General features: G+C 37.2%; 19 protein-coding genes across 38 annotated transcripts; 9 read left to right on the top strand and 10 right to left on the bottom strand.

Moving 5' to 3' along the window:
* The first annotated feature begins 1131 nt into the window (after positions 1-1131).
* ppp2r3b (protein phosphatase 2, regulatory subunit B'', beta) lies at positions 1132-21816 on the top strand. 3 transcript variants are annotated; one of them, XM_065251926.1, is made up of 14 exons: positions 1132-1246; positions 2073-2464; positions 13877-14065; positions 14657-14760; positions 15175-15277; positions 16174-16248; positions 16432-16518; positions 16597-16753; positions 17423-17471; positions 17565-17654; positions 18471-18646; positions 18912-19030; positions 19114-19220; positions 20949-21816. In XM_065251926.1, the coding sequence occupies exons 2-14, from the start codon at positions 2099-2101 to the stop codon at positions 21085-21087; spliced, it is 1761 nt and encodes a 586-aa protein (XP_065107998.1). In that variant the 5' UTR covers positions 1132-1246; positions 2073-2098; the 3' UTR covers positions 21088-21816. The 3 variants fall into 3 exon arrangements, with proteins under 3 accessions (XP_065107998.1, XP_065107999.1, XP_065108000.1); XM_065251927.2 differs by lacking the exons at positions 1132-1246; positions 2073-2464 and adding an exon at positions 9914-10314; XM_065251928.2 differs by lacking the exons at positions 1132-1246; positions 2073-2464 and adding an exon at positions 9925-10318.
* On the bottom strand, positions 21817-47072 carry LOC135733395 (cohesin subunit SA-2). Its single transcript, XM_065251925.1, has 32 exons — positions 46915-47072; positions 46022-46099; positions 45851-45935; positions 45568-45732; positions 45336-45432; positions 44571-44647; positions 44415-44486; positions 44109-44313; positions 43867-44018; positions 42998-43071; positions 42222-42345; positions 42018-42113; positions 41241-41320; positions 39957-40064; positions 38390-38507; positions 37874-37991; positions 37605-37708; positions 37277-37369; positions 37109-37195; positions 36209-36412; positions 36053-36129; positions 35758-35845; positions 35587-35667; positions 32109-32201; positions 31589-31766; positions 29995-30134; positions 26915-27016; positions 24140-24294; positions 23694-23822; positions 23386-23591; positions 22880-22934; positions 21817-22788 (listed from the first exon to the last, which is right to left on the bottom strand). The coding sequence occupies exons 2-32, from the start codon at positions 46060-46062 to the stop codon at positions 22680-22682; spliced, it is 3513 nt and encodes a 1170-aa protein (XP_065107997.1). The 5' UTR covers positions 46063-46099; positions 46915-47072; the 3' UTR covers positions 21817-22679.
* A 550-nt stretch (positions 47073-47622) lies between these two features.
* On the bottom strand, positions 47623-50455 carry LOC135733071 (uncharacterized). 2 transcript variants are annotated; one of them, XM_065251388.2, is made up of 8 exons: positions 50124-50455; positions 49908-50026; positions 49495-49546; positions 49312-49379; positions 49124-49226; positions 48614-48732; positions 48258-48403; positions 47623-48134 (listed from the first exon to the last, which is right to left on the bottom strand). In XM_065251388.2, coding segments are annotated over exons 1-8 (672 nt in total). In that variant the 5' UTR covers positions 50188-50455; the 3' UTR covers positions 47623-48133. The 2 variants fall into 2 exon arrangements, with proteins under 2 accessions (XP_065107460.1, XP_065107459.1); XM_065251387.2 differs by having other exon boundaries at positions 47623-48184.
* A 1198-nt stretch (positions 50456-51653) lies between these two features.
* Positions 51654-66193, bottom strand: med14 (mediator complex subunit 14). 2 transcript variants are annotated; one of them, XM_065251920.2, is made up of 30 exons: positions 65586-66193; positions 65210-65236; positions 64985-65090; positions 64704-64877; positions 64489-64618; positions 64183-64311; positions 63988-64095; positions 63724-63856; positions 63497-63647; positions 63292-63403; positions 62782-62907; positions 62034-62112; positions 61788-61947; positions 60698-60892; positions 60454-60588; positions 60270-60346; positions 58892-59052; positions 58653-58799; positions 57461-57552; positions 57223-57375; positions 56580-56849; positions 56081-56297; positions 55559-55684; positions 54634-54816; positions 53477-53715; positions 53189-53368; positions 52955-53062; positions 52734-52859; positions 52397-52586; positions 51654-52318 (listed from the first exon to the last, which is right to left on the bottom strand). In XM_065251920.2, exons 1-30 carry the CDS (start codon positions 65753-65755, stop codon positions 52245-52247), a joined length of 4278 nt encoding a protein of 1425 aa, XP_065107992.1. In that variant the 5' UTR covers positions 65756-66193; the 3' UTR covers positions 51654-52244. The 2 variants fall into 2 exon arrangements, with proteins under 2 accessions (XP_065107992.1, XP_065107993.1); XM_065251921.2 differs by lacking the exon at positions 55559-55684 and having other exon boundaries at positions 65586-66190.
* Positions 66194-66963: 770 nt separating this feature from the next.
* Positions 66964-69800, top strand: grtp1b (growth hormone regulated TBC protein 1b). The gene is made up of 8 exons (XM_065251922.2): positions 66964-67119; positions 67371-67513; positions 67621-67779; positions 67860-67984; positions 68297-68393; positions 68784-68956; positions 69288-69473; positions 69570-69800. The coding sequence occupies exons 1-8, from the start codon at positions 67064-67066 to the stop codon at positions 69657-69659; spliced, it is 1029 nt and encodes a 342-aa protein (XP_065107994.1). The 5' UTR covers positions 66964-67063; the 3' UTR covers positions 69660-69800.
* Positions 69801-69929: 129 nt separating this feature from the next.
* On the bottom strand, positions 69930-75486 carry lamp1b (lysosomal associated membrane protein 1b). The gene is made up of 6 exons (XM_065251924.1): positions 75170-75486; positions 74396-74595; positions 73834-73956; positions 73678-73744; positions 71872-72036; positions 69930-71115 (listed from the first exon to the last, which is right to left on the bottom strand). Exons 1-6 carry the CDS (start codon positions 75228-75230, stop codon positions 70976-70978), a joined length of 756 nt encoding a protein of 251 aa, XP_065107996.1. The 5' UTR covers positions 75231-75486; the 3' UTR covers positions 69930-70975.
* A 1298-nt stretch (positions 75487-76784) lies between these two features.
* cd247l (CD247 antigen like) lies at positions 76785-87469 on the top strand. The gene is made up of 9 exons (XM_065251919.2): positions 76785-77296; positions 82136-82236; positions 82329-82403; positions 83575-83625; positions 83799-83831; positions 85226-85273; positions 85400-85447; positions 85566-85595; positions 86337-87469. The coding sequence occupies exons 1-9, from the start codon at positions 77239-77241 to the stop codon at positions 86397-86399; spliced, it is 507 nt and encodes a 168-aa protein (XP_065107991.1). The 5' UTR covers positions 76785-77238; the 3' UTR covers positions 86400-87469.
* A 3304-nt stretch (positions 87470-90773) lies between these two features.
* Positions 90774-108105, bottom strand: pou2f1b (POU class 2 homeobox 1b). Of its 5 annotated transcripts, none has more exons than XM_065251914.1 (14): positions 107925-108105; positions 104028-104093; positions 103603-103694; positions 101415-101594; positions 100452-100584; positions 100117-100208; positions 97704-97877; positions 97164-97305; positions 96768-96913; positions 95837-96016; positions 95640-95745; positions 95095-95437; positions 94931-95016; positions 90774-93807 (listed from the first exon to the last, which is right to left on the bottom strand). In XM_065251914.1, the coding sequence occupies exons 1-14, from the start codon at positions 107968-107970 to the stop codon at positions 93515-93517; spliced, it is 2079 nt and encodes a 692-aa protein (XP_065107986.1). In that variant the 5' UTR covers positions 107971-108105; the 3' UTR covers positions 90774-93514. The 5 variants fall into 5 exon arrangements, with proteins under 5 accessions (XP_065107986.1, XP_065107990.1, XP_065107985.1 ...); XM_065251918.1 differs by having other exon boundaries at positions 95837-96019; XM_065251913.1 differs by having other exon boundaries at positions 94919-95016; positions 95837-96019.
* Positions 108106-109411: 1306 nt separating this feature from the next.
* gpa33b (glycoprotein A33 (transmembrane), paralog b) lies at positions 109412-113489 on the top strand. Its single transcript, XM_065251386.2, has 7 exons — positions 109412-109779; positions 111009-111172; positions 111283-111499; positions 111590-111754; positions 111835-111951; positions 112211-112337; positions 112481-113489. The coding sequence occupies exons 1-7, from the start codon at positions 109734-109736 to the stop codon at positions 113097-113099; spliced, it is 1455 nt and encodes a 484-aa protein (XP_065107458.1). The 5' UTR covers positions 109412-109733; the 3' UTR covers positions 113100-113489.
* A 1178-nt stretch (positions 113490-114667) lies between these two features.
* ildr2 (immunoglobulin-like domain containing receptor 2) lies at positions 114668-136997 on the top strand. Of its 5 annotated transcripts, none has more exons than XM_065251900.2 (10): positions 114668-115122; positions 119724-120053; positions 121521-121640; positions 129067-129123; positions 129822-129968; positions 130164-130328; positions 133657-133770; positions 134193-134394; positions 134503-135160; positions 135808-136997. In XM_065251900.2, exons 1-10 carry the CDS (start codon positions 115077-115079, stop codon positions 135841-135843), a joined length of 1875 nt encoding a protein of 624 aa, XP_065107972.1. In that variant the 5' UTR covers positions 114668-115076; the 3' UTR covers positions 135844-136997. The 5 variants fall into 5 exon arrangements, with proteins under 5 accessions (XP_065107972.1, XP_065107973.1, XP_065107974.1 ...); XM_065251901.2 differs by having other exon boundaries at positions 114669-115122; positions 134196-134394; XM_065251902.2 differs by lacking the exon at positions 129067-129123 and having other exon boundaries at positions 114669-115122.
* A 1004-nt stretch (positions 136998-138001) lies between these two features.
* ildr1b (immunoglobulin-like domain containing receptor 1b) lies at positions 138002-144013 on the top strand. Its single transcript, XM_065251899.2, has 8 exons — positions 138002-138293; positions 138729-138899; positions 139029-139178; positions 140269-140388; positions 140470-140616; positions 140896-141021; positions 141099-141937; positions 143402-144013. Exons 1-8 carry the CDS (start codon positions 138245-138247, stop codon positions 143438-143440), a joined length of 1641 nt encoding a protein of 546 aa, XP_065107971.1. The 5' UTR covers positions 138002-138244; the 3' UTR covers positions 143441-144013.
* Positions 144014-145064: 1051 nt separating this feature from the next.
* Positions 145065-152493, top strand: me3 (malic enzyme 3, NADP(+)-dependent, mitochondrial). Its single transcript, XM_065251898.1, has 15 exons — positions 145065-145243; positions 145848-146032; positions 146754-146887; positions 146993-147142; positions 147457-147532; positions 147604-147765; positions 147905-148008; positions 148499-148608; positions 148830-148927; positions 149130-149243; positions 149745-149850; positions 150796-150938; positions 151027-151200; positions 151286-151384; positions 151545-152493. Exons 2-15 carry the CDS (start codon positions 145853-145855, stop codon positions 151704-151706), a joined length of 1812 nt encoding a protein of 603 aa, XP_065107970.1. The 5' UTR covers positions 145065-145243; positions 145848-145852; the 3' UTR covers positions 151707-152493.
* Positions 152494-153706: 1213 nt separating this feature from the next.
* On the bottom strand, positions 153707-171977 carry nxpe3 (neurexophilin and PC-esterase domain family, member 3). Of its 3 annotated transcripts, none has more exons than XR_010526945.2 (8): positions 171780-171977; positions 168382-168554; positions 167407-168173; positions 165437-165507; positions 164420-164620; positions 163626-164186; positions 162608-162730; positions 153707-156602 (listed from the first exon to the last, which is right to left on the bottom strand). XR_010526945.2 is itself a non-coding variant. In XM_065251897.2 (7 exons), exons 2-7 carry the CDS (start codon positions 168472-168474, stop codon positions 155314-155316), a joined length of 1713 nt encoding a protein of 570 aa, XP_065107969.1. In that variant the 5' UTR covers positions 168475-168554; positions 171780-171977; the 3' UTR covers positions 153716-155313. The 3 variants fall into 3 exon arrangements, 1 of the variants encoding a protein (XP_065107969.1); XR_010526946.2 differs by having other exon boundaries at positions 153712-155333; XM_065251897.2 differs by lacking the exon at positions 162608-162730 and having other exon boundaries at positions 153716-155333.
* Positions 171978-172707: 730 nt separating this feature from the next.
* Positions 172708-177067, bottom strand: mpc2b (mitochondrial pyruvate carrier 2b). Its single transcript, XM_065251895.2, has 5 exons — positions 176722-177067; positions 175886-175926; positions 175719-175803; positions 174339-174450; positions 172708-173102 (listed from the first exon to the last, which is right to left on the bottom strand). Exons 1-5 carry the CDS (start codon positions 176819-176821, stop codon positions 173051-173053), a joined length of 390 nt encoding a protein of 129 aa, XP_065107967.1. The 5' UTR covers positions 176822-177067; the 3' UTR covers positions 172708-173050.
* Positions 177068-178024: 957 nt separating this feature from the next.
* On the top strand, positions 178025-201619 carry dcaf6 (ddb1 and cul4 associated factor 6). 6 transcript variants are annotated; one of them, XM_065251885.2, is made up of 21 exons: positions 178025-178434; positions 181883-181944; positions 183843-183935; positions 184392-184577; positions 184688-184801; positions 187030-187165; positions 187550-187761; positions 189907-190000; positions 191086-191202; positions 191282-191617; positions 192215-192385; positions 193113-193172; positions 193756-194008; positions 195232-195338; positions 195507-195825; positions 196453-196494; positions 197122-197260; positions 197390-197546; positions 197776-197864; positions 199107-199212; positions 199918-201619. In XM_065251885.2, exons 1-21 carry the CDS (start codon positions 178347-178349, stop codon positions 199974-199976), a joined length of 2940 nt encoding a protein of 979 aa, XP_065107957.1. In that variant the 5' UTR covers positions 178025-178346; the 3' UTR covers positions 199977-201619. The 6 variants fall into 6 exon arrangements, with proteins under 6 accessions (XP_065107957.1, XP_065107960.1, XP_065107958.1 ...); XM_065251888.2 differs by having other exon boundaries at positions 195507-195801; XM_065251886.2 differs by having other exon boundaries at positions 195510-195825.
* A 134-nt stretch (positions 201620-201753) lies between these two features.
* gpr161b (G protein-coupled receptor 161b) lies at positions 201754-210694 on the bottom strand. Its single transcript, XM_065251894.2, has 6 exons — positions 210410-210694; positions 209306-209714; positions 205679-206397; positions 205470-205577; positions 204907-205026; positions 201754-203138 (listed from the first exon to the last, which is right to left on the bottom strand). Exons 2-6 carry the CDS (start codon positions 209665-209667, stop codon positions 202852-202854), a joined length of 1596 nt encoding a protein of 531 aa, XP_065107966.1. The 5' UTR covers positions 209668-209714; positions 210410-210694; the 3' UTR covers positions 201754-202851.
* A 151-nt stretch (positions 210695-210845) lies between these two features.
* f5 (coagulation factor V) lies at positions 210846-227841 on the bottom strand. Its single transcript, XM_065251884.2, has 25 exons — positions 227645-227841; positions 227205-227287; positions 226959-227081; positions 226379-226591; positions 225943-226104; positions 225616-225837; positions 225275-225440; positions 225000-225180; positions 224633-224729; positions 221278-221483; positions 220021-220171; positions 219728-219940; positions 216698-219002; positions 216433-216601; positions 215669-215905; positions 215307-215523; positions 214495-214674; positions 214305-214421; positions 214151-214222; positions 213929-214014; positions 213686-213841; positions 213463-213607; positions 213213-213364; positions 211389-211571; positions 210846-211280 (listed from the first exon to the last, which is right to left on the bottom strand). Exons 1-25 carry the CDS (start codon positions 227785-227787, stop codon positions 211134-211136), a joined length of 6126 nt encoding a protein of 2041 aa, XP_065107956.1. The 5' UTR covers positions 227788-227841; the 3' UTR covers positions 210846-211133.
* Positions 227842-230992: 3151 nt separating this feature from the next.
* Positions 230993-235747, top strand: slc35a5 (solute carrier family 35 member A5). The gene is made up of 7 exons (XM_065251883.2): positions 230993-231387; positions 232353-232515; positions 232619-232717; positions 232811-232929; positions 233029-233096; positions 233176-233950; positions 234319-235747. The coding sequence occupies exons 2-7, from the start codon at positions 232368-232370 to the stop codon at positions 234385-234387; spliced, it is 1278 nt and encodes a 425-aa protein (XP_065107955.1). The 5' UTR covers positions 230993-231387; positions 232353-232367; the 3' UTR covers positions 234388-235747.
* A 19429-nt stretch (positions 235748-255176) lies between these two features.
* Positions 255177-273043, bottom strand: ccdc80 (coiled-coil domain containing 80). The gene is made up of 8 exons (XM_065251882.2): positions 270816-273043; positions 270578-270734; positions 263777-263913; positions 262826-262977; positions 259894-259997; positions 257486-257569; positions 255613-255961; positions 255177-255516 (listed from the first exon to the last, which is right to left on the bottom strand). Exons 1-7 carry the CDS (start codon positions 272466-272468, stop codon positions 255642-255644), a joined length of 2607 nt encoding a protein of 868 aa, XP_065107954.1. The 5' UTR covers positions 272469-273043; the 3' UTR covers positions 255177-255516; positions 255613-255641.
* Between the last annotated feature and the right edge of the window lie 15315 nt (positions 273044-288358).

A 288358-nucleotide genomic window follows, 5' to 3' on the forward strand; every position in this document is an offset into this window, starting at 1 on the left:
TGTATTGCATAAAATATAGTGTCATTTTTTTACTTTTTAAGCCAAAAAGAAAGTGCTAACATGAAGTTGACTATAGAAGAAGTCATCACACGAAGTGGCTATTTGAATTTTGAGATAGTGTCTCTAGTGTTGGTGTTATGATCAGTGTGCCAACTTACCCCACTCTCCCCTAATGTTTGGGCCATCAATGTACTGTTATGAAATTCTAAAGGTAAACTAAGTCTAATCATATGATCTCAATGTAGAACTTTTTATGTGTATACTGGTAAGGTTTTACCCATACAGGTTTCCCAACCCTATCTATATTGTAAATAACTAAAATAACTAAATAAGGTTGAAAACAGCTACATATATATTTATCTGCAGGTGATGTAACTAGAAAAAAATAATCATTTGTCTACTACAATTCTGTAAAGTGATATTATCAATTTTTTATTATTATATGAAGGTTGCTTGCACACCACTAACATTAATATGCAATGAGAAATCCCCATTGATTTCCAAAGGCAAGTACATTGTTCCTTTCCCCATGATCTTAAATATAGAATCCAAGCATCTGAGAGAAATAGACTTTTCTTCTCACCAAGCATTGGTTTGATATATGAATAACAAATCTAAAGTCTAAGTTATATATATGAATAACAAATCTAAGTCCTTTGGTGCTTTTATTATAAATCAAGCACTGGGTTGAATAAATATTAACGTTTTTTCAGACTTTGATATATTGTTTCTCTCTGTGCTTCTTAAGCAGAGTGTTATTACAGTATCAGCCTAGTTTAAACAATTTATATACCGGGGGTTTCTTTATGTTACTGTAAGCACAATGCATAAAGTGGTATTACTTTTCAAAAAGTATAACATGTCCGAAAGAGTCATAACAAGAAATGCAAAATAAATCTAAAATGAAGTACATTTCTGACATGTTTTTTTATGGGTAACCAGATAGTATATAATTTGACACCGTGAGACTTCTTTTTGAACAAAGATTCATTGAGAACCGAAGAACACTTTCAATTCAGCAAATGGCTCACATCCATTCAATCGCCATTGTTCTTTTGAATCGATTCTTTTGCGTTTCATTGGTTCAAAGGAACTGGTTCATAAGTACGAGTCGTTTCCGTGCAGGCGCTATAACTCTCGCGAGAAAACTTTTCCCGGTTACCTGAAGAAACGAGAGTTTGATTCAAAGAGTATTACACTTTGTATGAACGATACTAACCAAAACAAAACTCACCCCAGACAACAGGTACAGTAATGTTATCTAGCTGCATTTAATTTAGTAGACTTTGTCGATTAGAATTCGTTATTTTACATATATAATGAAATACTAGCGATGTTTACAGAGCTGCATCCGTTATGTGCGCTGCACTTGGTGAGTTAGCAACAGCAGCAAATCGGCTCGTGTCTCCAAACAAAACAATAACGCGCTTTTAAACCATTATTGTTTGTTATAAGGGTGGATGTGAGATTGAAAGACTTGACTAGAGAAATGTTTGCAGTGTGTTCCTCGTTTTCAGGATACGCAGTGGTGGGATGTGGTCTAGTGATGTTTACTACGGTAAAGATAGTGTACGATAAAGTATCTTTACCATGGTAACAGCAGTTGTGTATATTGATCATGTAATCATAATTAATATGGGACATTCAACAAATAACTTGATACTAGCTTGTACACAAAGATTAAATAACCAAGTTAGCAGTGTTTACAGTAGTGACAGTGGAGGCCAGTCTCAAGTTAAAAGTGTTTATAGTAACGTTAGTAATTGTTACTTTTTTATATGAATGAGCTTTACTTACTATGAAGCATTACATTATGTAAGCTGGTATATTATTAGTAAGAACAAACATAATAGCATTAAAATGTGTTATATGCTTAATACCCCACATACCTAATGCATAAGAAATCTGCTGATTTTTGTATATTTTTACTGACGTGTAGGTGGCGAATTGGTTTCGGAGTTAAATAATTATTGCAGATTAATTTCTTTTACATGTTATTTCTGTAGTGTATGTTTCATATTGCTTGATTTTGGCACAGAGTTGAACATTTTACTGTCTTAACTTCTATCCAGGTCATTTTTGGGGGAATCCTGGCTGCATGTATCAATCAGAAATGACATCGCCACAAACACTTCAGCCGGTCCTGAAGATGAAGGTTGATGAGCTCTTCCTCTTTTGGTTGAGTGAGCCAAGCACTCAGGCAATGCTAAAAGACTACCTCAACAAGATCAAGAACGGAGAAGAAATAGAAGTGAGCCAAGGGGATTTTAAAAGCAGGAACACTCTGGTGTTAACAGAAAACAACAACAACCATGCATTAAAAATTAATGCGACAGAGAGAATGTCTGCGGCCCTTGGTGCACCGTTCAGCCCCCCCTCAGCAACGCTGCCCTCTGTGAGTGGCGGAAATAATAGAGCGGGACTGAACGCTAGGGCCCTACGCCGCTCTGTCAGCACTAGGAAGGTAATGTATTTTTGGTCAGCAGCACTGTGTTTATATTGCGCCACGCCACCCAAAATATAGCTGATCTGCTTTTTTATTATCTTACAGCTAGACTCTTTTATTCGAACCTGATCGAATGTTCTTCATGTGTTGTAGTCACATATGGAGGGAAAGCACATTTCAAATGCCTTTATTTAGACTATCAGTGATTGGGTTGTCCATAAACCAGATTCTCTAACTCCAATACAACTAATTGCTCCAACAATTAAGAACAAAAAAGTTTTGAGTAGACTACATCAAAAAGTAGCCCTCCAGATTGTTTTATCCATTGTGGTAGGTAGCTCTTGCCCAAAAAAAGGTTGGAGACCCCTGCTCTATACAATTAAAGCATACCAGTGGGGTGTGGTAAATGTTAGTATGTACCGGTATGTCATAATATCCATGTCAAACATTATAGGCCATTCATGTGCTTTATGAATCAAGTCTGAGCATTACATGTGTCAAGGAAGTGTTTGCCTGACACCTTTGTGTAACTGTAAACTGAGTAACCCCTGATTTAAACGTGATTTATCTGCTACGTTAGTTTAATATCCTGTTTGTTAGAACATATGAGACCCTATCATCAGCAGCTGGACATAATACATTTTACATATTAAAGTCCTTCACAAGAGGTTAGTTTTATTAACAGCTGGTTCCCAGTTGTACTATTCCCTCGTTTTGCCACAAGAGGATGCTGAATAGCTTTGACTGCTTCTGTGTAGTGTAGTTCTGCACTGGTTGGATGAGCTTTGTGGTATTTTCTCTAAAGAAATACTGTTTATCTGTTCCTGAGCCCGAAGTGGGTGAATCTGAATGGTGTCAATCTCTAAAATGGTAGTGCCCCTGTCATCATGCCTGAGTGTTTGTCCAGATATGCCAACAGATTTAGCTCCTGGGGTTTACGTGGCTCTTGAGCCTATTCGATGGATTTTTAAAGCTAATCTTACATTATAGGGTGCCTACACTCCAGTATTGAAGTGTAAATAAAATGACTATTAACAATATCTTATTGGCCCAATGAGAGCGAGATGATATCAGCAGGGTTTTTCAAAATATAATGATGATGCATCCCTGGTAATGTAAAGAATAAGATTATGATTTGAAATAGTTGATGCCGTTAAATACATGTAATGTATCTAATGTAGACACATCAATATAGAAACCATGAGCAATTACATTACATTGCAGTGTTAAAAGGGTCCTTTTGCTAAGTCTTGGTTTTGCGGTCTACTAGAATAGCTAATATTGATAGACCATACTATCGTATATCGACGGTATTCCGCCATATGACCGATAGCGTGCTTTCATGACGATAGTTTGTGAAAGTTATTATTTTTATCATAGTTTCACATTAACATGCACATTGCGTGCTTTTCCTCGCATGAGAGGCTATGTAGGCTTCACTTTGCGCGAGAGAGCTTGTAACGTGCGCAGGTTCCTTCTCATACGCACCTGGACTTGTAATGCGTGCATCTTGGACTCTTGTTCGGACCTGAATGCATGCGGCGTGGACTCCTTGTAGCACCTGAACTTGTAATGCGCATGACTCTGACTCTTCCTCACACATGAGCTTGTAATACGCTGCTATAGGTTGTTAAGTTTAAACCCAGCAAGTGTGTCGTTCCCCCTCCCTGGCACGCAGGAAATTTTTAGAGCACCTGGGCTTTAATGACGCACTCGGATTAATGCCATCTTTTTTAGGAAGGTTGTGACAGTGTTGCCCTTACAGTAAATCACCTTATTTTTTTAATGTTTAAAAATAAACAAATAAATGAGTAAACTATTGCCTCACCACCCGATACTATCCTGTCCCGGCGCTCTCACAGGCTGACGATAGGACAATCTCACAATGGGGCAGTTTGCCCAACACTAGTTTGAATGAGTTGTTTGTTGTAGTTCTGCAATAATAGGACAGCTTTAACATTTACATGCTTGTAGTTTGTTCCACTATGTCAGGGGTAGGCAACGTCGGTCCTGCAGATTTGAGTTCCAACCCTGATAAAACCTTGTCTACCTGTAGTTTTTATTTAACTCTTTAGACCTTGATTAGTTGTTCAGGTGGGCTTGATTAAAGCTGAAGCTAAACTCTGCAAGACATCAGCACTCCAGGACTGACATTGCTACCCCTGCACTATGTACTGTAACAAGTCAACAATATTTTCTCTTGCCACATATAAAAAATCCCATATCATCCTTTCAGTCCCTCACCCAATAAATGCAGACCTAAATCTGTTTTGAAGTTTGAGGGAGGACTATATTGAAAAATCTAAAAACCAGAAACTACATGGATTACAGCAAAGCTTTTTCTTTCTGCAAACAGAAAAAACATCTGTTTGCAGTGAATGTAAATCATGAGTAAGGACATTATCTGACTGGTGTGATGTCTTACTGTAAAATGCTAAGCAGATGTGTGGAGGCTTTGATTTCTATGTCCAGTTATACTCCGAAGCTTTGGTGATCCCAAGCGCTGTTCAGAGGATGAAACAACTGTTGGATATTTTATATTTTCTGGCATGTATAATCAGCATGTGCCCACAACTTGTCACGATGTATTAAAGGGATTGTCATCCCATGTGCTCTATTTTAAGAGGCCTCAAGGAATTCCAGAATACAAATAGATTCTCCAAAGTATTAGTTAAAAATTCAATTAACGTCATGCTGATGCTGTTACGAACAACTGGTCCAACTTTGACACAGGACGCAGATAAAGATAGCCTTGGTGCCCTTGTGTGGGAATTAACTGCTGAGAATTTGGCTTCCACTTCATAGGCAGTTTGCATATTTTTGCAAAGTGTAACACAAGTACGCGTATACTTCGTTAGATGCTGTTAATTGTCAAAATTTTTGGGTGTTGGTCATAAGTGGTTTCTGTTTGCAAGGTCAGAGGTCATTAAAGAACCTTATTGAGAATATAGGTCACAATTAAATTTGTTGTATTCTACCTATTATATCAGAACCATAAAGTGAACTAACTATAGTTCTGGTACTTTGCCTACTTGGTTAATGTTTTCTGTTAGAAGGGGGGTGGTTCCAGCTTCTCTTTTTTTTAAAATGTATTTCGTTGCACATAACAATTGCGCCTCATGGTTTTTCAAGCCCATTTGTTTCTAACGACACAAATTTTTATATGTTTAGCATGTTGAAATCCCAAATTTTCTCCCAAACAGTTTTGTACACTGTTCATTACAGTATACGGCCATGACACAAATTGCAGTCTGATGAAATGGGCCCCAAGACATTACTGAAAGTGATGCAGTCCAATCACAACTTGCATTTTTGGCACATTTGTGTGTAGTTGTTGCTGGATTGAAAGTGCTAAATTTTTTGTTCTTGGACTAGGTTTTCATTATCAATCATTGATGTTAATTTTTATTATTCAGGTTATTGTGCTCACCTTGTAATTTCATGCATTTCTGCAGCAGTACTTATTCAAGTCTAGTTATGTGTCGAAATCAATATTTTTTTGTGCTCTGTGAAACTCATTTCTGCCTTGAAGTTACATTATGTGTTTGAAAAAAAAAAGAAAAATCTCTTGCACTTCATTTTGGTTCTCACATCACTAAATGGTATTCAGCTGTGCTGTGCATGAATTCAGTACTTTAAACTCATAGCCTGCCATCTGAACATTAATTTAGTAGTGTCTATATTTTTCTCCCCTCTAGCACTTGAATCTTTGCACGTGGTTATCCCCATTTTTGCCTTGCTGGTCAGCTTCTTGTCAAATAGTTGGCCCTCTTGTCTGGACACAGAGCTTTGTTTGGAAATTGGCACTGTCGGGACAGACAGCTGCCACCTCTTGTTTAGTCAAATCTTTTCCATGTCCTGTTAGTACCAGTTTACTCTGACAGTGGAGAGTTGTTTTTACATATAGCACACACGTTGAGCCAAATAGGGGAAAATATTGTTGGGGAAGATCTTTCCGCTGACAAGTTAATCAGCGACAGTACTTTGGCCCTTTAACTTTCCATATTTCTTTGATGGGCAAGAACAACACTTGCTGTTATCGAGAATGAAGCTTATCAAATGTGTGCAGTATCCTGCCATTGGACAACAACAGGACTTTGTTTTTACCAGTGCGAGTGGAAGAATGTGGACCTGATGATCTTGCATCTAAAAATACTTATTTAAGCCACGCGTTTTTGCACCAGTTTGTTTGTTAGATGCTCTGGCTCCAAGCCTTCTGTGCATTTTCTTATACTTTTATGGTAGATCAGATGTCACTAAAGTCTGCAACTGTTAATCCAATTAGCTTTCAAAACAACAATGGGCGCATGAGGCTTTTTAGATGCACTGTGCCGGGGCTGCGTTTCTTTGGATCTGCTCCGTTAGAGGGAATTGATGTAATGGCTGTCAGTCTGGGAACGGAAGTTTGCCAAAGGACTAAATATACATTTGTTACTTGGGGTTGCCCAAACACAGCATGTTAGGTCTTTTAATAGTCCTCGACTGCTTCAGCCACTATTCTTTGAATTCAACGCGTCCACACTCTACTACTGACTAGGGCTTGTCATCTATAATAAGCTATGGAATGGCTGGAAGCTGTAGCCTTGGAAAGCAAAATAAACAACCCATGGGGGGGTAATGCGTTTATTTTTCCACTTCATTCAGACCTTGTGGTCTGTTTTTTGCACAACATAGAGCACTACAGGTCCACATGATGGATTTCGATGAGCCATCTTTGGTTTGCTTTTGTAGATGGGAAGTCTGCTTGTCTAAGGGGCTGTTTGCACCTGGTATTAAAATGCGTTTTGGTTTCTAAATAAAGGGGTGTAAATTGTTTTGAGCTCATCCACTTTCTATCAAATGCATGCTCATGTGGCCAAATGTGTTTGAGCAGCCACAAAAGGCCGCCTACTGACCTAATGTGTAATGTGTCGAGCACAGTGTTTTTACATCGGTCCTGACTTCTAACGCGAACCCACAGTGTTTTTTACGTGGGCTTTAGGCTATAGTTTATAAAATTGAAGCAGCTGCTCTCAGTCTCTTTATTTGTTTCTTTTTGCATGAGCTTATTTTTAATCAATTGCTCTGTAATGTCTGAGAAAGCCCTTATATATAGATGTACAAAACATTGTGCTGCAGGTTAACTATCAAAATTAGCCATGGTACTGTGACATAATATTAGTGCTTGTTCGTTAACGACTCACCCATAGACCATCCCCTTGAAGCAATCAGGACAGAAATGCTCGAAAGTGGACCAAAGGGACGGATTAAAACACCAGGTGTGAACAGGAATGTGTCTGTCTCATCCACTTGTTATCCGAACGACTAAAACATCAAATCTTAATACAGACTCAAAATCCTTGAAACTTATTGGTTACGTTGAGATTGGATTAGACCACAGCAAATGGTTTTACACTTAATTTGAAAGATAATTCATTGTGGTTGACACAGTATAGCACATTTTCCAGTTTACAAAGTTGCATTGAAGCCGATCACAGACATGTTTGTTCTGCAAATGAATGCTGAATGCTAAACCTTTTCAGTTAATCTACTAACCTGTAATATTGTGGGAAATATTTATTTTTTCATTGTGTAAAGCCCCAGGTATAGTCTGTTTTTACATGTACACGAACGTACGTGCACAGTCAAGCGCACATTGCAAAGTATAGTTTATTTGACTTATACGTGTGCACAGACGTACGACGCATGTGCATTGCGACAAAATGCAATGCATCTCCTAGGCTACATACTACATTCTCCTGTATGCACATGTGCGACCTATGAATACAATATATGCAAGGTTTAAAAAATCCAACTTTGCGAATACAGTACGTCTGCACTCACCTGATGGCGACAATTGCGTCACGGCACTGTACACGGACCCCCGCACACACGGACCCCTGCAGTCTATACTGTTTTTACACAATGATGACGTGGCAACGTATGCGCAGTTTGCGCACGCATTTTGGCAACGGAAATATGGCAAGAATCAGCAGTGAAGCAACACCGCCAAAGAAAGTTATTTTGAGAAGTTGACTTTATCAACTTTTTCAACACAGCTACCAGATCCTTGTACTATAGACGGTTTCATCGGACGCACGTGCGCTGACGAGATACACGTCTGGATCCGAACTTTACTTCCGGTTTCATTTTTTAATGGTCTGACTAGTTGCTAAACTATCTCTTGAACAAATGCCTTGTTGAAAAAAACAAATGTTATGTTTTCCTAGGTAATCTATGTGTTGTTGTTTTTTCTTATTACACGGCTCTCTGGAATGCTTGATTCTGGTTGGTCAGTTGAGACATTTGCAGGTTCGTTCTTTTCAAATAATAACCGCTCCAAAGTAATAACGCATAGCCGGTACTACTTGTACGATTAAAATCGCTCCGCGCCAATAAAGATTACTGTTTGGCGCCATCTTGTGACAAACACTGGACAATCACAACATTTTGACATTAATTTTAACATGAAAAAAAAAACATTTAAACAGTGGATAGAAGAACGAACAACGACAAGACACAGAGAGCTTACTGAGACTGATCTTGACAAAATAGAGCATGACAGCTACGAAGCCAACACACAAAAAACGGGCATTAAAACTTCTCAAAGACTGGCTAAAAGAGAAAAAAATGGAGACAGACAAGTATGAAGCAGAGGATCTTAATAAGGTATTACGATCATTTTATGCATCTGTGCAAAGTTTCGCGGAAGGATAAAAATGTTAATTTAAAACAAATATGCCAATAAAATGTTTCAAATTCATATTCATGTCCAGTTTTTTTTCTTATGTGGCAAGTAGCCGTGTAATAAGCGGGATAATGTAGAGGCAGCCGGTAGTTATTGGGAAATAAGCCCCTTCAGTGTGATACAAGACCCTCCGCTTCGCGTCGGGTCCTGATCACACTGTCGGGGCTTATTTCCCGATTACTACCGGCTGCCTCTACATTATCCCTTACTTGTTATATATATAAACTATGTTTGTTTGAAGATTTTTATTATTTATTCGTAGCGGTGTTTACCGGAAGTTATGTGCGGACCACGACAGCCGCTTGTTTATGTTGTTACTGCTGAAACCGTCTATAGTGGAGTGGATAGAAGACGTTAGCAGATGGGCAAATATAAAGTGGCCAGATACATATACGTATATTAGTATACAATATTAGTGCAATCAAATGCAACAACCAGACATATTGATGTTGGGAAACCGTTTTGATAAACTTTCTGAGTTGCTAACACGTTAGAACCACTGGGGAACAACACCACTTCCGTTGCCAAAATGCGCATGCAGGCTATTTGATCATGTGGGCTATAAAAGGGTCTATACTTGTGCCTTAACCCTGACATTGGAGTTAAGCATTGCTGTTGTATCTTTATGGTGCAGAATCACAAAACAGGTTCATTATTCTTTATACAACCACTATAGGAACTGTGGAAAGGGCAGATCCACACCCTCTCTGACTGTCACATCTCCCCCCACCACCTCCAGCGCTCTCTCACAAACACCCTCGTCCTATCTCTCCAGTGACTTTTCAGGATAGAACTAAGTGACCTCTGCCAGCCACTATTGAATACATGGAGCAACAGGCAGGGCTGCAATTCGGGCCACTGCACGGCTGAGGGGAGCAGCTGCCGCTCACTATCTGTTTGCTAAAGACAGACAGAGGAGTGTCCTGTGGCGGGACGATCACGAATCGAGATTACCCTGACCCTGGGCTTCGTACTGTCCGTCACACTGGCTCCGTTAGCAGGCAGCAGCATGAGAATGAAGGAGATCTCTTTACGACAGGACCCTGACCTGAGTAAGGAGCTGGCCTTTCTGGCCCGTGGCTGCGACTTTGTGCTGCCTTCTCGTTTTAAAAAGAGGCTCAAAGCTTTCCAGCAAGGACAGGCAGGTTGTCTTAACTATTTTGTGTGAAATAGGCAGATTGCTTTTGTTTGCTTTTTGCTGATGCAGTGTGATGTTTGTGTTTGCATTAATTAGCCATTGTGTTGAACTAGGTTGTTTGTCCCTCTTATTACCACATTATAAGGCTTAACATTTGGATGCTCCTCCTAAAACCTGCAAAATACTTGGGGATTGAGCAAGAGCATCTGTCAGCCCTGTGCTGGAAGTCGATGATGGCCATTCCCTTTTATAGACATGGCTGACACTGGCTAGAGCAGGCAAGATTAAACAAGTTCATCTCTCACATTGAGAAGAATCTCTGCATGCTACATCAAAGTATGCAACGTTTTCCAATACTCGACTTTATATATGGTCCTGTAAAGATGTGCATTTAAAAGCAAACTTTGGACTCTTAGAAATGTATTATTATTATTATTATTATTATAACCTGCAAAGCTTAACATCACTCACTGTTATGCTTGGCTTTTAAAGTAAGATGAGCTAGCACAATGGCTTATGAGACAGAACAGAAGCAATGTGCATACAAGTAAACTCTCAGGATTCCTATTATGCATAATAAATGAAAATTAAAAGTTGCATAATGGCCTATTGTTATAAATGGGAAGATGGCTTTGACTTCATTAAAAATATATATAGCATGTAGGATGGTGTACTTTAATATGAAAGGTCTGCGCCAAGTTTGTTTGTAGCCTATTACACATACTCAAAGTATGCCTGGTCCTTGTGATATGGTTTACTCTATGTGCATGCACCACACAAACTTCATCTTGTGAGGTAAAGCGTCTTTGTCAAACTTTTGGAGTGTGAATCCCAGAAGTACAAATTGTTTTGTGTGCAAATTTTGTTAAGGCTTCATTCAAGCAATTGTTATCCATGTAAACTATTAGGGCTGGGCAAAAAAATCGATTAATTAAATTTTTTGATTAATTGTTTTTTTAAACGTGGTCGATTAAAAATCGATTCTCAAAGAGCAGAATCGATTTTTTTATATATTTATTTCTGCAAACATTGAACGGAGGAATGGAAGCATTTTAGGTTTCGCAAGCAAGATGTGTTGTGGCTTTTAATTAATTTTTATTAATTACCCACTTGTAAACTGCTGTTCACTGTTCTTTTTTATTAATATAGTATGTGTATTAAATCTATATTCATTGAGTTGAATTGAGAATCGAGTATAAAAACCTACCCGAGAACCGGAATCGAAAATTAAATCGAGAATCGGAATTGAATCGATTTGATAGCTTGTGAATCGAAATCAAATCGATCTGGAACATCTGAATCGATACCCAGCCCTATAAACTATATTACAGCTAAAGTAGACTAACATGGTCTTGCACCACTTTCAGGATGAGGAACGGTGTAAATGCAAAAAGGAATTCATTTTAGATGTGTCAGTTTGGTCATGTTTTAATGGTAACCCTATTATATAAAATCTGGTGAGATTTGTTTAAGCTTATTACTTTGTATTTTCTTTTACCAAAGAATACCATTCTTGCATGCATACACCCTTGAAACAATTTTATTGGTTGTGTTTTTTGCAGCAGTTTTGTAGTCTGAACTGCTGTTGCTTGCATCAAAGCACAATATTGAGTGTTTACAGTTTAATAGTATACAGTATTTGTTTATTATAATCTGATTTTCTCACCCACACTGCCCTGTAATAAAGTTGTATGAATATCTGCTATCATTTTGCAGTACCCAAACATGTGTATATGCATGGATTTTTTTCACTTCCTTGGGGATCCCTGTCAAATTTTCAAGGTCTGCCAGCTCTCCCAGGATAAAATTGTAGTACAGAGAAGGTTGAGGTAGCTAAAGTCTATGTGTTAATGTGTTTGTCTAATACTGAATTGCTAGTTGGATCTTGTTAAGTATGACATTGCTTATTTCAGAAATGTGGCTCTGATGGGTTTTTGTGTGTAAGTTCTAGGGGGTCAAGATCTTCACAGCTGCAGCCTGACACTTAAATAGTTGAGGTTTTATGTTACTCTGGGAAACTGATCCTTTGGAAAATTGGTAGTAAGAGGTGTATAACCACAAGTGTTTGGGTATGAAGAGTTCTGACATGCATTGTATGCTTTAAATGTAACTGATTGGACTTTAGGCTTTCTTGTAGCATACAGTAAAATATCAATAACTTGATTCTTTATTCAAGCTTTTGATGTTGGTCAGAGTTTGATCATTGTAGCACTTTTTAAAAGTAAACATTATGGCAAGCATTTAATGACCTGACTTTCTGTTTCATGCTTTTAATCCCCAGTGGTTAAACGGGTCATACATTACAGGACCTTGAACCTGCTTATTTTCTTTCTGTCTGTGTACGTTTTTCTGATGTTGTTTATTCAGGTAATCTATTCTGGTCAGTTATTTTTATAGCTCTCAATCCATCACAGTTGAGTAACTGATTTGACTATTTTAAATTGTTCCTATTAGAGCATGCTAGCAAAAATAGACAAAGCAAACAGCTTGCCATTGGCTGTCAAAATCTGCAGTGGTAAACTTGCTTTTAAATCCCCTCTGATAGTCCAAGTCTAAAATCATTCATACTGGTAATATATTGAAAGGCCCTTCTACTGCAACAGGTGAAATTATTATTATTATTATTAGCAGTAGTAGTATTTTTACTTTTCCACCAATCCACTTTAAAGGGCGCATCTTTATGTCAATTTTTACAAGATATAATATATATCTCAGGTGTGTCCAAAATATGTTTGTAAAGTTTCAGCTTAAAATACCACACAGATCATTTATTATAGAATGTCCAAAATGCCCCTATTTGGGTGGGAGCAAAAATTTTAGTTTTTTCCTGACTGTACCTTTAAATACAAATGAGCAGCTGCTCCTCACTCAGTTATCAACAACAATGAGATAATGCAGAATTAAGTCTGACTTTGCGTTCACATCAGACACGGAAGAGGCAACAATCACTGGTGATTTACATGTTAAGTCAATGCAAAGACGCGAATAAGCATCCTACAGCAGGGTATGCGCGAAAAAAGCATGCTGCGGCGCGGCCCGCGCAAATTGAGCGAGTTGAAAAATCAGAACTTTGGTGGATATTCGCGCCACATTAACCAATCAGGAGCTTGCTCTAGTAGTGACGTGATTACAGGAAGTGAGCGGAGTCGCAGAAGCCCCTCCCATGATGTGAATTTCCTTGTGAATGTTGTGAATAACTGGAAAAGCGAATGAAGCGAGTACACTCAAAATGTTCAAGTGTCCAACTACGCGCGTATAGCGCGTTTTTGCTACCTTTACCACGTCTGGAGTGAACGCACAGTGAGACAATGGTATCTCACTGTCTATGGTAATGAAGGAGTGTCACTGGCTGTGGGCAGGCCTTTATAAGTGTGACATCACATTAACAAGAGAATCAAAACAGCATGTCAAATGAGACTGCTTTTGTTTAATAGGGATTAAAAAAAACAATGGTGGATTTCAAAAACCGTGTAAAAGTGGATTTTGCATAATCAATTTTTTTCCTATGCACATTGTCATAGTATGAGACTCATGTCTAACTGTTGTTATTTCTGTATGTTTTTAGCAGGCACAGGCTAAGAAAGAAGAGCCCGTGACACCAGCCTTAAGTGAAAGCATTCCAAAGTTCTACTTTCCTCAAGGACAGCCCTCGGCCAATATCAACATTGACAATCTAATTTCCAAGATAGAAAAAACATTTTCCCAATTCCCAGATGAAAGGGTCACTATTAAAGACATGGGTCTAGTTGCCAAGGTAAGTGTGGTCTGTAACGTGCCACCTTGTAAACCTGCCACCTAGCAAATTGTTAATTTGTGTAATTAGCTCATAGCTTTACTGTTTACAACTTTGAGGGTTTTACTTTTCCTTTCGCCAATGGAAAACTATTACCACTGTTTATATGTTGAATTACTTATCATGAAAAGAAACTGTCTAGGTAAGCCATTTATGGTTCCTACAGCACATTTGAAAGATGTAATAAGAATATCTAAACACTTAACAGAACCCTTCATCATGCTGAATCGCTCTTTTTTTTTTTCTAAGAGAGAATGGTGATAGTGTTGAATTACTTGCGTTTCTCGACATCAGTGTTCAAAAACATCAACAACTAGTTGGTGTTCAAAATTGTTCAGAATTCAAAAAATTTTACTGAGCAGAAACCCCATAAAAGCAAGGTAACATTATTTCCAAACAAATTGAAGTATGGGTCTTGTCGGTGCACAAAAAAATCTTTTGAGTGAGCCAAGTGTTTTTCTTTTATAATGCACCATTAATGTTTGTTTTTATTAAAATAAAAAAGCTAGTGTTGTTAATCAGACAATTCTAATGTTGTCTCTGTGGTTGCAGGCCTGCGAGTGCCCACTTTATTGGAAAGCGCCATTGTTCCACTCTGCCGGAGGAGACAGGAGGGGATATGTGTCCGTTCACAAGTTCGTGGCAATGTGGAGAAAGTAAGACAATGGTTCTCTTTACAGCAGTCTCTCGCATTAACGTCTGCACTGGTCGATGGCTACACGCAATGCATTTTAACAAGGGTGCACTTGGGAGTTTTTTTATGAAGAGCTGACGTGCAGGGAGCTCTCTTAGCAATTTTGGGTAGTATGATTATGTTGTCCCAGAAAACTGCTTGATATTTTAGTTGCCCATGCAGAGCACTGTGATCAGGGAGTGACTCTCTTGGATCTACTAGTTGATTCAAATCATCATTCCACCTTTACCGCAGGCCATAATTGGCTGTAAATTGCGAATCCTCATTTTTAGACACGATTGATCCAATTCTGCATATTTTAAGTGTGGATTTATAGACCATATTGTTTTTTTGAAAGGGTGAAAGAGAGCCTAAACCATCTGCTACCTCCCCACAGAATGCTTCAGACCTGTCATGATGACGCATCCAAATTTCTTCACCTTCTGGCCAAACCTGGCTGCAATTATTTGGAACAAGAGGACTTTATTCCATTCATGCAGGTAGGGCTTGCTGTAACAGAGACCCACCACTGCGAACGCAACACAAACACCCACCCAGGTATAAACACAAACCACTGGAGCAATAATGATTTCGGAGTACATTTGCACTCATCATGCTTCATACGAATGTCCAGAAAATTAGTGTTATGATTGTGCACAGAAGTGCAGTCATATTCTTTGAGTCCTCTTAAGTAAACTGTGATTTGGCAAGCCGGTCATTTATATTCACACTGGCAGGATTGGCCAAGCCGCCCATGCAAACAGTTGCACAGTAGAGGAGATGCGTTCTGGCATCCGCACTTTAATTTGTATTGTGTGGCTTTAGCAATTGCTTTGACCGTTTTGATGAATGAAAAAAGTATTGCTATGGAGTAGATTGGCTTGTCCTCACCCGCTCCTTTACAGCAGTGATTTATGTGTTTTTCTATTGTTGAATTTCACATGGGAATAGGTCAAGGAGCCCGCACCTCGCTTTAAATAAGTCAGCGTAATTTTAACGCCTTCTGCGCAAGCACACACATATTCGACTATGAAACATGAAAGAAAGCACACTGCATGTGAGCTGAAAAATACACTTATGGAAATATTGAGTAGGCCATATGTATGCAGGGAGTGACATTGGATGAAACTGAGAAGAGGCTATAAACTGTGCTTGGCATTAAAATTGGCCCTTTGTTCTTGGAAGTTTAATACTTTTAACATTTCCACACATTTCGTTGTAAAGCATTACCCCGTGCAAGTGGACAGATTGAAATGATTCGCCTTTTTTCTGTAATCTAATCCAGAGACCCTGGATGGATTGAACGTTTTCTTCTGTAAGCCGTGTCTGTTATAATATGACTGTTTTACATTGGTGTGTGAATCATTTTTATGTTTTTTTTTTTTCTTTTCTTAAGGATGTGGTGGATTCACACACAGGTCTGGCGTTTTTAAAGGAGGCCTCAGACTTTCATTCTCGCTATATTACCACAGTAAGGACATTTACATTTTAGGCATTTAGCAGATGCTTTTATCCAAAACCAAGACCATTTTCTAGTAATTTAGTATTAGAAAATAATAAACTATTAATTTATTTTGCATTATTTACAAATTATGAGCAGCTAGTCTTGTTCAGTTGCTTATATAAGCTACTAAATTATTATTTGTGTCGACAGGTTGTCCAGAGAATATTTTATAATATAAACCGCTCGTGGACAGGGAGAATAACGTGTTCAGAACTAAGGAGAAGTAGTTTTCTGCAGGTAACGTTTTTATAAACATCACCTATATATGCAGCTCTCTACTCTATTTCTGGTATTTAATTTGAAAATTCCCAACAGAATGTGGCACTGCTGGAAGAAGAGGAAGAAATTAACCAGCTGACGGAGTTTTTCTCTTACGAACATTTCTACGTCATCTACTGCAAGTTCTGGGAGTTGGACACAGACCACGACTTGTACATAGACCAGAGAGACCTGGCCCGACATAATGATCAAGGTATGAATGACATAAGGATTTATTGTAGATGATAAGAATGCAATAGATAAATTGGTTGTTGCATGAAATTAGAATCAACATGAATTATAAAACAAATGGAGAGCTCGGATGCAAAACCTCTGTTAATAATATGATTATGCTTTTTTTTGGAGGGTTTTGCAGCGAAAGACAGTAAATTTTGTGTTATTCCTCACTAATAACCTTTTCATTACCATTAAGAGTGAAATTACTAAACATAAACATTAGAGCCTGATTTAAAAATGCTTTTTTACAAGAAACCGTGTCAGATGCACTTAGAGGGTTTTGCATCTGAACTCTTCAAATAGTGTTTAAAGATATGCTGGGAGTGAAGTTCAATATGAATCCTCTCCTGCAACACTTGATAGCACATGTTTCTGTTTGGTGAAGTATGACTTGAGTGAATTGAGTGAAGTTTTAATATCAATTTCCTCCAGCATGACGGCATGTCTGGCACTGTTATAGTTTTATCTTCTCTCCGGCTGTTCAATAATCACGGTGTCTTTTTATAATGATAAAATGGGAACATTAACTTGCTGTCTTGCTATTTCAATTTCCATGATTTACAACCTTTTGACGGCTGCTTTTTCCATCTTTGAGCATTTGTTATCAATGTAGTTTGTTGTGAGTTTTTTTCTGCTTCTTTGACAGCCATATCCCACAGAATGATTGAGAGGATATTTTCAGGAGCTGTAACCAGGTACTGTATTTCATTGCTCTGGATTTGGTCTCATGTAACTGGTTGTTTGCAATGTTTTGTGAGAGTTGTGGGTCATTTTATTCTGATGTTCAGGGGCAGAAAGGTTCATAAAGAGGGCAGAATGAGTTATGCTGACTTTGTGTGGTTCCTTATATCGGAGGAAGACAAAAAAACTGAGACTAGGTAACTGATGCTTTACCAGCATAATACCTTTATAATCTGCATTTGTCCTGCTTTTGTTTTTATGCTTAATGGCGGTTTTCTATTGCATAGTACCCCAAGGTTATGGTGATACCAAAACGTGACGCGAAAACACTGTAGATCACTGATTGGTCTGAGTGAATCGTCACTGCCAGCGTCATCCCTATAATGTAAAAGATTAGCTTTACCTTCATGCCAGCTTGCGCTGTCTCGAGCAAACATGTTGTCATCTGTGCTCTGCTATAAATTCCCAAACTCCCTTTTGGCTATGAAAAACATCCACAGGTTCAGAATCAGGAACACCATAATTTTTTTCCAGACTTGCAGTTTGTGACGGCATTCGCGACGTGCACGTCCGCATATATGCTTAAATGCAACTTAAATGAGGCTCAGCGGAGCGTGTCGACTGACGCCACGGGTGTTTGTACAGAAACTGTCATGTGAGACAGAGGTAATGATAAACACGATGTGTAAACATCTATTTGTGGTGGTCAATTTTAATTTTGTGGCAGACTGAGAAATAACGTTAAATTAATGTATGAGATATATTCCAACAATGCTCTCACTTGTATGATTTCACAGCAGTAGGCAGCGCAAATATAACGACACGCCTATAATCCCTCCCACTCCGAAGTGTTACTAAACTCATAGAAATGCTAACCAAGCCAAAGTGAAGTGAGCTGACCCAAACCAAACCATGGGGTACTATGCAATTGAAAAGCGCCATCAGTGTGTTTATTGCATGCTTATGCTGTAGTTAATAGGATGTGGTTCTGATGTTGCTTGTGTCCTGTGTAGTATAGAGTACTGGTTTCGCTGTATGGATCTGGATGGGGACGGGGTGCTGTCCATGTACGAGCTACAGTACTTCTATCATGAACAGTGTCAGAAGCTTGAGACTATGGCTATTGAGCCACTGCCATTTGAGGACTGCCTGTGCCAAATGTTCGATCTGGTTAAGCCAGAAATTCCAGGTATTGTTTTACCTGAAACCTCTTGATGGGGCAGTTCAAGATGTGTTTTTTTTTTTTGTTAAGGATGCTCAAACATGCATATTTGTCTGGGACTAGTATAAGCCCTGTCCAAAATGCCGCCCCAATATGATTTCAAAGTTGATTTTGCAATGATAGAAATTACAGTTGCTCAAAGTTGAAAAGTATGCAGGTTTGCATTTTCTTTCTTTTCTTAGCTAATTGACTGTAGTCATTAGTGTTAAAAATTGCTGTAATTTGTCTTCAGGAAGGATCAACCTCAGAGACTTGAAGAGATGTAAACTTGCCCATATATTCTTTGACACATTCTTCAATATCGAGAAATACCTGGACCATGAACAAAGGGATCCCTTACTGGCTGCAAGGGTGAAGAATAACGTTCTTATTTTTCTCTTTTTATCATTTCATTGCCAATATGGTGTAACAAGGTTGTACATATAATTTGACAGGACGCAGAAATAATGGGACAAGAGATTTCTGACTGGGAGAGATACGCTGCAGAGGAATATGATCACCTGGTAGCTGAAGAAACTGCCAACGAGCAGTACAACGACGGGTACGACCAGACATTATTACTTTTTCATGACATTTCATGCAGCAGTTAACTTCTGATGTGACCATCCACCTTAAGTGAATATCTAGTCCATGGGTCTCCAACTCTGTTCCTGGAGGGCACTTGTTCCAACCTAGGGGCAACCTTCCGATCTCTGATGAAGTCTATATGGATGTGACTTAAGCTGTAATTCATCGGTGGGCCACTAGAGGCTGGCCCAAAAAGGAGTCAGTTCCTCATAGACTCCCATTTTAAAAATGGCCAACTTTACAGCAGAAATAAATTTGTTTACAGCCTGGTACAAATAGTGTTTTTGGTCTATATCGCTAATTTTGCCCTTCATGACATCTGTGGGGGGGCTGATTTTTTTGTAACGCATCAGTTTAAATTATAGTAAACCTTAAAGTGACACTCCACTTTTTTTGAAAATATGCTAATTTTCCAGAGTTCAACATTTGATTTTTATAGTTTTGGAATCCATTCAGCTGATCTCCGGGTCTGGCGCTAGCACTTTTAGCATAGCTTAGCATAATCCATTGCATCTGATTAGACCATTAGCATCGCACACAAACAAAACTGAACAGTTTCGATATTTTTCCTGTTTAAAACTTAAAGACTCATCTGTAGTTGCATAATGTACTAAGACAGACAAAAAATTAAGTTGCCATTTTCTAGGCCGATATGACTAGGAACTATACTCTCATTCTGGCATAATAATCATGGACTTTGCTGCCGTAACATGGCTGCAGGAGGCGCAATGATATTACGCAGCAGCTGAAAATAGTCCCCTTAGTAACTTAGCAGGGGACTATTTTCAGGCAGTGCGTAATATCATTGTGCCTCCTGCAGCCATGGTTTTCCGTCAGTCTTAGTACCCAATGTAACTACAGAAGAGTCAAGTTTTAAATAGGAAAAATATCAAAATTCTTTGGTTATTTTTAGGCGCAATGCTAAATGGCCACAGGCTCCGCCAACTATTGGCTTGGACACTAGGTCCATATTTTTTTTTACAGTTTATGGTTACAACCCCAATCAAACTCACTTGAACTTACTTGAGTTGTTCAGGGCTACCTAAAAATTAGAAGCAGGTGTGTTGTAGTAGGTTTTGAAGTAAATTAGACGGGAAAGGTGCCCTCCAGGTACAATGTTGCAGACCCATGATCTAGTCCTAAGCGGAGACAGCAGCCTAAACCAATAATCACGTTTTGTTATTTGCTGCTGTGGTATCGGTGATTAGAGGCCTGATGAGATATTATATGATGGTTTTAGGACCAGTACAGATTTCTTAAGGCAAGATGAGTAAAGTTGAAGCATACAGGTAAGACACACTAGGTGTAGGGTGAGGTTCTTCCTACTTCTGTTCTTCGTGGGTTCACCTGTGAACATCACAACATTGTGTGCTCATCAGATGCCACTGATCAAAGTATACTTTACTAAAACAAATCATACTACAAGTTCTTGTTCGATCGTGTACATTAAATGTAAAGTCCGTCTGTTTTGAGATTTGTTCTTTTCAGAATTTGTAAATTCTCATCTGTTTAACTGTGACCACACGCTTTTTCAGTGGCCTGTGTTCTGGATAGTTCCTGTTCAAATTATTCGAAATAAGTTGTTGATCCAAGGCATTTACTGTAGAGCCAAAATGAATCCCTTAACAAAAAAGTATATGGCTTTCAGAAAAAAAGTTCATAGCGATGTCTGTGGTAACACAATTTTATGCTTCCTTTTCAGCTATGAAAATGTAGACCCAGTTGACCATGTCACACGTGCATTTGACCTCCGAAATGAAAAGAGGCCTTTGTTTGAGATCACCAACCCTCACTGTAACCTGGACCTGGACGAATATGAATACGAGGATGATTTTGAATGACAGCCACTGAGAACAATGTAGAAACACCAAAGAAAAACCACCATCTGGAGAACCGTGGGTTAAACAACAGATGCTGCTTTCGCAGATTGGCGTATGCCTGGTTATGCTAACCAATGCTTAAAAATGTGTCCCACCCAATGGATGCTGATCAGTAAACCAGCATTCCAGAGAGTAAACTGTATTTATCTGTCTGACATCTGCGTACAACCAGGTTTCTAGTATAAATATACAGTAGATGCACTACAGGTTTCAAGTAACTACACTGGAACCAGGATGTTCAAGTTCACTTGAAATATTGAATGGGCACTATTTAAAAAATAAAAAAATATATATATAGTTTTACACTTCAGATTGGGTAATCAGACATTCCAGGGATTAACCAAAATGATTTCAGTCCAATAACTTGATTTCATGGGTGGCTTATTTCTCATGGACCTCTGTCTACATGCCTTATTTATTTAAGGGTCACGCTAATATGAAATAATGCTGTAATCAGACTCTGACATTTTATTGTCTGTGTGAGAAGTGTTGAAATTTTAATGTATTTATTGTATATATTTATGTGACTCTTTATTTGTTCAAAATCTTTAGGCTTAGTCCAGCTAAAAGTTTTCAATAAATTATGTTTGTATAACAATAGAAGTGCTTCCTAACAGTGTACTTTTATTATTGTAAAAATGAACTCTTTTTCAATTGTCTTAAGTTCAATAAAGTATTAAAATAAACGTGTTTAGCAAGATGTTTAAGTTTTATTGAACAAATGTTATAACGCATATACATGGAAGAATCAAAAACCATACAGTTAATTTGGTTAAATACACTTGTTTGTTCTTTTACAACATATTAATGATTGTGCACAAAAATAAAACATACTTTTTTTTAGGTCATCTTCATAGCACCATTATTTATACATTTTCTGCAATCACAAATTTGGTTGAAATGATCCAGTTTGTGTTTGGATTTACACCCATATTTATAAGAATGACTGGTCTAGTTGTATTACAAGGTTTTTTACCTTTAATCGCTTCATTTTTACGACTTACAAAATCAAATTCATGATGTTTACAGCAACCTCAAGCAAATAAAACATTTTTAAGCTGAATATTTATATTCAATACATGAAATTCCGTGACCCCCAGACCTGAAAGTTTCAGTTTACAAAATGTACACATTACAACAACTTGTATAACAACAAGCTTATTTGAATACCTGAATAAAAACTAAATTTAGCAATGTGCAACAAAATATGTGTTTCATCTAAAGTCAAGTACAGAGAAATTTAAACAAATGTGGAAAAATGCTGAGGGCCCAAAATACAGTATTATGGGTTTGTTTTATATTCATATAGCATATGTATGGTATATATCTTTGAATTTGAGTATTTTATTTGTGTACTTTTATCAAGGTACACCACAGACTGGCTAAATTTGTTACACTTTCTTTGGCTTAACTCGCTTTTTGATACCATTCAAATAAATAACCGTCATGCCCTGTGGTCTCTAGTTTACATAGGGTTTTGTGCAAAAACAAATAAAATTGGAAATGCTGTACACCCATAAATTTAAATAAAAAAAATGCTGGCGGGGAATGAGTTAAACCTCAATATCTACAGTATCAACATCCACTTCATCACTGCCCTGTGGTCCTTTATCAGCTATGAGACTGCTGCTCGTGCTTTGTTGGACCTTTGTTTCTTCAGAACTGCCCATGCAAAAAAATACAAAAGCATGTGATTCACACAACTGATTTTCCTCACACTAGTTTGTTGTTAAAAACCTCCTAATGTCCTTACCTCTTCGCAAGCTTGCATCCTTTTGGTTCTAAGGAGGGTGAAATGAACCTCTGATCTGTAGAAAATAGGAATGAAAGGACACATTGATAATCTACAAAATAGCTCAACTCTTATAGCATTGTGATAGTCCATCGGTTTGATCCCCAGAGAACACACATACTGATTAAATGTATAGCTTTAATGGACTGCAAAAAAAAAGAATAAATTTTTATAATAAAGGTTTGAAAATCAAATTATGGATTTGATTTTTTATGTTTTTAACCTAAAGATGCTATGTGAAAGTTTGTAACAGAAAATAGTGGTTTTCATCTTGACACTTTATTGATATAGAAAACACATTTTTACTGAAATTGGTCAAAATGGATTTATTGTGTTTTGGAACCAAACTCTTCATATATATAGTATATAGCATATAACCTAACATCCTGATGTTAAAAGCAAACTATTCATATCCATGTTATTTATCAACTACTTTGAAACTCGGATTTATGCCTTGGACCACTGACCTTCAAACTGAACTTGTTTTATAGAGGGTGACCTTGAGTGGTTGCTTAGAGAGGGCTGTTTGTTAGTGTCAGAGCTGATGAAGGAGACGGCATCTTCTCCCTCGGCCGTGCCCATCAGGGATGCTCGGTAGTAAATAAGTGGCATCCAGCTCTCCTCTCTATTATTAATGATCTGTTCACCAGCAAACCTCTGCAAGTAACTGTAGCTAAAGAAAATAATCAAGACGTTAACCGCTAAGAAATTTTAAAAACGTTTTATCAAAAGTTGCAAACGTGCAAAATGAAGTATTTTCTAACTTGTAACTCACATAGTTTTCTTGTCAGGTTTGAGCAGCTTACTAGAAAACTCGCTGAGGATGATGAGGTACGAGATGTGTGGTGGGGAGTGTTTTTCAGACTGCTGAACAAATCCTTTGAAAACGAACTCGATGCCATCCCTGCACAAAGGAACCCAGATGTCACTGAGAATCACGAATCCATTCACACATGCTTTACCTTTCAAGTCCTGACTATTTCTTCTCTCATCCATCTATATTTGTATCCTAATATGAGATCAGAACAGCCCATGGCAAAATGACTTCCTCAGCCCTCAAATAACCAAAGACAGGACTCTTGTGCGTTGGCTAAATGAAGCCATGCCGCGTCTTGACGTAACTATTTTTATTGATGCACAAATATAGCAATCATTTGGTTTCAAAGAGTCACGCACTGTCAAATGAACTCGTATTACCCTGAATACGGACAGTAGTAGTACCTGTGAATCATGGCCAGAGACTCGCGGGATTTGATCTGGTCCCAGCCGAAGGTGAGCGAGAAACGTCTGGCCAGCTCTTTAATGCTGCTGTAGGTCTGAACCCTGGAGCTGCATGTGTTCCCTCGGTCCTGCTCCTGTTTCAGCCTCAGGTACAGCTGAACATCAATGCCGGGTTACATTTTCATTTGAGAGATTGACAGATGTACAGTATCATGCAAAAGTCTTAGGCCACCACCAGCTTTGCTTTTTAGCAAAATTTGACAATTCACATTTATTTTCACTCTCTTACAAACACAATACACAGGAAAAATGTACACAAAATGTAAAAAAAAATACTTTTTCAGATCAAAATGGCTTCCTCTTGCAAAAGGTGGTATTACCTCTCTTGGCATAAAGGGCTTTTTGAAATCTTTTGAAGAGACTGAAAGGGATACTCCAGCCAATATCCAAATTATCCCATGATTACTTACCTTCAAGCAATCTGAGATACATATGTCCATTATTTTTCAGACAAACACATTTTTGAGTTATTTTAGTAAATGTCCTTGCTCTTTCAAGCTTTATAATGGGAGGAAACATAGATCAGGGAACAACTATCTTTAAACCCAAAAAAGTGCATTCATCCTTAACAGAGGTAATCCACACGGCTCTAAGGGGTTAACTCTTTCGCCGCCATTGACGAGTTATCTCGTCAATTAAGAGAAAACATTTCCCTGCCAATGACTAGTATTTCCAGCTTTCCGCAATACCGATATTATCCACCAGGTGGCAAGCGCAACTTACGGTATAAAACCCAGAAGTATCGCCTAGGGCAAGCAGCTGCATGTCCGTGTATGTTTTGACATGGAACTATCTCACCTTTTTTCTAAAAATATGGTGTTTTTGAAGAAATCTACCAATATTTGAGAGGTGATAAAAAAAGAATTAATGGTAAGATGAAACGTTTCTTTTTATTATTATTTTAAGTATTTTTTATTATTATTTTATATATTGTATCTTTATATATTTAAAGAAGAACATTTTCTGGAAAGCATTAAACTTTTGTGAAAATCATGAAAATGCTGGTGCTGGCTGGAAACTTTTTTTAAAAACGCTGGCGCAAAAAAAAAAAAAGGTCCGCTGCAGGTAATCAATGCGATTTTTGATTCACGCGAGAGTTTACACATAGTTTAGCATTCGTTGCAATGGCTACGTTGCGCAGTGACTCTCGTGAATTGCGTGAGTTCAAGATGACGTCGTTAGTTATAGTTTATAAAGTTAAAAATACAGATATTTTTCTTACAAAATCACATCGATTAACCACTAAAGACCTTTATTAACCCCTTGGAGCCTTGTGGATTACTTCTGTAAAGGATGGATGCACATTTTTGGGATGATCCGCTTTCTACCATCATAAGTTTGGAAAAGCAAGGACATTCAAATGTGTTTGTCTAAGTCAGAGATGATGGACATTTGTATCTCGGATTGCTTAAAGGTGAGTAAATCATAAGGTAATTTTGATATTTGGCTTGTGTATCGCTTGAACTCCTGAAATCATTAAATTTGAATTTCATTTCATTTATATTTAAGAGATCCTGCAGTTTCCTACTTTCGCTCATGTGTAAAGCCCTGGGTATACTAGGGACGTCCGCATATGCGCGCTGTCCACTTGACGTCATTTTTGTCATCAGGAGGGTCCGCGGCCATCCGCGCCCACTGTCCAAAATTTGATACCGCGCGGACAGTGCACGTACAACAGCGCATGCGCGTGAAAATATTGAGATAGGATACTCCACTACAAACAATTATACAAAGGAAATAGACAGCATTTACACACACACTTTCGTTTTTTCTTTTTTACTTCTTCCAAGAACAGGAACTGTAGAGCATTTTCGTCACCATAATGTTTGATTCTGGTTCGTTGTTTTCTTGTTGTTTGTTCTAAAATGTGTGCGCAATGGTGCATTGGCAACTTTTCTTCACCTATCCTAAATGTTTTAATGTACTGTAAATGTCAACAAATCAGTGCTGCCTTGACGGCCTGGTAGAGTAAACATTTGAATAAAAAAATATTTATATTTGCGTACATATCGGATGCGACCATCCGTGTGTAGCCACAGGGAGTATCATGGAAAGCTGCGCGGACATGTGCGGAAAAAAGTATATCGCGGCCTTAAGAGGAGCTCACCCTAAATACTAAACACTTTAGCTTATAATTTTATTCAGTTTTTAATACTGGATACAAGCTTCCTGTATTTTCTAGTTGTGTTGTATTGTATTAAAGAGATTGAAAAACTATTATATATAGTCACTATGACATTGCACAGTGGCCTAAGACTTTGGATTGGCAGTAAAGAAAATATAGCATATAGCATAAGAGTCTAAGATGGTACCTAAGCCACACATATATGAAAAAAATAGACTTTAGGTGAGTAGGTCTAGCAAACCCCTGTATCACAAAACTGCATTACTCACAGACTGTAATTTGTCACATAGAAAACAAATCCTAATGGTCTGTGCATGAGTTAAATTGTGTAAAAGCTTCCACCACATCCCTCTGCAAAGGCCTCTACCATTAAGCTATTGAAAGAATGGAAAAGCTTCTGGAACTTTCCGCTGATGGTGACGCGGTGGGAGGGGCGCATTCGTTGTGTCTCTAAGGTGTCGACAGCTGCAGAGCCCCATCACAGAGCAGAGAGCTCAGGGCAATCGGCTGCGCAGATGTGCCACGCAAAAAAATGTGATATGACGTGGTGATAGATAAAGACTGTTCGTGAAGGAATGCATCCTCCATACCTGCTGAAGGCACAGCACCAGCGTTCGTGCGCTTTCAATCTTGTCCATCTGCCTCGTCCTGTTCAGGGTCTCTTTGATGATGTCACCGAAGTCATTGTAATACTGTGGGGGACATAAAGTACTAGGTGAGAGATAAAGCTGATGTGGCTTCATGTTTTTCATATATGTTTTCCCCAGTTAAGCTAGAACACTGTATTAAGCCATCGACTTTCTCACTGTAGGAGCGAAAGTAACGCAGGATGAAAGTAACAAATCGATTTTCACAGAGCTCTGACGCAACGCTTGACAGAGCTGACAAATATCACGTTATTTCCTTATTGTTTCCCGCATGTAGGTCCAGAAAGCTGTTTTCGACCATGGTAAGTAAATTCCTAAAGTGCTATTTTTTCGAATAACACACTGTGTTTCTCGTTTCATGTGTTTCAATATACTGATCAATCTACAGGTTATTTAGTGCTGTAACACATCCTGAATTTTGCCATCTCAGAGGTTTTTTAGAATAAAAGTAAATTCATTTACATTTACATTTAGTCATTTAGCAAATGCTTTTGTCCAAAGCGACTTACAAATGGGGTAAAAATAGCAATTATAGCAACACAAGAACAGCAATACATAAGTGCACTGGAAGAAGTCACATCAAGTCTAACACGGTGTACATAGCCAAGGGTTGGTTAATATTTTTTTGAAAGAATGTACAGATAGAGATAGAAAAACCGGGTGTAAATGTCAGGAAGAAAATATCACTTGTTAGTTTTGTCCCGCTGCTAATTCTGTTGCATTATATTGTGATTAAATTAAATTAAATTAAATTAAATTAAATTAAATTAAATTAAATTATTAAATTTAATTTTTAACATAATATAAATTCTCATAAATTCACAACTTAATTAAGTTATAAAATGTTTATTCTCAACAATTCAAGTTTGTACCACTGGGTTGCTTTGGAAACATTCGATGAAACCAAAATTTTAAATGTCATTTAATTATATTTTGCAAAGATAAATGACAAAATATGTTTGCAGCTACATATTACCAAGATCATAGTCATGTATATTTATTAAAAAAATCTTTCTTGTTCTGTTGTGTTCCTTTTCACCCACATGACAGGGTCGAAAGTAACAATGTGCTACCTATGTTCAAAGTGAAATCATACTGAAGTCGTTTTACATTTGTTCGAAATTACACCTGGTATTGATAGGCCACACTTGTGATTTATTGACGACAGCAAAAATATATCTCTATCTAAAACATTAGCTTTAAAAATTACGTATTTTCTAAAAAAAAAAAAATTACTTTCGCCCCTGCTCTCCCCTAAGTCAATCGTCTCCTTCAATGAAGTCGTGAACTGACGAGAGATGAATAACATGAGCTACACTGCTTCTCTCTCATCGGTAGTCACTCCCCAAATTCGCGTCACTGGACACTCCCACTTTCTGTCGCCAACAGTCACTTGGATTCCAATTAAAATTAACTACTGTTGCTCTGCCACTGCTAGTCGCTGGCGCTCTGAACGGGGCTTTTTTCATTTTTTAACACATTTTCCAGCTCCCCTAGAGTTAAACATTTGATTTTTAAAGTTTTGGAATCCATTCAGCCGATCTCCGGTTCTGGCGCTACCACTTTTAGCATAGCTTTAGCATAATTCATTGAATCTGATTAGACCATTAGCACAACGCTCAAAAATAACCATAGAGTTTTGATATTTTTCCTATTTAAAACTTGACTCTTCTGTAGTTACATCGTGTACTAAGGCAGACTGAAAATTAAAAGTTGTGATTTTCTACCGTAATACTTTCATTCTGGCGTAATAATCAAGGACTTTGCTGCTGTAACATGGCTGCAGGAGGCGCAATGATATTACGCAGCAGCCGAAAATAGTCCCCTTAGTAACTTTCAATAGCAGGGGACTATTTTTGGGCACTACATAATATCATTACGCCCCCTGCAGCCATGTTACGGCAGCAAACTCCTTGATTATTACGCCAGAATGAGTGTATAGTTAGTAAAATCGCAACTTTTAATTTTCCGTTGGTACACAATGTTACTACAGAAGAGTCAAGTTTTAAGTAGGAAAAATATCCAAACTCTTTGGTTATTTTTGAGCGCGATGCTAATGGTCTAATCAGATTCTATGGATTGTTCTAAGCTATGCTAAAAGTGCTAGCGCTAGACTCAGAGATCAGCTCAATTGTACAACTCTAGGGGGGGCTGGAAAATGAGCATATTTTAAAAAAAATGAGTGTCCCTTCAACACAGGAAACTTCTTGAACGTGTCACAGCCAGTGCACATGTCAGATCTGCAAAGTGCTCAGATACATTTACTAGCATACTGTATCAAACCCCTTCGCTGAAGGTCTCCACTTGGTCCACCAATTACCAAACAACAGCCTAGATTTATTACTCCTGTATATGCTTTAATAAATATTATTCAAGAGGCTCTAATTTGGTCATGAATTTTGGCAATGTTGCACAGTTCAGTGAAGTGTCTCCTTGTTACTGAAAGCTGTGAACACAGGAAGTTGGGCAAATAAGTTTGCATCACTCGCCAACTTCATGTCATTTGCCCCAATTTTGAAAGCCATCGTTCAGACAAGAGTTTGTGTGTGTGTGGTGTGTGTGTGTGTAAATGACTCTTTGAATGCCAGATCAGGAAGAATGTTGTTAAGAGACTGCTGGCGGCTCTGCGCTGGCCCATCTATGTGGCCATTCCTAACATGTCAACGTGTCAAACACACACACAAGTACGCAAACACGCACGCCGCTGTAAATCCCACCTATCAACTCATAAATTCAAAGCCTAAGAGGTCCAGTTATGAGCAGAGGAGTGCGTCAATATTGCCAGTCTGTTAAACAGCTGATGAAGCACTTCACATCGTAAAATAAAGCAACAATCAATTCAACAGTTTATGTATTTTGGTCAGAGGTAGATGGTGGGAGACCAAATGGCTTGCAAATGGGATAATGAAATCAAATGATCAGTGCAATTTAAATGCATGCTATTGTGCTTCATGAAGCGTTCAGCTTTTGCTTGGTTATAATCTTGTGTTTACCATGGTTAGTGTTTTGAGAGTTAAGTGTACCTTCACATACTGCTTGAAAACTTCAGCAGCCATGCTCATCTCAAGCACACTGTGTACTATCAGCTTGCAGTACGCAGCCAGAAGATTCCTGCGCCTGTGTAAGTCTTCTAGTCGATACTCTTCGCATTCACTCTCGCCGACTGCGCAGGCAGACAGAGAGAAAGAGAGGTCGAAACGGAGAAGTGGAGATTCAATAACCCAGCAGTATAATTATGATACTCAAATCTTATAAATGAAATGCTTTCCTGAGGTAAGCTAAAGTTAACATGATTTTGGCTCTGAAAACTGAATGTATCTATCGTCCCCTGCCTGCTCCTGAAGCCATCACTTAATAGAGAGCTTTCATAACAGCATTAGCGACGAGACGACAATCCAATAACTAAATTGCTTTTTATTACAAGTTACCAGCAAAAGCCTATATTGCATTTTTCAAGAGGTAAGGAATTCGTGCCAGCGCAGATCGACGACTCGCTGAAATATTTACAGAATTGATGCGATTTGCTTCGGTCACTCTTGATTTCTAATCAAATACCCCAAAATTTGATGTTGTCTTATACTGTATGTTTGTGAGTGTCGTAAAGAGAGCTAATATTGATTTTAAGGAATATATTGTGATTTTATACGACTAGCAAAGATTTGTTTTCTCTTGTGCTGGCTCTTAATTGTGATTCTGCTGGGTCTCTGTTCATTTTATTATCAGTTTTTTTGGAAAATCTCTTACAATAATAGTCTAATAGATAATATGGATCATTATTATGTGGTAATAATGATCCTACCTAATTCATTGGCATGTGTCATAGGTCAGTGTAAAGGTGGGAAGCAATTACATGAAGTAACCACAAGCAAATACAGCTAGAGTAATGTCTCACTAATAGGGTGATTGTGTTTCTATACATGATGATATCTTGTACCTGAAGTTGGTAAAAAGATAGAGGCAGACTGCCATCTGCTGGCAAAATTATGCGTCAAAACAATTCTGTACCGTTTTACAGTTGTGCATAAGCTGAAACATTACTTCAGAATAAAAATCTGAATTAGTTTAGCATTTAAAAAGATAATAAAAGTCCCCAGAAGGAGATGCATAACCGAAGTGAGGGTATAATATCTTTGTTGCAAGGGACATAATTGACTGTGACACTCATGATGGCTACCAGGTGAGCAGTTCTTATTTTTTCTCTCCAGATAAAAGTAAAAATTTTGTTTGTTATAGTACCTAGACAACTTTTTAGTTTGCATTGCCGAAATATGAGTTTGTAAATGCATATATTTAAAGTAATGTCATGTTGCGCTAATGATAATTTTTGGTAATGATAATCTAAAAAATTTAAATAATTATATAGGAAATACTTTTTAAATCCTCTAAAAATAATGGTTATTGTAAGTCCAGACCTTAATCTTACATGTGCAAAAAAATTGGCTTCAAGGGCTTTATAAAAATTCTGATGTTGGACAACTTCTAAATCTGGATTTCGTAGGAATCACCCAGCTACAAATGAGTTCAGAAAGGTGACAGCTCTCAAGACACTCACAGTTCGTTCAGATTTACCCAACGCAGAACACAGACAAATGAATAGAAATAGAAACAAAGGACAACCTTTACTGCTATGGGTGTCCAGGTCAGGACTTATGAAGATGTGCTCCATGATAAAGGACAGTAGAGCTTTTTGAAGTTTTGGATCAGGAGTGTACAGCACCGGAGAACCTGCTGAAGAGTCCCACGTCTGAAGCTGGTTACTATGAGCTATGAGAACATCACTTAAACACATGAAGGCCTACATGAAAAATACCAAAGACACAATGCTCAATTAACAAACATTAAACAAAGACGACATGAAACTAATTATGAAAAAACTACAGTTTGTTAACTACCGTATATTAAAGCTGAGACCAGTACACTGCAAGTTTGATGTTGCAAGAAACTTTGATTCATTTTAACTTTATTCAGTGGGTTCATTTGCTGTCAGAAAGCTATGAGTATGGGCCAAAAACAGTGCCCACTGGCACAAGTGTTACCGTTTTACACATACATTTATGGGATCTGAATCATTTGGGATCAAGCATTTTGAATAAAGGCTGAATGGAGTGTCAACAGAGAGAGAAAACGCAATGCTCACTTGCTCTCTTACGAGCTGCTGGGCGTGCGACAAACAGCGATGGCATTTCTCACAAAAGACCCGAAGCTGGTTTCTCCGGTGGAGGGCAGATTCCTAAGAAAAGCACATGCAAACGCAAAAATTACAAATGTTGTCTTATACAAATGATTTATAATACGTTTGAAGTTGTTCAGAGGTGACATAAAACTCTTGAGAACCTGACATGCTATTCGCCATTACATTTTTTTCTAAAGTATTGAACTAATGCTTAAAGGGGACATCTCACAAGACCTTTTTAAGATGTCAAATAAATCTTTGGTGTCCCCAGAGTACGTATGTAAATTTTTAGCTCAAAATGCCATAGAGATAATTTATTATAGCATGTTTAAAATTGCCACTTTGTAGATGTAAGCAAAAATGTGCTGTTTTGGGTCTGTCCTTTAAACTGCAAATGATCTGATCTCTGCACTAAATGGCAGTTCTGTGGTTGGACAGTGCAGTTTAAGGGGTGGTTTTATCCCCTTCTGACATCACAAGGAGAGCCCAATTTCAATGAGCTATTTTTTCACATGCTTGCAGAGAATGGTTTACCAAAACGAAGTCACTGGGTTGATCTTTTTCAGATTTTCTACGTTGATAAAAGCACTGGGGACCCAATTATAGCACTTAAACATGGAAAAAGTCAGATTTCATGTCCCCTTAACATTTATTATGCATATAGTTTGTGTGACCATCACAAATGAGAGACTGCATAAAATATTTATCAAAAATCACCTGTCACATTTCAGGGCCACTTAAACAAACCTTTATTAGGAAATTCATGTATATTTAACCCAAAATTTTGAATACAACAACAGCTCTTTGAAAACCGAATTTGACAAAAAAAATTTATTTTAACCCTTATAAGCCCTTTTTTTCCTGTATACATTAGAGTTCCTTAGGGGTAAAAATGACCCCAGAAATTAAAAGGGTGATTACAAAAAATATATACATTTTTAATTATACAAATAATATATCTTTTTTTTGTTTACTTCCCATCTATACAACAATGCAGTGTTTTGGGAGATATGAAGTACTTTTGTACCCGTTTACCCCTCAAATTCTCAACTACACCATTAGCTTGTCTGTAAAATATAAATTTTTTATGAAAAATTCATATAAATTATTATCTAAATTTGATTTAAATTGTTTTTAGATATTGATCTAGATGTTATTTGTTGAAATCGACCATTTGGTGTTTAGAAAACAAAAACTGTTTTATGGTTACACTTTAGGAAATAAATCATTTTGACCAGCAGATGCCCATAGAGACCCATTCATTTTACTGGATGTGGCCAACTGCTCAACAATAGTACTTTATTGAAACATTTTGTGAATTTATGTTTATATAAAAATTTAAAAGGTCATTAAAAATAAAAATTATTTCAAATTGTAGTTTTTGATGCATTTTGAAATGTCTGTTTTTATAAAATGCCACAGAAATTTGACTAAATGTAAGGGTGTTTGTCTGTGTGTGTGTCCGTGTGTGCGTGTTTGTGACTTTGTCTTTTTGTGTGTGTCTGTGTCTTTATGTGTGTGTAAGTTTTACTGTGTCTTTGTGCGTGTGTGTGAGTCTGTGTTTGTGCGTGTGTGTGTGGGGACACACAGCTGTGTGAGCATTTTACATCTTTGTTTTGCATCTGTGGCTGTTTTTTTGTGTTTGTGTGTGTCTGTCTGTTTGTGCGTGTGTGATTGAGCATGTCTTTTCTATATTGCATTTATGCTCTAGTACCAGGCCTACCTTTCTGTGTCAAAATTTTCAGATTTATTCTGGATGCATTGATTTTATTTGATGAATAACACACAAAAAATGATTTTTTTGCATTTACCATTCATTTCAAGTGGGGTCATTTTACCCCCAAAGGGCCTCTTTTGGTGATTTTTTTTACACCTCTATAGAACGACAGAATCAAGCCCAGTTTTTTATATGAATCTTGACAGATAATCTGGAAAAGTCACAAAATCTTATTCCACTGAGATGAAGGGAACCATGTTTTTTAACTAAATAAAAGTGGCTTGGGAGTAAGATTGACCCCAAGGGACTTATTAGGGTTAATTGCATATGACAAATTCTCCTACTGTCAAATTCTAAAAAAGACAACAGAACAGATTTGCTTTACTTTGTGTGAAAGATGCAAGCAATAGACCTTTCTCACAACTTCCGTATTTATGACCGGAACTACGCAATCGTCGCGGAAATCTACTTCCTCCGCAGTCAAGGCAATGTAAAAAGCCGTATCTGTTCCATCAATTCCCTGTTGATGGTGAAGGTATACAGAAGTGGATTCAGGCTATCCGGCGAGACTTATAATGTGTCGTTTTAGTTAACAGTTCAGTAACATTTAGACTCGCTCTCTACTTACCTAGAAATTTATGGACAAATTCTTCATGGAAAAAGTTTTCCTCCATTAGTCGTGTCACATCAGCAAATGTAATATTTGGCAAATCCGTTAACGAAGTTTTGTAGACTCTTTGATCCATTTTAAACTTGCCCGGGTTTATGTTTTTCTAATGTGTTGACGCTTGACAGGAACTCCGCTTACACGACGATTACGTATTTCCGGTTACTGTGAGAAAGGTCTATAGCACAGTAATGTGGTATGGGAGTAGACACACCACACACAAGAATGAAAACATAATTACACTAAACTGGAAGAAAAGACTTTAACAGTGTTTTAAATGATGTGAACTGACAAAAGCACAACCAGTCTCTGGTGTTAAATATTCTTTCATAGTTACATTCATCTGGCACTCCGGAGTGAACATGCAAAACGCTTTGCACATTTGGTGCATACCTTTTCTAAATTGGATGCCAATTTTATACCAAACGCACCTCTTTTCCACCTCACCTCTGGTTTCAATCGACATTAGAATTGCAGATTGAGCCGAGTTTCCATCTAGGCCAAAACTTGCTGCCTGCACTGTCAGTTATTGATGAAGCAGCCAATCCAGAGTCTCCTCTGTACCGCTGACTGAACGTCTCGTACCTACAGTGGACGCCAATACTTCACCACTTTAAGGTTAGAGGTGGGCAAATATGATTACCACGTGCTTTGCATGGAAACACAGGCCTAATAAGAAGCCCAGACATTAGCAGCAAAACATCTACAGAAGAACGCAACCATTACGCCCCTTACAATCCATCACCTGCACCTACTTTTCCTAAGGACTCACGATCAATCGCTTACTTATTAAAATCCACTGGACATAACCCAAGGCCTATAGGAGCCTTTGTGGTGATATCTGAAATGCAACATGGCCCCGATTCTTCGTGATGGATCATACGGCAATTCTGTAGACACAGAGGCTTGCATATAAAAAAGCTGTTTAATGAATTACCCAAGGGAAACCTCTGGCCTTCCATCTGTACTTGTAGACATTAGCAGTCTGAGCATAACGTCATCCGTCTATGACGGGGTCACGCTCTAATCTGTGTGCTAGAGAAAGGCAGTCGTCTTACCCTGGAGGTCAGACCTTCACCAAAGGTGTTGAGCTTCCACAGGATGCAGCTACACATACAGCGCAGAGCCTCAATTGTTATCTACAAGAATCATAGATGAGAGAGATAAATGATGTTGAAGGAAAACTGACTGATAATCTAGAAAGGCTGATGCATTATTAATAATGTTACCTCCGTGGGCAGACCACCGTGTTTGATCTCCGCCTCCAGCAGTTTGGTCCCCAGCTCATGCAGGCTCCATTTAGACAGATCCTGAGCACTAGACAGCAACGCACAGAAACAAATCAAATTCACATTCTTACATATTTACAGGAATTAATTTATCGACTGACACATGGGAGAGCATTAAGCATTTTGTCAATGAGCTAACAATAAAGTGTAGCCTAGTTTGCAAAGCCACGTTTACAAGTAGGAATAGATTAATGTTACTGGGAAAGATGAGCAATGTTAAAGACAGAAAGCTTACTTGTTGAATGCAGTAAGTTTCTTCAGTGTAGACAGAATTTCAATAGTGCTGTCTTCATTTGCGGTAAAACTACAATCCTGATCATGAAAGAGTTTTTTAATGCAATATAACAAAGAACTAAAACAACCACATCCATTAAGTTTTAACCATACTCACATTCAGTGATTCTTCTAGCCGTGCTCCCAGTGTTTGTGTCCAGCACTGAATGAGCTGGTCAAAGGTGGATCGGGCTGAAGGGTACCAGGGGGAATCCTGAACAGCACAGATGTTCTGGTAGGAACGAGCAGCTGTCTCCAGCACGTCTATGTCTGTGTGTCTGCCCACCACAGTCTCCAGTTCAGCCAGCAAGGCCTGCACAGACTACCAATGCACTGACATATTAAAACCAACAGAGCAAACGATTATCTTTATTTACAAGATGTATGTGAAATTTAAAAACTTGAAAAGGCTGAAACATTAAAATAATAAATGTGAATATAGGAATTTTTCAAATTAATTTAAAATGTTATTAATTAATTTGACAAAAAATGTTTTAAAGGGGACATTTCACAAGACTTTTTTTAAGATGTCAAAGAAATCTTTGGTGTCCCCAGAGTACATATGTGAAGTTTTAGCTTAAAATACCATATAGTTAATTTTTTATAATAAGTTAAAATTAAAACTGAATTGTGCTGTCAATTATATCGCTCTCTCTCTCTCTCTCTCTCTCTCTCTCTCTCGGCATTAAATGGCAGTGCCGTTGTTGGATAGTGCAGATTAAGGGGCATTCATTGTCATCCCCTTCTGACATCACAAAGGGAGCCAAATTTCAAAGACCTATTTTTCACATGCTTGCAAAAAATGGTTTACCAAAACTAAGTTACTAGGTTGTTAAGACAGTGAAAACAGCGCTATAGAGATAAGTAAGTTGTGTGAAAAAATAATGTGTTTTTTACACGTGAAACATGAACACACGTTATATTGCTCACTGTAAACAAAATCAAAGCTTCAACAACACAGAAAGAACGGGACCTTTAACAATTAGTAATTTAGTGAAGCAGCCATACATGAGTTTACCTGTGTGTTGTCATGATCAAAGGTGTCCATCTGGAAATACTGAGGTATTCTTAAAAAGGAAGTCAGTTTTTCAACATCCTCCGAGTACTAGACAGGACATCACATGAGAGCTATGAGCAATTTATAAAGAAGCATTCCACAAGAAAAATAACAGGCAATAGGTTTTACCTTAGATAAAAGCTCAGGTAGCACTTTAATAAAATGTTCAGTGAGTTTCACGCAGTCATCAGTTTGAACCTTTTTCTCTTTAGCACTCATGACCTGAAAACATACAAACATATAGTAATGGTGAAATCAACTGTTGCTGTCGCTCAACAGGTAGAGCACGGCATTAGCACTGCATACACGGGTTCTCGATTCTTAGACACACATCCGCCAATGTATAAATGTGATGTAAATGTAATCAACATACCAGTGTGTACATTTTTAGGTCATCTGACAGCACCATAGAAAGAAAACAACAGATAAATGTATGATAAGTACGCTACAGTCTTACCTTTTTTCCTGTACCTCTCCCTGATAATGAAGGACCCTCTGATGCCTGTCTTACTGATGCCAACAGGAGTTCAATCACAAAGGTCTCCTCCACACTGCTCAAAGCTACAGTTAATAAATGAATAAAAATCTTTTATAAATATTGGGCAAAATTATAATGTAATTTATAGTAAATGCTATAAAATGTATAGATTTTTTAAAATTATAAATATTAGTAAATGTCTTCTAGAACTGAATTGAACTAGACTGTGTACACAAGTGTGTACTAGCCTTGTTCCTGACAGGAAGAGTGAGGTAGGAGAAGTGAGGTAAGACCGGCCCAGTCTTTCAGCAGAACTCCTGCACTGTCCCACAGAGTGTCCACGAGGTATAGCACATGCTGATGCAGCTATAACACACACACACACACACACACACACACACACACACACACAAACAAACACACACACACACACACACACACACAAACACACACACACAATCATCATATACAAAAAACATGATTGTTGGTTATGGTGTTTCATCTTGTGCACTATTTTTTATTGTTTGTTTAAGTGTACATGCATTATATTTTTATGAATAACATATTGCACTGCAACGTTTAAAATGCTGTGTTTTTTAATAAACAAGATTTGAACTAGTTGGGTTGTCCATGCAAGCATGTGCCAGCATGTGCACTAACGTCAGACACAGTAACAAAACATTCTATTTTATTCATTTTAACATTCATTTTTTTTTTAAGTGCAAAGGTACATCATAACACACACAGTGTAACACATACTGTACCTGACTCTCTGTGTGGAAGCGGATAAGGGCTCGGACTCTGGCTAATGTTAGCTCTCTGTGTCTATCCTGTTCAGAGGATCCTTCCATGGATCTTACCATTTCAGGGTTACTGAGAAGCCTAAAATCCAGATACAGCGCCATGTTAGCATCCACAAACTTACATTATAATACCATGCATAGACAGTCCAACACATGTAACCAAGGCATGTAAGAGTATCAATTATTTATGTAACAGTAATTTCTACGATCACAGTACTACATTTAAAGATAAACTATTATTGCTAGATATGCACCATTGTATCGGCTAATAATCAACATTGGTTGATAAAAGCAACTTTTCACACTATCATCTATCTGCCGATGGTTTAAACCAGCCGATAGTAATGGCCGATATATCCTGTCTATCAAATGCAATGAACTTGAGCTCTGTGTACAGAAAATGTGAAGAAACATCACTAGTTTAATGTTCAATATTAATGATCATTATATGAATTAATAACGTAATCTTCAGAATTTCGTTAAGGCAAGTTTATATTACCACCAAACTATCGTAATCGGACGATAAAATAATCTGCTATCAGTATTGGCCGATATCAATATGAATAAGGCTTTCAGTATTAGTGGAAAAATGTATTATCTGTGCATCTCTAATTATTACTGTTGTTTGCAATTATATTTTATTTAATGTCTTTTTTTATATAAATTATATATACACAGTACTGTGCAAAAATCTTAGGCCACCATGCCACAATTAGATTTGTTGTTTTTGCAATGTTATAGTGATCATATATAATTATTTCTTTTTTTATTGTCTCTTTAATAGAATACATCCAGAAAATACAGGAAATGTGTATATAGTATTAAAAACTGTATAAAAATGTAAATGTAAATTTTTAGGGTAAATTAAACTCCCCTTCCACTTGAGCACTAGCAGCAAACTGCAGGATCTCTTAAACCTAAAAAAATCCTAATTTTAAAGTCTTTTTACTTCATTCTGCTCAAAAATGCTCAAGATGTGTTTAGTGTCAAGAGAGGTCACACTAAACACAGACGATGCCTAAAGAAGACATTTAGTCCTGAAAATTTATTTTTTTGTACGTATTTCCAGTATTTTCTGTTTGTATCTTAATAAAATAGATTGAAAAATAAATATGGATGGACATTAAAACTTCTAAAACAACAAGTCTGGTGGTGGTGGTAGCCTAAGACTTTTGCACAGTACTGTATATATTTTTTTAGTACTTAAGCATTTTAAACATTTAAACTTATCCTAAAAATAAATTATGATTATATTTAAAGATTTGGAAAAAGCTGAATATGTAAATAAGTTTAGCATTTAGTGACAGAAGTCTGTTATTAACATGGGAATAATAGCCCTATATGGCTTTTATTATTTAACTTATTATGATAGAAAGTAAGCTATCATTATTTCAGAGTAATGTAAACAATTATACTAATATGTTTTATATAATTATTCACAATATTTTGAATTGTCCACATTAATGACATTGTGCAAATTAATCAACACAATATATCATACAGACACAAGTCTACAGTCAACGCAAACCTGTTGTAGAGGAATTCACCAGCAGTGGTAGCTAGAGGTCTATGGGAGCAATACACAAGCTGGAAGATGTTCTTATAGTCATCAGGACCTAAAACATCCTCACAGGATCTAACAAACATAAAAACAACAGTTACATGAGTAACCTGAATACATTACAGACAAAAAGCCTAGCACATTGTGAATTTGCATCTTATTTATACATAAAATGATAATAAATGATTTCTGATTTATTACATTGACTATCCTATTTGCAGGTGCAGGATGCATGAGGCAGGCCTGAGCACAGATTGTCATATATACTGTATGTGTCATACAGTACTTAGTTTAAGCAACAGACAGCATATAGAGAAAAAATGAAGAGTTTGGTTCCAAAACGCGATAAACGTCATTTAAAAAAAAATTAAGTTACCACCAAAATCTGTAATGTATCAAGTCAGTATTAAAAAGTAAATTCTTAATTTTACACAAAAATCGATATCCGCCTTGTTATTCTGTAATCTTTTCTCCGCAGTCCTCCTTTTCTGCAGAATGCAATAAATCCGCTCAACAACTCACAGCGCACCATTCCACACATTGTAAACAACAATGACGGTGCGTTGAATTCACACACAGAGTAATACTTTTGATGGCATTGATAAAGTTGTGGTGGTTTTCCGTGCATGGCGGGGAAGAAACATAAGCCACTCGGGCACTCGTGCGATGGAAAAATGCCGGCTGTTGCTTGTTCTCACACGACAGCATCAAGCTTCTGTCATGCCAACACGTTAACTTTCCATTATTTTACTCAAAGTCAATGAAAATCGAGCAGGACCAAAACATTTTACAGCTGATCGCTGTCAAAAACGTTCAGCGACGACGTCCCAAGGATGACAGCAGCAATGACAGTGTTATTAATATGACAAAGTAAGTGTTTTGATTAATACCAGTAATGTGCTTTTTAATCAGTGTATACCACTAGTCAACTAAATGAACATAACATGGCAAAGATGAATGCACATTTATATATTGATTCAATAGATTTATAGCATTTTGAAGAAAAAAAACTTGTCATGTATTTATTGCATTTTGCAGAAAAAATTATCAGTTTTTATAATAAATCTTTGAAAATTAAATTATGGATTTGAATTTTTTATGTTATTTTAACCTAAAGATGCTGTGTTAAAGTTTGTAACAAAAAATAGTGTTTTTCATCTTGTCACTTTCTTGGTATAGAAAACACATTTTTACCCAAATTAGTCAAAATGGATTTATTGCGTTTTGGAACCAAACTCTTCAAATACTCACTGGGACATGACCATCAGCAATCTCACGGCCTGTATCGCCACTTCATGGTCTTTGTCCAGCGTCATAGAGATTATTCTCTCCTTAAACAAAAAGAGCATTTAATCATTCATATAAACACTTTAACTACCCGCTGTGAGAGCAATCTGATCTCAAAACCAACAAAATGACTTGTAGGTTAGAGACCCACCGTAGCACCTAAATAGCTCTTTAAATTGTGTTTACTGGAAGGTGTGAGGATATGTTGAAGGTGGGGTCCTGTGGGAAGCTATCAGGATAGTGTGGGGATACTGAGCCCAAGGCAAACCTTAGGGGCTTTTCAGCCTGTCAATCATCAATCATGCCCTCCTGCTCCCACTTGTACATTCACTGAACCTGAACTTACTGTAAATGCTGCCAAGAAAGCTCCAAGAAGTTTGGGCAAAAACAGAAAGACCGAAAGAGTTTGAGGACAAACTCACAACCAATAACCGTTCTTATTCCATAAACGTTTTGTACTTTTCCACACAAAAAAAACAGTTTAAAACAACTCAAGCTATCTTTATCTATAAAATATCATCACTGCACGGTGCACACACATGCTGGGTTGTTTCAACCCATGCCCAGGACAGACATGGACAAACCCAACAGTTGGGTTAAATATGGATATTTCATTCAGAATGTCTGATAAGGAAATGTGACACGCCACATTTTTGCTCTTAGTGTAAACAGACTCTGGAAACTTCTTAACAAGATGTACCTGACAAACATACATATGAGAATATGAATTTTAGTTGTTACCTTAAACCTGACTGTGAAGAGGTCCATTTTGGGACTTATTTGATCCTGATAAAGTCCCTGTAAACCCAGTACACATTTTAGACGCACATCAGGTTGCTGTGGAAAAAATGAACAAAGGTAAGCAAAGTAAGAGATCAAATTTCAACTCTCTGTTGATGCGGAAAAGCATCAAAACCTTTAATAACTAGTAAACTAATGACCAACCTTGTCATGCATCATCCATCCCACATACTTTAGGTAGCTGTCATTCAGAAACACTGAACTGTACAGCTTCATCCACACCGTCAGTTCCTCCATACAGATGGCCCTGATCTCAGGAATCACATCTCTGATATTCATGAAACAGTGATAAAGATATGAGGATAATGACGTGACGTTAATTATTTTGTGTCCGTATGGTTCAATTAAATGTAAAAGGGTTAAAATTTCAAAATAAAATTGCATTTTACTTGCATACATATATTCATTAAAAATGTAGAATAAAATATAATAATCTAGTTTAATGTAATATGATTTTTTTACATACATTTTTACACCATTTGTCAAAGATTATTAAGAAAACAGAGCTGTTTTTAGCATATGTCAGGACAAATATTACAAAAACGCATTACAATATACATTTAGAAATAACTAATGAAATCATATTTTAAATATATATTTTTTTATGATTATGCTTACATGCCATCAAGGTGGATAAAATATTAAATATTTTTAATTCTTTGGCACAATTGGCGGTTACACCATTTGATATTTTCAGGTCCATTTAGTCTTAACTTTTATAAAAATGGTGCAAATGTAAATTTTTTATTGCAAAAAATCAACATAAATACACTATGTGCATTGAAAAAAAACTGATGCATGCTTTTAAAACAAGTTTTTTAAAAGATTTTTGCATTTCTCATCTTTCCAAACTTTTGTCACTGACCCATGTACTTTGTTGTTGAAAAAGGAAACCCTATGGCTATGGTTTATATGATTACCTGTATCTCTTCAGGAAAACACCTTTAAAAATGGCATCCATCATGTTCTCTATTTCAAATTTCTTGTCCTGTAACTGATAAGTGAATTAATTTATTAATTTCATAATTCATAAGGAAATGAAAAAAAGTTCCTTATATGTTTGCCCATGTCTGTGAGATTCAGGCTAAAGTCTGATAATCTAATTCTGAGATTAGAAGTATCAAAGTTTGATTTCAATTAAGAGATGCACCGATATATTGCCCGATAAATTGTACTATATGTCGATAAAAGCAATTTTGTAACACTATTGGCTACCGGTCATTACATGAATGAATTACATTCAGAAAATTTAATCTTAAGAATTTATTAATGCAAGTTAATATAACCATCAAACTCTTAATATAGGCCAATATAAATCTAAATAATCAGTATCGGTGGGAGGAAAAACAATATCGGTGCAATATCTCTCATTTCAATAAAAGGTTTTACATTAATTGCAATCTTCGAATGACCTGGCATGACCTTACTCAGTCAATATTAAAGATATGAAGGTTATATTTTTACAAAATGTTCTTTACATTATGTAGGATAATTTTATTTATGAAATCCCAAAACTTTAGCTGGGTTTTCACAGGCAGGGTCACATAAATGTATCAATACTAAATACAAAAATACAAAACAATTTAGCTCTTTTAGATAAACTTATCATATGAAAAGAGATTTGAAGGTTGCTTCAGATCTATTCTTCATACAATACGCTGAATTATTTCCTTACCAAATGGAATTTTTACCCAAAATTGGCATTTGACAAGTATTCATTTTATACCCCAGACAAAGTTGTGTGTAGTAATGTTGACCTCTGTAATCTGACATACTGTTACAGTCTAACCTCACTGATCTTCCTCTGGATCCTATCCAACCTCGGAGAAGCCCGTTTGCTGGCCGCTTTGGCCATCTCAACCTCATACAGCCGCTGACTGTTATCAATGCCGGCGCTGAGGCTAAGAGCCACATTCACCAGAGCGCTAAGCAGTTTAACCGCTGCAGAGACACAAAACATAATATATGCACCCTTCAGAATGTGTGCACTTCAGGTCAAGGGAAATTAATATTCAAGGTAAACTAACTTACCTGCCAGTGTACAGGTGTGTCTAAAAGCACGAACTCTGGAATCAGAGAGCTCTGTCAGAAGTGAGATGAGCGTGTTTAGGAGGTAGCCATCAAAGATTACACAGTTCTGACACTGGGCCACTAGCACCGATACGAAATCACAGAAATTCGAACGAAACCTTTTCCAATACAGGCCAGACATGATGAGCGGATACTCGCCACTGTCCTAAGGTGGGTAAAGAAAAGATTGATGTTTTTATTTATTAAATAAATAATCATAATGGCTTATATTTAATAAAACAGGAAAGAAAATAAACTGAACCATACAATGTCAAGAGGCCATGTGACAGTTAAAATCCACGGAAATGCAAGAAACTTCTTGTATTGTAAACCTGTGCCCTGCAAGCAAAACAAAACAGGCAAATAAGTGACAAAACGAGGAACCTGGAAAATACTTCATTATATACATTTTACATAAGATACCTCATCCAGATCTTCCACCATTTTACTCATGACGTCAGCACGCTGTTTGCTCTGAAACATTTCAGCTGTTACCATCCCTACAAAAGTACAAACAAGATCATTACCTACAATATCATCTACCAGTGGCGGCTTGTGACTGCTCATCCGAGGGGCACTAATTCAAAATAAGTGTTCGGAGTGTCATGTGTGCTGTTTGCGTTTTCAAAATGTGTGTTTGTTGCGTCATGTGAACCATGTGCATCATGTGTTTTGTCAAAGTAAGTGCCTGCTACACACGCGTCAAAACCGCTTATGATAAAAGAGACGCTCACGTTCACATAATACAAGCAAGACACTTCCTTAACAGTAAACTCGGTTTACGCATGAGATTATGCGAGTATCTGGCAAACGCGAGCGTCTCTTTGATCATAAACCCTTTAGACGCATCTGCAGCAGGCACTTATTTTGATAAGACACGTGATGCACACAGGATCTCTTGATGCGCAGAACACATATTTTGAAAAAAGGAACCACACACATGACAGGCTACATAAATGTTGTGACAAAATTTGCATCGAGCGCCCTCGAAAAAAGAAGTCACCGGCCACCACTGTCATCTACTACACCTATCAATTAATATATATAATCATATACAATAAATAATGATACACAAGGTGTACCGATAAAAATGTATGTGTACTGTAATTGAACACAAAAGTAACATAAAGCAGAAATAAATCAAAATCATGCAATTATGTCAGGAAGTACAGACAATGTAAAACTTACCTTTGCATCCACAACACTGGATAAAAAAGCTTATGAGATCCAGCAGTGCCGTGTCTCTGTCCGCAGTATAATCATCAATCCAGTCATCCATTACAGCCTTTCACAAAACAAACCATTATTTAGTCACATATAAAGCATTGTATAAATAACTAAAACAAAAAAAAAATCGTAAAATGCCAGCTATTCATAGTAGGGTAAAATAGGAAAAATTTTATGTCTTGACAGGATGTACCTGCATGGCACTCCTGCCCATGCTGACCACCTCAAACAAGGTGACAGCTTCCACGTCTCCATTTTTGAGCTGATTGTTCTCTGCTCTTCCCAGACTCCCATTACTGCTCTTTGAACGCTTACGTTTAGCATTCTCCGAGCATTCCCGGGCTTTTCTCTTTGCCCTCTACACAAGACAAACACACTTATCATACAATATAAATAATATATACATACAAGACATGCAAGTCTGAAATGAATATACATAATACATATTTAAACAGTTATGGAGTTATATAGCCTACCACAGTCTTCTGTCTGTTTTCATTCCTCTCACTCGAGGCGTTATGTACTGATACACAGGAAGAGGCATCGACTACTGAATTCTCTCTGAAAACAGGATACACAAGCAATTGTTTTATAGGCAATTCATGAGCAATTAAAAGAGTACTTAAATTTAGATTTTAAATTTTTACTTTTGCACCGATCTGGACAGTAAAGTTGGTTCTGCTATCATCTCTCAGATCATAGTTGGATTAGGGACTGATGCTCGTCTGGATAACAAAAGACAGATTATGTAATATAAATGTGACAAGTTCACTTGAATGTTTATAATATCATAAAAGGGATGCCCCCCCCCCCCAATAAAATTGTGCTTGCGTGTTAGGAACATAAGAAAAGTTTATATTTTTTGCTTTAAGAAATGTAGACTATTTACAAAGCTAACATAAAATATTTGCACACCTATGTGTTGACAATAGGTGTTTTGCACTTTTATCCCTAATGGGTTGATAATAACAAAGTGCACAGAAAATACTTCCTGTTAATATGAATTTCAAAGTACTGGAAAATTACAAATAAATACCTAAAAAATATTAGACCTATAATAAATATAATACAAAAATAAAGACCTTATTACCTGAAAAATAAACCTACTTGACAACATATTCATATCAAAACGATCCACTTGAATGGAGCATGGAGGACATGCACATGAAAATAAACTCAGGAACAACACCTAACCATCATTGATGTCATTGGCTTAGATGCACGTCAAAAACAAAACCAAGCACATGATTGGCCATTTCGGGTGTCAATAAGAATCGGTCTTTTCTGTTACAGTCATTTTGAAACAATAGTATCCACAGTTTCATTGAGTTGAGTCGTGTGGAAAACATAAACGATACTAAACGCGTTAAAAACACAACTCGTGTCAGTGATACTGCAGACTTTATTAATTTACACCAACAAGCATATGACAATCAGGATATTCATTCTCAGCTGAATTCTCTTTGCTTTAATAAACACTGTCTTTTATAAAATATATTACAAGTATGCACAAATGCAGTCGCTGCTTTAAGATTCTTACCAGTGACAATCCGCATCTGGATTGGTGAATGTATGTAACTGCACGTATAGCTAGATTTGTCGACTCCCTGTTCAGTTCAACATACCCGCGTGCACGAAAACGAGAGCGCGCTGTACGTCTGACGTCACTAAGAGGAGGGATACTTTACATAACTGGAGCAAGCACTTCTACGTTTATAATACCATTGTGCCGTAAATGAGAATTTAAAGGGGACATTTCACAAGACTTTTTTATGATGTAAAATAAATCTTTTGTATCCCCAAAGTTCGTATGTGAAGTTCTAGCTCAAAATATCATATAGATAATTTATTATAGCATGTTAAAATTGCCACTTTGTAGGTGTGAGCAAAAATGTGCAAACTGAGCTAATATTTGTATTAAACGGCAGTGTGTTGGATAGTGCAGGTTAAGGGGGGTATTATCCCCTTCTGACATCACAAGGGGAGCAAAATTTAAATGACCTATTTTTTCACATGCTTGCAGAGAATGGTTTACCAAAACTAAGTAACTGTGTTCTTCTTTTTCACATTTTCTAGGTTGATAGAAGCAATGGGGACCAATTATAGCACAAAAAGTCAGACACCACAGAATACAAAAAATGACACTTTAAATTTACTTTACTCAATAGCACCATAATGTATTTTCAGTTGTATTAAATATAATAAATGTAGTTCTCATTTGACAATTCACATTTTTATTTCAGAACACGATTAAATAATACATTACATCATTACAAGAGGTACACAATTGTAACTGTAATCCACGTTTACAGTAAAAGGCTGATGACCAATGCTAGCACCATTATGAACCGAATAGGAAGAATGTGCAGTTCAACAAATGCATTAAAACATTATTGCACAATTTTCAAGAGACAAATATGTCTGAATGTTCAGACATGAGCCAACATTGCTTAAACTATATATCTTTAATAGGTAGAACAAAATTAAAAATAAAGTATTACTAAGTGGTCCTACTCAGATTGTAAACCTTTTAATTTTTACTAAAGTATCATAACCTAGTAGTAAACAAGGTTTTTTAATATATTTGCATCATACTTACCTGTGCAACTGAGCAAATTGAATGACATTAAAATGCATCTCTTTACAAGATTTACTAATTCAGACAATTTCTCATTATTTCATTCAGTCACTTTCAATTCTGCTATGAGGAAATGTTAGAGATGAATTCCATTACTGGAGTGAGGTCTCCTGTAAGTTCATCTGAAAGCGACAACACCGTTGATATTAAGTTATGTGTCAAATCGGACACCCTGTAAAAATTAGGACCATTAATTATCTGGATGATTTCCTTTTAACAAATAGACTAAACAAAACCACACTCACCAGCTAACATATTGTGCTGGCAACTGAGGCTCCAGCTTGGCCCCCTCTTCTGTCAAAAGAGACATCTTCAGTTGTTTGAAGTTGGCCTCAATATCCTTTCTTATGGTGCATAATGGCAAAATGTTTTTGATTGAGTTTAGCACTTGCTGTGGAAGATGCAAAAAGGCTTAATGACTACAAGACCGCATAGATTTTCTCTCCACATAACCATATCAGTGTATTGAACTAAATAATAACAGCGATTTCAATTTAAAAAAGGAATGTGCAGTAGTAGAAAAATCCATTAAACAGATTTAAACTTTTGCCCTACACATATTTACTGGACAGACCACATGAAAAATATGAAACAAACTCACATAAATTGCTGACAGCTGATGAGCTATGTATTTATGACTGCCCAGATGCTTCACATCTTCATCCAACTGCTGACTGAGAACCAGCAGCTGGTTCAGTTTCCCAATGTGAGGAAAATATGCTGGAATAAATGATTTCCAAACCAAATCAATCATCAATAAGCTATGTTTCATAAAATAAATGTGTTAGTATTAAATGTATACTTTGCATGTTTAAAATATAAATATTTCTATGTGGCTATTAAAATCTAAACTGTTTTTATTATGTTTTATCTAGACATGCATTACAAGGACGTTTTCACCCACTACGTGGGACATTTTTCTAGCTAATAATTTTTGCCTATGAGACACAATAAATTTCCCAGGCAGGTACTTTGCACCTGAATAGCAGGAGACAAACCCAGAGGGAAAGAAATAAAATAAAAACAAATAATAAAGACGAATAAAATGAACCTTTAATAGTTAAAATTAACAATACAGTTTTTTAGGACCTCACTTATTTCTATTTCTTACCATCTGAAGGCGGTCTTTCTAACATATCAACAGGGCTGCCATGTATAATATAAACTTCCACTCGTGGAAAGAGGGTGGACAACCCTAGATCATCCAAATAGTCCTAAATAAATGATAAAATATATAAGAATATATCACCCAATATTCTAACAGGATACTGAGGAATGGTTTAATTTAAATTAAGTTACCTCAAGTTGAATAGCAGGTTTAGAAAGATGTTCAAGGCACTGGTTCATCTGATATATTATCTCAGCCCCTTTTAACAAAACACAATTCAGTGGTTATAAACATGTGTTGCACACTGCTATTTTATTTACTAATGGCTTTCAGGTCAAAATTATTCTTTCACTGTTAAATTATAATAGGCTTACCTTGCTGTTGAAAATATTCAGTTATCTCTGGGTTTGTCTCCTGCTCCTGAAACTAAAGAAAGAGAACATGCAAACTCCACACAGAAAGGCCACCTGACCTAGCCGGGGCTCGAACCGGAGTCCTTCTTGGTGTGAGGCGAAACATTTTATTTAAAATCACATTAAAATCGAATCGTGCATATAAACATAAAGTTTTACAAAACTATCTAATCCTAAATAAATATTTAAGATTGTACAGTATTTCAGATTGACTAATTAAATAAGCCAATTACTGATCTCCTTGCTTCATTTTAAGCAATTCAACCACACAATTTGTAGGATTTTTATAAACTAGAAAATGCATAGTTGTGTTAGTGGTCTCAGACATTTGAACCACCCTGTATGGCTGCAGCATTTTTGTGAAGGTGTCTCACCTGATGGACCTGAGCTCTTATCAAAAGGTCCAGCTGGCTGCAGAGACACAACATCTCCAGGGCAACCTGGTCCTTGCTCAGGTGGATGGGCTTCAGTGGCTTCCTCACATAAATCTCAACTATAAACATTCACCATGAGGAAATAAAACATGCAATCTTAAGTTAATTACATGCATTTTATAAAAATTAAGTGATTACCGAAGAGATCATCGTTACCTTTGAAATGTGAGTTGTATGAACAAGGTTTGCAAAGCGGATCCGTCAGACTTACAACTGCCATACTGAAATAATCCCACCAGTGACATATGTATCACTGAATCATATGTCTAATAAAGAATGAAGTGAATAATTTGTTTGCTAATAGCAAAAAGGCATTTTGGAGATCCTCATGTCATCTCCATCCTCTCGTTCTTTCGCACAGCCGCATGAGATGTAACTGAAAGGCGTGGTCAAATCTTGAAGCATGAATCTGCCTTAACGTTAACTGATGTAGAAATAGAAATAAAATAGATTTTAAACGGCGATTAGCAGGGGACGTAAAATAGGCAAAGAATAATGGCACCTGACGTACGAAGGACGATGTGTCACAATAATATTTTTTCTGGTTTGTATGTTTTATGTTAATAACAGTTTACTTTGTGGTTTCATCTAAATGCCTGTTAAAGTTTGTAATACTCATTATTTGTGTAAAGTAATGCATAGAAACGCATCGTAAACGGCGTTGTCACGTGTTACTTGATACTTTTTAGAGCGCTTGACGGGTATGGAACTTGATATAGGTTTAAAAACATTTAATAAATCTTACTCAAGATTAAATGTTAGTAATTAATGTAAATGAACAAATTTGCGTTTACGGGAACACATTCCTCCAGACAAGCAGAGCATCGTAAATTCTAGATGCGAAATCCGGCATCTTGAGCCATCAAGCGCCCCCTTGAGGAAGATAACGACAGGTTCAATAGGGAACTGCTACTGCCTACTAACATTTCACATCCACCACACCTTCTCAGTATTATTTTCTGGTTGTTAAATCTTGTGAACGAAAAGATTTTAAAGTTTTGATTGAACTTTACGAACTATATGGGTGAATCTCACAAACGTTTTAGCTAGAATCAACATAAAAAAAAAACATTTTATGGCAAATAAACACTGTTTAGGACTATCGACTTTTGCACTACGAGACTGTATTAAAGGGGACATTTCAGAATACTTTTTAAAGATGTAAAATAAATATTCGGTGTCCCCAGAGTACATATGTGAAGTTCTAGCTCAAACTACCCCACAGATAATTTATTATAGCATGTTAAAATTGCCACTTTGCAGGTGTGAGCAAAAATGTGCCGTTTTGGGTGTGTCCTATTAAATGCAAATGAGCTGATCTCTGCACTAAATGGCAGTGCCAGGGTTGGATAGTGCAGATTAAGGGGCGGTATTATTATAATAAGATCCCCTTCTGACATCACAAGGGGAGCCAAATTTGAATTACCTATTTTTCAGTTTACTGGGTTGATCTTTTTCACATTTTGTAGGTTGATAGAAGCACTGGAGAACTAATTATAGCACTTAAACATGGAAAAAGTGAAATATTCATGATATGTCCCCTTTAACATATCTCTATACTTTAATTTATGATGACGCTTAGTTTTTGTACTTCGGATAATTTAGGTTTTTTTTTATATTGTTACTCCATTGTGGTTTAAATTTAATACAGAGAGACATAGTTCATAGTACAAACTGTAACAATGATTTAATAATGAATCTGTAAATGTTACACAGTTTATTAACACAAAATATTTAAAATAATTCTGAAAAAAATTAAATTGTTTCTAATGTTTATTAAATAGTAATAAACACAGAGAAAAATCTTAGATCGCTTTCATGATTCCAATGAATTACAATAAAACACGACCTTAGACTGTCACTTATAATACTCAAAGTGACAGATGAAGAAATCAAAGAAATGAAATGAAAAACAAACAGACATTTAAATAGTGTGCCGATAAAGAAAAGATCCAATACCTACATAGTATTGATGACTTGGAAAAATACAGCTGTAGTTAAACATTTTTTCTATCACAATCGTTTCAATAAGAAGTGCATTTGACAAAAATAAATCACTCAGCAGACCTAAGCCAAGCTATTTAAAAAAAATGAAAGTCCTGCTTTTGCTGCATCTGTTCATTTACATGCATCAATACAATACAATATAAAAGATCCATCAAAGTTCTGCTCCCTTATGGCAATATTATACACCAGAAAAAGAGTTTATTGGCTGTAGCAGATAACCTGATTCTCCCTGCATATCAAGGAGTTAATTTATGTCCGAGTGATACTGCGTTATGGTCGTCCACCAGGGTTCAGTGTGAGATTAGCCATGAGTTCATGAACCGCTGCAAATATTGTGCACTCCCCTAAAAAAGGATGACACATGGGTTATACACTGAAATCTGAAAATTACAACGATTAACATTGATCTTTATTGTGCAAACCTGCTCGTGGAGGATGGTGCTCATTGAATCTCCTGAGAATGGAGCTGACCATGAGGGCCGCGGCCCCAGATGAGCTGTGCTGGCGTGGGATATCGGCCTGCTGGGTCAATCCAGTTGCCATATCGTAAACAATGGGAACTATGATGTTGATGGACTCCTGGGGTACAGGAAGCCTCTGGGTCAACTGGAGCTGTGCAACGGCATATATCCAAGTTAATACACATAAGGAATCAAAAGTAAATTCAAAATACAGTAGTCGCAGGTGAGAACGGACTTTATAACCAAACACTGACTTTAGGACAAAAAAAAAACTTCAATTCACATCAGTGTTACTTACAAAGAAAAGCATTTTGGTTTTGAGCACAACTGCGATGGTTCCTGGTGGGGCAATGGGTGGAGCGCTGGGTGGGATGGTTAGACAGAACTGCACATTCCAATTCAGCTGTGCTGCTTGGTCTGGGAACTAGAAGAAAATGGAAGATAATGGTAGATGAAATACATTTCCAAATCTATATTTGGAATACACATAAACAAACAGACAAACAAAGCCATGCTTACCAACTCCAGTTTCATAATTCGAACACAGTCTCTGAGAATATTGGTTGGAGCCCCTAACAGCTTTGTGAAGGCGTTTAGTGTGTTGTATTTAAAAGGAGGTCCAGCAACCTGAAATAAATGTGAAAGAAGATTCAACAAAATAAAGTCATTTGTAAAGCTTGTTCACACAAGAAGCAAACTTTTACTTCATAATACATCAGACGAGGAGATTTTTTGTTTGGATTGATTTCCTACCCTGGTTTCGAAGAACTTTTCCAAAACTTGCAGCTCCTCCTGTGACCAAGGTCCAGTGTTTTCCGGCGTGACCTTCAGCTGCAACGTCTGGTAGGATTTGGGGTTTAAAGCCACCCTACACTTGAGCACTTCTGTTTTAAACATGATCACTCCTGGCTCGTTGGAGTTAACAATGGTGAGCTGCAGAGAGAAGAGAGTTGAGTTTGATGATGCATCTACACCAGACGATATTACTCTATATAGCTTTTAGACTTCTGGGTAAGTTCTGGCTACAGGTTACGGACTTACATTGGGTTCCAACTGGATGATTCTCTGTAGGTGGCGTCTCATGATGACAGAGCCTAGGAAGCGCTCTAGAGGTGAGCAGAGGTAGCTGCCCGCCAGCCCTGGCACTGGACACGGCATGGGTGAAGGCAGAAGCAGCACGTGCAGTTTGCTGTGGGTGAGGATGGTGGGAATGGAGGCGGCCCATGAACGCTGGGGCAGTTTACGGGGAGGGGGCATATTGGTTGGCATGGCCTGGGAACCTGCACGCAAATGCACACAGTTACTAAACTACTCAGTTACTATTTTTTTTTATATGAAATAAGTTAAAGATTGCAATTTGGATACATTAAAGGGACACTCCACTTTTTTTGAAAATATGCTTATTTTCCAGCTCCCCTAGAGTTAAATATTTGATTGTTACCGTTTTGGAATCCATTCAGCTGATCTCCGGGTCTGTCGATAGCACTTTTAGCATAGCTTAGCACAATCCATTAAATCTGATTAGACCATTAGCATCACACTAAAAAATAACCAAAGCGTTTCGATACTTTTCCTATTTAAAACTCGACTCTTCTGTAGTTACATCGTGTACTGAGACAGACGGAAAATTAAAAGTTGCGATTTTCTAAGCAGATATGGCAAGGAACTATCCTCTCTTTCTGGCGTAATTATCAATTATCAAGGACTTTGCTGCCGTAACATGGCTGCAGCAGGCGTAGTGATATTACGTACTGCCCGAAAATAGTCCTCTTGGTTACGTTCAATAGCAGGGGACTATTTTCGGGCACTGCGTAATATCACTACGCCTGCTGCAGCCATGTTACATCAGCAAAGTCCTTGATTATTACGCCAGTTTGAGAGAATAGTTCCTTAGCCATATCTGCCTAGAAAATCTGAACTTTTAATTTTCTTCGGTCTTAGTACAAGATGTAACAACAGAAGAGTCAAGTTTTAAATAGGAAAAATATCAAAACTCTGGTTATTTTTTAGATGCTAATGGTCTAATCCGATTTAATGGATTGTGCTAAGCTATGCTAAAGACCCAGAGATCAGCTGAATGGATTCCAAAACGTTTAACTCTAGGGGAGCTGGAAAATGTGCATATTTTCAAAAAGTGAAGTGTCACTTTTAGATGCAGACTTTGTACATGCCCTGATGTGTAGATTTTATGGACTTACTGGTTCCAGCTCGTGGAGAGTGGGATGCATCTGGAATGGGTGAGTGCAAAGAAGGGTTGCCTGGTGACATGCCGGGTATCCGTGCCCCAGGGGAGGGTCCAGAAACCTGCGGGGACAACGGCCAGGTCCCAACTCTCGGGCTGGCGGACACCATGGTGTATGGCGAACTAGGATCAAGAGTTCCTGCAAGACATTTGGATGATAAATCACCATCTTGATCATTGCTTAAAAAAACATCTAAAGAATAGGCAATGTATGATCGTTCAGATATAGACTTTTTTCTTTATAAAGGGGGTTAGAATTTTGGCTAAGAATGGGAGATGGGTTGATCCTTGCAAAGGCTCAGAGCAAGGAACTTAAAGCAATAATTTATCCAAATTAAATATACCAATCCTATAAATAAAAGCTGATTTGGATATTTTTCTGTGAAGAAAAGTATTTCTCAGTGTGATCAAACAAGGCATCATACTGGACAAAATGTGTGCAGTTTGAATCAATGATTTTATAACGTATATTGTTACATACAAAAAACTTAAACACGTGATTTAATTGTAACACTCAAATCATGCTCTAAAAATTTAATAACATGCAGCTATAAAGCATGATTAATATGTGAAAGATTTACTTAACATATTTTCAATCACACAAGTAGACCAAATTAATCAATATATGCACATAGCAGTATCAAATTTGAAGAATATAATCATGTGTATGATTCAGACTGTTCGCAGGAAATTGTAAGAGAGAGAGAGAATGTGAAACTATCAAGCAAGTGCCCATTATTTGCCGACTACACCACCACAGTGGTAAAGACAGACCAGATGTCTTTCACCAGCCTTAACCCAAGTCTGAAAGCCCGGGACCAGAGAGGTAAGAAGGAAAGCGAATCAACAACGCCCTGGATCCAGGCCTTCGAAGCACTTACCATGCGGGCTGGCAAAGTTGGAGGTCTGCCCCATAGAAATGCCCAGGGAAGAGGGAGAAGGGGTTGGCCCGAAGGGAGAAGGGGCCCGCAGAGCTCCGCTAGGGGAGTTGGCTGCGTGGATGTTCCCTGCACAGTGCACACAATTAACCAATCAACAGCTGACAAGAGCAAGTCTCCTGTTCTTTCACGCTCACTTTCACACACTCTGAAGCTAAAGCGGGTAAGGAGCTGCAGGCCCCGGGCAGAGATGGGTAATATGACTTGGGCACGACTCTCGAGTTTGCCAGAATGTCAACTCTGGGTTTTGGGCGCATGAGCATGGTGACGGTGTGAACGTGCAGATTGATGAAGGACATGCATGTCCACAGACAGGCAGAACTCGAAGGGGCATTTAGCAATCTGTGAGACACCGATGAAATAATGGGTTTGCTTCCACATTAGATGCTCAGCCTCCAAGGTGGCATGACTTAGCGCATAGACAGAGCAAAGGAAAGCGTGTTGATGAAAGAGTTGCATATATACCTGGAGATTGTGTCGCCATCATGGATGGTGAGGGAGGCACGTGGTACGGGTTGGGGGGAGAGGTGAGGGGCGGGTACACCCCTCTGCCTGGAGGCTGCGTCTGTGTGTGGGGCATGAAGGTGTCATCCATGCTTATGGGGGAGGGAGGGTTGTCATCTTCATTGACCGAGCGTCTTCGGGCATCCTGGTTACTGTCCACAAACATGTTCAAGAACGTCTGTGGAGAATAATGGAAGAATTAGTAAGACTGAAAATTATATTTACACATTTTATTGTGCAATGCTAATGGTCTAATCAGATTCAATGGATTGTGCTAAGCTATAATAAAACTGCTAGCGCCAGACCCGGAGATCAGCTGAATGGATTCCAAAACGGTAAGAATCAGTTGTTTAACTCTAGGGGAGCTGGAAAATTAGCATATTTAAAAAAAAAAGTGGAATGTCCCTTTAATACCATGTGAAATTTGTGCTCTTTGTGATGAAATCATTATAGTGGGTACCTTCAGTCCAGGGGCAGGATAGAAACCTTCAACTATTTTGGTGTTGTCAAAGAGACTGTAGGCCCCATCACGGATGGCCACCACACCTCTGCTGCGGCAGTATATGTCAATGCAGTACATGTTGCGGAAGGCCAGACGGATATGGGTGGGTGACTGAGGCAGGATGGAGAAGCATTGGTAAGCTGTGTTAGTCCTTTGTGTGAGGCCCAACATGGGCACTGTGGGCAGCTTGTTGATGGCGTTCAGAGGAGCTTGAGTATCTGAAAGCACCTGAGAACAGAAGCAATATGTGAGTCTAATACAAACCTCTGACTAATACTGTAGCTAGATATTATGTCTGACAAAACACCATACAGTAATCCTGCATTTTTGGGGAAAATGTGACCTTGTTTGTGAAATCCACGAGAGTCTCATAATCTAATTGATATTAGTAGTATTAAAGTTACATTGATATCACTTTAATTTTTATCTTTGACATACTCAGTCAATATTAAAGATATCAAAGTTATACATTACAGAATGTTCTTTACATTACATATGATGATTTTATGGATGATCACAAAAAATGACTTTAGATGGGATTTTACAGGCAGGGTAACAAATACGATACTATGCAATAGAGGGCAAAGTTGAAGATAGATACCTGTAGAAGTTGTACTACATTGGGTGTCTTGTTGAACATCTCTTGAAGTTGGTGAAGAATAATGTTGTGACAGTTGCTACAGCCTGAATTTGGCCCCACAGTCCCCAGGGATAGATGGTATCTCTGAGTTACAGAGTTATATTGTATTGTCACCTACAAGAAACAGTAAACAACTATTAAATCAAGCAAAGACCAAAAAAAGACCAAGCAAACAAGATAGTAAAATAAAGGTTTCTACCGAGCTGCCTTTTGTGCTGCCGTAACACAGAACCAGCTTCCGATAATTATAAAGTCGTATCTCTGAGAACAAGCTTAAATATGATGGCATTTCTGTAAAGCAAAATGAAGATTAATAATGAACAATTATCCAGTAGTTTAAAATAAACTATTAAATAATTACAATAGTTAATCTCTCAAATGTACCTCACATTTACATGTATGCATTTTGCAGATGCTTTTGTCCAAAGTGACTTTAAAAGGTATACATTTTTTATCAGTATGAGTGTTGCTGCCGTAACATGGCTGCAGGAGACGCAATGATATTCCACAGTGCCCAAAAATACTCCCCTGCTATTGAAAGTTCCTAAGGGGACTATTGTCGACTGCTGCGTAATATTATTGCGCCTCCTACAGCCATGTTACAGCAGCAAAGTCCTTGATTATTACGCCAGAATGAGAGTATAGTTCTTAGCCATATCTGCCTAGAAAATCACAACTTTCAATTTTCCTTCGGTCTTAGTACACAATGTAACTACAGAAGATTCAAGTTTTAATTAGGAAAAATATCAAAACTCTTTGGTTACTTTTAGCGCGATGCTAATGGTCTAATCAGATTCAATAGATGTGCTAAGCTATGCTAAAAGTGGTACCACCAAGACCCGGAGATCAGCTGAATGGATTCCAAAAAGGTAAAAATCAAATGTTTAACTCTAGGGGAGCTGGAAAATAAGCTTTAAAGTTCCTGTTTTTTCTCTGTTTTTGCAGCTTTGATTGTGTTTACAGTGCGCAATATAACATGTTTTCATGTTTCATGTGTAAAAAACACGGTATTTTTCACAAAATTTACTTATCTGTATAGTGCTGTTTTGTAAATAAATAAACAAATAAATAAACAAATAAATAAACAAATATTTATTTATTATATATATATATATATATATATATATATATATTTATTTATTTATTTATTTTATATATATATTTATTTATTTATTTAAATATAAAATATATATATGGATCAGGAATTTGAACCAATGAGATTTCACAGTGGGCAGGACTACACTCTTGTCATGTGACAAGAAGTAAATGGAAAAAGCAACCGACAAAATGTCTCAATGTTTGGTACTGATTACAGCTACAGCTGATCATAGTACAGACTTAAGACTTACAAAGATTGTCACATCTAACTAGAAGTTAGCAGTTGTACTAACCAGGTACGGAGCGTGAGAATTCCATCACACATTGATAAAGTTGACTAATGCTGTTCCAGTCGTTTAAGAACATCTCCACCACCTTCCTACCACCAACCGGCTCTGATAGTGGATTCTCATACGTCAGGTAGACATGCCGCGTTGAAGCTGGATGACATGAGCATTAACCATTATAACACACGTAAACAATTTATCATGCAATTTATTATTACGCTTCTGGCACACGTTACATTCTTCACCTTGATCTTTGCTAGATGTGCTGTTAAGAGGACAACTGGCAAAAATCAATTCAGCCACCCAAGTGCGATTATTTCGGCCCTGCAGCCGAAACGTGCAGTCGAGCAGTGTGCGTTCTAGAGCCTTTCGTGTTTCCTCACCCACTGCCTTACAAGGTGGAATTCTAGAAGAGAATTAGAATTAACAGATTATAGGGGTGTAACGGTACGCAAAAATCACGGTTCGGTGCGAACCCCGGTTTTGAAGCCACGGTTCGGTTCATTTTCGGTACAGTAAGGGAGAAATGCAAACATTAAACTGCAGGTTGTTTATTACTTTAAACTTTTTTTTACAATTTGTTTACACTTTTTTAAACACTTTATTAAAATATAACAGATAAAATATATATAATATGAAAAAATTATAAATAAAATACTACTGCAAAGTTATTTTTTACATTATTTTATAACAGAAGGTAACCTTCTCTTAAACTTTTTCTACTAAAACCTTGAACTAACAAATTCAATTCCTGAATACATTTATGAACTATTAGCCTACATTTTTGCCACTAAAAATTTTCTGTTTTGATTTATTTTGGATTGTTTAACTCACAGAATTGAATTGGCTATGTACCATCTCTGTATAAAAATAATATTACTGCTCTATGTGTAACTGCATAGCAAGCAACATGATGATACACTCATTTTGAGATTAGTGAGCTGCATACATAGCCATCTTTGATCTTTTGCACGTTTCTCCTAATCTTTGCTTGTGTTGTCAATGTAAGCTGTGACTTTACTTACGAACCCCTCCGCAGCTGAGTAACAGCTGAGTAAGCCCGGGTTACAGCTCTTCTCTGTCCCGACCAGCTGATCGCATTGTGACAATGATATGATTGACGTGATATGCAGATGAAAAATCTGATCACGCATTCCTTATTCTTGCTGTCACAGAAAGTGCGTCTCATGAATGCGTAGCAACGAAAGACGTGCATCCTCTCACGCACTTTTGAAAGAACAAAGCAGCGCGTTGACACGCGTTTAACATGCGCTTTTAGATACGACACGTAAACGTTTACATCAATAATCAAACGGATATACAACTAAGTAAATAAAAATCTTTCTGCGGGCCGAATTATGTTATATGTTTGACAGAAGACTTGCGCTGAACGCGGAGACTTCCGCCACTTAATATGTTCGTGCGGAAACGCACGTATTATGTTCCGCACAGGCGCACACAAAATGCATTCGGCCTTTCGGTGCACGTGCGCACCGTGCCGAAAGCCCTGAACCGAAACGGTCCGGTTCGAATACACGTACCGTTACACCCCTAATATATACAGAAAATGTACAGAAAACAAACAAACTGTTATATTTATCATATGTGGGTTAAAAATCTTACTTTAGAATACGAATGGCATGGCTACAGCCATCTCCCTCCACCTGAACACCCTGGTGAGGAATCTCCATATTGGACAACTACATAAAAGAAAATGGCAACGAAGAATATTCAGTAAAACAAAATGGAAAAATAAAAAAGCACAAACTAAATTTCCTTCAGTTGCCTTCTAATCTATATGTAATACCTCACAACGTAGTCCAATAAGGGGCATGTTGGTGTCACACATGGCCACCAGGTGGGCCAGCTCCTTATTAAAGGCACACATCTCTCCTGATCTCTTAGGCTTTTTCGGTTCAACAGCATTTTGCTCTCCTGACATCTGTGGGAAGTTCAAAACAAGACTATTAATTGTTAAAGATACTACAGATCCATAGTACACAGTATCCAATAATATTAAAGCACTCAGCCTATTTTGTTGGGTAAAGTACCTTCCTCTTGGCCCCAGGCCGGGTTATTCGACCAGAAGAAATGTCTTGCACGAGTTCCTCCAGGTTGGGTTTAAACTGCTGTAGCAGCAGAGCACAGGGCAGGCCGTCCTCTCCCTCTACCTGACTCACAGACAGGAAGTAGTACTTATACTGTAGCTCTGTCGAACTGCTGGCCACATCAAACATCTCCACCACCTGAAAAAAGATAAGGGATGATGTAAAGACTAAAAACAAACACATTTATGTAATCCACTTACAAAGACTGTAATAGTGTGGCTGTTGACTAAAACCTAAAGGTCACCTATTATCAGTGGCGGCTCGTGAATGCTCATTCGAGGGGTGCAAATTCAAAATATGTGTCCGGAGTGTCATGTGTGTTGCTTGTGTTTTCAAAATATGTGTTTGTTGCGTTACTTGCATCATATGAACCATGTGCATCACGTGTTTTGTCAAAATAATTGTCTGTTGCACACGCGTCAAAACCGTTTATGATAAAAGAGACGCTCACGTTCACAAAATACACGCAAGACGCTCCCTTAACAGTAAACTCTGATTACGCATGAGATTATGCGAGTTTCTGGCAAAGCGAGTGCCTCTTTTATAATAAACCCTTTAGACACATCTACAGCAGGCACTTATTTTGACAAGACATGTGATGCACACAGAATCTCTCAATGCACGAACACATATTTTGAAATTACAAACCACACACATGACGGGCTACATACATGTTGTGATGAACTTCACATCGAGCACCCTCGAAAATAGAAGTCACTGGCCACCACCGCCTATTATTCCCATTTTTACAAGATTAGTCAGTTAGTGGCTGCGGGGCTTTGTCAGTGTGACGTCATATTAACAAGATTATCAAAACAGCATGTCTAATGAGACTGCTTTGGTTTAATGTGAATTAAAAAATAAGGAGAGGGTGGATTTTTTTTTCCATTGTAGGGTTGATGTGTTCACACACTATGTCTAAACACCTTGTAAAAGTGGATTTTGCATAATATGTGCCCTTTAAGTTTGACATTAAATTGAAAGCAAATTGGACTGGTTTTTCAAAAAATAGATTCAATATTAAGGCATTTACAATATAATACTGTGGTAGGCGCGTGAGTCTGATGAAAAGGCGATGTTTTGACAGGTTGCCCACAGGGTGATCGGTTAAATTAGACAGATGGAGAGTGTCTGTGCACACAGTTGGAAGATGTTTCACAGACTGTCGACACCTCTGCTCTCCCAGCCAGAACCTGTTCAAAACACAAAACATGTTCATGTCTGGCACTGTTATAGTCTAGAATTGAAACAGATCAAGAGTGGGAAAATCAAAGCTTACTTTAGCTGCTGTAACCATGTGATGATACGCTTCATGTCATCGTTGATGTTCTTCTCAATGTCGTCTATCACAGACTGATCTGGAAATAGTCAAACAAGGTTAAGTATGACCGAGTCGTTCGCATATTAAGAGCTTATTAGAGCTACGTAAAATCACTACCCTATCTCACGGCAAGTTGTGTTATAGTCACAAAATGTTTGATTAATTTATTCGTGCTATTGACACAATTTTCCGTTGTTTTTTGTGCCCATGGGGCACGAATGTCTTTTTCGTGGCACACAGCACGAATTTCTAGATCGTGTCATTTTATATATTTTTTTCTCATTGTTTATCCTATTTTTCAAATCATTGTCGCTTGGGGTTAGGGATCAAAGGTTTGGGTTAAGATGTAATTTTATATTTTGTATTCATATGCATGTTTTTTGTCCCCTTTTAAAACTATTCTCGCCTGGAGATGGGGTTTGTGTAAGGATGTTGCAGAAAGTGATTCTAACCCTAACCCCAAGCAACAATGGTAAAAAAATAAAAATAGGACAAAATATAAAATTACACGATACAGAAAGTCGTTTCAAGAAATTTGTACTGTGTGTCACGAAAAAGACATTCGTGCTACAGGGGCACGAAAACCAGTGGAAATTCGTGCCAACAGCATAAATACATCAAGCAAAAATTTCGGAACTATAACACGAATTTCCATGAGATTGGGTTGTAAAATCATCATGTCTGTGCGAATTCATCTGTGACTAACCGAGTCCGTAAAGCATCGGCTGAAACATGCCCGAATGCAAATCAACAAATATGTGGAGGCACTCGGATCGGCCACAGGGCTCCAGTATTGGAATGACCAGTGTGGGTAAGGCAGTCTCTATGAATGCTGCAAACAAACAGATATAATAAGCAGTTAATTGATATGTCAATCCATCACAAAAAGTAAAGTCATAACTACATGTGACCCTGATCCACAAAACCAGTCATAAGTTGCTCGGGTATATTTGTAGCAATAGCCAAAATACATTGTATGGGTCAAAATTATCGATTTTTAAGCCAAAAATCATTAGCATATTATGTAATGATAATGTTCCATAGAGATTTTGTACATTTTCTACCATAAATATATAAAATGTATCATAAGTAATATGTATTGCTAAGGACTTTATCTGGACAACTTTAAATACAATTTTCTCAATATTTAGATTTTTTTGCATCCTCAAATTTTCAAAAAACAACACCAGTAAGCACTTTCAGTGTAAAGACTCACAGTTATCACTGGGGTTGCTGGTTTTCAGGATGGCTTTGAGTTCCTGCAGCTTCTGATGTGAGCGAGCATGCACGCTGTCAATCAAAAGCTTTTCCACCGAGAGATGATCAATCTGCAGAAAGAAAAGACATTTTCAATTTTTATATTTTTATTCCACTTCTAAAATATGGAGTTCATACATTAATTCACTTTCATGGAGACTAACCTTCATGGCTCTTTCCATTAATCTGGAATCGCATGCAGGCAGTGGAGGCTCATGGGAGATCTGTAATGGCTTGGAACCATCAGTTTCATCGATTCTGATGGTGACCTTGTGCACCGATGCCGTGCCGGTCTTTCTACCCAGGACCTGTTGACTACAGGCAAAAATCATTAGCCAGAAAACCTAAGAAAACCATCAATTCTGTAATAAGATATTTTTTTGAAACCTACTTCCAGACGGACAACGTGAGGCACTTGGCAGGGATGTATCGCTCCACCTGCACTAGATCACCCCATCGCTCTCTGATTAACATCAGAGTCTGTGAATGCAACACTTCCAGCTGCAGCGACAAGCAAAATGAGTCTGATGCCATTCATTAAGGAATTAATACATAACCTGTGTCCATAATTCCCTATACTTATATTTCAGTTGAAATAAAGAATATGGTGTCTCAAATCCTTTGACAGATATTATGTCTTGTGCTGAAAGGATACGAAGGCAGTTGTACATGTCCTGTAGAGGCTTGTCATCACCAAACAAGCGGGACTGTACCAGTTCGTGGATATAATTGACCTGCATGCTGTGCACCAACGCCCGTCCATCTTAAAGAAAGTGCATAAAATTTAACAAATATAAGACTGCATGTGGTGTGTGCTTGTTGTATGTATTATTCACTGACAAACTCTTACCTCCAGTTTCTTTGTCTTCCACAAGTATCTCCAGTTTCAGCAATCTCCAGGGAATATCAGGATCATCTCCCATCACTGTAAGCGTGGCCTCAAATTCCCCTTCAACTCGAAACTTCACACGTCCATTAGCTTGACACACCAAGAGAAATTATGAGGCAAGAAGAAAGCGCGTGGGTGATATGAAAGATATGCGGAAATCGGACAACTGGCCAATCAGAAATTCAGAATCAAGCATTCAGTGTAATAATGCCCAAGATCCCTGAACCAAATAACTTTTCCCAAAGTGTGGATGAAGTTTGTACTTACCCACAGTTAAGTTGGCCAGCTGTGGAGGCAAATCAGTGGTGACTAGTCGATGCCGTAAGATCTGATTTAGTTGATTTAGTGTCGTCTGCTTCTCTGCTTTGGTTATAGGGTCTGGAGGAATAATTTTGTCCTGAAAATATAACAGCATTGTTGTTTATTGTTTACAGTTTGTTTGCAGATGTAGAGCTTTTAAACATGTGAGATCAACTACTCACCCGGATACAAGTGGGTAGGCGTGGGTAAGTACCCGTCGTCAGTACATCTATGGCAAACGGGATGGCAAAGCTTGGCAAGCGAGCGTGTACCAAAGCATCCCTGGCCAGTGATGCGAGTCGATCAGCCGTATCAACAAACAAGTATGCTTGTTGATCCAGAAATGAAGAAATCATCTGCAAATAAGACAAGAATAAGATTATTACATTAACAAGAAAATAACTAAATTCTTGGTTATGATTAGTGGTCGACTGAAATTGGAGGAGACAAACAAATAACATACCGCACATTTCTCAACCTTCCCAGCATTACTTGCCCATTTCACGAGAGCAAGCAGGCGTACGAAGAGCTGTCGTGTCCGACTTGCAAACTGAACGATTTCAATTTTCCTGTCGAAAACAGATTAAATGAATACCGTTTAGATGATAATGAGGTATAGATGATGATAATTAAATCCTACACTGCAATCCTAAAAACTCAAATAATTGCCAGCTTGGCAGTTTCTTACCGTTCCATATCTGTTTTTCGAGGGAGTCTGTAAAAATAATAAAATTAAAGTTATGACAATGTCACATGACAGCATTTTACATCTTACAAACCAAAATAAAAGAAAGAAACTGGAAAACACACAACACAAAAATACTTTGACTTATCATATACACATCTACTCTGCTCAAGAGTTATGGTACTGTAAGTACACTGTAAGTTAGTAGGGACATCTGCTGGAGGACAAGGAGTATGATAAAGAGCAATACTGCCATATCGTCTACTACAAACTTAGATCATACAGTAAATGATCATAAATCATCTGCAAAACAATCGAGATAAATAACAACTTAACTTCATCCACATTTGACCATTCAAAATAACCATATGTAACTTACAGCTCAGCTAACAGAGTGATCTCATGATAGGTCCGCTGCAGTAAAAATTCGATCAGTAGGCTGAGTCGGACCCCTTGAGTTGCCGGGGCTCCTGGCGGGGGCTGCGGGGCTGAAGTCGGACCCCCGGCGGGCACCAGCTGCCCGTCCGAACCGATCTGAACCGGAGCCATTTTAAATTACAACGGGAGCGATACGCGGACACCGATCCAATCCTCTTCACTCGCGTTTAGCGTAAACGGGGGTAATAGAATAACATACAGTGTTAGATCCGAAGCTGATTTGCGGACAAAACGATTTCACCCCATTGAGAAACGAGAAAATTAGTCTATAACGTGCTAGCAATGTATAGATGGAGCCCCGCCATCACCCACTGAAGAGCTGAAGCAGGAAACAAAACTCGTATTTCCCTAAATGGCCGCTGGGTGATTATTTTAAAATACAAGTTTAAAAGTGCCGATTAATTGGATTAATTTATTTCACAACGCAAATATCTTGGAATTTCACTTAAAATGTATCTATATGTATTTTGTATACATGAAGGAAAATATATATTTTTAAAACATTAGCTGCCGAAACTGTGAGATCTGAGGGGACCTTTATTCTGCATCAGTAAACGGCCAAGCACAGCTTCCGGTGGATTTAATTTATTTACAAAAAAAACGAATGGGCAAAATTAGTAGCATGCAAAATATACACAATATCAAAAATAGACAACTTATAATGAAAAACTCTGCAGAATACAAAAGCAGCACACAAAAATAAAATTATGTGTAATAAAATAATAAATAGATAAATTAGATAAAATTACAAATAATTTACAAATAAATTAAACTTCCGCGCTGTTTAATTTTTCATTTGACCATATGAAGAGTATTAGGTTTAGAAACAGAAAATGTAACGTCATTCATTTCTACTTTTAAATTTATTTTGAAGGTAGGCTATTTGCATATAGTTACATTGTAATTACCACCCATTCAATCAATGATACATTTAAAAAACATAGGTGTTACCGGTATCGATATTCAAATGTGTTGTTAATCTTTTAGCTATATTAAATGATTGACATTTATGGAAAAGAATAAAAATACAAAAATAAATGTTCATAATAATAATAATAATAAACAAACATTTTAAATAATACTAGATGCTGCAAGGTATGAGTTAATTAGCCCCAATATTTTGATAGTCCTCCAAACATCGAATCATCCCTGAGAAAGTTTATGTTCGATTTCAAATGATAAAACAGAAATCTTAAATATTAAAATAAAACAAAACTTGTTTTAATATTTAATTAAAGATTTAATTTTGATTGTTCAATAGTTTCAAACAGTCCATGGAGCCCTCGTGGATTATAATACAATTGTTTACAACAAAACCTTATATAACCGTATAAGCAAAAGCAATGTAAAGTGTTGTAGGGGTGGAGTTTAAACAGCTCATCTCAGCTGGAGTCCCGTTGGAAGAGACGAACCATTAAAATGGAGAATCACTTTAATGATCAAAGCACGTCAAGTTCTTATAGCACCTGTAAACGGTATGATTAACTTTTATTATTCTTATTCTAGCTGTGCTTTTATAAAACACGAATGTCTTTCCTAACGGGGATGTTTTAAATCACCTGTGCGTCAGGTGATATCTGCGTCATGTCGTAAAAACCATATTCTTTATTTCATAAAAGTAAATGTCACTGAAAACTATCTTAGCTTTGTGTTGTTATGGTATCATTTTGTGTTTTCCATATTCTACACATTAAAATCTAAAATAAGTATTTAAATGTATCATTAGGATAGACCAATATGGATTCGAGAGATCAGAGGACTTTAACCACCAAGAGCGCATGTCTGAGTATGAAGCTTTTCTTAACAAAAGATCAAAGAAGTGGTCTAAACTTTTGAAGGGCACTGTCAATGTGGAGAAGAATCTGAAAGGCACGTATATGCACTCAATATATTTATTTTTATTTATTAATTTTGATTTCATTTGGAATAAAACATAATACTAACATTTAATAACTAACAAATGGGTGGATTTGCAGTAAAGAGATATGTGAGGAAGGGAGTACCGTGTGAACATCGGGCTCAGATCTGGATGGCAGCTAGTGGAGCCCAGGATCAAATGGGGAGAAATCCTGGCTACTATCATTCTCTATTAAAGGCTCAACATGATCCTCATGTTGAAGAGGCTATACGTGCTGGTATATTATTTATTTAATAAAAACATATTGTATTATACGTTTGAAATCAAAAAGAAAATACTTATAATGTGTCTTTTTAGATATGCACAGAACCTTTCCTGACAACATTCAGTTCCGTGACTCTTCCCATCCATGTTTACAAAGAGCCCTGTTTAATGTACTAATGGCATATGGACACCACAATAAGGATGTTGGGTACTGTCAGGTACAATGTTAATTTGACATATAACCATTTTACGTATCACAATGTTTCTGATATGTTACATAAATCCAGGATGTATTGAACTTCTCTGTTTATAATTTTACCAAAAGCTATTGTTGTGATCCTAATAGTCTATTGTAATGAGTGAGGAAGTATTACATTCGAAGACTGCTGTAGCTTGGTACTGTTTACCCTGTCAATATTAAGATTAAACCTGCTGTACCTGTCTGCATTAGTAAGTCACTAAGTACTAAAGTACAGTAAGTACTAAAATAAATGCCATCTGTAATAGCCTACTTCTTGTTTATTTTTTAGGGAATGAACTTTGTTGCTGGATACCTTCTCCTTGTCACAAAAGATGAGGAGAAGTCTTTCTGGTTAATGGATGCTTTACTTGGTAAAATCCTACCAGGTCAGTTTTACTCTTTTACACATTTTTATATTTATAATGTAATCAGCTTACATCATTTAACAAGCATCAGACATCGCTACATAATTCCCTCTGAATTACTTTTTTTTTCTGTCATCACATCACTATTTATTATTGGCTTAACCAAATTAATGCATTTTGAAGGGCATGAAACATTACATGGTGATGACATCAGTTGGTCAAAGACATCTAAATACAATAGAAAGTGTATTTCGGTGGGAGCATGCTTTAGGTGAAGAGCAGAATATAGAACCACTAAAGACCAAATTTGTTTAAATCATTCTGATAACTCGTATAAATCTGGCTTTATACCCAAAAGTTACATTTCCTATTCATATCTTAATTCTGTATCATGTTTGATGTGGTTTTTAGATTACTACACACCATCTATGTTGGGGCTTAAAGTGGACCAAGAGGTACTTGGTGAGCTTGTCAGAATGAAGGTTCCTGATGTGGGCAAGGTTATGAATCAGCATGATGAAATATGGACCCTGGTGGTTTCAAGATGGTTTATCTGCCTTTACATTGATATCCTTCCTATAGAGGTGAGAACAATACAAAGGTTATTCTATTATTTTCTGAAATCAATGATGAATATAAAATTACATTATTAGCTCTTAAAAATAAAGGTGCTTCACGATGCCATGGAAAAACAATTTCTGGCTAAATGGTTCTATAAAGAACCTTTAGCCTCTGAAGAATGATTATTTAACATTCTTAAGATTGTAAAAAGGTACAAAGAAAATGGTTCTTTGAGGAACCAAAAATGTATCTTCTATGACTGCTAAGAACCTTTTAAGAATCTTTAATTTAAGAGCGTTTGTAAAATGTAAATTGAGTATTGAAATCAACAATAAGGAGATGTGCTGCCTTTAGACAGTGCTTAGGATATGGGACTGCCTGTTCTATGAGGGATCCAAGATCTTGTTTCGTGTGGCTTTGACGCTAATCCATCACCACCAGAACTTCATCTCAAAGGCACAGGGTCTCCAAGAAATCTGTGAAAGCTTCAAACAGATAACCTGCGGGGAGTTTGTGGAGGACTGCAATAGCTTTATGCAGGTACATTTTGTTCCCTTTATTGATTCAGAAGCTATACATATGAAGCATTTGATAAATGTTTGATCTAAAGTATCTTTATTTATCCTTCAACATTAGAAGATCTTTATGGACCCTGGAGGTCTCTCTATGGCAACAATCACTAAACTCAGAGAGGTCTGTAGAAATCGCATTGCTACTTCTGCATAAAAATGTATGTATGTATAACATACAAATGTTGCTAAACATGACTGCATGCAAGTTTTAAAGTCTCTTATTAAGAGGCTGAAAAAGTCTATACATTTTGTATTTACTTATAAAAAATGTTGTTTTAAAAAAGCGATTAAATGCATTATTTTGTTTAAACTCTTTTGAATGGTTTTATACAAGCAATGCTTAACTTAATAAAGCCATTTTTATTTTCTATATTCATTTATAGCTGTGTTGTTTGAATCGTTTATCATACAAGTTGCAACCAAACGGTTTTTATTTTTTATTTAGAAACTTGCATTCCCTTAAAACAATATGAAAGTTACAGCAATCAAAGGCAAAACTTCAATATCCACATCAACTCCATTCATGCAGTCATCTCATCTAAAGGCCACTCCATATACCATCCATATTTGTATAGGCATGTTAAGCATTCAGTGCAATTTGTGTTTGTAGCGTTTGTAACAGCGTTCCATTTTACCAGGGGTCTACAATATTTTAACAATAGTTAATGTAAATCGTACCATTTTCATCCAAGAAGTGCAAAATCAAAAATGTCAGCTTTTAAATATTCTGAATGTGTGCAAATTCAATGAATGCTCGATAGAAGCAAGCAAACTACGCAATTTTCACATCTTATATATGTAATATGGGAGAGATGGAACTCTTAGAAGGTATTGAAGGGTTATCTAAATTATGTACATCCCCCTTTTTCTGGACATTCCCTTGTATCTGTAAATCTGAAATTTATTTTGAAACATTTTAACATTAGAATCAAAAAGTAATTAGTTAAAGCTTTGTTAACAACAAGCTATTTCCCCAATGTGGTTAATCTCAAAAATCCACCTTTCTGTTTTCTCCAAATGTGCACTTTCATCAAAACAGTGATAGCTTAGGTGACAAAAAGTTGTTGGAGATCAGGATCAGAAAAAGTGTTAAATATCTACTCCCTTTTACAACATATGTAATTAATACATGACCTTAAATTCAAGCATATGAGGTACCAGATACAGATGTGTATGTTTTTTCAAAACCCATATTATCCATATCTTAAACCCACCTTAGAATACGCCCTGCACCTTACGTGAATATGAATGTATTATTTTATATTATATTCTCCAAACATAACAATACAAGTCCAGGAAATGCAGGTCCAACTTAGCAGTGGCAGTGAGACACCAGCAGGGGGCAGGGTAGGTTAACTTGTAGTTTTAGTGCTAGAATTGTAATTGTATTTGTAGTGTAGGGTTCAGTCCAGCTTAGAGCAAAAATTGGTGGTGCCTGCACATCCTAGCTTTAAACTGACATGAGCGGGTTTAAATGGTCTGGTAGCCAGCATGGCTTCTGTTTCTGCCAATGAGGTAGGCCATGATCACAATGAGCACTAGAACAGCCAAAGCAACACCCACAATGATGGGAATCAGCATATCATCTTCATCTAGCGCACACACATCGGCTAGAAGAGCAAAAGAGAGAACAGAAGATACTCATTAAGCAAAACAACAAATGTGACTATCATCTGTATATCTAGATCTAATACCATATTTTATTTAGCTACCCAAGGTATATTAGTACACCTAAAGAGGTCATATTATAGATTTTCTTTAATTTTTCTTTGGAGGCTCATCAAGATGAAGGTTCTAAAAGTCAAGTTTTTCAAGCTTATATCTTAAAAGTTCAAGATTATTTTAATTCCGTATAAGAAGCTATTAAAGCGATACTCCAGCCAAATATCAAAATTACTCCATGATTTACCCACCCTCAAGCAATCCGAGATACACTTGTCCATCATCTTTCAGACAAACACATTTGGAGTTATTTTAGTTAATGTTCTTGCTCTTTCACACTTATAACGGTAGAAAGCAGGTATCAGGGAACAATTTCTGACTTTAAAGCCCAAAAAAGTGTATCCATCGTTCAGAGTAATCCACACGGCTCTAAGGGGTTAAAAAAGCTCTTTTGTGGGTAATCGATGCCATTTTGTACGAAAATATTCATATTTTAACTATATAAACTATAACAACTAGCTTCCAGTAACAACGACATCTTGGACTCTCTGCGATTCATGAGAGGACATATTAGACGATATGCATATGTATCTTGTATTGCTTGAGGGTGAGTAAATCATAGGATAATTTTGTTATTTGGCGAAGTATCCTATAAGTATAGAAATCAAAACAGAGAAATGTTAAAAAAGAAACATAAAAGTTACCTGAACCAAAATCTCCATTAACGCCAAAAGGTTGCACTTGTAGGTGGAAGGTATTGAGCGAGAAATCTTGCGTAACATTTAAAGTCTGTTCCTTCCGGCACATGTAAGAGTGGCCCAGTGTTCCCACCAAGTAGTTCAGACTGGTGTTACTCACAGAAAGAGGCTCTGGGAAAAATAAAAAGGTTCACTCAGTTTTTCAATGAACATGACTAATATTTATACTATACTATATACTATATTTTAAGTATACTAAACATTTATACCACGGGGCTGTTGAATGCTTGAATGTTCCATGGGTGTTGATTATTTTTCTGTAAACCACACACCTAACTTGTCAAATGTCTTAAAATAGGAACCAGAGCAATGTTTGTGGTAACCGTGGTATAAATGACTCCGGTCCTTTGAATTATTTGAAAATAACATTACCACCTTGGGTGTGCATTATTTTCTTAGAATTCAACGTCCCGTCGTCAATTATTCCTTACATATACACTGTAAAAATTATTTGCTGCATTACATTTTTTTGTTGAATCAGTAATTTCAATATATTATTATTTATCTTGATTGGAGATGAGTTGTTATAACTTAGAAAATGAAGTTGACTTTTTTCTCCTATATTTTATGAATTGTAGCAACTCATTTCTTGTCATGATAAATAATAATAAGTTGAAATTATTTGTAAATATGAGTTGACTCAACAGAAAAATTAAAGAAAGCAAAGATTCATCATTCTAGGTTATCGAATATTGGTAATGGCACAGAAATGTTGTATCTGTGCACCCTTTCATGTATATTTATACTTTCATTTCTACTTAAAGGGGACATTTCACAAGACTTTTTTAAGATGTCAAATAAATCTTTGGTGTCCCCAGAGTACGTAAAGTATGTGAGGTTCTAGCTCAAAATACCATATAGATTATTTATACAGCATGTTAAATCTGCCACTTGTGTTCTTTAAAATGCAAATGAGTTTATCTCTGCACTTAATGACAGTGCCATGGTTGGAAAGTGCAGAGTAAGGGGCCAGTCACACCAATAGCGTTTATGGCAGTTGCAGGCGCCTTTTTTGAATGATATTCTATGGGCAGGGCGCGTTTGCGCGCTGTTTATGCGCGCCGAGCGCCTTGCGGTTTTTTGCCGCCTGCCGCGGACGCGTTTTTGAAGGAGCGCTGAGAGCGGAGAAGCGCCCGACGTCATTCGTGTCTTTCCATTGTCCAATCGAATGAGGGGATAGGCGGGCCTTACGTTGTGGCCAGGGAAGTTTACAGTTGCTTTGAAGAACCGGACTCCACTCGCTCACTCTCTCCTGCGTGTTTGTGCACCTCTCATCCTCAAACAAGGTCAGAGCAAGCGTCCTCTTTTTAAAGTTTCTGCTGATATGACAGTTAACAGCAAAAGAGCGCTCACGCTTCAATATTTGATTGACAAGACAGCTGACTCGGTGGTTGCTTAGCAATATGAAAAGCCGCGTCGCACTGCTCTTTTTTTAAAAAAGGCAGTGCGTCGCGCCTTGCGTTTGCAAGCGTTTAAAGCGCTTTTGGTGTGACTGAAGCCTAAGGGTATTATTATAAAAAGACATCACTTCTGACATCACAAGGGGAGGCAATTTTTAATGACCTATTTTTTACATGCTTGCAGAGAATGGTTTCCCAAAACTAAGTTACTGGGTTTGTGCTTTTTCATATTTTCTAGGTTGATAGAAGCACTGGAGACACAGTTATAGCACTTAAACATGGAAAAAGTCAGATTTTCATGATATGTCCCCTTTAACGTATTTTTATTTAGACTATGGGTATTTTTACTTACTGGACATGTCCGGTAACGCAGCTAACAGCTCCAGACCACTAAGATGGTACTTCTTGGATGTAGAATTCTAAAAAAAGTCAATTTCGTATGTTAAGATGAATAAACTAGGTTAATAAAGAGGACTATGGGTGACATAGGAGGAGATTCAAAACTTACCAAAGAGAAAATGAAGGTCAGAGTTATTTTGTTCTCAGTGAGTATGAGCTTTGCATTGTCTGGCTCACATGATCCATCAGTTTTAGTCATGTTGGGATGCAGGTTCAAGACCTCCTGAACAGTCTGAACAGCAAGATATGTTAACATATTTAAATCACATTTACAAATAATGAAACCTCTCTACTTAGATGTAACATTTCAATGCATTTTTAATGATGTTAATGCAAATGTTACTAAACAAAAGATGAGAAAAACGTTAATGTTGCTCTTTTCAATGTAATGATAATCAATTGTGATCAGCAGCAAGGTCCAAATAAATACAAGTAGTTCATGGTTTTAGGTTTGTGTGCTGTATTCGAAAAGCCAAACTTCAAAGCAAATTTCTTTACACAAGGAGAGACTCAAATTTATCAATCCTGCCATTTGCCCTTCAAAGACATGAGAATGAGTTAAAATCTAGATTCAATTTTAGATTAATTAAAACAAGTAAACTCTAGTCTGACAACAACCACTTGCCCACAGGGAAATCTTATTCATTTTAATCACCATTTTAGGCAAGTACCTTTCCATGAGAGTCAAAACTTATGTTGAGCTGCAGACCCATTCGTGCCAAGAGACAGACAGCGCCAGTGCTATTGGTGATATTGAAGTTGCCCCGCTCAGGAGGGCCTGGGGTTGCTGGAGAGGTTGGAGGAGGGCTGGTTTCAGGAGCAGCCACAGTATGTGAAACATCATTGGTGAAACACTGTTGTATGGATACAGCTGTAATGATGAAGGCATCAGTATTAAGTTGTGGCACTGGGTTAAATACAATATTCATAAACCTGAGTGGGCTAAAGGAAACCCCAATTTGAAATTAAACCTTATATCAAGTTACCTCGTGGGTTGCATGTAGTTTTCAAGTTATCTGTATGAATATCTCTTCGTATATTTATATTTAGTTTATGTAATACATTTGTTAAACAAATTGTCCCATGTTTTGATACGTAACTGAATATTGAATTACTTATTGATTAAAATTAGACATAACATTGAATAGAAAGGAAGTCAGCAAGACCATAACGTTACTGTGATTTCATTAAAGCAAGTAGCTTTGTAAGTCACACGTTTGTAAAGTAAAAAAAAATCTCCCAAAGTTGAATTACTAGACCTACTTTAGGCATAGCGTGACAGAAATAAAAGAATTATTAATAATTACAAAAAATAACAGTAAATAGGCAAAATTGCACAGGCCCGTATCTTATTATTTACTAACAACAATGCAACCAGACTACATAGGCGTTTCTTCCACATTGCCAACCAGCATAAAACAAACTATTTTAAATACAAATCTTACCCAACAGCAGGCTAAATATCGCTCTGGCGGGCAGGTTTTGTTTGCGGATGATAAGGATCATGTTTCTTGCCAAAGTGAATCAAAACACAGTCGACAGCAATCAGCAGACGGAAGGTTATTCAAATCGCGTGCACGCAGCTATAAAACGGTCTTTTGATATTTTTTGTCGTGTAATACGCGCACTTATATTGTTGTTTTGCGTGAATTGTTCCTCGGTTAAGTGGCGCTGGTCAGATTTGTTTTAGTTTATCGTAACCGCAGAAAGAAAACACCGCTGTCATGTGAGAGTCTGAGACTGGTAAAACAGCGCATGGGCACTAATGCGCATGCGCGTCGCGATTTTTTTTTATAGCTTTAATTTTAGTAAACAAAACGAATACATACTCAAATCATCTGCAGGGAGTTGTAATTAATTTTATAAATAACAAACACTACATAAATTAATGTAATAATAATTAAACATAAAGGACTTTTATACAGAACATATAGGTCCATCATATAGATTTACCAACACAAATAACAAGTGACATGAGTGATGTAAAGGGAATGGAATGAGGATGCATGTGACTTAAAATTCTCATGATTGTAAGATTACAGAGACAATTTACAAGAAGGCTAAAAAAATGTTTTAGCATTCCAGGATGCCTTGACAAAAACGTGATACATGACCTCTACCCTTTTAACTAACATAGATGGCAATGGTGTATTTAAAGAGCTTAATATGATTATATAATGAAACTAATCTAACAATAGCAATCAGAAGTGTGTTGCAAATCATGTTTCAACACGTTTTAACATGTTTCTATTCCAGTGTTTTAGACATAACAGTGCACTCTTAAAAAAATGCTGGGTTATTTTCAACCCAAGGTTGGGTCAAAAAGGGATTGTACATTGTACAGATACAGTACTTTATCAATCAATTGTTCTAAATACTTAGATGATTGTATGTTTTTATATTGATGTGACACAATCAAAATAACTTTATTCCAACACTGTTACATACATGTTAATAAATAATGTGCAAATCAAGTCCAATGTTTTCAAAGATGACCAAGTAATGTATTTTTTATTTTAATAAAAAAGTATAATTTTGTACTTCTGAAAGAAACAAACTAGATTTTAGAGAGACAGGAGGACAGCTCTTGTTGCAAGACCACAAGTAGCTTAAATTTACTTTTAAAAAATATACATATCTATGCACTAATAATTATATACATTAATAGTAAATAATATTACTATAGAATTGGCCAGGCAATACCATACAATTTAGCAACACCAAATACAAAACAGCAGGGGGCACATTTACAAAAAATGGCATTTGGGGGCAATGTAACACCCACTCGTAAAATGCAATAAAAAACATCTAGGTGCAGTTTCCTGAACAGGGCTTATACTAGTCCCAGACTAAAAATGCATGTTTTAGCTGTCGTACCTGAAAACAGCATCCACTGACCTAATATCAGTGCTATTGTTTTGTCTCAAGATGTCTCAAGATGTTTGTAAGGCATGTTTGTAAAAACACCTAATATAAATAAGGCCTAGTCCTGGCTTTATCAAAACCCTGTATGGGAACCACCCCATAGATTCAATTTTCTGTGACTTAAATATTCAAGTTTACAATCTCTGATCTGAAGATGTGGCTTGCTTGTGTTGCCCTTTAGCTGTTTGTAAACTAGTAAAACAAATATTTCCATATTAAGTTTTCAAAATATTATATTGCAGTAAAGAAAAGTTTTCCTTTTTTTTGAACCACACATTCAGCAGATATCAGCAGTGCAGTAATCCATATGCAACAGTGATAAAAGACAGTTTATTGTTAGCACGCAAGGGTCGGTCTATAAATATACAGGAAATGCTTTTTCTGAGATGAGAGGACAGAAGATTTAGGCTGAGACCTCAGCAAGTGCATCTCATTCACTGGAAGAGACTCAAGAAAAAGGCCACTTCCTGTTGAGGTTGTCACAGCATAAGCATTCAAAACAAAAAGGCTAAAAAACCTTTTGTACATCACTTACCAGGCCAAGCAACAGCAAGAAACATCATTCACAAAAATAACCTCAAGGAATGTAATGGAAATAAGAAGGAAAGCAACGATTTTGTTTTTGGCAACACGCGTGTCCGGTGCAGGTAAAATCAATGACTTCTTTCTTTATTCTTGCACAGGGTACCTTACCCATAACTGCTGTAAAGTTTAGATGGTTATTAATATATGGCTCTCATTTGTTGTTTAATCTATAGTCTTCATATATTTTTTTAATTTTCAACATTAGGCACTTTTTAGTGCCTTTTATAAAGTTTGCACCTGTAATGGTCTGCATTGAGAATTTGAACATCAAGGCCTTTTAAGCTGCTTTCCCCGTACGCAGCGCGTTTTTATGTGATGTCTGCGCAATACAGTCTTTTGTTTGCCACATATAATGCTTAAGACCTAAAGGATGAAGGGTTTGCAACATTGCTACGCTGTTTGTCGCACACATACAAGCTATTCCAATTCATTTTTATGTTTTAATGTTGTTTCCAAAGATAAAACAAGAACATTCAAGAAAAGTGAGTCTGAATGCTAGCCTCTATTTTTGTGAAACTGGTAACTAAAGAAAAAAAAACGAATAAAATAAAAATATAAAAATGTTATCGCTTAGACATGCTCAGTGTTGGATAATTTTTTATCCAGTGTTATTGTTAATAACAACATTGACTAAAATAAGAAAAAAAATTTATTTTATAATATATATATATATATATATATATATATATATATATATATATATATATATATATATATATATATATATATATATATATATATATATATATATATATACAACAATAATAAAAGCAATGATGTTTACAATAACAATTATAATAATTGTAATTATTATGTGGGTTTTTTTGTAGTTTTTTTGTACAAATGTGTTTAATAATAGAAAACAAACGTGCTTTCTATACTTTCCAGGTAAATTCAGTGGGTTTCAGATACATTTAACCACAAAGTTGACATTTAGTAAAGCAGTTTTGTTCAAAAAATTATTTGTATTATGTAAATATTTTTGTTTTCATAAATATTATTTTGTAATATTTTGGGAACAAACCTGTTTTTTTTGTAACACCCGATTAACATTTAAAAACAGAGACAAAAAATATATGCTGCAAAATGTGAAAAAGATTAAACTAGAGCATAACAACAAACTTTTCAGATTTTAATTTGAACACTGTAAGATCTAGAAACAACCTACAGGAAAAGATTAAAGTAACAAACATGAGGAACGTAATTCATCAGCATAATGGTTTATATTCTTGGAATATGTAATCAGTTTATTTACTTCACCTCCATCAGATGTTTCTGATGCTGGCAGGTGACAGGAGCAGCTGATCTGTTGCATCTTGTACGTCATCATGTTTATATGTATGTTAATAGTTATTTTCCAATTTTCAGTTTTAAAATAATTCTTGTGATCAGTCCTTACATACAAATCAACTAAAACAGCAAAGCGTTTTTATTCTGTAATGTTTAGTGGCAAGCTCTGTTGTAGGAATATTAAGAAGTAGTTATAATACTGCAACATCCTTGCTGAAAGCCAGGTTATAATGGGCGCTATTTTCCTGTGTATAGGCCTATATATATATATTTATTTTAACCAGGTCATTCCTTTCTGTATGTAATAAACATGCATAAAAAGAAATTTGTTTGTGTCACTTTGACATGTGAAAAGGTGTGTGGTCAGTATGTTAACCCTCACCCACTACCCCCCCACAAACACCTTTTTGATCTGCAGTGTGCTCTGTGCTTATTCTTGCACTTAACTAATCCCACGCAGAGAAACCACTGAACTACATTATACACACACACGCATTGCCAGAGATCATAGAGAGACAGGTAGAGGTACACAGGCCCCTGCTAGCTCTAACAGGAAGGCATGAGTGTATTTTTTTTTTTTAGAAGGACATGGTTGCAAAACTAGCAGATGTTCTTAATTTAGGATTGCTTAACAAAGAAGAGAGGAAATGAGGTACTACCTTCCATAGCCAGTGATGCAAGCATTGTCTATAATAAACTAGAGGTCTGGTGAACCACAATTCAGCACCAAATGTACCAAAGAAGTGAGAACAGGCTATCTGAGAAGCAATTGGGATTACTGTAGTTTAAGATTTTTTCCTGTCCTTGCCATCTTAGCATTCTTAAGTAAATCACAACTTTGCATACGAGAAAGCTGGCAGGTCTTTAGTTGCACAATGTACATTGGCAAGGCGACATGCAAATTTTGCAAATCAGAGCTTTGTGTATAAATAGTGCATGTTAGTTTCAGTTATTTCATGTAACCAGTGATTTTATTTCAGCAACACTAGTGAGAGTTTTGCTTACAATATACAGTTAATTGATCTATCCATTTTTTTTTATTATTATCTTGATGTTACTGCTTTGGAATTAATTCCCAATGTTAAGCACATTAAGTCTCTGTGTCGATTTTTGAGTCTTGTGAGTCTTTGGGAATTAAATTATCATTAGTTCAGTTGAAAGGCAAGGTAGATAATGAAAACGGTTTATAAAATCTTGCAGATCACAACTCAATGAGCTCAAGGTGTTTAAATGTGGTTTACCCTTGTTCTAGTAAGGAGCAACAGTAATGAATGTGAGATATGTTGTACGTGCAAGATATGTTTGCATCTCAGCCTAATGCATTAACCTTTTGTAATGTTTTACATTCCAGTCTGCTGTTTGCATTGTGTTTTATGAGAAACTGTAGTGCAATGTAAAAACATCTTCATGTTGACATATATATAAGTTAGCTCGGTAACACTTTACAATGTGGTTGTATTAGTAAACATTAGTAAATGCGTTAACTAACATAAACAAACAATGAACAATATAGTTTTCAGCATTTATTGATTTTTGTTTATGTTAATTAATGTCAATACATTTACTCATATTAGTTCATAGTGCATTAACTAATGTTAACAGTTTCAATGTTTAATTTTAAAAAATGCATTAGCAAATGCTGGAATTAACATGAAATAAGATTAAATAATAGTGTATTATTCATTACAGCGAGATGGTCTTTCTGCTGGGCCTTAGGCCTGTCGCACCTCCTACGGTGCCTGGTAGAAGTATTGTTAATTAAAAGTTCATGTTAGCTATTCGATTAACTACAAAACAACCATATTGTAAAATTTCAATCCACACTCTTTACTAATAATGTTTTATGGGAAACATAATGAAACATTCAAAGCGCTTATTTATATCCTCAGAAACTCAATATGCAATATCATACAAAGTTTTAGTTTTCTGAAGTAATGTAGATTTCTGCAGGTTTGTATTAATCGCCTAAATGTTCATTTGATCATTTTTTACACATTTTTTTTGTGTTATGCTATTTAACACATTATGGGGCGGTTTCCCGGACAGGGCTTATGCTAATCCCAGACTAAAATGCATATTTGAGCTACTTTAATTTCAAAACACCTTACTGACACATTTTAATATATATCAGTGTCATTGTTTTGTCTCAAGATGCACACCAGTGTAGTTTATTGTAATGTTTGTTTGTGAAAACTTCTTGATTGTCCTAAAATAACTAAGGCCTAGTTCTGGAATAATCTAAACCCTGTCGGGAAACCGCCCCATGTGTCATTTTGTGTTCAAATAAATAAATGGGACAACGTAAGATGTGTTGTCACTAAACTAACACTGAATGCGTTGTTTTAACACACCAATTTAGAGTGTTATACTATACACATTATATTCAATACATTCCAACACCTATAGTTTAGAGGTGGTGCTTTTGTCATTTTAATATTTCTTTACTTGTCACCCTGTGTTGTAGAGCCAGTTTGATGGGTTACTGACAATAGTTAATCTTAAAAAAACACCCTTCCATGCAAACCAGGCAAAATTTGTGAATGCAGATATCATAGCCCAATAATAGGCGATGCATATACGTTTAGAACATGGAAAAGAAAAAAACAAATACTAACATACCCTCGGCTATGTATATTGTGTTGGACTTGATGAGACTATTTCCAGTGCACTTATGTATTGCTGTTCTTGTGTTGCCATAATTGCTTCTGCTGTTTACCTCACTTGTAAGTCGCTTTGGACAAAATGTAAATGTAAATGTAAAAGAAATGAAAGCAAACACCTTGAACACGCGTTGACTTTGCTCACATGATGGAATATTGTACATCTCGCAAGTTATTTTGGCAAAAACGACATGTCACCAAATTCAAGGTTTTTCGGAGTCGGACTATATTGGGTTTTAGTTAACCGTCATTTTACTTTCTTGGTTATGGCTTGCTGGAAAGTGTTTCTTTAGGAATGTCCAGGTTTAAATCAAAATGACAGAAATTCAAAGTACAGTATATTTATCAGTATGTCTCTAGAATTGACATTAGAGTCTTAAGATGGAGCCGGTTTCCCAGGTGTCTTATGAATTTGGTATACCAAAAACACATTTATAAATCTCACTGCGAATTGTTACCCTTTCTTGATATAGTAAATGCACAATTGTTTTAGCTTTAAAGCCAAATAAACAAACATTCTTAACTTAATGTAAAAAAAATGCTGGGTTTTTTTTAACCCATGTTGGGTCAAAAAGGGACAGCTGTTTGGTTAATTTAACCCAGAAAATGTTTATTTTTGACTCAGAAATTTGGAATGAAACAACCCAGCATAGGTTAAATTACAACCCAATGGGTTTGTCAGTCTCTGTTTGACCCAACATAGAGATTTTGTTTTAATGTTTAATCGCCTGGCTGTCTAAATGCTGGATCATCTCATCTATTTTGATTCTTTCACCATTGTTTTGATTATTTCATTTTGTGTGCTAAGCAGAGGTAGAAATAAAAAAAACACATTACAAAACATCTGTAAATAACCAGAACTTTCACTTTTCAGGAAGAGTTCAACATAGTTTTGAACATAAAGTTGTATTTCTTGACAAAGTCTTTTAAAAATGTTTGTTCTATCCGCAGATGCCTCGAGTTTCCTGTACAACCCGGTGTATTGCTATGCGTTAGATGTATTTCTGCTGCTGTATTCAATCCTTTTTACTGCTCTCTTCTTCAGAGAGAAGGTAAGCTGAGGTCTAGCATGCAAAGTTTTTTTCCGACTGATTATATTTAGGTCATGTTTTATTGTTAACCTGTTCGGTCTTGTATGGTTTAGTTTACAAGGCCTGTTGCTTCAGACCCTGCAGCCCCAGCGGTTCCTGCCCGTAACCCTAATGAGCCTGTATATACAGTGAGTTATCATTATTGCATTATTCATCCAATATCCTGTTAAAGGGATAGTTCACCCAAAAAGGAAAATTCTTTCATCATTTACTCACTATCATGTTGTTACAAACCTGTAAAAATTTCTTTGTTCTGATGAACCCAAAGGAAGATATTTTGAGGAATGTTTGTAATCAAACCGTTCGTGAGCCCCATTCACTTCCATATAATTCTTTTTTCCTACAATGGAAGTGAATGAGGCTCACGAACAGTTTGGTTACAAACATTCCTTAAAATATCTTCCTTTATGTTCATCAGAAAAAAAATAATTTTTAAAGGTTTGTAACAACATGAGCGTAAGTAAATGATGACAGAATTTTAATTTTTGGGTGAACTATTCCTAAATTTTTTTTTAGGAGCCCTGAGGATAGCAATCAGCTGAAGCATTTGCTCGGTGTTAATTCACATTTTTGCACTATGCACTTTAATAAATTTTGTACTTTCTAGACCTTTTTAGTCTTTATGGATTCAGTGTGCGGTCAGCCATTTTTCTGCCTCATTCTACACCTGAAGAAACAAATAGTAAATTGAGAGCACAACAATTTTCTCTATACTTAGTTTTTGTTTGACAATTGAGGATTAAGTATATGACATTGAATAAGCTATTTTTATTATTCTGAACATTTTTATGTCACCATCATAGATATCCATGTCTTGATAATATATTTGTTCAAATTTAAATTGACATTTTAATATTATTTTAAACAACTGATCAATTATCATTTAATCACACTTAAGTGATAAGTGGCAATATATTTATAACCTTTGTAAATAAATTAATGAATTAATTACTAATAAATTATTAATAAATATAATTAATAATTAATAAATTTAATAAATAAAATTAATTAAAATAATTAAAATAATTGTTCAAATTAATTAATATTATCAATGAATCAATAAGTGATAAATTAGTAATACAAATAATTAATATTAAATGATTAATACAACTAATTAATCAAATTAATAATATTGAATAATTATTAAAATTAATTAATATTGAATAATTCATATTTATGAGTATACCAGACTCTTAAATTACAGCAAAAGCATGTTAGTAAGTTAAAATGCATTATCAAGAATGACCTAATATGACTTTCAAAGTCATACAAATGTGATGTTTATGTTGTATTTTTCAGGACTTGGATTTGCCTCAAGTAGGTTCCGATTATCATCAACTGGACAGACCGGTGAGATAGTCTTATATAAAATATTTAAAATAATGATAACGTACATTATACATGATCAAATTTGCTATGAGCTCCAGTCTCTGTAATTTACCACATAATGTACAATAAGCATTAAGTTGCACTTTCTAAAAACAAACAATCAGTGTCTAATCCGTAATATTTACACACTATAGATTAGAAGACGAGAGGAAGAAACTCAGTATCAGGTAAGTACCAAAATGAGGTACTGTCATTTAAGTTATACAGTACTGTGCAGAAGTCTTTGGGCACGCACGCACGCACGTACGAACACACATACGGAATTAGAGTTAGAAATTAGTTTATTAGAGCTAGAAATTAGTTTTAGGTAATTTAGTTTTTAGTTTTAGTATTTTCTGGTTGTAATAATACACATTTTGGAAAATTATTTTATACACTTTCAGATAAAATTGGTCAACATATGTACCCTAGCTGTCATCGAGGCCGTACCCTTTCAAAAAGTACACATTTGAACCTAAAGAGTTCATATCAGTAACTCAGAGGTAGGGGAGAGCAGGGCACACCCTAATGCTTTTCGGCTTTGGCTCTATCATTTAAAATATATTTAGATTAATCATAAATTAGATTAATAATTTTTTACACAATCAACACACACATCTCTGCTACAAATGAACATTGAAGTTTGTTTGTGGGTCCTACCGTTATCGTACAATTACACCGAAAGTGACAGTAATGCAAACAGTACAACTTAACCCATAGGTAGGGTTTATTGTAACAAACAGAGGGTTTGTTGTAACACCTGCTAGATAATTTTGTGAAAACACAAATAATTAAAAAAATCTGTCTAAACTAAAGGTGGATATTGTTTATATATATCTGCCTATAATAGATAGATATCCACACATCCATCCATCCATGATCCTTCATAACCATCCCTGTGCATCAATGCATATATATACATTTTTTTAAGGGCTGCACAAATAAGACAAAAATCATAAAAGTCAGTTATTTCCTCTGATATTGTATTAACAGTTATCATTCTGATTAATAGTATTTACATGGTTTTCCTTTCATTATCATTGTACCTGAGGCTTAATTGTAACACTGTGAACTAACCCCGCTGTGTAAAAATGTTTTCAATCCTATAGCTGTCAGTTGCTGACATGTTTCAAAATGGCGTTTTAACAAGTTATTATATACCCAACTCAGAAATAAAAAACTTAAAAAAAAAACATCAAAAGTTTTCACAAATTCACAGTTATTCATCTTCTGACAGTAAGAGAAAAAGACCAAATGATTGCTCGGCCATATATAAATATGTAAAGTAGCCATGTTACAATTAACCCAGGTTAGTTTGTGCCCCGCTCACCCTTACATATTGGTACAAAAGAGTGCATATTAGCACCTCAAAGATACAAGTAAGTATCTCATATCTCTACTTAATGGTACCTTTTTAAAGGGCACTGCCCCAGTGACAGCTGAGGTACTATATTTTAACTAACTTTTCAAACAGTATAATGCTGGATCCATACTGCCCTCCTGTGGTTATTTGTAGATGTGCTCTTAAATTGTAGTTTTTCTGGATGAATTGTGTATTTATTTTGTTTGGTGTATTTCCTAGGAACTAAGAGGACAATCAAATGATGAATACCAAAGAATAAACACCAAAGTAAGTTTATTCATAACCATAATAGGCTATAAGAAAAGTGTGTGTTTTTTATTATGCATTTTACTATGCATATGTTTTTCTGGATGAATTGTGTAGCCTATTTATTTTGTTTGGTGTATTTTCTAGGAACTAAGAGGACAATCAAATGATGAATACCAAAGAATAAACACCAAAGTAAGTTCATTCATAACCATTATAGGCTATAAGAAAGTGTTTTTTTTTAATTATGCAGCAAATGACATATTTCCTAAATCTGTTCATGGCTAATTGTTGGATTTCTGTTTCTATACAGCCCCGCAAACCCAAGAACAAATCTAATGAGGTGCATATCACACACACACCCAATAGCCTATAAATAACTGTTTTCTATATAAAATCATTTTACATAATTTAAATAACATTTTGTGAATGTATAATTTTGATATCTTTAATATTGACTGTGATCAAACGTTGATGCTCGTTATCTCAGAATCTGACTTTTGGGACTTTAGTCTGGTTTTCACAGACAGAGTCGCAAATATGCAAAGTTGTGAGAGCTTTTCAGAGGAGTCAGAGTAACCACAAAAATTATTTATTAACTAGAGACATTCAACTAAGGACAACCAAAAAATGACCAAGTCTGTAAAACCTTTGCTTTAAAGGCAATGCTTGTGCAGTCTTTAAAAGGATATAATAATAAATAATAAAAACTGTTAATAGAGACTATATTTATGTATGCTTGGTAGGGTCACTTATGCTTTTTTATATTAGGCCACTTTTTAAAATAGCAGGAATCTCATTAAAACTCTCTCAAAGTAAACTTTTGAAGGAATATTTTGACTTGTAATATATATTTGTAATAAATATTTTATTTATAAAGAAAAATAAAAAATAAATCTAACTTTCTAAAATAAAACTACTTTCTTTTTTAGCATCTTTCAAGTAGTCACACTTTTCCTATGATTTATAAAAATGTACTTATGGCATTTTATCAACCAAGCGTTCAGTCATTTTACAGTATTTACTGCTTTTACGTCATTATTCAGTCATGTATCAGTTATATCTCGAGTTTTCTCCTTTACAGGCTCGAACGGGACGGAGAAGAGAGGGAGCTGAGAATATGGAGATGTACGCGCTTCCCCAATAACACCATACTACTAATTCAGTCCGAACTCAACAAAAACGACACAAATAACTGCCAACAGATACATCATCATGTATCTCTGTTGAACGTGTTAATATATTTTAGTGGAGGGACACTCCACCTTTTTAAAAAAATATGCTCATTTTCCAGCTCCCCTAGAGTTAAACATTTGATTTTTACCGTTTTTAAAACACTTCAACTGATCTCCGGGTCTGTCGATAGCACTTTTAGCATATCTTAGCATAATCCTTTGAATCTGATTAGATCATTAGCATCGCACTAAAAAAAAAATAACCAAAGAGTTTTGATATTTTTCCTATTAAAAACTTGACCCTTCTGTAGTTAAATCGTGTACTAAGATGGACAGAAAATTAAAATTGCAATTTTCTAGGCAGATAATGTTAGGACTATAGCCTACTCTCTTTCTGGCGTAATAATCTAAGACTTTGCTGCTGTAACATGGCTACAGCAGGCGTATTAATATTACGCAGCGCCTTAAAATAGTCCCCTGGGTACTTTCAATAGCAGGGGACTATTTTCAGGCGCTGTGTAATATCATTGCATTCCTAGCCATATCTGCCAAGAAAACAGCAATCTTTAATTGTCCGTCTTAGTACACGATGTAACTACAGAAGAGTCAAGTTTTAAATAGAAAAATATTGACACGCTTTCGTAACTTTAAGCGTGATGCTAATAGTCTAATCAGATTCAATGGATTGTGCTAAGCTATGTTAAATGGTAGATCAGCTGAATGGATTCCAAAATGATAAAAATCAAATGTTTAACTCTAGGGGAGCTGAAAAACTAGCATATATTTTCTCAAAAAAGTGTAGTGTCCCTCTAATTTCTTCATAGTTTGCCTGTATTTTGTAACCTTGTATATATATATCGATGCAACATTTTTTTAAAAGGTTCTTGAAAGCTTTAACACAAGCACAGATAATGATGTACTGGACTTCCAGGTCTAAGTAGGTAGCACACGCTGCTGTCATTTCTATATATTTTGTGTGTGAGACTAAATACACTTTTTACTGTATAACTGCGAAATGTAAAGCCAAAATAAATGCTGATTTAATAGCAATGTTGATCTGCAACATTAAAAAAACAACAGAAGTCATGTTAGAATATTAAAACACTTGGAAAATGGTTTAATGATGTTTACAACAAAAAAGATAACTGTACAGTTACAGTAAAAGATTATCTTTATATATATATATATATAAAAAACAAACAAAAAATACAGCAGACAAATGCATCAAATCTACCATGTAATCCTGATTCACATACTTATATTCTACACAATCAATCATTCAGTTCTAAGCTACATTCACGTAGCTGTTTAGCGTTCAGTCTCGGGTGTATGTATGTTTATATTTGTTAAGAGGCCATGAGTGGCGCTAGAGTTCAGGTTTGTAGTGATACCCAGAACTCAACTAATCATCACTATGACAACAGTGAGTTACAGCATCCTGAAAGAAGATAATAAGAGTACAATCTACAGTATGTGACAGGGTGAAAATGAAACATTCCTTGAGCTTTAGCTGTAGGAAATATGAGAGTATAGAGAGAGAGGGATTTCCTTTGAAATCCTTCACTAAGGTATTATATACATTTTCTTTTTTTGTCTTTTTTTTAACTTTATCTTTTTCTGTCTTTTGTTTTAAAAACAATGATAACTTGGGCAGTGAAACTGATATCACATCGACATCGACACATCCAAAAACATACAAAAATACTATTTCTTTAACCTACAGTTAGACAGGTTTGCAGTTAATTCCATGCTGTGACAGAAAAAGAGCAACAAATCCGACAAACGAGTAAAATTAAAAAACGACAAACGTTTTCCCCATAAGCATCTCAGAAAAATACCAAAATATACATCTAAGGAATTACTGAGGTTAGGACTACGGCCAGAGCTGGGTTCTGTTTCTTAACACACGAGCTGACGGATTTGGTAAGGAAGAGGAAAAACAGAGTAATCTTTGGTATCTGCATTTGTAAAACATTTTTGGATTTTTGCTTTGGGATAGAGCTTATAGTTTTCGACCATCTACTCGGCATAAAACAATCAAGAACCGTCTGAAAAGACGTGGCATTCGGACACCACCCTTGGAGGATGGAGAACAACGATGCATAGTTGCACGGCTGACCGATCGAACCAATTCAAATCATGAAAGTGAAAGCAGCAAAGCTAGAGAAGTACAAAGACACCGAAACGATGGGATGACAGCACCTAAAAAAAAAAAATGTAACCATGGTAAGCCATGCTTTAGCCACAGAGCGTAACTCCAGTTTATCCTGAGCGGTTTGCAGAGAGCCCAGGCCGTCCCCTTCAGTGTGTATTAAAAAACATCACCCAGCCCCTGAGGGGTTACTTTTTTAACAAATCCATTCAAGAAGCCAGCAGAGCAGTTTTCTTCCTCTGTCTACCAAACCCCAACTATACGGCACACACGTGCGACCGATGAAAAATCTTAAATATCATGCTGATGGTTGAGGCAGGCTTAGTAGAGAGAGTTTAGTCCATACAATCACTTTAAAAGTCTTTGGTTACCACTGAAAACGTGAGGAGCAAGCAACCACCAACCTAAAAGCACACAAAACCTGCACCGGATTCAGAAAGGTGGCGAGGGATTCAAAGGCGACGATTGTCAAATCATAAAAAACTTTGGTACAAAAAGTGTGAACTAAAGCAAAATATACAAAAGTGGGGTAGGTTGCTAAATTCAGGAATTGGTCATTATGGGTGCTTGCATGCTTTCTGGGTATCTAACCGGTTCCTCACTCCAAACTATAAACAGACATCTGCAGGCTTCTGTGTTTGAACAGTTTTTTATTTATTTTTGAAGTAGATTAAAGCAGGTTTTTACTCAGTTTTGAGTTATAAATGAGGTATACAACAACATCTCCTTTACTTAGACCAGCTCTCTCACATCTTTCTGGTGCATGACCTCTTCTGCAACTATCCTATTTTGACTAAGGGTCTATGCAAACCCCACTACACTCGAGAAACTACCCAATCACAAATCAGAGCATTCAAAATCAAGTGCCAAAAACAGGATTCGCAACAGTTTCATATGCACTAACGCTGTTGCCAGGTTCTACATCCTCATGGTTGAAACATTTCATGATCACACAGGTTCAAAGGCATATCATTTACAGCCAAGTGGTCAATTACATGATGCTTCCTTATTATATCCACTTTTAAAATGCCATACATTTCCTGTATTTCCAAACAATTATTGAGTTATTTCATCAGAAAGACCACTACCTTCCCTTAAGAACTTGTCAAAATTAATGCAATGCACCACTAGCAACAATCACGCCACCGTTCACAAACCAGGTGGAGTTATTAGTAAAGCTTTTCAGGTATCCAACCGGCTTGAACACTTCAAAAACTCACAGCATCAGCAACGTTAGTTTTAACATCGGTGCATGCTTAGTTGCATCCTCTTTCCCATTCACGCACGCATTCACAACAAAACCACCTTTTGCATCAGCACACTCACTACAGTTTGCTACAATGTGTCAAAATAATAGTAAGGCATAAATGATAAACGCAAGTCAAACAAGAAAGCCAGTGACGTTGCTCCCTCATAACAGATACGAACAAATAAAAGGCATAAATTCAAATGATTGGTAAAGATTGTTAAAAAGCAAAATGGCAAATTAAAATTTGATGCTATTAAATCTTTTTCCCAAGTATCAACAAAAGTTGGGAGCTTTCTTTTAGAGCACCATCGCAAAAGCCCCTCCCACTCAAACAAACCACACCTCAATGCAGACGGGGCACATGACAGCCACTCCCATATCACAAGGGTGTGGCTTCGATTTTTGGTCTTGACTTTATTTTTATTTTTTTAAGTATAGCTATAATATAAATGAAGTCATTTTTTTGTTAAGTTTTCTTTTAGTGAATAAGCATGACAAAAACACTACATTCAAACTAGTTAGCAGTTCAAATATAAAATATGAGCATCTTACATAAGTGAATATATATAGAATTTAGAAAAGATGTTCTCTGATCTTTCGAGTCATTCCTCAGATAAATATATCAGTAACTCCCCACAGTCCCGGCACGACCGGGTCATGACACTAATGCGCAAAAACAACACAAACCTACATGTCCAGACAGGCTACGTTGAAATTTCTGGACAGAACCAGCGTAATGAGCAGCAACAAGACCCAGCCGCAAAGACAAAGGCTTTATTTTACTTTGGCAAGTAGGATAACAAAATATTCATTACAAGTTAACCTGGAAATAACCTTTTAAGTAGTAGTACTTGAAATAGCAGTAGTAGACTTGTGTGACATTAATATTACAGATTCATTTGTAGTTTCGTTTTACGTGATGTGTTGTTGGTCCTTTTAAAAAAAAAAAAAGGACCCCTACACACAACTTCTGTACATTCCGAAGTTGACTTTTACGTAAACTGAACCTTCCATGTAAGTGCTGTCGAGGTATTTCAAATGATATAACAATACAAAAAGCAAGCGTTACGAGTTACAACAAACTGAAACAAATCAGGAAAATGTGGTGGATGCCTACCTCTTTGTCATATTCGATGTTAACAGGAATGCTACGGATTAAACACTACTGTAAATGTCACAGTACACCCTGAAGCTCTACAGTTTTAACATAAAAATAAGACAATGTACCAATGCTATGCTTAATATTTAACTTTAGTCATGTGATATGAAAGCCAACATTTTGTGCTCCCACAGGTCCTCCTGGATGTAAAATTAACCTCTTTAATATCATTTCTATTGCTATTCGCTCATCATGTTGGCAGCACCTGTGCAGCATCTGGATTTTATCCAAAACCACACTAAGAAAGTAAAAGAATGAAATGTAGGACTCCCAAAATCTCAACAGCACTTAAATACAAGGCTATTATTTAGTTTATCTTTGGATCAATAAATGCATTGATATGGAGAGCTAAAGCGATTTAACTCTTCACTAGATGACAAATGCAACCTGTTGGACAATATGAGCCGTAAGGGTAGTAAAAGATGGCCTAGTTTTGTCAGTAGTGAGTAGTGAAAGTGTGGTGGTCCACACAGGCACAGCAGCTAGTGAGAAAATGACTTTGGTTCAAGCTTTACATCATGGCTGCATTACATTGGTAGGGGAAAATAAAAAAAGACCATTTGGCTAAAATTCTCAATTCTGCTCCCATCCAAGCCTTTTAAGGTTATATGGGGACAAAAGACACCTTTTCCACCTCCCTGTGACAAAAGGGGACCGCTAATGTCCTCTATCGTACAGCATACTCATTGGGTTCCATGGAAAAGGAACACCAATGACAAATTTGTACCAGGGCCCACATAAAGTGATGGCCCTTTAAACTAGGGAAAGTATTTAAAAAGCCTGTAAGTTTTAAGAAATACATCTCTAACCCAGTGGTTCTCAAACTGGGGGGCGCAAGATGGTGCAGAGGGGACCCTACTATTGTGACATTTTATAAAATAAATTAATTTATCATGTTGGTTACTAACCAACAGCATTACATTGTATCATTTACTATTGTTTTATGTCATGAACTTTCTTTGTGGAGGGGCACAAAGGGTGCACCTTATACAGGGAGGGGGCACACAGAAACGTTTGAGAACCACTGCTCTAACCAAAGGAGAGACTCTTCTATAAAAGTCCCATCTAATTTCTCAACAATAAACCAGTGAAAGAAAACAATCCATGTTTTCACTCTGGTACTCTGAGGTCTTGCTGTAGCATCATGTCCTGCCGTCTCCTCTCCTTTGACCCCCAGATCTATGCACTGACACTACAAAATTGAGGAACAGCCATAATTAAAAATAAAAATAATAATATTAATTAAAAAGGAAAAAAAGAAAGAAAAAACTATGTTTTGTCTTTGGAAAAAACTTTCAAAATATTGCATTATATTTCCTGTGGTCTACCAAGAGCCTTCGCTCATAAATATTTAGGCTTCAACTACGCTACAATAGCAATATACAGCAACAGGTATAACAAAGATTTTTGGTATATCTTCAAAGTGAGGCAATACAAAGACCTCTGAAATAAAGACCTCTTAAAGTGTGACAGGAGCTCTGCTAAAACCCAGCAGACTGCAGTTCTTAAATCCAGTTTTTTTTTTTGGTACAGATACTGTGCACGAGTAGAAAAAAAATAAAAAAATAAAAACATCATCCAACTTAACTTCTCCCTTGACCTACACTTTCACAATCAGGTGACTTAACCAACAGTACATCCCATGCTAGGAAGACCTTGAGGAGGTTTACCTCACAGCAATATAAGGTTTGTTCACGCGTTCCTTATGCTTTTAATTTGCTAGAGAGTAGACGCTACAGCTCAGTCACTGTTATTCTCGCTTAACAAATCCTCCTTGACGGTTAATAACAATTCCTTAAAGCTTTTAGAAAGTTAGCCTTTGAGTCTGGGTCTGAATCCAGTCAAAGTCTGCTACTACAGAGTAAACTACAAAAAAATAAATCTAGAAGTGTTTCTAGAAAGAAAGGCCAGTTAAACGATTCCTTAAAGCATCACAGCCGCTTATTACTCCATATTAAAGCCTTGTAACCACGAGTTAGTAAGATACAGGACATAAAGCTAACCCACTGCTTGATATAAAAGAAACTATGTGGATCTAAAAGGAAAAGTTGTAGAAAAGGCCTGTAAAGATCTCCAGTGGAAAGAGACAAGATCGAACATAAGGTGTCCTTTATCTACGTGAGGAAGAGGAGGGTTACTCTCAGAAGTAGTTCAGAGTAAACAAGGTTTTTGGTTCAAAGCATTTTAGAAGATCTTCTGAAGTAGAGAGATCATGAAAATGTGAGACAAGACGCACTAAATGAGCTCACTAAACCTAACACGTTTTTGCATCGCACAGAGAGACTTGGCAAAATGTCCAGGGAGGTTTTTTCTCTCCTGATGCAAGCCCTATGGAGATGCTAACGTATGGAGTCCATCATTAAGGTGTAAAGATATGTGGAAAAAAAGATACGATACGAACGTAACCATTAACATTTAAAACGTTAATATCAAATCCTTGTGGGTTTGTTTTTGGTGGTAGCAAGAGATAGAGAGAAAAGTCGATGAAGATTAGAAGTATAGAAGAAGAGTAGAGTGGGTAAAGCTTTCACTGGGCCTTAGAGGCCGTGGTAATGGTGGAGGAGGGCATAGTTGCCGTGGTAACAGCATTTTGATGGGCGTCGGCGCTTATGTGCAGGTTGAGGGCTCCGGCTGCACCTGCCGCCCCTCCCGCGGACACGAGGCTGACCGGGTTGCTGGCGAGCAGCGACAGATTCTGAGGGCTCAGAAAGAGGGGCGCCGTCACGAGATTCGGGGTACTGCCTGCACTGGTGTTCGCGAACAGCAGATTCCCGCTCCCATCCAGAGACGTAATGGGCAGAGTGCCACCAGATGCCAGGGCTAAAGGTGGAAACAATAAACATGTTGAAACACATGTTATAAACAGAGCTGTATACAAACAAATCAGAAGGGGTGCAACTATATAGCAATTTTAATACAATAGCCAATTTTCAGGCAAACATTATCTAGACATGCATAATTCCATAGAAAGCTCTAGATTTCAGAAAACACGGGTCTACTTGCACATTCAGTTAATAAACTATCGGGCTAATCCCATAATGTTTTATGCTACCAGTAAGACGGCAGCTACCTGAAACCTGGCATAGAAACAGTTTACTGATGAAATTGGAAAGTCCCGAAATTACCTACTGCAAATTATTGCCAAATCAACGCAACACACTTGTACATGTGTAATAAACAAGTACATTTAACAAAAAACAGCTTGCACTGACATATCTTAAAATATTTCAGTGACATTGTTTTGTCTCAAGATGCACATCAGAAATGTTTTTTGTAAGATATGTTTGTAAACATAATAATTTAAAGGAAAACACCACCATTTTTAATTGTTCTTACCTCATCTTAGACAAATTAATACATACCTATCTTTTTTAATGCGTGCATTTTTAATCTTTGTACAGCGCCTCATGAATGTGCTAGCATTTAGCCTAGCCCCATTCATTCCTTAGGATCCAAACAGGGATAAATTTAGAAGCAACCCAACACTTCCATGTTTTCCCTATTTAAAGACTGTTACATGAGTAAGTATGGTGGCACAAAATAAAACTTTTGTTTGGAGCCATAGGAATGAATGGGGCTAGGCTAAATGCTAACACAATCACAAAACGTCGTACAAAGATTAAAAATGCACGCATTGAAAAAAGATAGGTATGTATTAATTCATCTATAAGTTGAGGTAAGAACACAGTAAAATGTTGAAAAACGGTGGTGTTTTCCTTTAACTAGAACTTAGTCCTGTCTTATTTGAATTTAAAGTCTTCCTGCATTAAGACAGTCTAAACATGCATTTTAGTTTGGCTTAAACCCTGCCTGGGAAACCACCTCTAAGGGTGCAGTGTGACATAAGTGCCAAAAGAAATAACATATTCTACCTAAAGATTAAAAAATGCATGCACAGCCATAATGTAAATAGGTTAAATAGTGTACTTGCCGCTCCACACACCTTGGATTGTGGCCAAGGTGCTATTACTCATCAGTGCCGGACTCAGGCTCCCAAGACCACCAGGTGCCAAACTAAGAAAAGCCCCACTGCAAGAGTAAACATGAAATTAACCAAGAAGTCCATCAACCCGTTGCACAACATCCGGAATTCAGAGACAAACTCACCCGGGAGTGAACTGCGAGGATGCCATGAGCCCGGGATTAAGGCCTGCGGCGGCAGCCATTGCAGCGATGCTGGCACTGGTGGGCAGCTGGGAGGCTCCTTGCAGAGCAGCAGAGAGGCTGGAGGCCGACACCATCACCTGCCCAGTACCCAAAGTGGACGCCAAGGAGGAGGGTGCCTGACTTACCGCCGTCACGGTCTCCTGAGGCGATGCCTGCTCCATGGAGGATGTATGCGGCGTTGAGGGAGAAGGGCTAAGTGACGGAGAGGATGCTGCAGTAGTGGCCACGGGTGCAGTAGAGATGACGGATGCAGTGTTAGTGGTAGCCGAGCCAATAGTTGTGCCTGGAGGAAATGGCAATGCTAATGTTATTTTTGACAGATTCTTGTTTAATCCTAGCAGCCAATTTGCAGTTTCACAGGTGTACAATGTGCGAGTTTTGATCTTGGCGGTCTGCATATTTATGCATTTGACTGATGCTTTATCCAGACCAATGCTCTAGCAAAAGAACTACTTATACACTAAATTAAAGTAAGTCTTGCTTACCAGTGAAACCTATGCTGGAGACACTAGTGCTGGTGAGAGGCATAATTGGGTTTACAGTCAATGTAGTCGGCGTGTTACTGGTCACAAGACTGGCTGTGCTCGGCACCTGAAATGAGAAATAGAAGAAAAATGTTGCACTACTTTATGCTACTTACTTATAAATATGAAGTAGTGGCACATCATGAATTTATTCATACCAGAGAAGTGGTAGGAGAGAAGATCGTTTTGATAGGGGTGCTGACAATGCTGCCACTGCTGGGCGGGTTGATCCTTTTCTCTTTCTGCCGGCGGTTACAGAACCATACTCGGATCACCTCCTTCTCCATATTCAGCTGGTCCGCGATCATGGTGATCTCCTCAGAGGTAGGTTTTTGGTTCTGCTTAAAAATGGCAAATGCACAAGAAACGCCCTTACGGCAACACATTCACTGAAGATCCTAACTTGCATGGAGGTGAAAGTCAAGGGAAGTGAAAAATGTATAGGGTTTTTTGGGTTGTGAGACACAATTCTTTAGGATTAGGTGGTTAAATTTAGTTTACCAATATAATATACCAATTTTCAAAACTATAAAATGTGACCACCTTGCCTGTTAAATGTAATTATGAGCATCAAAGTTTGATTTTAATCATTGACCTATGACCATGCTTAGTCAAAATTAAAGATATTAAAGGAAAACAACACAGTTTTTCAATATTTACTATGTTTTTACCTTAAATTAGATTAATTAATACATACCCATCTTTTTCCAATGGGTGCACTTTTAATCTTTGTACAGCGCTTCTTGAATGTGCTAGCATTTAGCCTAGCCCCATTCATTCCCATCGCTCAAAACAAAATGTTTATTTTGTGCCACCATACTTACTCGTGTAACTACTCATGTACCAGTCTTTAAATAGGGAAAACATGGAAGTGTTTGGTGGCTTCTAAATTCATCCCTGTTTGGAGCCATTGGAATGAATGGGGCTAGGCTAAATGCGAACACATTCGCGAGGTGCTGTTCAAAGATTAAAAGTGAACGCATTGAAAAAAGATAGGTATGTATTAATTTGTCCAAGTTGAGGTAAGAACATAGTAAAATATTGAAAAACAGTGTTTTTTTCTTTACTCCAATGTGAGATGTCGCTCACCTCCAGAAAGCTTTTTTCTAAGGCCACTCTGATGTTGGTCTCGATGCTGGTCCTTTTCTTGCGGCGACGGTTCAGGCCCTCCAAGCCCAGCCCAGGCGAGCCAAGAGAGCTGGGACTGGAAAGGCCCTGATCGGACGTCTGATTCTCTGCACAAACAGCGCACACAAACGCAAAAGGGAGTGATATAAGCATCTGCATCAAACTGATTATTTACCCTTGCACCATATGTTACAGGCAAAGAATAAAAGAGCTTGAGTAGCCCAGTAGGGGCTTCAAATCTAAAAAGGAATGCGAACAGGAACCTCCATGTCAACATTCTTTATGGTATGCAATTTTAAGAGAGACGGAGAGCAAATAAAGACAGAGAAAATGGCTCAGAGCAGAGAAAATACATACCTGCATCATTGAGCCATTTCTCAAGCAGGGGCTTCAGTTTGCACATGTTTTTAAAGCTCAGGTTCAAGGCCTCAAAGCGAGAAATGGTGGTTTGGCTGAAGTCATTTCCGTAAAGTTTTCCCATGGCAAGGCCAACATCTCCCTGGTACATGCAACAGCATTGAAAGGGTTTTAAAGTGTTATGTCATGTCAGGCAGAATATCTTTCCACGATTACAAATACAAATACAAGTTATGTGATGACCTTGATAATTGAAAAAAAAATGGCCCTCACAAATTTTTGACCAGCTAAATCAAACATGCAAATACAAACTTTAAACAAAAGTAAATCTGAGAGTGGCGCTTACCCATGCAAATCAATGCCACAACACTAGGATGTAGTTATAGTGGTATTCATCCCATGGCTATGCAGTTTCCAAAATGTTTTAAGTGGCTAATAATCGCCATAAGTTCAAAGACATCCCTAAAAAGATGCTTATCATGTCCAACCCTCAGTATAAGTTACCTACTAAAGTAAAATAACCTTCATCCTATACTGTACCTGTGTGAAGCCCAGTTTGATACGTCTCTGTTTGAAGGTCTTGGCAAACTGCTCTAGCTCCTCTAAGTCGCTGGGCTCCTCCAGACTGGGTGTGTCAATGTGCTTTGGTGTAGTCTGGGTGTGAGGCAGGGATTGGATGGGGGTTGCTGCTATCGTGCGTGTGGGTGTCGCAGGCTGCGAAGACGAATTCAAGAACAAGGACTGTCAAAAAAAATTGTACAAATTCTTCTTTCAAAAGAAACAAAATTCTGAAACTATTACTACTACAACGGCCATAAAAAGCATTTTTCCGTGCATGTTCTTGTGCTGTTGATTTGCAACAGTTCGGATTCAGAATACAAATTTACACAGGGATGTATTTGTGCTATCTGGGCAGCTAAATTAAATGGATCAACTACAGGGCCAATAACAAAAAACTTTTTTATAAATAGATGTAATGCGTATTTTGCGTTAATGCGTTTACTTAACAATATTTCAGTACATTTTAATGCTTTTTTCACAATGTTTTTATATCTCCATTCAAAAAAAGTCAGGTGGTCCAACCAAACATTATCTATTTGCTAGATTACTTTTAATGCGCTCCCTGTGTCATGCAGAGTAAATCTGAGTGACGCTTACCCATGCAAATCAATGCCACAACACTAGGATGTAGTTATAGTGGTATTCAGCCCATGGCTATGAAGTTCCTAGAATGTTTTAAGTGGCTAATAAATTTAAAAGTTCAAAGACATCCCTTAAAAGATGCTCATCATGTCCCATCCTCAGTATAAGTCTAAGAATTTTTGCTTGTTTTATTTTTACTTTGCATATCATTGTCATATTTTTTATGCCATAATCACTGCAGAAATTACCTAGTAAAGTAAAATAAACACTATTTATCATAAACCTTAAAAGAACTATACATTTAAGGAAAATAATTTAAGAAAGAATATAACAAGTACAGAAAACCTTAGCTTGAATTTATTAAAACCTTTTAAACATAATTTAGCTTATTTTATTTTTTGATGGGGAATTTATAGCAGTTTTACCCTTTGACTTTTTGGTTGCACCACCTGACCTCTGCAAGGAATTTATATTGAACAGACTTCTAGTTGAATGCTGGTTAAACCCTTTGCATGTGATATCAAATTCATTAAAATGTGTTTGATAAAATTGCATTTTTCTAGTTTTAGATTGGTTGTACCACCTGACACAGACATCATTTAGCTTACTGTTTTTATTTCATAAGAGCTTTTATAGCAGTTACACCCTTTCCTTTTTTGCTTGCACCACCTGACCTCTGCAATGAATTTATATTGAACAGACTTCTAGTTGAATGCTGGTAAGAGCTTTTGCCTGTGATATCAAATTCATTAGAATACAATTAAAATGTGTTTGATAAAATTGCCTTTTTCTATTTTTACATTGGTTGCACCACCTGACACAGTAAGTGTACCCGCTTACCAATTACATTAAAGTGGATATTTTTTCAGTATCTTAGAGAAATCTACTAACTTTTTATTCAGACCAGCTGGGGTTCACTGGATTATGTGAAATAATTTTTACCATTTATACTTTTTAACTCCCTAAAAGGCCCATGATTGCAGTTGTAATAACTTGACATTTGAGAAAATCCCAATTGTTGGACAAAAGTTTTCATTCAGTCATCCTAACATACCAACTACTAATATAAGTGACCTTTTTTATAGGAAAGGTGTTGAACGTAAAATAATGTCCAAGTATCTTACTTTGATACACACCATTTTAACAGGTGTCTTCAACTGCTAATTTGTATGGACAGTTGCCCCCACTGACATTTTACAAGTTAAAAAAACACCACCGTTTTTTTTTTCAATATTTTACTATGTTTTTACCTCAACTTAGATGAATTAATACATACCTATGTTTTTTAAACGTGTGCACTTTTAATCTTTGTACAGCGCCTCGTGAATTTGTTAGCATTTAGCCTAGCCCCATTCATTCCTATGGCTCCAAACTGGGATGAATTTAGAAGCCACCAAACACTTCCATGTTTTCCCTATTTAAAGACTGTTACATAAATAGTATGGAAGCACAAAATACAACTTTTGTTTGGATTGATGGGACTGAATGGGGCTAGGCTAAATGCTAACAGATTTGTGTGCACTTTTAATCGCTTCGTATTGGAAAAAGATAGGTATGTATTAATTCATCAAGTTGAGGTAAGAACATAGTAAAATATTGAAAAACGGTGGTGTTTTCTGTTAAGATACCAAAACAAAAGTACTATTTACTATAAATAATACTGAAAGTGTATTCAAACTAAATATGTTTTATAGACTAAAGAGTGATAATGTATCAAGTTATTTTTATAGTAAACTATGCCCCCTGACAATATGCATGTCATGTCATTTACCCTATATTAAAGTTATTTGTATGAATTTACGCCACTGACCTGTGTGGCAAGTGTGATGCTTGGCTGGGTCTGCAGGAGGTTGGCTTGGCTTTGAGGTAGTTGAGTTAGAAGGTTCTGGGCTTGAAGAAGACCTTTAGTGCAAGTAAAACAACAAGTCAATGATAAGGAGCACATAGAGATGGACAGCATGCATGAAACAGTGGAGGAAATGAAGAGAGGGGAAGACAGACAAAAAGTATGGAGAGAACGCAGAGATAGATAGACAGGGAAAACAAAGACAGAAAGATTGAAAGCACAAAGACAGACAGCATGGAGAACAGAAAGACTGAAGAGCACAGTAAGATCGGCAGAGAATGACACAACGCAGGACTTACTCTGTTGGCCCTGTGGTGTCTGGGAGATGATGAACTGCGCAGGCTGCAATTGGGTTGCGATGTGGTGGCCCGGCTGGACCAGCACAAACTGCTGCAGGTTGAGGTTCTGCTGCTGTTGCAGCTGCTGTAACTGCTACAAATGGTCCAGACAGTGAGAGAAACGTTAATAAACGGTACCGAAATACATCAGTATAGAAGGTTTCATCGCAGTTAAGCGTCTGGTCAGAACTTTAGTTCCAGTTTCAGGTTTTTTTTAATGGTCTGACTAGTTGCTAAACTGAACTCTTGAACAAACACCTCGTCGAAAAGAACAAATGTTTTGGTTTCCTAGGTACCGGTAATCTACGTGTTGTTTATTTTGCTTGTTATATAAATAAAATACTTTAAAAGGACATTGTTGTTATTTATTCTTAGGGGAGTTTACCGGAAGTTATGTGGTGACCACGAAAGCCTCTTGTTTATGTTGTTACTGCTGAAACCATCTATAGCAATGACTTTAATACACAACTTTAGGGTTAAGAAACAACAGAAGAAAAAACACATAAAAAGTATCAAACAATCCACATTTTCTTGTTTTTTTTTTGTTCAACAAAAGAAAACTCAAATGGGTGTGGAACATGTGTGAGGAAACTAGCTTTAGGGTGAACAACTGCTTCTTATAACCATACACGCATTAAAACCATTCGATTTTTTTTTTTGTTTAGCACTGATTTATGTCTGTAGTCCATTTGTGAAGTGGTGGCTTTCCTCTAATGACATATATTGAAATTACCACATTATATTAAAAGAATAGTTTCCTATTTGAAAGCGCTGCACTTGAAAGTTCAGCCCCAGGCATTACACTAAACAAACCACTGGATGATACTAATAAAAAAAAACGTTACAATTGTTACTTTAGGAACAATTTAGTTTTACTGTATGTGGATGAATAGGAACAGGGCAGAGGAGACACAGCTCTCTTACAGGTGTGATCTGGATGGGTTGGGAGAGGGGGATCTGTGTGATGGGTGTGGCAGCGGAGGCTGAGATGTTGGCTCCTGTAGTGCTGCTCTGCTGGCCGGCCGAATGCTGCACAGCTGCGGCTAACAACTGAGCCTGGGCCTGCTGCAGCAATAACTGCTGCTGCGCTGGAGTCAAAGTCAACTGGGAAAAAAAGAGAGAGAAACAAAAAGTTAGTCAGTCTTTGTTGTCCACATCTGATTATAAGTCAGCCTACACAAAATTAAAATAACTTTAATATTTAATTAATTCCTCCTGATTTTCCCACCATAATCAATACAGATTCAGTGTGGGCACGTCAGATTTTCATGATATGCCCTCTTTAAGCTTGCACTACTGTCTCAAGATCTTGGTTGGCTATAAAGTCTTTCAGGATTGCTTTTGGCAAGTAAGGGCAACTATAAATATAATTGTTTAGGACACAAACAATATAAAAACGCTTTATAAAAACAGCTGTTCAAAAGGGGAAAAACTGATAGTACAGGATGAAGGTGATGTCAAGCCAGATCACACTCTGAGCAAGCAGCATGCCATTTACACAAGATATCTGCCCTCTGCCCAACCATTTGGGTCTGAGGCAGCACACCCTGTTGGCTTAAAACTTAGTTAAAACATCAGGTTTATTTAGACTATAGACCGAGCACAGGGTGGGGTCCGCTTGTGGGCCCGTGAAACAGGCAATATATTTTAGAGGGCTGCCCACAGGTATGGATATATGCGATTCAAGGGACACGCCACTTTTTTGAAAATATGCTCATTAAGTTTAACATTTGATTTTTACTGTTTTGGAATCCATTCAGCCGATCTCATGGTCTGCCGGTACCACTTTTAGCATAATCCATTGAATCTGATTAGACCATATAGCATTGTGTATTAAGACCGACAGAAAATTTAAAGTTGCGATTTTCTAGGCAAATATGGGTAGGAACTATCCTCTCATTCTGGCATAATAATCAAGGACTTTCCTGCCGTAATATGGCTGCAGGAGGCACAATGATATTACGCAGCACCCGAAAATAGTCCCCTTGGTAACTTTCAATAGCAGAGGAATATTTTCGGGCACTACGTAACATCATTGCACCTGCTGCAGCCATGGTACAGCAGCAAAGTCCTTGATTATTATGCCAGAATGAGAGTTTAGTTCCTAGCCATATCTGCCTAGAAAATCACAATTTTAAATTTTCTGTCGGTCTTAGTACACGATGTAACCACAGAAGTGTCAAACTCTTTGTTTATTTTTGAGCGTGAAGCTAATGGTCTAATCAGATTCAATGAATTATGCTAAGCTATGCTAAAAGTGCTAGCGCCAGACCCGGAGATCAGCTAAATGGAATCCAAAATGGTAAAAATCAAATGTTTAACTCTAGCGGAGCTGAAAAATTAGCATTTTTCAGAAAAAGTGGAGTGTTCCTACAGCTCTTCATAAGACTGTTGCATCTGAATTGCAAAGGTTGTGGGTTCGATTCCCAATGAACACACATATTAATAAAATATAAAGATTGACTAAGTGGCTTTGGATAAAGCAACCATTAACTGCATTAAAATGTTTGGTAGCCAAGCAAAATAAGAGTTGAGGGCAAAGGAAAAAACACAACCAAACCTATTTTAAAACTTGTATTTCCTTTACAAAATGCAAATATGATTAGTATCAGTGGTGAATTGTAGTGATAAAAATGCTGCAGCCTTCCAAGGCTTCAAGCAGAGAGGAGCGCTAGTATGCTAATTAACGAAACGGTTATGCAGTACATGTAAATTCTGCATAGATTTGCATATTCTCAGCCATCTGTTTCCGAGCAACTGCAGAGCAGCTAATTAGCATATGGGGCCCAATAATTTCCCCTGTAACTAGGAGATGTGCTGTTGTGCTGTTTTAACACACCCTTTTGTTTCTAATCTTCTGTGTTACGACAGATCTCGAGCATTATAATCAAAAACAAACGAAAATGATCCTACACTCACCCTAACATCTGGCGAGAGTCACTCAGAACTGATAATCACACATTTAGGTCAAGACAGTAGCAGTTACTCAGACTGAAGAGAACCATGACCCTGGGGACATCTTTAAATTCCTAAAGCTCTTTTATCCCGCATGTCTGTGTGTCATGACACACAAACCACAAGTGTGTGTGTAATTCAGACAGAAAGAATATACCTGTTGGAGGAAAGCCTGTGCGTGTGCATTGGTGATTGCGCTTGTTGTTTGCACAGTCTGTCTCTGAAAGTCCAGTCCATTTGTTTGGGCACCTGGAAGAAGAAAAGCAGTCAATCCCATAATAGATCAGAACCACACAAAAGGTCTTTTCAAAGAACTTACTCCGCTCTGTGGCCTTTCTTATTTTCTAAAAAAAAAGAAAACTTTCTGCAATACATATTGAGAGACGTATTGTCCTGCTTGTTTAAACTCAGCCAGTGACCCTTAAGTACACGCGAAACGCTGGTTATTCACTCGCTTATCAAAATGCAAAAGAAAGCCTTGTGTTGGAAAGATCAGGGAGAAAGGTCTCTGCAGACTCGATTCAATTCAAATGCAGTAAAGTCTCTATGCAAGCCAGAAAGTTCAGAAATCAAGACACTCACCAGTGTTTTCGTCCCCGCTCTCCATTGCACATTTACTCGTTTCTGATGGATTACTCATTCTAGAATCTGGAATTCATAGAGAAAGATCTGACTTTAAGTTTCTCCAATATACCTTTCAAAATCGCAGTAAACATTCATAACGCCAAGTATGAATTTGTTAAACGACCCACTGAACATCAGAAAAGTTTCACATGGTGCTAGGCAAACAAGCGCACTAGTTATTAACATACTACATACTGTAACATCACCATACAGGCAAACTAACTGCAAAAGATCACTCACCAGCAGCTGTTGCACCTGCTTTCTCAAGCGTATCCACGAGCATCACAACAAGCTTGGTACACAAAGCACTCAAAGCAAAGATGTTTGACTAAACGGTTTGCAGCAAGTCAACACACAGGCACGGCACATGTGCAGAGCACAGCTGAGCTCGCTGACACTGTGGTCGCTCCTCTCAAAATCTCTTTGCCGCGGTTGCTGTTTCTCTTTCTTTCTTTCTCACTCACTCACTCACTCACTCTCTCTATCCGTGCCATGATTGTCATAACAACTAGAGTGCAAAGAAGTTCGTTTTCATTCCATAATGGAACAGAAGCCGAGCGGCTGACAGCGCTCGTAATGAAGCGTAATCAGTATGCAGCTTATTAAAGCCATATGCAAATCTCCCTCGATTCATTAGCCTAGCAACGCTTTGAAGTCCTGCGAGCAATTCATTTCACACTGCGCTCTGAGAGCTTTTTCCCCCAATTTAAATATTCATAAATATTTATCATCTCATTAGCATATTAATTGGATCGCTTTGGAGGGAAAAGAAAAAATGTGAGGAGAATGCTTTACAGTGTTGTACTAAACTAGAGTCACAGCACAAACCCAATTACCTGCAGAGTTGGTTAAAACAGGTGAGCTTTCCTCAATGTGATCAAAGCACAAAATAAAAAAAGCGAGATTCAAGAACTAGAAGTTGTGGATAGAGCGATCTGGGAAGTGAATTATTTGCTATTCTACACCATCCTATTTACAACACCCCCGTGGCCCAAACACTTCACTGATCAAATTCTGTGACTTCTGAAGACATATTGTTTCCTAAGAACATGAAGTCTGCTTTACATATCCAGATTAACTGTGCACCTCATTAACGGATATATTTTCAAAGCTCAGCCTAATAACATCAGGGATTTACATACTAGAACCAAGATCTAACAAAGTATGCATGAAGTAATCAGCTTATCCTAAAGAAACTTTTGCTGACGTTTAAGAGTTATTAACTTTTTACACACAGACTAAAGGTAACCAAACTAAAAATCATAAGGATTTTATAAATAATCAAACTAGCAAAATCCAACAAAATTTATTTACCAGATGTTTACTTATTCAAAGGAATATTTATGAAGCAATTTACATTATGCATTTTAGCAGATGCTTTAATCCAAAGCAACCTACAGTGCATTTATCAGTATGCTTAGCTAATTACCTGGAGAGCAATATTCAAATCAGCAGAAATACATTTTCATTTCATTTTCGTTATTACACATTTACATTTTTTCATAAAACATTAAAGCTGTGTTTAGTATATAGAGAAAGGAATATACAGGCCACAATTTAAAGAGACCGTTCACCCAAAAATGAAAATTTATACAAACCTGTATAAAATAATTTGTTCTGAGATACTTTGTAACCAAACCGTTCACAAGCCCCATTCACTTTCATTGTATTCTTTTATCATCTATGGAGCGAATGGGGCTCATGATCGTTTTGGTTACAAACATTTCTCAAAATATCTTCCTTCGCGTTCATCAAATTTATACAGGTTTGTAACAAAAATCTTAATTTTTGGGTGCCTTTATGCCTATATATTTGCTTATAATGTTACAAAAACATGTAGCAGGGCAAAAATTTGGATGGAGCCAAGAGGGTGTTCATGTTTATAAACCAATAGAATTGTTTTACCATTTTTTCAAAAGGCTTACAAAATAAATCTCTCTAAGGGTACTTGATTTTAAATCAACAATCAATTAGATTCTAACAGGTTAACCTGTAGAGACACTAACATCGGAGCAAGAAAAGTGTGACAGAAAAAAAACACGAATTAACAGACCCATAGCAAACTGATGCTTTAACACTTTACACATACACTTTTAAAGTGTCAGCTATTGCAAAAATAAAAGTAAGAATTCATTCAGGTAATTTAAACTATAGGTATGAGCTGTGAACGGAGGAAAGAAACGTGTCACGGCATGTCATTGCTTCTCTAAGCCCAAGAGTAAAAATCTTATCTGATTGAAAAAGCGGCAACACTTTACAATAAAATTGTTGAAGTAGTTAATGCATTAGCTAACGTGAACTAACAATACTTCTAGAGCATTTATTAAGCTTTTTTTCTGTTATTTTAATCATTTACTAATACATTTTAAAATCAAAATCTGGTATCTGGTAACATGCACCATGGCCTAACATAAACAACAACTGTAATTGCATTAATAAACATTAACAATGATTAATAAATAGTATTGTTTATTGTAAGTTCATGTTAGTTTATACATTATAAATTATTAATTATTATTAATTAATTATAATTATAAACTGTAAAGTAAATCATGTAGTCAGCCAGGAATTTACTGAATAAAATAAGGATTTACCATATCCAACAAAGCTTCACTCACTTAGTAGTGGAAATGCAATTTCTTGACCATAGTAAACATAATTTACCCAGTTTCTCTAAGTTGCTTTTTTTAACAAGACAACTAAGTGATTCAAAAGAAATGCTCTTAAGCAAACTGACTTCTAAATTATGACTGCGGCTTGTTGTCATAATTCAAACTAAAGACATAGAAATTAAGAGTTTCTTTATTCGGCTGTTCACGGATAATGAAATCCAGTTAAGCGTAAAATGACTAAATACACACGCATACAGCGGCTCCTTGGACAATAGTGAAGATGAGCTCTATATACAAGGATTACCGCCCAGACAGCGCCTATTAGACTAGCAAATAAACCTGGCATAATGCCTGCATAACATCTCTTTAAGCAGTCCAAACCGATATACAATGTTACAGTAACACACGCTGCGCGCAGGGTAAACAAAAGCCCAATAGTTACAATGTATCAATTATTTCATTTTTAAACTGGATGCATTGTATCAATTTTAACAGAACCCCGCGTTCCATCATCGTTGGTTTGACAATGAAACGGATTCATTCTGATGGAATATGCTGAACAGCGCATTCTGTGCTCTGGAAGGCCCACATGAATAACACAACAGGGCTACACGCCTGCAACGGGCACAAAAGACAGGAGAATAGGCATTAAAAAAATCCCGCTGCGCTAAAACCCCGTGTCCTAACTGTAAATCTGGCAACCAGGATGCCCTGTCGTTTCATATTTTGACCGTAAACACGTTGCGCAGACGCCGGCTGATTGCGAGGGAATGAATATTCAAACCTTTATATGTGGGATTGGTTCATGGCACAATACAGAAACAAAAAGCCGCCGGAGTAGCATTAGCCGCTTAGCATTGCACACAGCAGCCTTTAGTTATGATTAACTGTACATTTCCAACAGCCTCTAACTGAGGACAATGCAAACCCACATATGAAGTCGCCAAATATTATTACTAAAATATGCTAAGCGGCGTTTGCTTAGCAGCTGTATATGAATATGTAACGCGGCTGCTTTAATCGCACAAAGAAGGCATTTTTCCTTTAATTTCCCGTCGCACCGCATCGCCAGTTTCACCGTAGCACAGACTGAGAATAATTGACCGATACGTTTATTTAAGGAACGCATATGATTGCAACATCAGGCCCGGGTATTTTGTTTACGCTTTCCCTCTGCGCTTTTCTGGCATGAGAAAGAGTGTTTGAATATGAATATGAATATGTAAAATGCAGTAATGATTACCTGGTCCTGAACTCTCATCTTGACTCGCTGCTCCTCCGTCCGCCATTTTGAATATTTAAGCCCAAATCCTCAAACCTTAATACTAAAACACAACACAGCGGCTTCCCGATGCACCCACGGCAACAGCATGGCAGATCTGAGAGTTCACAGCGGTGCATTACAATTACATCCAAAGAATAGATTGGGATGCATAAAAGCATTAAACTTTTAAAGACATTTTGGATATTTGTGAGCATTGCACAAAAAGGAACGAAAGAAAGAAAAGATATTTGGCATTAGGAAAAGTTTAAAGAAAAAGGTGGACATTGATGAACATTTCGACTTTAATTATTACCATAGATATATATTCATAAAAATTCATTAGTTTTATGCAGGCTGACTTTTACCGTGTATTGATGTATTTTGCAGACAATCCAGAAAGCTCAACAAATGAGCTGTGTTATTGTCAGGGTTAAACAAGCGAGCAGGAAGCCCACACATTTTATGCTTGGAATAATGTTTATTGTATAAAAGCTGATTAAAAAACAGGAAACAGGAAATGCAATTGCATAAATGATGTAAAATATTTCATTGTCTCACATCATTATAGGCTTTTGGAACTTCTCTGGGAGAATAACAATCTCACAATAAAAATGTCACAAGGGAAAAGACTGGATGTGCAGGTAATACAAACATATTCTTTTTAATAAATGTCTCTTAAGTGCTCAACAAACAGAAAAAGGACCTGTTCACAAAGCGCCTGTAGTTTCAATTATGTATCCTATACAAGACCACCATCTGCTGGTCAAATGTAGAAATACACCACAGCTGCGTGCTGGATATGATTTTTAGTTATTGCTAGTTTGTGCTTGTTGTTAAAGGCATCATTTCTTTCAAGATTCCATTTAGAATTGTAGGAAATAAATATTTAATTAGTATGTAAATACTTGACCAATAAACATACAGTAAGTCAGTCACAGTTTTACAGTTTTTCAAAAATGAAAATTCTGTCATCATTTACTCACTCTCAGTCTCATGTTGTTACAAACCTGTATAAATGTCATTGTTCTGATGAACACAGAGGGAGATATTTTGGTACATTTCTGTAACCAAGCCATTTGTGGACCCCATTTACTTCCATAGTATTCTTTTTTCCTACTATAGAAGTGAATGTGGTCCACGAACGGTTTCGTTTCAAACATTTCTCAAAATATCTTCCTTTGTGTTCAGCAGAACAAATACATTTATACAGGTTTGTAACATCGAAGTGAGTGAATGATGACAGAATTTTCATTTATGGGTGAACTATCCCTTTAAATCCCCATGTTTTTTTTTAAATGTAGTAACCATGTTTTTTTATGTCTTGATTACTATGACCAAAACCATGATTTTACTACAGTAACCATGGTTTAACTATGGTTTCTGAAAACCATGTTTTTGTGGTAACCATGGTTTTACTACAGTAACAGTGTTATTTTAGTTCTTACTGTAGTAAAACTATTGTTAATTTTCGTGAGGGATGTTTTACCCAATGATAACAGACAGGGATGTTCAAATATCATTTGCAGTATAACTTCCTTTTAAACATTTTCTTTATAAATAACTTTCCTGTGCATTATGATCTCATCACACCTGACATTTTATTACAACCTTACTTGGAAAGCATTGAAAAGAGGAAACGCTGGGTGAAGGGTCCAAAGGGCACACAAAGGTGTGGTAGATACATGTGTCTCGTTGAGCACACAGGAAACCAGAAGATAAAGCTATATTAGTAGTATATGTAAAAATCCACTTGCGCTTTCTATTATATTTTGATTGAACAACGATAAGATGACCAACTGGAAACTGATTTTTTGCAGCCTATATTTAATATCAGGTAAGATTGTTTTTCTAATGTTCACATTGTGTGCAGTAAGTCAAATACATTTTATGTAAGATAACATAAGGTGTGTCACAAAGGTCATTTGTATTATTTTAAATGTTTAATATATGATACTATGTTAAAGGTAGAATTTTGGGGGTTATTTCTCATGGTATATTTCTTTTAACTATAGGCATATTTATTTACCCAGGTGATGAAGTAGTACACCTCCATAGTGTACTTAAAGTGCTTTATTTTCGCACACTAATTTTGTACTTAATTTACTAAAAATTCATCTTTTGTACTTCTTAAGATGTTCTTAAGATTATCCAAGTGTACTTCACTGTGCTATCTTGAGACACCCTGAATATGAACTAAAATGCACTTTTAACATATTGTATTAAAAAAGTATTTAGTTAACACTTGAGTTAAACATGAACTCAAACTTTCATACAAAGATGGGTTCAAATTTACTACAAGTGGTACCTAAATACATTTTTTAAATACATTTTTAGCACATTTTAGTTCATACTTATTGTGTCTCAAAATAGCACAGTGAAGTAAGTACTAAAGATGAATTTTTAGTATATTAAGTACAAAATTAGTGTGCGAAAATAAAGCACTTTAAGTACACACTGTGGAAGTGTACTACTATTTCACCTGGGTAGTCATTTCACAATGCCATTAACTCAGCGGCCATTTGACAAATAATGTAGATTGATGTATTCTTAAATACTTTAATTAACAAACATTGATCAGTAGGAATTAATGTAAGTTTAACAGATAAATAATGAAAGTTGGGTATTTATTATTATTTATTAAGGCATAGTGCAGATTTTTTTTACTACTGTGAATAGAAAGTATTTGGACTCTATCGGGTGGTTTCCCGGACAGGAATTAGCTTAAGCCAGGACTATGCCTAGTTTAATTAGGAAATATAACTAGTTTTAACAAACATGCCTTACTAAAAACATTACTTGTGTGCATTTCGAGGCAAAACAAAGGACACTGATGTATTTTAAGATGTGTCAGTGCAAGCTTTTTTTAGTTTGGACATTATTGTACATTATAGTATTGTCAGGTAATTTCTGTAAATTGTCAGTTTTCTAATACTTTATTTAATACTAATTCTAATCGTAATACAAAATTCTAATACCTGCCTCAGGTGTTTGGTACTTTTTGTAGTTTCTGCGTTATTCATTTTATTATAAGATAAAACAGAGTTGTCTCTCTTTGCCTTACAGTGATGTCTACTGCTTTTGGATTGGAAGTGAAGATGAGTGAAGCATCCCTTGAGGTTGCACGGGGTGATGATGTCACCCTTACATGTAATTTTAAACCGAAAAATCCAGACAATTCTCTTATTATCATCACATGGATGGGAGATGATGATGGGACTTTACCAAAGGTAAAATAAATATATTTGGGTGCCCTTCAACACCATTGTAACTTTCATAAAACAGAACTGTGTGATAAGTGTCTTTGATTACTATTTTCTCTATCATAACGTCCTAACAGGTTGTTATTGGGACCTATTACTCTGAAAAGAACTTAGTAGACATCGGATCACAGTATCAAGGAAAAGCTTCCATAGAGACCAACCTTATCACTCGACAGTCAATGCTGACACTAAAACAAGTTTCAAGCAAGGAAAGCAGACCAATCAGATGTTATGTTCAGATTCCTATGGACAACGAGGGTCAGACAGCTGACACAACCCTTCTTTTGGTTCAGGGTAAGAGTTTTAGTTTTTATCAATAGTATTAAAAGTCAATTTTTATGAAGAGTAAAACCACAGTCTTAAAAATCCTACATTGTCTTACAGTTCCACCATCACAACCCATCTGTAAGATAGTAGGCACACCAGAATACGGAAACAATATCAGCTTAACCTGTTTCTCTGAGGAGGGCTCTCCAACACCTACGTATAAATGGGAGAGATACGATGTCAAAAATGCCCCTCGACCCTTTCCTCCTAAAACCACTGAAAGTAGGTCTTTTGTCTTCTTTAGGCTAATTACGTTATCTGTCGTTATATGTCTATAATTTACACATGATTGTGTGTCACAGAGGATGGCGTTCTGTCTCTGTTCAATGCATCCATGGAGATGTCAGGGTTTTATGTCTGTTTGTCAAGCAATAAGGTTGGATCAGCCAAATGTAACCTCACCCTGTCCGTAATGCCTCGTGAGTATTGACACTTTTGCCTATTATTACTTTCTGTTTAGAATAATATGGTTGTTTATCTCATTTAGATGTATGCTATTATTTTACCATGTGTATGGTAAAACACTGCATTAAGTTCAATGCCTAGAGAACACACATACTGATAAAAAATATAGATGTATAGATTAAATGCCCTTTCAAAGTGTTTTTGGATACAAGTGTCTGCCAAATGCATAAATGTAAGTGACTTGATCTACTTTCTTATTTCTGTTTTTTGCAGCTTCTATGAATCTTGCTTCCACAATAGGCATCATAGGTGGTTGTGTTGCTGGAATTGTATTACTTATAATAGTCATCTGTTGCTGTTGTCGCAAACGTAAACAGAAGCCAGAGGAGATTCATATGGGGTAAGTCTCCATTGATACATGAAGTGATTCTTGGTATTTGAGTGATTGAAAACATCCCATTAACCTATAGGATGATTTTATTTGTCTTTCTTTAATTTAACATCTGCAAATACATACGTCTAAATGTTTATTTATTGTCCCAGAACTCCAGAAGTGGAATTCCATGACGTACCACAACTAGCTTTAGTTGAAGAAGAGTGTGAAGATAAAACAAAGGAGAACACTGATGAGAGGATTTTGCCCAAAGTTTATACTGATGAGCTTAGAAATCACCATGATGACCGCAAGGGAAGTCGCGATGACCTCAGCAATCGCTACGATGACCGCAAGGGAAGTCGCGATGACCTCAGCAATCGCTACGATGACCGCAAGGGAAGCCGTGATAACCTCAGAGATGAGTATGACGAACGCAGAGGTAGTCGTGACAATCTCAAAGATTCCTATGATTACCGTAAAGGTAGTCGTGATGACCTCAGAGATTCCTACGATTACCGTAAAGGTAGCCGTGATGACCTCAGAGATTCCTACGATTACCGTAAAGGTAGCCGTGATGACCTCAGAGATCGCTATGATGAACGTAAGGGTAGCCGTGATGACCTCAGAGATCGGTATGATGAACGTAAAGGTAGCCGTGATGACCTCAGAGATCGGTACGATGAACGTAAGGGTAGCCGTGATGACCTCAGAGATCGGTATGATGACCGCAGAGGTAGCCGTGATGACCTCAGTGATCGGTATGATCAAAGAGATCGCTACAAGTAACTTTTCAAGTTAGTAATTTGGTAATGAACTGTAACCATGGAATCATTTATTCTGGTGACTAATCTTTTATTATGATCTGCCGTTTCGCTAGATAGTAAACTGTGTTGGTGTATGAATCATAAGGCTTGTTAGTTAGGCCTATAAGGTGAAATAATTAAATTATATTTTTTAATTATTGTAAATATCTTCTGATTTGGTTCATGAGGCTGGTTAAGCAATTTGTTTAAATCCAACAGTTAAACCTCATAATGTTGTGTACTTTGACAATTCGTTTTTAAAAATATTTTTTAGCCTGTATATTTTTATATGTTACAAATTTTACAGTTGCTTTAAAGCTTATTAAGACTTAAAAATTGTAATGAAATTATTAACAAATGCATACATATGATAAATTACATCCAACATATATATATATATATTAATTAAAATGATTTTAAAGCATTGTTTTCATCAAGAGTCTAACCATGTTTCTTTTTTTCTGTTTTTGTTTCAAATATCAATCAATCAATCAATCAACTTTATTTTGCCAACAAGAACAGTCTCCAAAGTGCTGTACAAAGACAATAGAAAGGCACACAAGTACAAAACCACAATCATTTAAAATAAATAAATAAAAACAAAATAATAAAAGACACAGGACCATATAACTCACGCAGTGTTAAAAGCCAAGGAATAAAAGTGGGTCTTAAGACGAGACTTAAAACATTCAACTGTGGGGGCCGCACGGACCAGAGGAGGCAGAGCGTTCCACAGTCTTGGGCCAACTACAGAGAAGGCCCGGTCCCCCCTGGATTTGAGTCTGGATTTAGGAACCACGAGCTGGAACTGGCCATTTGACCTCAGTGAACGCGCCGGAGTATAAATTTGGATGAGGTCAGTGATGTACTGAGGGGCCAGTCCAGTCAGCGCTTTAAAAACAAACAATAAAATCTTAAAATCGATTTGGAATCGAACAGGAAGCCAGTGCAATGAGGCGAGGATGGGGGTGATGTGTTCGCGCTTTTTGGTTCCTGTTAAAATTCTAGCCGCAGAGTTCTGGACTAACTGCAGGCGCGAAAGTGCATTTTGGGATATTCCAGTATAAAGTGAATTGCAGTAGTCCAGATGTGAAGAAATAAAATCGTGCATGACTAGCTCAAAATGTTTCAACGTTAAAAAAGGTTTCATTTTAGATAAAAGCCGAAGATGGAAAAAAAATGATTTAACGACATTGTTAATTTGTTTATCCAGTTTAAAATCACTGTCTATAGTGACACCAAGGCTGGTGGCTATGGGATGCACATGATAAATTATAAAAAGTGTTTATAATTTACCTTTCTATGTTGAGTACATTTTAAAAATTGCTGGGTTATTTTAGACTCATAATGGGTATATATTGGACAAAATGACCCCATGCTTGGTTAAAAATTACACTATGTTGGGTTGTTTTAATGCAACCATGGGGTATAATAACCCAGCAGTTGGTTTAAAACAACCCAGCATTGTGTCAATTTTAACCAAGCAGTTTGTTATGTCCAACAATTACCCATTATAGGTCAAAAATAGCCCAGCTGTTTTTAGAATTTAGTAAATTTAAGTCATCACATCATAAACGTGTTTAGGTTTCCTCAGTTTTTTACACAGTAGCAATACATTGCAGTGCTTTCCTAGATGCATCCACTTATGAAGATAGGTAAACAGTTTCAGTTGAGTGATAAGTTAAGTCGATTCTGATGCCTCCTGGACATCGGATTTATTTCGTAAAAAATATTTAACTGATTTTTATTTTTAGCTTAGCACAGCCGTTTGTAGATTTACCTTTGAGGGTTTTGGTAGTGTTGTAGCCTATACAGTGGTGTCCACCCGTTTTAAATGTGGTACAGTCCAGTGATTTTGAGCAGCGCCTGCAGGGCAGCGCAGAGATGAAGCAAGCCAGTAACAGTTCGGGCTGAAGATGGACTGAATACCTGCACAAACTGAACCGCTACAAACCGGATCATGATTTTGCTACACGATTGCTGGATTCTGTTTGTACTGTTTTCACGTGAGTTATAATCTGCTTTACATGTTATTGCTACATAGAAAATTGAGACAGACAACTAACTTATAGCAAACTGCAACAGGTTGATCGTTTTGAAAGCCCTCAGGCTTTATTTAATAGATTCATAACAGGTCGCGCGACGAATCTGTCGATAAAACATTTACACGGGACTCATTTGCAAATTACTTTTAAGTTATATCCACGATATTACATATAATTTTAAATACTTTGTAAATGTTTTAAAATAATAAAAATGTGTTTTAATTAGAATTGTTTTGTTGTGTTATTTTTATTGTTAAAACAAATAGCACTGTTAATAACATAATAATATACGTCCATTATGAAAATTAAGCATTTTTTTTATTCAATTTTGTATTTTTATTACATAAAAGTGTAACGTTAGTAGGCATGTTAATGAACATTTGATTTACCATAGTTTTAAGCCTACTAAAAATATAATGAATAAACTACAATTCCTTTTAATTGTAAGTTTGTGGTTACTATAGGTTTACTACAAATACTATAGTTAAACTATGGGCCATTTTCTTAAGCGGTAATGGTAGACTCAAAAGGAAGTCATGTGTGCTTTTGCTCAACTATAATACTTGATTATTGACTTGATTTGATTATTGTTAGTTAATTGTCTGCATATGTAATGTAGACAATAACACAGAATTCCCAACCCAAATTTTCATACGATATGAAAAGTTTTGTTGTGGAAAAGAATTGTGGGAATGTGTTTAGTCCAGACAAGCTGCATTGTATCAGCTTGTACCAGTTTATGAAAGTACATGCAGCAGATCTAACATATTTGGGTATTATGTCGCCATTTCATTAGTAACATTTAAGCTCAATTGGGTAGACAAGTAAAAAGCTGCAAACCTATAACTCATGACAGTTACATTGTTTACATTTGCATGTTGTAGGTAAAAGTTATTTTAACTTAGTGCAGCAAGCTAGCCTTATATATATATTAAACTCCTAGAATTATTAATAAACACAGGATATTAACTATTTAGTTAATTTAGTTTAGTTTAAATGCTTCAGCTATTTATTAACACCAAGTAAAGTGGAGTTCAAGTAACGGCTTGGTTTAAATCCCTTCAACCTAATTGGGTGTTCATGGATGACTGAGTCATGAGTGTATCTTATTGGTGGGACCTCAGCTTCCCCCTCCTGCACTGGGTTCTTGTGAGTGGGGGTCTATAAAGCCAAACAATGATTCAGACAGGCAACAGAAAGGACAAAAGGAGGACCCCAAATACGCTGAACAGAGTATTAAACAATGTAAAGCAGATTTTCACATTTATTCCCCTCACTAATAGCATGATAACTCCAAAGCTACACCAGGAAAATGCTCAGGAAGTTGCTCTGTTTCCTCTAATGGCAACAATGCATGAACACAGATCTCATAGGCATCTGCGATTACATGCAGTTGTATATTTTTACATGGTGTGCTCCACCCTTTGATGAGAAGTTGGGTGTCACAAACCTCTCTGTTATGGGAGAGGCCTCCGCCCTACTTGGACTAAACATCTCTTTCTTCATTTTCAAAGAATTTTTTAGGTTGCACAACCCCATCCCTATCAAACAGTCCGAGACTGTGAGATACAAGCTGTGATGTTTCATCTAAAATGACAGCCCCCACCCTAATGCACCCCACGTAGCTTGGAATTTAACTTTTCTCTACTTTAACTGACCCACCCCACCTCACACCTCTCTCTTTCTTTCTCCCTCTCTCTTCTCGAATGCTTCTCTGATTTTGTTCATCTTGTTGTTCCATGATCTCCCACACACGGCTGGACAAACACACTCTTTCATGGTTATGCACACACTCAAATGCTCAAACTGACTAGATCCAGATGTTTTCAGCCATTCAATCCTCTTTCCCCGTAATCTCTGGCTGATAAAGCGAATAGCCTTTGGAATGATGTGACTAAGCATTCTCAAAGACAGGCACTGTGCAAATTTAGGGTTTTGTTTGATCCAGTGGTTGGTCAAGCTTTGTCTGAGAAAGGGCTTTGGGTAATGAGCACATGTCTGTCTGTACCATTACACTCCAGGCTCTCAAACACCATAATACTAATCATAAACAGGTCAGTAGTCATTATAGCGCTTATGATGACACTCTCTGTACTGTTGGGTGTGTTTGCTGATGTAGAAGACTTTTACAGGAAAAAGCTGCAAATACTTTTTTTTGCATTGGGACAGGGCTGCAAAATATATTGATATCAGCAAAATATCACACTTGTATATCGCAGAATGGTGTTCAACTGAATGTTTCTATTATGTCAAAGTTATGTATAGTCAAAGTTTTTGGCGATGTATAACGGAGAGACTGGCACACAGATGTTAGTGCCTGGGTGTGTATGAGTATATACACATGCTCTAACGTGTGAAAGGTGATCAATGATCAGAAAGAAAGTGAAACATGTATGTAATGGTTATGCAATTGTTAGATTGTATTTTCTAATCAGGTCTAGAGATATGTTTTTCAGCTTGTAGGTCTGAGCTGAGCAGCAGAGATTCTGATCAGGGGCAATAAAAGACACAGAAACCAAGTTCCGTTCTAATCATAGTCAAAGGTTTATTGATAATGTCTCACAATATATAGAGGTAAAAAGAGGAAATGTTAGCCAGAGAGATGATGATATTCATGCAGGTGTCTGATATAAATTATACTCATCCCTCTGTAAATATAAATAAAGAAGTGCAGCAGATGTGGACCTGACCTGGACCAACCCGTTTACATCAGGGCTCAGTATATGCAAAAGAAAAGTTACATAATCTTGTAATTTGCAAGTTAGGACATATGAAAGTTATTATTGCTTAATCATATTGAGAAATTAGAAAAAGAGGAATGTGTACGATTAAAGGGACACTCCAACTTTTTTGAAAATATGCTCTTTTTCCAGCTCCCCTAGAGTTAAACATATGATTTTTAGCGTTTTGGATAAAAAGCTGATCTTCGGGTCTGGCGGTACCACTTTTAGCATAGCTTGGCATAATCCATTGAATCTGATTAGACCATTAGCATTATGCTAAAAAACAACCAAAGAGTTGCTGTATTTCTCCTATTTAAAACTTGACTCTTCTGTAGTTACACCATGTACTAAGACCGACGGAAAATTAAAAGTTGCGATTTTACTTTGCTGCTGTAACATGACCAAGGGGACTATTTTCAGCAAAGTCCTTGATTATAACGCCAGAGTGAGAGTAAAGTTCCTAGCCATATCTGCCTAGAAAATCGCAACTTTTAATTTTCCATCAGTCTTCGTTTACGATGTAAAAACAGAAAAGTCAAGTTTTAAATAGGAAAAATATTTTGGGTTATTTTTAAGCCCGATGCTAATGGTCTAATCAGATTTAATGGATTGTGCTAAGCTATGCTAAAAGTGGTACCGTCAGATGTGGAGATCAGCTGAATGGATACCAAAACGGTAAAAATCAAATATTTAACTCTAAAAACAACTGCTTTTACTGGAATATATAAAATAGAGATGTTGGGTGTGTGGAATAGCTAATTAATTCTTACAGCAATTTTAAATTTTTAAATATGTTTTAGTAGAGTTTAAATGGATTTTACAAACCTGAAGCATTTTTTTTTATTTCATATTGAATACTGCATTATATTAAAAAAAAATGCAGAACATGACATTCAAGGGGCACTGTTGGATTCAGATTCAAGGGGCGGAGCGCGATCTCTTCCCACTGCATTTTGATTGGTCGGCAGTTTTACCACAAGACACGTCATACATCTGTTGTTGCGTTACCATTTACGCATTGAGTCGTGACTAAATTAAGTTATTCTTTAGATGGACACAACAAACTTTACTGCATTATGGCTACAATAAAAGTAGTGCCTTTAAGGTTTTTTTGTTATAAAGTTTTGGAGTAAAAGCAAACAATAACTCATCCAGGTACTACGAGTAATCTTACCAGGCACAGTTTAATACGTATGAATGAATACAGTACAAATATGCATAATGAATAACATGTTATTTGGAAATTAATAAACTGAATGTTCTTGGACTTTGAACTTGTTTTAACGCTTCTCTTTGCTTACAGCTAAGAAACACGTTTCCCTCGTAGAAAGTTTACTTTTCTTACAAATTGCTTGTAAAACATATCAAATGTCTATATATTTACTCATATAGCAAATATCCATGTAATCCCATCTTAAATAATGTTAGATAATAGCTGAAAAGAAGCTGGTTTTAAAAACATGTCTCATCCCACCCTTAAATGGATCATTTTGGCCTGTCCCCAATAAGAGGTCTTGGCATAAATAGTGAATTTGAAACACAATCTCATGGCAATTCATACGTATTTTTATTGGATGGCTAATTCGTACGCAGACATTCGTACGACCACATTCATGATTTTCTTTGCTGATGTGACGTTGGGGTTACAAGTGAGGTTTCTTTACAGTTTTTTATGATTATTGTTTGTTTTTGCACGATTCACTTTGTACAAACTCGTACGAATTAGCTAATCTGTACAAATTCCCGTGAGATTAGGCTGGAATAGCTTTTTGCAAATTCTGCTAAACATCCTGCAACCAAGTAAATACTAAACTGTATGTGTTCATCTCTCTTTCACAGTGCAAAGTGTTGCTGGTGTACAAGTGACCGTGAAAGATGAGAAGAAGTTTTCCATGCTTTTCTCTTCCGTCGTTCTTCCGTGTCATTACACCACCCATTCCACCCAAACTGCAGTGGTGCAATGGTGGTATAAGTCCTACTGTAGAGACCGCACTCGGGATTCCTTCACCTATTCAGAGACCCTTGGGGTTCATGTCTCTGATCTGGGAGTCACCTCCTATCTGGACTGTTCGGACAAAAGCCGCACTGTCCGTGTAGTGGCCTCTGCACAAGGATCTTCTGTGACACTAGCAGAATACTACAAAGAAAGAGACATCTCCATCATTAACAGTAATGTTTCTCTGCTTTATTTGACCATTTGTTCTTTAGGTGGTTGAAGTTTAGATGGAGTGGGGGGATATATTGTTTTCTATGTAGGGCAGAAAATTTTATTGAATCTGATTATAGTCTTTGTGAATCTCAAGAGGATTCATAAAGCAAGATTTTAAACTGTGTTAGTCATTCGTAACGTTGAAATGCCAAACTTAATGACTCTGGGAAGCTTCCAAGGTCATTTATTAACTAGTCGATTCAACAGGTCTCGAACACAAAGGTCAACTAGTTGACAGTTCAATAACATCAGAAGAAAATGTGTTTTTAAAAGGACAATAATTGCAAAATGATACAAATCTGCATTTGCTTTCAAATGCAACAACAGACATTTTTAAGTGTGGCTGAATTGATTTTAAGAAAATTTATTATTTTCAAAATGTAAACCTTTTCTAAACGCAAATCCGCACTCTTGTGCATAATCTATGTCCCCAATAGGAAGCCCAGCCGATTGTGCTGTGTCTTCCTGTTCCCTAAATAGGGCTGTTTTTCTAGGTCGCACAATGGTCAGAGGGCTGGACCTCATAAAGGTCTCACAAAACACCCCCACAGCTTTCCTTATCAAACACAAACACTCTCTCCTATGACATTAGTTAACAGAATTCTCCCTCCTCCAGTCACATCTCTAACAAAGACTATAACTGTTGGGATAAATTATAACAGATATCAAGTAAGAATGATATGTTGCTCCTGCCAAAATAATGCTAAGTGCCAAAACTGATTCCTGCAATTCAAACTAAAAGCATTTATTGATGTTAAAGGTCACGTTCTTTCTGATCCCAAATTTTTAAACCCCAGTTAGTGTGTAATGTTGCTATAATAGCATAAATAATACCTGTAAAATGATAAAGCTCAAAGTTCACTGCCAGGCGATATATTTTCTTTAACAGAATTTGCCTTTCAAAGCCTACAGCTAACGGCGGTTTGGACTACAGCCCTCTACTTGACATCATTAGAACAGTTTTTTGACTAAACTCCGCCCACAGGAAAACGTCAGTTGCCAGCTAAGCTAACGGCAAGCTAAGCTGCTATCAAATCACAACACACTAAACAAACTACACAATCAGAACTCGTTACGTTTTTTTGAAGGAGGGACTTCATAGAAAAAGGAAGACATCAGACCATTTTTAGGACAGTGAAAACAGCGGTATAGATAAGTAAACTGTGTAAAAAACGCCGCTTTTTTTACAAGTGAAACATGAACACATGTTATATTGCGCACTGTAAACACAATCAAAGCTTTAAAAACACACGGGACATTCAAAGGTATAGTTTTGAGATACAAAGTAAACAAAGATACAAAGTGTGGTGTTTCATTGATAAGCGAAATAATAAATAGCATACTTTTTTTGAGTAACAATCCACCACATCTGCTAATAAGACCAAAATAATAATTTGAAATAAACAAATTATGTCCTGGTTGTTCAGAAGCAGATCTGCGCATTGGCCAGCTGCAGTGGGGCGACAGCGGGGTTTACTCCTGTAAAGTGATCATTTCTGATGACTTGGAAGGGATAAATGAAGACCAGGTGGAGCTGCTGGTTCAAGGTCAGTCTTTAAGAGCACATCCTCCCTCAACAACACAAAAATGTTTTTGGGTGCCTGTGTAACATGTGTTTTAAATACTCTTTGTCAGTGGCAGCTCGTGACTGCTCATCCGAGGGGCACTAATTCAAAATAAGTGTTCGGAGTGTCATGTGTGGTTCCTTTTTTCAAAATATGTGTTCTGGGCCTCGAGAGGTCCTGTGTTCATCACGTGTCTTGTCAAAATAAGTGCCTGCTGCACACGCGTCAAAACCGTTTATGATAAAAGAGACGCTCACGTGAACAAAATGCATGCAAGACACTACCTAAACAGTAAACTTTGATTACGCATGAGATTATGTGAGTATCTGGCAAACGCGAGCGTCTCTTTTATCATAAACCCTTTAGACGCATCTGCAGCAGACACTTATTTTGACAAGACACGTGATGCACACAGGATCTCTCGAGGCACAGAACACATATTTTGAAAAAAGGAACCACAAACATGACGGGCTACATACATGTTGTGACGAACTTCGCATCGAGCGCACTCTTAAAAATACATTATTGTTGCTATAAAACCATTTTTGGTTATCCAAAAAGGAACACTGTAAAAAAAATGCAACATGAAGTTAAAACAACTTGATTTGCAAGTCAGTTCAACCTACTATTTTAAGTTTTGGCTTTAAAAAGTTGACATAACTTATAAATTCAAGTTGAAATTGTTTAACTTAATTTTTTAAGTTAAGGTAACATAAAAATATGTGCTGATTTGACAAAAATGTTGCAAATGTTTTACAGTTAACCATTTTAAGTCAAATGTTACTTTTTCCCAATATACCTTTAGTGGGACATAAAGGGTTCTGTAGATTTTTAAGATTCTTTATGCAACCATACAACTAAACAAAGACCATTTGAACTTTTGTTTTTGTGATTATATTATTATATATATTATTATTATTTTAGAGTTTTCTATTAAAAGAAGCATTTAAGAGCTTTTTTGGACTCCAAACATATTTGTTTGTGTGTGTACACTCGGTATTGTGTCTGAATGATTGTAATGCGAATTCCGAAGTGCACTTATAACCGCTACCATGGTAACGAATGAACGGCGCATACCCCTCAACAGGGCTCAGATCCTAAATAAGAGGCTCCATTGTTCATATGAGCCCCGGTAGATCAGGGAAACTTCACACATTCAACACATGCAGGACAGGACCACTGGAGAGTGAAACAGTGTGTTTTTGCTCTGTGACTGACCCAAACTGCTTAAGTTATTTCTGTGTCAGCTAGACAAAGGAAAGACAGACGCCTCATGCCAGACAAAGAGTAAATAACTGGCAGTTATTGACGTGAGCAATGTAAGCCACGTCTTAAGCCGTTACCATGGGAGCAAAGGGGTTTTCAGGGGCCAGAAGATGCCGGGGCCTCCAGAACAACCCTGTGTGGTGTAGCGAACAGACACACACAGGGAGAGAGCGAGAGATAGAAAGAGAGAGAGAGGTAATTTTAGATCAGAGGATCACAGAGAGTGTTTTGAATATACTTAGAAGTGCGGCAAGCCGCTCTTGTCCTCCTGAGTAATCGAGATTTAATTGGTTCATGAATTGGAGGGAATATCAATGGATTCTGACCTGTGAGATAAAATCTGGTGTATTGTCTGGTATATTGTTATTGGACTTTACAAGAGACACTCCTTATATGATCTGTCATATTTTCTGTTTGCATTTGGTTTCAGTGTGGCTCTTATCAGTTTCCTTTTGTGTTGACCTTCTGAAGGATTCACTTACACATGTGTTAGTGAATCATTTAGAAGCTCAACCGATAAGACTTTTGCTCAAAATTGAAGTCCATGTAAAGTCATTTTAGAAAATTCTCTCTAAACACTTTATAATTCTTAAAAATGTATTGCTGAAACATGTTTCAAAGACTGAGCTTTGTAATATTGAATTGTAGAGTTACACCGTTAAACAGTTTTGCCACATTTCTGTGTACAGGATTATTTAGGCCCCGCCCCTCACTGAATTGCAAATATCCATTTAGGTTGTAGTGGTATTGAAAGTTGAGATAGAAGGCAGTTTTCCCCGCAAGTGGGCGTGGTTTAGTGCATTTTTTTTAATCATTCAAATTTTTATGGGTGGTTAAAATCACATTTTTCTCTTGTGTGTGATAAACCGAGAACACATTTAATATCAGACTTTATATGGACTTTAAGGTTAGGGATTTTAACACAACCCATTAGTTTTTAGATTTTACTGTGTAACCCAAACTGTTCTAGGGTCAGTGGATATTCAGGGCTTTGCCCAGACCCCTGTGGTTGCTTATAGATCCTGTGGTTAAATATTTAAAGGGCCATTTCACCGGTAGAAACATTAATCTTTATTGAAAGTGGGTCATATTTGTAGTTGAAATGTAACATAAATTTTGAATTTTGTGCCTTTTTGACCGAGAAAAGACAGAACGTGACTTTAGGGCGCATTTGTATGGAAAACTACAACTCCCACAATGCACAGCTCTGCAAGCCACTCCCATTAATCGGAACACCGCTTAGATATGCTATTATGTACATAAATGCCACGTTAGTATAACAAAGAAAATAGAGACACTCACTTTATAATCAGACGTCCGTTTATTCCTGCAGGCTTTGGCTGTCGCTTCCAGTACAGGATTCTAAAATATGTATCCAGGACGCCGCTGTCCATATACGGTACGAAGCTTGCGTAGGAGCAAGCTTCATTCAGTTTCTGATTTATTTTTGAGAGTGCTTGGCCAAACATGTATATTCCCAAAGAAGAAAATGGCGCATCCTGCACACAAACGCGTCCAACGCACAATATGTATACTCCACAGACACGCTGGCTTAGTGCTTGTGCTCGTAAGCCGAAACACGTCTGTGAAATAAACACGCACAAAGTACCTCTCTTGCCCGGGACATTCACCAAACAAACGTCCATATCCTGATCTGATGCAGAAATGTTATACAGAAAGCACACAGCGAGAGTACAGGCACTACTAGTCCGTCCAAGCTCGAGCCAGTCCGGGCTTCTCTACGCAGCAGAGGCCGAGGGTTGTGCCGACTTCCCCGGGCTCCTCTACGCAGCCGAAGCCAACTCCTCGGGCATCTGTTCCTCCATCTGCCTTAGCTCTTTGCTGTATTGTGGCTCATAAAGGTGCCACGAACAGCGGATTAGAGCATCACGCTTGCAAAATGACCCTCTTCCATATCATATCGATTACCTTCCTCTATTATTGTGACATGAAGTCTGGCTCGCTCCACAACGTCTGTTAGCTTAGCTTAGCTTAGCATAAAGATGGCGGCTGATCGTTTTTTTTTTCGTCTGTGTTCGTATATTTTCGTAAGTCCCACCCACTGATCTGTAATAGGTCTGTAGCATGAGTACGTCCCACCCATAGCCCCCACCTTGGAAAAATGAGGAATGGGTCTTTGTAGTCTTACACCCCCGACAAAGATCCAGCAGTTCCTTCTTTCAATGACGGCAAAATCACGATTTTTACAACACTGAAAGAAGGAAGTGCAACACTGAAATTTTTATTTGGAAACTTTTTTTAGTGGAAACTGAGGGAATGATGCACGACCATTCAAAAACATGACTGGGGTTCTAAAAATACAAAGCTTAATGCACATCGGTGAAGTGTCCCTTTAAATATTATACACTTCAAAATTAATGTTAACACATTACATCTTCATAATGTCATATACGTAAAGTAAACCTTTAAATATTACTAGAGATACAACCCAGCATCAAATAACCGTCTTTTCACCGTCTGTGTTAACAATATACCCAGTATAGTCCCGCTATGAGTAACCCACTTCCAGCCAAAATAAACATAAATTTAGTTATGTCGTTTTTGCCAATATAACTTGCACAATGTATGATTTTACCTCATATTAGCTAAGTCAACAGTAATTACAAGGTGTTTGTTTTAATTTTTTATTTATAATATTTTGTTTATTTTTGGGATATCGTTTGCCTTGTTTTAGTCCAGACGTGACGTGGGCTGTGTTTGGATGGCTATTATTGGTCTTTTAAACGTAAAATTGCTTGCTGGGAAATTCCCACTTGCTGTCTTGGTCTTTTTTTAAAGTTTACTTTAAAACTAGCACTAGTTAAAAATAACCAAATAAAGGACAAGCATGTCCCTTTAAACCTAATATAAGTGCCTGCATCTGTATAATTTGCTAATAGTGGTGCAAGTAATTATTTCAGTGTTTATTATCGTAGATCTAGATGAAGGCTAAACATAAACAAATCCTTTAGTTTGTTTAATTTCAGTGTTGTGTGCTAAACGCAAGACTCGGTTTACAGATTTTATGTGCAATATTCAGTTTTGATATTCAAAGTATCTGTTTTGTAAAGCAAATTAAAGCTCTGATTAAGCCTATATGACACAATTACATGAAACACCTAGTGAGAAAGACACTGCATTCATGCCACATGCACTGGACGTAAATATCACCTTATATCACATGGCGTGTTGAAAACAGCTTTACTGTTATAATCGATTAGACTTGTGATTTTTAGCTTGCAGAAAACAAGAAGGATATAAATAGACTAAATTACATTGGAGATGAGTTCTTTTGACTTATAATTATCCACCTACCAACCACCTAAAGCCCTCTGTTACCTCCCACAATACCAAAGCAGTACAACAGTGAGTTTAAGATACATGTACAATGTACACTTTTTCAGAAAGTTTTAATTTAGAAAAGAAATTGTAAACATTTAGTTTCTATATCTTCTCCCATGGGATTTGTATCTGTCTTTTCCTCAGTTCACACAGTTCCTACCTCTCAGAATCAGTATGAGGTTCCCTGTACTCTCAGGTTACATTTGGTTTAATGAGGATAACAGCAGAGTCAAGAAGCTGATGGCAGTGCATACACAGCAGAGGGAGGTGGTTACTATTTTTCCTCTTCCCGTCTGCCAGCTCAGCACTTCCTGTCATTTAAGGATAATTCTGCTGGGACAGTGGTCATATTTATTTGTGACATTTTTTTTCAGCGATAGACAGACTTTTTTGTGAAGACCTTTCAAACTTAAGTGCGTGCGACATCAAGATCCTGTTTCGAGTAAAGAAGTGTGCTACTTATGTTATGTTACATTTTTTTGGACACCTTTTGGAATGCAACAAACTAGAAGCATCTGCCTGCATACTTGCATAGAGCTTCAGGCTTTATACTAAAAATGGAGGTCAAGTAGGTGGTGAGAATGCTCTTTACTTTTGGCAGTGTTTCAGACATTGACAAAGTGTACTCTATAAAATAGACTGTACGTCTAAGGACACCCTTTCATTTCTCTCCGGGAGGATCTTTAATGGAAGATGATTGGATAGTTTTCCAGAACACCATTTAATTTCAAACAATGCCAACACTGTTTCCGTGGTGATGGTGAACCACTGCCCCCCTTTCTGTATAGCTAATGAAGCCATGTGATTAATTAGTATCCCATATTTCTCCACTGTCTCTTCATTGAAGCCCCCTGTGTCTCTATTACTCCGTTTGGATAGGAGAACCTGATCTGTTGCTCAGAAGGAGATATAAATACAGTACGAATGCACACACCAACATAAGCATATACACTGTGAACGTGCATGTCAGAATATAATCAGTGTCAGCTATTGAGCTGTATACAGAAATTATATAAAAAAAATGAAGGACATCTTATCATTTTAAAGAACAATTGTCAATAGTTTGATTGAGATGCAAAATAAATGTATTTAAAAAAATTTGAAAACAATTTAAAATCAAGTGTATCCAATGTTTGACTGGTTTGTGTGTATCCAGGGGCGTTGGAGTAGTAAACCAGTACTGATTACCAGGGCCCCAAAGAAAAATAGGGCCCTTGATATGTCTGGAATATATTATGGGGGTGGGGCATGGGAGCCCATCAGGACTGCCTATGCATAGGGCCCGAGATCTTGTGCAACGCCCCTGTGTGTATCTACATGAAGGCTTTGTTTATACTGTAACATTCCTGAATGACATTAACAGAGATTGTGCTTGATTTATTCTAACCATGCAAAAAGGCAGATTATAAAGGGGAGGGGTTTAAAGCTTTTTCCTGCATTCTGACTTATTAATACAGTTAAATAGTTGGATTCCTCATTCCTGGCGCAATATGGCTGCCGTCGCATCATTAGTGGATGCTGCAAATTGGTGATGGTTGAGGAGAATCCTCCTTTCATATGTAAAGTGCTTTAAGTGCTGCAGAAATGGCTATATAAATGTTACTTAAATTATTATTACCGTATTTTAAAAGTCTTTTTGAATAGGAAAAAACATATAAGTTGCACTGGACTATAAGCAATGTTTGTGGTAACCGTGGTATAAGCGGAATAATTGACTCCGGTTCTTTGAATTATTTGAAAATAATGCACACCTGCTTCGCGTCGTGCATTACCACCTTGGTGTGCATTATTTTCTTATAATTCAATGGCCCGTCGTCAATTATTCCTTACGTATAAGTCGCACCTGAAGTTCCAGGACCCGCCAAACTATGAAAAAGTGTGAATTATAGTCCGGAAAATACAGTATTATTAATAATATTATTATTAAGGGCAAGTGTCAATAAAGCAGACGTGTGAAAGAGTATTTCTGTGCTGAATGCACTTGGCCAGGGTTCAAACTAGTTTCTGAAAGTTTTTTCAAACATGAAAGTTTCATACGTAACAATCTTGCTCTATTTCTATTATTAGCAATTTCTGTGCAGGAAGTACAGTGGAAGTCCTTATATGGGCACTTTAAATCAACGTCACCAGAGAAGTGTGTTGTTGTTTGTGAAGAAAATTTAAGATTGTTCAGCTTCCCAATGAACCCAGCATTATGGAAACAATGGATATAGTTGGTTGTCAGGGTAGCAGTGGAGTTGTGAGTGTTTGTTTGTTTAAACTGAATTTCATTGAAATGGGGCGGTCCCAACCGGGTCATGAGTTGCAGGCGGAAAGTAAAACTGCATCAAATATCTGTGTTCTGTGGGCAATTGGCACGTAAGTGCATGTAATGTAAACGACACGAACATGTAGAGAATCACTAGTTACCCAGAGATATGTTTTGTGTGTGTTGCTTGCTTGTGACTCGCTCCGCCCGCGGTACGCCTTGAGGGGGTCGCGTTTCTTCGGAATGAATCGGTAAAGCTTTTAAAAATCTGATAAAATTAAAAACTTTTTGGATGTATGAGACATGTAATACTACTCTATAGGTACTCATGATTAACATGAGATAAGCAGAAACAGCGTGTGTTATGTGAGCTTTAACCACAAATCATGCAAATTTTTAAATTGGCTTTCACTTTTGAGAAATCCCTGGCCGCACTAACAGAGCAACTTTTCCATAACAACACACATGTGCTTTTTGCCCACAGCTCTATACTTTAATCTTGCACTTTCTGTCTACTGCTTCTGTTTATGTCTGATCTTTTCCCTTCTCCAGGTAGGACAGGTGTGCTGGATGACATCCTGCCTGAATTTGATTTGGAGATTATGCCAGGTACGCCTGCCATACCACTGCTGTCCTTTCTCTATCTGCTGTCCTTTTTTTTTCGGGGGGATTTCACATGGGTCCCCTAACTCATCTGCTTCATCCTCTGCTCCAATCTAACACAAATCTAAAGTATTCCCTTATAAAATCTACAAAATTATAATACTGTTTTTAAGACATTATTCATACACAACAGAGCTTGCTCGAAATGTGAACACACATTTGTAATGATCAGTAAATAATAAACCCATTCAATTTTCCATAAGCACTTAAAGACGTGGAAATATAAAAAAAATTGTGAATTACAAATGTGTCTATTATCTACTCAGGAAATTTGCAGTGTATGCCGTAGGAATTTTAAAACCACACCCGAGGAAGTTTACCATTAGGACTGTAGAGAGTCTAGATAAGAAGATTTGAATCATACGCACATTCCCTTGCGGTTGGTCACGATCAGAGGCTACATCCTGTGGGCAAAAATGATTTCAGGACATCATTTCCTTTAGGATCTGCTTTTCATTGTTGCTAGGAAAGCCAAGCTTCCTGATGCGTTTTATGTGTCATTTATCATGCTTACGTAGATCACATCCTTGCTTGTTACGTTACGTCCTCATGGGAGTCACAACATTCATGTCTGGATAGATGTGATGTATTATTTTACCAGAAAGTGTTTTTACACGGACCTGTCTTTTTTGTTTCTCTTTTAGAATGGGTGTTTGTTGGAGTTGTTGTCATCGGTAGCATCCTTTTTCTATTGCTGGTTGGGATCTGCTGGTGTCAGTGTTGCCCTCATTCCTGTTGTTGTTATGTACGATGCTGCTGCTGTCCTGATACATGTTGTTGTCCAAAACACTGTAAGTATACATGTTTACACAAATAGATAAAAAACATACATAACAAATGAAATGTCTGTATTATATAAAGAGTTTCGCCTATACAATGATTGGATTAATACTAGAGCAGTTTTCCTCAAGACACACACATACGCACCTTGATCAAAATAGTATCACCTACGACCTGACGAACTTAATCGTTTTTGTCTTTTTTAGTATATGAAGCAGGGAAGATGGCAAAGAGCACTCCAGCTCCTCAGATCGCCATGTATCAACCTTATTACGTTCCTGGTGTTCCTGTGGTTTCTTCAGTAGCACCGTCTCTCATTGACCCAAAGTTAACTGTTGTGCCGTCTTCAGTAGACAACAATATAACTGGAGGTGAGTGACAATAATAGCTATTTTAACATTTGACCATGTTTCTGTTCTTTTAGGTGGCAACATATAATATGAAATGCTAAATATTTTTATGCCTTATTTTTTGAGAAAGCATATCTGCATTTCAGGAGATCAATAGCAAAACCCTCTAAGTTCGTCTGAAAAGTTTTCTTGTAAATGAGCATTTTTGCCAGTCTCTTATGTTTAGGTTCAGTAATATCACTTTAAAGGGACACTTTTTTAAAATATTCTCATGTTCTAGCTCCCATAGAGTTAAAGATTTGACTTTCACGGTTTTGGAATCCATTCAACTGATCTCCAGGTCTGGTGCTTAACCACTTAACCACATAACATGGCTGCGTAATATCATTGCGCCTCCTGCAGCCATGGTACAGCAGCAAAGTCCTTGATTATTACGCCAGTTTGAGAATATAGTTCCTAGCCATATCTGCCCAGAAAATCACAACTTTTAATTTTCCGTCGGTCTTAGTACACAATGTAACTACAGAAGAGTCAAGTTTTAAATAGGAAAAATATTGAACTCTTTGGTTATTTTTGAGCACGATGCTAAATGGTCTAATCACATTCAATTGATTGTGCTAAGCTATGCTAAAAGTGGTACCGCCAGACCCGAAGATCAGCTGAATTGATTCCATAACTCTAAAAAAAATCAAATATTTAACTCTGGAAAGCTGGAAAATTAGAATATTTTCAAAAAAGTGGAGTGTCCCTTCATTGGCAATGCAAAAAAATATATATTAGTCAGTAATTTAAGTGCCTTATTTTCACAAATGTCCCTTTCTCACAAATTTTCACTAAACTTCCACTTTAAAAAGTCCAAGACATTTGGTAAATCACTAAAGATGCAACTAGAAACATTGCAAATTATGATGTAAAAATTGGAGAAACAGGGGCGCTGTAATACATGTGACTCCCGCATTTGGGTTGTATCAAAGCCTTTTTAAAGGAAGTCAGGAAGCTGCGCCGCCATGTTTGCATTGTCTCCAGGTCACAAGATGTTGGGTTTAGGGTTAGGATTGGGGGTAGGATTAGGATGAAAACAACAGTTCTGGTTAGATGGGATACAGCTAAGGCCTAAGATGGCGTGCACACCAAAGTGTTTACGCTGGCAGTCGGGGGATGGTTATAAATTTTTTCAAATTGAAGCGCCACACTTTTCAAAAACGCCAGCAGCTGTCTGTTTTTGTCTCGTGTAGTGAAAGCGTTTTGTGCAGCATTTAGTGGCAAATCTGTTTATCTTCAATGGCACCTGCCATGAAGAGCCGTGTCCACAAAAAGAATTGGATTTTAGGTGCACGAGCAAGGCATGTGGACCAACTCCGCCTCACTTCTGCAACCGCCCCTGTTTTGCAGCTTTCCGCACATCTCCTATTGAAAAAGAACTAAACATTTGCGGTTGTCGTGTACCATGTGAAATGCCCATTACATTTGTGTCTGCCTGCCGTTTTCAGCCGCGTTTAAACGCTTTGGTGTACACGCTTTGGTGTACACACCCCCTAAATTCAGTGAAATGTTGGGTTTAGGGTTAGATTTGGGGGCAGGTATCCCCCCTGCTAGTGTTGTAGTCAAGACTAACTAAACCGAGACCAAGTCATGATCAAGACCAAGACAGGCCGAGAACAAGACCAAGACTTTAAAGGGTCGAGACCGAGTCGAGACCAAGACCAAGACAGGCCGAGATCAAGTCAAGACCAAGACCATTGCAAGTCACTGCATTAAAACACTTGATAAAATGTGGAATATGCAAATCATAAGGCACTTATTGTCTCTGTGTGTGTGTGTGTGTGTGTGTGTGTGTGCGTGCGCGTGCGCGTGCTTGTGCGTGCGTATCCCATCAGAGAAGTTGATAAAAAATCAAAGGCATTGCCGATATGTGGGAATTTATCTGTGTCTATAAGCAAATAAAAGTGAACAAACACTAAAGAGCTGAAATCAACTTAACCATTTATTCTGAACTGTCTTTCCATGGCTTGCCATCCACTTAAAGGGATACTTCACCGATTTAGCATTCAGCTTTGTATCTGTAGAAACCCGGCAGTATTACTGAATGACCATGTTTCCCTCCCTCATTTCCCCCTGAGAGGAGAAATATCTGCATTTTGGTTCTGCAAAAAAGTCCTCCGATGATGTAATATGACGCTTTTTGCATCATCGGAGGACTTTTTAGCAGAACCAAAATGCAGATATCTCCTCTCAGGGGGAAATGATGGAGGGAAACATGGTCATTCAGTAATACTGCCGGGTTTCTACAGATACAAAGCTGAATGCTAAATCGGTGAAGTATCCCTTTAACACAATGCAGGTGTTTTTAGTGATAAAATTAGAAAAACTGTCATTGGGAGAAACTTAAACAATGCTTAAACATTCCAACATCATATGCCAAACCTGAATAAACTGCATAAAATTAATGATAAAAAATTAATTTGTGATGTCCATCAGTTGTGGTCTTGACCAGTCTTGAAATAAAATTCTGAGACCTCTTAGTCTGGGACCGAGACGAGAGTAAAAATTCGGTCGATGCCAAGATGAGACCAAGACCTTTAAAAAGTGGTTTTGAGACCGGTCTCAAGAACTACAACACTACCCCCTGCTGTATCCCTTCTAGACACATCTCTACAGGGAAGGGAGTGTTGATACGCATGAGCAAAGTTTAATTTTGTAAAGTACTACAGATGTTTAAATGGTAACAGAGCCCCTCCCCAGAATGTCATTTTTTTAATGGCTGAAGACTTTTGATAATAAACATTTAATACATGCCGAGAGCACTTAAGTTAATATCATTATCTCATTTTTGATAGAGGTGAAGTTTAGCGGTTTTTGCATCTGAACTCCTCTTTGATTCACTTGATTATAAACATTAATATAAAAGTATAAGATACTTTTAACTCATATACACTCATATCAAGGTCTACTAACATTCAGCTTTCATCTTCATGTTTATAAGGTCCTTTTTGTTTAGATTATAGTTGGATGGTACATTGAATGGTACCTTATTAGCTCATAAACCTACTGAAATACCATACAGTATATATGAGGTGGTGATGTCTCCTTAGCCTTTGTTAAAGTTTTTATTTTAACTGTGATTAAGTAAAGCTCTCCTTGGGATTATGGGTAGTGTAGTTCTTAACTGGACTTATATCTTCGTTATTAAAAGTATTGTTTGCAGTTGCACATACTTATGCAACTGAATACTGAATACAAGTCTTTATGTTTATGTTATGTGGGTGTCCTAAATTTACATTATATTAACCTTGAATGATTTGTGAATGGACACAGCTGCAACACACAGTTCATGTGTGTGTGTCCACAGTGCGCAGTGGCTATCGACTCCAAGCCAGTCAGGGTCAGGACGCAATGAAGGTTGTGTACTACATAGAGAGGGACCTGGCACACTTCAACCCTACCAAGGGGGCCAGTCATTCATGTAAGCCTGTATGCAGTCAGCACGTTTTGGGGTGTTTGTGTGTGTGAAGAGGATGGCTGAATTTGAATTTTAGTTAGTGGGATGCTATTTATCCATGTGACCAGAAACATCTCATTCATTTAATCAAGATTATGTTCAAGAGATGCCACATTTATTACGGCAAACTTTTGTAAGCCTTTGGGGAAACACACATACTTCCCATGCGAATGAGAGTTTTTACAGGTGTTATAGTCTTCCTTATATCAGGAAAGTTTGTAGTTCCACCACAAACTAAACTTCAGCATATTTAACTGGTTTAAAATATTTTGTGCCCTGAATTACTCTGGCTATTGAGAGTCAGACTGAGTTTGTGTTATTCACGTGGGTTTTATTGTACCAGAATGGCAGAACAGCATGTGTCTATAATGATGTCATTGTTTCAGCAGCTGGCAGCCTATCAGAACTGAGCTCTCTGCATGATGCTGATGTAGACTTCAGGCACACCTATCGGCAAATCCAGAGGAAGGGACTTCCGACAATCAGCGACCACAGCGACGACCCACGCCTCCGAACAGTATCGACCGGACAAGGACTCCGCCCCTCACATTACCAGAGCAATCCTTCTCTGGACGAGCATGACAGCAGGTAAAATTTGAGTGTGCTCAAATATTAAATAAAATATTTTAACATATTATTAACCGAAATGATGAGAGCATATATTTGTGAGCAGTAACATCATGGCTGTTTTTGCAGGTGGAACTGTCGCTCTGAGTACTTGCCTCGCAAAGCCTTTGACTCCAGGGGGCGTACGGGCTCGCTAGATGAGCTGGAAGAGTTCGCTATGTCATATGACCCACATGGACGTCGGAAAGGTGAAGGACCTCAGCGAGACTTTCGAGGACCTCAGCGAGACTTTGAAATGACCCAAAGGTCACGGGACCATCACACGTCGTATCGAAATGGCCCTCGTTGCTCGCGGGACAACGACGACGATGACTGGCATCGCCGAGCCTCACCACCTTCCCCACCTAAAAGGCGTGCCACTGGTGACAGTGAACGTTACACTCTCCGCCAAAGGTCGTATGACGACACCTACCTGAACAGTCTGCTGGAGCGCAAGGCCAGGGGGTACGGAGAACGAGGTGGGAGGGGTGACGATGACAGTGACACGCCCTCAAAAGGCAGTTCCAGGAAGAGCAATGACTGTTACCAAAGCAGGTCACCCAGCAACCGACCCGAGGAGGATGAGCAGTTACCTCCGTACTCTGAAAGGGAGGCAGAGAGGTTTAAAAATGAACGGTACAGGACAGCTGATCCTGCCATGCGCCCTTTTTCTTACACACGTCCAGCCAACGGGCCATCCCATACATTGCAGGAGCGCAGAGAGGAAAGGGACAAACCCAGGAAACTGGTGAGTTACCTATAAACGTCTGCCCCGGAGCCATACTCTAAACATTTAAGGGTGGACCAAGGAGTGCAAACTGCATTCAAGCCCTAAAAGATCAGAGATTAAAGACTGAGATGGCACTATTTATCGGATGTACTCTGGTACTACTGTGGTCCTCATGCATTGATGATGCAAATTCAAATCTAGGTTGCAATTCTCAATCCTTTTTCCACAAATTGAAGTGACAAAAAGAAATTGAGAAATTTACCAGACAAATTAGTCAATTAAGTATGTTTATTTTAAAGCTACTTTTATTATGATCAATAGAAATCTCTGTATATTTCTGTATGTGATTGGATATCTACATCCAAGCCTATTTTTTGTACGTCTATGTATGTCTGAGAAGAAACTGATATATTAATTGTATATCTATATTGTATAAAATGAAAATGTTATTTTTTTACAAGAATGTATGTAAATCAAAGTCTGCATTGAATGATCAAATCGGGTGTTAAATTCCTAAGCATGCTTTCTGTGTTAACTTTCGTAAAATGACATACTAACTCTAACATGCTTGCATTACTGCACCAGACTGCCGCACTAATAACACATCAAGGAAACACATCATGCTAATGGATGTCTAATGTGTGGCTCTTAATGTTTTTTAACAGACCACTCACCTAAGCAGAGACTCTCTAATTGTGTGACATCATCAGACTGTGCTGACATCATACTATTAACATCATCATCATCATCGAGATGAAGAGAAATGCACCAGATATCAATCAGGACACATTATGCAGGATCACACAGACAGGAAGAGTCAAGGGGAGGGGCTTACTGAAGGATTATTGAGGATGTATGATCATGTTTTTGTGTTACTATACTGTATCTCCTCTACTTTATTATTAGGTCAAACAAAAGAGGAGTCTACTTTAGACTACCAGTGCACTAGAATTTTGTGAACCACATTTTATGCAGTCAAAAATATGTTTTCAATTTTGTTTAAACATTCCTTGTTTTTTTTGGATGCCTTAAGTACTGTAATTGGACACCGTTTCTAATGTCAATATGTTTTTTTATATGTTTGTTTGCACTGTACTGTAAATGTATGTGTCAGTGTTTATCAGTTGGTTTTCATGAGAATATGTGCCATTTGTATTTGTATTCCATGGTTTTAAAAATAATGATTTTGATACAAACGCTTGTCTGCATATTTTCTCTGTTTATTCATGATAACATTCCTGTGTTCCTTATCACCTATACTGTATCAGTGCAAACTACAAGGCACTTGCTTCAACATACATAAGAACAACAAATAAGACATTTTTTTAGCATTACAGGCCAGACTGAGCAGGAAACTGGACAGGACACAGTAAAGTAAAGGATGCGTCTTGCCAGGATGAGATTACAATACCAGGAAAGGCTATGTTACAAGACCGCACAGGTGTTTAGTGATCAAACAATGTTTCGATGTCAGTGTTGCATTTTTCTTTTCATTTTTCTTTTTATTCATATGCGCTCAATTTGTAGTTGATCATTAAAAGTGCACAATTGTTAATAACAATAGTCATGAATTCCTGTGTAGCTCAGTGGAAGGGCGTTGCATTAGCAGCACAAAAGTCCAATCGTTTGAACCCAGGGAACAAACATACTGATAAAAATGTATACCTTGTATTGCATTGTGAGTCAAAAGCATCTACCAAATGAAAAATGTAAATATTTAAAAATAACAAACTATTGTTATGACAAGTAATAAAGTTTATTAGCTTAACTGTAGGATGTTTAATGTTAATGAGTAATACAGCAAATTGATTCTTATTTTAGTTATTATTAAATGGAAATGTGCAATAGTTTCAACCTCAGATAATACAATTACAGTTTTTAAGAAAAACTGTTTTTTATTTTATAATGTTTAGTCATCATACAACGTTAGGAACTATAAATGACAAAAAATATTTTGGCTGTATAAATAAAACATTATGACAGGACAGGTGCCCTAAAAGTTTTCAGTTTGAGTACGTTTGAGAGTAGTTTTTGTTCTTGCAGATGTCGCCCCCTCCTGGTTGAATAAAAATATTTTTGCTACAAAATAAATAATGCTACATTCCTTTCGCCCTGAACCATGAAACTGATTTGCAATAATACATATGCGACAAAAAACCTATTTTATTTGATTCTGAGGAATAAGCAATATGACTGTTTTTAAAATAGGTGTGTTTGAATTGATGCACCGTTGGGCTGTGAATCAATCGGCGTGTGACATCAGAGTACCGCGAGAACTATACGAAAGCTGTGCTCTTGATTCGATCTCGCGGTACTTTTGTTTGATACCTTTTGTGCGCGATGCACCCATAGATATGTATATAAAGGCTAGATGGCTCGTCCGCGCTGATGGCCAATTGAGTGGAACGTCGGCATTTTGGCGGCCATCTTAGGACAGGGCGCTCGCTCACTCGTAGCATTGAGTTTTAATGATGCAGGTACTTTTAAATGACCATAACTTGCTTAATTTTTTACCGATTTTCAAACGGATTGGTTTGTTATAAACGTCAAAGATGTACCTATGACACTGAATACGTATACTAAAAATAAATAAAAAATTCATGAAACATGTTAAAGCATCCAGAATTATAGCCACGTTAATAACGTTTGTAAAAAACCAAACCGTTTGTAAATCCGTCAAGAATTCAGCAAGTTACGAGCATTTTAGTTGGCGTATGTCCCTCACCTTCCGTCCACAGCAGCAGGGAGCAGCACTATGGCAGCACTGACCTAAGATGGCCGCCAAGTGACGACACAGCTGACTCCGCCTTGAGCCATCTAGCCTTTATATACATATCTATGGATGCACCTGTTTGGGGTTGAGCTTGTTGACGTCATCGCGGTATGGGGGAAGGGAGTTAGATTTCTAAAGAGCAAAGGTGTATTTACACAGACTTTTACGTATAGTTTAGTTAAAAATATCTTTGGACGCACTTGAACTAGATCGTTAACGATGGCATGACTGTGATCGTACGGTGACTTTTTTTTACCGTGTCAGATTTAGGATTTTGTTGCGTTTTGGTGGGAATTCGACGGGAAAAAACTTCCGTGTAAACAAGAAATATGCCGAAGCTCGGTGTTATTGCGATCGTGCTCTTCGTATTTCCTATAGGTAAGTTAAGTTTCCATTTAAAATATCCACCAAGACTTAAACTGAAATCTTGCAGGTTGTTTTGCTATATTTTCTGTACGTTTTTTAGTAACAGGTGCATGAGAGCTCAATACACAGATCACGTGAGCATATATTTATTGACAAATGTATAAACTGTATGTATAAGTATTGTGTTGTGTATTTTCTCTTATGTTGTGCAAACATTTGAGCAACATTTTATACAAACAAATAATTTGTTGTTGAATTAAATTTTGAGGTCATACAAAAATCTGAATTTTTCTAGCTCTCAAATGTTTCATTAGTTAGAATTTGTCCTATTACTACAAATATTTCTTATCATCACAAATGATTAGAAAAGCCATTGAACAAATAAAAAGGTGTGGGAACATTGATCCAAACAGTGTATTAACTGCAGTCCCTCCCTTCCTTTTTCAGAGTTGATGTCTATCCAAGTTACAGTTATTGAAACAGAAAGACGCACGACTCTGTTTGCTTCAGTTACTCTGCGCTGTGATTACTCCACCTCTGCGAGTGCACAAGATGTTCTGGTCACATGGCGATACAAGTCCTTCTGTTTGGATCCAGTGCTGGAATATTACTCAACTGGTAAAGTTACAAGAGTACTGAGTATAGAATGCCTATATAGAAATATATAGCTGGCAAAGCTTTAATAGTCTAAATAATAAATATGACATAATGATCACTGTGACCAGTTTTGTATCTTTGTTCCTTAAGCGTATCAAGCAGCTCTGGCACTGAAGCAGGACCCAGCCAATGACTGTCAAGACAGTCAGCGAACTGTCCGCATAGTGATTCAGAAGAGGGGAATGAATGAAGCTACACTGGGGGCTGAGTATCGAAATCGCAAGATCACCATACAAAACAGTGAGTCTGAAACCCTGACGCATACATTGAAACTGATATTTTATCTACAGTATAGTCAAAGGTTATACGGTATGTAAGCAAAAACCAAATCTGCAGAGTTTCTATGTATTGATTTTTGGGAACATCTGCAGAATGGATTTATAACATAATTTATAACACAAAAATAAACAGTCTGTAATCATCTACAGTGTAGTCACCCTTTGCCTAAATTTGTGGTATTTAATCAAGCCATAACTTCTTGAGGTCTCTGCATTTTAAACCATGTTAAAGGAGTCTACATCTATTTCGCAGGCTTATTGGCTGCTTTTTAAATATTTAATCTTCCGTTTTAGTCATCCATTTAAAAAAAATTATTATAGGAGTGAGGCGATTTTAAACCGCAGAAATGAGACTCCAATTTTATGGAGAAAATACTTGGCAATGGTGTTAAATGATTAATTTGTGCATGGCATGTCTTGAAGCATATTTAAAACACCACATAGACATACAGTACTGTGCAAAAGCCTAGCCACCATGCTACCATTAGATTTGTTGTTTTTGCCTTTGTATAGTGATCATATATAATTATTTCTTAGTCTCTTTATTATAATACAACCAGAAAATACAGGAAATGTGAATGTAGTATTAAAACCAGTACAAATGTATAAGCTGAAGAGTCAAGTATTTAGGGTAAACTCCCCTTCCACTTGAGCAATAGCAGGCGGCTGCAGGATCCCTTAAACCTAAACGAAATTAAATCCTAATGTGTAATCGAATCACTTCAGGACTTCAGTCTCCTCAAAAAAGCTCAAGATGTATTTCGTGCCAAGAGAGGTCACACTAAATACTGACTGATGTCTGAAGAAGACATTTAGTTCTGAAAATAGTTTTGTTTTTAATTTTGTGTACATATTTCTTGTATTTTCTGTTTGCATCTTAAAAAAAGAGTTAAAAATAAATACGAATGGACATTAAAACTTTGCTAAAACAACAAAGCTGGTGATGGTGGCCTAAGACTTTTGCACAGTACTGTATAAACAACAATAAAACTTGATTTTCACCACAGGGGGACTTTGAGCATGCTACATTTTTGTATGTGTGTAAATTACAGATGCAGACCTGGTTATCAATGAGGTCATGTGGTGGGACAACGGCATGTATTTTTGCGCCGTCGACGCACCAGGTGATGTTGTGGGGGACTCTGACAAGGAAATCAGGCTCATAGTGTATCGTAAGTATTAGCGTATTGAACTCGCATTGAATCACAGAGAAGCTCAAAGACGCTGATGATGTCACGCTTTTTGTTCTTCAGACTGGCTGACAGTGCTGCTCATGATTCTTGGAGCTTTGCTTCTGATCATATTATTTGGCATCTGCTGCTGCCAGTGCTGCCCTCAGTGCTGCTGCTGCTATGTGCGCTGCCCCTGTTGTCCTCGAACCTGCTGCTGCCCAGAAGATGGTATTTAAATCTGTTAGCTCTATGTCCCTGTAGTATCTGTTTGTGTATGCTTCTAGATAAAAATAGACAGATAATCGCTTTTTTGTGCCCAAGGGTAGCCATGAAATGTGTTGATAATCTTTGATCTAAATATGAAAATAATTGCTGTAATGTATGTCATGAAAAATGGCTGTCATAAAACATTATCAGTCAGCACCTTATTCATTAAAATGACTTTTTGAGAGATCATGCCATTATATTAAGATCTTATATATTTGTGTAATGTTCAATGTGTTTTAGCTGTGATGCGCCACAGAATGATTCGTGATGCTCAGAAGTCAATGGTGCCATGGTTTAATGGCCATCCCATTTATGCTCCTATTGCCTCAAATGCATCTTCTCAAGGGAACCCGCTCCTGTATTCAGGTAAAGATTACTACTTTCAATAATTCGCTTATACACTTCAAAGATGAGTGCACTAATGCAGTTCTTCCTTGCATCAGGTTCTTTTTCTCAACCTCCATCCAAAAACAACTATCCCATGGGCCCGATGGTCATTCCTTCCCCTCAGCCTATCCCCCCCTTCGTACCGCCCCATGGATACCATCCAAATGACAGCATGAAAGGGAGTATACCTGGAAATAACCAGATGTTAGATTTTCTCGAGAACCAGGTAAGAGGAATGGAGATGGCACCCACGATGTTCCAGCCTCAGCAACAATACGCACCAGTCCCGCTTGAGCACCATCAACCTCAATATATGGCTTCACCACCCCAGGCAGTATCCTATCCAGCCAGGCCGCCCAGCATGCTGTCAGCCCTGGGTGACATGGGTGTCCAAGGTGCGGAGCGCAGGGTTATCCAGCTCCCTCCAATCATAGGCAGAGCAAAATCGAGCTCTCGGCGGGCCAATGACGGTGCCCATGGGAGATCTAGGCACTCTAGTCAGTCCAGTGGTAGTACTAACCGCAATGGCCGTCATCGTGATGACTCCTGGAGGGAGCCGGCATCTTCACGCAGAGGGATTCCACGCAGCTACAGTGATCAGTCAGACTTAGATGAAAGACGTGGAGGTCGTGGTTCCACGGGACGCAGGGCACGTTCAGGTTCAGATGAGTCTCGCCCACGCATTCGCAGTAAAGCGGAGCTGCTGGAGGAGTTGGAGCGTGCAAATCTGAGGGACAGGAGCTATTTGCCTCCACGCAGGAGCTCCTGGAGTTCAGCTGAGGAGAATGATTATACAAAATCGAAGCGATCTCAAGGGAGATTGCTTGAGAAGCCTCCAGATTACTCTACCATTGACATTTTGTCTGGCGACATCAAGAGGAGCGACCACATCTCAGTAAGAGTTTAGACCCATGACAAGTTTACAAAAAGAGGCTGTGATAATATGCAGTGGCCCCACAAAATATTTGGACACTTAACAGGGACACAGGGATGACATATATTTGAAGGCAAAACCCGGAGGCGAGTTAGCATTTTAGCACTTGCGGATCCATCGTCCTGAAGTAAATGGTTTTTTTGAATGGGGTTTTAGTTACCCTCCTTAAATAAGATATTGGGTTAGCATCAGCCCAAGATATTTTCAAGCTTTATTTTACGACATAAAACACACTAGTAATACCTGCACTTGTGACTTTTTAAAGCTTTAAAGTGTCTTAGCTTGTTGGACAAAATGTGTAAGCGTTATAAACCTTTGTTAAACACTAAGCTTATTTTTTTGTAATAATACAAAAGTCTATGGTAAAAAAATGAATGGGCTTTTTGTCGAGGGAACCAGTGTCCCACATAATTTTGGGATGGCCAACAAAAATATGTCATCCCTCCAGCACTCTATTAAAGGTGCCATAGAATAAAAAAAACTGCATTTACCTAGGCATAGATGAATAATAAGGGTTCTGCATGCAAAAACTGCTGGAAAACAGGTCAATCTCATAACACAGACTGTAATGTAACAAACAACGTGTTTACAAATGTGAGCTACTGGCATGAGCCGCAGAGCAATCAGAACAGAGCTCAACATTATTATTCATTATTACTTCCAAATAGGGCAAAAATAGACCATTTCTTTCTAAGGACAAATCCTAGGGTTGTAAATAGACATGTAAAAACTTTCTAGATAATTTTTGCACTTAATTAAGTTACATACCTTTTATGTAGATATCAAAGAGCAATTTGATGCATTCTTTGGCACCTTTAAGGTTGTAACTGTACCTCTGACATCTATGTGAACTTGACAGGAACTAACTTTAAACATCCACAAAAACATCTTTGTACCATATGGTTAAAAGTAGCATTTTCTGGCCTGTATATTATACTTGTTGAAGTTTTATTTAATAATTGTTTTAAAATGTGTCTTTAAATAGATTTTTGTATAAGAGTATGAGAGAAGACAAAATAATTGTGATCTGTAGTGAAATCCAGTCTTTGAAATGACCTTACTCTGTAAATATTAAATATATCTATATCTATGTTATTTTCACATAATGTTCTTTACATTATATAGGATCATGATTTTATGTAAGAAACAGCAAATCACAAAAAAATGACTTTAGCTGGGTTTTCACAGACGTGTCAATTTTGACCTTATATTTTTAAAACTGCTCTCCCATTATTTTATTTCTCTCCACCTTATCCTGTTAACACTTGTTTGAGTTTTTTACGTAATTTTTTTCCATTCAATTTCAGTTTATTTCGAGTTCATAATGAAGTATTGGTTAGTTACTTCAGATAACTGTCTGTGTTAAATGAACATAAGTGAATAAATGTTATAATTTTTCAATGATAATTTATCTCGCTCTTACAGGAAAAGAGTTCACGCAGTGGTACAAGCGTCGTGATCTGAATTCTCATCCTTCTATCATCTTTGTCCTTCATTTCCAACCTGATTTGTTACTACATTTGCCTGTTTACTGGAACAGACTACTGTCATTGGGAGTAATGGTGCACTATTGAGCAACAAATAACAATTGAGCACAGATTTGACCTCTGGAGGCTCTGCAGCTTTGTTTTTATCTGATGTATTTAAAATATTATGTGATCACCTTTAAACATTTCTTTGTTTTATACTGATAATGAAACTGTTTTATTATAGCTTGTTGAATTGAATTGAATGTAGAAACTGTTTCTGTTATGCTACATATTTCCAAGTGAAAACAGCTCTGTGAGCAAAAAACCAACAATTGTAGGCATGGACTCTCACCCCCCCCCCACCCCCCTTTGGGAGTGGGGGTTCAGAAAAGCTGGAGAGAACTAAATAAAGGTTATAAAAGGGTTCTTTTAGGAAAGAAGGTTCTTAAAAGAAATCTCAATACTCAATTTTTATAATCCACAAAATGGTTTTCCACAACAATCAATCGTTTGTGCAACAGATTGGTTCTGTGGTTTTTAAAGGTTATTTCTTTATGGAGCCATACAGCCAGATGTATGTATCTGGCTGTATGGCTCCATAAAGAAATAACCTTTAAAGGTTTATAATTTATAGGAACCTTTTTTTTAAGTGCTGGTCTGAGATAGATTTAAATGCAAAACTTTAGTGCAGAAAAAGTAATTTTATAGAGCCAAATATATTTTTTTGTAGTTAGACAAGTATCATGCTTTAAACAAACGGGTTTTCGTGCTGACTTTAAAAAAAAAGAGTTTGCAGTGAAGTGAAGGTTGTACAGTAGTTCAATTAAGTTTACTTTTTACTTATATTTGGTGTTTGTCTGTAGTACTTGTTGTTGGTTTGTTATGTCTTTTTGTTCTGAACTGTTATTCAAATATCATGTTTATATAGGGAAAGAAATTGTGTCCATATATGTTTTATTCTTTGCATTTTCTTAAACAACAGACTTATTTTATTCATTGTATTGTTGTAGGCCATGAACTGTACTATCTGCATTAAGGAGAAATGCCTTTCTGGTCTTTGTATGTCTCTTGCTGAAATTGTTTTAGACACTGGATGAAAATGGGTGAAAATTTTCTTTCAAAGCCTTTTAAATTTTACCATGCATCAATGTAACTAAATCAGTTTTATGAAATACTTTTTTATATATATTAAAGTACAATAATAAAAATAATGTATTCAAAAAGTATAAAAACTTTTTTTTTTCAAAGAATCGTAATAAATCTCTTATCATTCCAAGAATGTATGACCAAACAACTTTTATGAAGAATTGAATTAATTAACTGTTATAAAATAGCAAAAAAAGTTTTAACAAACAAAAGACGTCCGTGTGGGGGTAGACGGGTTTACAAATTACCGCTTTATAAGGAAACGCCGTCACTCGAATCGCGTCCTCCTGTTGGCCATCTTGCTTAAAAGGGGCGGGAAGTTCAACTTCACTCAAAGCTGCGCAGACCGATCGACGTATGACATCAAGAACCGCGAGTTCGACTCGAAAGCTTACCTTACTCGTTTGTCCTCGAATGCTCTCGCGGTTCTTTGTTGTCATGAGTCGATTGTTCTGCGCAGACCCGCACAAAATAGAACACGCCTAACATCAAACAAACCTGGATCGTTTGTTTAACTGATTACAGCACATTATCATCCTCCGCGGCTGAACGATCGTTGGGGAGACTGGCAGGAGCAGGATACAGTTTGTATTAACCTGGTGAATCAGAGGCTGCCGGTGGACTGATCAGCACAGAGTCGGGCTGTTGTTAGGTACGTAAACAAACCGGTCGTGTAGAGAAACAATGCCGATCGACATCCAAAACGTGCAGCCGGCCTAAAAATAAAATAAGCTTGAATTAGTTTATTGAGCATCTACACATCGTAATTCATTTTCGATCACCAACCGTTTGTTGCAGATAATTGTGTTCCACCCAAAGGCCTTGTTTACGGGACAAACTTGCTGAACTTGCAAGTTCTCTATTAATAATCATATTTGCTTCTTTGTTGCAGCTTTAACACTCTCTTTGACAAAAAGCGAAACACCAGAATGATAACCATGAGTTGGGTTAACGAAAATACTTACGTTACTACTGTGAATTCATTATTCATTACCCTTATGAAAATTAACCAGTTTTTTTATTTGTGGGAAAATTGTGGTAACCGTGTTTTTTGGTGTATTGATAACTATTAAAGCCATGGTCCACTAGAATTTTTGTGACGCTATCTATTGTTTTTCAGTAGGTGTTTAAAACAGATTTCTGAATATTTTCATAATTTTTATGACATTGATGCCAAGTTACTACAGTCTTATTGTAAATAACTCTGGTACATTTTGGCATTGCCTTTCCTAAACCTGAATTGTCTTGGTTTGCAGGAATTATGAACTCTCTCTCGGGTAAGAGTGTGCTGTCCCTGTGCAGGGTTTTCTCCAGTCCACCGTGTCTTCCTGCTGCTCTCACTGGGGCAGTGAGGGTCTGTCACTCAGGTGTGGGGTCCCAGGGCACCGTCTTTACCAAAAAGCGGGGCTATGATATCACCAGGAACCCCCACCTGAACAAGGTAAGCACCAAAACTCGGATGGAGGATGGCGAGAGGGATCTGATATTTAATTTTGTACAAAGCCGATGTGAGATTGGCATATTCTACGTGACTGGTATTGCACTGTCAGCAGCTAGAGCTTTGATATAATTTTATAGCATATATTAATGCCAAAGTCCATTAATTGATAAGAGATATAAAGATAACAAAGTAGCATGCATGCAAAGTTTGATTTATAGCATAGTGATCTCATGATGGTAGAACAATTGATGTATGTTCCACATTAGAGATCTGAATTGTAAGAGAAGTGAAAGTTGCCTCTGAATATGTGGGGGTTTGAAGATTTCGTATTTAGTACATGTGAAGTTGCATATGACGACTTATAGCAGTTTTGGAGCGGTTTAAATGTTGCTTTCACATACAATGTCCTGTTTGCAAAGACTTGCAAGCCTAACCCTAAGAATTGCCTTTGACGCCACAATGGATGGAAAATGTAAGACGTAAACATAATGAATGGAGAATCTTAACAGGGGAGGGTGGCCATGCCTGCTTCCCATTGGTTAGAAATAAATAGATCCAGCATGTGATGTGACCACCCCAAACTGGGAATTTGCTCAGAGGCAGGTCCGGCTAGCAGGGCGATCGTTTGTATTCAAACCAGACTGTAAAATGAGCGAGGCATTTTTGGTTGGCATGTGCAGCTGTCACGTGTTGTTGGTAAAGGAATCATGTGCTACAACAGGGCATGGCGTTCACTCTGGAAGAACGGTTACAGCTGGGTATCCACGGCCTGCTTCCTCCCTGTTTCCTATCTCAGGATGTACAAGTGCTTCGGGTCATGAAGAGTTACGAGACACGCAGCAACCCACTTGACAAGTAAACAGACCCACAATACTTACCTTGACCTGAAGCCACAATGTCAAACAATACTTTAGTATTTAACTACACTACTTATACTCTTTTCAATATCTCACCACCTAGATACATATTGCTGATGACCCTGCAGGACAGGAATGAAAAACTTTTTTATCGTGTGTTGACCTCTGACATTGAAGAATTCATGCCTATTGTCTATACTCCTACTGTGGGCCTGGCCTGTCAACAGTATGGCCTAGCTTTCAGAAGACCAAGGTGAATATTTATTTACATATTCTGTACCTCGCATGACTAGTTTAGCCAGACCTATGCTGAATCGCGTGCTTTTACCTAAAACACCTAAAGCAGCCCTACTGGTTTTCATGCAAAAAGAAAATATGTTGTATAGCTGTAGTACAACAGTGTTTGCCTCAAATGACACACCCATACACCACCCATATGCGGTTGTATGCATACTGCGGTCAAAAAAATCATGGCAATTAGATTTGTATTATGCATTGATTTAGATGATTTAATATGATGATTACAGTGGTGAGGTCATGTGATGAGTGTGTGTGCTTTTTTCCTAGAGGGCTGTTTATCACAATCCATGATAAGGGACATATTGCCTCCATGCTTAACTCCTGGCCGGAGCAGGACATCAAGGTTTGTGCAGCACAAATGGATTGTCAACTACTGCTACTATATGGACGATTTAATTATTTGTACATTAATAGGCCATCGTGGTGACTGATGGAGAGAGAATCCTAGGATTAGGAGACCTGGGCAGTTATGGAATGGGCATCCCAGTGGGCAAACTGGCTTTGTATACAGCATGCGGAGGAGTGCCACCCCAGCAATGCTTGCCTGTGCTGCTAGATGTGGGAACTGATAATCAGGTACAAGAATAATTGGATTGTAATACGAAATGCATGATGTAAAATTTAGTTTTTGATGTTTGTAGTAGTAGTAAACCGATGTGTTTGATTTTAACCTTATTGTCCATGTTGAAACCCACTTCTGTTTGTTTTCATTCAGACTCTCTTGGATGACCCTTTGTATATCGGTTTGAAGCACAAAAGAGTGAGGGGCAAAGAATACGATGATCTTATTGATGAGTTCATGCAAGCCGTCACTGACAAGTAAGTTGTTTAGGGGTGTGAAATTAAAGGGGATATATGTTTAAGTGCAATAATTGGGTCCCCAGTGCTTCTATCAACCTAGAAAATGTGAAAAAGATCAACCCAATAACTTAGTTTTGGTAAACCATTCTCTGCAAGAATGTGAAAAAATAGGTCATTGATATTTGACTCCCCCTGTGATGTCAGAAGGGGATAATACCGCCCCTTAATCTGCACTATGCATCCACGGCACTGCCATTTAGTGCAGAGATCAGCTCATATTCATTTTAAAAGACACACCCAAAACAACACATTTTTGCTCACACCTACAAAGTGCCAATTTTAACATGCTATAATCAATTATCTATATGATATTTTGAGCTAAAACTTTACATACGTACTCTGAAGACACCAAATATTTATTTTAAATCTTAAAAAGTCTTGTGAAATGTCCCCTTTAAGACGTGCAAAATAAACTTTTTTTAAAGATTGTTTATGTCATTTGTTTCAGGTATGGGATGAATTGTCTTATTCAGTTTGAGGATTTTGCCAATAGCAATGCATTTCGCATCCTCAATAAGTACCGTAACCGTTTCTGCACCTTTAATGATGATATCCAAGGTAAGCATGATGCACAATATAACATCAATCAAAAAAGTAATTGTGGGTTAACACAGACGCACGCACGAACGCGCGCACACACACACATTTGATTTAATCTGAAGACTATCTGTCTGTCAAACAGGGCTGTTGTTTGCTGATTTGGTAGTAAAGATTTTGATTATTTGTATTATTAATTTTAAGTCCTAAACTGAAGCCCATATCCCCTCTATCTTTTTCAGGCACAGCTTCAGTTGCTGTGGCTGGGATCCTCGCTGCTCTTAAAATAACAAAGAACAAACTTTCTGACCACAAGTTCGTATTTCAGGGAGCTGGAGAGGTAATGCAGATTTAGCCGTTAACATATACCGATAAAATGCATATACCATAAATAAGAATATTCAGTCATTTATTTACCTAAAAAAGCATAAATCCAATGTTTATGTTGTAAAACTTATACATATATATTTATCAACATTTCAAAACTGCTAGTATGATCATTTACCAATTATTTTTTACTTCTTCCATTGTCACATGACCAGGCTGCCTTGGGCATTGCTCACTTACTGGTCATGGCCATGGCCAAGGAGGGTGTGTCTCATGCTGAAGCCGTTAAGAGGATTTGGATGGTGGATTCCAAAGGACTCATTGTCAAGGTTAACCAACCTAAAAATTTCTCTCTTTCTATCGTTCTCTCAAGCTGTATTTGTCTTCCTACATGAAAGTTAAAGGGGACATATCATGAAAATCTGACTTTTTCTATGTTTAAGTGCTATAATTGGGTCCCAGTGCTTCTGTCAACCTAGAAAATGTGAAAAAGATCAACTCAGTAACTTAGTTTTGTAAAACCATTATACTTAAGCATGTGAAAAATAGGTAATCTAAATTTGGTAATACCGCCCCTTAATCTGCACTATCAGCTCATTTGCATTTAAAAGGACACACCCAAAACAGCACATTTTTGCTCACACCTACAAAGTGGCAATTTTAACATGTTATAATAAATTATCTATATGGTATTTTGAGCTTAAACTTTACATATGTACTCTGGGGACACCAAAGATTTATTTTACATCCTAAAAAAGTCTTGTGAAATGTCCCCTTTAAATGCAGTTGTACATTTTCACCATCTCAATTTGTGTCTCTTTGTCTTTTAGGGTAGAGGTAATCTGAATCATGAAAAGGAGGAATTTGCTCATGACCATCCACACATAAAAACTCTGGAGGAAGTAGTGGAAACCATCAAGCCTACTGCTATCATTGGTATGAGTTGCATAACCACAATGGCTGCATATGCAAGAATGACAAATCTATACTCGGGTTCCCACGATCCTTGAAAGTTTGTGAATCTGGGGGGAAAAAATCAAGGCCCTGGGAAGTTTTTGAAAATATATATATATACATAGATGCAGGTCATTGAAAGTGCTTGAATCTGTTTTATGCAAGAAGTTTTCTGGAAAAAAATCCATATTATTCCCTGTGTAGTGTAGGATATCATAAAAAAACACACCTACTAAACTATTCGCTTCAAATGCTTATATGTTCTGTATGCGAATGTTGATTCATACCAAAATGCTTTTTTGCATAATTGTGTTTGACACATGAAAACGTCTCTGGTTACGTATGTAACTGTTGTTCCCTGAGAAGGGTACTCGCTCTGCGTCTACCTTGCTATACTTCCTGCGTCCCTGTAACACCATCTTTAGCAATATTTCAGATAGAGATATACTTCCTGGCTCCCGTGTCACCCTGTCTTTGTCGTTAAGCCTCACCATTGGTTGAATTTGATATACACATTCAGACGCACTTACCCTTGGAGGCGTCCCCAAGGTGTCACCACAGTGACGCAGCGCGAGTTCCCTCTAAAGGGAACTGTAACAATTTATCTTAAAAGATAACGCGATGTAACCTTGCTCTCACTTGAAATGTGTCCCCACATTTAGTCCTTGAATTTAAGGGTATTGGACCTGGAAAGTTCTTGAATTTGAAGGTGTGGGAACCCTGTATACTTTTCTTGTCTTGAATCATGTCCTGTACACACTTAGTAAATAATGATCACACAGGATTCACTCCTGCATCAAATATGGATTTCTCACTTCTACCTTTTTTCTCACGTTTACACAGTTAAGCCACAAGGGGGCATTACAATTTTAAATATTTTAGACTACCATTGAGTGTTTTTTTTTGTCTCTGTAATCCCTTAAACAGGTGTGGCTGCTATAAGTGGTGCCTTTACTGAGAAAATCATCAAAAACATGGCAGTTTACAATGAGCGACCAATCATTTTTGCCCTCAGCAATCCTACAAGCAAAGCTGAGTGCACAGCAGAGCAATGCTACACGCTAACTGAGGTAACCAACGCTTGATTTATTTGCATAATATGCTGCTAGTGGGTATAATTATATATAACGTCTATTGTGGCACGTGTGTGTATCACAGGGTAGGGGTATATTTGCCAGTGGAAGCCCCTTTAAAAAGGTGACTCTGCCAGATGGACGCACCTTCTACCCCGGTCAAGGAAACAACGCTTACGTGTTTCCCGGTGTAGCATTGGGAGTCATCGCCTGTGGTGTGCGCCACATCTCAGAGGAAATTTTCCTTACCACAGCAGAGGTGAGAATGCATGTAGTTAGCGTGTAAATGGTTATGTTTTAATAAACAGCTCTTATTAAAGCACTGTTGATTATTTCTCTCTTAGGCAATATCAGAAATGGTTACCGAAGAGCATCTAGCCGAGGGTAGACTGTACCCTCCTCTAAATACCATCAGAGAGGCATCCTTCAAAATTGCTGTTAGGGTAAATGTTTTTGCATACAGAATTTAAACTATAAGTACTCAAATTTATTTGAAGTATAAAATGAGACCATGCTACATTAAGATATTAATAACTGAGCAAATTAGTTTATATGAGCTTTCTGTGGAGCCATGTGTATTTACTCTTCTTGTTTCTCCGTCAGATTGTGGACTATGCCTACAAGCAGGGAATTGCTTCCTGGTATCCCGAACCCAAAGATAAAGAAGCCTTTGTTTTATCCCATGTCTACAACTCCGACTACGACTCCTTTACTGTGGATTCATACAGCTGGCCCAAGGACGCCATGCAGGTTCAGGATGTGTAGATCATTAGTTAACCAGCCTCTGTATTACAGTTTACTCTTATCAGTCACATACCTTATCTCTTATTTCATAATCATTTGTTAGACACTCCAGTTACGCCCAGTGCTAAAACAGTAGCTGCTCTGACTGATTTCAGAGAGCAACATAAAATATAATGTCAATACTGCCTTCAGGATGCATTTCCAGTTGCAATATCCTCATCCCTATTCAATTCCAGATCATGGAATTGAATTGCAGGTATCTGTTTAAAGCGGTCATAAACGGTTATTTTACCATTGGACCTCTACGGTCTTTCTTTTAGGTTAGCAATTTTTCTGCACTTGTTATTTTTAACTAGTTATCTACTCAAGTAATTGATCACTCCTGTAAATGCAAATATCAGCGTAGGGAGAGACTGTTCCTGTACGGTGACTCCCACGTGGCTGTCCTGCATGTTTGTACAAAGAGGAATTTCGACTGCCGTGTGAATCAAGTGCTTTTTAAGATGTACTTTTGTAACATTTCTCATTGTGACACATGTTATGCCAAAGTTTTCATTTTTATTTTAAATGTATTGTCAAGGAGCAATGAGTGTTGGTCATTGTTAGCTTGAGTTAAGTTTATTTAAGTGACCATCTGAGATGAAGATATTTGTCTTTTATTTGGCAGTATGTGGAATTGTTTTTATTGTTTCTCCTCATTTAGATTTATGAAGCTTTGCTTATGAATAACGCACAACTGGATTTCTATTTTCGGATATTCAGAGATTTTAAAGGGACAGTGACTTTTAAATAAACAATTTTAAAGAAAGATGTGGGATTGTTTTACGGATTACTTTTACACCACTGGTTCTTGCAAATTCTGTCAATGCAACTTTAAACACTTTTAGACTTAATTCAACTAATTTTTAGGGTACTGCCCTGGTGACAGCTAGGAAACATTTTTTGACTATGCAGGTAAATAACCACGGTTTTAAAGGGTAACTATACGTATATAAAATATATAATAATTTTATTTAGCTTGTGTATCCATGTTTCAGTAGGATAAGACGTTTGGCCTTTCTCCGATAAAGAAAAATGTTTTGCAGGTTAACGTGACCATACACGTTGGCAGTTTATTATCCATAGTTGCATAAAATTGCATGTAACCTTGCTTACTAAAGAGTACAGGAAACGCACAGCCTGTTTTTTTCACATACTAAAAAGGAAACCACAAAACAAAAATAAGAATACATACAGAGGGGCTCTGTTGGCTTTTAAAATCCCATGTAGTTAAACTGCCTATAAAGCAATCTGAGCAGCCAAACATATTAACATGGCTTGACCAATGGCCAAGCTACTGGTACCTTTATCAAACAATAATGAATGGGAGGTGGGTTGCCATTGCATATAGTGTGCGACCACCTGCCTTAGTGAAATGGGCAATATGAAGCAAGAATGATTATTTCATTGCATACAAAACGCTACGAGACTAGGTAGGGTCTACAAATTTTGGAAGAATCTTCAGATAGAAATCTATTTAACATTTTGTTTCATGTTATTATGACTGATTCACAGTTTCAATATATCTGTGGTTAATTTGTTATCAGAGTTTCAATAGCTCAGCTGGTACAGGCTTGCATTAGCACGGCATGTGACCCTGCCTGTGAAAACCAATTTCACTGACTTTAATCTTTGACACAATCTTACGCAGTCAATATTAAAGATATCAAGGCTATATTTTTACAGAATGTTCTTTACATTATGAAGAATGATTAAACAATAAATAAAGACTTAAGCTAGGTTTAGTATGAGTACACTGTAGCCATAAAAAGATGCACAAGCTAATTTAAATAGGTTGTGGTATTTAATGTGCTATGAAAGCATTTTAGTAATGGCATCATCGGTTGACACGAATTTCCTGTTGTGAAATAAATTTCTGTTGGTTTGTTATTGTGGCCTATGGCCAACCCAGATGTAGTGTAAAAAGTTGCAGAACAAACATTACTGCATTTTCTCTTTTAATGAGCTGTGGGATGTTTTTTAAAAAAAACCTCGCATAGATGTTAAAACATTGGATGCTTAAAGCGCACCTATGGCTAAAAACAACATTTCTTTGTGATTTTAGTATAATACAATGTGTTCACGTGGTTTATGGTTAAAAACACATTATTTTCCACATACCGTACATTTTTATAGGTCCAGATTTCGCTCTCTTCCTGAAATGCACAGATTTGAAAAGCGCCGTGTCCCTGATTGGCCAGCTAATCTGTACGTCGTGATTGGTCTGAATACCTAAGGCGACAGCCGGAAAATAATGCTCCTCACTATGTTTGAAAAATTTGCGAGTAAATAATATACAGGCTGTGTGTCCGAAGTGGATTGAGTTATGATAATGTCGGTCTTCTCTAGATCACCGATACTAGAAAGTAAACTGTTGCCTACAATCCGTGTGTTTGTTGTAGTAAAGATTAACGTTGGAGACGCTAACTCGCATCATTGTTTTCTTTGTGGTATGAACCTTTGCATATTGTTAACATGTACTAATACACACCAAAAGTCAAAGGAATGTAAAATCGTGAATTGGACCATTAGAAGAAATTTATTTTGTTTAATGAAATATATTGTAAATATAAATAAGCTGAGTTTACAGATGATAATGTCCTTCTCCTGATCTCACAAAACAATTAATTACAAAAGATGGACAAAAAATTTCATACATTGACAATATTGGTTTAACCTCACTTTTTTACCTTCAAATCGCACAAACCACATATGACAATTGAAACAATAACATTAAATAAGGCACATGAAACATTGTAAACAAAACCCTTTAGCGGTAAAGTAATCTGTGATTGGCATATACTGTACATAGCATTTTAAAGCATAAACATCATATTAGAAAGACACTTATACTGTAACAAACTGGTGAATGTGCACTTAAATAAGCAGCTGAGTGTTATTCATATTTCAGGGTTTCGCTGTTCACATGTTGTATTTGGACAGAAGAAATGCTTACATGAATCTTCATATACATGTATTGCTGATTGAAAAAAAATAAGCTTCCAAAGTCGCATGCAACGCCATATACACTGTAAAAAATTTCTGTAGAAATTACAATATTACTGGGTATTACTGGCAACTAGCTGCCAGTAACTTACTGTAGATTTTTCATTTATGTTATTTACTGGCAACAGTTTGTTTAATGTTAAATGAACATCAGTCTTTATGTTCAACAGTAAGTTACTGGCAACCAGCTACATAATTACAGCAAATTTTTTACAGTGTAGCCACAGGCTAACACAGCATTATTACAAAGCGATCCTTGTTGAGAAAACAAAGCTGATATTCATACAGTACATATATCAGAATACTATTTTAAAACCTCTTATTTCTCATGAAACTTTTTACATACAGAAATTAACTTATACTTTAACGTTCATTGCTTGGTAAGTTTTTCACATTTTCCATGCTGGCTATGGTAATCTGAAGAACAGATTAATCATGTTGAAATGTCTTGAACAAATGCGAGAAGGATGTGTTGAAATTGTGAATGATGGACATGCAATTCTGCAGAAATCTTTTGACCATTCAGTGGACTTCTGTATTCACGGATTTCCTGTCGACCTACTTATTGCCTTCAAATGTGGCTTTATGTAGCCTCATAGTAATCTGCAATTACAGTTAAACAGTGGTTAGAGTTTATGCGGTCTTTCTTTAATGTATTGCCTCTTTAACCATTAAATAATTAAATGTCCCCTAAATGTTTTTGGATGCATATACATATGGATCTTTTTAGCAAAATTTTAAAATTGTTTAAGCCAACACAAAGCACAGAGGGGTTAGCATAGCCTTACAATATTATATTCTGCCATGAGAGCTATTTAAAAGTATTGTTATGAATCTTTATATTTTTTAATCAGATCTTCTATGTCAAAGAGGGTGACATGGATAAATGTAATAATAAAAAAAAAAAAAAAATGAAAAAATCATGACTGAAGATGTTTTCTCTGCAATGTGGCCTAAAATGAACAAAAGTTAAATATTGCAGTGCCATTTACATGCGACAATATTACATATTGTCTGATGACACAAATCTTTGAATCAGAGTTTTGGAATGATTCATTGAAATGAACGGTTTGCATTTAAAGTTTATGAAATGAATGAATCTTTACGAATCTAATGCTGTTGTGCCATCAAAGTTTAAATCAAAGACATCTATTAAAACATCTGTCTTGACACTTGTCACAGGAATGTATCTATCTTGAAAAACTTTATCGCTAAACAAAAACTGCATTATAAACATTGCAACTTTCATATGATGTTGCTTAACTTATAATTGCATTTCCCAGCCTTAAAGGTGCAAAAGAGGATGTTTGTTTTATACATTTTTGCAATATTACTTGAAATTGTCTTTACTAAATGATAAAAGACTATTTATTAGGTGCACTGAAAGTAATATTATTAATATACGTCATCTGTGCACAGGATAGGGCCTTAAAAACATCAGCCAATTGCTCATGCAGTCATCGCATAAGCGATTGGCCCTCTGGCTTGTCAATCACTGCCATTACGATCCTTGTGAGAGACGTGCGCTCTAGTAACTAAACACAGAGGACGCACACGCATAGCGCATGAAACTCCATCTTAAGTTTCGTTTTGTTTTCATTGTGTTACGAGGTAGTTTTTGTTCTGTTTACTTTTTCTCTTTAGGTTAATTGGATCCACCTGTTTCCAATTTCCGTTGGCTACTTAAGAGATCTGGATCCTCACACCAGGGCTCATTCTCATTTGGCTTGGTTTTGAGTCTGGCTGGACCTTTTGTTTTGTTGTGCTTCTTTATATTTAAGTTGATTTTTCTGTTAAGTTAGGTGTATGTTTATGTTTAATTTGATTACATTTAAACCCCTTTATTAAATAAATTATATTTTGAATGTGCACCTTTGTGTTTTGTTGCTTCCTTGAAATGGGTTGTAACAAAATGGGGGCTCGTCCTCAAATATTTTGTTAGCAAATTTGGTAAGGTCCAGTTTTATTTAGAGGAACGTTTGTCTCTTGAATTTGTGCTAGCACTGGCAGAAATGTAGGCGGAGCACATTATTTGATTCACCTGTGTGTTTGACTCAGCTAATGTGTTAGCAAACACACATGTGTTTTGTTGGGAGTAGTAAAGAGTCTGTTTGGTGTCCTTTTGTATATTAGATTTGCTTCATCTTTGGTTATTGGTTGGTGAAGCAAGAGAAATAAAGGAAAACTAAACTGAAACCACATTAAGTTGGGTAAGTTAAATTTGCTTTCCTCCCAAATTGTTGTGAAAAGTTTTTTCTATTTTTGTCTAGAGAATGATGTCTAGTTTATTCATAATATTCAATAATCTATTATTGAAATGTTAGTTTGTCAACAAACTCATTGTATTCTGTAGCACAGTTGTGGTATTTCCCCAGTAGGTTTAGCAACGCATTGCGTTGGTTTATTGTTTTAGTTTGTTATTTTTGTGCTTTTTGCTGGGTTGAGAGCACGGCCGCTTTTGTGTGTCTCACTGGTCTGTCCGTGAGATTATACGATTGACGGTATTTGAGTGCTTAAAAAGACTCAACTCTTGGCATGGGCATGAAGATTAGGGTCTACTTATTGTAGGGAAAAAGGGATATAGAGTAGTGGGGAATATCACAAATCGTGTTTACAGGTAGTTGAGTATAGTTGAATCTCATTGTAAATGGTTGAGTTAGACTTATTCTTTGAGTCTCCTAGTGAGGAACTGTTTGATCAGCTAACAAAAAAACAATTGTTGGTGGTTGCTGAAAAATATGATATACAGTTAAATACTAAGGATAAAAAGTTGAAGGACACTGTTGCATTAATTGTTATCACTGCTCTTATTAACTTGAATGTCCTTGATACTAGTGAGTTCGATTTTGATCGTGTTGGCGAAATGCCTTCAACATTCTCTATTGAGCAGAGGAAAGAACTGATGCTTTTAGAGTTAGAAAAGGTAAGACTGAATCGTGAAGTTGAGATTCGTAAATTGGAGGTTGAGGCTGTGCGTTTTCAGTTGATTGGGGAAGGCAAGTTGGCAGGGACTGGTGTATCCAGTTCTGTAATTGGGTTGGATGTTGCAAATAACATTAGACTGTTGCCCAAGTTCAGTGAAACTGATGTTGATACGTTTTTCAGTTTATTTGAACGTTTGGCAAGTATGATGAAGTGGCCTGAGAAGGAGCAGACCGTAATGCTGCAGTGTGTGTTAACTGGTAAGGCACAAAAGGCCATTTCTGCCTTAAGTACTCATGATGGTCAAAGCTATCAAAAGGTAAAAGAGGCTGTGTTAAAGGCTTATGAGTTGGTGCCAGAGGCCTATAGGCAGAAATTTAGGAACATGCGGAAACTTACAGAACAGACGTACTCTGAATTTGTGAAAGATTTAAAAATTCAGTTAGATCGTTGGTGTTCTGCCTCAGGAACAGATACGTATGAAAACCTTTATGAATTGTTTTTGTTAGAGCAATTTAAAAGTACTTTGCCCAAGCATGTGTCCATTTTTCTGACCGATCGTAATGTTATATCTACAGAAGAAGCTGCAGTTCTTGCTGATGAGTATGTACTCAATCATAAGGTAGAACTTAAGAAAGGTAGGTCAAAGTTCACTGATAATCCTGAAGATAGTGCAGTTCCCCGTCATGTCCCTTTTGATAATAAAGGAGAGAGGAATTTGAGAAATTATGTTGACAAAAATGACCGTTGTGCTTATTGTCATCTAAAGGGACATTGGAAAAAGGATTGTCTAGCACTCAAAGGAAAACTGATGCGTACTAAATCTTTATTACAGATGGATATGTGTCATTACTTGGATGTGACAAGCAGGTCCCTGTTAAGGTGTTGAGAGATACTGGTGCATCAGAGTCATTTATCTTGGAATCTGTTCTGCCTTTTTCGCAGAAATCTGATACAGGGAATAGTGTGTTAATAAGAGGAATTGGACTGCAAACACTTTCTGTTCCCTTGCATAATGTGTTCCTTCAATCAGATTTAGTAAATGCACCAGTGGTGTTGGGAGTTCGACCTTCTCTGCCAGTGGAGGGAGTTTCAGTTATTTTGGGAAATAACCTGGCAGGTGACCGTGTATGGCGTGACGTTCCACCACCGCCACCTCTGGTAACCGTTTCACCTGTTCCTTTTGGTGAGAATGATATCTCTCAGCAGTATCCAGAGGTATTTGTGTCATGTGCCCTTACACGTGCAATGAGCAAACAGAATGTTGATGGAATAGAACTGTCTGATTCTAAGGATTATTCAACATCTAAGAGAATGGTGCCTGGTCTTCTTGCTTTACCTTCTGTCTCCCAGCAGGTTTGGGTGTCCACTCAAAAGGAGGACCCATCGCTGAGGTCTTTGTTTGATGCAGTGTTGTCTTCAGATGAAGCAGAAAGTTCCACAAATGGATACTTTATTGAGAATGATGTACTATTGCGGAAGTGGACCTCTAGTGGTGAGCAAGGTCTGGGTGAACCCATGATACAAATTGTAGTGCCTGCCTCTTTGCGAAATACTGTTTTGGAGTCAGTTCATGGAGGAGTGTCAGGTCATTTTGGCGTTAATAAGACCTACCAGCATTTGCTGCAGTATTTTTACTGGCCTCGTATAAAGAGTGATGTAAGACAGTATATAAAGACTTGTCAAACATGCCAGTTAACTGGTAAACCCAATCAAGTTCTGAAACCTGTACCTTTATATCCCATACCTGTTATGGAACACCCTTTTCAACATCTATTAGTGGATTGTGTGGGGCCACTACCACCTTCAAAATCTGGTTATGCTTATCTTTTGACTGTGATGTGTCAAAGTACTAGATATCCTGCAGCCTATCCCATGCGTTCCCTTACAACACGGTCTGTTGTTAAAGCTTTGACCCAGTTTATATCTATTTTTGGAATTCCAAAAATTGTTCAGAGTGATCAGGGTACAAATTTTACGTCTAATATGTTTCAGGAAGTGTTGAGACAGCTTGGCATCAAACACAACAGGTCAAGTGCATACCATGCTGAAAGTCAAGGCGCTTTAGAGCGTTTCCATCAGACTTTAAAGTCTCTATTGAGGGCATATTGTACTGAGCTTAAGGGTGATTGGGAGGAAGGTTGCCATGGATGTTGCTGGCTGCTCGTGAGGTTATTCAGGAGAGTTTGGGGCTAAGCCCTAATCAGTTCGTTTTTGGACACAGTGGACGAGGACCATTGGCAGTATTGTGTGATGGTGTTTTGCCACCGGAGCCACCACAGAGTTTGATTCAATATGTGCAGGGTTTTCGTCGACGTTTAATTTTGGCTGGAGAATTTGCAAAGGAAAACCTGGAAAAAGCTCAGAGAAAGATGAAATGTTGGTTTGACCGCAAGTCAGAGGTTCGCATGTTTAGTCCAGGGACCAGGTGTTAGCCTTACTTCCTTTACCTAGATCTTCTTTCTGTGCAAAATTTTCAGGTCCTTACACTGTACTTAGACGAGTGTCTGATCAAAATTATGTGCTTTCCACTCCTGACCGTAGGAAGTCCACTCAGTTGTGTCATTTGAATTTGTTAAAAGCTTTCTATGATCGCACTGTTACTTCTAAATTAACGTGTTCTCCAGTTGCAGTTGCTAGTGTGACACCTTCAGGTGAACAAGGACAGGATGTGAGAGCACCTGATGATGTAATTCTACAACCTTGTCTAAAAAACTCTGAAACTATGGAAAATCTAGAAGGATTGTTAGCACATTTATCTGTTGAGCAATGTTTTGAATTAACTTCTCTGATAACTGAATTTTCTGCTCTTTTTTCAGATATCCCCTCTCGTACCAACCTTATTGAACATGATATTAATGTAGGAGATGCTAAGCCAATTCGTCAACGTTTCTATCGAGTATCTTTAGATAAACGTCAGAAGTTGGAGTCTAAAGTAAATTACATGCTTGATAATAATATAGCCAAACCCTCCTTTTCAGATTGGGCTTCTCCATGCTTGCTAGTAGGAAAACCCGATGGTACTCAACGTTTTTGCACAGATTACAGACGTGTGAATGCTTTAACTAAACCTGACTCGTACCCTTTGCCCAGAATTGAAGATTGTGTAGATCAAGTGGGGTCTGCTAATCCTGTAAGTAAATTTGATTTGCTTAAAGGATACTGGCAGGTGCCTCTGACTACACGTGCTCAAGATATTTCATCTTTTATAACAACTTTTGGACTATTTTCCTATTCCGTTATGAGTTTTGGCCTTCGAAATGCCCCCGCTACATTTCAGCGTTTAATGAATAGAGTGACAGCTGGTTTGGAGGGATGTGCAGTGTACCTTGATGACATTGTTGTCTTTAGTGATACATGGGAGCAACACCTACACCGTATCCGAGCCCTGTTTGAGAGATTGTCTGCTGCCAATCTCACAGTTAATCTGGCCAAATGTGAGTTTGCCAGAGCAACTGTGACCTACTTGGGTAAGGTGGTAGGTATGGGAAAGGTGCGACCAGTAAGTGCTAAAGTGATAGCTATTAACAACTTTCCCCTTCCCCAAACAAAACGTGAACTAATGAGATTTTGGGGAATGGCGGGGTATTACAGGAGTTTTTGCACTAATTTTTCTTCTGTTGTTGCCCCTTTGACTGATTTGTTAAAAGCAAAAGCTAAATTTGTCTGGACTGCCAATGGTGAACATGCGTTTGAGAATGTGAAGCGATTGCTTACATCATCTCCTGTTTTGACAGCCCCCCGACTGGAAAAGCCATTCAAGCTTCAGGTGGATGCCAGTCAGGTGGGAGCAGGTGCTGTTCTGTTGCAAACTGATGAAGGTGGAATAAATCGTACTATTAGCTATTTCTCACGGAAGTTTAACGTGTATCAGATCAATTACTCAACTATTGAGAAGGAGGCTCTTGCTTTGATTTGGGCTTTACAGCACTTTGAGGTGTATTTGTCTGTTGGGACTATGCCAATAGTGGTATATACTGACCATAATCCCCTGACATTTCTTCTTTCTCTGCAGAATCCCAACCAGCGTCTTATTAGATGGTCTCTATTTTTGCAGCCTTATGCCTTGGAAATTCATCACATGAAAGGCAAGGATAATGTGATTGCTGATGCACTGTCACGTGCCCCATGTGATGAATGAAGTCTTAACCACCTTTTAAACATGATCTATACATTTATTGGTTTGTTTCCTTAAATAATGTTTTTCCTAGGCGCCGGGAAGTTGCTGGTTTTTAAGCCAAGGAGGTGTATGACAACTGGATTGTGTATGTGGAAAAAGAGACTTAATGCTTACTCTGAAAGGTTATTGTAATATTGTATAAGATATGGTAGAGTCTTTTTGCCTCTCCCTTTTAAGGGGGGAGGTGTTACGAGGTAGTTTTTGTTCTGTTTACTTTTTCTCTTTAGGTTAATTGGATCCACCTGTTTCCAATTTCCGTTGGCTACTTAAGAGATCAGGATCCTCACACCAGGGCTCATTCTCATTTGGCTTGGTTTTGAGTCTGGCTGGACCTTTTGTTTTGTTGTGCTTCTTTATATTTAAGTTGATTTTTCTGTTAAGTTAGGTGTATGTTTATGTTTAATTTGATTACATTTAAACCCCTTTATTAAAGCAACACCAAAGAGTTTTTTTTACCTTAAAATAACGCTTCCAAAACAGTTTCAGTCGTTCATCCACTCTAAACAGGGTGAACAGCACTTTCACATTCGCTTTGCAGCCCTCTATCGGCCAAAACCGCACTAAAAAAGTTTCCAAACGTCGGGTAGTGGTCCTGTAGTCCGAGTGAATACTACAAAAACTTGCTTTACGGCAGACCTACAATCCAATCAGAGCCAGCTATGCCTCAGTATTTATGACAGTGGGTAATGGACAATTACGCTTCTAACCTGTAGGGGGAGCAAAGAGCCAAAACTCTTTGGTGTTGCTTTAAATAAATTATATTTTGAACGTGCACCTTTGTGTTTTGTTGCTTCCTTGAAATGGGTTGTAACAATTGTCGATCCTGCTTTCCTCCTCGAATTTGCACCACGGTAGAGAAGAAACTCGAAGGAGGATGCAAAAGAAAGACTTTTTTAAGCTGCTGGGAATACGAGAAAATTGTCAGAAGAACGTAATGTAAACAGAGTCGTTATTGGAAAAACATTTCAACGCTGGAGAGCAATGAAGGAACAGAGAGGTGTCAAGACAGACGCGCAGTTCGCAAAATTCTTCCCGACAGGTAACAGTGATTATTTTTTCTTTGGGGAATAATTATTGTTGTACTGTTATTCAAGTATATTGACGTTGTGCTTGTACTGTAGTTGTAAGGCAGTGACCAGTCTGCTACATGCTACAGTAGTTGAAATTGAAGTAGCGTCGACTGATCTAGCGTTTTAACGTCTTATTTGTTTATTATCATCATTTCACATAATGAATCCACTGACGCGAGTCACGCGACACAGCATATGCCGGTGTTAAACAAACACTCGTTTTCAAATATTCGTGCACGAGTTTTGGAAGGCGTTCCCTAGAAATGAGCTGTGAAGGAGGGAGGCTGTTCTTACGCATGCGCTCATTTAAAAAACTCAGTAACCGTTTTTGGATTCTCAGTCGGCGAAAAACATCCTCTTTTGGGCCTTTAATTCTTACTAATTAAATAGCAAGAGATGTCGTCCCAGAAGCTGCGTGCACACCGCCAGCATCAAGCAATAACAGAGCGACGAGATCTCATTCATTTCAATGAAACTTCACAACTTCTGGTGACAGTAAGCGGACGTTTCCAGATTTGTGACAACTTTGTGTTCAACTTCAACTTCACACTTTCAGGAGCAGTGAAGTTCACGTCATTTGCTTTTAATCAGTTACTGAGAGGACAGTTACTCATTTGTTTATACTAGGTTAACCAGAAGTCGCTGGCGATATGCATGCAGCATTAGACTGCCCACAAATACTCCCGAATACTATATGAGACGTTTAGCCTTGCATTAGCTTACCCCTCTTTCTCTTTCTCCTAACCGGGCAGATGTGTGATAAGATGAACTGAATCATGTTTGATATGATGGCAGGTGAGGGATGTAGCTGATGAGGTTGGTGATGGGCAAGTGTCATCTCCCAGGCATCCACCAGCTGGACATTCAGACCTTTAAACATGATCCGAAGTACCGAATCAAGCTGTTGGGAGAACCAATCGCTGTTGTATAAGCTAGACTCTGGGTCAAGTTTCTGGAGGTTGGCTGTGCGAATCAGCACTATAGTTGCTGGTTCACGATTAAGCAGCCGAATCACTGCTCTGCGGATGTGCCGCAGGCGGCGTATGTAGACCTGAACCGGGAAAGTGCTGAAATGTGACCAGATGCTAATCATAACCACAGTGTCCGAGCCCCCTCGTAAACCGTCCAGTTCATTAGAGATGTAATGCAGTTCAGCTGAGGAAACGGTAGTGAAGCGGATTGGTGGGCCGTGACAGCGATATCTCAACACGATGCTGTGGTTGCTATCCACTGCCATGAATGGCCCAACATTTTTGGGGCTGTAAAAGTTGAATTCCTTAAACTCTGTAGTGTTGAAAGATGATAAGGGAGGAAGTAAGAAACAGAAATAGAATCAGGATTGCGGATAAGAGAAAAAAATGCAAACAATTTTAGACTTTTGCACTTTGCAGGCAATTTGGTGGGTTTTGGTTTCTTGTTTTAAAAGGGGAAGATTTGTATAATAGTGAAAGCTGACTAAGAAACAACTAAATTCCCTTACAGCAACTATAAGGATGGTTACAAAAAATATATCTTACCTGGAACCTGGGCAACAAGATACTCATACCACTGTCGTACAGTGGAGTCTCCATACATGTACACCATCTTCCCCCTAAGACACTGAGTTATAGCTGAAGAGTCATTAAATTGACGCATGACAACACCAGTCAAAGGCCTCCATATCCCTCGATAGTAAAACCCAGATTGAGAAAGTTCAAGGTTTCTCCATGTGGTTTGTCCTGCAAGAAAACAGACATGCCTTTAAAAAAAGGGAAGTAAAAGTGGAACTGAATTAAGGAAAAGTAACAAAAAAAGTAGAACTGAAATAAGCTTTTACTTACTCAGCATTTAACCTTAAGAGCCAACAAGAGGCAAAATATAATTTATATAAATTGACTCAAATTAAAACTGGACATTTGTATTAACAAAGCTGCAATCTGTAAATTTTTTGGTTTAAGATAAATCAGTTGGACATATCATGAAAATCTGACTTTTTCCCATGTTTAAGTGCTATAACTGGGTCCTCAGTGCTTCTATTAACCTACAACATGTGATAAAGATCAATCAAGTAAATTAGTTTTTGTAAACCATTCTCTGCAAGCAGATATCACTAAGGGTGTCACGATTCTCCAAATCCTCGAATCGATTACATTTTCGGGTTCTAAGGCCACGGTTCGGTTCGATACTCAAATTTTACTTTTTTAAAGAACAGGTTGCTATGCCATTTTTAGACTAGACTTTTATGAAATATAATATCTGACCTTGAACCCGGAGATGCCCTGCCATGTTAGTCGCGCTGCCAGTGGAAAAATATAGTACACGCACATACCACGAACATCTGTCAGTACTTTGCACCTTAAAAACGCGCTTTTATTACCGTCAGACGAGATTGTGAGACTATAGCCCAATAAGTCATGTTTAAATGCAGAAAAGCAGACCAGACATGACATGGGGGCATGGCAGCATCAACGATTCTATCAAGCTTGTGACTTAATTTCAATCGATTACATATCACAGCGTAAATATCATGTACATGAAATTCCACATCACAGTACCTTTAGAAGCAGGAAGAACAGTCACATTGTCCATCCCTGCGGCATGTATTGGAATTTTTATATTTACTGCACTAAAAAACAAACAAAGAAAAACAAAAAATAATCATAACAAATATGATCACACTCTTTTCAAGTTTTATTAAAGACCCACTATCATCTGTTTTTATTTCACATTTTCTTTGATGTGTGTCTTAGAACATGTTTACGAGATGCAAAGTTACAAATGGCGCTAGTTATCATCTCCATCTGAAATCTCTTTTCTTGGACTACAATGAACACAAGGATTGTAAACCAATCGGAAACACACCACAGCTTTCAGAACAGAGAGCTTTGGGAAAAATCAATGCTAAAAAGAGCAATAATTATGTACAATAATATTGTGTGGAAAATAATGTGTGAACACAGTGTATTACACCAATGTAGTAATAGCTGTGTAATAAGTCATAGAACATAGAAGTCAACATTTTAAACAAATTACAGTTTATCATATACACTCACCGGCCACTTTATTAGGTACACCTGTCCAACTGCGCGTTAATGCAAATTTCTAATCAGCCAATCACATGGCAGCAACTCAATGCATTTAGGCATGTAGACATACATGGTCGAGACGATCTGCTGAAGGTCAAACCGAGCATCAGAATGGGGAAGAAAAGTGATTTTGAACGTGGCATGGTTGTTGGTGCCAGATGGGCTGGTCTGAGTATTTCAGAAACTGCTAATCTACTGGGATTTTCACTCACAACCATCTGTAGGGTTTACAGAGAATGGTCAGAAAAAGAGAAAATATCCAGTGAGCAACAGTTCTGTGGGGGCAAATGCCTTTTTGATGCCAGAGGTCAGAGAATGGCCAGACTGGTTTGAGCTGATAGAAAGGCAACAGTAACTCAAATAACCACTTGTTACAACCGAGGTATGCAGAAGAGCATCTCTGAACACACAACACGCCGAACCTTGAGGCGGATGGGCTACAGCAGCAAAAGACCACACCGGGTGCCACTCCTGACAGCTAAGAACAGGAAACTGAGGCTACAATTCGCACAGGCTCACCAAAATTGGACAGTAGAAGTTGAAAAAACGTTGCCTGGTCTGATGAGTCTTGATTTCTGCTGCGACATTCAGATGGTAGAGTCAGAATTTGGCGTCAACAACATGAAAGCATGGATCCATCCTGCCTTGTATCAATGGTTCAGGCTGGTGGTGGTGGTGTAATGGTGTGGGGGATATTTTCTTGGCACACTTTGGGCCCATTAGTACCAATTGAGCATTGTGTATTGTTTCTGACCATGTTCATCCCTTTATGACCACAGTGTACCCATCCTCTGATGGATACTTCCAGCAGGATAACGCGCTATGTCATAAAGCGCAAATCATCTGGTCCTTGAACATGACAATGAGTTCACTGTACTCAAATGGCCTCCAGAGTCACAAGATCTCAACACAATGGAGCATTTTTGGGATGTGGTGGAATGGGAGCTTTGTGCCCTGGATGTGCAGCCGACAAATCTGCAGCAACTGCGTGATGTTATCATGTCAATATGGACCAAAATATCTGAGGAATGTTTCCAGTAACTTGTTGAATCAATGCCATGAAGAATTAAGGCAGTTCTGATGGCAAAAAGGGTCCAACCCGGTACTAGTAAGGTGTACCTAATAAAGTGGCCGGTGAGTGTATATACTGGTGCAAAGATACCAGGCCAAAAAACATTGGCAGATCTATAAACATTATTACACATGAATTGGCTGAATAACACTTCTAAAACAAAAACAACAACATTTTCTAATAATTTTCTATTTTTTGTGAACAATGTAAATGCTGCATTGATATAATGTAATAAACATTAGGTTTATTGAATCATCAATAATATATTAGCTCTACATTTGTGATTATTAACTCTTAAACTTATATTATCTTTAATGCCTGATAAAGATATATATTCAAATGCAAAATAGGTTGACATCTCACTCACCTTTGGAAGAATTTTTTCTCATATGATGTAAGGAGGTTTTTTTTATAGCCCCCCTTTGCATGGTTGACCCTCGTGTCACAATCCAACAATTTGGGTTTATAACAGTACCAAGGTTCTCCGGTATAAGGGTCTGTGTAGTTGCAAAGCGGCTGCTTTTTGACCGGCAGACACAAATTGCACAAAGTGGTCTCAGAGAGATACCTTGAGCGGAAGAGGCTCTTGAAGAAGACACGGTCCGATTGCTCCTCTCTCAGTCGCTTGAGTACCATGATAGCTTCGCTGGGATGTACCATGGTCACATCCACCTGAACAACACCAGGCCAAAGCAGTGGAAAAAATAGAGAATAGTTTCCATTCCTGTGGTCGTGTACCCGTCCTACCACACCTGCCCCCAGTTCAGGTGTATGAAGTCGTGCGACTAGGAAGTCCCCTCCATGTTTCTTAGGTTGACCAAAAAAGTTGTTCATCTGTACCTTCACTACCAGCTTCCCACCAACCTGCAGCTCCCCGGAGTCTTGGATTATATAATAGCTTTGTGCAGGATCACTACTTTGACGCAACGGCAGTCCAAGAACCGGTGGCTCTGACCAGGAGATGGATTTGAGAAGATACCGCTCCTCTTTGGCCTCCTCTTCAGTGGGCTCCTGGCCAAGGTGGGAACAGTACGAGTAGTTGAATTCCACAGGAAAGATTTCAGAGATCTTCAGGACAGACTGTATGCTGTTTTGAAGCTGAAGGTAAGTAGAAACTGTCTGACAGTTCCAGCTCTGCGGTGAGAACAGGGCAAGTTTCCATTACATAAAAGCATTAGAATACATTAACACAGTTCTTACAAAGTTATGATTGACAGATTGGATTGACAGAACAGCACAAAGCTTTTAGTTTTGACATTAACTTTTCTAGAAACAATATGATTAACAATTTAAGAATGTGATATGTCTAACACCAACACACTACACAGGTACTTCTACGTACTTCCAGCATAGTGATATTCCATAAAACCAATGCAAGTCCTGCCAGTCCCACAAGTGTGAAGAAAGGTACATAATTGGACAGGTATTTCTTCATGGTGTCCTCTCTCTGTCATCATCTGTCCAGCACTACAGAGGGCCATAGCTGGCCATTACCACACACTAATCAGGAAGAACCTAAAGGAAGAGATATGACAATACAAACAGGGCTCAACGCAAATAATTTTTTATACTGGCCCAGTCGGGCCAGTGGTTCAGGTTTTCACTTGCCCTACCAAAATTTTTACCGGCCCCAATAAAAAAATTCTGTGTCACATATTTAAAAAGAATAATTCAAAAATAATGAATTGTATATACATATACAACAGACACGTTCCAACGAAAAAAGGCTCCCAACTTTTCTGCTTTTAGTTGCAAAATTGTGCAAAATATTGCAACGTTTCTTTCGTCGTGTTTTACCCAAGTAGATGTCTGCTTTCAAGATGTTAAATAATATACACTGATGAAAATATATTTTAGTGACTGAGGGTTAAGCACTACGGAAGAGGATTAGGGGCACTGGTGAAAAAAATATTTGAATTCTGACTTCGATCTCAGAATTCTGACTTTGAATTCAAATTCTGAGAATAAAGTCAGAATTCAAATTCTGAGAATAAAGTCAGAATTCAAATTCTGAGAATAAAGTCAGAATTCAAATTCTGAGAATAAAGTCAGAATTCAAATTCTGAGATTAAAGTCAGAATTCAAATTCTGAGAATAAAGTCAGAATTCAAATTCTGAGATTAAAGTCAGAATTCAAATTCTGAGATTAAAGTCAGAATTCAAATTCTGAGATTAAAGTCAGAATTCAAATTCTGAGATTAAAGTCAGAATTCAAATTCTGAGATTAAAGTCAGAATTCAAATTCTGAGATTAAAGTCAGAATTCAAATTCTGAGAATAAAGTCAGAATTCAAATTCTGAGAATAAAGTCAGAATTCAAATTCTGAGAATAAAGTCAGAATTCAAATTCTGAGAATAAAGTCAGAATTCAAATTCTGAGATTAAAGTCAGAATTCAAATTCTGAGATTAAAGTCAGAATTCAAATTCTGAGAATAAAGTCAGAATTCAAATTCTGAGAATAAAGTCAGAATTCAAATTCTGAGATTAAAGTCAGAATTCAAATTCTGAGAATAAAGTCAGAATTCAAATTCTGAGATTAAAGTCAGAATTCAAATTCTGAGATTAAAGTCAGAATTCAAATTCTGAGATTAAAGTCAGAATTCAAATTCTGAGATTAAAGTCAGAATTCAAATTCTGAGATTAAAGTCAGAATTCAAATTCTGAGATTAAAGTCAGAATTCAAATTCTGAGATTAAAGTCAGAATTCAAATTCTGAGATTAAAGTCAGAATTCAAATTCTGAGATTAAAGTCAGAATTCAAATTCTGAGATTAAAGTCAGAATTCAAATTCTGAGAATAAAGTCAGAATTCAAATTCTGAGAATAAAGTCAGAATTCAAATTCTGAGAATAAAGTCAGAATTCAAATTCTGAGAATAAAGTCAGAATTCAAATTCTGAGATTAAAGTCAGAATTCAAATTCTGAGATTAAAGTCAGAATTCAAATTCTGAGAATAAAGTCAGAATTCAAATTCTGAGAATAAAGTCAGAATTCAAATTCTGAGATTAAAGTCAGAATTCAAATTCTGAGAATAAAGTCAGAATTCAAATTCTGAGATTAAAGTCAGAATTCAAATTCTGAGATTAAAGTCAGAATTCAAATTCTGAGATTAAAGTCAGAATTCAAATTCTGAGATTAAAGTCAGAATTCAAATTCTGAGATTAAAGTCAGAATTCAAATTCTGAGATTAAAGTCAGAATTCAAATTCTGAGATTAAAGTCAGAATTCAAATTCTGAGATTAAAGTCAGAATTCAAATTCTGAGATTAAAGTCAGAATTCAAATTCTGAGATTAAAGTCAGAATTCAAATTCTGAGATTAAAGTCAGAATTCAAATTCTGAGATTAAAGTCAGAATTCAAATTCTGAGATTAAAGTCAGAATTCAAATTCTGAGATTAAAGTCAGAATTCAAATTCTGAGATTAAAGTCAGAATTCAAATTCTGAGATTAAAGTCAGAATTCAAATTCTGAGATTAAAGTCAGAATTCAAATTCTGAGATTAAAGTCAGAATTCAAATATTTTTTTCACCATTGCCCTAATCCTCTTTCGTAAAGCACTGGCTCGATCGGGCACATGACAATATTACTGGCCCGAACGTCTCTCACGCTTGCCCCGGCCAGTCCATTATGTTGGGCCCTGACAAATCTAAAGGATTTTAATGTGCATTTAATGGGAAACTGAATTTTGTGGACAGGTTGTCCATTCTGATCTGTACACAGCAGGTGTAAGTGGGTGTTGTATCATGTTGTATTTTAAAATAAAACTTATGTTGGATTTAACAGTCGTTAACCAGAGAATGGTTTACCAACAAGTTGTACCCTATAGAATACAAAAATCATACTGAAATATTCCAAGTTAAAAAAATTATACATTTATAAATGCAAATATATAAAAATAAATAACTCGGTTTACATTTGTCAAAAATCTAGTTATGAGTTATCTCGTTTTGGAACCAAACTCTGCATATGCAGATGGAGGGCGAATTCCATTCGGAAGTGATCTATGCCATATACTGTATTACCTTCGGAAAATAGTTGTAAAAGAGGAAGTTGCACAATTGTGTCTAGATTAAAACACTTTGCAAATAGAGCAATGAAAACATGCAGAATGTGTTGCTATCTGATAGCAAAACATTATGCATGTTTTCATCGTCGTGGAGCGACCTTTGCGCCCAGATAGCAACACATTCTGCATGTTTTCAGGGCGCTAAAAGCGGTTTGGAATTCACCGGCGTTTGTGTTGACGCGTCATCCAGTTCACGTGAGCTCCTACCACTCGTAGGATGCGCGCTGTTTAGAATAAATATAACAACAAAAGTCAATAAACATTTTTTATTTTAATTGTGTAACTTGTCTTCGTTTAGCCTTGGAAACAGGCCAGTGTTTTGCAGAAAACGCAAGGCGGAAGATAAGGATCTGTTTAGCATTTTTGTGAATTTCAACGAAACCAATTTGTGTCTTTTCCCTCAGTTGTGCAGTTTATCGCGTCTGAATGTCTAGCTGATATCAAACACCAAGCCAAAATATATTGTTTATTTACTTGGTGGATGACCGAACCAGCGATGTTGCCGTATTAAACGTTATGTGTATACTTTACAGTGATGACTCTGCAGTTTCACATAAATATACACAGTGATGTTACAAATCCATATTTTCAAAACCATAATAATGTATTGTTGTCTTATCGAGGTTGTATATAAATGAACAAACGAATGTAACGACAGTGTATGGCGCGTCCTACCTGCACATATTATCTGATCCTGCAGCGTTGTTTCTGCCGACTCCTTTGTTTATACCCATATTATGGCACCAAAAGGATACATTTATCATCAGTAAGGTAACGCAACTAAATTACAGAATTAAATCAACACTCAACAGCTATAACGAACTAGAGCAGACCAGACTCGAGGTTTAAATGATCACTGGTGCTATGCACGCGCCGCGTTTGCTACGTTGGTGCGCGCGGCAAAAATGACGTCAACGCGGAGTGGGCGGTCGCGCGCGTTGGGTGCCCGAGACCCCATTGACTCTTCGCGTCCTTTGATGAAAAAACCTTATCATTTCCGGCTCGCTTACTGGAGGACATATATTACATGTGGTGTATTTGAGAAGCTAATATATTGTGCGGTAATAAATGCAAATAATAAATACCTTCCTACAATAATGTTTTGGTCTCAGGTGGGAAAATATTACGTCAACATACAGTTTGAGGAAGTTATCACGTGACTTTAAAATTAGTATTATTAAACCGAGTGTAGTACAAGCAGTTTTGTCTTGTGCAGTTGGCATTTATTTCAAATTACATGATAAATTATATTTATTGATCCATTCTGGCTTTAATTTTACGTTGCTCCTATTAAATATTTTGCATCAAATATTGCAGTGTATTGTATTACCACACGGGGGCACTACTGCACTGTGACAGAGCTAGTACAGCACACCACATTTTCATGAATTACTTAATTTTTATGTTACTTTATTTGCTGTGATTTAAAAATGTCAAATATTACATTACAGTTCAGCAGGTATTTCATTATGTATGGGCTTAAAAATAAAAACAAAGAATTAACTTCATTACTGATTATATGAATAAAATAAAAAAACTAAAACTAAAATAAATCTATTACAGTTGTTTAATAAATATTTCCTAAGAAATACATATAATGAAATAGAGTCTTAAAATTTATTCAGAGACATTCATTTAACCATATGTCATAGGCTGAGTTAAGGAATTCACTCATGGAAAACATTATGATGGTAACTCAAGTATGTAACAAGAAAAGCATTTTGAAGAATGTACAATTATACTAACACGAAATAGTAACACGTTGTGCGTTGTTAACAATCGTAACCTATGAGGTCTAATGGCACAGTACAATGTAGGGGTCAGAACTCAAAACAACAGTTTTCTGAATAAAAATGTAAGTCTCCTAGGATGATTGATGAAGCTTCTAGGATATCAGTGGAGGAGTCCCTTTGGGTCCTCTGAATGCACTTTAGGCAGCACTACTATTAAGCTTGTGCAGCAGTCTCCTTCTGTTTTGCCTTCTGTTCCCGCTTATACCTGTGTTGAGTGAAACAGTTTATGTATTGAAAATCCACCACAATTAGTATTCAACTTAAATTAACTTTTTTTCTCTGCACAGAGTCTATTTTAAATTACACAATATATTGTGAGATCCAGTCTGCTTTATCAATACTATTGAGAGTCTTTTTAACATGTAGAAAAACAAGCCACAAGTTCACCGCAGGTATAATATCAGTGAACGAGTAAGGGTTAACGGTTAACAAAGTGATGTTTTTGGGAAGAATTATTGTTTGCACAATATTATAAAAATATGATCAAAACGATCAAGTGGTCAAATATCTTTTGGCACACATTAAAGGGACAGTTCACCACAAAATGATAATTCATGATTTACTCATTACTTATGTTGAGATTTTGTATTCCGTTGAACACAAAAGAAGATATTTTGGAAATATTATTAAAAAACACACAGTTGATGGTACCCATCAACTTCCATAGTAGGAAAAACAAATACCATGGAAGTCAATGTGTACCACCAATTTTGTTACAATCATTTATCAAAATATCTTTTGTGTTCAACAGAATTAAGATTTTCATAAAAGGAGAGAAAATGAGGACAAAAAATTCATTTTTGGGTGCACTATCCCTTTAAGTGATGTTTCCCTTTTAATTAGATAGTATAAAATATTGCATTTACTTCATAGCCAAGGTCTCTGTCCCGTTTAGGTTTCTCCCTGCTGATTTTTAAGACCGTCGACTGACCGAAAATGTGTGTTATAAGCAGAGGGGGACACTACTTGAGTATTTTAAGTAAATTTTGCAAGCATCTGTGGTTTATCAGAGTTTTTGTCTTGGGATAAAATTTACTTTCCTTTACTAAAAAATGTTCACTACATTCTAAAGCATAGAATCATACTGTGTATTCCTTTTATATTGCATATTAAAAATGATTTAATACCTAATTACATAAAAATTGTGTACTTTTACTTTTCTTGAGTAAAATTACTAAAGTACTAAAAGTAAAACTGTACTACATGTTTAATGTACTTAAATATTAAATATAAACAAAAAACTTGAAATTATTCAAGTAAAAATTGTGATAATATGCTTTGGAATGTAGCTTTTCCAAAGAAAAAACACTGATAAAATACAAATACTTAAAAATGTACTTTTATGTAGCAAGTACAAATACTTAAGTAGTATTTACACATGTATTTCTTAGATTATATTTTCCTCACATACAGTGCACATTCACTGTAAAAAAATACTCACTGCCATATTCTGTACAGCTGTGAGCCTCCTGCCCCTCCAACAAAGAAGTTTACAGCAAAGAGGTTCCAGTTCTTGGGAATAATAACCAGGGAATACCTGGACCAAATGAGACCTAAAAAACAAAAAGGGTTGGATGGATATTTGGTGCATTTTTTGTAAGGCTGCCTAACAATTCGTCGTGACTAATCGTATGCAGAATAAAAGTTTATGTTTACATATGTGGGTGTACTGTGTATAATAATTATGTATATATAAACACACACACACACACACATATATTTTAAGAAAATGTATAATAAATATTTATATATAATATCATGTGTAATGTGTAATGTTTCTTAAAGGATTATTCCACTCTCATATAAAAGAAATCACGATAATTTACTCGCCCCCATGTCATCCAAAATGTTGATGTCTTTCTTTGTTCAGTCGAGAAGAAATTACGTTTTTTGAGGAAAACATTCCAGGATTTTTCTCAATTTAATAGACTCCCATATGGACCCCAACAGTTTCAACACAGCTTTAAAGGGCTCTAAACGATACCAACCGAGGCATAATGGTCTTATCTAGCAAAACGATTGTCATCTTCAGCAAGAAAAATTAAAAATTGCACCTTTAAACCACAACTTCTCGTCTTGCACTAGCTGTGTGATGTGCCAGCTGCAAGCACGTCGAAAGGTCACGCATGACGTATGCAAAACTACTGCCCCAGTGTTTACAAGTGCGGAAAAAGAGGACCGTTCCGACGTTGTTGTATGTGGAATGACCTTTCGACGTGCTTATGCAAATACATGTGGTTGCACTGGCCCGTCACACGGCTAGTGCAAGACGAGAAGTTGTGGTTTAAAAGTGCTTATTTTGTATTTTTCTTGTCAAAAATGGCTATCGTTTCGCTAGATAACACCCTTATGCCTTGTTTGGGATCATTTAAAAAGTCATTTGAAGCTGCGTTGAAACGGCAATTTTAAAGTGCATTTAAACTGTTAACTGTTGGGGTCCAATAAAGTCCATCAAATGGAGAAAAATCCTGGAATGTTTTCTCAAAAAACTTAATTTCTTCTCGACACATTTTGGATGACGTGGGGGTGAGTAAATTATCGGGATTTTATTTTTATGAAAGTGAAGTAATCCTATAAATATATACATGCATGTGTGTGTGTGTGTGTGTGTGTATTTATACATACTTATTAAACACAGTACACCCATATATATAATAATTTAAACAAAAACTTTTATTCTGCAAACGATTAGACTAATCTGTAGGCAGCCCAACATTTTTGTATGGATTTGAATAGATTTGTTCAGAACAGTCTACAAGTTTCTTTTTTTTCACAAACAACTACAAGCAATGTTACATGTCTCTCTATGACAGTTTTATACCTGTGGCTGTCAGTACAGCAGACTGCGAGGTACTTAGTTTGTCGGCTGGACGTGTCAGATCTGCTAAACCAGCCATGACCAGACCCTGCGTGAAATCAGAAATACAACTCAAACAATCTGAAAAACTAATATAACCTGTGAAGAGTTAAATGTGTTGTCAGTCTTACCCATTTAAACATTGGTGCCCAAAAGAATACAGTCTTTGGACCTAAAGAGGAGGAAATCAATACAGATGAACTGATGGCTGTTGCAATTGCTTATTTGTGTAAATGTTATCACAACTTGGACTTTGTTGGTAAAATTGGTCTAACGGATAATTAGAAAAAGTGACTGTAGAGTTATTCATATATTTATATATGAATTTTTTTAATAAATTCAACATTTGCAATACTTGATATGGAGTTTAAATCTTTGTTTCTCACATGCTCATCAGCAGAGACCGACTGAAATGTTGTTTGAGCTATATATATTTTGCCATACGTCCTTTAAAGAAAAGAAACTACACACCCGGAAAAGAGCTCACCTAGGGTAAGTAGTAGTACAGGTTTTTCAGCATGAAAAAAAATGTAGATTCAGATTTGGTCTATAAAGACATACATGGAAAGAATTTGCCTGTGTTTACACTGATAACATTATGCAACACTTGCAAGCAGCAGCACTTCAGATTGCTATATGAGCAAAAGCTATACTAGGAATCAATTCAGAATCAAATTCAAACACTTTCTTAAGATAATAAAAAAATGTTCAGACTTAAACTCTAAAACTGTTTTACACTATTCTATCTTAAATAAGTCTATAGCAAAAGTATCTCTTCTCACTTTGTTATTACCTGCATGAGTGAGCCTTTCTTAACACTTAATAAGATCGAAACGCTTGCTCAGGTAGCAGTGTCTATGGATGCACTTGACACAGGTCTGTGTACAGAAAGCTAACACTTTTAAAGAGGTTAAATTGATAAGTGTCTTTAATAAATAAGGTGTCGCGCTAACGGCATTTGTGTTACCTGCAGGATGGTTATAAATGGGTCTCAGCTTAGCCGGCAGCAAATGCTCAATCCTGTTGAGGATTCTGTGGTAAGAAGCTCTCAGTCCCACCATTGCCATGATGACTGCTAAACAAGCTAAATGCTATCACAGTATACGCGAAAGTAGGGCTAGGACGTGCAAAGCACCCTACTGTTATTGAACCGTGACGTTTCTAAAAGCCAGGAACTCGTAATTAACAAAACAAGACCTTTGGACCAGCATAAGGCAACAAATCTGTGTTACTGTCCTACTATCGACCTTGTAATGCAGCTCAATGGCTATGTTGTCTTGGCAAGTGTCAGAACGGACGTAGCAAAGCGCAGTCGCCGGGCCGCAAGGAGAATTGCGTCATGACGCATGAACTTCTGCGGTATTGGATTGGTTGAGGCTGTTACGCCTTTTACGTGATTGGGTAAAATGTTTTTCCAAATACTGAATGTTGTGACTTGTAAGGAATGGTGTAACAACAAAAGCTGCGGTTTTTTTGTCTTTCAAAGCTGAATGTGGAGGTTAGCAGTTTCTGTTTTGATTACTAGAGGAAACTTTGTATTTCACAGTCCATTAAAGTCAAGAGCGTAGCACAAAAATCCTTTAAACACATATCATTTTTTATTATATTGTGTTTGTTTTTAAGTGAAACACATAATTAATGTCTAATAGGTATGCAAACGTATAAATTATCATTGTATTATTTTAAAACGTTCATGAAAAATGCTAATTAAATCTATATTGAAAAAACGATATTAAAATGCATTGAAATCAGTGCAGAGTCCAGATTTGCTATGGAGGACTGATTATCCAAAATTATGAATAAATAAATACATGTACAAAGAAATATAAAACAAATATGCAGACACATATAAAAATAATCATAAATGAGTATTGTTACTTTTATTTTTTATTTTTTAATTATATTTTTTAACACATTCTTTATTTACGTTTGTTTATTTAATTGTACATTTATTATTATTTTTTTTTATATACATTCCGTCCGAAACTGCGCGATCACCCACGTTTTCGTTCTCACCTTCTCACCCATGACATGGACCAATCACAGTCTTTTGTAAATACAAATAACTTTTTTGACTAAATACATTTTTTTCATTTCCAAAACCTATTTTATTTAGTAGAAATTAGAAACATTATTACTCTTTGCGTACAACAATCTCAGAACAAACATGAATACGAGGACGTGAATGCTATATTGTGGTTCCTGCGTAACTACTGCGCACACTTGACTCTATCGAGGGCGAACTGCTCATTACCGTCAACACACTGCGCGTCTGTCTGTTCATTGGCTTTGGACTCGAGATGAATTTGACGTACCAGAGCAGAAGCTAAAGCGAAACAAACAACAAGCAAATATTTTTACTACACCTCAAAGCAATCATGCTTAAAGTGTCGGAAGCGGATGGTTGCATGCCATGGACTGATATTTATTTAAAAACTCATTGATTCACCAGCTGTCGTTTAACTTAAAGGACTACCAGGCACTGTGCAGTGAAATTATAATCAAACGCAACGGACGGAAGACAAACGCACGAAAAGCTCCCGCTCGCCTTTTTCCATCCATGTATGTCTCAACATTAGTGGTTTAAACACCATGTCTTGCTCTGGCAACCTCGTTTGGGATGTAAGAAAGCGCACCATCGGATGTACGGATCCGCACTCGTTGAGAACAAATTATTTAGGTAAGAAACTGCGACCAGTATCATTTGTTAAATCAGCTGACTGTGTTTACGAAGTCTTTGTAGGTGACACCAGTAATCTGAGCTAACATAAAGAATAGAGATACTGGTTAAAGATCATCTGACCTGTTACTTAAATGTTGTTCTGTTTTCATAGTCACGCAATGGTTAATTACTCAAACCTGAGTGTGATGTTGATTTATGTGTACTTTTATCCCTTTTTGGATTGTGTTCATTTAAAACTTTGAAGGATTTTAATTAGGTATCAGTAATGATAAAGATAGACCTAAACGTAGAAAATTTATTATATGATATATTTTAGGATAAAAAACGCTTTTTTTTTGTAGTTATATTATAAGTTTTATATATATATATATATATATATATATATATATATATATATATATATATATATATATATATATATATATATATATATATATATATATATATATATATATAACTTTAAACAATATAAAACTATAAAGTTTTGTTTAATGTAGCTAGCAATATTATCCAGAAATAATATTATCAACAATATTATTTCAAGAAGCAAACAATATTATTTCAAGAAGCAATAAATATTATTATATTTTAAAAAAAATTATGCCAAGGCGAGGTGTATCAAATAATAATAAATTGAATAGAAAAATTATGTAAATAATGTATACAATTATTTCCCAATTATTTATTTAAAGGTGCCAAATATTGTGTTTGTGCAACAAGCAGGTCTCTTGTGTTTTTTAAATTGACTACCCCACACTCTTTCAAGGTTCCTATATAGACAAACACTACAAGCTGTTCTTGATGGATGAACTGTATTTTTGTTCGGAAAATGCATGTCAATGTCAAATACAAAATTAGATTATTCATACAGCAGATATGATTTATTTAAAGTCATTTGAACTCAAATCAGGCCTAGCAGCTTTTAATTTTTACCCACACTTCCACTGCATTTGTAGCTCTGATTCCCTTTACATCATTCCACTTAGATATTTTTAGACTAGCCAGTCATGCCAGTCAGTCACCCTCCATACAATATGATTGAGCTTATTTCTTCTCTGTGGTAAAAGAGATAAATTAAATGTATTGTGGTGTTCTGTGTTTCAGTTTAGTCTGAATCTCACAGTCAGATAGTGAAGTGATGACAGCACATGATTTACAGTGAGCCATTTTTAGCTCGGCTCTTCATGTTGTAAAGGCTATAGACCTAACGGTTAGGAACTGAAAGGCAAATAAAAATACCACATTTATGCATTTGATATGAACAATAACTGCAGCATGTTTTCATGGTTTCTGGAACGTAACCCACATCTCTGCAAATGTTAATCTTATTTCAGCCAATATGAGCTTTAGCTTGGTCGGAAATGCTGAGATGTTGAGTGAGTTATTAAGTGAATTTTGGCTTTTATCTCTCATTGCAGTGTGTGGAGGTTCTACTAGTACTGCATAGAGCAATGTCAGCCCAGACTACCGCTCTTCTTTAAACTCGTACCATTGCAAATGGTTGACCTATGTTTGGCACTTGCTATTTGTAGCTCCCTATTACTCAGGCTGAAAACATAGGCAGGGGAAAATTTCTTTAAGCAACCGTAAGAAGATCATTTCTCCTTGCTGTCGGAAATAGAAAATTAAACGTGCATTAATTCAAAATTAGTTCATTCATCATAATGTATAAAATATACATTATATTCACTAAATTTTTATAGTGGACTAAACAAGAAGTGATAGATTTAACATAAAAACTGGTATTGAATTTGTAATGGTGTAGTAATGTATTGCTTTTTGATTATTGAATAAATCTTATGCATTAAAAGGACAACCACACATAGCATCAACAAACATAATCAGGGTGGTTAACATTACTTCACGACAGCATGACAGGATGTTTACTGTGAGTCAGCTAATACAGGGGGTAATGTAATATTGTTATGGCATTTTTCCAAAGCAAAAGACATCCCTGGCCATTAACAATCATTTTACTTATATAATGCAGATTTATAGATACTTCAGCTCAGATTTTCTTTCACTTCAGTGTGTCATTTCTCGATATTACAACAGTGTTTACTGCAACATCATTACTTAATGTGACAGATACTGTAAGTAACATTAAAATAAGTTCCCTAAAAATGTTGGTGGTGGTTTAGAAGAATTCCCCATTCATATGTACATGGTTCCCACGGGTCCTTGAAATCCTTGAAAGTTCGTGAATCTGGGGGGAATTTAAGGCTCTGAGAAGTTTTTGAAAATCTGTATACAAAGATACAGGCCATTGAAAGTGCTTGAATCTATTTTAAGCAAGAACTTTTCTGGAAAAAAAATCCATTTTATTCCCTGTGTAGTGTAGGATAATATCAAACAAATTCTAGACTTTATAAGCACACGTGCTAAACTGTTCGCTTTAAATGCTTGTATCTTCTGGATGCAAATGTTGATTCATACCAAAATGCTTTTTTGCATATTTGTGTTTTACACATGAAAACGTCTCAGGTTATGTATAGAAGGGAACGAGACGCTGAGTCTCCTGCGTCCCTGTAACGCCGTCTTTGACAATATTTCAGATAGCGATATACTTCCTGGCTCCCGCGTCACCCTGTCTTTGTTGTTAAGCCTCACCATTGGTTGAATTTGATATACACATTCAGACGCACTTTCCCCTGGAGGCGTCCCCAAAGTGTCACCGCAGTGACGCAGCGCAAGTTCCCTCAAATGGAATCTTAAAAGATAATGATGTAACCTTGCTCTCACTTGAAATGTGTCCCCACATTTAGTCCTTGAATTTGAGGGTATGGATCTGGAAAGTCCTTGAAAGGTCCTTGAATTTGAAGTTAACTAAGGTGGGGGAGCCCTCTATGTAAAGCGCTCCGAGTGGTGAGGAAAAGTGCTATATAAATTATGAATTAATTAAACGCATAGCTGGGAATATAGACTTAATAGGACAGATGTGTCTGTTTTAATCACAACATTGTGGATCCTTGCTAAAACTAAAGGTCAATAAAAATAAATTTAAATGTAAAAAAATAATGAGCAATAAATTTTTTTTATCAAAAGCTTTTAACCATACTGATATCCTAGATATTTGGTGGCTTAATTACCAGTGCAAGGTCTCTATGTTTTCAAACTTTTTTCAATTATTTTCCATAGTTAGGTATGTGCAGCTTTCAAAATTGTCACATCCATAACAGAGAAATGTTATATTGGTAACATTGTTTCTTCCTCATAAATGTGCACATGAATTAAAATAAATTCACAGAATTCCTACAAAGTATGTTGTCTGACTCTATTATCAAGGGGTTTAGGAAAATATATACAGATGGTTGAGTATGTTGGTAATGTTAAATATATTCTCCGAGAAATTATATTAAAATTTTTGACTGAATGTCACATACATAACTCTGGAATTGCTTAGATGTTACACTAATAAATATTATATTTCTTTCAATTTCCCTAGGAAGAAGAGAGTTTGTGCAAAAACTGAAGCTTGAAGTCGTACTCAGTGTGCACGATGGATGTGTAAGTCACTAAGAAAATCCATTTTGCCGTGTTTTTACCAATTTCTTCTCTAGCTAATTTAGTCTGTATGATAATGTGTCTGTCTGTCTGGGTTGTTTTGTCTCGGTGGAATGGCTGTGCTGTTTTTTTGTGTCGTGTGCGTCTTTTCCTACCCACTTATCACTGGCTCCTGCTCTTTATCTGTCAGTGATTTTTAACTCAAAGGTTGATAGACACCAGGCTGCCACTGGGGACTTTTTATTTTGTGTGCTGCCATTGCTTCTTTACTGCTGGGACATCCAACAAAGCCTTTCTTTATTTACTGACAGGCACTGCGAACAACAAACACCCTGCTTGCTTCATTATAACCTTTACCAGGCACAAAAAAGTATAGTTTTTATTAATTTGACCTAGTTTAAAAGGATGGGTAACCGGGTTTGGGTAGCCCCCCCTTGCTATGTATTTTATTAGTTGAAAATCCAGCTCCATGTTGGCTGTATGCTAAACATCAAATGTGTTTTGATTTACTGTTGTGACAGTACAAAAATAGTGTCACACACTATTATTTTTATAAAAAACATTGTATCTGTGCTTTAAAATCGATAGGACAATTTATCCTGTTCATCATCTAAATGTGTTGTTTTATCATCAAATGGTTTTCGTTTTTCATTGACGTCAGCTGATAAAACCAAGACAAAGAAAACCTGCTGTGCATTTTTTGCTGCAAGGAGAGATGTGTGTCTTTTATCACCTCACCTGGGGTAACGTTTCGGGTTCCGGTGTGACATAATACATAGTTGACTTGTTAGGATCCGACTCCCTGTATTATTCACCGGTGACATGGTTTAAGCTGCATTCAGTACTTGTTAGTTTGGCCCGCGATGCATTATACTGCATCTAACACCGTGTAATTCCATTGCTCTACTAAAAAGCAGAGCTTAATAGAATAAAACAGAAGCGGAGGATGAAGGATAAGTGATAAATAGTAAAGCAGGGGTCAAAGGAATTTGACCCTGTGTGATGAGGCTTGTGCTGCTGTTGAAAGAGGACGAAATGAGTGTATCAGCGCTGGGTTAATGAAATATTGATTGATCGCTCTTAAAGGCGAAGGCGCATGTGCTACCCGACCTCAAGCACACATACACCATTTCACCTTTAAAATACATTTCACGTTTTATAAAAACTGTGTTTTTGATTATAAATAATACCTTAAAATGAATTAAATAACTGGATTCTGTTTTGTAACCTGGTGCAGATGATGATGTAATGGTTGACAAACATTTTAAAGGGGACATATCAAGAAAATCTGACTTTTTCCATATTTAAGTGTTATAATTGGGTCCCCAGTGCTTCTATCAACCTAGAAAATGTGAAAAGATCAACCCAGTAACTTAGTTTTGGTAAACCATTCTCTGCAAGCATGTGAAAAAACAGCTCATTGAAATTTGGCTCTTGTTGTGATGTCAAGATAATACCGCCCCTTAATCTGCGCTATCCAACCACGGCACTGCCATTTAGTGCAGAGATCTATTATAAAGGACACACCGAAAAACCGGCGAATTTTTCCTCACACCTACAAAGTGGCAATTTTAACGTGTTATAATAAATTATCTATATGGCATTTTGAGCTAGACCTTTACATACATACTCTGAGGACACCAAAGATATTTTTTGCATCTTAAAAAAAAGTCTTGTGAAATGTCCCCTTTAACTCGATTCAATTTTTTCAAGGTAGCTTTACATGGAAAACACAGAAAACAGGAAAATTATTGAATATCCAGAATAGAAAACAAGCAAATATTGCATTTTAATAGTATTTAAAAAAGATTGTAAACTACTATACGGTTTATTTCATTTACAGAGACTATAGCATTTTTAATCTATTAATATATGGTATTGGTTGATTTTTTTTTTTACAGGTTAACACCATATCCTGGAATGACACAGGGGAGTACATCTTATCAGGTTCTGATGATACTAACTTGGTTATCACAAATCCTTACAGCAGAAAGGTGGGTTAAATACAAAAAACTACACAAAGGTTAAAGTAAAACTGCACTGCACACCTACACCTGGTTTTGTACTGTATTGCATGCTAATGTAGGCTTTTTTTTTGTAAAAAATGAGGTTATTTTGAATCATTGGAATAGGACGAGTGCTCTGAAATACTTACAGAGGACAGAATAAGTGATGGTTGCAAATGCATCATTCCCATTATGAAAAACCATCGCATTTAGGCTTTTATTCAGGATTTTTATTAAAGCACAGCACTGAATGCATTATGATGTAATGAAACTTGACTCCGCTGGATTGCTCCTGTTATAGTAACAGTAAAAAATGTCTATTTACATTTTTTTTAGATTACATAAGGTTGTCATCAAACTTAAAAACTTATGACGCTGATCAAAAATTATTAATCAGTAGGCATTTTGGTCTATTTCATATAAAATTTATTTATTTTCCTTTAGGTCAAGGCGACTATCCGCTCAGGACACCGGGCCAACATCTTCAGTGCGAAATTCATGCCCCAGACCAACGATAACCAGATAATTTCCTGCTCAGGAGACGGCATCATTTACTACACACACACAGAAAAAAGCCAGGAAATCAACAGACAGTGCCAGTTCACCTGCCACTATGGCACTGCTTATGAGGTAGTGGTGGACAAGTGGCTGCACTTCACAGCGTTTGTTTTGAAGCTGAAGGTTGATGAGGCGGAGTTCAACATCTGACATATTTTCCTTTTTGTTTGTATTATCTATAGATAATGACTGTGCCAAATGATCCCTATACCTTCTTGTCCTGTGGAGAAGATGGTACAGTGAGGTGGTTTGACCTACGCATGAAGACCAGCTGCACGAAGGAGGACTGTAAAGATGTACGTGTGTAAAAAAGAGAGTTTGTTTGCAGGTTTGGCTGTATTTCTGATTCTTTCTCCTTTTAAGTAAGATCACGTGTAAGTTTACAAGCAAAATAAATCTTGGGTTCTCCATAACAATTCCTTTTGACCTTGAAAACGTGTTGTTTTTGTACATGTATTAACTTAATATTACAGGTCTCTTGAGTGTTCACAGACCGTCTTGGCAGGGTTGCCAGGCATGCGGAACAAAACCAGCCCAATGGGCAATTAAATTTAGCCCAGTGACCATAGCACAAATACCAACACTTATTTTTATAAATAAAATAACTTTAATATTGACAGCCAATAAACAAAATCCTACAACATTTACCCCACAGTAAAAGCAAACCGTGATCACCGCATACTTGGTAACACTGGTTAACGTACCGCACTGATGCCAGAACTGCACCACAGAAACATTCCTGACAATGAGAAAGCAGCATCCACCCTCGATTTCTTAACTCAGCATAATGTGTGTGCTGATGAAGATATTTGCCCAAGGGCATGATTACTTTTTGGGTTTTTTTAAGTTTGGAAAAGAAAATACACAGCTTCCAAGTGCTTTCTGTATCTCGCTGATGTTTGTCTTTTATTTAATCTAATACAGTGTTTCTCAAACTTTTTCAGCCCAAGGACCACTTTATCTTCCAATTTTTTTCTGAGGACCACCTAACAGAATCCCACTCTAACATGCCCCCAAAAAACAACAAAATAGGAAGGATAAGCTAAATTTAAGTTTAATATGCAACTGTTTCAAGTCAAAAACAAATTTTTTAAACACAAATGCAATGCTATGTTCAGAAATTATTAGATGAATTTTAGTTCATTTGAAAAAGTAAATGTGAAATGAGTTACAGCTTAATATGAACAACAAACTGCACATATGAAAAAAACATAGTATAAAAGCCTAGGTCCCACTTAATGTCATTCCAAAGAGCCATTAGTTTAAAACTGAGGTGGTGGGTATATGAAGTCTATGGTTGTAATGGTAAGAATAAAATGCTGAAAAAAAATGTTCCCCTTCATGTCCAAAATCACTGAAATTACAGGGATTTTACACATGAAACAAAAACTAGTACATTACAAAACTAATAGATCTGTGGATTTTAGCTGCTTCAGTTGACGCTTGATCTTTTCTTTTGACTCCTCTGTGGTTTAGCCACCGATCCATTTTTACGTTATTAAAACAGAATGGCAAGAACTGATATCACAGTTTTGCAAGTGCATTAAAAACCTACTTAAATAAGTGACGATTGTATAAACAATTGCCTAGTTTAGGTTATCTTTTGGCGGACCAATGGGGGGGTTTGGCAGACCACTAGTGGTCCGCGGACCACACTTTGAGAATTACTGATCTATTAGGATGTCTTTAGAGGCTACAGTAGATGAGGCATTATGCATATGACTTCTACGCACACTTGTGCTGTACTAAAGCAATAGTTGAAAATATGAAATATAAAAAAATGTGATTGTTTCTTTATGTAGTTGCACAAACAATACTTTTATAATAAAATGCATGATTTTTTACAGTATATGAAAGCATACCGAAGCTCCAAAAAGTCCAAAAGGTTAATGAGCCTTCTGAAATAAGTTAAACGATTAATGTTTTGAACTAGTTTAGAGAGGTTAGTTTTAAAGAAAACACCAATATTGAAAAATATTTAGTATGTTTTACCTCAACTTGAGATGAATTAATACATACCTATCTTTTCCCAGTGCGTGCACTTTTAATCTTTGTACAGCACCTTGTGATTGTGTTAGCATTTAGCCTAGCCCCATTCATTCCCATGGCTCCAAACAGGGATGAATTTAAAAACCACCAAACACTTCCATGTTTTCCCTATTTTAAAGACATGAGTAGTTACATGAGTAAGTATGGTGGCACAAAATAAAACTTTTGTTTGGAGCCATAGGAATGAATGAGGCTAGGCTAAATGCTAACACATTTATGTTAAGGGTGTCAAAATTATACATTTTCCTTTTTGGGTGAACTTTTCTTTAAGACACGATGCGTCTAGTATCAAGTCAAATCATTATTTAAAAATTTAGAAAAAACTTTAATTCTTGTTTCTTTTATTTATCTTGAATTTAAATCACTACCATTAGAACAAAGATTTCCTTATAACCTGTGCTGTGATTCTTAAAATGATATCTTTCACAAATTCATCTCTCTCTCTCTCTCTCTCTTTCTCTCTCTCTCAAATCAGGACATTTTGATTAATTGCCGGAGAGCCGCTACCTCAATATCCATTTGCCCCTTGGTCCCCTACTATCTTGCTGTAGGCTGTTCAGACAGCTCTGTAAGGATCTACGACAGACGAATGCTTGGAACAAGAGCTACGGGTGAGAAATTAACCATGGTTTTTTCTATGTCAGAAACATGTAGGAGCAAATACATGTTCCCATGTTCCAAAATGAGCCCTTACCTAGGGCAAAATGGGATTAAAATTGTCAGTAAATAAATTCCACTTGGTTGACAGCTTTTTAAAGGAACTGGCACACAGGTTTAAGTCACTAAAAAGACAATCAAGTAGAAATACTTGATTATAGATCTGAATGTTTAGTGGCAGGTGAAGTTTCCCAAAGAGAAACACTATCTTGTAGATAAGTTACACAATGACCTATACTTTTTGTCACCAAAATAAACCCTATCACCCTGTTGTCTGAAAAGAAATATCTAAGACAGACTTGACTGAGTCGTACAAATGAACCTTTTTGTTTTACTAGGTAACTACATGGGCAGGGGGACGACAGGCATGTGTGTGCGTTTCGTCCCTGCTCACCTGTCCACCAAATCCTGCCGCGTCACCTCTCTGTGTTACAGTGAAGATGGACAGGAAGTTCTGGTCAGTTACTCTTCTGACTACATCTACCTGTTTGATCCCAAAGATGACCAGGCCAGGGAGCTCAAGGGGCCTTCTGAGGAGCGGAGGGAGGAGGTAAGCAGGTGTCCAAGGATGTTATTTGGCTTGTGTGAAATCTGTTTTTCGCACCCTAAAGATTGTTGGTTGGTGCACGGATTTCTCATTTTTGAGGTGAGATTAAATGTTTGGAAATGCAGACTTATTGATTTTGGTTTTAGAATAATGATTTTTTTGAGTCCATTTTCTGATGGACACTAGAGTCTAAAATGGCTAAATGATAAACTGCTTTTGTGTGGATCTAATCCAGCGTCTTCTCAATCTAAACCATAGATCAATAGACTCCTGCTGTGTTGTGTTGAAATTGTAGGGGGAGAAAAGTGCTGGGTCACCGCTCCGGTCCCTTCAGCTGTCGCACAGTGTGATTAGCTGTGTCTGGATCTCCGGCAATCACATTCCTTTCCAAATAGAGCCTCATACGCACATAGAGCTCCGCTGCCGAGACAGAAATAGGCACGGCACAATAACTGCCAATGAGACTGAAGGGTCCCCTGTTGATATGTAAAATGTATTTTGCATTTCAATGTAAATGTAACATTCTCTTCTGATTGGTCACCTGTGTTACTGTAGATGCCTAAACTGAATCCATGCCATCCGAGTACCACTGTGTTATATTACAATGTGTCTTCTCCAACATCGTAATCAGTAAAGAATAGCTTGGTTTATCCCTCCACCTAACATAGAGATAAGCAGCAGTAGTTGTTATATTTTTAGATTGATATTTTTGAGTATGATGTCTTTAATATCCTTTGTGTGGTATATTGTGGTTACATTGGAGTTTATGCTCGTCTTGTTAATCCTTACCGCACCCAGAATAGATTGTCCTGATTGAACCGGAGCTGGTAAAAATGTGAGAATGGGGTGTGTGGAAGGGTGACCTCAATTGGGCATCCCATCAACTCACTTTATATCGGGGGTCATTAAGATTTTAAAGCCCACTGGATAGAGAGACAGAGGGAAGCCCTGTTACATATCACAGATAAATTATTGCATATTAATAGTTATATAAGCCTATAGTTATATTCTTATAATTGTGTGTATAGTACCATATTGATGTATTTATATACTTTGTCATACTTATGTTGCATGACTCGTTAACGCTTCTCATTTACTTTTAATGGGTGACATCATGCATTGCCGAACTGAATTGTGGATCCGTCAACGTTGCATCACTGGCATTGCACATGGCAGAAGTTGAACATTTCTCAACTTTTCAAGCGCCAACGCTTGCATCAGCCAATCAGATCACCTTATGCAAATAACTTATTGCAGAGCCAGCTGGAGCATGTGTTGCAGCCACTGTGATTGGCTGTTGGCCATGCTTCAGAAAAGCCTTCCGTCAAGCGTTAACACTTTCCCCCTGTGTGAATGTACCGTAATGGTTGTTAGTCAACTCTTTAACTGGCGCTGCCTTTTTTGAGTGTGGGGGGGTTTAAAGGTGATGTACACCTTTAAATTAATATAACTTTAATAAAAAAAAATTGGTCTAGAAGCCTAATTTCGGTCTTTTTTTTTTAAGAAGACACTTTTAAGTTTTTTACGGAAGTGTCTGGAGATGAAAGTATGTTTTTTATAGCAGTTTACATTTATTTGTAATAAATAAAAAATGCAATATAGTATTATATTTAAAACATTAAATTATCAAACAACTGAAGTTTGTGTTGGTTTGCTGCATACTCTTGCCACAAATGAATACATTACAGACTAGTTACTGCATTATTATTACTGCTAAATGGTTTTAAAATATAAAAACTACATTCTTAGACCTTGCTAATCTATAGTTTGTCATGATAGATTAACATTTACATGAAAAAAATTGAAGTAAACTTAGGTGTTCCGCTCAACGGGTTAAAATCCAGAGTAGGGATTTACTGATACAAAATGAATTTGCCGATACCGATATTCAAGTATTTACAATGACATCTACCGATAGTTTTATTTTTTAGTTCTTGGTTCAAAGTATTATGTAGTAAAATCCTAAAAGTGTGTACAAACTGCAGTTTTGTTGTCATTGTCACCAAATTCAAAACAAAACAATTTAATCTGCCAATACCAATTATAGGCCGATATATCAGTGCATACCTAATCAGGAGTAGATTCCAGGTGTTGTTTTTTGGGGGTCTGGGATAGTGATTGACAGCCTGTTGATGTGTTTTCCCACAGCTAAGGCAGCCCCCTGTGAAACGCTTGCGTCTGAGGGGAGACTGGTCAGACACAGGACCTCGAGCTCGGCCTGAGAGCGAGAGGGAACGTGACGGTAAGATGAACGTTCGCCACACGTTAGATGAGTACTCAGATGTCCCGTCTCAAACATTGAACACACAGCAGCATAAATAGGTGGAACATACACAAGGACTCTTACAACATCAATAGTTTTGCAGATTATTGTGCTTGTCAGAAATCCCAGATCATTGGATTTGATTTATTTATGCTGTTTTGAATATTTCAACCAGCCCCTTCTTATCTTTTTTGAATGTTGTTTTGATGAGTGTAAGACTAAGACTTTAATGTTTCACTGCCAGAGAAATCATGTTTCAATCCTTGTCAGGAAGGGAAGTAACTGGTCGGCTATTTTTGAATTACCACGACTCTGTTGTGATACGTATACACCCACTTTAACACCAACTATTTGCTTTATAAACAGCACTGTTGTCTCCACTGACATTCCCCATTTTTGATAATCAGTCCCTTGGCATTAGTCTCCAGTATCTTAAAGGAAAACACCACTGTTTTTCTATATTTTACTATGTTCTTACCTCAATTTAGATTAATTAATACATGCCTATCTTTTTTCAATGCGTGCACTTAATCTTTGTACAGCGCTTCTTGAATGTGTTGGCATTAAGCCCAGCCCTATTCATTCCTTTGGCTCCAAACAAAAGTTTTATTTTGTGCCACCATACTTACTCGTGTAACTACTCATGTAACAGTCTTTAAATAGAGAAAACATGGAAGTGTTTGGTGGCTTCTGAAATTCATCCTTGTTTGGAGCCATATGAATGAATGAGGCTAGGCTAAACGCTAACACATTCACAAGGCGCTGTAGAAAGATTAAAAGTGAAAGCATTGAAAAAAGATTGGTATTCATTTATACGTCTAAGTTGAGGTAAGAAAATAGGAAAATATTGAAAAACGGCTGTGTTTTCCTTTAAGTTTTTAATCTCTCACAGTACTTGACTATGAGCCTTAACAAGCTTAAGTCCATCCAAAGGGACCTTGTTAACATTTCATGGGTTTGCTGTTAGTTTATCCAAGTGTTTTGCAGCAACTTGAGTGCTTTTAATTCCTGTGGGGTGAAAGGATTTCAGGTTTAAATCTGGTGTAATATTGTTGTTTTTGCAGGAGAACAGAGTCCGAACGTGTCGCTCATGCAGAGAATGTCAGACATGCTGTCGCGCTGGTTCGAGGAGGCCAGCGAGGCCCAAACCAGCAGAACGCGCCCCCAAACCAGACCCAGAGGTAATTTTGGGATTATATTTGTTTAGTTTATACATTTTCACAGCAGTTTTAAGCTTAATGTCTGATGATTTGTCTACAGTTCCAGCACCCCGACCAGAAGGGGCATCTGCGACGCCAGAGACGCGCACTCAGGCTCAGGAACCCTCTGGGGCGTCGTCTGAGGGAGCCACGGAGGTGACGACAGCCACTCCTGCTGCTCCCGTATCCATCTCGTCGTCCTCTTCTTCAGGCTCCTCGTCCACTTTGACTGCTCCACCGCCCTCCAGTTCCTCCTCCATGGAGAGTGCAACATCCTCCTCTATTCTTTCCTCCCCAGACACAGAGCAAAGGAGTCAAGACGAGGTTACGCCCACTCCTTCGGCCACACCCACTCCTTCAGCCACACCCACACCCTCTAGAGAGGCAGCTTTATCTGGTAAGGACGGCACGTGTTATGTACGATTGTTTTTTTGGCAATAAGAAGATGATCACATATAAATGCACATCTTTTTGCCTTATTTATATCCTTTCTAAAAGTTCCCGGTTTCCCGGATAGTCATCCTAGTCCCAGACTAAAATGCATGTTTGAGGTCATTTCAAAACACCTCGCACTGACATGTTTTAACATATCATTGCCGTTGTTTCATCTCAAGATGCACACCAGTATAGTTTTGTAAGGTTTGTTTGTAAAAACTACTTAATGTCCTAAAATAACTTAGGCCTAGTGCTGGATTAGTCTAAACCCTGTTGGGGAAACCGCCCCATATTTGGCAGCATTTAAGAGTGGAGTTTGGTGTCAACTCGCGTTCTTGGCTAAATAATGTGTGTGTATGTGTGACATTATTGCAGTGTGGTTACAACACAATGGTTTTATTTTGTGAAGGGTGATGAAACCCAACAGTCGTGGCTTCAGTCTTTAATTTGCGCTCTTACCCATCATGCCTCCTTATCTATAATTTCCCTCATTCAATTTCCTCCTTACATGCTGCTCTCTTTCTCTCCCTCTCTCTCGCTCTTTAACCGACCCTGTCAGAATATGGTCCTCACAGGTTGCCGGTAAGTTTAGTGTGTAGACGTTTGCAGAGACTGCTTCACTTATCCGACCCCCCTGGACAGGGCCGGCGCTCGGTACCCACTCTATCCGTGTCATCCGGCCTAGAGAGCTCAGCCCAACAGGCTGCTGCTGCCGACACTGCACCCCCAGGTTACCATCTTTACCAGGCTGCTCTCCTTTAACCTCCTGATCCCTCTTTTGACTGTTTTGGTGTGATGCTAAACCTCTTGCTGTGGCGTGTGATATTCCTGCCCTCTGCCACCTTGACACTCTAACCACTTATGCTCACTGATTAAATTTCCATTCTACTTTTATCAGCCATAGAGATCTGTTTCAAAGCATAGTAGACATGCTTTCGACGTGAAGTCTGTTTTAAAGAGTAGGTCGGAAAATTGTGCTGGCTCGTTGCTTATTTTGGTGCTGAAATCTAAGGGAGTTCCATGAGGCAGGGTTTATGGAAGAAACGGTCCCAGAATGCATTGCAACAAGCTTGTATGATTAGATTTTGGTTTAGTGATATGTTAACACTGAATTGGAGTCAACTGTGAGATATTCAATTAACACATGTGTGATGTAACTGAATTGAGCAGTGTTTCATTGTTTGACAGGCTGCTTTAATAAAGCATCAATGTAACATGTAAACTGTCCATCACCCTCAGCCCAAGTTCTGGAACGCTGTGATGTCCCATTGAATTGATTGTTTATTCTGCGTGAGGGCAAATACTGAATTTTTTGGAGCAACATTTGTGGCTTTTTTAGGTTCTTTTACCCCTGCCTGCGCTGTAGCGTGCATCCTTTGGATTTACATCTGCATGTCAACTTTTGTTCTGGCTTTGCTGTTATAGCAGTTGTTGAGTACGTCTTATTTTTGTTTCAGATTCTCCTTCATCTGTGGTAAACAAACAGCTCGGATCCATGACTCTAGATGAGGATCAGGGTGCGTCTTTTTTCTTCTTATACCATCTTTTATTCCACCTTTTCTTGCACCTCCTTGTGTCTGCACCGGAACAGCTCTTGTCCTAAATCTCCTCAGGAGGGTTCACTTCCTATATACTGGAAAAAGATACTTAAGCTTGCTGTGTTATTATTTTACATCTTCTTCTTTGGCGCTTCAGTTCATATAAAGCTCATCTTTAAAAATGTGGAAAATAAAAACCCTGCTATGCTTTGCATTATTTAATGCTTTTTTAGAACCAAAGGAGCTTATTTGGGAGATATTTTCTTTTCACTCCATGTCAGTTGACCTTTGGTTGACTGGTGCTTGTACATTTTACTTTTCAAGACAAGATGTCCAAAGAAAGCTGCATTGCCTCAATAAATTTCTTGCATTGCACTAAATCCTTTTGCTTTGAGTTACTTGCAACTTGCAATTGTTGCCGTAATCTGATTGCTTAAAGCATGAGGTCTGTGTGTGTTGCCACATCTAGTTTTTATGTGTTCTCGAAAAAATTTCAGTACACAAGCCTCCCATTATTAAGCTGTTTACTAACCCTCACATATTTTTTATTTCTTTTATCTAGGAGGACCAGAGGAGACCGGAAATGTGATCAGTGATCAAAGTGCAGGTCTCAATGAAACTTCCCCAGAGACTACAGAATCTGCCCCGTCCACCTCAGGACCTTCACTTGGCACCAGCCCTGGCACCAGCAGTGGGAGTGGCAACGCTCCTCAAGGGCCTGGTCGAACAGGAACGGCAGAACCGGTCCTCAGTCTGCATTATAGCACGGAGGGCACCACCACCAGCACCATTAAACTGGACTTCACAGATGAGTGGTGAGCACTGAATCAACTTTGACTATCAGGATGCAAATCACTCTCAAATCCTGACATCCACAGTCTAGTACAGGGATTCCCAAAGTGTGATGCGCGCACCCCCAGGGGTACACGAGCTGCCACCAGGGGATGTGCGAGAGGAAAAATTTAATGGCGATCTGTTTCTTTAAGTGGGATTTTTCCATACAATAAATAAATAAAAAAATGAACAGTATTAAACATGAGTCTTTAAAAACAAAACTTTTTAGCAGTTTTTTTTTTTTTTGAAGTGGGGATTGGGGGTGCGCCAACCCGGTTGAGACATAGAAGGGGGTGCGCAGGAAAAAAAGTTTGGGAACCCCTGGTCTAGTAGACACATGTATGATAAAGATTTTTCTATGCATTTTTCTCTTGGCACAAAATCCACTGTATCAGAATATGAACTGATAAAAATACTATCAAAAATGTTTTAAAGTACTTTTTTAATCCATTCAGTTTTATTTAAGATAATGTATTTAAAAACAATAAGAACCTAATTCAAAATAAAGCTTTGGCTTGCTCTTTGATTAAATTAATAGTTCTAGAAAATTTTAACCATAATGCCATCCCAGATGTATATACATGCAATTCAGTTAAACACAAACAAAGATTTTGATTTAAAACACTTAATTGGCTTATACAGTACGAGCCTCAATATGTTCCAAAAAGCACAAAAGCACAAAAATCCAACTTAAAGGCATAGTTCACAGAAAAATGACAATTCTGTCATCATTTACTCACACTTGAGTTGTTTCAAACTTCGTTCTTCTGCTGAATACAAATGTAGATATTTTGTAGAATGTTTGTAATTAATCAGATCTGGGGCACCATTGACTTCTATAGTAGGAAAATATAATACAGTGGAAGTGAATGGTGCCCCAGCTCTGTTTGGTTATTAACATTTTTCAAAATATCTTAATTTGTGTTCAGCAGAACAAAGAAATGGATACAGGTTTGAAACAACTTGAGTAAATGGTGAACTGTTCCTTTAATAACCATTAAAGAAATCTATCTTCAAATCTTATTGGTTCTTATTTCTTGTGACTTGTTGGACACCCAATATATAGTTTGTTGTGATAGATTAACATTTACATGAAAAATATTGAAGTAAACTTGGGTGTCAGTGCCAGTTAATGGGTTAATTTATGTTTACTGCTGAATAAAATTTCATTGACATGACTAACTGTATGGGTGATTGTACGCAGGAGCAACCCAGCATCCAGCACCAAGAGCAGCAGTGCAGGACGTAAGCCTGGGGAGCTTGGTGAAAGCCAGGTCTTGGTGGAGTCCACAGAAGAAAGCTTAGAGCAGGGTGAGACAACAAGCACATGCTCACTGCTTAAGACTTTATGTAACCCCAATGAGAGCCTTAAACTGTTCTAAAAACTAATAAGCTGCCTCCATAGACAACATATTAGGGAATTGCCAAGATTAAGGCTGTTAAAAAGAGGCATTTGACTTTCATTTCTGTTCAAATAAGCAGGGTCAAGTCTGGCGTCAGTGAGTCTGTCCACACCAAAAGGTGGCACAGAAAAGGCCCCTGTAAGTTCTCAGGGCAGCACGCCACTCCAGACGCCAGCAGAAGGTTCGTCTCCTAAAGACACGGCAAGTGCCAGCGCCCCCTCTGCCTCGGAGGAGAACCAGGCTACAGGCTCATCGGAGTGCAGGAGGAGCGATACACCTGGAGCAGGGAATCAGGGTTCGACTCAACCGTCCCGGAATCATCAGGAATCGGATGACAGTGATGATGATCCCATCCTTATCCCTTCAGCCAGGTATAGAGGAGGGCTGGGACAGAGGTATGGACTCTCGTCATGTCACAATGTAAATGTTGTGTTATTAGTTTAATGAATGGTGCATATCATTACAGACGGGACAGATGGGAAGGTCCATAAAAATGTTAAAGGTGCATTAAGTAATTTGTATTTGCTACAATCACAACCACATATATGGATACCATAATGCGAAAGCAAAATTAAAGGTAGATATAAAACCCGGAAGTTTTGCCCTAGGGCAAGCAGCTGCATGTCCGTGTATATTTTGAGGATCGCTCAGAATCTGATCTCTAACAAAAGGCTTTCACAAAAATTTTATTATCTCAGCTGTTTGCTCAAAATGTTGTGTTTTTTTAAAGAAAGCTACACATATTTGAGGGGTATTAAAAAGAGAACTAATAGGATGAAACTTTTTTTTTTTTTGAAAGCAGAGGGTCTGTTTTTTCATTTGATATATTGTATGTTTATATATTTAAAGAAGGCATTACACTTTTGTGAAAATCATGAAAAATGCTGACGCTGGCTGGCAACTTAAAAAAAAAATGCTGGCGGCGAAAGAGTTAATGAGGGACAAATTACTGAGTGCACCTATAAACAAGGACCTGGCAGAGATTTGGAAAACCTTAAGTAAAATAATACTCTTCCCGTTAGATTTAATTTCAGAGGATCAGCTGTAGGTGAAAGAATGATAAGGTACTGTAATGGTGATAAAATGGTAACTAATATATTCTAACTGTACAATTCATACTATTTATTAACCTTGTTAAAAAAATTTCATTGGTTTATGGTGTGGCTGTGTAAAGTATACACTATTAACTTTATAATGTAGTAGTTATTCCTATTAACTTTTGCACGAGAGTGTACAATGCGTGAGTGATTTATTTAATGAATTAACGAGAAAATTATTTTTATGCATGTTTTTGTAAGTTACCTTTGGTTGTGAATATTAGGAAATGTTTACAAGGCAGATGATAAAATGGCAAACTCAAACACTTGGCAACACCCGTCCAGATCACCTCAGCACCACATACTGTAGCAACACCCTAAATCGTACTTTATTAGACAACTTGACATCACTGACCGCATCCTGGCAACCTCCATGTACCGAAACATCACAGTGCATTGGCAAGCTATTTAGATCACTACACATAATACCGTCTATATAAATAAAGTACTGTTAGACTCTTTTTTTAGACTTTTGAAACCTTGTGCACCCTGAATTAATGTTCTGTTGAACTGCTGTTGGGTTGTTGTTTGTTTAGTATTGTTGTATATAGATAGTTCTGCAGTTTTTCATGAGCAATTTTCCATGGTATATAGACGCTCTGCCGCCGCTCGCATCCAGGAGCTGTTTCGCAGGAGAAAGGAAAGGCGTGAGATGGAAGAAAGTGAGACCCAGAACATCAGCAGACCATCGGTCAAGATGGTGTACAAGGGTCACCGCAATTCTAGAACAATGGTATGCCTGCATTATTTAAAGGTCCAATGTGTAGATATGTAGCGGCATCTACTGGTGAGATTGTGAATTGCAAACATGTGAATGTTTATCTAGCAAACAGAACATTTCTGTTTTTGTTTGTGAATGTAGATTAAAGAATCCTGTTTCTGGGGTAATAACTTTGTGATGAGCGGCTCGGATTGTGGCCACATCTTCGTCTGGGACAGACATACGGGAGAGCATCTGATGCTGTTGGAAGCCGACAACCATGTAGTCAACTGCCTACAGCCACACCCTTATGACCCCAGTAAGCAAAATAAATGCATGTGACAGTAGTCCGAAATCTAACAGCGTTTACCTTTAGTTTTAAAGGCTTTACTGTGAGATCCTTTGGCTTGACGTGCATCTCAACTAGTAAAGCTTGGCACTAGCAATGCAAGAGTCCTAGAAAACACATATACCTACCACAAATAAGAAAAATGTTTATGATGCATATACATTTGATAATGCATTAATGATATTTGTCTGTTTTGCAGTTCTTGCATCATCAGGAATTGACTATGATATCAAGTTGTGGTCACCACTAGAACAGTCGCCATCATTTAACAAAGGACTCGCTGAGGAGGTATTGCAAATCTGACTCTGTGAAGTTTGCAACATCATGACATACATTTACGCTTGTAGTAGTAAACACATTCTGTTATTTGGATTGAGATGTAGTTAAAATCCCCAGTAGAGGGAGCCAGAGCTCTTTGTATAGTCTGTGGTGGTCACCATTTGAAGTGGAGGAGTTGTATTTTTTATAAACGTAGTGGCAAATGAAATTACGGGATTCAAAATATAATTATCCTGGACATAAACAGAATGTTTAAAGATTTTGAAAATTTTAAAACAGAGAAACATTATAAATATTTTTAGGTCACTTACCAGCAAATATATAACAATAACCTTCCAGACATGAAGCACACAAAAAGCTCTGGAAGAAATAACATTAATCGTCAGGTTTTGTGAAGTTCATACCAGCTCGAGTTCATTGTCATTATAGCAAAGGACTGATGCTAAATACTAGAAAATCAATTAAACTTTTTGCTGATAATGTAATTTTTTAACCCTTTAGTTTTTTTAGTGAGGGTGTGTGTGAAAAGGTGATGTACACCTTAAAATTAATATAACTCTGGCATTATTTGGTCTAGAAGCCTAATTTTGGTCTTTTTAAAAAAAGACACTTTAAAGTTTTTTTTACGGAAGTGAAAATATTAAATGTAATTTTTTATAGCAGTTTAAATGTAGTGTTGTAGCTAAAAATAATACCATATAGTAGTGATGGGGACGAGACCACCTATGCTGAGTCCGAGTCAAGACCGAGTCTTTGAAGGAACAAGTCCGAGACGAGTCCAAAAAGCAGAAACCGGTCTTGAGTACTACATCACTACCATATAGTATCATTTTATATATAAAATTATCAAAAAAAAGAGCTGGTTTGATGTGAGATTTGCTGCATACTCTTGTCACAAATTAATAAATTACAGTTACTGCATTATTATCACTACTAAAAGGTTTTAAAATATGGAAACCACATTCTTAGACCTTTTCAACAATATATAGTTTGTTGTGATAGATTAAAATTTAGATGCAAAATATTGACGTAAACTCGGGTGTCCCGCTCACGGGAAATAATTAGAAATGTATTTTTCTTTAGTGTTCTCACACTTTTGGGCCTCGCTGTAATACAAAGACATTTTTAAATGTAGATTTAATGACACGTCTATCCCTTTAAGTGTTCCTTTGCATTATTTATCATTTGAATACTTTTGTAAAGTTGAATAAATCTTGCAAATGTGATTTCTTATTTGTCTCTTTATTGTAGGTGATTGCTCGTAATGAACTAATGCTGGAAGAGACGAGAAACACCATCACAGTCCCGGCTTCTTTCATGCTCCGAATGCTGGCATCGCTAAATCACATCAGAACAGGTGATAGTCTACGTGATATTTTTTCTAATCTCATTTTTTGATCTGAAAAACCTACTGGTAAAAGTCACAATTACTTTTATGCATTTAGGTAAGGGTTTGACCCAAAGCAAGTCTAGAGCCTATGGCTGAATTCATTATCTCCTATAAATGATTATTTACTTTTTTGTTGTTGCAAGATTAGCCTACTATTTGTTTTTGTTTTTGTTTTGTTTAACTAAAATAATATGATAATGCATTTTAAAAAGAAACTCATTTCTTTTATTGTCACAACAGAACAGAGGAACATCAAAAGTTCTGATAAATAAAATGTATAAAAATACAAACTTAAGATATGAAACGTAAAGGCCTTTGAACAAAAACACAAAAACAACAACAACCAAATCAAAGTTACCAGTTTTAAAAGACTTGGTTCATAAATATAACTTTGAATAGGACTGGAGACTAATTCTGTTAAGTTCTGATAAATAACAACAACAGCAAAATATAAATTGCTGATCACTTGACTCAGGCAGTGGCTAGACGCCTAAATCTGGACCCCACAAGCAGCTACTGGTTCAGAGCGCTCTGTCAAAAACACCAACAGTGAGGAATTATTCATTTATCGGCCATTATGAATGCCGATATAGTTTGGAAAATGCCTAATATTGGCCGGCCGATATATCGGTCGGGTTCTAATAAAATGTTGACCTCTCTTCTTCTCTTCAGATCGTGTGGAGGGTGACCGCTCAGAAGGCTCCGGTCAAGACAATGATGACGATCAGTAGCCCTCCCGCTAGAGGCGATTTGTTTTTGCTACAATGCATTAGAGATTTGTACAAGTTGCAAAATAGAATATTTCTTTATTAGTTTTGTTTTTTGGCATTGTTATTTTTTAATGAGACCTTTCTTACCAATTACTCTAAATGAGAGTAAATTGCATCTGGGGTGTCCGTGCAAACAATGAATAATGTAAAAAGTTGGAAGATGAGTGCAGATGGCTGGTGGTTGAGAGTATTTATGTGCAATATTATTTTTGTTAAAAGCAAACGGTTGAGCTTTGAACGGTGTTATTCAGTGTGAAATCGTATCGTAGCCTCAAAGAAGAGCTCGGATGTTTGTTTACCAGAAATTATGCATGTCAGACATGAGTTTGCTCAAAACATTTACTTAGTCAATAACTGTGTTGTGTAAAAAATGGCTCTTTTTTTGGTCATTTGTAAATGTTGCACTTAGGGATCTTCTGCCTAACCCTAATTACAGGTACAACGTGCATTATACATTGTTTCATTGCAACATGTTTTAAAAGGCTAATTAAAATGAGAACAGTTTGGTTGCGATCAATCCGTCAGTATATCTTCAGCTCTGTAGTCAAATGGTTCTGGTGTTATTTGGCAGGATGCATTTTTCGCTCCTAACAGCACAGATGGCCTTTGTTTTGGCAGCTGTTGGCTTGAGCATTCTGCTAAGTGACTTGTGATTGCTGGAAGACGTTCAGATAAAATTCAGATCTTCATTTAATCTAGCGTGCCATTTTACACCAACCTCATTCAACACTGTTAAGGAATGTAAGCCATCTTTTTAAATGTTTGTCCACAGATTAAGTTATTAATAAGTTCAAATCCTATTTAAATATGTAACAGAGGACAGTTTCAACATTAAGGCCTGGTTTCACAGACAAGGCTTAGTTAAAGCCAGGACTAGGTCTCAAGATGTCTTTTTAAACATGCCTTTGAATAGACATTACTGATATATATCTTGAGACAATTTAATGACACTGGCATATTTCAAGATGTTATTTTCAGTAGAGACGGCTCAAACATGTGTTTTAGTCTAGGACTAACCTTAAGCCTTGTCTTTAAAACCGGGAGTATATGCGTTGAGATTTGAACAGTGACTGAAAGCTTGCTGAGATTTACTTGTATACATTTTAATGTCACAGTACAAAAGAAAACATCAACATTATTATAGGTTATAAATAGCAGCCCTTTCAGGCAGTTTTGTAATGTATAGCCTTTGGCAGACACTTACATAGCCTATTCATAGTGGTATAATAATATTTATTGGCATAAACAATATCAGAGGAATGACTATTCAAACATGCCACTTTATGATTCAATATAGATAAAGATTGTTATGCAGTTTATCAAAGTCTTGTGTGATTCAAGTGCAATAGTACCACTGTACAAAAATAACTTGTGTACACCATTGTATTAAATCAACAGATTTTGCCTAGGCTTGTAATCTTTAACTTATACAAATGAATCAGATTTTACACGCAAATGTTATGTATTTTAATGTCCAGCATGTTATGATATAACATGTTATGATGTTCTGTCCAGCATCTCACTCATTATTCCTATGTGTGGCCTTTTCCAATGAAAAATTGTTTTGAAAAGATGGGTTCACAATAAAATGAAAAATTGTTAAATATGCACCCTTATGTAATTCCAAACGGCATTTGGGTTAGCAAATTATTACACAATTTACATTGTTTGCTAAATCATTTAAATTAAGTTCTGTGCAATGAAACGGCAAGATGTTTTATTGTATTCATTAATAAAGAGACACATTTGATTTTTAGAATCCATTCAGCCGATCTCCGGGTCTGGTGGTACCACTTTTAGCATAGCTTAGCATAATAAATTGAATCTGATTAGACCTAAAAATAACTAAAGAGTTTTGATATTTTTCCTATTTAAAACTTAAATCTTCTGGCGTAATAATCAAGGACTTTACACACTGCCCAAAAATAGTCCCCTCCTATTGAAAGTTACCAAGGGGACAACTGTCAGGCGCTGCGTAATATCATTGCGCCTCCTGCAACCATGGTACGACAGAAAAGTCCTTGATTATTACGCCAGAATGAGAATATAGTTCCTAGCCATATCGGCCTAGAAATTTTTAACTCTTAATTTTCTGTCGGTCTTAGTACACGATGTAACTACAGAAGAGTCAAGTTTTAAATAGGAAAAATATCAAAACTCTTTGGTTATTTTTTAACGCGATGCTAATGGTATAATCAGATTCAATGGATTGCACTAAGCTATGCTAAAAGTGGAACCGCCAGACCCGGAGATCAGCTGAATGGATTCCAAAATCAAATGTTTAACTCTAGGGGAGCTGGAAAATGAGCATATTTTCAAAAAAAGTGGAGTGTCCTTTTAACTTTTCTTTATACTTCATGAGACCTTACAGAATTGAATACATCGATAAACCTCAAGTTGAAAAAGTGGAGAAGAGCCACTTTTATCACGGATCCTCTTTCATTAAGATTATTCTTACAGTCAGTATGTAACTACCACATGGTCATAAAACAAAGTGGTTACAGTTTCCTATTAAGATAAAAGTAAACATAATACACAGGAGATACTTAATACATGAAGACATTACATGATTTTTACAGTACCTTTTGTCATTTTACAAAAACAAACTGTCTCCTAGTACCTGACCAGCCTACATCCACTTTACTATCACGCTGTAGGTCTTTGGTCTCACCATTGAAAATAGCAGCTGCTAAAACGCTCTTAACCTGTATGTAAATCATTCAAAAACATTGTATACAAATTATTTGTAAACACGTCAACACTTTGACGTTTTAATGACTTTATGTACCTTCAGGGATGCAGATCATTCAATGACCTGGTTCTTTAAGTCTATAAACTATATGGAACTATCAACTATTTTTTCCTGTTGTTCGTCTTCCTCCTCTTCATCATCATCATCTTTAACTATTCCTTCATCGATGCTTTCCATTCTAAGTCTCTGTCCATCCAGGTAACGTGGACCTCTCTGTGTGTTCCGGACACTAAACAGACTGGTGGGAATTTGAGTCCATTCCCCAAATAGTTGAATCTTAGCATCATCCTCTATAGCCTTGGCCAGAGAAGATGCAAAGCTGTCCAAAGACTTGTGAATGTCTGCTGTCACCTGGACTGTTGCGGGATCACCTTGATGAAAAAATAAAACCATTTGATAGATTTTATATGCTTGAACTGAACTTTTCTGTTATTTCATACTCAACAGTATATGGGCATTGAAGGTTGTTACATTTCTAATTCATGAACTAAACTCTGGGGCAGTTTCCTGGACAGGGTTTAGATTAATCCAGGCCTAGGCCTTAGTTATATTTGGACATTCAAATAGATTTTACAAACATACCTTACAAAAAACAACACTGGTATGCATATTGAGACAAAACAATGGCACTGATATGTTAAGATATAAACTTATATTAGGAAATGTAAGTAGTTTTTAAAAACGTACCTTTCAAGGGGACATTTCACAAGACCTTTTAAAGATGTCAAATAAATCTTTGGTGTCCCCAGGGTGTGTATGTGAAGTTTTAGCTCAAAATATCATATAGGTTTTTATAATAAATTATAACATGTTAAAATTGCCATTTTGTAGGTTTGAGCAAAAATGTGCCGTCTCGACGTTATATTTGGTACAACGCCAAAGTTCGCCAGAGTTCACGGGCATGGAATCACACATGCTGACATATGAGGTAAAATTTGATGCAATAATGCGTTCCTCTAATAATTTTATCTACAATTTTTTTAAAATCATTATTGAACATTAAAATCAATCATGTGGCTATTAGCTTATGTCGTTTTCGTTGTTTATATAATTTATGGATTTAAAATTACATTAATTTCATAGGATAATGCAGTTGTTGTGCAAAATGCATTATTGACACAATTAAACAAGTAATTTATGAAAACTTAAATAAATAAAACATGCCGTTTCAGATGTGTAATTTTTTCAATTAAGTAGTATTTGACATGAAAGTTAGTCAACACTTTTATTTTGGAGGTTTTTGCATGAAAGCAGGGGTGTTCAGATTGTTAGAAATGTAAGTGCCATGGAAAAAACTGAAAGCTCTATAATATTTCGTTTAATGTCTGTGTATGCACAAATTTCTGTGTGCTGTGCACACTGTGCCCCCTTAAAAAAAATTGGTGCATGACGCCCCTGGTTAAGACAACTCAAACATGCATTTTAGGGGCTAGGCTTAAAAAAATACTCCAGCCAATTATCAAGATTTCCCCATGATTTACTCTCCCTCAAGCAATCCGAGATACACATGTCCATCATCTTTCAGATAAACACATTTGGAGTTATTTTAGTATATGTCCTTGTTTTTCCAAGCTTATAACGATAAAAAACAAGGATACAGGAATCAACATCTGACATAAGCCCAAAAAAGTGCATCCTATCCTTAACAGAAGTAATCCACACGGCTCCAAGAGATTAATAAAGGTCTTTAGTGGGTAAGCAATGTGATTTTGCAAGAATAATATCCATATTTTAAACTTTATAAACTATAATTACTAACTTCTGGTAACAAAGCCATTTAAGACTCATGTGATTCACGAAAGTCATTGCGCAACGTACCTATGGCAACCAGCTCTCTCATAAATCGCTACCATTTTAAAGCTTTGAAGAGCAAGTTTGTTTACTAAAATAAGTCCAAATGTGCTCGTCTAAAAGATGACGGACAGATGTATCTCGGATTGCTTGAGGGTGAGTAAATCATTGGGAAATTAAGATATTTGGCTGGATTATCCCTTTAAGCCCTCTCCTGCCCCTATATCTTTTCCAAATGCCTCAGTTTGACTTGTGTTCTTTTAACATACCGTTTTCTTTTAACTAAACATAAAATGGAAAAACTGCACTTTGAGACATTTTGTATTAGTCAGCTAAGCATATTAATACCTTTAGGGATTTGATCCACTTGGTCTTCAAATGTGACAGAACTTCGTCTCTTACTGGCAGCGCAGTGGGTTGAGTGGGAGGCTTCTGAGGTGTAGCCATCCAACAGCATGACGTCTGTAGCTAGAGAGTAAATCACAGCAGGCATCTTTCAATCAAATATCAATTTTAACACCAACCACCCCCACCAGTCTGGACTGTGGGGGAGACGGCGAGCGTCGCCGCCTGTGAAATTCTGTGATAGGCTCTGTGTTTCCTTAAATGGCAAAACCTGTTATCAACAGTCTGCAGACCACATATCCACCTCTGTAAGAACTGTGGGTGTTTTGATTTTGTTTTTAATATAACTTTAAAAATTTAGAAATATAATGTTTCTGTTGCTCATCTGGTAAAGCATGCATTAGCAGTACAGAGGTCATGGCATGTTTGAACACACATTCTGCTAAAATGTATACTGTAGCTTCAATTGGAAGCACTGCTAACTGTCCCAAAGTGGTAACTACTGTTCCAGACTCATGTCAGCAAAATAAAAGTAGATTTTAGGCAGAATATTAATAAAGGTTTACCTGAGTCCTGTGTATAGCTGAAGCCCGTGTCTCCCGTGCTGCTGCTACGCCCCATGAGCTGACCACCACCCACAAACATGGCCGTCAGGTGAGGAGACATCCCCAAATCTGTTAAAGAACAAACACTGTCAGAAACATCATCCAAATATCCGTTTATAAATTTGTATATTACAATAATCCACAAAAACGAGTAGAAGATGGAGTCTCACCAGTAATACGATTCGAGATGCTAAACAGACGAGAGTTCCTGTGTCGTATAACGAAAGACTCTCTGTAATAGCGGTCGCCGAAGCACATCCCCAGCAACTCCTTTCGTACAGTCTTGTTCCACAGTCCATAAATAAGTGGATGACACACAGCACTTGTAAAAGACAGCCAAGAGACCAACGTCTCCATCTGTGGAGAAACACTGTCTTTACCCCACAGTGCTTCAGTACTAATCACTACCACATACGGACCCCAAGTGGTCAGAAACGTTCCCAGCACCACCAGGATGGTGACGAAGGCCTTGCATTGGCTCCCTGAATAGACCAGGCTCCTCCGGCTACCGCTAGACGAAGTTGAGGTATTTGAGTTCTTACGACCGTTCTTCTGAGAACCGGACTCTTCCTGCTGCACCACTACGGTGCCACAGTAAACCTTGCGAGCTTTGATGCGGGCCACACGGAAAATGACGCCGTAGCAGACCAGCATTGCCGCCAACGGTAGAAGGCAGCACCACGTAACCCAAAAAGCAGTGTAGCTGATCTCTTTGTGCCAAGCCGCCGTACAGGTCCACTTGAAGCGGTCGAACTCGAACGCGGACCAACCGAAAAGCGGCGGCAGACATCCGACCAGAGAGTGTAGCCACACGTAAACAATGACAACGACGGCTCGGTTTCCTGTGATTTTCATGGGGTAGATCATGGGATACAATACAGCATAGTACCTAGAATAAGTAAGACATTTGTATCAAACATCAAGGCCGCCTTGAGAATCACATGAGTATATGAATAGAACAACAGGGGGCTTTCTCCAAGATATTCAGGCTAAAACGTAGTTCCCAAACAGTCTATACTGAATATGGTCTTTCAGTGTCTCAAATGGGCCTGAGAGTGTGACTTTAAGGTTTGTGTATTGATAGCTCAAGCTGAAAAGGTCTGACTTGTGTATCTTATTCATGAACACAGTAAAACATCAAATGTCATGTTTAACTATGTTTCTTAATCTTCCATCTTAATCTGCCTTTCCAATGCACACGATATTCGGAAACGATTGTTGAAGTTCGGCCCATAGTGGCAGTTGTAATGAAGTTTCAGTTTAATTGTAGCATGGGAGGGAAGGTCATTCCAGCAAGAGGCTTCATTCTAAAATATGCATATATGACAAAGACTGACAATATTTTTTAGAGGGAACATATGGAGACAAGATTAAAATAATAACGTATACATATTAAATTAATAATGTCTTAGGCTACATTTACAGGTGGGTGGCTATTTTCATAAACTGACATTTCAACCTCTCCGGTTTCAAAAATATATCGTGGAAACACGATCACCAGCGAATCGTGCAAACGAAGGTTTTCAAAATGTCCACTTTGGCCGGAGTTTTTAGAAAGAATTGGTTTCAGAGGCGAATTCTACATTAATAACACAGGTAAATGTCTCAGTTTTCAAAATAACCATGTACGTGTAAACATAGCCTTACTTATCAGTAATCAATAGTTGTTTTTAAAGGATTCAAGTGATACTGGTAAAATTAATGAAAAGGGATTAAATAATTTTCACCATGCACAGTGTTTTGATTGGAATACACTGAAATACATCACTTCCGGTCAGCGTGTCGCTTGCGGTGTAGTCTCACAAGTTTCCTTTTTAACTGATCCAACCATAGACATTATATACGTAGACGCCTCATGGAACGTAATCCAGCGTCGCCGACATATTGGTTGGGTCTTCTCACTCTATGCTAGCACCAAAGCCAATCGGAGTCAAAGGGGAGCGAGCAACTATGCTCGTATTTTGTGCAGCTTACGGCTGCAATTTCCGGCACGCTACTGATACCAGATCGCATAAGATTAAACAATAATTTGGGTTATTTTACCATTTATAATATTATGTAATCGTATGTAACGTTACTTAAATGTGAAAATCCGGTAAAAATTCGAGGAGTTATGATTATTGTAGTTGGGGATACACCTTCCTCAGCAAAAAAACAAATGCAGGGGGGCGCATTGGGGACCCATCCAAGATAGCAGCCGAGCTGACACATCAGCTCCTATAAGCAGCATCAGTCTAAAACGGCAGAATAAGAGTATATCCGAAAATAACGTATCCGCAGACGACGGCACCTCACGCAGCCCCTTTGTGACTCTCCATAGGGCAGTGGTTTTCAAACTGGGGGCCGGTGCCCCCAGGGGGGCCACAAGATGGTGCCAGGGGGGCCCCAGTTTTATGACATTTTATGAAATACATTAATTTTTCAGGAATTCAGTGTAATTAAACCTAAAAAATAAGGCTACTAACCAAAAGCACTACTTTTTTGTATAATTTAATGTTTTTTTTATTGAAATGTTGAGTTTTAGAACAGTTTTTTCTCACAAATTTTCTTTGGGGGGCTGCGAAGGAATGCACCGTACACAAGGGGGGCCGCATGCTGAAAAAGTTTGGAACCACTGCCATAGGGAATTAATGACTTCCGGTTTATCGGCCGTCGTTTGTTGTGTGCAGTGGAAAGGCGGCTTAACATTGCAAAAATATTTGTGGTATAAAAACTTAGTATAATTTGTTTCAGAAAACAAGACTTTATATATTGGGCCATTCTGCTTATAAATCAAATGCATCTTGATAAAAAAATGGTATTTGTTTTGAACACAAAACAGTCATAAGAGTCAATTTTATTGATTATACATAATCTGAAAGATGAGTAAATAAGCTTTCCATGGATGCATGGTTATGGTTTGTTAAAATAGGAAAATATTTGTCCGACATACTATTTGAAAATCTGCAATCTGTGGATGCGAAAAAATAAATAAAATAAAATCAAAATAGTGAGAAAATCACCTTTAAAGTTGTCTGAATGAAGTCCTAAGCAACACATATATTTCTAATGATGAATAAAAAAAATTATATACGGTAGGAAATTTACAAAATATCTTTCTGGAATATGATCTTTACTTAATATCCTAATTAATTTTTGCCATACGATTTTTATTTTGACTTATACACTTTATTTATTTATAACTTTTGTGGTCCAAGGTCACATTTATGCTGGAAATTATGATGAAAAACAAAGACATTCCTTTTTTGCATTTCACAGGACATATAAGCAATAAACTATATAATACATCCAGACATTGCCGCAGAATAAAGATGGTGATCAGGACCTCAACACAGAATTGGGTTTTGTACAATCCTGTAGATGTTTATTTTACATTATTTAATGACTGACTGAAGCTGATTTTGTTCTACCTTTTATATAGCTACTTACCAAATAGGATATTAATTTAAATTGTTTTATCATGAAAGAAGAACAAAACTATGAAATGTTACAAGTGATGTTGGCAAAGTGAAACTAGCACAGTGTAGGAGATTGGTTGCCAGGGACAAGTTTAGAGGTCATTCTACAAACATATCTAACTGCAGATGCTGCAAGTGACCAATCAGAATCAAGTTTTTCTATTTACTGTACCTTCTGTATAACTCAGTTGTAGCGCATTGCATTAGCAGCGCAAATTTTCATAGGTTCGAACCCAGGGAATGTATACCTCTTAATGCACTGTAAGTTGCTTTGGATAAAAGTGTCTGCCAAATGCATAAACGTAAATGTATTTCATGCTTATGAAAATAATGACTGACCTGTCAATAGCAATGGCCCCCAGCGTAAGCATGCTAGATGAGCTGACAAGCAAATGAAGCAGTGCGGTGAAGTTACACCAAACCACCCCAAAGATCCAATCTCTGCGCACCGAGCTGGCCACTACGAAGGGCAGCGTTAGTAAAGACAACAGCAGATTGGAAAAAGTCAGGCTGAAGACAAACTTGTTGCTGGGTGTCAGTAAGTAGGGCTTCTTATACAGCGTCAACACAATAACCAGGTTTCCCACACATGCCAGTATGGCTATGATGATGATAGAGACAGATTCCAGCACCACAGCTCCACCGTCATACAGACCGATAGTGGTGTTGGCCACCGTTGTCCCATTCTTAGTGCCGTTCATTATTGGAGGGTGCAGAATATCCAGAACAGGACAGACATGGTGACAAACTGAAAGAGATGCGAGAAAAACATATTATTTTGTCAGTCAGCCATTGTGAAGTAATTTCATCACAAAAGCCCAAAGGATTACATTTGTACAATGTGTTATTTGTTACAGCTGTGTAGAACTTTGAAAGTAGTTGGGTCTGTAAATAAGATCATCTTGATATTTCACATGCTCTTACATTGAAAGTATGCCTATACAAATACATGAGTGTTACATCATTTGCATTTATTTTAAGACTGCACACGTGTCAAGCAACACATTTAACAAACAGTAATTTATTTGACAAACATAGAGATCACCCCATATAGCACGGATAGCATCATTTGCAGTCAGGCGTCACTTAGTTGAGTATTTTAATGCTGTTATCATAATAACATCAATATGTTTGGTGCAAATGTATAAGAGTTTGTCTTTTCAGTAATTGTTAAGCATGCATGCACTTCTAATGAACGACCACACGAATGCGATCAGCTCAGTTGAGTCTTTCCCAGAATTCCCAACATAGCGACATTTTATGCGTTGCACAATAAATGTGCACATATACTTTACATGCACACGTTTAGCATAACGAAAGAACAGATTTGTGTTACATACATTTACGTTAGGTCAGGCAATATACTTTCAATGTACGCTACTCGTAACTTTCTTCGACCGTCTTTGTCAGTGAACGGCGACTTCACTCATAAAACTTTCTCACCTCTTGCAGGATGCTGTGATCTTCACGGTCGCATGGCAGGAGACGCTTTCCGACGCCGAAGTTAGACAGTTATAAAGTATCAAAGTTACTCCATTGATTTTCATTTGATTTTCAGTTGCGGTTCCTGCGGTCGGCGGTGAATAAAGAAAGAGGGGCAGCCGTGACGTCACAATGGCGTCGGACCTCCGTCTTGAAAACTTCCCTCCATCTCTCTCCAGCAATCGAGGGTGGTCTTACCGACAACACATGTCTGTCATGGGGAGTAGGCTATGGTATGTGTGTGTGTGTGTGTGTGTGTGTGTGTGTGTGTGTGTGTGTGTGTGTGTGTGTGTGTGTCTGTCTATTTAGCTAGCTAGCTATTTAGTTAGTTATATATTAAATCTCAGTCAAAGTAAAAAAAAAGAAAAAGTAGAAAAAAGACAAAGTGATAAAGTGATATTTTACATATTTAACACATAATTTATTTATATAAAGATTCATTTTTTTTCATAACATGAGCAAAAATGATTTCGCTGTAAATCCTGTGTTTGACTGACCAAATCTGAGCAGGTAGACATTTTGCCAGCACTAGGTGGCGCACGCACACTATATATAAGATATGACTTTTCTCCATGTACCTGTGAGGACAGTTGTAATGTATTCGGCCATCCAACTTTTATACATTTATTGAATATATTTAATTCTACAAAATATATTGTCATTTCAGCGAAAAAGGGCACAGTTTTTATTCAAAATCACAACCAAGCAGCTCAATCCTCATAGTGATGAAACTCTGCCATCGTATTGGAACAACGCGGATGAATCTGGAAAATATCGGTGGGTGGATGTAGTTCTTTACTTGACCATCGTTATCTGAGTTGGCTTGAAAAGTCTGTGGAAACACACGAAGTCGTCTTGTTACCCAGACTAGACCAAAACACTGTATTTTGTGAAAGTTGTTTAAGAAAATTTGTTCAATCTTAAAAAAGTGTAGCATTACCCTTTGCTCGTAATCCTTATCATCGGTGTACTTCATCCATTTCTTCCCATCATCACTGTACTCAAGAGCAAATGCTGTCACAAACATCTCCGTACCTAATGATTTGGCCCCTTGTGTTATAATTCCAGTTATCTTCTTCGCAATTGGAAGTTCCACCTGGATCCACTGCTGCATGTCATTGTTCTGTCAATTGCAGACAGTTAATTGAGGTCAACTAATATGACAAGTGTGAGCAAGAGTTATGAACAGGGTTCTAAATTAACACCCGCCAACCCGCCAAATGCGGGTTAAAATTCATTTTGGCGGGTATTAATAAAAACTTACTAGCCACTTTGGCCGGTGATGCATGAGGCATTGCAAGCATGATACATAAAGCTGCGTTCTCGGTCATTTATCCCTCTGGCAGTACTTCCTACATTTCCCATAAACACTGTGTAATGCTACGTGATAATGTTTCATACGCCCATTGTCTGCGCGCAGTTTGCAGCGAAACCAGCGCGAGAAACCATGGAAACGAACTGAACGCGTCCACCAGAACACAAAAGAAAGAAGGAGAATGAACGGGCAGCGCAGGGAGGATAGACTAAAAGACAGCGGTGTCGCCACACCCCTTTACTGAGGCATGTGCCCCAGTGTAAATCTTTTGTGCCCAGGTGTAAATCTCAAGTTTAAATTTTAGCAGTTAACTAGTGTATTCAGATCTATATGCAATGTATTTACCCAATTTACGTTTGTAAAGCGACGAAGCGTCGCACTGACGCGTGCACGCATGTATCCATGTCCACGCGCGTCTTTGCGTTCATCCGCGCGCGCAACTGCATCCAAAGGGGACGCCACGCAAATGAGTAATTATGAAAACATGACGAGAAGTAAGTTTCTAAATAAAAATGATAATCTTATTTTGACTCGATCATTATTGGCTTCTGTAAATGGACATCATAAATGTTTTGTGCAAAGCAGGGAAAAGGAAGCAGAAAGGAGATATGATGAGATTAAGGGAGGTGAGACAAACTACATCCACACTCAGTCAGTTCTCAAATATTAGAGGAAAAATCTCAGGAAAACCTCTTGTCAAGTCTTTTGAATTGCAATGTTGCAGATGTATGTGTTATACTGTTCTGTATTTACAGATATTAAATTAATATTTAGTTTACTAATATTTAATTCTAGGACACTAACTTACATAACAGTTAACAGTAACTATGACTGAGATTATTTAGAATAGCAGTCGTAAAATGACTGGTTTCTTGAAATATTATTGTAAAAATAAGTTATTAATCATTGCTGTTATTGTATAATGTAGAAAATATTTCTCTGCTGTCATTATTACCAAACATTTTATGTCATTAATGTCTCCAAACATGTTAATAATGTTAGGTATGATGAAGATTATACTTAAATATTTTTAAATACATATTTATCTTTCGCAGTACCTGTTGCACTGTAGAATAGTGGGTTAAGCAAAGGACATTGCATAGAACTGTTGCACACTTCTTGCACACAGCAGGCTTTCAAAAAAGTCAGCAAAAAATGGGGGGCCTGTGCCCCAGTTAAGCTTTATGTCTATCAACAGAGAAATGAAGAAAGCTTATGTTTCATCACAAAAATGTTGTCATGTTTTGTCAGGATTGTCGCATGCACGCGAAGGAAAAAACAAATCATTGTTGCATTCAGTGGCACTCATAATTTCTCTTATTTTCACCGGAAAAAAATTGGCTAGTGGAAATGCTGATTGGCTGGTAACTTTAGAAAGTTACCAGCCACTTTGGCTGGTGGTCAAAAAAGTTAATTTAGAACCCTGGTTATGAAGTGTGTCATATCTACCTTGGCTTTCCAAGCATTGGTAGTTCCTTGTTTATTTAAGCGTGCATACCAAGGATGCCAATGTCCGGTGTACCAACTGGATGCCACAGTACTGGCAGTGATCTGATTATCGGTAATAACGCCACTTTGCATTCCCAATGGCACAGAGCAACCTGTATGAAGTTTGGTTTATATGTGAATACTTGTAATTTTCATTATAACCATATTATTGTACATAAAGATGTCAAATTTGTTAAATGTTTTTCCATACCATCAAGCTCACATCCGAAGTACTCCAAACGAACAGTTGGATAGTTGTAAGAATGTAAAGGATGCAGCCTCACATATCGACCAATCAAAGGTGGGAAAAATATGTTCTCCTTTTCCTCATAAGCGTCACTGTTTCCTTCGAAATTCTTTTGAAACATAAAAAATCAGATTTTTTTTGTGCACAACGTGCATGCAATGTTCAAACACACTGAAAGTTCACTTGCCTTTCTGATAGCATCACTGTCTCCCTTATAGAAGATCCACTTCCTTTTGTCTGTGCTGTAGGAAATGGTGTAGTTAAGCACAAAATGAGAGGTTAGTAATTGCTTGGCTCCCTGCGTGGAAACTTTACTAATCACCACCGGCCTCTGGAAGTCCACCTGGAATGCAGGAAACAATTCCCAATTGTAACTAGTATGGCATTTTTATTTATTTATGAGCTAATGCATTTCATACTGAGAGGTCACCTGAATGTACTGTCCTGTCTGTGTTGTACTCCATGCATTGTACTTCCCTGTGTTACGTAGTCTGGCCAGATGAGGAAGCCATTGTCCTTGAGCACACAACATAAATGTCAATTGTGTACATTTAATAGCTCTTTTTCTTACATTGCATTTAAGGTATACATTGTTTGAGTAGCATTTGTGCTACACGACTGTGCTATAAATAGCTACAGTTTTATAGCATACCTCTAGAGTCAGATGCTGTAATGTGTTCATCTTTCACAGTCTTAGAGATGAGACCGAGTGGGTGATCACAAACTGCAATCAGACCAGATAAGATTTCTAAAAACTGACTGAATCGATAAGTACAGTAGCACAAGAAATGATGTTTATTTGATACCGTTATCTAACACGAGAAAGAGTGTCTGCATTCCTCTGAGCTGGGAGAGTCCGACCTCAGACTCCAGCTGCCATAGGCCAGGCTTTGAAGGCAACATCTCCAGTGTAGCAAATCCACCTGAACGACATAAGCTTTAATGCGAGTGAAACTATTAAAATCGTTTATTTTCCAATTTCACTACTGCACAAACCTGGTAAAAGTGGGTAAACACCCTGACGGTGGTCCTTCACGTTTTTATTTATGAATGTTTGACCATGAAAATGGACGCTGTGGAGATCTTGTGGAGAGCCCATGTTGATCAGGTGCCATTTGGCTAATTGGTTAGTGTACATTCGAAGTCCTTTCAGGCTGTAGATAATACCATTGATAGCTGATATGCAAAATCAAACATAATGTGTCATTTTTATTTCTGTAAAATCATACACTATAAACAACACTATCACACACTATATATACATTGCCCTCCATAAGAATTGGGATGTTAAATACAAAATTGCTATGTTTGCTGTAAAGACCAAAATTTGTATGATGAAATGAGGCAAAAGTATAGAATGTTACGTTTGATTAACTTTTGATTATGTTTCAACACACATGTGCTTTACCAACAAAGAACAACAACCAAAAATGTATATGTTAAAATAGGTGAAGAAAACTGACATTCTGTACTTTTGTCTCATATTCACATTGAGACGAACCCCTTTAGATAAGTGTGCCTTATTTTGATTGGTTAATCAGCATTTTTATTGGTTTGAATCACAATTTAATTTCCATTCCAGTGGACGCAGGATCTGAAGGGGTTAATGTCTAGACATTTCCACAGCAAAAAAATGTGCCTTTATTGTCCTTATGGAGGGCACTGCATATAAAAAATCTGGAATAAATTCTGCATTAATTATTATTCCATTCAATGTTACTGATAATTAACCCTAAATTTACTGGATTTAATCAATCTGTATTGACCAAATTAAAATATATAAGCAAAAATAAAAATAAACTTTGTACCGTCAAATTTTAAACTTTCATGGAAATTTGGATCGATGACTGCTCTTCTGTTTTTCCTCTCAATTCTCGCCCAGTTTTCCTCATAGTACCAGCTTTTATTCTCATCAAAAGTCATAAAGAGTAGAACAAACTCTCTTCTGTCCATAGCCGGTTTAGCCAGTGTTCCCTTCCTACAGACCAGAAGCGGCCCAATTAGCCCAGAGTTTATATCTCTCTCCTGTACAAGAAATTAATTCAATGATCAGTGAACAATAACTTAATGTTAACGGTTCATGCTAGGATGCAAACCATTATTCATTAATCCATTCATAACACCATCCCAAAAAACGTGCACATACAGTATAAAAGAGTACTATTCTTACAGGGTTTACTCCAGAGTAGTATGTCCATGTTCGACAGTCAGACTCATTGTTTTGTGGTCCAGATTTGGAATTTACAGTCCACATGTAGACATGAGAGCTATTGGGTTGAACAGCATCATCCTGCTTGTACCAATAAGGCGATTGATCTTCATAACTCAGACCTTCCATCTGTTTTAAGTAGTGTACTCCATTTGGATGCAGAGAGTATGGACGACTGGCACGGTTCCTGAAAAATATCTACAATAGCGTAGAAAAAACGGGAATGTAATGGCATGCATTTTAAATAATTTGGTTTTAATTCTTGTTCACTGCAAAAAAAGACTTTCTTTCTTAGTATTTTTGTCTTGTTTTCAGTAAAAATATCTAAACATTCTTAAATTAAGATGTATTTTCTTGATGAGCAAATTGACCTAGGAAAATAAGTCTAGTTTTTAGATAAAAATATAAAATTTAAGCAAATTTGTGCTTAAATCAAGCAAAAAAATCTGACAATGGAATAAGAAAAAATTTCTTGAATCAAGTATTTATGAAAAAACTAAACTTATTTCAAGAAAATGTTTCTTCGCATTTTTTTTTTTGCTTGTTTTAAGCACTAATTTCCTTAAAGTTTATATTTTTCGTATAAAAACTAGACTTATTTTCCTAGGTCATTTTGCCTATTCATCTTAATTTAAGATTTTTTTTATATTTTTACTGAAATCAAGACAAAATACTAAGTAAGAAAGTCATTTTTTTGCAGTGTTTGTACATATTTAGCGATGTACCATGATCGTCTGGTCAACTTCGGCTTTTATAACCGGGCCCAGAATACCTAGATGTTCATCCATTTCTCCGCGGATGTCTCGGATGCTAAAGGTGCTGTCCAAGTACTTCCTAAACACCACTTTTTTAAAAGCAGTTTGCCTCTCGTTTGTAGATGGCTTATCAATCCTCCTTTACGAATAGAAAACAAAGCAATTTCACGAAATGCACTGAAATGTTTTATAGAAATATAATGATGCAGAATAAATGATGTAAACGGTAGTGTACCTTTGCCAATAAAAACCAGCATAATCCCATTCCTCCTCCTCTGCTGCGATGAAGTAGGTTCTTGTGTTTTTGTCCTCAGCCTTCTTTAAGAAATGTTGAGATGTTGCATCAAATCCCATATTCTGAACATCTACCGCTTGGCTATAAGGATCTTTGTACTCCACAAATTCATATTCTTCTGGCTTATCAAGAAAACCTTCATAGTCTGAGTCCTGCACATGTTTTGGAACATATATGTCATAAGCGTCGAAATCCTTTCTTGGCACTCCTATAACAATGGGCTTGCCCAGCAGTTCCTCCTCACTAGAAACAGGCCTTGTTCCTCTTGGTGTTAACCCAGCAGGTGCGAAACCTCGAGGAGATAGACCCGTTGGAGACCCCTTAGAGGGTGTCTGTGGCTTATACTCTTTCCTCTTTTTCGTCTTCATGGCATGCCCTTTTCTGGGCTTCACTCTGTGGTGAACAACCTTCTTCTTTTTAGGATTATTTATTTTTGCTGCTGGTTGGTCTTTGATGTATTTCTTCATTTCATCCGGCATGTCCATTTGAACCAGTTCATGTGTGCCTTCATAACCCCAGTGCTCTTCCTCTGAGTTGAGAGGAGATGTGAGTATGACCTCACTGTGGTTGTTATTTAGATAGATGGCAACTTCCTCCAGACTATCTTCGGAGCTGTTCATCGTGGATGAAACATTGGAATACCCAAGGGAGACGGAGATATTCTCCGTATTGTTTGAGTGAAAAAGCTGGGATACATTACTTAGAATTTCAAATGTATCATTACTGTATGATAAAGTTATGTTTGAGATAATGGTGCTGTTTGGAGATGGCACTGAAGATGTGACGATGTCACTGGTATAATTCCACCGTGTGCCGTTTAGCTCTTGAATGCTTGTCTCTGTTGTGTTTGTAAATGGATCATCAGTGCTCTCTGAAAAGTCTTGTGTGGTGTTCTTGGGAAGTACTGTTGGTAAGATATCAATAGTCTTTTCATCCTTTGACATTTCTAAGAGCTGCTTACCGTCTAATAGCACAAAATCCTCCTCCTCTTGTGGTTCTGATCTTTTGAAGAGAGAGTCAGAGCTGGACACACTGTAAATGAAGGAGTGACTTGAAATTTCACTGTTATCATCCACAGTGCCTATGCTGTTTAGAGAGGATTGCTCATTTTGCAAATCTGTTTTGTTTAGCACATCATATTCTAAGGTTTGGTTTAATAACAGATTCATTTCTTCAGTTGAATTCAAATATTTACCATCATCCTCCAGATGGATATTTCTGTCACCGACTGGAGCAGATGAGTTAACACTTGTATTTGATTCATTCATTGGTTCTTCCAGGGAAAAGTTTTTTCCATTAAATGAAAGGTCTCTGTCTGTTTCATTCATCATCTCTAGTGATGAATTTTCATAGTAATGGGTAGATGAATTCCCTATAGAGGAATTTCTAACACTATCCAGAAAATGTGGGGAATTCATGGGGACATTTTCTGGAACAGATAAGTTTACACTTTCATTTGAAGAGAGACTTTGTTTTTCATTCGTTGGTTCTTCCAGGGTGAGGTTTCTTCCATTAAATGAAAGATGAGTTCTATTAGCGAAGACACTGTCTGTTTCATTCATCATCTCTAGTGATGAATTTTCATAGTAATGAAAAGATGAATTTCCTGTAGAAGAATTTCTAACACTGTTCAGAAAATATGTGCCGTTCGTAGAGATTCTTTCGGTTTCGTTAACTGGCACTACTGATGCACTGCGAACTGGAAAGTGTGTTTCAGTGATGTTTGTTTTATTGTTGGCCACAATCTCTGAATCATAATTAAAAGAGCTGGTGAAGTTTAGTGATCCCTCTACTGTACTTTCATTCATAACATTTTGATTTAAAAGCTGTTTTTCCAAATCAGCCACATAGGTTGATGCAGGAGTCTGATTAGGAGATGCTAAAGTAGCATTGTGTGATTTGTTCATGTCATTCGTTATATCTTCAGTTCTCGGAAGGCTCCTATCATCATCATCATCATCATAATCGTCTATTGGTTCATTATCTGTACTTGTGTTTCTAAACGACCTCAAGTTCAAAATATCAGCATAGTAGTCGGTGTCCTTGTCAACCTCAGTACGGATGGTTGTCTTGGTTTTTTCTTTTACAGGTTCAATGTGGAGCTGAGGTTTCAATACGGTGAATGTTTCTGGTTTGTCATAATCATATTCCATAACATAATCTCTGAAGCATTCAAGGTCTTTGAATTTCACCCTCATTCCTTTAGTAGAATCGTGAGAGTTCAGTGATGCTAAAAGCCAAATGCCTATAAAATGAAGAAAGAAAAATGCAGAGTATTCAAAGAGTTCAGATGCAAAACCCTAAGTGCGTCTGAAATTTTTTTCTTGTAAATGAGCTTTTTTATCAAGCTCTTATGTTTAGGTTCAGTAATTTCACTAATGCACTCTAAAACAAACGGTGCTAAATAGCACTAAAAGTGGGTCACTGGCTCGTAATCATAGGGGAACCATTTTAAGTGCCATATAGCACCTACGTGGCATCTGTGTAGAACCATATTGTGATATATAGAACCATACACTCTAAAAACAAATGGTTTTATATAGCACCAAAAGTGGTTCTTTGCTCGTAATCATAGAAGAACCATTTTTAGTGCCATATAGCATCTGTGAAGCACCAGTAAAGCACCTGTGTAGAACCATATACTGCTACGTAGAACCATATGTGGTGCTATATGGCACCTATATGGTTCTACACTGGTGCTATATGGCACTAAAAATGGTTCTTCTATGATTACGAGCACAGAACCACTTTTGGTGCTATATAGCACCGTTTGTTTTTAGAGTACCTGGTGCTATAGTGGTGCTATATCACTCCTGGATGGTTCTTTATAGGTGCTTACAGGTGCTATATAGCCCTAAAAATGGTTCCCCTATGATTATGACCTTTTAGTGCTATTTAGCAATATTTTTTGTTTTTAAAGTGTGGCAATGACGAGTCTTATTTTTTTAAATGTAATTTTTAAATACTCACCAATGTTTACCATGTTCATACTGATAGTTTCTCCAGTCATAGGAAATAGACTAAGCATATCCTCTTCCCTGTTTCTCAGCTCAAATGTATGGCCATAAAACGTTGTAGTCTGGATATAATCTTGTTCCCCAACACTGGACACATGCCAGGTTACAATTTCACCATGACAAAATCCCAGTTCCTGGCCACTTTCATACACGTAACCATTGATGGCTATAGGAATTGATGCAAAAGTCCATAGTTAAGGTTTGAATCCATAGTTAATATTGATATGTCAATATAACTTTACTTACTGTGCATAACATTTGATTTGTAAAACTCTGGATCATCTTTTTTGACATTTTTGGGGTCACTGCAGTATGTGTTGATGTTCTCATCATGGTACCAGCTCTTGTTCTCATCAAAAACCGTAAACATAGCGTGCTGTTCCTTGTCGGCTTTTAGCTGAAAAAAAGATTTGCAGTACTTCATAAAATGCATGTGTTTTATACTCTGCCACACAGATTGCAGTATCCATGGAGAATACATGCAAAGGACATTGTATTTTGGCTGAAATTATTATATGTAAGGCATCATAATTTTGTAACATGCTGCTGGGATGCTCTTTATTGTATTGAAATGATTATGGGGTGGTTTCCCGGACAAGGTTTAGATTAATCCAGGACCAGGCTTTAGTTCTTTTAAGAGATTTGTTTTTTTTTACAAACCTTAAAAACCAACTACAGTGGTGTGCATCTTGAGACTTAACAATGGCACTGATTTTTAAATTAAGGCAGTTTAAACGTGCATTTTAGTCTGGGACTAGGATAAACCCTGTCTGGGAAACCACCCCTATATCATTTAAATGCAGTGGCCTAATATGCACTCTCAGAAAAAGGTTCAAAAGCTGTCTCTTGGGTGGTACCCTTTTAAAAAGTACATCTTAGCACATTAAGCCCAGCAAGCAAAACCAAGACAGTGAAATGACGGCAAACTACAGTATAGACCCAAGGTAGTCTGGCTATAAATACCCACTTCTAGCCTAAATAACCATGAATTTGGTTCAATGCCATTTTTGCCAAAATAATTTGAGATGTATGATATTCATTCATGTAAGCAAAGTCAACAGTTGTTCAAGCTGTTTGCTTTTATATCTTTTACATGTTCTAAAATTATACTAATCGTCTATTCTTGGGCTTGGGTTAGATGTCTATTAGAGTTTCACTGGTAGCCCAAATTTTGCCTTGTTTTAGCCAAAATTTCTTGCTGGAAAAGACACAAAAGGGTACACATACGGGTACCTCAAAGATACGTATTACCTTAAAGGTAAATATCAGTAACTTAATGGTACCTATAAGGACCTTTTTAAAGGGTACACTCCTAAAAATAAAAATGCTTAAAAGGTTTTTCCACAGGGATGCCATAGAAGAAATATTTTGGTTCCTTACTTTTAAAATCTAAAAAACCTTTTAAACATTAAAGGTTCTTTGTAAAACCAGACAAAAATTGGCATCACAGTGACAGCCTTTGTACTTTTTTCTGACACTGAAACAAAACTGGAAAACAGTTACCTGGACATTTTTTTTGTTGAGGGACTGACTTTTGCATATGAGCAGAGGACCCACAAGCCCAGAAGCAATGTCTCGAGGGGTGTCCACTGCACTGTGGTACATCCTGGTCAGACATCTTGAGTCACTGTCCGTTGGTTCATCCTCTTCACCCACATTCCATACATAGGTGTAGGTCTCTCCTGGCTGGACGCCATGCGTCTGGTTTCCTTCAAGTGAACGTGGAATGACCAGATTAAATTCCAATAACAATCAATAACATTTAAACTTTTATTTTGTGAAGGATTTTAGAGCTGTCATCTAATGCACAGTATCACTCTCCCATTGTTTTAAAGGGATAGTTCACAGAAAATTAAAATAATGTCATTTAAGATGTTTTAGATTTAGTCTGAGATCTTGTTGACCCTTCATTGAAAATCTACGTACGGTATACTGTCCATGTCCAGAAAGGTAATAAAAACATCATCAAAGTAGTCATGTGACATCCGTGGGTCAGTTAAAGGGATAGTTCGGCCAAATGTGATATTAAACCCATGATTTACTCACCCCGAAGCCGTCCGAGATGCATATGTCCATAATTTTTCAGATGATGACATTTTCAGTTATTTTAGGAAATGTTTTAGATCTTTCAGTTAATCAAATGTGAAGTTATGGGGTCCACGACCTTCAAGTCCAAAAAATGTGCATCCATCCTTCACAAAATAAATCCAAACGGTTCCACGATGATAAACAAAGGCCTTCTGAGGGTGCAGTTTCGTTGTAGAAATATCCACATTTAAAACTTTATAGACGAAAATAACTCTCATCCGGTAATGCCGCCATCTTAGTCGCGTCCGCATTCAAGATCAGAGCTTACGCAGCGTACTGAGGTTTCTCTGCTGCTGCTCTGTGCCCCCACCCTCCAAATTTGTCATACGTCACTAAGAAAAGTGCGTACACTACGCTGATACTCTCTCCTGAATACAGAGGAGTCCAAGATGGTGGCGCTACCGAAGGTAGTTATTTTCATTTATAAAGTTTTAAATATGGATATTTCTACAACAGCACCGCGCGGATTACCCTCAGAAGACCTTTATTTATCATCCAGGAACCGTTTGGATTTCTTTGGGGAATGATATATGCACATTTTTTGGACTTGAAGGTCGTGGACCCCGTAACTTCACATTTAATTAAAGGAGCGGTGAATCAAATACTCAATTTTAACTTGATAATTTGTTATATAAGAGGTCATCATACTTAAATGAACATCCTGCAAGTTTCAGAACTGAAAATGTCCGTGCTACTGAAATATAACAGTTTTTGGCACCAAGCCAGTAAAACAAGCCACTGTGGAATTCGGAAAAGTATGACGTCAAAGTAGAATTGAAGCACCTCCCCATAGCCAAATACAAGGACCACTTTTGTAGCCCCGCCCACAGCTTCGCGTGACACACGTGTGTAAACATGTATTTAAAGATTGCCAAATGTAACCAAAATGACTTTTAAATAAATTTTTTCTAAGAGACTTTTATTTTGACGAGGTGATCTGAAGTAACCATGGAAATGCATTTTCGGTTGTGGAAGAATGGTCTGTGAGAAAAACACAGACGCTGGATAACGGAGTCTCAAAATTAGGAATGCGTGGATAAAGTTTGCTTTTGAAGAAGTTCCAGCTCGAGTGGGGAGTGTTTACTTTGTGTACACGGATTCATTTGTAAAGAATTTGATGCTGGATTTGCAGAGAGACTGTGATTAAAAACACCACTAATATTGACAAAAATGACAGCAGTACACAGTAAGTTTATTTAAGTTACTGCGTTTCACTATTGCTTTGTTAGAAGAGATCCCTTGATATGTCTGTTGTAACATCCGTGTCTAAACACGTATGTTTGACTGTTTTAATGTACTAAAAACATTAAACGATTAATAAAGATACACCACTTAACAACACGACTGTAATTTAACGGTAGAAATATACAGTGTTATTGATAAAGAAGGATTTATCAGCCGCAGTTTAGATTCTGATGCCCGCTTACTGTGTTGTATACGGTAATTTAGGTGAGTTGCGTTTAAAAGGTCCAACACTCAATAAAGCTTTTTTATCATATAACTGTGGTGTGTAACGTTACGTGTATCTAAGAGCAACCTCACAAGCACAATAGAAATATACAAAGTTATTGATAAGGATTTATCAGCCGCAGTTTAGATTGTGATGCGCGCTTACTGTGTTGTACACGGTAATTTAGTCACGTCGCGTTTAAATTTTTGTTTCTACTTTACTATACGTATTGTCATTTATGTGTATCATCGTTAGCACCCAGAATCTTTTGTGGCTCAAACATATATGTGTTCGGCTACTATTTTTACACATTAATGTTTTTATAACATTTCCCCACATGTAATGACGTGTAATGAAGCTGTCCAATCATAGCAGTGGGTGTTTACGTCCAGGTCTTCAATGCGGCCCGCCCCTTCAAACGAACCATTTCTCCAGACAGCCACTAATCCATGTTACAAAATAGCCTATTACTTATTGATTTTGATGTTTTTGAATGTAAAAACCACGCGAACATCATAAGTAGACATCAGACAACAGTATAAAACAATGGGGGTGAGTAAATCATGGGTTTAATATCATTTTTGGCTGAACTATTCATTTAAAATGTGTTGAAGCATCGAAAATACATTTTGGTCCAAAAATAACAAAAAATAACGACTTTATTCAGCATTGTTTTCTCTTCCACGTCTGTTTTGAAGCGCATGCCCAAGACTAAAGTCACGTGACTGCATTTTTGGACCAAAATGTATTTTCCATGCTTCAACACAGTCTAACTGACCCACTGATGTCACATGGACTACTTTGATTATGATTTTATTACCTTTCTGGACATGGACAGTATGCCGTACGTAGATTTTCAATGAAGGGTCAACAACCTCTCGGACTAAATCTAAAATATCTTTTTAGTTTGGAAACTACATGAGGGTGAGTCATTAATGACATTATTTTCATTTTGGGTGAACTATCCCTTTAAAGAAACACTTCGTTTTTTTATGTGGAATATTAAGTTATTATTTCAATTCATGGTAACCACAGTAATGACAAAGAAAAATCCATAAAAACATGACTACTATATTCTTCATTTTATATTTAAAGACATAAAATATCTTTGTATGGTGATCGGACAAAAACAATTACATTTTAGAGCTAAACTGGCACAGTACATTTTTTATGTAAAAATAGATAATATTCCACCAAAGAAAGAAAGTCATACGAGTTTGATATTACATTACGAGAAGGAAACAAAATATACATGTATCAATAGCCTAATACGTAAAAGATGGAGATAACCATATACATTTTCATAGGAATTGGACCAACCTCCTGCAGGATAACTGGCTCCTTCTGCTGATTTATCTATGGTCAGTCCATGAGGATAGATGCTGTATGGACGTGATGCCTTGTTTTTAAAGACAATCTATAGAAACAACATAAATACTGTCATGCATACTAATTAGAAATTGTAAAATATATACACTCCAAAAATGTCTGGGTTTGTAACCCATAATAGGGAAATATTGAACATTGAACACATGCTGAGTTAAAAATGACCCAATGTTGCGTTAATGTTATGCAACCATGGGTTATAATATCCCAGCAGTTGGGTCAATTTTAACCCAGCAGTGTCTTCTGTCCAATATTTACCCCAAAATAACCCAACCATTAAAGCTACTGGAACTGTATATACCTTTATGACATCTCTGATCTGGGCTCTTATCACTGGGCCCAGAATGCCAAGTTCCATCTTTCTCTGCTTATCCTCCGCTCTCTCTTTAAACGTGCCGTCTTTATATTGTGTAAACACAGCCTTTTTGTATTTTTTACCTATCCGCTGAGGCCCCTGCTTTAAATATTTTGATCGGAAATTCCTGAATGGGAAAAAATGGGATGAAACTTAAGATTGGAGCTTCATACGACTATACATCCAGGCTCTGTTGATGAATCATGAAAAGTGTTGCATACCCATCTATGTTTTGCGGCATATGTGGCGCGTAATCCCACAAGACCTCTTCTGCTGCTATATAGTAAGTCCACTCCTGACTTTCTTCTTTTTGTTGGATGGTTAATCTTCTTTTAGGTGCTGGGAATTGTTCACATTTCCTAATATTCAGGTAACCATGCAAACCAGCTACAAACAACAAGATAATTTACAGAAGTTACACTCACATTTCAGCTTCTGGCACTCTAATAGACTTTGGCAAGTTGAAACTGTCAGCATTAGTCTTGACAAGAAATGTACTGTGAGTTTTTGCAAAATGTTGAAAGTTTTAAGTGGACCTTGTGATGTTTCTGACTGGTCTTACCTTCCAAATGCCGGCTAATGTGAGAGGAGACAAGCCAGCGGCCTGGAAAGACTGCAGTCATACTGGCACTAGTGGCAGTGCCACTAATAATGCCAATCGCTGAGGTTTTGTGATCATAATGGAGAAGAACTTGCCCATTGAAATGCACAGAGAAGAGCTCAGGCTTAGAGCTCATTCCCAGCATGTGCCAGCTGACTTTAGAGTGAGCACAGATGCCCAGATCTGGAGGACAAAGAGCATTCATTGGAAAGAATTAAATAATTGGAAAAATGGTAAACTGTAAATAATGAGATGAAATTACATGTTTGAAGTTTATAATAAACCAACCAGGTACGGAGCCATTTATATAGCCATTGATGGTGTATTTAATATTTTGTTCCTGTGAAGGGCCGCCAGTGCCGTACAAGCTCATGTTTTCATCAAACACACCAAACAACAGCACTGCCTCCTGATGGAAATGAATTTGATTTCCAGAGTCATCTAGGGCACCTTTGAGACAAAGACAAATCTAAAGCGTCTAAAAAAATCAAGGGTATTCAACCAGGGATGCGTGGAACCTTGGAGATCCATTAAAAGACAGAACGTTAGTACAAAATCTAATATGTATTTTTTTATATAATAATTTTATATTGAAGGTCCCTTTTTGTCACTGAATGGTCCCTGCATCTGTACAAAAAGCTTGTACTCTAAAACTAACACAGTGAAACATTTGTACCATAAATGATGTAAGAAATATCATGATGTAATCTAGTTTTTGCCTTACCTTTCTTGCAGATCAGCATTGCACCAATCAACCCTGTATTGTAGTCTTTGACGATGTCAACATGAGAAAGGTATGTGTAGGTGATGCATGGTGGGTCCGCAGCCATAGGGGTCACCTCAGATGTTACCTCCCAATTATACGTGTGCTCTTTACCAGGTAAAATGACATCGTCTTCTTTCTCCAAGAGTAAAGTGTTGTCAAAGTACAACGATCCTAAAAGAAACCACAACGGTGTGAAAGGAAGCACTTTTCAATTAAATTAAACTAACGTCTGTTTCTTTAAAAAAAAATCACTTTAGTAACAAGTCTGTGTTGATTCAGCACCCTGCTTTGGACTTAGGCACAGCCTGTGGGTCATTTGTATCTTGGGTTAATATTTCCAGAGAAATCAAACATAGCTGTTTGTGTTGCTCAAGTTGTTTACACAACTAAATGACAGGTGCTCAAATAATCCATGATGTTCTCTAAACAATACTCTTATCAAAATGTATACTGGCTTCTCGTAAAACAGTGTCTGTTTGTTACTGTGCTATACGTTACAGTCATACTTTGACCACAATCGAAACATCGGTATACACACCCTCTGACTGCTTCCCATAAGCAATGCCATGTGGGTGGATGCTACACGGATGATCAGCCATGTTCTTGAACGTGACAACGATTGTGTCACCCTCTTGTCCTCGTATTGTTGGCCCAAGTAGTCCTAGAACATAATTTATTTAAACCATTATGGAAATAATTAAAAAAAACCATTAGGCAATAATATTTAAAGCATAGATTTCAATGTAAAATCAAATAATTGTCTGAAGTTTTACATTCAAAATACCTGAGGACAAGGGATGTGTTTTAGCCTTTGTAAATCCTGCATCATATTCTCTGTATACTGTTTTTTTATAAGTTGGTCCAGCCCTGGAATGTAACAAAAACATACCAGTAGTATCACGTAAAATATTTTAAAAAGCCGGGTAATGAAAGCTTTCTAGTTATCATTAACATTAAAGGTGTATTGCTGTTAGATTCACGTCACAAAGCACTTTAAAATAATTTTATGCAAAAATGTCCACAATCCGTGCCGTAGATTCTAGGTTCTGTTTTTGTTCACATTTTTTATCATCACATTTTTTCATATCCCATGCTTTATATACATGCAGTTAGTTAGTTTCCATATTACGTACTTATTTTCTATTTAATACCTTTTCATGAGCGCTACTATTAAATTCTCAGTTACTGATATATCATTAGTTGTAGTCCTTTTTGTTTTCATACCTTTGCTGTACATCAGATGTGTAGTCCCATTGTACATTAACCGCTGCAATATAATAGCGTCTCTCCACAGCTATTACAGTATGACACAGGAATGCCAGAAGGGCCAAACCAATTTGAGCCCTTGGCCAGGAGCAGAGTTGCATATCTGACAATGAATATCCAGGTAGAAATGGTCTGTTCTGGAGAGCAGGGAATTATAAGCTTTCAGAGAAATGACAGAGTCTTATCTCCCACCTCCCTATTACACACACACACACACACACACACACACACACACACACACACACACACACACACACACACATACAAACAAACGCACACATCACAGCAACATGTTTAAACACTTTGTTCTGAAAAGTACACTTGTTATCTATAAAACTAAATCTTCTTGTTTTTGTTAAGTCATTAATACCATGAAGCTTTTATGTAAATCTTTTTGTTCCTCTGTTGATGAGTAAATTTAAGGGATAGTTCACGTTGTTAAAAAGTTGTATACATTTCTTTGTTCTGATGAACACAAAGGAAGATATTTTGAGAAATGTTTGTAACCAAACTGTTCGTGGACCCTGTTCACTTCCTTAGTAGTAAAAATGGAAGTAAATGGGGTCCACGAATGGTTGACAGAATTTTCATTTTTGGGTGAACTATCCCTTTAAATTCTTATAATATGCATATACTGTATACACATATTGCCAGTCTACTTCCTCCCAAAGGAAATACTGGAAGGCTACTGATTAAAAATGTCCTTCAAAAACTTTCCTGGTTTTGAGAAATGCAAGGTTACTTTGGGTAAAGTTGCTGCATGTGTTATATTTAAAATAAAGAGTTTTTTTAACTATCAAAAACCATGCTTTTGTTTTCCTTGTAAACCAAAAACTCAGAAAACACCTTCATGAGCAATATGTCACCCGCAAATGGCCTTCAGTATCTACATTGTAAAAAATTAGCTGTAATTATGCAGCTGGTTGCCAGTAACTTACTGTAGAAGATAAAGACTGAAAATGTTAAAGACTGAAAATTATTTTCAGTGTAAGTACCCTTCTAGCATTTTCCACCCCAGACAACAATTTCATTATTACAGATTTAAACATAATCCGTTAATTTCCCTGTCTGTGTTTCTTCATATTTTGTTTACAATGTTCAAGTTGCATAAATATGTGGGTTGGATAATTAAATGGCCACAACTGGACCTTGACTCTAATAAATTATAACTGGAGGTGCACATTGTACAATAATAAAGTAAATCATGATTTGTTATTATGAGCTTTATGTAATATTACACAGTTCCCCTAAAGGTATCTGGTGGGCAAATGACGAATAAACTAATTAAAGGTTTTGGGATTTTACAGAGAAACACAGCAAAGTCTGAAAAATATTAAATGAACTGCAAGTTTCCATAACATTCCAAGAAATTTTCCATAACATAAACATATCAGTTCATGTTCAAGAGATTGACATGAAAAGAAAGACTCGACTGACTCATTTATTTAGTAATTCATACAAAACTACTTACTAAACCAACACCAAAGGCACAGGTCTTTTTTGTTACATTCTTTTTAATATTATAATTATATTCTTTAGAAAATTTTCAAATTGTATTTTAAAAACATACCTTATATAGTTTTCCTCAGATATAATAAGCGTGTTCGACTTCATGCAGCGCTGCGCAGGGTGAACGACATATGACAACAAAGCACCGCGAAAGGTACTCGTTTTTAAAAGTTCTCGCGGTAATTTGATGTCATATGGCGTTTGTTCTGCGCAGCGACTAGTGAAGTCAAACACGCCCATCGTACAAGTGAGTTGCGTGGCCGTATGCGATGACGCGCATTTTTTGTTTGTACGCATGCGCAGAGCAGTGATGCAAAGTCCGATTCATTTCCGCGAGCCGGCTCTTTTCGGAAGTTCGGCTCATTGAAACAGTTCAATAAGCCGCTTCACCGGTTCCTGAAGTCATCAAGAAATGAAATCACTATGCATTTATTTTCTAACTACTTGTATCAAGGAAACATTCAAACAAAGTCGTTTGTGTCAACAACACATTAAAATATTATAATAAAAAGTTGTTTTGTGAATGCATAGCTGATTTATTGCCTTTCATTCACAAGTTAGTAATTTTTGTGGTCACAGTTTCAATCGCGGATCGTAAATGCCAGATACAACTGACCAGTTTTGACTAGCCTACAAATTGGATAAGATTCCTTAAAGACAAAGCTGTGTCTGAAACCGTTCCCTCGTTCACTCATTCACTTTTCCCTATATGGGGTATGACAATTGAGTCCACTATATGGGGAAGAAGCAAATGAAAATGAGTGAGCGATTTCGGACACTGACGTAAATATCTGTCGCAGATTCATCATAAACACCTGTGTGGCTTATTGATTACTGTGAAATGATAAAGTTTACTTTCTTACTGTTTTTCACATTTGTCATGTTTATTGTATTAGTTGATAATAAAGAGAGAAAAACAACTGCTTATAATATTTATTTACTGCTGTTTAGTTATTGTTTAATAAGAGTGTGTATTAGATTTTAAATGAAAGATAACGCAATTATTTTTCATCTGTTTATTTTCAAAAAGTAGAAAATAACTGACAACAAGTAGTAACAAAAGTGTAACAAAGTATTAACAAAAAACAAGGCTTGTTCAAATCCTCTGTGATACACACGCATGCTGAGTTCCAATTCGCCTACTTATACTACGACCTAAAAGTATGAACTGTTTTTGTGAAGAAAACGTACATACTTATGAGTGTGTAGTGTGTAGCAAAAGAGTATGCACGTTCTGGGACATACTTCGATGACGTCATGCAAAGTAACGAAAACGTGGTTGCCTAGTTACGCACACACGACTGTTAACAATTTCATTCATTCTAATAACTTATGTCCAATATAATTTTATTTACTAGTACCATCTTTTTTTCTCATCGTTTTTTTTTCACAATACATTTTACAATGTGTTCTACCAAGTTGAAGAATGAAGCAGAGTGTCATCGTAGAACCAAACGCAGGTCGTTTGTATGGCGGCTGGTTCTGACGTTCATGTGCAATGTAATGAAAGCTACTTATTTTAAAGTCAAAATATTTAAAGTTTATTCTTATGTATATAACTCAAAAATACACAGATGAAAATGAACCATGCTTTTACTATAGTAAAAGTGTAGTAAGCATGTTTCTTTCGTTGGACTAATAAAGTTAACATTTGTACTACAAATAAGCAAGAGGGTCAGTGTGGTTAAGCTCCTCCCTCCCGCACGCAATGGGTTGTGGGCAATATTAGCCTTTAGAGTGTGCATTGATCCAAAGAGTATATACTCTTTGATTGATCTGCACTTCGAATTCTAACCGGAAATAGTCATAGACAGTAAAAGAAACCATCCGGGTATCTTTGGGATACTCATTTCAACATACTACGATTTGGGACGTACTAATTCTAGTTTCGAATACTATTTAGGACGGATATTATGCGAATTGGGACTCAGCAGCAGTGTCAGCAATTCATCCGTCAGAATCGTCGGCAATCCTCCTTCTTTTTGAGTCCGACGTGCTATTTCGGCTGTGGGTCCTGCGTCATCAACCCGAAACCTATGCCCAAAACTAAAGTTCGATTTGTGAACCGGCTCGACCGGTTTCTTTCTGAGAACCGGTTCAAAAGAACGATTCGTTCAAGAACCTAACATCACTATCACAGAGATGCGGAAGCGGTGGACGGATTGTATAGTCGAGTGAGCACATATGGACAGGTAAATAAACAAACCACTAAACATTGCTTTATTAGCCATATCATCACATTGACGTTATAAAATATGTATTGTGAACATAGCAGAGAGGGAAGCTGGTAGATGTTACCTTCTTTTACATTCAACATTTAAAAATATATTGCAGAATGTGTAGTAAATGTGATCAACCACCCCAAACTGTCAATATGTAAGATAGAATGTAAACATACAGTTATGCGTTAGTTTTCTATTTATTTTAGATGCCCTATTAATGTTTCAATATTTAACGTGTAAATACAGTATATCTATTCAGTGTTTCCCATACATTGATTTATTTGTGGTGGCCCACCACAGAATCAACACTGGCCCCCACAAATAGAATATTCATGATTCCCATTTCCATTTTTATTTCACCATTTAAAACAGCTAAATTCGGCTTAAAATATAATTTGATATATAATACAGATCAAATACAGATCAAAGAGTAGAAGTGAAACATATTTCAGGTGCCAACCCTAGATCAAACTCAAACACAACGTGATGACGTCACATATATGCTAATAAGCAGGTGACGTCATCACCACCACAGTCGCCTCAAAATCCTGTGGGAAACACTGCTATTTCTATGAGTCATTCATTTTGAGGTTTCCTGTCTAATTTAGATAAACAATATATGCTGTAAGTGCATTCAAAGCAATGTCATTTCCTACTTATGACATCACGTTCGTGTACTTTTTCATCCGAACTGTCTGTACAGTTTTAGCCACAATAGTAATAATTTTTATCTCTGCTCAGTATTAGTTAGTCACATTCTTCTGAATGTCATGAAAACAAATCATTAGACATTATAGTGTACTTTGCCTATGAATTGGTATTTTAGTGAATGTGGTGCATTACAACTTACCTGTTTTATTATAAGAAATGTGTTGTTATTTATTGTACTGTCATTGACTGTATATGATCTTGTTTTTTTCTATGACTGATTCCAGATTGTGTTCTTCATAATGGCTCCCTCCTCTTCTTCTTGCCATCGTTGCAGTCCTTGCTGCCGACTATGCTCCAGATCTTCAGTGTACACTTTGGCTTTGGGCCTGGGTTTCATCACCTTGGGAACTAGTCGCATCATATTACTAAAATTTTCAACCAATGAAGGTATTATGTCGCAGCATAACAAAATCATGGACAGAAACTGGTGTATTGATACAGTTTCTTGCTGCTGATAGTTTATCACTTTATTGTTTACTTATACTTGCAGAGAACAAATATGACTATCAACCTGTATCTGTGAATTTAATGGCAGAGGCCATTAAACTAGTATTTTGTTTAGTAATGTCAGTACGGGTGGTCATTCGAGGTGAGCCAGCTTGAACTTTTAGTCTCAAAATACCATATTAAACATACATTCTAGTTACATTAAAAAGTGCTTTGAAATATTTCTGTTTTGCAGATGGCCGCTCTTATAAAGATTTGGGATCTTTTCTCAGTTACCTGAAATGGTCTGTTCCGGCATTCCTGTACTTCCTTGACAACCTTATAATCTTTTATGTGATGACCTACTTGCAACCTGTATGATATACGCATTAATTCTTTATGTCAGAAATACTTTTTTGAGTAGTTTGAAGTAATGAAATGTACTAATCCCACTTTTTCTAATGTTTTTAATAGGCAATGGCAGTATTATTTTCCAATATTATCATTTTTACTACAGCCATTCTTTTCAGAGTCGTTTTAAAGTAAGTGCTGACATGAAACTATCTATTTTCCAATCAATTTCAAATCAGTATTGTTGACTATGCATACTTTGACCTGCAGGAGGCGCCTGTCTTGGGTGCAGTGGGCATCTTTGGTCATTCTGTTCCTGTCCATTGTTTCCTTGACCACTGGCAATGGTGACCAGAACGCCATTGCCGTACACGGCATCCACCCGGACCACATTTCCAACTCCTCCAACAGTTGCCTGACATACGTCCACCCTAAACATCCTAACCAAAATTCATCAGTATGGATGGAAAGCTTGCCACGTAAGCTATGGGACAGCCAGCTTATCCAGAAGCTCAACAGCTTTGGTCTGGGCTATATCCTACTGATGATGCAGTGCTTCATCTCTGCACTGGCCAACATCTACAACGAGAAGATCCTCAAGGAGGGCGAGCAGCTGATGGAAAGCATTTTTATCCAGAACAGCAAGCTGTATGTTTTCGGTGTGATCTTCAACAGCCTCACGCTCATCCTTCATTCTGAGTACCGTGACCTAACGGTACACTGCGGCCTCTTCTACGGTCACAACATCTTTTCCATCGCGCTGGTCTTCGTAACTGCCGCCCTTGGCTTGTCAGTGGCATTCATCCTGAAGTTTCGCGATAACATGTTTCACGTGCTGACCGGTCAGATCACCACAGTGATCATCACGGCGCTCTCTCTCTTCCTCTTTGACTTTAAGCCATCAATGGATTTTTTCCTCCAGGCGCCTGTTGTTTTGCTAGCAATCTTTATCTATCACAGCAGCAAATTGAAGGATCCAGAGTACATTTTGCAACAGGAGCGATTCAGAGTCATCAATGGTGAAGTCTTTGAGAGGTCGAGAGGGGTAAGGGCCTTAAGTGTATTAACACTTTGCAGTTTGCTTTGATGTATTATCAAAACTATTATCTGATTTAATAAGGTGGGGTAAGAAACCTGACTACCTTTAATGAAAACACAATTGGGAATAGCAAAGCCCTGCCTTGTATAATTGCATTATTTAGATTAAATCAAATAAATGGTGCGAGAAATGACTTCAATAGCATGGTTGAGCTTTGTAATAAAGGATTTTGTGTTGTTGCATACTATAATTATGTCCTAAAGCTCTTTTTTTTAATAAGCTACAGAGTTCCAATTAACTTTGTTATTTGTTTAACAAAATACAGTGCTTTGACTCCTACATAAATGCTTATTATACCGTTCATTTTTTTTTAGGATGGAGAAGAGTTGGAGAGACTAACCAAGGACCACACAGACAGTGAATCTGAGGAAGAGTCTTTATAAGTCTGTTATTAAAGCGTAACTAAACCCCTGGTCAGAGCCTGACTCCACCCACTGGCAATATTTGAAAAATGCAAGCAAAGTGGGCAGACCCCATCGAAGATAGAGGGGACGAACTAAGTGTGTGGTGAGATCGTAACAAGGGCTTGGAGCTTGAACCTGCTTACATCATGAGGCATTTTTTTGACCCAACATCCAATAGAAAAATTCAACTGCAGTAGCCACCGTTCAACCTGAAGAGGGCAGCACGCAGACGTTTTTACACCATATATTGTAGTATTGAAACACTTTATATCCAAATGTCAAAAAACTTACTAAAATCAATGAACAGCACTAATAAAGCATCATTCTTACAGATCATTAACTTGAAAAAGTTGGTTTAGGGTTTAGTAACTCTTTAATTCATATCTGTACATAATGTAAATAATCTGAAATCAGCCTATATATGTATATATATGTATATATATATATATATGTATTCGGCTCCATAAATTTTTGGGGAACAAAGATGTGGTATTGCTTTCACTACATTATATTTGGACTGTGCTGTGTTGCTTTGTTTAAAAAAGGACATGAAGTGACAATGTAAGCAGGTATTAAGGTAACACCTGATTTTATTTGTAATTATTAATGTATTAAAGTAATATACTTACATTTTAATGTGAGTATACTTCTCTAATGGGAAAATGTGCAATTGTGTATGTTGTGCCATAGTCAGTGTATATGTTTTGGTTCTTGACATAGGACCTTAAAAATCTGGGTAACACTTTATTGAAGGGGTGTTCATAAGACTGACATGACACCTTCATAACATGAAGGAGATTTTATGCACATTTATGACAACTGTCATTGAGGGCCCTATCTTGCACCCAGCGCAATTGACTTTGTCAGTGACGCATGTATCATTCGTATTTTGCACTGGCGCACAGCGGGTTTTTCCCTCCACAGACGCACGTCGGCAAACTAGGGAATGAACTTGCGCTCCCTGGGCGGTTCAGCGCAAAAAAGGAGGCGTGTTGCGGCACAAACCATCCCTGATGCTATTTTGCAGTTTCAAAAAACAATTGCGCAACTGACAAAAAAAACTAGTCTAAAGTCAGTGGCGTGTTGCGTGTGGTTCATTATGCTATTTTAAGGGCGCGTGCTTGACCATGTATAGCGTGCACAACGCGCACACACTTTGCTTATCTAATCTACACAGATGCAACAGTTATTTTTGCAAATCATAAATTGTTACAATAAAAAATATTAACACATGAGATAAGGGGAATCATAGTGGTGAGCATTGTGGTGATAGTTTTTAATTATTGTGTGGCTGCGTTAAAAAATTCTCATGCAAATAACGATTAAAATATTTTCATAAGTTTGTTGTGTGGCTGTATTACGTTTATTTTATGTAAATAATAATTAAAATGTTTTCATAAGAAACCTTAATGTATATGAACTTGACTTGCAAGTTTACTTTGGGGTTGGACCTTGCTTGCGTTTCTTGGGTCGGATTTCAAAGCCCCCAGGGTGGACGCAGCAATGTCCTCTGCTGGCGTCAGGTGCTGTGTAGAGGCAGATCCACCTCCCGTTACACGGCGTGCCCGATTTATGCTGGCAAGCTTGTGATTCATCCGTCTCCTGACATCATTGTATCGCTTGGCGCAACCATGGGGATGCCAGCTGATGAGACAATTGTGGCTATTTCCTCTCACGCCTGTTTAGCTTTGGGCGGTTTCTCCTATCCCCATACAAAACAACTTCTCTGTCTTTGACTGCTCTTACAAGAACGTGGGTCTCCTCGGCTGTAAACCGCTCCTGGCGTGCGCCTGTTAAATCCGTCATAATAATAGCAACCCGCCATGGAACTTGCGCCCTTGCGTTTAAAGGGAATGTTGAATAGCGTTCTGATTGGTTTATTTGACGTTACGCCCAAACCACACCTATGAATAATAAACCTACTTCAGACCAACCCCTTATTGATTTGCGCCTGGCGCAAGAGTTATTTCTCCCGCCTGGAAAATAGCAGCAGCACCCAAGATCCGCCCACAAACTCACTTGCGCTCTGCGCTTCGCACTTGCGTTTCAGATCGTTAAAATAGGGCCCTAAGTGTCTTTCGTTTAATTATGTAATTTTTAATGCAGACATGACAATGTTTGAGTCTTTGTCATGACAACTTGACATTACCAAGACAACATAACTGACCACTTTTTACCAGTGATAAAAACTGAATTTGTTATTTATTTATTTACCTTTATTTAACCAGGAGGTCCCATTGAGATTCAGAATCTCTTTTACAAGAGAGACCTGGCCAAGGTAGCAGCCAAATCACAACAAATGCATACATAACAAACACCAAATTACATTTTCACACTATAAAAGTACAAAATATTCAAATATATAAATATATAAAATACAATGAGACTATTAAGAGAAACAAGAACATGTCTCCATCACAATACTCTTTACAGTTTTAGTTTTAAATTCATTTATGGACACAAGGGTTTCTAACTTTAGCTCTTTTTGCAGATTATTCCACCCCCAAGGTGCTAGATAAGAAAAAGCAGTTCTTCCCAATTCCGTGGCAACTTGTGGCACATTAAAAAGCAACCACTTTGAAGAGCGTAGCTGGTAGGTACCAGAGCAGACAGAGAGAAGGTTACAAAGGTACAGTGGAAATTTGCCAAGTATAGCTTTATAAATAAATATATACCAGTGCTGTTGTCTACGAAGTTTAAGTGAAGTCCAACCAACTAAATCATAAAGAATGCAGTGATGGGTAAGAGACTTTGTATTTGTTATGAATCGTAGAGATGCATGGTAAGCTGAATCAACATGACGCAAGATGGAAAATGCAGCATGCATATACAAAATATCTCCATAGTCAATTACTGGCAGAAAAGTAGCTTCAACAAGTTTCTTCTTAGCACTAAAAGTAAAGCAAGATTTGTTTCTGTAATAGAAGCCGAGCTTGACTTTAAGTTTCTTAAGCAGTAATGTGTTCATTGAAGGAAAGCTTATCATCTATCCATATCCCCAAATATTTGTATGAAGACACTCTCTCAATTGATTTTCCATCATTAAAATGTCATTAAGTGGTAATACTCTATCAAATAGTTTTATAACAGCGTCATAAATATTCCTCAGTTTGTAATGTTTCCTCCATGTGTTTAAGAAATAAAATCAACCATCCACTAATAATAATTCCATATTGCTGGAAAAACAGTTAGTTACATTAAATTAATGAAATTTTTGATGTTTTTTTTTCTTCTATGTCAGGAAATTTCAGAACCCTCTGTGTAAGGAAGAACAAGTTCTGTTAGTTGTCAGATTGTTTTATGTATTGTGCACACAAATAAAGTTAATCTTTTGACGTGGCATTTTGTTAAGGTTTTTATAACTATTTGACATAGATTTAACACTTAGTGACATTTAAATGACAGTTTAATTTAATGTTAACCCATAAGTTGTTTCTTAAGTTTAATAATTATTCTGCTATGTCATGTTTATGACAAATTTATGACAAGTTATGATATACAGGTTTATGTCAAGTAATGTTGTATTTGATATCCCGCCTGTATTCCCTTAAATACCCCGCCTCAATATAATTCAGCAATTCATTATCCGCATCACTCTGCAAATGTACATCCAGATAAACCAAACCAACACTGCAAAATGATTGACTTTATCTCACCTCTCAATTGAGTGCGTTGCTAGGTATTTAGTAACCTTGGGCGGTGTCCGGGCCGGGCTCAGCTGGATCCGGCTCTGGGGCGCTGGTCTATGATTTGTCCAAAAGCAAACTATCTCGTTTCAATAAATAAACTCACTCAGAGACTTATTTAAAAGAAAGTTTACGAATCGCCATAGACAGATGGCTTTGGTTTAATGAACAAATTTTTTCATAACAAACAATATTAGCTACAGAAATAAAATACGAGTAGTCTTCACCACGAGGAACGGCCCATATCTAACTGTGCCTCCCACATTTATAGGGCTCAAACCCCCCATGATGACACCAGGGGACTTTCAGCCTCTTTCCTAATTCGGACACAAATCCGTTCACTTCTCTTTTTAGTTATGCCCAGAATTCCTTTCTTAAGCAAGCAAAATATCATGACATGACGCAACCACAAAACACATACTATCATATAAAAAGAAAAATCAACTTAATTCCTTCTAGAACAGATTTGTTACCTTTTCTCTCTAATAAGGAAAACATATACTAATATCTGTGACCACCCTATAGAATAGGTGGCCTTCGTTCCTGGTCCTTAATTATTTCGATCATTACTGTTGTAGTTTTGATGAACTCTTCTTTGGTTATGTGGGCATTCCTGACATCTTCTCTTTTGCTACTCCTTCTTTGCCTGTTTCCTTCTGTAAACCTTGATTAATTAAATCATTGGGATTAACTTTAATTCACTGAGGCATGTATATTGCATTTCATCTCTTTGGTCATATGCCCCCTCTGACACCAACGCTTGTACTTCCACTTCCTCTTTTCCCAACAAGTGGTCTCACGCTATATCTTGCAAAAACCCGTGAAACTTTGGTTGACTAGTAGATTGCACCTAATATCTTTGGTTCATATGGCACGTCTGACACAACACCCTCTCTTGCAATCATACTATCAACCCCTTCAGTTGTATTTCAATTTATTCTTTCATACACTTTTAAATTTTCATCAATGCATACATCAAATACGTTTCACTTGTTCTTTTCCAATATGGCTTCCCGGTACTTCTTTGCTTATAATTAGCCATTGAGCTTTCATTTCTATGATATTCATGGTTCGATCCATGGCCACAAAGATCTTTATGAGTCTCAGAAAAGCTAACACCTTTTCGATCTCTTCTATGTGTAGTTTAGGCCAACCGAGAAACCGTCTTGAGTGTTTTTCCGACTGGGTTGTCAGCGCCTCCCAAATCCCGCGACCATTTGTCACACATACCCGAACTCTCAAGGGTTGCCATTCTCATAATATCTTGTACCTTTAGCCCTTTTTTCTTTTCTTATACCTCATTGTTCCAAATTATATTCTTGTTCCTACACAATTTCATAATTCTTTGGAAAACAAACGTATTTTCAGTAGTACATTTTGTTATTCGCTTTGGCTTAACACTAGCAGCTTAATTGGGTATTATTCACTTTTCCCCAATCTCTTATGTTGGTCTGTTTTAGTCATATTTAATTTTTCCAAAATCATACATACATATACCTTCATCGATTTAAACATTCATGTTCTTATGACTGATTGTCCCATAATACATACAAATAAACAAAATGAAAAAAACAAAAATTTGTTCACTTCTTGATTAATTATAACAGCCTGGTTTACATTCCTTAGTTTTCTTCTTAAATCGATCCCATCTGCTCATTAATATCAAAATTGCTAATAGAACAATGTTTCCGTTGTTCATAAAAAATCCTAACACGAAAATTCCCATAGTCATAGTTCCTATAATGATCCAGAGGCTTGCATATTCTTTGTATCTTGATATCATTACCCCTGCAGGACTTAGTGTCTCAATTATCATTAATCCAGTTCACACCAGTACATTCCTCAACCTTGAATATTTTCCATGTTACATCTATAGCAAATTTACACAAACTTGTGGAAATCAAAACCATTTTGCCTCCAGTTCCTAGTATATTGCTCCATCCATCAGACACGATCATTATACTACATTCTAATATCGTTTTGCTTATTTTTCCAATAATCAATACTCTTACAATTTGAACAAATCCCAAAAACATATGCCAACAGAGGTTTTTAGTAAAAAACTGAATCATCATCCAAATAATAAAAACCCAAATTTCACTGACCTGTTCGGAATTGATTATTTCAATCCCAGAAGCTCCAGCATCAGCCGTGGTCATATTAGCATCTGTATCATTGGTTTCCCCGATGGATGACATTCTACTCCTTATCACTATTTCTTTTGGACCTCTGTTGGTCTTATCCGGAACAATTGGTTACTGTTGTTGTCTTTTTTGTCCAATCAATTTTCTTGCTTGTTAATTCTGCCCAATAATTCTTTGTGTGCTTTTCAGTCCGAGTCGGCCTTCTTTATCTCATATCTTTTTGGTTTAGGCACTCCTGCCTTCCATAGCTTCACCTACTCAGACACCTTTTTATCTTAAATTTTTTAACAAGTCTCTCATTGGCGTTCTGTCCCTTCCTGTTTCTATAGCGTTTTTGCCCCTTTTCTTGCACATCTATTATCTTTTCTATCAGGCTCAATTCGTCTGCTGGTTCTTCTCTCTTTGAACAAATGCGCCTTCCTGCTTCTCTGCACAGACATTTGATTGTGATAAACAATAGTACTAGTCCTAGTACCGTTAGGGCCGCATATAGAACGTACCATCCTACATCAATGAAAAAATGTACTAATCCATGCCATATGTCTTTAGTAATGAAATTTCCAACCGCTATGGCCGCTTTCTTGACATGCTTTACCCCATGCTCGAGGAACTTCACAGGTTCATTATACCATCTGGGCCCCCCTTCATTATCTCCTTTTAGTTCAATACTTGTATTACAGGTTATATTTCTCATCCATCCTAGGCCCAAATAGTACGTTTCATCTTTTCCCATACACCAATTTACCTTCCAGTTTTTTCTTTCTATGGTGTCACTTAAATCGTCGATAGCAATCGCATCTAAGTTAGGCACTATTCCTGCTTCTCCCACATAAGTGAAATTATACCTCACTCTACTGTTATCCCCGATACGCGCCGGTCCGTGCAATAACTTCCATTGTTGGCTCTTATCTATTACTCTCACTACTCCCCCGGGACCGTAAGTCATCTCATACCTACGTGGTAACTTTACTCTCCCTGAATGTCCAGGGTAACGGGACTATTCCCTTACTCCAGTAACATAACACTGCAGATATTTGATTAATCGTCACGGAGTCTTGCTCTTAAGAACATTCTTTTATTAATTCTCCGCATTCTTTCCCGTTCAATCCGTATACTATATCTTCATGAAAAATTAAACTTCGTCTGTACACTCCGTCGTTCTCTTTCTGCTGCCTTGAACTTACCTGTTTAATACGCAGCCTCCTTTTTACGCTTAATGTTTCCTCCGTTTGATTTCCTGTTAAAGGATCCGTACCGTTCACAAGGTCACTGCAATCCATTTTTTCTTCATTTTTATCGCATAGGTTATTATATGAAAAATCATTATAATCATTCTTTATGTACCAATATCTCTTTTCATGCCTTTTGCCAATCTGCACTCTCAGGCATTGATCCATTTCCTTAACTTTTCCCTCATAATAGCTTCGAAATTCTGACTCTGTGTTCAAGGTCTCGTTTAATTTCATTTTGATTAGATATACATCCGCGTCCTTTTTATTTTCATCTATTTCCCAGAATCCGACTTTATGGTTAAATTTTACTCTGGGTAATTCCAGCCTTTCTCTCCATATCCATGGTATTGTTTTGTTTAACTCTACACTTATTGAGGTAGCAAAATATCTCTCATACTCTTTATATTCCCACCCGTCGAATCCTAGATATCGATCTCTAGCGGTGGTTAATAATACAAAATCCCCTTTCGGATTTAAAATACTGCTGGACTTAATCCACTTGTCTATATTCCTAGCAAATCTCCTGCGTGCTTTTGTCTTCTTTCATACTCACCTCTTTTAATACCATTTTTATTTTCACACCCTTCTATCTCCCACGGGTTGAACTTCTTACTTGATCTAAATATCCAACAGCCTTCTACTTCTTCGTTCACCCCTATACGGTAAGTGTTTCCTATGAAGAAATTTTCGGTCTTATTTTTATTAGTTTGCTGGATACAACTGTTGCTTTCATAGATCTCAATTTTTTGGCTATGCCAGTGTCTGATTGATACTTTCTTTCTCAATTTCACCCTTGGCTCTTTTACCAAATAATACATCACATTATGGTTTTTATCTCTACTTGTGGTGTTAACTTTTAACCACTTCCAGAAATTTGTGGTATGCTTCTCCACTTCCGCTTTTCTCTCTTTAGTTGTAGCCCATTCCGTTACATCATAACCTGACACGTTTTCTTTTTCTACGTGTATTTTTGCTAATACTATTTTTCCGGTCATTATTTCCCATTCTAGTTCATAGTTCAATCTCACAGTTGTCAATAACATCATTATTATTCCAAATAAACACCATAAACTTATACTCATCCATTTGGTGCATCGCCTCTGTTTCTTCAGCATCTGGATTTTGGTTTTGGCTGTCTCTAGCTCTTCCGAGAGGCTTTCCATTGATGCTGATTTCCTCATGTCTGTATTCAGAGGTTAGTCTTAGGCCCTTCTACGAGCCTTGTTTTTCTTTTCAAAAACCGATCAAAATCAATATATCATCAATATACACAATCACCGGAATTCCTTCCAGGATTTCAATCATCATACTTTGGAAAACGTTGCCACTGTTTCGATAACCTTGTGGTAAACGTTCATATAGATATTGTTTACCATTATAAGTAAAAGCAGTTTTCCCTTTACTCTCTTCTGCTAGAGGAACACTCCAATATTAATTGGCTAAATCAATTTTTGATAACCAATTCTTGTCTTTACCAATTTCTCCACTGGCCTCTCCACAGTTAATCAGATACCTTGTATCCGGTACTGTGACTTTGTTTAATGCTTTGTAATTGGTTACTAATCTCCAACCTCCGTCCGATTTAGCTACAGCCTGTATCGGAGAGTTAGTAATGGCTGTTTCATTTTTCTTCAGTTCTCTTATGATTCCTTGATCATTTAATTCCTTAATAGTTTCACATATGTCCCTTTCTGCTTTGCCATTTATCTTATATTGCCTCTGGGGGGGGGGTACTCCCCCCTGAATCACATGTTCATATTTTGCCTGTACTCACAATCATTTTTGCTCTTTGCATAGGAATCCATATATTTACACAACATTTTTTCCAGCCCCTCTTTATCGGACAATTCTGATTCTACCACAATCCTTTTAATTTCTTTTTCTTTATCAATCACTCCCAGTTTTCCAATTAGTATCAAATCTTTAGGACAAAGCAAATTGTCACTTCCCATGATTACTTCGATGTCCCCTTTCTTCCAAACATCTTTTTCTCTAGCTTTGCCTTCAAAATCTTCTACTATCACTAAGTCTATTAATTCACCATGTTTTTCTGTTTGTTTGATTACAGAGAAATCAGCCCCGGTATCGACTTGAAATGTGGTTTTTATCATATGTTTTGTATAGTTTGTTGTTTGTTTCTTTTACAGATTCTATGGCTTTCTTCAGAGGAGCCGCAAATTCTTATTCATTATCGGGACGCGCCTGTTTTTTCCTAGGCCTTTTTACTTTTGTTTTAGTCACTTCTTTCTCTCCTCTGTCTTGTGTTTTTACTCTGCCTACCCGTGCATCGGGTCTGTTTTTCTCTCTATTTGCAACAATCCTTGCCCTCTCTTCAGATGAAAGTTTACTCCACTCTTCAGGGCTGATGTAACTTCCTTTTTCTCTGCTATTGTCTCGTCTTTCAAACCTGGGCTTTGACTGAAATCTCTCTCTACTACTTCCTTTGCTTTGGCCCTTGAATGGTTTCCTTCCTCTATTTCTATCTTCTCTGTGTTCTGTTCGCCACGTGCGCCTGCTCTCAGGTTCATAGCGGCTGTTTGGCTTTCTCTCCCTCTCTGACTTCCTAATCGGGTTCTTTACCTGATGGGTCTTACCTTGGGATCTTTCTTTTTCTGACTGAATTATCTCAGTTTTCCTGTCATACCTGTAACGGTGGTGGTCGCCCCGAACAACCATTCAAATAAAATAAAAAAATATATATATATACATTTACTTTAAGTTCGGGCGCCAGACAGGATGATTATTAGCCTGTCACTAATTAGTCAGTTAAGTGCATTTTTAATTTCTACCCACCAGTTACACACACACAAAAAACTAATAATGTTAAGGTTTTAAATAAGAAGGCTTAACACACAGAAATTAAGTTTCCAAAAATATATTTCTTACAAGGAAAATAAAAGATTGTAACAAATACCAATCAATAGGTTTCCTTACAATACAACAATTAACTCAAATGTATAACTCATAGGGGTGTAACGGTACGCAAAAATCACGGTTCGGTGCGAAACCCGGTTTTGAAGCCACGGTTCGGTTCATTTTCGGTACAGTAAGGGAAAAATGCAAACATTAAACTGCAGGTTGTTTATTACTATAACTTTTTTTTTACAATTTGTTTACACTTTTTTTTAAAAAACAGTTTTTATTAAAATATAACATATAAAATATATATAAAATGAAAAAATAATAAATAAAATACTACTGCAAAGTTCTTTTTTACATTATTTTATAACAGAAGGTAACTCTTTTCTTAACCTTCTCTTAAACTTTTTCTACTAAAACCTTGAACTAACAAATTCAATTCCTGAATACATTAATGAACTATTAGCCTACATTTTTGCCACCAAAAATTTTCTGTTTTGATTTATTTTGGATTGTTTAACTCACAGTATTGAATTGGCTATGTACCATCTCTGTATAAAAAATAATATTACTGCTCTATGTGTAACTGCATAGCAAGCAACATGATGATATACTTATTATACACTCATTTTGAGATTAGTGAGCTGCATACATAGCCATCTTTGATCTTTTGCACGTTTATCCTAATCTTTGCTTGTGTCGTCAATGTAAGCTGCCTGTGACTTTACTAACGAACCCCTCCGTAGCTGAGTAACAACTGAGTAAGCCCGGGTTACAGCTCTTCTCTGTCCCGACCAGCTGATCGCATTGTGACAATGATATGATTGACGTGATGTGCAGATGAAAAATCTGATCACGCATTCCTTATTCTCGCTGTCACAGAAAGCGCGTCTCATGAATGCGTAGCAACGAAAGACGTGCATCCTCTCACGCACTTTTGAAAGAACAAAGCAGCGCGTTGACACGCGTTTAACATGCGCTTTTAGATATGACACGTAAACGTTTACACCAATAATCAAACGGATATACAACTAAGTAAATAAAAATCTTTCTGCGGGCCGAATTATGTTATATGTTTGACAGAAGACTTGCGCTGAACGCGGAGACTTCCGCCACTTAATATGTTCGTGCGGAAACGCACGTATTATGTTCCGCACAGGCGCACACAAAATGCATTCGGCCTTTCGGTGCACGCGTGCACCGTGCCGAAAGCCCTGAACCGAAACGGTCCGGTTCGAATACACGTACCGTTACACCCCTAATAACTCAATTCTAATGTCTTATATATTAAACAGCAAAGAAAAACAATAAAGCATCAAAACAACCCTTCAATTTTGGCATTCAAAAAAGACAAGTCAGTGTGAACTTGCGAAAAAAATAGCACATATTTCACACAAGCAGATTCACCACAATTTCTCATGAAAAAATAAAGTAAAAAACTTTAAATAATACAACCTCTAACAAGAAAAAAAAAACAATTTTCACACCCTTTGCTATTTGATCAGTTTGTGTAAATGAATTTAAAAGGCGAACCTTTTATTCATTTCTCAAATGTCACAAAGTCCGAAAATGCTGGCGTGAATAGTTCACGTGTGTCCGTCAACAATGTGTATGCATTAACTGTGTGTGTCTGCTTAGATTAATTGTGTGAGGGAAAGTTTGTGCAAGGGGAATGGTGACAAACACACAGGGTATCAGCACGAGCAGGAGACAAAGGAGTAATTTAAAAGTTTTACGTGCTGGCACTGAACTCTGGCCCAAACCTTTTGGCCAGTATGTAAGGCATCCACCAGACTGAGATCGCCCACGGCGGATATAACTTAGCACCACCAAACAGCGGACCAACAGAGAGCAGCAGGACGCCGACCAGTAAAACAATCGTACTCTTCATGTAAGTCTGATAATCCACTCGCCAATACTGAATAACTTGTGGAAAAACCCCTTTCCGTGCGTAGCGTAGACCTCGCCTTTTATTCATTCATAAATTTGCTGGCTCCGCATAATCTGTAGCGTTTGAAACCCCCTCGGCGAAAGTGAAAGTAAACACTTAATTGCGCTGGAGGCAATTCATAATTTAATGAATTGTTACACTCTCCCCCCCAGGAAAAAAACAACCCATGGTTGTTATGGGAGATGGATAATAAATCAAAATCCTAGAAATTCTTCCTCTTCATCTGATGTTTCATGAAATATTTCCTGAAGTTTTTCCTTTTCCAGGGAATCCAGTTCATAGGCTGTCGGAAAGCACATCTTTAGGTTACAGATGTGTGCAATGCGTACATCCCCTCCAGTATCCTCCAAGGCTATTTTGTAGTTCAGAGGTCCAAGACGTTTTAGGATGCGGTAAGGCCCTTTCCATTTCGGTGCCAGTTTTGCACTGTAATTATGTTGTGCACTGGATTGAGGGAAATTTCTCAACCATACTCTGTCTTTGTTTTTAAATTTAATGTCTCTCCTTTTTTTGTTGTAATTCCTTAACTGTCTCATCTGGGCTTTTTGGCAACTTTCTTTGGCTTGCATTTGAAGTTGGTTAAGGTGATAAATGGTGTCATAAGAAGCAGAGTCTGGAGTGAGGTGCGGACCATGCAGCACTTTATCCATAGGCCCTTGTAGTTTTCGTCCAAGATGGAGCTCGGCTGGGGTCATGCCTATGGTTTCTTGAACTGCTGAATTAAGGGAGAATCGGAACTCTGGTAAGTACTGGTCCAATTTCTTATGATGGCCTTCCATGTAAGCAGCAATCATGTTTTTTATGTTTCGGTTGACTCTTTCTGTCATATTTGTTTGAGGGTGGTATGCTGTTGTTAGCTTCGGGGTGACACTCCATTTCTCACACAGCTCCCTAAACAAAGATGAGACAAATTGGGTTCCTCTATCAGATAGGATGTAATCTGGAACGCCCCAACGGGTCAAGATTTCCTTTCGAAAGATTAATGCAATGTTTTGTGATGTAGCATTGCGCATGGGAAACAGTTCTACCCAACGTGAATAGTAATCTACAAAGACGAGCAGATATTCATTCTGGTTGGAACTGCGGGGCATGGGACCTATTATGTCAACTCCAAGCATCTCATTTGGGCGAGTGGTAATGACTTGTTGCAGTTTTCCCGCAGGCTGTTGGTTGTCATGTTTCACTGTTTGACATGTCACACACCTCTTTACATGTTGCTTTACATCAGACCACATTCCTGGCCAAAAAGCTATTTCCTGAAGTCTTTTGTAGGTTTTGTAGATTCCCCCATGACCACTAAGAGGGCTAGAGTGGTAATGCTGCAGAAAAGATGTTCGAAGACTAATGGGAATGAATGCTCTGTAATGAATCTGGTTATTAAGCAAGTAAGATTTTTGATTCTGGAGCATCCTTTTGGCTGGTGTACAGGCTACAGCTTGATTGTACTGGAATTCTGGACAGAGCATCTGGTGCAACATTTAACTTTCCTTTTCGATACTCAATGATAAAGTCAAATTTTTGCAGGCGAAGGACCCAGCGGATGAGACGACTGGTAGTTTTTGTAGAATTAATGACCCATTGTAAGGCAGAGTGGTCGGTGACTACCGTGAAGATTCTATGCTCCAGATAATGTTGCCATTTTTCTAGAGCCCAGACCACTGCAAGGCATTCTTTTTAAGTGGCAGAGTAGTTGTTTTCGGCTCCGGTAAGAGTCCTACTTGCATAAGAGATGACCTCTTTTGTGCCAGAATTTTTCCGCTGTGTCAAGATGGCACCCAGACCAGTGTCACTAGCATCCGTGTACACAATGAATGGAAGGGTAAGATCAGGATGGCCCAGAATGGGGGGTGAGGTGAGACAGGATTTTAATTGTTCGAATGCTTTTTGACATTGTGATGTCCAATGGAACTGATTACCCTTTTTTCAGTGAGTTAAGTGGTTCTGCAATCTGTGAAAAATTGGGGACAAAGCGGTGATACCACCCAGACAGCCCCAGGAAACGTTGGACTTCTTTCAGGTTCCTAGGCACAGGGTAAGATTGTATGACCTTAGTTTTACTCTGGTCGGCTGTAATTCCATTTACACCAACCACATGTCCTAGGAAGGTGATCTCCTGAAGACAGAACTGGGTTTTCTTCAGATTTACTGTCAAGCCCGCAGTTTCTAACCTGTGGAGTACCTTCTGGAGATCATGGAAATGCTGAGATATTGTGGGTGAGTAAATGATGATATCATCAATGTAAACAAAGCAGATTTTTCCTCTTAACTCTTCCAGAACTGTCTCAATTAGTCTCTGGAATGTGGCTGGGGAGTTTTTTAATCCAAATGGCATAACATTGAAGTGGTATAGCCCTTCATGTGTAATAAATGCAGTCTTGGCCTTACTACTGGGGTCCATAGTCACCTGCCAATATCCGCTATTTAAATCTATTGTGGAGAAGATGGATGCTCCTGATAGTGACTCCAAGATCTCTGTGATGTTTGGCAGAGGGTACGCATCACTTTCAGTGATGGCATTAATCACAATTCCTTCCTTTAACATTTCCTTTAGCTGTTCTACTTTCTGTCTGGAGGTAAGCAAGCTTCATTTACAGCCTTACTGATTAATGTCACCTCATCCAAACTCTCAGTCTGTCTCAAAGTAAGATGCTGTGGAGGCACAGAGCTTAAAAGGGAAAGATTTTGATTAGATTTCTTTGGATGTTGTCTCTCTTTCTGGAATTGAAGATTGTCCATTGGAACACTTGCATTTCCAGGTTGGAATGGATATTCTTTAGCAGGGGCACTCTTAAATGAATATTTTTGATCAATGACATTGATTTGCAATCCGGTGAAAAAGATGAAGTCCAGTCCTAGAACAACAGTGTATGCAAGTGCCTTGAAAGACAAAACTGCAGCTGGTATGGTGAATACTTTGTCATGTATTTGTATGTTGGTCTTAATCCATCCCAGTGGTACTTCAGCTTCCCCATTTGCTAGGTAAAGGGGACCTCGAGACCAGGGTTGTAGGTGGTCTGATGACATAATCTGTTTTTGAAGGCTCTCGTGGATAAGTGTATAGCTTGCTCCAGTATCCACAATGGCTTTGCCAGTCCAGGTACCAATCTGAATGGGAACTATTAGTTGTTGGGTTATAGCTGTATGTACATTTGTGTTTGTGGAGGTTGGATGTTTCTTGGAAGGTAATTGTGACTTGTGTGTTTTTGTAGCGCCACGGAGTTGTTCGAAGGTGGACCACTCATCTTGGAAGACTGGTAAGGACGTTTGCCACTGGAGAACTGTTGCTGGTTTGAGGTTGGCTGAGATGGTGGGGAGCCATAGTGTGGACAGTTGCCAGGTGCATGATGTCCTCTACACCTCCAACATTGCACTAGTGGTTTATCAGCAGGTCGGTTAAATGTGGGTCTATGTGGTATGGGTTGAGACTTATGGGTTAGTCGTCCTTCGTATTGAAGCTGGTGTTCATAATCCTTCTCTAGCTGATGTCCTAGTTTGACAAGCTCCTCTACAGTGTTCACCCGGCTTCGCAACTGGCTGGCAAGCTGAGGTTTGACATTCTTAAGGATCATCTTTACAATCTCACTCTCTGTTAGGTCTGGCTTCCACCTTTTACAAAGAGCTCTGTAGGTGAATGCAAAGTCTCTAATAGTCTCGTTGTCTCCTTGAATCCTGGTACGTACCCGCTCAGCCAGTTCATCTTGGTAGTCTTCTGAAAGAAACGCAGAGAGAAAGGCAGCCTCAAACTCACTCCAGGATGTGATGTTGGAGCGGCTCACTTCCCACCAATCACGAGCTGTGCCATATAATACAGTACGAAAGGTAGCCATTATGTCCACATAAAAAGTCTTGGCATTTGGTTAAGTAGAGTAATGGATCCTCATCATCCGTAGACCTTCCAAATGTTGGAAAAGTTAATTTTATGTGATCACTTTTAATCACAGGTGCCGAAGGAGAAGGGAGTAATGTGTCTGCTAATAGAGGAGGGGAAGTGGAACTAGTTTTGGAGACTTGGGTTGCTACACTCAGGTATTCTTTGGCTTGATTTTCCTTCTTAAAATGTTTAAATCCATCCTCTACTTTGTGTTGTAAGTCCTTAAAACATGCATACAGTTTGTCAGTTGCAGGCCTCGTCACCACCAATCTTTCATACTCTGAGTCTGTTTCCTCTTCGCCCTCTGACTCATCATCTGAGCTTTCACTCTTGTCGGCTGTATCAAAATAATATTCATCATATACAGTTTTACCTACGGCGGCTTGAATTATTCTCCTTAATGCGGCCTGGTTAGTTAGGTCTTTTTGTACGAGTATCGCTTTTTTAGCTCTTTGAGTCAATGTGGTATCAGCTAAAATTTTAATCGCGTCTCCTCCATTCAACAAGCTCCACACTTGACCACATGTTATACCTGGTGCATATTCTGCATCCCACTTATCTTCTAAACTGAGTCTGTGGCTGCAGTGTGTGAAGCTGCACTCGTTTTTACTATTTATTCTGCCTGAATTGTCTCATAAACCACTACGCCCCACGTTGGGCGCCATGTTGTATTTGATATCCCGCCTGTATTCCCTAAAATACCCCGCCTCAATATAATTCAGCAATTCATCATCATCGCATCACTCTACAAATGTACATCCAGATAAACCAAACCAACACTGCAAAATGATTGCCTTTATCTCACCTCTCAATTGAGTGCGTTGCTAGGTATTTAGTAACCTTGGGCGGTGTCCGGGCCGGGCTCAGCTGGATCCGGCTCTGGGGCGCTGGTCTATGATTTGTCCAAAAGCAAACTATCTCGTTTCAATAAATAAACTCACTCAGAGACTTATTTAAAAGAAAGTTTACGAATCGCCATAGACAGATGGCTTCGGTTTAATGAACAAAGTTTTTCATAACAAACAAATCAGCTACAGAAATAAAATACGAGTAGTCTTCACCACGAGGAACGGCCCAGATCTAACTGTGCCTCCCACATTTATAGTGCTCAAACCCCCCATGATGACACCAGGGGACTTTCAGCCTCTTTCTTTATTCGGACACAAATCCGTTCACTTCTCTCTTAGTTATGCCCAGACTTCCTTTCTTAAGCAAGCAAAAGTTCAATACATGAAGCAACCACAAAACACATACTATCATATAAAAAGAAAAATCAACTTAATTCCTTCTAGAACAGATTTGTTACCTTTTCTCTCTAATAAGGAAAACATATACTAATATCTGTGACCACCCTATAGAATAGGTGGCCTTCACTTCTCTATACATTGTCAAAGAAAGAAAAATCACAATTTACTTATGCACGGTGTTGCAAAACCACCTGGTAACTCTTTTTGCATGCATGCGAGCTCTGCGTGACACAGGTTACAAATCGCATCAAAAATCATACACATAGTTGGACGGCGCTCAATCTTTAAATTATTAAAGATTCAACCTCGTCCATCATATTTCTCAAATTTGCCCCCCTATCGGGTTCGGTTGCGGCCCTTTCCATTTCCCGTATTAATTTTATTAACATCTTATTGGTCCGTTCCTGGTCCTTAATCATTTAGATCATTAATGTTGTAGTTTTGATGAACTCTTCTTTGGTTATTTGGGCATTCCTGACATCTTCTCTTTTGCTCCTCCTTCGTCTCTTTGCCTGTTTCCTTCTGTAAACCTTGATTAATTAAACCATTGGGATTAACTTTAATTCACTGAGGTGTGTATATTGCATTTAATCTCTTTGGTCATATGGCCCCTCTGACACAACCTTTTTGACCCAACGCTTGTACTTCCACTTCCTCTTTTCCCAACAAGTGGTCTCACGCTAAATCTGCAAAAACCCGTGAAACTTTGGTTGACTAGTAGATTGCACCTAATATCTTTGGGTCATATGGCACATCTGACACAACAGTAACCATAACAAAGACATCTCAAACAATGTCATCTTTGCTTTAAAAATGAAATTATTAAACTAATTGAACATAATTGAAATGACAGATAGGGGCGGTTTCCCAGACAGGGATTAGAGTAGTCCTAGACTAAAATAAATTTAAGAGCTGTCCAAATTGAAAACAACTTGCACTGACACATCTTAAAATACATCAGTGCCCTTTGTTTTGCCTCAAAATGCACACAAGTAATATTTTTAGTAAAGCATGTTTATTAAATTAAGTTATATTTCCTTATTAAACTGAGGCCTAGTCCTTATTTAAGATAATCCCTGTCCGGGAAACCTCCCCTTAAAGTGCCCGTATTATGAAAAACTCACTTTTTCTGGGTTTTGGGGTGTTCATTTGTGTCTCTGATGCTCCCACACGCATACAAACTTGGAAAAAAATCCATCCATGGTGTTTTGAGTGAGATACAGGTTTCTGAATGTCCTCTGCCTTGAGTCTCAGATTGCGCTAGTTAAAACTCAGCTCCGTTGTGACATAACAAACCGTTTCGTCACATTCAGTTTGAATTTTCCCGCCCACCACCCCACTCGCAGGTCTCCACCCACCTGGTAGCTAGAGAGCATAGAGCAGTCACTTGAATGATACCCTCTGTGCTGTTATCATGTCTCACGGAAACAACAGCAATTTGGATATTATCAGAGCCATGGATATGGCTCTGGATATTATGGATTATACTCCCGCCTACTTTTAAAAGCAAAGTTTTAACGCGTGGTTATTGGAACCCGGAGTAATCTTACCGAAATGTGATATAAACAACAGACTATCACAGACTATAACAGACGGTCACTATGTATCTATATTTCACAGATTATACGCATTTGTGGACAAAAATGGTCATTGAATGTTTTTTATTGGACTTTCATGGATCATTCACACATCTGAAACAGACTGGATTCGATTCGCGATCGTTGTATCAACAAAAAAAGGTAAGAAGTCACGTTATATTTTGCATGTTGTCATCTTCGGTCACAAAATACAACATTAGAGCATCTATATCTCAAAACAGAGATCATACATTGATGCTAATCCCGTAAATTATACCTTTTAAATGTATAGTAATGTTCAAATTGTTTAAGTTAGTCTATATAGATATTTTTGCAGCCTAGATAGTTTGCAGCGTGGTTTCGAAAGTTAAAAAAACAATATTTAATGGCTTTATTTTACAATTCTACAAGAACAAAGTAATAGTGCTTTGCCAACCTAAAAGTGTTTTGCCAAACTAACCGAGACTGGGCCTTACCGCCCCGGCTTTTCTGACGAGGCTAAACCCCGAGCATCTAATAACTGTTACGGTCCGGACCTCCCACTAGCTTCTAGCAGTTAGCACGCGGTCCACAAGCACTATACATCCCCCGCCGGGTCTTAATTTCTGTAATTTGCGATAATAATGCGTTTGAAAATGTTTTATAACGGGAATATGTTAGCATTGTCCTGGGAAAATGAGATCATTGTTGAAACTGCTACATCACAATTTACGCTGGAATCTTTGTGTGTCATGATGAGTTTGACACACCGAGACTGGGCCTTACCGCCCCGGCTTTTCTGACGAGGCTAACCCCCGAGCCTCTAATAACTGTAACGGTCTGGACCTCCCGCTAGCTTCTAGCAATTAGCACGCGGTCCACAAGCAGTATACATCCCCCGCCGGGTCTTAATTTCTGTAATTTGCGAAAATAATGCGTTTGAAAATGTTTTATAACTGGAATATGTTAGTATTGTCCAGGGAAAACGCGTTTATTGTTGAGACTGCTACATCACAATTTACTCAGGAATCATTGTGTGTCATGAGTTTCTTCACCTGTAGTGTACTTATTAGTGATACTTTTCTGCTTGATTTGTCTGTTGGCAACATAAACCGTTAATAATGATAATATATAAAATAATAACACAGTATGGTCTGTACTGCTCACGATACCACTGAGCACGCGCACATGACGTTAGTAGTGGGGCGTGATCAAAGGAGCAGCAGCTCATAAATATGTAAGACTAGCTCAAAACAGCACAATCTGAACTGCCCTGAAACAGAGAGGCTACTAGAGATGGGTAACAATCTTTTCCTACAAGCTATTTCGAGCAAACAACTTTTGAAACATGCTTTATGGAACTCATACACCTATTTAACTTGTGGAAAAGCTATCATAATATGGGCACTTTAATGACTGTTGTCACAAAATCTCTTTCATGTGCATGACATGTGTCATGTCAGTCCTATGAACATCCCTTGAAGTAAAGTGTTACCAAAATATGTTATTGTATTTTTGAAACAAATAAAATCCACTTTAATCTTATCAATTGAAATATTTAGAATTTATTTTAATAATTAAAACTCATACTGTTTTGTGGCTATTGCTACACTGCAAAAAATTACTTTCTTACTTAGTATTTTTGTCTTGTTTTCAGTAGAAATATTTAAAAATTCTTAAATCAAGATGTATTTTCTTGATGAGCAAAATGACCTAAGAAAATAATACTAGTTTTTAGACAAAAAATATACAATTTAAGTGAATTTGTGTTTAAAACAAGCAAAAATATCTGCCAATGGGGTGAGAAAATTTTACTTGAATCAAGTGTTTAATAAAAAAAGAAATCTTATTATTTCACAATTTTTTTTTTCACCCCATTGGCAGATAATTTTGCTTGTTTTAAGGACAATTTCACTTAAATTGTATATTATTTGTCTTAAAACTAGACTTATTTAATTGGGTCGTTTTGCTCATCAAGAATATTAGATATTAGAATATTAAGAATATTTTAGATATTTGTACTGAAAACAAGACAAAAATACTAAGTAAGAAAGTCATTTTTTGCAGTGTAATATATCACCGACCAGCAGAGGGAGATACTGTTAAACAAATCTGTCAAGTTTGATGTACTATAGGTGTTGGGTGTTAGAATTCCTCAGTGTGGCAAAATGGTGCTTTCACACAATAGAAAAGGCTAAAAAAAATCCAAAACGAATCACAAATCTCATAAAATATTATTAAAGGATGTAAAATACAAGCTGCAGTGTATGCAACACATTTGTGCACAAGCTGCCGAAGCATGATAGAAATGTATTGTTACTGAAATGAAAGTACAACTTAAATGATTATAAATAAGACAAACAGCATGTGGCGAAAGTGCTCTTACAATAGAGTAACAAATTCAAAACATGGTTTTAACAAAATTGTGACCTTTAAAAACAATCACTTAAGAGAAAACATCCAATAAATACAAATGTTTTTTATCTACAGGTTATGGACAATCTTATTATGTCCATAGATGTGAAAATGATATACACCAACAGGAATGGAGAGATCTTAGGCCTACAGCAGAAAAAAAGCATATTTAAACATTGAGAGCTTTATATAAGTTTCTTAAAATCAGTCAAAATTTAAGAGATTCTGAGAGATTTCTCTTACCCTGAAACTTACGAGTTCACAAGCGAACCCTAATAACCATAACCTTGATGGTAGCCCTCCTGGTAACCCTCATGGTAGCCATGATGGTAACCATAGCCGCCGTACTCATCTTCTGGGCAGCGCATACCTAGAGACTGCTGGATCGCCATTTCTTGTCTGCGGAGTTGCATGGAGTCGATCAGATCGTAGATGATGGCCATGGAATACATAGGCGATGGGTACCAGGACTTCACGTTCCCGTCTTTTCCCACCAGTAGCATAGAGAAGTACTCAGGGCTGATCTGGAAGTAGTTTCTGATGTCTCTGACTAGAGTGGCAGATAAGCCCTCACGCTCCACTGTTGCACTCCCTTAAAAACACATATGACTGTCAGAAGCAGCAAGCACATGAACCATATACCGTTTGTGTGTTACTGTATATGTGTGTGACTTACTATTCATAAAATTAACAGAATGCTAAACTGCTAAATGTATACCATGTTTGTCTAAGTGGTTTTTACATTGAAAAAGTAATGGTATAATATCAGCATATTTTATCAAATTTTAAAGAGGCACTACACTTTTTTTTTTTTTTTTAATTTTCCAGCTCCCCTAGAGTGAAACATTTGATTTTTACCGTTTTGGAATCCATTCAGTTGATCTCCGGGTCTGGCGTGGCAGTACCACTTTTAGCATAGCTTAGCATAATTCATTGAATCTGATTAGACCATTAGCATCGCACTCAAAAATGACCAAAGAGTTTAAATATTTTTCCTATTTAAAACTTAACTCTTCTGTAGTTACATTGTGTACGACTGACAGAAAACTATACTCTCATTCCGGTGTAATAATCAAGGATTTTGTTGCCGGACCATGGCTGCAGCAGGCTCAATGATATTACGCTGTGCCCGAAAATAGTCCACTTGGTTACTTTCAATAGCAGGGGACTATTTTCGGGTATAGGAGTATAGTTCCAAGCCATATCGGCCTAGAAAATTGCAGCTTTTAATTTTCTGTTGGTCTTAGTACACGATGTAACTACAGAAGAGTCTTTAAAGTTTTAAATAGGAAAAATATCGAAACTCTTTGCTTATTTTTAAGCGCGATGCTAATGGTCTAATCAGATTCAATAGATTATGCTAAGCTATGCTAAATGTGGTACCACCAGACCCGGAGATCTGCTGAATAGATTCCAAAAAGGTAAAAATCTAATTTTTAACTCTAGGGGAGCTGGAAAATGAGCATATTTTTAAAAAAAAGTGGAGTGTCCCTTTAAATTTGCTTTAATTTTATTTACGATATAGAATTTGCCTGGAGAACTTTACCTAGATTTCAAGTGTGTTAACACTACTGTTTACAAAGACTTCATTATCAGCACCCCAGACATGGCTTATTTAAATCTCCATCTGATCTAAATGCATCAGACCGGCAACTCTGATGCAATTTGCTGATGCAGCCCTTCAAAACACACAGGAGCTGAATGGGAAGCTGTCTGATGGAAAATATGTAAACACCTCAGTCCGCTTTCATTTTTGTCCAGCAAAATATTATTCTTGCGGGAACCGTTTGGTCAATTCAGAGCCCCGCTGAGCTGGACAAACTGACACAAGCCAGAATAGGCATGAATCACAGTTAAATGCTGCTTAAAAATGTCATACTGGATTTATTTCATCAAAAATACACAATATAAAATTGTAAAACAAGACTACAGTATTTTACATTATGAAGCAGCAAGCAGTTATTTTAACTTGCTTTATAAACCATTGCAACCAATGTCTGCATACCAGTTAATAGTGCTTTTCACACCTCAGTGTCTAGACCACATTTTAGATGTTTACTGGTAGGCCTAAGTCTAATTTCCCAGAAATGTAGCTTTCTGCCAGAAAGAATCTTACCGTTGATGGGGTAAAGCTCCAACACTCCCCCCATGTCCGCCAGATCTGTTCCCACCAGCTTCAGTATTGATACGTGCCGAAGTCCTGCGAATTGACAAGAAAGCAACATACTCAATAAATCTGAATGTATCCTGACTATGGTGATATTATTACATTTCTGATGTTTACAGACTGTAGTTAATGGGAAATGTGGATTAAATATTAATAAACAGATCAAGCAGCTGACAAAACATTGTTATTTAGGTTCAAAGTGACGGCAAAGAGTTGCTTAATGCCACCTCTGTCAAAAATGAGTTAAAGGAACAGTATGTAAGAAATTTATATCAATTAATCATAAAATGGCCCTGATATGTCACTAGACATTAAGAAATCATTTTCATTTCAAATATTTATATCACTGACAACAGTGGTCCGGCCAGGATATTGTCATTTAAAAAGTGGAGTTGCAGCCCTCAACTGATGTTTATGTTGTCATTTTGTGTATTGGCCACCAGCTGTGTGATTGCAGTACCAGTTTTAGCCACAAGTTTTGTGATTGCAATACCAGTTTTGGCCACAATCCTACATACTGTTCCTTTAATGATATTAAATGAAAACACCACAGTTTTTTAATATTTTACTATGTTCTTCCGTCAACTTTTCTCAATGCTTCTCCTTAATTGTTGTACAGCACAATGTGATTAGCATTTAACCTAGCACCATTTATTCCTTCGGATCCAAACAGGGATAAATTTAGAAGCCACCAAACACTTCCATGTTTTCCCTATTTAAAGACTGTTACATGAGTAGTTACACGAGTAAGTATGGTGGCACAAAATAGAACGTTGCGATTTTCTAAGTGGATAAAAAATTAAAAGTATATTGTATGGTGAAAGAGCACTTAGATCTCAATACAGATTTTTTTAAGGTCTTTATACACCACTGATAAAATAGTTATGTATATTCCATTTCTTTTAAGAGAACCTTCTAAAAGTTACACAATGCAGCTTTATTAATTTTTTTAGATATACTTTTTTTAGCTGTGTCTTCAAATCTGATGCTATCACAACCTGTAAAATATCTTTATGATCACCATTTGGAACTAATTTATTTTGAACAAACAGGCTATAAAATATTATAAAATTAGTCAGGTATCATCACTGGCTGGGGTCACCAGCAAGACCAATGGGTGCGGAACTGGCTTTAACAATAAAAATGGCTAATCCACCCCGAAAAGCTGTATTAAACTGAAGCAGCCACACAACAGCTTGCCAAAATGACAAATTACTGTTCATAAAATGAGTTATAAGCTTGTCAAGATTTCTGGGACAAGATACAAACTGGCAAGCGTCCACTGTTGTTGGGTCAAGTCTATTTTGTGGGAACACTACTGACTGTAAGTAACATAAGGAATACACATCGTTCATTGGAATACTACCAAGTAAAACACCAAATTCATAACACAGTAGGGATGGGCAATATAAACGATATGCAATATAAACGATAGAAAATTGGCACACGATAGAGATTTTAAATCTATTGCACTATCGCGATAATGTGTGTTGATGACACAATCTACCCACGAACTTTAGAGCCACAAGCTGCAGCCGAATAAACATGGATGAAAGCGTCAGCAAAACAGAGGAACTTGTGAAAAATACCAATGAAACATCTATTATTTGGATTTAAGCCATAAGTTACATAAGTTAACTGCTGCTCCACGCGGGAAATTGGCATTATGGTCTAGTAATTGTGAAACATGCAGTATATATATATATGCAGTATAGTCCTCACAAGCATTTAAAGTGTTTAGTGTTATAAAAATAATTAACTGTGTTTTTAGCAGATAGATCTTGCCGGCTTTATCATTTTAAAAGTAGATCACCACACAAAAAAGTCTGGACACCCCTGCTGTAGAGTGTGTCAGGCAAAAGTTCCAGCTAAGAGAGGTAACAAGACTAATCTGGCCACAACGGTTTACTTTTACTTACTTTTTTTGCAGTTTGGCTTTTCTAAGGGTCTATGTAACCTGTTCTGAAATGAGTCTATTAAAATTATTATATCGCAATACATATCGCTATCGCAAGAGGCTGCAATGTATAATGCAATATGGATTTTAGGCCATATCGCCCATCCCTATAACACAGTGTTTATGTGATCTGGTTGGGTCTGAACTACAGTGGCTACCTGGATTTAATCTTTGCTGAGTGACAAGAGGAAATCAATGTCAGAGCTTTTCATATGGTATGCAGATATTATTTTGGCAAACCTGAGATATAGAAACGTATGCAGGGTTGAGTCTGTACAACCATCCAAGGATTGCACGGAGACTCTCTAAAACAATACAGCAAACTTTCTGCCATATTTGTGTCCGACATCTAGGATTTATATTCAATGAAATGCAAAAGTTAAGTGATTATTATGCTTACCCAGGTTGCATGCCTGACTAGTCAATGCGTAAAGCTGCTGCTGATAAGCCCATTCCTCATCATTGGGTGCAGATATGACAAACAACCTGCGTCTCCAACGGAACCTACAGCAGAATCAGACAGAAAACAAATTATTAGCCGACTGTAAAAACAGCAATAGGTAAGGTATATTTAGAGTAGGGATGCACCGATAGGATTATTTGGGCCGATACCGATTTAAACAGACAACTTCTGGCCGATACCGATATTAAACACGTGTATACAATCCTATACAGTTGGTCTATTAGCTTATTTCTGCATCAAATTATTTTTACTGAACATGGATTTGATCTAATTAACATTCAACTGACCAACATAATAAGAGAGGCACAAATTAAGCTAAAACAAATATAATAAGACCGCATGACAACCTTCAAAGGTGGTTTTTGCTATTCAGCATTTATTTTATTAACAACATTAACTCATTTTTTACATATAATGGATTTCTTTATGCAGTTAATTAATAAACAATCGGTATCGGCCTTTCTCGTGCTATTGCCGATATGCCAATGGTTTCAAATTCATCAAAAATCGGCCGATAAATATCGGCGGGCGATACATCGGTGCATCACTAATTTAGAGGTTAAGTGAAAGTGACATACAGACAGTACAGTATAGGGCTGTGTTGAAAAAATCGATGAACCAATTCTGAATCGATTTTCATATTAATAAAAAAAAAAAATCCATCCGTAACTTAAGCGCGGGAGGTGGACATTAAAACAATGAACATGGCGGTCAGTAACGTTAAGCAGCAAGCAGTTGTTTTGAAAACTGTAATTCAGGTAATAGCTGGAAAAAAAAGCTTTTTTCAAAAACACTTATCTAAATCTCGAAGATCGGATCAGATTGGATCGAATCGAATCATGATAATCGATTCAAGATCTTGAAAATCGGAATCGAATCTTGAAATTTGATCCAAAACCCAGCCCTAGTACAGTAGTGGCCAAGGAATGGCAACCCAAACTTGGAAAGTGACTTTTGTATTTAACCCATCACAGTTAGTAGTGAACACACGCAAACCTAAAGTAGTGGGCAGCTATCACTACAGTACCCAGGGAGCAACTGGGGAAATGATGCCTTGCTCAAGGGCACCTCAGTCGCAACCTGCTGCCCATAAGACTCAAATCTGCGACCTTAGGGTTACAAGTCCGACTCTCTAACCAAGCGGCTCTGACTGCCATTCAAAATCCTATCGAATAGGTTGCCAAGTTAAAGACAAAAAAGAAAAATCTGCATTAAAACAAGAGAAGAAAGGCAAAACAGATGTGAAAAGATCAAATTATACTATAGTTTAATCTGCCTTTTATTTTAAGTGAATGTGGACCTCATGCACTGATATTACTTTTTCACTGGCAGCGTGCTGGAACTGTTTCCACTAAAAAAAGGCAGATTGTGGTATTCTCTGTGTAAAGTTTTCCGATCGACAAGAAGATTGATTGAAAAACAAAACAAGGTGGCTCCCATGATAATCAGTCAACATGTATATGGGTCAAAACACAATGGTTGGTAACAACCCTTAAAGGAATAGTTTACCCAAACATGAAAATATTGTCATCATTCACTCTCATGTTGTTACACACCCATATACATTTCTTTGTTGTGATGAACACAAAAATATTTTGAGGAATGATTGTAACAAAACCGATCAGAAGCCCCATTGACTTCCATAGTATTATTTTCCCTGATGTCAGTGGGGCTTCAGATCGGTTTTGTTACAATCATTCCTCAAAATACCTTCCTTTGTGTTCATCAGAACAAAGAAATTTATACAAGTTTGTAACAACACGATGACATTTTTGTGTGAACTAAGTAGCAAAACTATGGTTATTTTGTGGTAATGGTTTAACTAGTAGTAACTGTAGTGTTACAGAAAGTACTATTTAAAAGTAAAAAACATTTTTTAAGAATTGACATTTTTCAGATCCACAATTTCTATATAACATCATCAAATGAGAAAGGAATGACCAAGCAATTTGCGGTGTGTTGGTAATATGGACAAACAATGCCTAAATTGGTTGCTTTTTACAAATGGACATACTGTTTTCAGAGCAGTGGCAATGTCGCAATCATAAACTGGTAATAATGTCTCCTTGTTTTCTCTCCTAATGTAATAAGGGCTCAGATTTAATTTTACATTTTAATATATATTTCACCTGAGGTGGGTATGTGATTCTGGACCAGTATTCTGTTTTCACCCATATACTCACTAACGTATATGTTGAATATTGAATATTCCCATAACATCAAAGCTAGCCTTAAAGGGACACTCCACTTAAAAAAAATATATATATATGCTCATTTTCCACATCCCCTAGAGTTAAACATTTTAATTTGATTTCATTGTCTGCCTCATGATATTACGCAGTGTCCGAAAATAGTCCTCTGCTATTGAATGATACCAAGGGGACTATTTTCAAGCACTGTGTAATATCATTGCACCTGCTGCAGCCATGTTACGGCAGCAAAGTCCTTGATTCCTATGCCAGTTTGAGAGTATAGTTCCTAGCTATATCGGCCTAGAAATCGCAACTTTTAATTTTCCGTCGGTCTTACTACATGATGTAACTAAAGAAGTGTCTAGTTTTAAATTGGAAAAATATCAAAACTCTTTGGTTATTTTTTTGCGCGATGCTAATGGTCTAATCAGATTCAATGGATTATGCTAAGCTATGCTAAATTAATGGATTCCAAAACGGTAAAAATTAAATGTTTAACTCTAGTGGAGCTGAAAAATGAGCATATTTTTTTGCTCATTTGTGGAGTGTCCCTTTAAATACGCCTTAAATGACTCTATGTTTAAATAAACAAGGGCCATGATGAGCCATGTTTGTTTATGGTCAGGAAGTCTGTAGATCCCCGGCTGTGCACCAGCACCAAAATAGTTGTGATGTACCTGGACAGGAAGTTCTCCAACGATCTTGGCTTGTCTTCTTTTTTACACGTCACCCCATCACGTTTTTGCTGTTCCATCTCTCTGATGCGTGAGGAAAATGTGTCGATATAGTCGAAAACGGCTTTCATCGCAATTGGGACATCATAGTATTGCTGTAAACAAAAAGATAGGCAACTAAAATATACTCATAAATTGTTAGAAGCTAGTGATTTTCTCTACGCATTTTTAGCAGTCAAGAATGCTAAACCCAAAATGATGTGTCTAATCGACAGAGCCGTGAAAAATTCTTCACATTTTTCTGCAAATATGCTGTTCAATCCAGAATGCAATTCACAACACCATGTATGTGCTTGCTCCGGTACAGCAGAAAGAGATAGTAAGCGGTACAAGACACTCAATGAAAGTTTTTTAAATGTTTCCTTTTTTGGACAACTATCAATTTAAATTATACATGGCCAGCTTAAACTCAGTTTAAAACGAAGCACTCAGGATTTGGGTGTCTATCCAGCGGCTGACTGCACAGTAGTCTCTTTGTTAGTTCCAGCTGTCTGCAAACAGAACTTGGCTTTACCCTCGCACACCTCACATACCACTGCAAATGACTGTGGAGGAAAGCTTTCAAATCTCTGCAAAATGTTATGTGTGACATGTTATGATGTTCAAATGTAAAGTAATGTGTGACAGAGGACAAATATAGTCTCTTGTGCAACATATCTACATGATTTTCTCCAGCTTCTACCATTGTTTAGAATCAGGTAGTTGTACATCCAGCCCTGAAATGTGATTGGTTGTCCGTTATATGTTAAACAACCTAAATGTTAACCCTTGCACACATACTATACACATTTTATACACCTCTTCCTTGTACACTATAAAACAATATGAAAACCATACTATTAGCGTTATAAAATGTGATAAATTACAGTAATGTGATAAATAACATTAAATTACCTTTTTCTTCATGTCCAGATCTGTAAGGACGACATAGAAATCATCAAAGGTCATTCTGTACTCTTTCCTCAGTTCTGTGATGAGATCCTGGTTCTCCAAATCTTCCTGTCTCAGACCTTTCATAGGTTTGTCATTCTCTGCAAAGACGCCACACAAAATCCCAGTATGATCAACCAACCGGAAAGATAAGTGCAGATTACAGGTGGCTTCACAGTCTGCTAGCTTTGTTTTGACTGTAGTCTTGAATAACATACATTATGGTATGTATGTTACCCATCAAGGTGAGTAAACGGTACAATTTAGGACTGCGAGTTCTCCACTGTACTTTATTAGTAGCTCAGTGTTGTTCTTCTCTTTGTCTTAACAAACTACTTTAATGAAGTAGTGTGTTTATTCCAGGAACATGGCTTCCTGTGCTAAATAACACAGGTAACATTTTCCAGCTCCCCTAGAGTTAAACATTTGATTTTTACATCTGGCGGTACCACCTTTAGTTAAGCTTAGCACAATCCATTGAATCTGATTAGACCATTAGCATCGCACTCAAGAATAACCAAAGAGTTTCGATATTTTTCCTCGCAACTTTTAATTTTCCGTCGGTCTTAGTACACTATGTAACTACGGAAGAGTCAAGTTTTAAATAGGAAAAATATAAAAACTCTGGTTATTTTAATGGTGATGGCTAATGGTCTAATCAGATTCAATGGATTATGCTAAGCTATGCTAAACGTGGTACCGCCAGCCCCGGAGATCAGCTGAATGGATTCCAAAACGGTGAAAATAAAATGTTTAACTCTAGGGGAGCTGTAAAATGAGCATATTTTCGAAAAAAGAGGAGTGTTTCTTTAAACATCCTTTTACATTGTGGAAGATGCGGTCGACCCAAAGTATTTGATTTTCTCTCCACAAAATTTAAGGAATTTCCCACTCTGATTTCCAGTGGACATGCTGTGTAACAGTGTAACAAAAAAAAGACTTCAAACTCTTGCAACATGGGAGGCCCGTGTGCAATATAATCCACTGTTATTAAAGAATAACCTTCAAAGCTCACGCTAAACTGTAATTCCTTCTATAAATATATGGTATCCACTGAATATGACCTTTATTTACATCTTATGGCAATAATGAATAGTATGGAGAAATTATACAGTAGTATATAAGAAATTATACAGTACTAGGGCCCAAACATATGAGAAAACTTTGTACATCATTTAAATCAAATTAACATAATGTAACATTCTGTACAATTTCCAATGTAATGTAATAAAATTAAAGGAAATTTTTTTCAAATCCGGATTTAGCACATGTGTACAGTACTGTGCAAGTCTTAGGCCACCATCACCAGCTTTGTTGTTTTAGCAAAGTTTTAATTTCCATCCATATTTATTTTTCACTCTTTTTAAGATACAAACAGAAAATACTGGAAATATGTACACAAAATTAAAAACAAAACAATTTTCAGAAGTAAATGTCTTCTTCAGGCATCAGTCAGTATTTAGTGTGACCTCTCTTGGCACGAAACACATCTTGAGCTTTTTTGAGGAGACTGAAGTCCTGAAGTCATTCGATTAGAAATAGAAATTGGGATTTAGTTTAGTTTAGGTTTAAGAGATCCTGCAGCTGCCTGCTATTGCTCAAGTAGAAGGGGAGTTAAACCTTAAATACTTAACACTTCAGCTTATACTTTTATATAGTTTGTAATACTACATACACATTTCCTGTATTTTCTGGTTGTATTCTAATAAAGAGACTAAGAAATAATTATATATGATCACTTATTGCAAAAAACTAAAAATCTAAGGGTAGCATGGTGGCCTAAGACTTAAGCACAGTTCTGTATGTTCATGCCAGTTTAAAGGGATAGTTCATCCAGTAGTATGTTGTTCTGAACCTGTATGTATTTTTCTGTTCAACTAAAAAATAAGAAATATTCTGTTAAACACAAAAGAAGATATTTTGATAATTAATAGTAAGCACAAAGTTTACAGTATCCATTGACTTCCATAGTATTTGTTTTTCCTGCTATAGATGGTGTCATCTGCCACACACGTGTTGTTGCGGTTACGCGCCTTAAACGAAGTCCACTCCCGGTCTGTATTTATTTATCGGTCTGACAAGCGCAAACTGATCTCTGAAACAAATCTTGTCACAAAAAAAATGTTTTTGTTTGTTAAAGAAGAGGAGAGACGACGAGCATGGATCACAACTGTGTGGAGAGGTCAAATTCAAGGACCTGTAGCTAACATTGTATACATTCATTTTACACAGTAATGTAAGCTCAATATAATAGTTGATAAGTGTTACATATAATATGATATATGAACGATGGTAATTTACTTGTCATTTTTTTCCCCTTGTTCTCAGAAATGAACTGTAAAATGATATTGCTGTTATAGATTCTATGGGCCCTATTTTAACGATCTGAAACGCAAGTGCGAAGCGCAAAGCGCAAGTGAGTTTGTGGGCGGATCTTGGGCTCTGTTGCAATTTTCCCGGCGGGAGAAATAACTCTTGCGCCAGGCGCAAATCAATAAGGGGTTGGTCTGAAGTAGGTTCATTATTCATAGGTGTGGTTTGGGCGTAACGTCAAATAAACCAATCAGAACGTCATCCAACATTCCCTTTAAACGCAAGTGCGCAAATTCCATGGCGGGTTGCTATTATTATGACGGATTTACCAATCGCACGCCAGGAGCGGTTCACAGCCGAGGAGACCGACGTTCTTGTAAGAGCAGTCAAAGGCAGAGAAGTTGTTTTGTATGGGGATGGGAGAAACCCGCCCAAATCAGCGTCAGTTAAACAAGCGTGAGAGGAAATAGCCACAATTGTCTCATCAGCTGGAATCCCCAGGACGTTGCGCCGCAAGCGCTACAATGATGTCAGGAGACGGGGGAATCCCAAGCTTGCCAGCTTAAATCGGGCACGCCGTGTAACGGGAGGTGGATCTGCCTCTACACAAGACCTGACGCCAACAGAGGACATCGCTGCGTCCACCCTCACTGCTGAAAGCCAAGAAACGCAAGCAGTCCAACCCCAAAGTACACTTACAAACCAAGTTCACATACATTAAGGTTTCTTATGAAAACATTTTAATTTTTATTTACATAAAATAAACATAATACAGCCACACAACAAACTTATGAAAATATTTTAATCATTATTTGCATGATAATTTTTTAACGCAGCGCCACAAAATAAATAAAAACTATCACCACAGTGCTCACCACAATGATTTTCCTTATCTCATGTGTTAATATTTTTTATTGTAACAATTTATTATTTGCAAAAATAACTGTTGCATCTGTGTAGATTAGATAAGCAAAGTGTGTGCGCGTTGTGCACGCTATACGTTATGGTCAAGCATGCGCCCTTAAAATAGCATAATGAACAATGCGCAACCTCCACTGACTGTAGACTAGTTTTTTTTTGGTCAGTGGCGCAATTGTTTTTTGAAACTGCAAAATAGCATCAGGGATGGTTTGCGCCGGAACACGCCTCCTTTTTTGCGCTGAACCGCCCAGGGAGCGCAAGTTCATTCCCTAGTTTGCCGACGTGCGTCTGTGGAGGGAAAAACCCGCTGTGCGCCGGTGCAAAATACGAATGATACATGCGTCACTGACAAAGTCAATTGCGCTGGGTGCAAGATAGGGCCCTATCTGTTGGAAGTCTACCAGAAGTTGCGTTTAGTTCACAAAGCCATTTTCAAGTTTATGTTGTTGCTGCTGTCTATAGAAGTCAATGGGTACAGTCAACTGGAGTAAAAAATACTCTGTAGTTACATCACAAGCACAACAAATGAAACATGAGAGATTGGGTTTTGCCTTAGCAGTGCTTCTAATTATATATGGGCTACTGTGCCTACCACAGCCACAGCACAGTACCTTTAATTGTGGTTTAAGAACCACTGATCATACAGTCAGTCATGTTTCCTTTTCTGGTATCTCTAATGACTTCAGCTGTACTAAGACTGGGTTGGCAGTCTGTAAACCCTCAAAAAGTTCTGGACTGATACACGTTTAAAAAGAAGCCTGTGAATTCACTTAACTGATGTGTTAGAGGATAGTGAAGTCATGTTTGCTTCCATTTTTCCGTGTGGCAGTGAAAAGACCCCTCACACACAACCATGTGACTCAGACCAGACTGATGAGTACATGGAAAAAAAATGTAAGCAGCGACTCATTAAGAGTCAGTCCGAATGGTGATGTCATCCTTGAACCCACTCCTCAGATTTTGTCTCAATCAATGCCTGTAAAATTTTACAATCTTATAATTGTGTGACGTACGATGGCGTAGTAGCAATTGTAACAGTGAGAGCTGTTTCTGTATGTCAGCACATGTGGCATTCAAAGCTAATTTCATGTAAAGCTCTTCAGGTGACCTTTAAGCAAATCTGTTGCGAATTATCTTGGCACGGATGATGGAGAGAGCAGTTGGAAGCACTACAACAAGTCTTTCAATTCAATCTTTAAGATCTCTACCCATGACTCAAAAATCCTTAAAATTGGAATTCACCCCAAAGGTTTCCCTTTTGCTTTTTTATCCAGGAGCAGCGCATCATGGAAGCTCTCGTTAGAGAAAAGAACCACGTACGCCTCAACTGCACACCCTACAAAACTGTCCAGTCTGCCAAAATCTGACTGCTGCTGCTGAGCTAAAACTCTCCAGTCAGAGTATCAGCTACATCGGAAACAGACATTTTCCCATGTCTTGGATAAAGAACTATACAGTGCGTGCCGAGGCGGATCCAGCTCCCATTCTTCCATTTGATTCATCTAGCAGGATTCCGTGACACTTGAACAAGTACCATTTACTTCATTCCCCAAACAAAGTTCCTTTGCAATGAGGTTTAGTGTCATACGAGGTCACTGTCTGGAAAAGTGCTTCCGAACTACCGAGTGTCAGATAAAAGGCGCTTTTGCTTGGTATATAATTATAAACTTCTAATCTACAGCATAGTGGGAAAAGGGGCATCTTTGGCTTAATCTCAGTGTCAACAATTCTAAGAGAACAGGAAACAGTTGTTTTGTAAAGGATGCGGAATTTTATGATGAATTCCCAGAGTTCCGTCTGGCTCAGTGGAAATAGATGGAATGTTTTGACCGGAAACCCTATAACCTGCATTTAAATGTCCATCTGTCAACATGCAATTACCATTTAAGAATGAGTAAAGCAAGATAGATAACAGATGAAAAAGCAAATGGAATTTAGGTTGTAAAGTACATCTCCCATCATCTTCTAGAGACAATGTACCTAAAATGCTTTGTGTGGTAGAGACACAAGTTTTAATATAATAATATATTGAATATAATATTAGGTCAAATGTTCGGTAAAGTGTTTAAACAGCACCTATTTCATTGCTAAAAAACAATGTTATTTTGAGTATTTGGTATAATACAATGTGTTTGTGTGGTTTATGGTTCAACATTTTTTGTAGCTCCAGATTTCACTCTCTCCTTCGAATTTGAAAAGCTCTGTGTCCCTGATTGGCCAGCTAATCTGTATGTTATGATTGGCCTGAATACATCTGACGTCAGCTGGAGATGCGACGCTCCACCATGTTTGAAAGATTCGGTCACAATGCAATGCTAACAGTAGTAAACTTACAGGGTGTGAGTCCGAAGCGGGAGGAATTATGATAATGTCGGTCTTCTCTACATTCCCAATCCCAGGAAGCAAACTGTTGCCTACAATCCGTGTGTTTGTTGTAGTCCAAGAAAAGAGATTTACGCTGGAGACGATAACTTGCATCATCATTTACTTTGCTTGTACCTTTTGCATTTCGTAAACATGTACTAATACACACTTACACACCAAAGGAAATGTAAAATCGTGAATCGGACCATTGCCGCTCTTTAAAGGGAAAGTTCACCCAAAAATGAAAATTCTGTCATCATTTACTCACTCTCATATAGTTACAAACCCACATAAATGTCTTTGTTCTGACGAACACAAAGGAAGATATTTTGAGAAATGTTTGTAACCGTTTGTGGATCCCATTTACTTCTATAGTATTTTTTTCCTACTATGGAAGTAAATGGAGTCCACAGACGGTTTGGTTACAAACATTTCTCAAAATATCTTCCTTCATGTTTATCAGAACAAAGAAATTTATGTGGGTTTGTAACTACATGAGAGTGAGTAAATGATGACAGCATTTTCATTTTTGGGTGAACTATCCTTTTAATGTAGCTCAATTAGTAGAGCATTGGATTAGCAATGCAAATGTAAGTTTGATACTTTTGCTTCGCATAAAAGCATACAGTATGCATATACACTCAAAATTATGGGTTATTTGTTAACCCAGTGTTGGGTCAAAAAGAACCCCCAAAAATATGTTTACATTTGACAACCCAGCATTTTTTATGTGTGTGCACATGAGGCACTCCTATATATTTTTTATGATAACTCCATTTTTAATTTTAGGGATAGTTTACCCTGAATGAAAATTCTGTCATCATTTACTCACTCTCATGCTGTTACAAACCTGTATACATTTCTTTGTTCTGATGAACACTAAGGAAAATATTTTAAGGAATGTTTGTAAAAAAAAACATTCATAAGCCCCATTCACTTCCTTAGTATTCTTTTGCTACTATGGAAGTGTGAATGGGGCTCATGATCGGTTACAAACCTTCCTCAAAATATCTTCATTTGTGGTCATCAGAACATAGAAATTTAAACAGGTTTGTAACCACATAAAAGTGAGAAATTTTTCATTTTTGGGTGAACTATTCCTTTAATTTTCTTGCGTTCTCCCACTCTTTTACTTAAAAATGTGCAATAAAAAATTAAGTGACATACCAAGTTGGTAATGATCTATTTTCATTGTGCTGTTTGTCAATGTGCCAAAGACGGAGATGATGGAGATCTTCCTGATAGCCATCTCACACACATGTTCCAAGTATTCATCCCTCTGCTGAATGTACATACTGTTCTCCTCCGATGGAGAGGTAATCAACTGCAGTAAAGCACACATATTATAATACAGAAACATACATATGAATTATACATTGATGATTGTATTATTTACAGTACTTACAACAAGTCTTCTTTTGTTTTCAAAATAGTCCAAAAATGTCGCCAGGGTTCTTTTAGGGGGTGACGGGGGTGGTGGTCTCTTTGTTGGTTTTTGATACTCTTCTTTCTCATTGTGTTTAGAAACCTTCTTTCCATTCTTCTTTCCACCTTTTCCATCTTTTCCTCTTCTCTCTGCCTTCTCCTTCTTTGACAACTTCTCTGTCTTTTCCTTTTTCTTCTTTTTATCCGTTTTATCCTGCCTGCCCTTGCTTTTCTTAGTGGGCACGATTTCTTCCTCTTTCTCCTCAGGATAAGCGTCAGTGGGTACACCAACATTATATTTATCCTCATAAGCATTGCTTATTCCCTTATTGCCGTTCTTTTTCTTGGATGGCTTAACTTTCGAGGGCTTGTGCTGCGTAGGTATGACATTTGTGTATTTGTTATTGTATTCTTTTTTATCCGTACGATTATCGCCATATTTTCCTGCATCAGCCTTAGTGTAGTAGACAGGAAGGGTGGTGGGTGAAGTGGTAGTTTTGATCTGATATCTGTCTCTACGGTTGTGATAGTACGGCTTAGCGGTGGTCTTGGGAACCGGGATCCACTCTGGGGTGGTCAGAGCTCTGGTCGTCTGCTGAGTTGTGGTGGTGGTCGGTTGTGTTGTTGTAGTGGGGCGGGTAGTTGTAGGGCGTGTGGTGGTTGCTTTAGTTGTTGTGGTGGTTGTAGTGGTTATTGGTCTCGTTGGAAAGGGTGCAGATGTAGTTGTCGTCTGGGATGGTCTGCGGAAAGGTTTTCGGACATCTTTTCTCTCAGGTTTCCTTTCCATCGGTGGGTCCACGTGAGAGTCGGTACTAGGGATGCCCTCGACAACCTGTCCCTCCACCCCAGCCCCCCGACACTTCTGCACAAATCCTTTCTGCCGTACCTTCTCCATCTTACGCATGGGTGACTGGTCAATAACTTCATACATCGCCTCCATTCTGACAGGGTATGGGTAGCGCTCTTCCACCTGAAGGGTCTTTTTAAGAAGGACCATTCCAAATTTTCCTTTCTCTAATTTCAGGACGTTCATAAGCCTGGGAATGATGGCGGTGTCTAAAGGCTCTTCCATCACTTTACCTTCATTAGTAATGCGTCTGATTTTCCCACCCAACTCCCCTTCCTGGTGAAACATCACAATCTGATGGACGTGGCGCTCCGCCAGCTCACAATAAACATCTGGTTTGAGCAGACTCATCATCAACCTAAAGTAACCATCAGACTCGTGAGGTGCAGAAATGACCAGCAGACGATTCTTTCCAGCAAATGAAGCCAATAAATTTGGAGAGCCAGCACCGGTTGGCATACGGGAAACTTTGGTCCGGGATCCATGTGTTCCATCGTCTTGCTGGATTGGGTTCCTAGATCCACCCTGTGATCTTCTTTGTGCCAAGACTTTCCTGGAGCGAACATTTATACCTTCATCTGCCTGCATCTGCTGGCGTCTGTCATTTGTCAATGGATAAGATCCAGGTCCGCTTTTAATGATCTGACGTGATTTGTTGAGTCTTGCTCGTCTAATGGACATCAGTCTGAGTTTGGCTTGTTTATCGGTCAGACTGCTCTCTGACACGTAAACGGCCCATGTCAACAAACATAATACAGCGAAAACAAGCGTGGATCTACCCATCATGTTTAAAAACTTTAATAAGACTAACGCCAGTAGAAAGATACAGTCCAGTAACGTGTCATAAGACACGAGCTGATTTACTTGTTTAGGTACAGTATGAAAAGTTTTTGAGGATCAGTGCAAAACAGTGCGAAAATTATTTAAATAATTATTCATCATTTTGGACTCGTTTTTAAGCAAAAATAAATATGTAAAAAAAATTAACAGTAAAGTTAGGTGTTGTTGTTTTCAGCAAAAAATAACCAGTCAGCACAATTACCTGTAGCCTAAATGCATTTGGGAAACATTTATTAAGTCCGCGTTCCCACACATCCATTCACTGCTGCCATTTTCTCATCGCATCTCATCCTTCCTACCTTGAATTGTAGCTCATTCAGTTCTTAAAACCGTTAAAAACGATCTGGTCTTCGATTAGTCGGAGAACCTTGATGCTGTAGTCCCGCGAACTGTGCAACTTCAACACGAGGCACGCCGCAAAAGTGAATAAAATACTTCCGAAAGTTTGGAAAACTCCTGACTGTGCGACTCCTTGTCACTGGAGGCATTCCCAGACATGTCAGAAAGTAACATCAGCAGTCTCAGTATCAGAGGAGCAGCCCATGCAGCTGCGGGTTGCCAGCGCGACATAATTTACCCTCGCGGTGCAGTTTAAGTGTACAGCTAGGACAGTGAATCTTAACCTTGTTGACCTCATGGCCCCCCTTTTTACACAACTATAAAGACTATCCTTACAATTTCTAACCAATAAAATATTCACAAGCCTGGCATAAATAAAAAGATCTAGGCTAAGTTATAGTTGTATAGTTGCTAAGTTATATTAATAGAATGTAGCGTACACAATACATATCTTGATTTTAAGCTTATTTTTATGCTGTTTTTTATAATTTTACATTTTTTTTAAGTCATCTCGAAGCCCATTGGGAGGTTGTTGAGCCCAACCCCCTGGCCCCCTGAAATTTGCATCCGATCGACCTCAATCTTATTGATTAAGGTGTTTACATGAGGGTTTTTTAATCCAATTGATTACAAACAAATTATTTAGTTGCATGTAAACGTAACTAGTGTGAACAAGTGGCACATCATTGCGTATTTTCTCAGTTGTAGCCCAAAAAGATTCTATATCTGGCAACCCAAAGAAATTCTCATAAAAAGCAAGAACTGCTTCCACTGTAAATTTATTCATCACTGATATATCTGCCATTCACTTATTTACATATTTCTTGTATTTAGTACAGATTTTAAACACATCAAGCCACATAACTTTTAAATTCATTTTAAACTAACCTGCTGCTGCCCTATTTATTACTAAATAAATTAGAATATGAATTGTTTTAATACTTTAACCAAACATTTACAACAAAGGAGCCAGACAATGTGAAATAAAAATCACGTGCAGGGCTCTTTGACATGCATTTACTTAGCAGATGTTTGGCTCGTCCCCTTAAATGGCCCCTTACCAGGCCTGCATGATGTAACTACAAAATTGCTTAGAAGAATCCAAGGGCGAACTTTATACTGGTATGCATATCTTACCCTGTAAAAAAACAGAGCATGATAAAATACTGTAATGTATTCTCTCCAGGGTATCAGTCATGACAGATAGGCTACATATGGAATAATAAGGCATAGTTATATAAGAATCTTGCAGTTATATTATATTTACCTTAGTCACTGATAAATGAGAATTGTGGTCAGGCACAGACCGAAGATTACAGGGTAGCATTTATGTGAGCACTATGCTTTAGGTTTGTTCTTTTGGCCTAATCCACTTTATGCACACTTCCTGTCACATGTGGATGTACTTAATACAGAACATTAGTCTCTAATGAAAAACATTTGTGTAAAGAATAACAAAATACTATCACATTATATAAACCTTCAAATGATCACAATATGCTAAAGGTGTATGTTACATTACGGAAATCACAAATCTCATATGCATTAAAATTAAATTCTGTAAAGAATTATGTTGACATATAAAACTTTGTGAATCATGCAGAAGTTTGCAAACCCATATGATGGCTACAATTATCAATGGGTCTCTTATATGTACCTGATCATAAAAATCAAAGACATTTTTAATGGTTGGTGACTTGTGTGTTCTTTTAAAATGCCTGCAGTATATAGATAAAGTTCATAAAACAACTTAACGTCTTTACAAACTAGGAACTAAAATAACTAAAAAGCATGAAAAGGATATAGAGAATATAAGGAAAGGATGTGAGGAATAAGCCGAAATTCATCCCACATATATAAGGAGACCCAGAGGCAATGTTCACATGCGTTGCCTCGGTTCCCTCAGTACTATTATTGGAACTTGGAGTAGGGTGCCCAGAATCCTCTCTCTTTTAATTAGATTTGATTGAAGAGTGTAGAAATAGCTTTAGTTAAATGGACAAAATCCAGTAAATTAAACTTTCTTATTCATGCTGTCTACCACATTTGACAGATCTTTACAAACTATTCAGGGTGTATCGTTACATCCAAATCACTTTGACACTTTTTCGTAATTTTAAATGACTGTGCTTTGGGGGTTTTATTACATAAATTCAATATCATTAAAATGCCTAGGTTCCCTGAAAAGCATCTTTTATCCTTAAGCATCTCAGATACTGATACGATCTGTAATACTTTCTTGCTCAGGGAGTTTATTGCATTATGTTCTGTGACTCTTTTTTATGACTTCTATCTATTTTTTTTTTTTAATAAAGTTAGCATATTGCCATTGGCTAACATTGCAATTTAAAATAGAGTAGAGACATATTGAAATTGATTAACACAAATGCATGTTTTTGTGATTTAAGGATTCACACATTCTGGTGTTGTTTACATATGAAAACAGACCTATATATGTTGCCTGTGCTTTTTCTCAAACTACAGCCATGAACTCACAGCCCTGTTTCTATCTAAAACACAGCTGCTCTTGTTTTCAAATGTTTCCAAGTCATTATTGTAAAATTGAGGGGAGAGGTAATACGCTAAATTAAACTAAAGGGCATTTGAGGCACTAATGAACTAATAAAAACATTTTAGACCCAGGCTAGATTGAAAAAAGACCTCGACTTTAAATAGTAATTTCCTTTACTTCTTAATATGGGGGAAATGTTTGTGCAAGACTTTTAAAAAATACACAACATCCTTGATAGAGTTTTTTTTCCTCATTTTTTATGACTGTGAATTCCATAAATCTGTTATATTATGATTATAAGGTTGATTTTAAGCAAATATACTGTACCGGATAGGCAGACAATTACAAAATATGATTTTTGTGTATATGTTTGCTTGTAAAAGGCTTAATAATGTAATTGTGTAACACCCATTAAGAGCAAAAGCTACTGGTGAAAAGGCCATGCGTAGTACATTTAGTACATTTGTATGAAATGCAGTGAGCCGAACATCATCATTGTGGTATATGCTTACTGCATTCATATTGATGCTTACTTTTTTAAACAAAAGTAGAAAAGTAAAGGAGGCAAAAGCTTAGTATGGTATGAGCCCCAGCTGTGCTCCTTACCTGACTCCTTTGTCTCTCTACTATAATAAAGCTGTAAAGGGCACAATAAAAAAATGACTGTACAGAAAAACACAAAATGTTGTCCGTTCTCCAATAAAATCCTCTGGGCAAGTCATCAATCTTCCATCACGTTTTGTGTGTCTGGACTGTTTCCAACACTGTGCACATATGACCTTGCAAATATTACTGCGGGGTGTTGACTTCCCTCGGTTAGAATGTAAAACTTGACCATGTAGTTGCTCAGAATAACAACTTAAAAACTACAAAAAAAATTGATGATTAATAATTATTGCACAGAAAACAATGTCAATGGCTGGTCATTAACAGTAAATATTGCCTGTCTGTCACATACTGGATTTTTTAGCAACAATCATCAGATGCCTCAATGCAAGTCTGTGTATTTTATGTTTGTGTGGTGGAAGGGGAAAATAGTTGCTAGGGTGTTCTGCATAGTTGCTAGGTGGTTGCTATAAAATGTTCTGGGTGGTTGCTAAATGGTTTATTGCTAAAGGGACAATCCTGGTCTCTTCATCAATAGAAATATTCATCCAGAGCGAGTCATGTCATGTCCATGTGCATTTTTGAAAGAAATGTGCAAGAAATGTACATTAGATGTTGCACTCTCTGACTTTATCCATAATGCAGCATGCAATTAAAACAACTTGGTTAAGTCAATTCAATCTACTATTTTACGTTTTGACTAGTGATAAGTTGACATAACTTAAAAAACACTAGTTGAAATTATTTAACTTAAATTTGTTAAACTAAAGAGTGGCGTCGAGAGGGGCGCGAATTTAAATTATGTGTTCGGCGTGTCGTGTGTGTATAAAACCCTATTTCCTCCAAAAGAGATTATGCGAGTATCTGGAAAGCATTAGCGTCTCTTTTATCATAAACCCCTTTGATGGACTTGCACGTATGAACGTATTTTAACATGATGCTTGATGCAGTAGGTTCACATGACGCACCAACACATATTTTGACATGACGAGTCACACAAATATTTAACGGGCTAAAATGCATGTTTTGGGTCAAAGTGCAGTCAAAGGTTCTTAAAAAAACATATTTTTTCTTTTCATTGTTTAAAGAACCTTTTTTCCTCTGTAAAGAAAAACTTTTAGTGAAACAGATTTTATAAATAAAAAAGGTTCTTGGGAAACCACACAGCCAAAAATTGGTCTTCTACCACCTTTATTTTTATCCTCTCCATTAGTTCACTCAGGATTATTCCTAATTTTATCCAGAACATATTGTTTTGTTTCAGATTAAAACATCTGTTTTTGGTTTAACAGAACAAAGGTTGTCCCAACAAACAGTGTCTTTGTTTTTTATGTGAACACCTCACAGAGGACTTGTCAATAATTTTTGTTCAAACAAACAAATCTACTTTTCTGTAGAATTGTTCTGTTGACTATTTAAACTATTGTTTGAGCTTAGTGGGTTAAATCGAACTTCAAATGAATTTGTAAATGTTTAAAAGTGTTTATTTATTGAAATTGTAATGTTTACATCTCTTCTCACCTTTAAAAAAAGAAAGACCTCATTATTTATGTTGTTTATTGATGCACTCTCCACTTTCTGCCACAACATCAAATGCTTCCCTCAGAATGATGTTTAAAGAAGTGAAGCCAGCTATTTTATATTAAACTTTTAAGGAGCCAGCCCAGACTAGTGTTTGAACAAGGCATTCCACATTCAGGCATTAGAACAACATTCTGTGTGGAGCTCCAGGCAGAGCCGACCCACCTTTCCCACTCCTCTCCCACACACATTCACCTCTCTCACAGTTTCCACTTCCTCTTTGCAACACACACACATGTACACCCACACAGAAACACACACAAGCATACAGAAAAGGCAAAGGTTACCTGTGTACACAGCAAAAAAGGTCCAGTCAGTACAGGGTTGTAATGTTAACATTTTATTAACTGTGTAGGCACATTTTTACTTACCAAGATGCCCTATTTATATCATGTCACATACTTCAGTGGACTAAATGACAAAGGGAGACAGTATGTTTAACACCTGTGTTCTTACTATTCTTTATTGACCATTTTAAAGGGATAGTTCACCCAAAAATGAATATTTTATCATCATTTACTTATTCTCATGTTGTTACAAACCTGTATAAATTTCTTTGTGCTGATGAACACAAAGGAAGATATTTTGAGAATTTTTTGTTACGAAACTGATCATAGGCCCCATCGACATCCATAGTAGGATAAAAGAATGGGGCCTCTAATCACTTTGGTTACAAACATTCCTCAAAATATTTCCCTACATTTATACAGGTTTCTAACAACATGAGAGTGAGTAAATGATGACAGAATTTTCATTTTTGGGTGAACTATTCCTTTCAGTCAGCATGTGTAATTTATAGGTAGTTTTAGGAGAAACATCTGAAATGCATGAGGAGACTTCACAGTTTCCATTTGCTCACTATTTAATCCCCTTGCCATCTAGGAGAAAAAATGAGATACAATTCAACCATATTGTATTTTCCTTAGTCACTGATAAACAAGGATTGTGGTCAGGCACAGACAAAAGGTTAACATAGTTTAACATTTCTCTGGTATATGAGATTACAAAGAAAGCTCATTTGTGAAGTTTTTTCTCTTGGGTTTATTCATATAATGTCTAAAAGTGCTGAGTCAGAAAGGGACGAGCCCAACCTATTGAGTTATAATTTAACCTATTTGCTTCAACCCAAAATGGGTCTAATATAAATACTTTACTTGGATAATTGAAAACAACAGCTGTGTTTTTCCCTTTTTGACCAAAAGCTGGATTGAAAATAACCCAGCAATTTTATACTTAATCCATACCAAAATTCAATTGAGTATTGGATAAGTACAGTACTTTATATCATACAGCTGACACAATACAATACAATACATCTGACTTATAGACAACCAACCTACTATTGATTTGTCTGCTTGTTTGAACTATACTATTAAATTAAATACTATTAAAATCTTTAAAGGATTTCATTTGCTTCAAGACAGCACATACACATGAATATGTCTGTTAAAGGCAGAGATGGTATGTTGTAGATCTCCAATAAGAACCATCAGTGGTTTCGTCTCGTGGGGTTATGACACACAGGCAGGCGTTTGCTCTGCAGTATGTGTTTTGAAGTGGACCAGATCTGAGTTTTCATATTTGTGGTGAGACACCCATCAACAAAAGAGAGCTGGAGGTTTCAAAACAAGACTGGGTGTTATTATGCTATGCAATGTTACTATGCATGTCACAGTTTGTTTTATGTTTGTGGTACATTTTTTTATGTGTTTATAATGTGGTCTTCTCAATGTCACCACTGAGGAGGATTTAATGACACTGTAATGGGTGATTAAATGCATCCTTGCTGAAAAGTCCAGCCCTATAATATTGTTGAGTTTTGTCTGCTGTTTAATTTTTCTGTTTTTTATACCTTTACCAGCAGATCAACCAGAAGGTCTATTGCTAGTCTTTGTAGCAGAGAATTGTATTATTAATCTATATTAGAGAAAAAAACTCTTAGTCAATCAACACTTTTACTCCTATGGTAACTCCTGATCACTGCGGTTAAAGGATACCACTATTGCGAGTGAGCCATCCTTATATCTGGACCCAGGAGGCAACAACAACTCTACTGAAATTCTGTGAAATTGATTACTCATGCACAAAACCTTGAGGAACAGATGTTCTTCATTTCCTAAATGCCAAAATCAAAATGATGGTGAATTGTATATGATATCTGGAGTGCAGGTCTGCATTAACGTCCATTTTCAGGTGTATCAAATTCCAGTTTTGGGGAATTACCTGTGGGATAAATGGGAAACAGAAATTCCAACATTGGATTTTTCTTACATCATCTTGTTGATTTAGCTGAAAACGGCATAGGAAAAGGACTTGAGTGTTTTGAGTGTTAAAGGAGACTGTGATGCACATGTATCACGCTACAAATTCAAGGTTTACGAAATGCTGCAACCAAATTACATACAGCAGTTCCAGATCTGCTGATTTTCTCAGAGGCCTCTATTTTCTACGATCACAAGAATAACTTTAGATGATACTTCAGTGAGATTCTTTGCCTTTATACAGGGGTTAATTATCCAATGCTGACCTCACCATGCAGGAATTTCTTTAACTTTATGTTTTCCCTATATCTGATGAGCTCCAAATCTACATATATTATCACTTTTGCTTTAAAGGAAAACACCACCGTTATTTATGTTTTTACCTCAACTTAGATTAATTAATACATACCTATCTTTTTTCAATGCGTGCACTTTTAATCTTTTTACAGTGCTTTTTGAATGTGTTAGCATTTAGCCTAGCCCCATTCTTTCCTATGGCTCCAAACAAAAGTTTTATTTTGTGCCACCATACTTACTTGTGTAACTACTCATGTAACAGTCTTTAAATATGGAAAACATGGAAGTGTTTGGTGGCTTCTAAATTCATCCCTGTTTGGAGCCATAGGAATGAATGGGGCTAGGCTAAATGCTAATACATTCACAAGGGCTGTACAAAGATTAAAAGTGCACGCATTGAAAATAGATAGTTATGTATTAATTCATCTAAGTTGAGGTAAGAAAATAGTAAAATATTGGAAAACGGTGGTGTTTTCCTTTAAGTTTACTGCCTGCACCCTAGAAGTTTTAAAATACTGAACTATAAACAGTAAAGGAGGAACCAAGTCACTTTGCCAAAACTGCGTATTTTAATGTACAAATAATCTAAAAAAGTGTAAAAAAAAAAATTGTCCAGCATTGCAAGGTGTTCTGATAACCAAAATCAGAAATAAAACTGAAAAAGATTGATGAGGATTTCTGGTTCCCAGAATGCTTTGCATGAGGCTTTTTATCATTTTATTCCATAAAGACAAAGACTTGTTATTGTTTAATATTTATTTTTCTTTGAACAAACTGTTGCCAATAAATTAAATAAATATAAATCTTTAAAGGGGACAGGGAATGAAAAACGATTTTTACCTTGTCTTTGTTGAATAATGGTAGTCTACCCACATTCACAAACATACAAAAAGTGCTAAACATGCCAAACATCTCAGTCTCATAGAAATTCCTGTTTTAGAAATGTCAGCCAGAAAACGGCCCAATCTGAAAAATTGATGCTTATGACATCACAGGCATCTAACTGCCCCTCCACTTTAAAATAATTGGCTACATTTTTTGAGTGGCAGCAAAGTCAGCCAATCAGTAATGAGATTGCAAGTTAAGCCAGAAGGGGGAGCCAAATAGGTGCAAAACCACTTGTTTAAAATCCCCCACCCTAATAAAGCTATCTGAGAGAGGTTTTTAGGAAGCTTCTAACAAAATTTTGTCTACATGTCACATCACAGAACAAGAATAAATACCCCGTTCAATCATTCTATGTCACCTTTAAGTTATCTACTGCATACTATATAGCAACTATATTGCAACTATATAGCAATGTTTTTACAGGAACCATTTTTTGAGACTCTGAGTGAACAAGCCTTTAGATTTAACATGGATAAATACAACAACAAAACTGTGAGAGACTAGCAGGCTAAATTTGACTTATGTGCCAAGGTAAATAAAGAATATTCTATATGTGTTGAATCAGCGCACAGTTCAAATCTGAGAGACCTATTCTTTACTCTTGTACGTTTTGACAGGCTTGTGTCCAGAAATCCTTTAGTGCTTTTCCAAGGGTTCTTCTTGTACAGAAAGTCAGGAAATGTTTAATTGGCTCAGTCACAAATAGATGTGTTAATGTTCACATTTTTGAAACCTCTTGACTGTAATTGTGCTACACAACAGGAGATGGCTGGAAGTGTAAATTTTAAAGCCTGCATGCATAAATTAGGATTTTGTCCAGCTGTTGAGCACTTATGGTTTCGTTTACACTAATCTAGTTTGCCATCAAACTGACATGATCCTTCTTTTTGTTTTCTAATGAATGGTTAATTAAAATCAATCTTTTTTATAATGACCTTTGTACAAAAAACTTGTTTCTTGCTATTAATATAGAAGTTTCTCAGCACTGCAAAAGAGCCTGACAAAAGCTAAGTGATCTAACAGATCTCTTGATGATAACTTTGCAAGGTCAGTTATGGGCCTCACTTGCAGTTAAAACTGGTATTGACAGGAAAGGAATTGAATCATCAGCTGCAGTATAGAACATTCTTTCCATCACATACACAGTGGACAGACTGTGATTCATTAGACCATTGCAGTCCTTTGTGAATCAAGAAACATTGAAAGGTCTTCTTCTAAATATGGAGCTAGAGCCCTCAAGTTTAAGGCATTTGGAGATTCAAATGTGGTCACAATTTTTTTTTGTATTTTCAGTGATAGGGACAATTGATTAAATTAGTTAGTAATAATTAATAAGACACCATGGGGGAAATAATCTTATGAAGATTGCAGGATTCTGTTGTTTTTCTGTTAAAATATTTTACAGCCAATTCCATAAACAAGTCACACAATACATGTATCCCATACAACAAAAATATATTTCAAAATATACAAAAAATGGCAAATAATTTCACTGATATATTATCTTGAATATTTCCAAAGTAAATACATATTTCAATTCAATCCAAGGAAATATATTCGTGTTGTTTTGGGAAAAATAACTTTTGTTTATGGTACAAACCTGTAAACATAACAAGTTTTAAACTTCAAAAAAAAAAATTTGCCATATGGGATATAAAATTTGAAATTTATTTGCTTCCCGTTGAAATACATTTTTAAATATAGGCTGTTGATATATGAAGTTTAAAACTATATTTATTTTCAAATAAATTTTTTTTTTCAATTGAACATTACTTTCTACAAAATGTATTTAGCATATATTTAAAATATATTATCGCCAAGGGAAATGTTTTTTTTTTTTGCCATATGGGTTGTCTCTGTTGTAATGATACTCTACAAGTTTCACATACCTAGTTAACACTGACACTCTCTATTACAGAAGTCAACTGATGATCAGTTTGTGCTTTTTGGCATTAAAATGATTTAAGAGAAACAACTTTAATGGGTTGTGAACTTTGTGCTGATCTAAAGGTAATACTGCATATGGTAATACTGCAAAATAAAAAATAAATTGAATTGAATATGGTGATCTTAAGGTGTTTGTTTGTTATCCCACAATGGATTGTAATCCTATCAGCTCATAAAACTATAAGCCTATTTAAAATCATAGTCAGCACTGTTGCTTTGATTTTGCCACTTGATCACCAGCAATACTAGATGCAGTGTGAGACTGCAGTTAAGTTTCCCTTCTACCACAAAACTTTGCTTTATACTAAAGCTTTTAAATCACATGACATACATAGCCTATAGATTTTAAGCAGGGGTAATCTGGCAACCAAATGTTAATTGTTACAGGATGTGTCTGGAGCAGATGGAGAACGTCTGCTTCATAGTCCTGAAGTTTGAAACTACAATAATAGGCTACACTTACATATATTGAAAACTTGATCGCTAATCAATAAAAATGCCATCATGTTCATGTTTATTACATGCGCGCATGAGTGACACCTGATGGTGGCTTGTGTCAGACGTCACTTGGTTGTGTTAGTCGCCTAAATTGTTTAATTTTTATTCCTTTTTATTTTCTGATGATCTGTACTTATTCAATTGTATCATTATCTTATCCGACTTTTATACATATTTAAATATGAATGAATTGTTTCTATAATTACAGGGCGTCTCTTGTAACAATGTATTGAATGTAAAAAATCATTGTGTCTGTGCTGCAACCTATTGGTCACATGTGTAACTGCATCAAAAGCAAACGCTTTTATTGAATGCTTTGCAATCACATTTATATAAATAAAATGTGATCCAAATATATAATAACACATTTACAAACAGATAGAGGGTTTTTACCTGCGTAAATTAAAGGACACCAGTGGCGATCCAGCTCAAACAAAAATATTTAAAGTAAAAAAAGTTGTTAAAATATTTTTTTAAATGTATAAATTATTGTAAATTAATTTGCTCAGTTTTATATCACATAAATACATACTGTAAGCCTATTGTCTAATAGACGGGAAAATTTAGTCACAGAAACACCAGAGGAGTACCATAAAATAATAAAGTTTTCTCTCATAAGTAAACTAAGGAACCAGATGTTAGAATAACCATCGCGTTTTGATTCCCTTTTACAAATGCAAAAAAATATAATTTTGATAAATTTACCTCATTGTGTACAGCCAATCAGAATTGACCATTTAAACCAATTAGCTTTCAGTATTACAATAGTGGTTCCTCGCGGACAGGCAGAGAGATCCTTTATCTATTTTCGATCAAAATATTGATAAAATTCGGATTATTTAAAGGATCTTACGAAATATTGAACAACAACAATGTTGTCTATAAATGTGTCACAATGAAGGACGGAGTTAATTTACCCAAAGGTACAGTATGATGTTTGGAATGGGCCTTTCCATTTAAATGTAAACAGTTCTGGGATATGTTCCGTTTGTTCGCTTTTGTTGAGATTGTTAATCCAAGTGTTGGGTTGATGATGGGAAAAGTTAGATATCAACCTAAACTACCGTCAGTCAGGTATTTTAAAAGATACCGAGGAATCTCATTAGTTTATGATGAAGTCTACCAAAGAACATTACTGCTTACGGTCATGATACTTATTTCGCAGAAATACATGGTGACAATAAATCTCACAAAAACAGAAAAAAGTCAGTTTCCTAATTTTTAAAACAAATATGCAATTCTACTGCGAAGGCAAAACTTACCTGTAGATGTCACTGTTGCTTGGTTTTCACACTTTATCCAGTGGATGATGGCTGTTCAATTCAGTTTATAATGTACATGGCCTTATACATCTGTCTTATTTTGAAAGTGTAAGTGACATGCTTACATGAAATAATAATGTAAATTAAAAGTCGAAGTTGTTTTTTTAGTAATTAATATACAAATTATTTAGCAAATACAGCAGAGTTTATAATACCATATAGTGACCTACTGTAGGCTTCACTGCCTTATGCAAATATTTGTATCTATTGTAGTAATGCATTTTGGTTGTGTAAAAATAATTCAAGTGTTAACATTCACATTTGTTCATTCATGACATGTGTTGTTTTGGCAGGCTGTTTCCGACATAAATGTGTGACATTCAATTCTGGCTGCTCAACTCGGATGTCGGATCTCCTCAGGTGTGCATAGTGCATATACACAACCTCTCGCTGTTTTCATACAGTAACTAGCACGTGACTTTGTGGTGATGAAGTTAATGCTATGCTTTTGAACACCCCACCTCTCATCTTTTTAATGGTCTCCACAAACCGCAAATTATCTCTTCCCTGTTCAAACTTGTCTGGTCTTACGGCGCTCCACCTAACCATCTTGCTATTTAGGTGAGGGTTGGTGAGAAAGTTTTATCCTGTAATCTTCTGCATAGTTGACTTGAGAACAAAAGCATTTGTAGAAGATGGGGTTTATAGTTTATGTTTAACACAAAAAATTTATTGTAATTACTAAATGGCCAGATGGTGGCGACATTGCTTACTGAATGATTTGCGACCACTGAACGCTTGTTGCAATTAACGTCAAGTGTATGGTAAGGTCAGTTCGTGTGCATCTTGAGAAGCCCACTGAACTTTTAAATAATGATTCGGTCATTAAAAAGAGTGTTTTGTTGTACGTTTAATAGATTCTCACTTTATCTTATTACTAATTGTTTATTTACACAAGTAAAACAACCTTTGCAGTTTAACAAATTAAAGGCACCTGAGCCTTAAGCAATTTGATAACACCTCCCAGCATTTAAATGGCTTGTGCACGTTTACGTATGACCTCTCACTTGCTTAAAAAAAAATTTTCATTGTGTTCATATTTTTCCTCTAACGCTGCCCACACACCTCCAGTGTGCCGCAGTGCATAACCAGCATGCCTGAAGCTTGCAATCCGTCGTGTTTTCTCAGACTCTTATTGTGGTGTAAACAGGACATGTCGATTCACATCCCCAGTTATCTCGTTTTTCTCCCCAAACCCATGCATTCCTTGGCGTTTCCTTCAAAGATGAACATAAGGGTCAAGTAAAAGCACTTAGAAGCAGGCATAGTGGTGATCTGGGGGAGCCAGAATGGGTTGGTCTGTCTTCCATCAGCCATGTTTAGCAGATCATTCCCAGGTTTGTCTGGCTGGAGACTCCAGAGCAGCTTGGTTTGTTTTAAAAGGGAATGCCTTTTGCATACATTGAAAATGTCATGGAGGCTAACTCTGGCACCATGATATCCACATTCAGTCCTTTACAAAAGGGATGTGTTCACAACACCTTACTGTGACTTCAATTTGGGGTCACTCGAGATCACACATCACCCTTCTGACTTCTTGTTTTATAGCTATTGCCCATGCCATCAATCATGGTGCACTGATAGGCATTGACAAGACGTTTCCAGACTGCTCAAACAAAGGATTACAGAGGCATTTTAAAAGCTCTCACAGGATGTCAGAGTTCACTTATAGCCCTTTAGAAGTAGGATAACTCTGGTAAGAAACTGGGAAATTTTGCCTCGCTTTAGAAATGCCAAGCGCAAACCATTTTTTTTATGTTACTATACGAGTGTCATACTGTATGTAGCACACTGAAATAAAAATGTCCTAGAACAAAAATACTGTGTTACGAGCAAGGATGATATTCAGAGTGAATGTCTTACTAAAGTAAGTGACAATTTATTTATAATAATAATAGACATTAGTCGGATTCTCTTCTCTCCAGCTGCTTTTGCACTTTACTCATGATATTTTGGGTGTACCTCTCACTGTGTCACAAGATAAAAGCGCCCATCAAACAGATTCAATCAGATCAGCCAGTGAAGAGGTCATGCATGCATAGTCTTGGTCCGCCATTTATCCAATGAATGAAACCATTAAGGGCTGTATAGCATCAGGTTGTTACAGTGATAGGTGGGAGGTTTCCCCTTAACCTTTTTAATCTTTATCTCGATCAGATTTCCTTCTGGCTGCGGGGTTGGGGTGTTGCCGTGGGTGGTGGTATGCCGTGGAGCTATTGAAATTCCAAAGATGATTTGACATGTTTTACGTTGCCATTATTCTGACTCACTTTGGGCCTGCAACAGAGCTGTCAGACGTGGATGTGGAGCAGGTGATAAAGATGGGCAAACTCTTATTGGCTCCCATAACCAAACCTCAACTGGCCCACCGTAAAGATTGAGAAACGAAGGCGGGGTGGCTGGTGCTCGGTTCTGTCCGAGTCGGTTCCCATGTCTTCTTTAGAATTTAATGGGCTGAGACAGTGGGAATCTGACAACTTTTGTTTAATTTATGAGAAGATGGGCCTGTTTTTGTAGTTTCTCCCCAGGTCACATACCAGAGATTGTGTGTGAGTGTGTGTTTGTGCATGCATAGAATGGTTTCACATTACCATTGCTTAGCAATGGTGTCAGTGTTGTTAAGCTAGCTTGGTTCCTTGGATTGTGTTATCTGCAGTACCTATCCAGGGGTTTGTGTTTAGCAAAGATGATATCTTACAAAGAAATTGCATGGTGTGCTGGAATTTAGCTGGAATCTTGCTTTGCTTACTCATGCCTCATGACTTTGATGTCAAGGGTCAGATCGAGCCTATGTACTTGTCGTCATCATGTGTTTGAACTTATTTCATGGTTGATCTGTACTACCCTAGCTACTGTGCTGTATAGATAATATAGAAAATGACATTCTATATACCCAAAAAAATGAATAAGAGTCATGCTCTTCCTTATACAGTGTGACATTATTAGACAAAGAACCCTCTCATCGTCTAAGTTATAAAGCATCTGCTCTAAGAAAAGTGTATGTGCCGTGACGGTGTGTGTGATTATAATATATTATGTGCTAATGGATTCGTTTTGGTGCAATTACGGATCTATACTTATGATTCAGAAAATCTGAGTCATAGAAACAGAGGTATATGAGAGTGATTAAATGACGGACAGAAAGAGTGCAAGACAGAGGGTGGCAGGGAGAAAATTAAACGTAACTACCTTAACACCACTTAATCTCATTTGCATAGCTTCTTCTCTTGCTAATTTCAACCTGTGGGATGACAGAGTCTCTCCGATGTGTCACCCAGGAATGTCCAATCCTTTAAAAGAAGAGAATTCAGCGCTAATGTATAACCAATTACACAAGTAGCATTTCCTGTGTTCCTTTGAGATTTTTTTCAACCTCAAAGTGCCAATCAAGCCTGGAATGCTAGAACATGATTCTTATTTGCTAAGGGTCAGCGCACCATTGCCCCTACATTCTAAAGGCCCATTGTTCCCAAGAGCCCGGAGACTCCATAACCCTCGGCCCCTGCTCTCTTACCCCAGAGCCCCTACATCAAGGGCCTGCGCTGTTTACACAGCATCCGCTCACAGAGTGACCTTCCACGTAAG

The sequence above is a fragment of the Paramisgurnus dabryanus genome, chromosome 15 (genome assembly GCF_030506205.2).
Source record: "Paramisgurnus dabryanus chromosome 15, PD_genome_1.1, whole genome shotgun sequence".
NCBI lineage: Eukaryota > Metazoa > Chordata > Actinopteri > Cypriniformes > Cobitidae > Paramisgurnus > Paramisgurnus dabryanus.

Coding starts and splice junctions, on each gene's coding strand:
- ppp2r3b (XM_065251926.1), top strand. CDS start 2,099: ATGTATCAATCAGAAATGACATCGCCACAAACACTTCAGCCGGTCCTG. Junction 14,761..15,174: donor TTCGTGGCAATGTGGAGAAA/GTAAGACAATGG, acceptor ACCTCCCCACAG/AATGCTTCAGACCTGTCATG. Junction 16,249..16,431: donor ATTCTCGCTATATTACCACA/GTAAGGACATTT, acceptor TTGTGTCGACAG/GTTGTCCAGAGAATATTTTA.
- LOC135733395 (XM_065251925.1), bottom strand. CDS start 46,062: ATGATAGCAGAACCAACTTTACTGTCCAGATCGGTGCAAAA. Junction 44,314..44,414: donor TCACATGGCCTCTTGACATT/GTATGGTTCAGT, acceptor TACCCACCTTAG/GACAGTGGCGAGTATCCGCT. Junction 22,789..22,879: donor GGATGCAAGCTTGCGAAGAG/GTAAGGACATTA, acceptor TTGCATGGGCAG/TTCTGAAGAAACAAAGGTCC.
- LOC135733071 (XM_065251387.2), bottom strand. CDS start 50,187: ATGGCAGTTGTAAGTCTGACGGATCCGCTTTGCAAACCTTGTTCATAC. Junction 49,380..49,494: donor TGAATATTTTCAACAGCAAG/GTAAGCCTATTA, acceptor TTTTGTTAAAAG/GGGCTGAGATAATATATCAG. Junction 49,227..49,311: donor AACCTGCTATTCAACTTGAG/GTAACTTAATTT, acceptor TCATTTATTTAG/GACTATTTGGATGATCTAGG.
- med14 (XM_065251920.2), bottom strand. CDS start 65,755: ATGGCTCCGGTTCAGATCGGTTCGGACGGGCAGCTGGTGCCCGCCGGG. Junction 52,860..52,954: donor GAATTATGAAACTGGAGTTG/GTAAGCATGGCT, acceptor ATTTTCTTCTAG/TTCCCAGACCAAGCAGCACA. Junction 52,587..52,733: donor AAACCAAAATGCTTTTCTTT/GTAAGTAACACT, acceptor GCCGTTGCACAG/CTCCAGTTGACCCAGAGGCT.
- grtp1b (XM_065251922.2), top strand. CDS start 67,064: ATGGAGAATCACTTTAATGATCAAAGCACGTCAAGTTCTTATAGCACC. Junction 67,120..67,370: donor TCTTATAGCACCTGTAAACG/GTATGATTAACT, acceptor ATGTATCATTAG/GATAGACCAATATGGATTCG. Junction 67,780..67,859: donor TGAAGAGGCTATACGTGCTG/GTATATTATTTA, acceptor GTGTCTTTTTAG/ATATGCACAGAACCTTTCCT.
- lamp1b (XM_065251924.1), bottom strand. CDS start 75,230: ATGATCCTTATCATCCGCAAACAAAACCTGCCCGCCAGAGCGATATTT. Junction 74,596..75,169: donor GATATTTAGCCTGCTGTTGG/GTAAGATTTGTA, acceptor TCATCATTACAG/CTGTATCCATACAACAGTGT. Junction 71,116..71,871: donor TAATGGAGATTTTGGTTCAG/GTAACTTTTATG, acceptor TTGCTCTTCTAG/CCGATGTGTGTGCGCTAGAT.
- cd247l (XM_065251919.2), top strand. CDS start 77,239: ATGGAAATAAGAAGGAAAGCAACGATTTTGTTTTTGGCAACACGCGTG. Junction 82,237..82,328: donor CTCTCTTCTTCAGAGAGAAG/GTAAGCTGAGGT, acceptor TGTATGGTTTAG/TTTACAAGGCCTGTTGCTTC. Junction 82,404..83,574: donor CTAATGAGCCTGTATATACA/GTGAGTTATCAT, acceptor TGTATTTTTCAG/GACTTGGATTTGCCTCAAGT.
- pou2f1b (XM_065251908.1), bottom strand. CDS start 107,970: ATGGCGGACGGAGGAGCAGCGAGTCAAGATGAGAGTTCAGGACCAG. Junction 101,595..103,602: donor CACAGGCTTTCCTCCAACAG/GTATATTCTTTC, acceptor TTTTTTTCCCAG/TTGACTTTGACTCCAGCGCA. Junction 100,585..101,414: donor AACCCATCCAGATCACACCT/GTAAGAGAGCTG, acceptor GACCATTTGTAG/CAGTTACAGCAGCTGCAACA.
- gpa33b (XM_065251386.2), top strand. CDS start 109,734: ATGACCAACTGGAAACTGATTTTTTGCAGCCTATATTTAATATCAG. Junction 111,500..111,589: donor AACCCTTCTTTTGGTTCAGG/GTAAGAGTTTTA, acceptor ATTGTCTTACAG/TTCCACCATCACAACCCATC. Junction 112,338..112,480: donor CCAGAGGAGATTCATATGGG/GTAAGTCTCCAT, acceptor TTATTGTCCCAG/AACTCCAGAAGTGGAATTCC.
- ildr2 (XM_065251900.2), top strand. CDS start 115,077: ATGATTTTGCTACACGATTGCTGGATTCTGTTTGTACTGTTTTCAC. Junction 120,054..121,520: donor AGACATCTCCATCATTAACA/GTAATGTTTCTC, acceptor CTGGTTGTTCAG/AAGCAGATCTGCGCATTGGC. Junction 129,969..130,163: donor ATGTTGTTGTCCAAAACACT/GTAAGTATACAT, acceptor TGTCTTTTTTAG/TATATGAAGCAGGGAAGATG.
- ildr1b (XM_065251899.2), top strand. CDS start 138,245: ATGCCGAAGCTCGGTGTTATTGCGATCGTGCTCTTCGTATTTCCTATA. Junction 138,900..139,028: donor GCTGGAATATTACTCAACTG/GTAAAGTTACAA, acceptor TTGTTCCTTAAG/CGTATCAAGCAGCTCTGGCA. Junction 141,938..143,401: donor AGAGGAGCGACCACATCTCA/GTAAGAGTTTAG, acceptor TCGCTCTTACAG/GAAAAGAGTTCACGCAGTGG.
- me3 (XM_065251898.1), top strand. CDS start 145,853: ATGAACTCTCTCTCGGGTAAGAGTGTGCTGTCCCTGTGCAGGGTTTTC. Junction 146,033..146,753: donor GGAACCCCCACCTGAACAAG/GTAAGCACCAAA, acceptor GTGCTACAACAG/GGCATGGCGTTCACTCTGGA. Junction 147,533..147,603: donor GGCCGGAGCAGGACATCAAG/GTTTGTGCAGCA, acceptor GTACATTAATAG/GCCATCGTGGTGACTGATGG.
- nxpe3 (XM_065251897.2), bottom strand. CDS start 168,474: ATGAAGAAATACCTGTCCAATTATGTACCTTTCTTCACACTTGTGGGA. Junction 164,621..165,436: donor TGTTCTTCCTGCTTCTAAAG/GTACTGTGATGT, acceptor GTTTTCTTGCAG/GACAAACCACATGGAGAAAC. Junction 155,334..163,625: donor TAGGAGAAAGAGAAAGAGGG/GTAAGCTAATGC, acceptor CTGTAATTGCAG/ATTACTATGAGGCTACATAA.
- mpc2b (XM_065251895.2), bottom strand. CDS start 176,821: ATGGCAATGGTGGGACTGAGAGCTTCTTACCACAGAATCCTCAACAGG. Junction 175,927..176,721: donor CATTTATAACCATCCTGCAG/GTAACACAAATG, acceptor CCTCCTCTTTAG/GTCCAAAGACTGTATTCTTT. Junction 175,804..175,885: donor GGGCACCAATGTTTAAATGG/GTAAGACTGACA, acceptor GATTTCACGCAG/GGTCTGGTCATGGCTGGTTT.
- dcaf6 (XM_065251885.2), top strand. CDS start 178,347: ATGTCTTGCTCTGGCAACCTCGTTTGGGATGTAAGAAAGCGCACCATC. Junction 178,435..181,882: donor GTTGAGAACAAATTATTTAG/GTAAGAAACTGC, acceptor CAATTTCCCTAG/GAAGAAGAGAGTTTGTGCAA. Junction 187,762..189,906: donor CTGAGGAGCGGAGGGAGGAG/GTAAGCAGGTGT, acceptor GTTTTCCCACAG/CTAAGGCAGCCCCCTGTGAA.
- gpr161b (XM_065251894.2), bottom strand. CDS start 209,667: ATGAACGGCACTAAGAATGGGACAACGGTGGCCAACACCACTATCGGT. Junction 206,398..209,305: donor GGGGCCATTGCTATTGACAG/GTCAGTCATTAT, acceptor TACTTATTCTAG/GTACTATGCTGTATTGTATC. Junction 205,578..205,678: donor CATCTCGAATCGTATTACTG/GTGAGACTCCAT, acceptor GTTCTTTAACAG/ATTTGGGGATGTCTCCTCAC.
- f5 (XM_065251884.2), bottom strand. CDS start 227,787: ATGCAACTCTGCTCCTGGCCAAGGGCTCAAATTGGTTTGGCCCTTCTG. Junction 226,105..226,378: donor AATGCTGATCTGCAAGAAAG/GTAAGGCAAAAA, acceptor TTTGTCTCAAAG/GTGCCCTAGATGACTCTGGA. Junction 225,838..225,942: donor TATAAATGGCTCCGTACCTG/GTTGGTTTATTA, acceptor TTTGTCCTCCAG/ATCTGGGCATCTGTGCTCAC.
- slc35a5 (XM_065251883.2), top strand. CDS start 232,368: ATGGCTCCCTCCTCTTCTTCTTGCCATCGTTGCAGTCCTTGCTGCCGA. Junction 232,516..232,618: donor AAAATTTTCAACCAATGAAG/GTATTATGTCGC, acceptor TTATACTTGCAG/AGAACAAATATGACTATCAA. Junction 233,951..234,318: donor TCTTTGAGAGGTCGAGAGGG/GTAAGGGCCTTA, acceptor ATTTTTTTTTAG/GATGGAGAAGAGTTGGAGAG.
- ccdc80 (XM_065251882.2), bottom strand. CDS start 272,468: ATGATGGGTAGATCCACGCTTGTTTTCGCTGTATTATGTTTGTTGACA. Junction 262,978..263,776: donor ATCTGGACATGAAGAAAAAG/GTAATTTAATGT, acceptor TTTTGTTTACAG/CAATACTATGATGTCCCAAT. Junction 255,962..257,485: donor GGAGCTTTACCCCATCAACG/GTAAGATTCTTT, acceptor TGTGTTTTTAAG/GGAGTGCAACAGTGGAGCGT.